This window comes from Anabrus simplex, chromosome 1, assembly GCF_040414725.1.
Source record: "Anabrus simplex isolate iqAnaSimp1 chromosome 1, ASM4041472v1, whole genome shotgun sequence".
Lineage (NCBI taxonomy): Eukaryota > Metazoa > Arthropoda > Insecta > Orthoptera > Tettigoniidae > Anabrus > Anabrus simplex.
The window spans coordinates 1,678,573,891-1,678,862,248 of NC_090265.1; positions in this window are offsets into that span (position 1 = coordinate 1,678,573,891).

The window sequence follows — 288,358 nt, forward strand, 5'->3', positions numbered from 1 at the left end:
TGTCCCATCGTCGCCGTAAGACTTACATGTGTCGGTGTGACGTAAACAAACTTTGAAGACACCTGACAGTTCTTTGACAGTAGTTTGAGCATATGCATAAACCAGTTTCCAAAGCAACATTAGAAAAACATGAAGTGCATTTACTCCTGCTGAGGTTTATGATAGAGCTAAACGTACTTACTAATATGCTTGCCAATGCGTGAATACGCGGAATCACTTTTGGTCCCAAATTCTTATCCAGTAACATGTAAGGAGGCTGCCAATAATACTGTAGTACCTATCTTTCAGTGGTAGAGTGTCGGCCTCCGGATCCCAAGATAGCGGGTTCAAACCCGGCAGAGGTAGTCGGATTTTTGAAGGGCGGAAGAGAAAGTCCATTCGGCACTCCATGTCGTAAGATGACGGCATGTTAAATATATCTGGTGACACATTTGGTGTTTACCCGACAAAATTCATTAAATCTAAGCCATGGACGCCCAAGAGAGTTTTGGTTTACTCGGTCTGCCATCCAGTGGACCTAGAGAAAAACGCAACGTCGAAATTGACGAGCAGACAGTCAGATGGCGTCAAATTGAAATGTCCGCATACAGTAGCTGAGGCCATACGATTATTATTATTTTCATTAACATTATGTTTTATTGAAGCCTTATGAGTTATCTTTAAAATTTGATTGGAGCCTTCTAAAAAATTTACATAAAATATTTAATTCTTTCACTTCATATTTTATTCGAGTTTCTACTAAGAGTTAGAGCCACAATGGGGTTAATAATAAACAGAGAAATATTGACTGCATTGTTACTGTGTCGTTTTATGTCGTGGCAATACAGTTTCTTACATCGAGTGGTGGGAACGCAGTTGAGAAGTAGCTTATTCCATCCTCAACCTACCCGTGTAACGAGAGACCGGCACGTAGGGAGATCAAAAGAGGGTATAAACTGTCCAGGTACCCCACATGCGTGCGAAAACTCTTCACTCGGTGCGAGATTCTTGGTCGGCCCTTATCTAAGACTGATATACATTTTCGGCGGAGAGGAACTCCTTGCCCCAGTTCGTGTCAATAGAACGCAGTTATAGATCGTAAATGACTCTGGAAGAGAGGAAGATAAAGGTTTCCACAATAGGCAACCTTAATCAAAAATGTTATAGACGTGTTAGCTCTATTGATGGCAACCTCTGTCCACTGACCTCTGTCACCAAATTTCAATCCTTCTAAAATGATGCAATATTGGCGATCTACCAACCAATTCGGATATTCCGATCGAGCTACAAGTTAGTTTAGAAAGCAGGACGCTTCTTCAAGTTTCCTTTGGATAAGGGTTTCAGTTTTCACTGTGTGGGCCACCTCAGGTATTTAGCATGGCGAAAGCAATGTCATAGACTGTCTAAATGTATACTCTTCCTTAAAAAATCAACAATATCGAGCGGAACCGCAAACGTAGGACATTCTACCACTGACCCATGGAGGCGGCTTGTTTGCAGAAATTACTCTGGAGATAAAGATGAGTTCTGAACATCAAACTTATGTGCTATTCATAAGTTGAAGCCTTGTTCGTATAACTACTTCTTGACTGAGAAATCGAACCCACGATCTTTCCGGTGACAGAGAAGAGATCCTTACTACCATGAATCCGTACACCCATTACTTTCCTTGTTAGAGTATTCCGGCTGAAATTCGAAGAAATCTAATTTGATCCAAGCTTAAAAGGGATTCGATAAAATGAGCGCTAAAGTGTTGGTCCATTATGCAGTTTTCACTGTCAATGAAATCATATATATCGGATTTGGCGATTACGCTAATGTGCTAATGGCTGTATAATTATGAAAATTAAATTAACAAAAGCCCATATAAGCTGCAATGGAAACAAAATTGAGCATGCATTTTAAAAGTAATGCAATATAAATTATCATAATATTTACATTCTATTTCTCTCAACCAAAAATTATTGCTTATTTGCAACAAAAGCGAGCTGAAATATACGACCAGGGTCATGTCATATTATTCCCAATGTTCATGGTGGCGTGACTACGCGAGTTCATTAATAACTGCACCAAACGCCACCTCATTCATGTACTGTACGTCCGGTAATAAAACTTAGTACATTCAGTGAGCCTCTCCCGAAGTGAAACAGAAGTTATTACATAACTTTGTGTGTACCAGAAGGAAGAGGAATGAAACATAAAATGCCAATAATTAATCCACTGTCCTTATAGCCGTATGTCGGCGAATGCCAGAACAGGCACGTTAACGGCATCGTTTACATTTTAAGTAACTCCTGGACCGCATCCATTCTAAAGGGTACCAGTTCATGCTCTGAACATGAAACGTTATATAAATCGGTACGGAGAAGGGGGTGCTATGATTGGCGGTGATGCAACGAAATTGTATATATACCAAATATTTCCATATAACTCAGAAAGTACTACAGATTTCTGAACGGGAGTAATATAAATGTCTGTCTCTGATTTGATGTCGACATCATAATAAAGATGATTGCCGTCCAAGATGGATTTAAAATCCCCTGTCACCGCAAGCGAAACATTAGTGGTTTTTTTCATTTTGTGCTATTTGCTTTACGTCGCAGCGACACAGATAGTTCTTATGGCGACGATGAGATAGGGAAGGCCTAGGAATGGGAAGGAAGCGGCCGTGGCCTTAATTAAGGTACAGCACCAGCATTTGCGTGGTGTGAAAATGGAAAAAAACGGAATACCATCTTCAGGACTGCCGACAGTGGGGTTAGAACCCACTATCTCCCGATTACTGGATAATGGCTTCACTTAAGCGACTTTCAGCTATCGAGTTCGGTAAAAATTTGTGTAGTTAGACATAAAATCGGACAAGATGTTTGATCATTCCACTTGATCAAAACACGCAACGAACTAATATCATGGGAATTAAACAAATTTTAGAGATTTGAACGATACAATATAGAAAAATGTCTGTATTTCAGGGAAAAGTCTAAATATCTTCCAAATAAAAAGGTCAATAGGTTACAGGATAAACAAGCATCGAATTCTTAATCTACAAAGCCCTGAAAGTCATCCAGCAAACGGCCCATAAAACTCCGGTCGCAACAGAAACTCGAAGCAGGAGCCGAGTCAGTGCGAGCAATGAAAGTTGATGGCGATGATGGCGCTATCCCTGTCACTGACAGCGGTTCGAGTACTATACTTATGGATAGCGACCACAGCAGTGTCAGGAGTTTTGCTCCACTTATTTATTTCAATGCATGCACATCCCAGATTCATAAGAAAACGTTTCGCGCAATAAAGACTTACAGCAGTGTTCCGGACACCACTTGCTCGCAGGTGCCACAGAAAAGAAGCTACACTTCATCCAGCTACACACTTAGAAAATTTATAGATATTGTTCAGAGAGTATTAACTGACTGAAGAAATAAATGTGAAGAAAAGACCATTTCTTGAACAAAACTATTTCAGTGAAACTAGACCTTTATCAAGGTGAGACGCACTATAAAGAACATTTTAGTCATTTATAATATTATAAAGTATTGTACTGTATTTCAGTTTGAAACTACAAAGGGATCATTCTAACCTTAATATTAGATAGCAATACACTAATTTTTTTCCAGAAAAATAAATACGAATGGAATTATGTGAACCTTATTTGGCTGCAAAAAGTCGATGGCTGCACCAATAGTCTTCACATTTCTGTACATCAGGCAGTAAAACGAGCCTCTCTCGAAGTAATAAAACATCAGCATTTAAAACATAAACGTATCGGGAAGAAATATAAAATGCCTATAATTCATTTAGTGGCACAGCTAAGTTACGAACACTTGCACTGGAAAAGTAGGAATGAGATTCTTAATCTTATTCTGCTTCCTGATGTTTTCACCTAAGATAAGGATTTGACAGAGATTCACAGCCGGATGTCCTCCCTCACACCAACCCAATATATTTTCTTCTCCTTCTTCCTCTCAATAACTTTCCGCAATTACCTCGGTTCGGCATTTTGAAAGGATTTGGCCTAGTTTTACATCCGGATGCCCTTCCTGACGCCAAGCCTATATGGAGGGACGTATTCACTAATATTTTTACAGAGCGAGTTGCTGTGTATTTTGCATCACATAGCTGTCAGTCTGCATTCGGAATGTACTGTGTTCTAACCCCACTGTCTTCAGCCCTGATGATGGTCGTCCATGGTTTCCCATTTTCAAACCAAAAAAATGCTGGGGATGTACCTCAATTAAGGCCACGCCTGCTACATTCCCACTCCTAGTTGGTTCCTATCCCATCGTCGCATGTCGGTACGACGTAAAGCAAATTGTAACACAAACATGTAACCCTCGAAATAGATGAACTAACCAGACGAGGTTAAAAGCCCTTGTCTTGCCGGGAATAGAACCTGGAGCTCTCTAAGTCTAAGGTTACTACGCTGACCATTCAGCCAATATCATTGAAATGGAAATAAAAATCCCTCATAGAATTATTTTATTAATATTGGAACAGAGATAAAGAAAGGAGTGATTACTTAGATAATCCTGAAAAAAGTCAAAGAGTTAATATTTTATAAAACCCCTTAACGAGTACGCAAGTCTAATTACAATGACCGGGGTTTTTATATAAGATAGCAATGTCTATGCTGGACCAGTTAAAAGATGTTAGGACCCTTATTATGTCTTTTATAGCTGTTGAACTCCGGACAGAGTAGCAGCGAACAATCGAGCACTGAAATGCAACAGTAATTTTAAATCTGAGTGGGAAGTTGACAGTTTCGCAGCGAGACATATGGAGCAATATCTGGCCCGCGAGAAGAAGAATTGACTGCTCGGCCAAACCATTGTGCGGAAAAGCACCGCAGCAAAATTTGTTACAGCATAATGGAATGGGAGCATTTTGCTTTGAAGTGCCTCTAGAGAAAAGTTCTTCGTATGAGAGCGACGAAACAGGTTCTCGTGTTTCTCGGAGCTTGCCTGGCATGGGAGAGAGCTGATAGATCACTTCGCGAGCGGTGGGTGCTCACCAAGTCGATTGTGAAGTCTACAGCGTTACATTCTGCTTGAAAGTTAGGTCTAAGCGGTACACGGGAAAACGGGGAGCCTTGTTTTTTCTTATTCTTCTAAAACTTGAGATATCCATTCCATGGGTAGCTTCACATGATATAATCTGAAATGGAAAAAAAGAGATCCGTAGCAGTAGGCCCGTTTACTGATACGAGGTCGGGTATAAGATGAGATAAAATTATATGGCATGGTTTTTCGGTCAAATGCGCTTCCTAACACAAATTTCGTTGAGGTGGTGGTGGTGATTATTGTTTTAAGAGGAAGTACAACTAGGCAACATTAATCAGAGGGGAAAACGGCAGGGGAGCAACACTTCGAAAAATGATGATATCGGCCAAAGCAAGACAAGAGCCACAAAGGATGTAGGTAAGGGTTATTCTACCCGAAGGCAGGTCCGAACCTCCGCAGAGGTGTTCCTGAGCCGGAGTTAACGTGCGGTAGGGTGGCCAGTTCCTTTCCGCTCCTCCATTCCCTTACCCTCCACCAAGAGCGCCTGGCAACCCATCCAAATCCTGACCGCGCCCAATGTTGCTTAACTTCGGAGATCTCACGGGATCCGGTGTTTCAACACGGCTACGGCCGTTACAGAGGATGTGAAAAATGTTAAAACTGCCTAGGCCTCGTGATCTAAAGCCGTCGGTGTCTGAAATTAACAATAGTTTACCAAGGAGCGTCGGATAGAATAGATGAAGCTGAAGAGCCCGGCACAAGTAATTGGAAGTATTGCTACAACTCAGCTAAGGCCCCTATGTCGCTAACACACACTTCCAAGTTACGAGCAACTGCGGCCCCTTTTAATAACCTTTAATGGCAGGTACGAGATATCATTGGTGTTATTCTACCGCCTCCGCCCACAGGGGAACACAAAGGGCATGAAATTTAGGTCTTGAATTCTTTAATACCGTCGAGGTCGGAAAAAGAACAAGAGTTGACCAAGGGAGGTCGAATAGAATAGATGGAAGTGAAGAGCATGTTACAAGTAAGTTGAACCAATGTCTGGATTCAGCTAAAGGCCCCGTGATCACTAAACCACGCTCCCAAGTAAAGACAGGCAGGGAATGACTTGGATGTCGTTCTACTGCCCACACCCACAGGGAGCTTCAGTTGAGGAGATAATGAAGATGTAATTGAATGATGGTGAATGTAACTGGGTAAGGAAAAAAAAGGAATCGGCTATAACTTATGAACAGGAACTCTCTCGTCATTTTCTTGGAAGTGAAAATGGGGAACCACAGAAAAACATTCTCAGGACAGTCAACGTGGGTTTTTACCCACCCATCTCCCCAGTGCGGAGCTTGGCTCCATGGCCTTAGCGCATTAACACGGACAGGCACATCACTAGGTCCTAGGTGCTAAAACGTCCAGTTGAATATTCGCCATGCAGGGAAGAGTTCCACTGATTTAAGAAAGAATGGACTGCTTGAGTCAGTGTTAAGGGTGTGTTTATCTCCAGTGTATTGGTAGAGTGCCCAGTGCTGCAATATAAGTGTAAAAAACATGCCCAATACGCGGAAGTCCTGAATGACATTCCTGGTCATATCAGAGATTTTTACCTGGTTCGAGGTCTATTCATTCTATCTGATGATAATTCAGGAGGTATCTGACGGTTAGATGAAGACCCTGGCGTAAACAGGCAAGAATAACAGCCGAAAAGATTAGTAATCTGCAGGCCTTCGGGCTGAGCAGTAGTCGTATGTTAGTTTAAGTCCGTTTAGGTCTGTTGCACTATGAAGGTTTAGTGTTGGTAGGCTCAGTATAGTAATTGATGTCATGTTTCAACAATGTCCATAATTGTGTGATTATTGTACATTTCATTGTTAGATGTGACTAGTGCGTATGCGAAGACAGTGTGTTTTGCGGTGAAATTGACAAATATAAAATTCAAAGAAGTGTGATGCAGTGAGCCAGGTCTTTAATTGTATAACAACACACTGTGCAAATCGATATGTGTTACTTAAGTGAATATGGAAGATACGATGTTATGTCTACACGTAAATCTAAGATAAGTACTTAAGCCATTCATTAATAAATAAACTTGCAACGGATTCTAATCTTAGACTTTTTTCCTTTAAAACGTTCGTCCATAAAATTTTAAAAATGGCAATGAGTCCCTTTCTTCCGGGTACACTTCTGCTTTAACTTCAACTCATTCTCTTACAATGACGGATACAGTCGTTATCAGTACTTAAATCGGAAATTCAGTACTGTGACTCTTGCTTTTGTTTCTATTGTGATATTACGTTCATAGGGAGCACTAATGTAGGTATTTACGAGCCGAACTGTAAACCTACAACCTGTTTTCCAGTCAGTGATCGGGTCAGGAATGGAATGAATGAAACCCCATGTTGCTGCGAGGATATGAATTGTGCCGGCTGCCGAGACCTGTCTCACTCCTCTGGGGCAATGATGAATGACTGACAGATGAAATGAAATGATAGTGGAGAGTGTTGCTGGAATGACAGGGAAAACCGGAGTATCCGGAGAAAAACCTGTCCTGCCTCCGCTTTGTCCAACACAAATCTCACATGGAGTGACCAGGATTTGAACCACGGTGTCCAGCGGTGAGAGGCCGGCGCGCTGCCGCCTGAGCGACGTAGGATCACTATGAGCGACCGAGCCGAGTGGCCTTGCGTGCTAACGAGCTTCGACTATGGATTCAAGCTGTGCATTCGAGAGATACGTGTGTTCGAACACAACCGTCAGGCGTCCTGAGGATGGTTTTCCGTGGTTTCCCATTTTCACTACCAGACAAACGGAGAGACAATTCCTTTCATATACCACAGCTGACTACTTCCACCTCCTTACCCAATTTCATCCACCATCATTCATTTCATGTCTGGATCAGTGGTAGGGTGTCGGCCTACGGATCCCGAGACAGCGGGTTGAAACCTGTTAGATGTAGTCCGATTTACGAAGGTGTAAAGAAGTCCATTCGACACTCCATGTCGTATGATGTACCTCAAGTTTATCTAATCTATAGATTATTATTATTATTATTATTATTATTATTATTATTATTATTATTATTATTATTATTATTATTATTATTATTATTATTATTATATAATTCGCTGGGGCCATCAAGGACCACGTTAAGTCTTGTTGCATTTGACACTGAACTTGGCCTCCTTTAGAGCCCAAATTTCCCTCATTCTTTGTGAGTGGGCCTGCTTACGCTCCTCTGTCCAAGGGGCACCGTGTCTTCTCTTGGGTTGCTCGTCTCGGTTTAGCCCGTTCGTCAATATTTTCTTGCGGAAGAGATCTCTGTTAAGTGCGTCTTTACCTGAGATATGTAGCATTTGCAGGTCTTCTTTGGTATTTCTAAACCAGGGAATTGTGGTTTTGGGGTTTGAATCAAAAAAAGTGAAAGATTTCTTTAGATTTCTTCCGTCCATTCTTTTCAGATGACCGTAAAATCGTGCCCGTCTTTTTCTGATTGTGTCGGTAATTTTCTCTATTTTGTTGTAGACTTCCTTGTTTGATCTCTTTTGATGGATTCCATTTCTGTACTTTGATCCTAAGATTCCTCTCACAGTCTTGCGTTCTCTTTTCTCCAGTTATTCAAGGAGTCCTTTGTTGGCATTTAGAGACAGGGTTTCGGCTGCATATAGAACTACTGGCTTCAGAACTGTTTCATAGTGACGTATCTTGGTGTTTCGGGAAAGGCATTTTTGTTGTAGATTGTGCGGGATGTTTGGTAGGCTATTTCCAGTTTGCGTACTCGCTCCTGAAGTGCTTCTTTGTCCAGTCCATTTTTCATGATGATCTCACCCAGGTATTTGAATGTGTCTACTCGGGTGATGTCCCCGTATTTTGTATGGAGTTTTGGTGGAGCCTCTTTGATGTTAGTCATTACTTCTGTTTTCTCAAACGATATCTGCAAACCAGTTTGTTCGGCAATTTCCTTTAAAATTTCAACTTGAGCTCTAGCGGTTTCTATGTCGTTTGAGAGAACAGCAATATCATCGGCAAATGCTATGCAGTCTGTTGCGATCCCCTTGGATTTGGTTCCTATTCTCAATGGACTGTAGTTGGTTTCCTGTAATCTCACCCGCCAGGTTCTGATGATATTTTCAAGAACACAGTTGAAGAGTATCGGGGATAGCCCATCACCTTGTCGGACTCCTGTTTTGATGTCAAAGGAATGCGAGAGACATCCGTGGAACTTCACCTTGGATTTTGTATCAGTCATGGTGGCTCTAATTAATGCCAGCAGTTTCAAATCAACTCCAAATTCATTTAAGATGTTTAGCAGGACTTCCCGGTCAATGGAGTCGTACGTTTTCTTAAAGTCCACAAAGACAGACACATACTGCTTGGACCTTAGTGTACAATATCTGATGATCGTTTTGAGATTTTGGATCTGTTCAGCTGTTGAGCGACATTTTCTGAACCCTCCTTGGTATTCACGTATTTGATGTTCGACTTGTGCTTCCAAACGCTCCAGGATGGCAAGTGATAGAATTTTGTAAGTCACGGGTAGCAAAGACATTCCTCTGTAGTTGTTGATGTTCTTCATGCTGCCTTTTTTGTATAATGGATGGATCAAAGCTATTTTCCAATCTTCGGGTAGGGTATCCTTGTTCCAAATTTCTTCTATTTGCTTTTGCAAGATATCAAGTGATTCCTCTGGGGCATATTTCCATAGTTCTGCTACTACTGAGTCTTCCCCCGGCGCTTTGTTATTTTTGAGACGGGCAATGTGGCGCTTGATTTCATCTCTGTCGGGTGGTCTGGAATCTGGGTACCTGAGTAAGGGTTCCTTGGTCTCAATGGCGCTTTGCGGTTTAGAGCAATTAAGTAAATACTTGAAGTAATCTGCCAGAATGCTGCAATTTTCTTCATTTGACTTCGCCAGTGTGCCGTTCCTTCGCTCAAAGCATAGAGATGGTGGTTTATAGCCAGTGAGTTTGCGTTTGAAGGCTCTGTAGTACTCTCTGCTTTCATTCTTCCTAAAGTTTTGTTCTACCTTTTCAATGAGAGATATTTCGTATTTACGTTTCTCAGTTCTGAACACCCTAGCTGCTTGGGCACGTTGGGTTTTGTAGGTTTCCCAATCATTTTCTGATTTCGTAGAGTAGTACTGTTTCCACGCATTGAGTCTTTCTTGGAGGACTGATTCGCAGGTACCATTCCGCCAGGCATGCTTTTTGCTTCTCTTGATTTCTGCAACGTCTTTGGCGGCCTCAACAAGGAGACTTTTGGCGTTGTTAAAGTCACAATCATTTGGTCTAGCCTTCTCCTGGAACTCCTCGACCCTTTGCTGAATATCATTGTCGAAGCGTGTGATCTGTTTGGTTGTCTTCCTTGTGTTTGCGGAATTGGTGTTTCTTGAAATGTTGTGCCATCATGCTTTTTGACTTGACTTTGCTTTGGACGGGTACCCATCCTTTTACAACTAGGGTTGTTAGCCCTAGTGGTTGCCTCAAGATGTTGTCTGGCTTCTGGTCATTTACCAGTCTTCGCCGTAACCCTGGCAAGGGACCAGTTTTTTTTTCACGGTGGTATTTTATTTCTCTACTACCCTCTGATTCTGCTGGCGGCAGAGCCAGCGAGCTTCCCCAATTCCAATGGGACGCGCCCGATGGAGGTAACCGGTAAATCCCCACACGGGTTGTTATTATTATTATTATTATTATTATTATTATTATTATTATTATTATTATTGTTACTTCCGATGAGGCCTGCTAACGACCACGTGACAATATCAATTCAGTTCTTCATACTTTGTAGTTTTCTCTTCTGTTCCTTCGAGTATTCTTTCATGCTTTTACTGTGCTGTTTCTTTCTGTACTCGGACGACTTCGCACCAGGTTTCTTGTTCATCTTCCTTGGAATCTTTCTATACTTAATACCTCTTTATATTAAAAATCTCTCTGCCCATAATTCCTTCTTCTCTTATATTATTTCTTTCTAAATCTTTCTTTACTTCTTGAATCCAGCTAGTTGTTGCCTTTTTGTCCCAAAGGTACTTGAAAATCATTTTTGTTAATTTGGAATCACCCATTCTGTAAATACGTCCAAACAATTGCAATCTCCTTTTTCTTATGGTTGCTGTTATGTTTTCTATGCTCCTGTACATTTCATCATTAGATCTCAATTTCTCAACTTCTGTTGTTTTCACAGGGTGTAAGATTTCTCTCATGATTCTCCTTTCTAGTACCTCAAGTTTATCTAATCTATAGTTTATTATTATTAGTATTATTATTATTATTATTATTATTATTATTATTATTATTATTATTATTATTATTATTATTATTATTATTATTATTATTATGTCCGGCTCCAGGGCTAAATGGTTAGCGTGCTGACCTTTGGTCACAGAGTTCCCGGGTTCGATTCCCGACAGGATCGTGAATTTTAACCATCATTGGTTAATTTCGCTGGCACGGGGACTGGGTATATGTGCCGTATTCATCATCATTTCACCCTCATCATGACGCGCAGGTCGCCTACGGGAGTCAAATCATAAGACCTGCACCTAGCGAGCCGAATATGTCCTTGGACACTCCCGGCACTTAAAAAAAACATACGCCATTTCATTATTATTATTATTATTATTATTATTATTATTTGAGTTCGTTCGGGCCGCCTGAGGACCACGGTGCTTGTGCTTTAGGTGTTGTTATTTTCGCTTGTTGCCGCTTTCGGTGTTCTTGGTACCTTGACCTTTTCTGTTCGCCCAGCAATCCTTTATTTTCTTGGTGAACTCTATTTTGCGTTCCTCGGACTGTATTGTCATTATTATTATTATTATTATTATTATTAGTAGTAGTAGTAGTAGTAGTAGTAGTAGTAGTAGTAGTAGTAGTAGTAGTATATTTATTTATTTATTTATTTATTTATTTATTTATTTATTTATTTCATCTTCATTACCTCGTAAATTAAAGTTGGTATCAGGAAGAAAATGCCATGCCGGGCGAGTTGGCCGTGCGGATAGGGGCGCGCAGCTGTGAGCTTCCATCCGGGAGTTAGTGGGTTCCAACCCCACTGTCGGCAGCCCTGAAGATGGTTTTCCGTGGTTTCCCATTTGCACACCAGGTTAATGCTGGTGCTGTACCTTGATTAAGGACACGGCCACATCCTTCCTATTCCTAGGCCTTTCCTATCCCCTCGTCGCCATAAGACCTATCTGTGTCGTTGAGACGTAAAACAAAATGCAAAAGATGCCATACAATATATTTACCTTTATATTATTTACCTTTATCACTCGACTGCCCTCGAATTAAAATACGCCAGTAAAATGTGTTAGCGCCACGGTAGATTTGCGCACGTAGATTAGGTTAAATTGTTACGTATGTATTACTATTCTAGGTTGTAGCTAACTGCATTCCTTTAACAATATTGTGTACGTACGAGCTGGTGCATCTATAATGTACCGAGTATACTGCTTCTCACAGCTACTAACGACATTTAAATTCCTAGCACATTACATTACTCTTGTGTTCGTAGGTAAACATGCCAACATCGTAATGTTAAGTTCCACAACAAACAGTGGAGCAGGTGAAAACGTAGTACACTTGTAGATATGGTTAAGATAGTTTAGTATTGGTTGTGACTAGAAATGGGGAAGAGGTGAATCTCTAAGGGTATCAAATGAAACATGAAAGATAGGTTTATTGTCCGTGCAGAGTAAAGAATGTGGTGTTCTTAGGGAGATATTTACACTTAGATATAAGAGCAATTTTAGGTGAACATAGAAAAAGCTTTATGCATCTGGAGGCTGTAGTCCAATTGAATTCTTACTGACTGGACTGGACTGGACTGGACTGGACTAGAATGAACTCATCACAACTGAGGTATGGCGTGGTTGCTAATGGGGATATATAAAAATGAGGGTCAGAGAGAGGAAACAAAAGTCATTGTTTACTTTTGTAGAAATAATGGAAGAGGTTCGGCTATTGAGAGTATGTAGGAGAACTGATGCACGTAGAGTAAAATATTCGGGTGATGAATATGAAATAAAAATAGAAAGAGAAAGAATTCTATACAATTGTTAAATTGTTAAATACAGGATGGGTTTCACCGGGAATAATAACAACCTTTTCGTATTGTAAAATGTATGTGACAAAAGAAAATGAAAAAAGCACTGGATAAAAGAATGAAGGGTAAGATACATATTTGTCCTAGAATATCGTCTACCTAACAGTAAAACATCGTATCTCACTAAACTCTTCGTATCCATTATTTTCCTTAAGCCTGGTCACGCCTTCCAGATTGGCGGCTAAGCAGCTGCACTAATATTACGACAAGAGCATTACCGAGAGAAAGTACGCCTCCGTAGCACTATTAGCTGCCGTGCTCAGAGGCCCGGGTTCGATTCCCGGTAGTCCCAACAATTTAACATAGGCAGGAGGGCTGGTATGTGGTTGAAATTGTGTATGCAGCTCAACTCCATTGGTGGTGTGCCTGAAAAGAGCTGCACCACCTCGGGATGAGGACACGAGTTTACATTACCGAGAGAATAGGAGTAAAATTCTTACAGGAAAGGATATATGCACCTTATCATTCAGGTATATGCCGTGAAAAGGAAACAAGCTAAAGAGAAACTTGACTTTTTGCGAAGTCTTTGCTCTGCTTCCTCAGGAACGAAGCATGACTGACTACAATGCCTATTTTTTTACATCGTACCTACTCAGAGAAGTCTTGGATCCGGCTCCATGGCTAAATGGTTAGCGTGCTGGCCTTTGGTCACAGGAGCCCCGGATTCGATTCCCGGCAGGGTCGGGAATTTTAACCTTACTTGCTTAAATTCACTGGCACGGGGGCTGGGTGTATGTCTCGTCTTTATCGTCATTTCATCCTCATCACGACGCGCAGGTCGCCTACGGGAGTCAAATGAAAAGACCTGCATCTGGTGAGCCGAACTTGTCCTCGCACACTCCCGACACAAAAGGCCATACGCCATTTCATTTCAGAGAAGTCTAGTGGTGATGACTTTAATGTTATACTAATTGTTTAACTAGGGCTCAAAAGTAAGCGACCACGGACTTAATTAAAATATTTATCTGGTATAGAACGAGCCTCCGTGGCTCCAGCGGCAGCACGCCGGCCTCTCACCGCTGGGTTCCGTGGTTCAAATCCCGGTCACTCCATGTGAGATTTGTGCTGGATGAAGCGGAGGCGGGTCAGGATTTTTCCGTGTACTTCGGTTTTCCCTGTCATATTTCATTCCAGCAACACTCTCCACTATCATTTCATTTCATCTGCCATCCATTAATTATTGCCCCAGAGGAGTGTGGCAGGCTTCGGCAGCCGGCACAATTCCTATCCTCGCCGCTAGATGGGGGCTTCATTCATTCCATTCCTGACCCGGTCGAATGAATTGAAACAGGCTGTGGATTTTCATTTTCATCTGGTATAGAAATGGGACAACATGTTAAACCATCTTCAGGGCTCCCGAAAATGAGGTTCTAATCCATGTTCTCTTTAATTTTAGCTAACAGCCACCTCATTCCGAGTGCTCTAATCGTTGAGACAGTAATGAGAGCTGCAATTTTTACTTAAAGTGAAACAAAAAGTAATTTGATGGCCAATATGGGTATACGCCTACGAAAAAATACGAAAATAAAATAATTTTATAAACGAACGGACAATCTGTGTTAGAGGCACTAGTGCAAGATTTACAGCGTATAAAACAGCCTGCATCTTTCTTGTATAAATGCAGATCGAATTAGAATGTCCAAACTAATTGTTTATAAATATTTGCTGTTTACCAAATTCTGCCAAACTCGGCCACCCGACGCGCTTCCTCCACTAGGGCCTGCTCATCCCCCACGATCTGGTCAAAGATGGTCTGCGAAAGAGCCCTACTGACTGCTTCGTCATTTACAGTGGACTCCCAATCGGCACGCTCCACAGGGGCGGTAGAAGTGCCGAGCCGTTCGTCCCGCTGCCCGGACGCTTCCACTTTTTTTTACTACCGGTACCATCTGGCACATTCTGATGCAGATTCCTTTGGCTTATTACATTCCGTAGAATATTTTCTATACTGTTGAATGAGTTTATGATATATTCTGATCCATTTAGACCGAAAATTCTTAGACATTTTGTTAATATAGCACGATTTTCAACTGCTTAACTCACTTGATAACGAAGTTATGGATGTTATGGTAACTAATGATAGGTGGTATGAAACAGTTCCATACGACAAATCTAACAGTACCACTTGCAACACACTACCACTACCACTACGTCTCGAGCTATACTGATTTTACTATTTCGCGACAACCTCGATTTCAATTTAAAAATGTTAGGGACGCCCCTAACATTGCCTGAAATTCATCGTAATTGAAACTAATTTTAAACATTTTCATCCTTACCTTCTTAATGGTGTGTTAACCATTTGTACTCGTAATGTTAAAAGAAGCGTTTTGACAGCTAGGGTTGGAGGGAGGAGCATTGCACGTGCCAATGCACTGTGATGCCACATTCCTGCATTCCTTTCTCCTTCCGACTCAATTGTTCATTCGTTCAGACCGCTATGTTCTGCTCTACGTAACTCAGAATTGAGAGGTTTGACAACTCCAAACAACATGAGCCGGCGAACAGGCTTGTCCGTGGCAACCGCAGTGGGTCCGCCCGAGTTTCCATGGCAACCAACCCCCTACTCCCTTCTCCACACCCAGATATGCAGTAAACGGGCCTCCCTCTAAGAACCGTCCGAGCGCATCTTTCAATACTAAGACTAAAGATATTTTATAGTTGTAAAGTTATGAAGCCGAACTTACTAACTTACTAACTTCTGAATTACCGTGTAACGCTGGAAATACAGTACACAAACGAAATGGAATGCATTTTGTGATATGTAATTAGCGCACCTGCTCAGTGACTGAGAGTGATCAGATAAATATGTATATGGATATGAAATATGCACAAGTTGAATTGAAAATGAGCTCCACTTGTTAACAGGGAACGGGGCAAACTGAAAATAATAGCAAAATTATGCAAAGTAGTAATGGGAATGTGGCAAAGCGAATAAGCAACGCTGAAGAGAGACAGACGGCGTACACAGTTAGTGATGACAAATGAGTCTATGTACAAGGAAGTATTGACTCCTCAATATCCCTGACAGTTAGAAGATGAATATGTAAGGATAAATCAAAGTGAAGTTTAGGACATTCGGTTTATCGCAAACCTATCTATTCTAACAGATATATTCATGGGTCCTCTCAGTGCCATCTTTGGCAAAACATGCTGCGCTTAACATACTTATCGGCCGAACAAGAGATCTTTGTGAGGAGGATAAGTTAAACGGTGAACTGGAATTCCAAACCAGAATATTTCTCAGCATAGCAAAACAGATTAACCAGGTGCTACATCCTAAGTTGAAAGTAATATTGCTATATGACTTTCACCAGAGTTTGGCCTTCTTGTCATACGTACAGTGCGTCACGGATAGGATTAGTAATATTCTCAGAAGGCACAATATCAAAATCAGCTTTCATCCCACTTTCGTCATAGATAATTGTTTGCAATCTGTTAAATGTCTTATTGGCCTAATTTGTGCTGTCTATCTAATATTAGGATAGTAGCAACGAGGACTAAGGTCTTTTCTTTAATTCTATTTACGTTTCACTGACACAGATAGGTCTTATGGTAGGAAAGGACTAGGAGTTGGAATGAAGCGAACGTGGCCTTAATTCAGATACAGCCCCAACATTTTTCTGGTGTGAAATTGGGAAACCATGTAAAACCATATATAGGGCTTCCGAGAGTGGGTTTCGAACCTACTATCTCCCGAATGCAAACTGATAGCTACGTGACCCCCGCTAGCCACTTGTTCAGTACGGGGGTTAAGGAGCATTATAGACACTTATGTCTTTGCCAGCCAGAGAAGTCTGGTGTGCAGGACATGTCATACATAATGACCATCAAATCATCTTTGATTAAATATCTGGCATTTGTCAGGGGGAAAAGTACACAAAGAATCATTCGCAAGGCGAAGTAAATTGCTAACAACCCAATAATTTTAACAAAGAAGGTGGCTACTATATTGATTAGATGATGACTATCCTTTTTAGTTATGATTCGACATCTTTCTCCTTAACTCTGGAGGCCATGAAATGAAACTACACTTCTGACAGGGTTTTCCAACCTTGAGTGTATGTACTATGGAGTGGCAGTTGCCGAAGATGTCATCATCATCATCATCATCTGTTTACCCTCCAGGTTCGGTTTTTCCCTCGGACTTGGCGAGGGATCCCACCTCTACCGCCTCAAGGGCAGTGTCCTGGAGCTTCAGACTCTTGGTCGGGGGATACAACTGGGGAGTATGACAAGTACCTCGCCCAGGCGGCCTCACCTGCTATGCTGAACAGGGGCCTTGTGGAGGGATAGGAAGATTGGAAGGGATAGGCAAGGAAGAGGGAAGGAAGCGGCCGTGGCCTTAAGTCAGGTACCATCCCAGCATTCGCCTGGAGGAGAAGTGGGAAACCACGGAAAACCACTGTCAGGATGGCTGAGGTGGGAATCGAACCCACCTCTACTCAGTTGACCTCCCGAGGCTGAGTGGACCCCGTTCCAGCCCTCGTACCACTTTTCAAATTTCGTGGCAGAGCCGGGAATCGAACCCGGGCCTCCGGGGGTGGCAGTTAATCACGCTAACCACTACACCACAGAGGCGGACTGCCGAAGATGTACTTCTTTCTAATTGCTGTGAAGACTATCTTGGTTGCAAGATTGAAAAGCATCAGATAACACGACCTAATGTCCCCCAAGTGCCATTATATAATTTCTGCACTTATTGGACACACGTGACTTTATCTCCAGATAAAGACTCAATGCTCCTATGAATGTTCATGGGTTCCAGGTCGTCAGAAAACAGATCTCTATGTGCACCTCCCCCAATAACCACTCGTTCAGTAACTTCACCCTTTTGCAACTCTTACTGTGCCAAGGCATTGATTTACTGACTTATCCACCTGCGATCACTTCATGGTAAGACTTCGAGCCGATTGATCTATAAGTTTTAAATTCAATTTCATTCACCAAAATTAATTTCACCTTCATTCGCTCTTCCAATGTGGCTGGCGTCATAAAGAGTATCTGGCCATAAAAGCAGGCTATATTATTTAACCTCCTAATATCTTTGCCCTGTATCAGGAAACAGGACTAAGGGGTAGATATACATGTCCTATAGCTCATTCCACGTTATTGTTCTTATGGACTTACAAGGAGTGAACACACCCCCTCTGAGACCCCCATAACTCCTCGTATTTAAGGGATATTATACTGTACTTTGTAATGTATTATGAAAGATAGATAAATAGGATGAGGCATTTTTTTCCTGACTTATTAAAATAAATATATATCATTTCCTTTTTCATAAATACATTCGTAGGGAGAAAGCACAATGGCAGGAACAGCCATCGCTTCGTTGCCTTCCTTCATTTTCCGATACCTTCAAATAAATAGTTTTTACATAGTTTTTGTACATTAACGGTATATGGAGTGTCACTAATTGTCTGAGCGACCCAGAGAACTATTGATTCGAAACTAATATCGGTCGTTTACGATTATTTTTATTAGTCATCGCCTCTACCACAATCCCTACGAGTGCTAGGGGTGCCTTTCCTCCACAGTATTTTGTTTCCGGATAGTAATTCATAGGTGTGTCAAGTTTTGTTGGGATCGATCTAGTGGTTTAGGAGGAGATGTGGAACAAACCAACATACACACATACGTACGAACAATAACTTTTATTTATATTAAGATTGCCCTCCTTTGACGTAAAATAGAGTTCGTTAATGTTACAGTAAATCTCGGATTTAAACTCTCTTAAATTTCAGTTAATCGTGGTGAAAATCCCGCAATGTTCAGCATGAGAAGTGAGCAGTACCGAACCTGTACTGGCCTTACCTTCGTAAGAGGCGAGGCACATTATAAAGAAAATAATAGCGTACGGTGATAGCTAATACGTAAAACTAACAACAGCAAGCTCTGAATGAGGAGCGAACATAATACTGGCTGCCAGCAAACGATATTGTGAAAACCCCTTTTTTAATTCAAAGTTTTAATTGAGAGAGATTATCCCTTACTTTATCTCGGCCTCAACAAATTAGTTTCCCTAAGCAAACATTTCAAGCTGTCACTTCAGCTTTTCCTTGAGGTTATAAAAAAGGGGAGCAATGACCTGTTGCGTAGCTTCTCATTCTGTATTTAGTAATGTTTGTTACAAGGAGAAATGAAATGAAATGAAATGAAATGAAATGAAATGAAATGAAATGAAATGAAATGAAATTCTTGCGTATTTAACATTGAAGGTTTGTTTATGTCCAGGATTCCGTGAGGGTCATATTTGAAGTCGTGGAATATCAGTCGGTACTAATTACATGGTCCGCCTCTGTGGTGTAGTGGTTAGCGTGATTAGCTGCCACCCCTGGAGGCCCGGGTTCGATTCCCGTCTCTGCCACGAAATTTGAAAAGTGGTATGAGGGCTGGAACGGGGTCCACTCAGCCTCGGGAGGTCAACTGAGTAGAGGTGGGTTCGATTCCCACCTCAGCCATCCTCGAAGTGGTTTTCCGTGGTTTCCCACTTCTCCTCCAGGCGAATGCCGGGATGGTACCTAACATAAGGCCACGGCCGCTTCCTTCCCTCTTCCTTGCCTATCCCTTCCAATCTTTCCATCCCTCCACAAGGCCTCTGTTCAGCATAGCAGGTGAGGCCGCCTGGGCGAGGTACTGGTCATTCTCCCCAGTTGTATCCCCGACCCAGAGTCTGAAGCTCCAGGACACTGCCCTTGAGGCGGTAGAGGTGGGATCCCTCGCTGTGTCCGAGGGAAAAGCCGACCCTGGAGGGTAAACAGATGATGATGATGATGACTAATTACATGAAGGGGCTGTATGTGAGACGGGGTGCGCTCTGTTGGACGTGGGCTCTACTCCACATAAGAAAGTAAAAAAATCTTGAAATGTGAGTTCCACTTCTATAGAGACGCGTGGCTCTGGAGTTCACTCGGACTGCATCAGAAATTAGAAGCAGGTAAATACTTTGAAGTAAAATTGGCAGGCTTTTAAACTAACCATTCTATTCTATTAAGAATTGAGGTTGCGGAAAGTAGGAGCCTTTACTTTCTACTCTTGTGAGCACCGGGCGAGTTGGCCGTGCGGTCAGGAGCGCGCGGATGTGAGCTTGCATCAGGGATGTAGTGGGTTCGAATCCCACTGTCGGCAGCCCTGAAGATGGTTTTCCGTCGTTTCCCATTTTCACACCATGCAAATGCTGGGGCTGTACCTTAATTAAGGCCACGGCCGCTTCCTTCCAACTCCTAGGCCATTCCCATCCCATCGTCGCCATAAGACCTATTTGTGTCGGTGCGACGTAAAGCCAATACCAAAAAAAAAATAATTAAAAAACTCTTGTGAGTGCCTTCACGGCCTGTGAGGATATCACATTATTTTGATTTTGCTGTTTATACAGGATGAGTCATGCAAGAGTCGGCGTCATTCTTGCATGCCCGCATCGGTAAGCGAGAGCGTAGTCACGCAGTTACCGTACGCCTGCAGAAAACCCGTCAACTTCGATGAATGAAGAAACAGTTTGAAAAAAAATAAAACTTACCCCATTGCACTAAGGGAACAAAGTGCACTCTCTCAGCCTGTAGACAAGTGTGGTCGCGTATGATGATAATCCGGTTTACACTCTATAATATACCGCCTGGTGGCAATGATTGTTAATGATGTTAGCCGGTTCTAGTCCTATCAGAATGTTGGCCTGCAAGGTAAGCCAGGTGGTGGTACACAACTTCAAATCACTATATTGCGTGCCAAGAGCCCGGATTCCATTCATCACTCCGCACAGTGAGGTGAGGGCGTATGCCACAGTGTATGCCACTCTCTGCAATTCGGCTTCATGAATTTTCAAAATTTCAAGATGAATTGCATTTTAAAATATAGTGGACATGAAGATACGTTGTTGAACACTTCGTTCAAAACCCTTTCAACGCTCTAAACCGATCAATTACTCCCATATAAAAACCAATCACGCTATACGCTGTATGGAAGCTTATCGCAGACTAGCTGAACACTGGGCGAGCTATATCGATCAGGTGGCTATTGCATCATCCACGCGTCCAGACACGGCACAGGGAATAACTGACAACTCAACTGAGGATAGCACTCTATCAAGAATCGGTCATTGTGAAGCTCATACTATGAGAGAGCTCGAGAAGCAAAGTTGAGTGGCTTAAGTCTAGTCTACATAGTCACTGGCTTTCCTCTACGGTGGTTGCAGTTTGAATCACGGTCAATTCATGTGGGTTTTTTGAAAAGACAAGGCACGTCTCAGTAGTTTGGATTTCACGTAAAACACGAGGGCCCGCATCTACGGTCACGATATAGCGCCACGTAGACATTTAAGATTGCTAGCTTTAATTTTTCCTAAAAGTAACAAAAGAGACATTATTATTATTATTATTATTATTATTATTATTATTATTATTATTATTATTATTATTATTATTATTATTATTATTATTATCCATTTAACCTGACTCTAACCAAGTGCTCGGTTAAGTGATGCAGCCCCAACTAACTACTATCTAGGAACAGCTTGCGAGGTCTGCCATTCAGATCTGAAAATGTATGTTTTTTTTTTTTGTTTTTTTTTTTTTTAAGGAAAAGGAATTGAGTACGGAATCTTGAGATATCCGAAAACATACGTTCAGTCCATGCCGTTTTCAAAACAAATTTCACAGAGATACACCTAAATCTGAACAAGGACCGAGCTCGATAGCTGCAGTCGCTTAAGTGCGGTCAGTATCCAGTATTCGGGAGATAGTAGGTTTGAACCCCACTGTCGGCAGTCCTGAAAATGGTTTTCCGTGGTTTCCCATTTTCACACCAGGCAAATGCTGGGGTTGTACCTTAATTAAGGCTACGGCCGCTTTCTTCCCACTCCTAGCCCTTTCCTGTATCATCGTCGCCTTAAGACCTATCTGTGTCGGTGCGACGTAAAACAACTAGCAAAAAAAATCTGAACAAGGAAGCTGTTGTGAAGAATGCCATAAGCAGTCTTAGCCACTGAGGAATATTGATATCGTAACTTATTCATGAAATATTGACATTACAACGAACAGAATATCTGTTTGAATTGTCAGCGTAATGACATTTGGGACAAAGGGTTTTGGATTCGATTCCCGACCAGGCATAGAATTTTAACTTCTCGAAGACTGCGTAACCGTGTTCGTCCAAACAGGTATATCTTCATTTACATATAATGCACAGCATACACTCAATATAGTGAATACATACGTCCACATTGGATTGGCGTCAGGAACGAAATCTGGCCTTAAGACAGGGCCAAATCGACGCGAAGTGTGCATTACATTTTTGGAAATGGCCAGGAAGAACAACAGCATAAGGTTATATACATATTTTCCCAATAAAAGTAGTTCTTCACACTTCTGTCCCAGTTGGGTTTTGTTTGAAACAGTTGAAGTGCTGACTTGGGACAGTAAGTCCAAAATATCGTTTTTTTTTTTTGTTTTGTTTTGTTTTTAATGGAAATAACAGTAAATGCCAGGTCGATATCACCGAATGAAGATTAAGTCCTTCGGCCGAATTATTTAGTTCATACGAGAGACGAACGATGGCACTTGCATTGAGTCCACGATATTTAGTCTGAGAAATCACGTAAGTCACTCGCGCCCGGCGCTCTGTGAGGAAGCTGACTGTACCCGAGTTTGTTGACATCGCTGTCTACTTTGAGGTATTCATACCGACATGTGCTTTTGTTGTTTCTGTTCTGTCAGTGAAGTGTCGTTAGTCGAAATTCCCCGAATCGAGCCCCATTCAAAACGGTAATTCTATGGGCAGTGTGATCGCAACTTCGGCGTAATCGAAAAAGTTCCGGAGGATGGTCCGAAATGCTAGGAATTTGTTTACCATTTCAAGTTATTTTGATGAAAAAGGAGGATTTGTTTTTGACTTCACTAAAGAAAGGGACATATTTTGAAACACTGCTCCTCTCAAAAATACCCTGTCATGGACAAATATTTCGAGATCTATGTGATCTTCATTCAATGAAATGGAGGTGTGGAAGAACCATAACATGTCATAATGCCATAAACAAAATACCGTTCATCTAGTCTCTGGAAAAATCTCCGGTCATCAGCGACGCCAAGTTAAAGGACCTGATGGATATGTTGGATTGTTTAGACGAGAAGTACCATACTTTTCACCATGAAACATGTGCATGAATGCTCATTATATCATCGCTGGAAAGGTAAAAGGTTGTATTCCACAAAGCTCTTCCTATCGACTATTCTCCTTAAGACTGGTCACGCCTCCCAGCCACGTATGGATATGCAGTCCATCAGAACAAATTTTGTTGTGTTCATTTTCCTATGCCCATCTGTAAAGGAAAATGAACCTTACAGTACCGTACTGTAGGAATGTACGTTTGCATTACGTATTTACGCACTCCTAGTGTACAATGCATGTAAGGTTCATTTTCGTTTAATCGTCGACATAGGAAAACGAACACAACGGATATTGTCCTGATGGACTGCATATCCATATGTGGCTGGGAGGCGTGACCAGTCTTAAGGAGAATAATTGATAGGAAGAGCTTTGTGGAATACAACCTTTTACCTTTCCAGCGACGATATTGTAATGTGATAGGAAACTGTTTATGGATAGTCGGTACGTTGCTCAAAAATGGACATTTTAGGTTTATATAACACAGTGCATATTTATATTGATTCCGGAAGGGCTTTCGTTAATAAATTAACATGATCTACACTGTAAAGCAGTTTTTACTTACCCTATAAATTGTATTTGTTGCGACTTACTGTCTTCCCCACGTCAGCGACAGTTATTCTTATGAAGCTTAACTATCTTCGTCGTCTCTGTCGCCACCACTACACAGCAGTGTATTCTCTAGGACCGTCCGTTGTTCACAGCGGATCAAGGAGAGTACAGTGACTTCACATTCTCCCCACCCTTTTAAGGCAATTTACGTCTCCAACTTTGTTCGTTCCAAATGAAGCTGCGTGAACTGTCTCTAATTTAGTTTGAGACTTCAAGACTTCCAACGTTATATTGTTAGGTACTTGGTCTTTCTTTACGTTGGAAGCGATAAGCAATGAATGAACTTCATAAATGAGACCATTAATATTACTGCTCATTCAGGTCCATGCTATTAACTTCAAAGTCATAAGTGCTAGTAACTGATTAGAATGTCCTTACCGTGTAATCTACATTTACACCTTGCTTTACATCACACTGACACAGATAAGTCTTATGGCGACGATGGGACAGGAAAGGGCTAAGAGTGGGAAGAATTCAGCCATGTCCTTCATTAAGGTACAACCACGGGAAACCACGGAAAACCATCTTCAAGGCTGCCGACAGTGGGGTTCGAACCCACTACTCCCAAATACTGGAAAATGGCCGCACTTAAGCGACTGCAGCTATTGAGCTCGGTTTGTAATCTACTCTCATACAACAGCAATTCCAAGCGCTGTTTTAATTAGTTCATAACTTAAATTGAAACAAACCATGCAGGCCGTTCGCGATGTGGCAGAGCTTTGTTATTTACTGATGCACGGCATTAATCTTTAATAAAATGTGTAAACGATATTCAAATGAAGTGGCAAATATGTCAGAAATAGCCTTTCAATCGTTTACAGGGAGCGGAATTAGGGCTTGGAATAATTTAACCAGGCAGGAGTTCGACAAATTTCCAACTTCTTTGAGATACTCTAAGAAAAGAGTGGGCAAACATTTTACAGGGAATCTTCCACCAGTACTACAGCGGTAAATAAGTGGTGACTGACGATTGATTATTATTATTATTATTATTATTATTATTATTATTATTATTATTATTATTATTATTATTATTATTATTATTATTATTATTGACCTTTTTCCAATTTATTAGGGCCGGCTCTTAATGTAGACTTGGCCTAGTATGAAGGCCGGATGCCTTTCCTGACACAAAACTCATATATTCACTATTGCGTGTTTCTGTTGTGGTTGTAAATGCGGTTTGTTTTGTGTAGAAGTGTATTATGACGAGCACAAACACCCAGTCCCCGAGCAAAAGGATGTAACCATATGCGTGGAATCGAACCATGGACCCTCTGAACGATGATCACTTGAAGATCGTAAATGAATTTACATATACTGAAATCTTTGCGAATTATCGGGAAAGTGGACAATGTTAAAAGGTAGCGCTTAGTCTAATTATTGATGTGTTGAGGAACTTCAAAGAACATTCTTGAACATTCTTCGATCATAAAATTCCTGTAGATTCCTTTTGCGCAAAACGGCATGACTTTTACCGAAAACCATCCTGTCTTCCTAACTGCAAATTTTTACAACTCTTTACTGCCCCACACTCCCTATATCAGTATTGGGAATAGCTTTTGCACATCGCAGTACGTGTGATTTCGATCTTATTCCCAAAGTGAAGTAGCCATTGCGTAGGAAAGGCTTCGCCAAAATACAAGATATCGTACGAGCATTTCGATGTGATGTAGCGTGCATTGAACAATCTCATGCAGTCAGTAGTATTTTTTGTCTTTCTTATCGATGGTGACAAACCATAGACAACCTATAAGGGTACTTTGAAGGATTTTAAACAGCTTGTACTATACCTAAAATGATCGTACGCAGGTTGTACAAAATTAAAATAATGATTCAAAAATACCATGACTTCCTTTTACCCTACCAGAAATCCCTGCATCTCTACTCCATGTAGTGTCATCTTTAAAATGTCCTTGTCGCACACTTTCAAATGTAAATAGAAATAAATGATTGACATGACTTTCGAAGCGACCCTCGTATGCCGGCCTGTCGTTTTTGCGCATCCGCTCTCCAGCCCAAAATTGAGATATTTTAGAGGAGTCAAAGAAATCCTTTCATTACGGAGTAAGGTGACTATGCGATTCGGGTCGCGTGGCAGTAAACTTACATTCGGAAGATGGTGGGTTCGAATATCACCGTCGGCAGCCATTAAAGATGGTTTTGCCGTGGTTTCTCATTTTCAATCTAGGCAAATTCTATGGATGTACTTTAATTAATGTTATGACCGGTAACTTCCCAATCCAAAACAAATTTTCGTCGTCGAAATGTGCCAGTGCAAATTTAAACCTGTAGCAAATTAAAAAAAAAAAAAACTGTATTAATTTAAAGAGAAATTATCAACGTATAAAAATAATTAAAACGTGGCTTTGTCTCTAAATGAAGCTATAGTACGAAAGTGGGCAAGGGGCCTTCTTTGCATTTCTCATCACAGCTCGACCTTGTCGAGACGAGGTCATGCTTCGTGCGTCATTTGCTTGCTTCAATTATCTCTATCATAATTATCATCATCCTGATTATCCTCATAGTCAACACCAGTGGGGTATAACTAACCTTCATACTATAATCTGTGAATAAACGAGACTTCCTGGAAACTAAATATTCATAAAAAGAACTTAATTTGAATAATCGTTGAGCTCTGAGATATTTCACGCTAGGTAACGCATATGAGGCAGTGAGGCATGGCATTTAATTACACTGTTGCCAAGTCACCGTAAAATTTAACGTGTACCGCCGCTGAGACCACCTTATTTTCAAGAATGGAGGATAGAGTCTATAAAGAGTATGATACCGATTAGTTACTGTACATGAGCCAAACTGTTCATTACTTGGTAATATAACATTTATGCGACGTGGTTGTGTTGCTGGAGGTGACGGAATGTATTTATTCCATTCCGCCTTTTATGTTCACGTTACTGTTGTCGTTATTATAATCATATATAGGGGCTCCGAAAAATGTTGAGGATAATCGAAGCGTGGATAGTAAACACCAGAACGTCCCTATAACACACACTCTATGGTCCATTGCTTACGGGTTATGCCTGTTTATGTTATTGTTACGAATAAAACACTATCTTCTTTATTACACTAATTTATTTCAGGATAACACAATAGATGTTCAAATACATTTAAAAACACACAGTTCTATTCAGCTATGAATGACCACATTCATTAATTGCTGGCTATTTATTTATTTATTTATTTATTTATTTATTTATTTATTTATTTATTTATTTATTTATTTATTTATTTATTTTAATTTAATTTTATTTATTTATTTATTTGATTTATTGTTCAACAAGCACTTCTACTCACTTGCAGAACATTCCCATTTCTTATTTACAATTTTATAAATAATTTACAATAAAAATTAAAATATAAACCTAATATTATACTTATGAACTATGGACAGTGGTAAGTGTGTGTTTCAAATTATTTTAATTTCTCCTCAAAATATACATTATTAATATAAATTAATCTGAGGACTAAATTATTCATGGTACACAATAGCGCTACTCTATTTACTTTATGTCTTCTCTCTGTGTGAGTTCCCTTCTGACTGACCTTAACAAGATACTCTCGTCGTGAAATATGTCCACGTTTGGCATTTCATTACACAGAGCAAGGAGCCCAGCTCGTAGGAAGGGCTTTATTCCCCTTTCACAGCCTACTCTTACTTTCACATCTCCATGTCTAGGCACCCTCCCCAGCAGCTCGTGCAGACCGTTAGGTTCGAACACAGTGCTGGTGACTACACAGTACGCGATGACTGTTGCTTGGTTCGATTCCAGAGATTTACACACTCACATACAGTGAAGAACTAAACAGCGACAGCTCAACAGCAGGGCAGTGTTCATAAAACGACCATTAGCGCTGTTCCAATTCCTTTCACGGTAGCTCCTGACTCACGGCGATAGCCAGTTCACAGAAATGCACAAACACAATGTACGCTCAGGTACACAGTCCTCCCTTCCGTAAGTCATCTCCAGTCCAGCTACTCACACCAACACACCAACAACAGCTACTCGTTCAGACCTCGGTGGGACACTATTGATAGCCAACACCTACGCCACCGAACCTCAACACACTGAGTCTCACACTGACTCCACCACGGAGTCCAACACCGACACCGACTCCACCATGGAGCCCAACACTCACTCACTGTCCGCAGCTAGCCTCCCTTTTATAGCTTGGACGATGTGCACTAGAATATTACCAAAGTGGTCAGAGACGAAATATTCTCTTTGCATTTCCAAGACAATCACAGGTAAGCCAGCCATACCCTCCAGGCCGGCTGGAGGCTCTCCGGTCGGCTAACTCACTAGTCTCTTCCAAGAACTACCGAAAGGGGATACCACAGGGCTGGAACGTAACAATATCATTTGAAATGGAGACGGCTTCCTCTTAATTTTAGATACATGAACGATTTATTCCAGTCGCGTATTATTTAATTTACTATTTAATAATCACGAGTTCACTTAGGTGGCGATTAAATGTGGTCCTGAAAAGGAAAAAGATGATGTTTCCGTAGTAAAAGGATTAACCAGCGATTTAGGCGTTGCCCAGGGAACGGAACTTTTAAGTGTGTCGCAATCTTCGGGGAGGCTCCTTTCTTGTTCCCCTGGACATAATGATAGGTGGCTGGAGTGAAGTCCCTGACCAGAAGTGGAAAGGTCCAGGGATAACTTAAAGAAATGGGGGTTCAGCACAAGTGATACAGAATGTGAAAGTGGACAGGAACAAACCACGAGCGACACGCTTCAGTGCACAACATCTTGCATAGAGGATGATCTCCTACAAGCCACTCCAAATGCACTGGACATTACAAAATACTGGGCATGAGGAATATGTGGAATATCTATAACTTGTAAAAGATCGACCATAGGAGGTATGTTCACAGTAGTGTATAATAGACATAACAATTGGTTCCCATATTTTTGGGAACATCCTGTATAACGCCTTTGGATCAGTGTACCATACAAATACTCGAGGCCCGAATGAAAACATGAAATTTAACTACACTTTTCTGATTAGCTCCAAGCAGTCAGTCTGAACTACACGGCTACACCAATGCGTCATTTCCGCATCTCACGCCCAACTGTGGCCACTTTCCCAACTTGCAACAGAACAGATGTGTTGTCAGGTTATTATATAACTGTTAGGTTCTTTAATCTAAAAAAAAATAACTTATGAATAAATAAATGTATAAACTGCCTAAAAAAGAAAACAAATAACAGAATTATATCTAAAAAATAAACCCCTTAATTAATAATAACGGAATGACAGGTTTCATTCTTGAAAGAACATCATCAGGTTCAATCAAATTACACTTGCATATATTTAGAAATGTATAAACGTTTACATGTTGTCTTTTTTTACAAGTTGCTTTACGTCGGACCGACGGACGTAGGTCTTATGACGACGATGGAATAGGAAAGAGCTCGGAGTGGGTCGTGGCCTTAATTAATGTACATCTCCAGCATTTTCCTGGTGTGAAAATGGGAAACCATTGGGTCATCTTCACGGCTGCCGACAGTGAGGTTTGAACCCACTATGTCCCGAATGCAAGCTCACAAAATGTATGTTTGAATCTGTATTACAAGTAGTTCATCCATACCCAGAGTGAGTCACTATGTGTATTTATGTTCCTATTCCTGAAAAAAATTTAAATATCGGCTGAAGTAAAATATAAAGTAATAGATATCAGAACCTAGATTATATATTGAATAATATGTAAGGTGTAGATACGGCACACAAAAATGCTTATTTTTATTTTTTTACTTTATTTTGTTTTTACTCTTACCGACACAGATAGATCTTACGACGACGATGGGAGAGGAAGGGGCTAGGGGTGGGAAGGAAACTGCCGTGGCCTTAATTAAGGTACAGCCCCAGCATTTCCCTGACATGAAAATAGGAAACTACGGGAAACCACCTTCAGGGCTGCCAACAGTGGCGTTCGAACCCGCTGTCTCCAGAATGCAAGCTCACAACTGGGCGCCTCAAACTGCATGGAAAATTAGTTTGGTAAATTTTTAAAAATAAATCCACAGGCTGCAATCCGCCAAGATGCCGTTGTTTGAGTCGCATTTCTTTCTTTCCGACAACTACCAAAAACAAAAGATAATGCGAATAAACAAGATGGGTGTCACGTAGGGCGCAATTTAAACTTCATCTACACTTTAAGAATCTCACAAAACATAATCACACGCCCTGCAGATAACACCATCCATAATCTACTTGTCTATGACCATAACTAAGGATACATGATTGAAAATATCCGCTGATTTCATGTTTTGTTCCAGTATTGAAACAACTTGTTTTCGTTATTCGATTCGTTAATTTTATTGTTGTGTGAATTTAATCATGTATTTATTCACTGATGTGAACAGATTATAGGTCCTCATGTTATTCTGGATGAATTTATTCCCCAAAACGTTAGAAGTAATTTAGATTTGTTTAATTAGAAAGCTATATTGGAATGCAATATAACACAATGATGTCCACCAAATGGTTATATCGACAATTATCTTCCTCGGTGCACAATACTTTTCTTATGCCATCTTGAAGGACATGTAGTGCTTATTCACTAAGTAGACCGAGTGGGTGGGAAATTATATGAGAAATAACTGAGATATTCTGTTCCTTCAACTTAGAGGACTTAACGTTCTCTCTTCTCTTGCTAACTGGGTCATCTCTTTGAACCAAGACTTATTATCACGTCTGGGACGAGCAATTTCCCTCCTCGCATGCAAATTTTGCTCCATTTTGTCCCAGATATTTATTCAAGATTTAGCCTTAGGATAGTTAATCATCAATCTTTACTTTGATATTTTTATGTAGTTGAAGTCATAAAATAAATATGTACACATAAAACTGCTGAGATTTATGTTGAGAAATGAAACAAATGGACGTCTAACACTTTATTTGTAACAGTTCACATTTATTATTCTTCCACATCGTACACAAGAATCAAATTTATTCGTAACACCCATCACAAATTGATGAAAGGAATTGACTTTTATGTTAAGCAAGTTAAGATATTGGAGCACGTTTTGTTGTTTGTTCGATCACCTTGGGAGACCATCAAAACCAACAGTACCCTTATTAGCACGCGGTTATATGTTCAAGTACTGAACGATTGTCGTACGCACGGCAACCGTCTCTCAGTGCATGCCGCCAAGGGCCTCTTGTATTGAATGTTATACTACATGCTACCGTACATCAATGACACTGCATCCAACCACAGATTCAAAGCCTGCCGAACCCCAACCGAGATAGATGATTTTTGAAGAGCAAGAGGAAGTATTTATAATCCACTTTCCAAGTATTTTTATGTTAAAAACCTTTACATCCAGGTGATAGAACGCATTTTATCAGAGAAACTATCGGCTTCCCTCATACATTGCAGGATGGTAGTAACAATCCCTTTAGGATCTGTGCAGTATATTAAGAAGAATGTGCCAAAAATTACGTGCTGTTCATACCAGGTGGAGTGGTGAAGTGGAGTGGAGGTGAGGTGGAATGGTTCTTCTTTCATAAATAGACAACTTAACCTTTGGAAACTTTCATATTTATCCCGTTGATAATATGTCGTCACTCGGTGTTTTCAGCTAGTGTGGCCACATATGGTATACACTCAACCGAGCCCTATAGCTGCAGTCGCTTAAGGGCGCACAGTATCCAGTATTCGAGAGATAGTGGGTTCGAACCCCATTGTCGGCGGCCCTGAAGATGGTTTCCCGTTTTCACACCATGAAAATGCCAGCACGGCTGCTTCCTTCCCACTCCTAGCCCTTTCCTCTCCCATTGTCGCTATAAGACGGTGCGACGTAAAACAACTGTAATTTTCACGATGGTAGGCGTTGACAATACATCTTTGTTTGGTCCTATAAGAGTTAAGATGGATGCATTGAATCGTGTGCCGGGCTGAGTGGCACAGGCGGTAAAGCGCTGATCTTTTTAATTGAAGTTTTGAGTTCTATCCCGACTTAGTAAAGTGGTATTTGAAGGGGCTCAAATAGGCCAGCCTCGTGTCAATGGAATAACCGGCACTGTACAGATCTCTTGTGGGACAAAATTCTGTCACCACGTCCTTTGTGAAAACCTTAAAAATAAAATAAAAGTCATCTTCGTGTAGGCCGAAGGCCCTTGGGGGAGTGGAAGGTAAAGATTTCTTACTATCCGTAACCTCGGCACTTGGTGGGGTGGAGTGGTTAGCTCTATGCCCGGCCACTTTTACCCCCAGGAATTGACCTGGTATCATTTTTGATGTGGTCTGAGTAAACCTCGCACCTCCGCAAATGGAAATCTCGTATCTCATATTTAACTACGTCCTATCGGGTGAACCAAACTCGTCTTTACCTCCTCGGCCAGGCATCCCTTCGACGTAAAACCAATAATATGATTATTATTATAAGGAGATCGTTTGTAAAATTGTTCTCCTACAAGCTTGCGTACACACCATAACTCGATTTAGATGGGGAAAGGAATCAATTCACACGACAGAATAATTGTTTTCTAATAACGTTGCCATTGTAACAGAGTGTAGGGAAGAGATAAGACATGGTAGAAAGCAAGTCCAGCGTGTTACCACCGACCGGGTGCCGTGATATTAACCTCATAGATGTCACGCACGCTACACTGGAGTAAGCGACCTTTCCCATTGAGATATGCTGGTGAGCACTATCAAGCGGTTAATATTTACTCCCCACATTCCCACGACACAGTAAACGTAATATGTGACCACAACTCGACGAGGCTACTAACCTTAATCAAATTACAGAATAAAGTGAGGGTAGTTCAGCGCTCTCAGACTTGGCGTATTGCCTTGGAAAGGAAAGCTAAATTTTCATGAAATTTATTTTGATTAAAAAATAAAAATAAACATCTTTGAGAAAAGTGTTCATTATACCTTTACTAACGTAAAAGCTATCCTGGAAAGCGTCCATAACAAGGAAGGTTTTAAGAGCTTGTTCATAACTTATTCACGGCTACGGGACATTCCATTTTAATGGGAGTCCGTACCATAGAAACACGGACACTCCATTTCATAAATCCAGTACGCACTGGCCAGGATTCGAAACGAGGCCGCTTTGACGATAAGCCAGTGACTATGTAACTCGACCACGTGCAAAAAGTAATAACCAAGACACGTGTCTCTCCCGTAACATTAGATTTTCGTGTTGTATATATTGTGGTTAAAGCTAAACTGCAGATAAATTCCCAACTTGGCCGGGAATCGAACGCGGGACCATCTGAAACGAGGGCCATGGTGCTGACCATTCAACAGAAGAGCCAGATTGCACGAATCGTAAACTATTCGTGATGTATTCCTTTTTTCATCAAAATCTGTTACGTACTGTATGTTGGGTATTCAGCCCGAAGTCTGGTTTGATCCTCTACCGCTCTGCCAGCAGCTGTCATAGATAGCCTAGGCATCTCTGAGGAAGCATACTAGGGAAATGAGGAGTGAGGTCGTTTCCCGTTGCTTTCCTCAATGGGCCAAAAGTTGCTATTACATAACAGTCTGCGAAGCCCACTGAAAAACATGCACCAACCGACACTATGGGCGACATCTTCACACCATTCATAACAGTGACTGGCTGCATAAGGAACGGTATTACTAGGATCGCTCATACCTCGGTCACTTCCATATTGTCAAAGCCAAGGATGAGACGGAGACATGTGAGTGAAAGTGACAAATGTATTCTAGCCTATACCAGAAGACATACTGCACTGTAAACACTACATCTCGCCAGCAAAAGCACTAGATCAAACTATGTTACCACAAACAGAATCTGAGAAGTCAATGTGTTTCCGAAATTATAAATAAACGAATTATTGTGGAGGTTGGGGGTTGGAGAAGTTCAGTTTATTGGCCCAATTGTCTGCATCGTGGCCGTATGTTCAAAGGACCTGGGTTCGATTCTCGAGCGGGTTACTACAGACAGAATCAGAGAAGTGGAGAGGGTGGATTCCAACTCATTGGCCGTATGGTCAGAATCATGACCTTCAGTTCTGAGGGCCCTGGTTTCGATTCTCGAGGGAGCTGGCGAGTTTAGCCACGTTATGTTAACTCCTCTGACTCTGGGACTGAGTGCTTGTGTTTGCGTTCTTCTCAATACACACGTCTTCATGCACATAACATACCACCCGACAACCCACCACAGAAAAAGTTAATACATCCCTCCGTATAGGATTGGACCGTAAAACAGGATTAAATCCACACGCGCGACATAGTTTGCACAATAATAATAATAATAATAATAATAATAATAATAATAATAATAATAATAATAATAATAATAATAATAATAATGCCTGGCTGATTGGCTCAATTTGGCAGATTCTATCCTGACTTTGTCCGCTGGTATTTGAAGGTGCTCAAATATGTCAGTTCCGTCTTGGTAGATTTGCCGACACGTTAAAGAACTCCTGCGGGAAAAATTCCGGCACCTCGCGTCTCCGAAAATCACATAAGTAGTTAGTGGGACATAAAACCAGACATTAATAATAATAATAATAATAATAATAATAATAATAATAATATGAATAATACTGAATTTATTATTATTATTATTATTATTATTATTATTAATATTAATATTATTATTATTATTATTAGCTTTAAGTTCTACTAATTATTTTTGTTGTTTTGTGAAATGACGAGGTGCCAGAATTTTGTTTCACAGGAGTTATATTACGTTTTACGTTCCAAGAAATATACCAACATGATCCTGGTGTATTCTGAGCTTCTTCAAATACCCGTACTGAGCCGGGATCAAACCAGCCAACTTGAATGCAGAGAAATAACGCTCTACCGTCCGACCGAATCAGTCCAGTGAAGAGGAAGAAGAAGAAGAAGAAGAATAAGAAGAATTAGGGGTCAAATTTACGTAGCTGTGTAGCTTGTAATGAACCGTAAGTCGGAATAAAATACTTGCGATCGTGGCCAATTTACCGCCAAAGTCATGCCAAAGGTATTTTAACGAAACGCCTCCAGTAATTCTTGCCAGGATTACAAGGATCCTTATTAAAGACGTGGGACTTGCGAGCGGGCCCGCATGTCCCGGATGCCTGTTGCGAGGCCGCCTCAATCGGATCGTAAGCGGACGTCAAAGAAGAGGCAGAAGAAGTACGCGTGGTTTTTCCCTCCACCCCCGCGCTCTTAAAGTGGACTAGCCCATGTGAGCGAGCGCAGGCAGAGAGCTCTAGCGGCGGGCGCCCCCGATCAATAGGCGCCAGGGGTTGGCGGGCCGCACGTTTCGCTCAGTCTAGCTCAGCCGGGCTAACCTATCACCGCCTCCACAGCAATTCAAGTAGCTTTTTAATTCACTATCTTAGTCTCTCTTCTCAAAACTATCATAACTGTCAAGTATCTAACAATATTTATTTTTAGATGTGCAAATACCGTTGTGTGTAAGTGAATGTTAAATGTTCGTGATTTAACGTCTATCTCTCAACAATTACTTCTTCTCTCAAATATATCGCTGTTGCATTATATGTCCTTAATAACCACTACATGTCGTACATTTTAGCTACTGTATCATTCCTCCAAGTCAATACGTATATGAACTCGCATATATATTTTTTGAATACCTCTACACGCTAAAAACCTGTTTCGAGGTTATCTTTGACGAGAGAACAAACCAGTGTTCGGTCGGTCTGTGACTGTGTTGTTTGTAAGTGGCTACGTTAAGGGGAAATTTAACGTTACTCCCGCCTTTGCCTAACATAACTTCAGTGAGTGAAGAATTTAATTCAAAAGTCAATTTTCAGAAAATGCTTGTGATGTCTCGATATAAGTAGAAAAATCTCGTCCTATTTTTCTGTTGACTGTCAATAGACATTAATGATCAGCATAGACATTTACCCTTTCAACGTTCGTCTAATTGATGTTAGCAGATCTACTGAGAGATTGCCATCGGCAGTGAAGTGGAAAGTATCTCTCTACAAGGATGATGTTATTTTTGTACGGTGTATTATTCAGCATAGAAAAAGGTCAGTCGTATTCTGAGATATAGTGTGCGTGCGATAGCATGCGTGGTTGCATGATATTGTGTGTGTGTGTGTGTTTACGTATGCGTATGCTGACCCAAAGCCCTACTACGGAGGCCACACGCGGAGTGGAATTGCATTCCAGTTTCACTGGGCTGTTTAACATGGTTTCCATTAAAGAATGAAAAAGGAAATGCTATTTTAAGGATAAAAGGATAACAGCTGTGGAAATGCCCACTTAAGTTTGTGATTGCATGCCACTTGGCTTTCTGCCAGTTTTCGAGGAAATGGGCCGCAATCTTGGCATAGTACCTCTTTTAAGCTCAACAGTTTACAAGTGAAGTATAAAGGAGGAAAAAATGTTACAACCAAAAAATTTGCATCCCTACTTTTCAAACAAGAAGAATCTGAGAGGTCTGTAAAATATTACATTAATAATACTCGTATTAACATTCATTTTACGCACAATTATAGTGTATTAATAAGAATAAATTCCACGTATCAGTTTCGGTTAATCTTTACATTGCAATCACATCTATAGGAGATGATATTTGATGTCCTTTTCGTACACTAATAAATTTAGTTTTAGAGATTTTTATTATCCGCTTTAAGTGTGATGACCTGCATTGCTAGAATATTTCATAACCATTTACTAAGTGTTTTTGTGTAATATTCTGAAAGTATGCTTTTCTTCTATGAGGAAAATATTCGGTGATAATTTTCTCGAGGTGATCTCGCCCACGCCACACCCCATAACGTCACTTCATTAAATCTTATCGGTTCTTCTACTTGTGGCATGTATGGCGTGTAATAGAAATTCAAAAGGAATAGTATTTTGTGATATATTGACTATTAAAGTTACATGTTATATTTATTTTGAATGAATACTGAGTATAGAACTTGGCGATCTGTTACTGAAATAAGCTACATAGCTAACCTGGTCTTACAAGGGAAGAAATTACAATGCTGATTTTGTCACCACGTTTAATTTATAATTGTCTAGATTCACAGCCGTACTCATCGGAATGCCCGTATCAAGTCCAAAGTAATTACAAAGTAATCTCAGATGGAATTATCTGATGAAAGAAGGTACGAAGCTAAATTGAAATTTTTTTGATTATGTACAGGTACCGCCTAATTTCAAACATCTCATATTTCTTCCCAGTGCTAATTACATGTTGAATGATACAGACAGTTCGATCGATAGATCCTCATGGAGCCTTGATCATAAGACATAATCATCATCCACCACTTGCCGAACGTATAATTTCAGAAACCTGTAAGTTATGTAAAATAATTAAAAATTCTGACTAAAGCAGTATTTTCGTTCTCTTTTTACGTATCTTAAGGAATTAAAGTATGAAGTATATATGATTTTAAGAACTCTTGTAACAGGTTCATTATGCCTGTAACAAGAAAATCTCATCGATAATGTCATCGTCGCGTATTAATTTTGAAATTGTCAACGGGCGTGTATGCCTTCTTACTTACTTACTTACTTACTTACTTACTTACTTACTTACTTACTTACTTACTTACTTACTTACTTACTTACTTACTGCGGCCAGTATCCAGTAATCGGGAGATAGTGGGTTCGAGCCCCACTGTCGGCAGTCCTGAAGATGGTTTTCCGTGGTTTCCCATTTTCACACTAGGCAAATGCCGGGGCTGTACCCTAATTAATGTCACGGCTGCTTCCTTCCACTTTCTAGACCTTTCCTATCCCATGGTCACCATAAGAGATATCTGTGTCGGTGCGACGTAAAACAAATAGCGAAAAAAAATTACTTACTTACTTACTTACTTACTTACTTACTTACTTACTTACTTACATATTTTTGCACTTGTATGACACTACGTTGATCTGAAAAATATACTGATGCAATATATATATTTATTTAATTTTATTAAACAAAATGTGTACATTTGCTTGGGTTTGGCTTTCACCGATCATTTTTCACCGTGTTTAAAGATTGAGTTGTGTTTCCACATTTCGCCAAATGGTATTTGTGGTATGGTTGGTTGCATTATTTGCCGACGCAATCCTCCTTGAGTTCGTGGTCTGATTCATTCTGGCATATTTTCCCGTGGAAACCGTGGGCGGGGAAAATTGTGTAGAGATGGTTCTAAGTCCTGTCCCTTCCAGGATTCTGTTTCATCGCTTTTGTGCCCATTATTTCTCTCGATGTGTCGCTGTCTGCATTTTACAAGACAATTTACAAATTTAGAAGTATGCAAATATTTTCCAGTATCACTGTGTTGTATTGTATTACAAGTATTGTGAATTCATACAGCAAGAATATAGAGGATATTTTCATTATTTTATTTTTCTATCATTTATGAATTTTCTGTTGTGTACTGATTTGATGCTCATGCTGGGACTTAGGGATTCAACTATTCACTTTTCTTCGTATTACGGAAACTAATTCAATCAGGCAAGCAACAAATAGCGACTGATCTGTATTTGGGGGTGTCGCCCAAGCCGCAGATTCCTTATCAATTGCTTAAGTGGTCTTTCGATTTCAACAGTTCCAAATTTGAATTATTCAAATACATAAAATCCTTTATTATGAATGAATATTTACCCTAATGTTTCCTCTTAAATTCTATATATATCTTCATATTATGATCTTTTAAAACCTCGATACAAGCTTATTTGCCAATTTATGTCATTCATCGCCAATGTCCGACTCGTTGGCTGAACGCTCAGCGTACTTGCCTTCGGTTCAGAGGGTCCCGGGTTCTATTACCGGCCGGGTCGGGGATTTTAACCTTAATTGGTTAATTCCAATTGCTCGGGGGCTGGGAGTGTGTGTTTTCTTCATCATCATTTCATCGTCATCATGACGCGCAGGTCGCCTACAGATGTCAAATAGAAAGACCTGCACCTGGCGAGCCGAACCCGTTCTGGGATATCCCGGCACTAAAAGCCATACGACATTTCATTTCATTCATCGGCAATTTTTTTACAAGTTGCTTTACGGCGCACCGACACAGAAGGGTCTTATAGTGACGATGGAATAGGAAAGGGCTAGGAATGGGTAGGAAGCGGTTGTTCCCTTAATTACTGTAAGGTACAGCTCCAGCATTTTCCTTGAAATGAGAAACAACGGAAAACCGTCTTAAGGACTGCTGACAGTGGAGTTCGAATCCACTATCTCCCGAATGCGAGCTCACAGCTGCGCACGGCCAACTCGCGCAGTTCATCACTATCTCTCCTTTGAAAGCTCAACATACCACTCGTCTCTTTACTCCAAAGTATTCTTATCCCAAAGTTTGCAACGTTTTCGTAACCCTCCTCTTCTGTTGGAGATCACTCAGAACAAACAGAGCTGCTTTTCTAGTTCTCAAATGAGTTAATCCTCGTGAGAGTCCCATACGGATTGCATTCTCTTCACTCTCCTGAAAATAGTCCATTCTCTGCTTAATTCATTTTACACATTACTGATTAAAAATAAATTTTGTGCAAACTTTTCATCCGTATCTATAACTGAAGTACAGTGACGTCTTCAGAATTACTCTGTTAGTTTAGCATTTTCAGTAACTCATAATTTTATATAAAACCGATATACCTTCTTTGCGAAGTATACTGACTTCGTTCATGGCTAGAACAAGATATAATCTTTAAAACTAATATTTTTCGACCAAACACACACCGTATTGTTTCACAGCCGTTAACATGAGTGTATGCCATAGGGCCTACATATCGTCGCTGCCGGGACAAAACCTCCTATGTGAAGTATTTTAGCTTAGAACTTTGGCCGGTAAGGTTCTGTCATCTAAGGTGCAATATTGTGTGAATATTGTCAAGGTATTCTCGCTTTTCATAATGTTTGTGCTGCGGGTCAGTATATCACATAGGAGGTTTCGTCCCGGCAACGACGATATGTCAGTTCAGAGATAAAAATTAGAATGGGATGTGCATGAGCTGAACCAGGGACACTGAGCTCATCTGGAATTTTTATAAAATGAAACTTTTGTAATAATTATCGTAATCACAAGAAATGTTTTTTCAACTGAGTCAATAAACATCGGAAAGCGGTACTGACGCGCGGGTGAGATCGCGCTGTCCGACTGCCCGCACTCAGCGTACCTCCCGTCGCATTCTAACGCTTGGCCGGCCCGTCATTCGTCAGCTGGACAGTAATGCATCATAGATCGATTAAATGTTCTTGACTTCAACGATCCGGAAAGGCAGTGGTACTAAAGTTTGAGCCGGTTCAGTGCCACATCTGCTTAATCCCAGTTCGTACCACAGACAAAGCTCGGCCATTTGTGATGCCAACAAGTTTCAGCTGTTTGAGGAATGGAATTTGTCAAATTGAACTTGTTGGCATCACAAATGGCCGAGCTTTGTCTGTGGTACGAACTGGGATTAAGCAGATGTGGCACTGAACCGGCTCAAACTTTAGTACCACTGCCTTTCCGGATCGTTGAAGTCAAAAACATTTAATCGATCTATGCGGCATAACTGTCCAGCTGACGAATGACGGTCCGGCCAAGCGTTAGAATGCGACGGGAAGTACTCTGAGTGCGGGCAGTCGGACAGCGCGATCTCACAACCGCGCGTCAGTACCGCTTTCCGATGTTTATTGACTCAGTTGAAAAATAAGAACTTAATTAACTTCTCACCTACTCTAACTCATATGTAATGTGATATAAAACATGAAAACTGTTAGAATAATACTAAAAGGCTAAACAATTTTTTTTCGCAAGTTGCTTTACGTCGCATCGACACAGATAGGTCTTTTGGCGACGATTGGACAGTAAAGGGCTGGAAGTGGGAAGGAATCGGCCGTGGCCTTATTTAAGGTACAGCCCCAGCATTTGTCTGATGTGAAAATGGGAAACCACGGAAAACCATCTTCAGGGCTGTCGACAGTGGGGCTCGAACCCACTATCTTCCGATTACTGGAAACTGGCCGCACTTAAGCGACTGCAGCTATCAAGCTCGGTAATAAATAATTTTACGTTATAACGATTTCATTCCTGGAAATTCATAGAAGAACTAGAAAATCGTTAATTTTTTATTTGTCGTAATGGTCCAAATTAATAAATATGTCATATTTTGCTTGGTGCCGCGCAAAATGGAAGAATTTTGACGTCCATCATCAGCAGGCCTGAAGGCGGTTTTTCGGGATTCCCCACTTTCACACCAGGCAAATACTGGGCTGTACCTCAATTAAGACCACAATCGCTCCCTTGCTACATTTCCATTTTCGCTACCCCCATCGACGCCAGTTCAGAGATAGCTAATATTCAACGGTTTACTTAGGTCACCTCAATTAACTACTTTCTTGACCCTTCTCGTGGTAATAGTATGAAAACCGTCTTCCATATATCTTTTTCTTTTACCCAAACGTCCATCATTATACTATTTCAGACAAGTAAAATATTGTATGGCTATCTTCTTATCATATTCTTACCACTGTCATGATATTTTATGCAAAACGTAGCTTCATAACATTTTTCATTCTTTTTCTCATTTTCCATTGCCTGTCGCAACCATTGTATTTACATGAATTTTCCTTTCCTTATCGCAATGTTATGTAAATTCAGATTTTAAGTTGTACAGCTTACTTCCTCTGTATTTTAGTTCCATTTTAGATTAATAACTCTTGTACATACGTGATTTACTACATCTTTGTAATTCGTCGCTACCCTGTTTCTGATTCAGAATAGATACATTTAAAAACATGAATTGTACGACGTAAAACCAATATCATTGTCATGAATTATTATTAGACAATTTTGACCAGGAAGAAATATAACACGCCGAGCTGAGTGGCTCAGACTGTTAAGGCGCTGGCCTTCTGACCCCAACTTGGCAGGTTCGATCCTGGCTCAGTCCGGTGGTATTTGAAGGTGCTCAAATACGTCAGCCTCGTGTCGGTAGATTTACTGGCACGTAAAAGAACTCCTGCGGGACTAAATTCCGGCACCTCGGCGTCTCCGAAAACCGTAAAAGAGTAGTTAGTGGGACGTAAAACAAATAACATTATTATTATTATTAGAAATATATAAAGAGTGAAAGCAAATATCTAAGGAGTGTTGAGAATTTCACTAAGTACTTCCCCTGAAAGATTACTTTACATTTAGCAGTTTACCGCTGAGTTATTTAAATCTATCGCTGCGAGTTGAAAGCTAATGTCCAGAAATATCCACGTTTGATCCCCAGTATTGTTACATTTTAAAAATAGTTTGAGGATATGGGAGGTACGGGACGCACAAGTGTAAAGTTAGATCTCCACCATCGGAAGCGCTGAAGAGTGTTTTCCATACCCCAAACATCGGCAACCTATAGATATAAAATGTAAAGTCACTCAAAAAAGAGAAATAAAAGAGAATGAGCTCTTGGTATTTTATTTGTCACAGGTACATTTTTCTCAGAAACAATTTAACTTACAGATATAATGTCTGTTGTGGGTATCTAATCGACAGGTGACATATTTCGATAATGATGGAAATTAATCTGATGAAATATAAAACGCTAGGACCATAAAAATACCAAACGTTCATTTCTATTTTCAGCGACTATACATAAAAGAATGAGACTGCTGAACCCAGACAAAGAACGTAATCGTACTCAAAATAAACTTTAAACGTATTAGTCTTGTTCAATATGGGCTATATTGAAAATATTCAGAGGGGAATGCATAACGATTGTTCAAATGCAGAGATATCTGCATGTCATCATATTTTGATTGGAACACTTACCTTTAAGTAGCAGTATCATATATAGCTTCTATAATAGTGGCATTGAATGGGGAGGAATTGAAGGGCTTAATTAACGTGATCGGATCCCACTGGTGTCCGGTGGGCCATTTTTATTCTCTTCGGTATGTTCTATATCGACGGCTTTCTTTTAAAACCTCGTATGTCTCAATGCTCTTCCCGCCCATTATATTCCTTAAGACTGGTTACGCCCACATATGGATATGCAGTCCATCAGAATAATTTTCGTTGTGTTCATTTTCGCATGCTGCTCTGTAAAGGAAAATGGACCTTATCATACCGTATTGTACGGATGTTGTTTCCATGGCGAATTTATGCAGTCCTACAGTATAATGTGTTTAAGATTCGTTATCCTTTACAGCACAGCAGAGGAAAATGGACAGAATGAAAATTATTCTGATGGACTGCATATAAATATGCGCCTAGGAGACGTGACCAGTCTTAAGGGATATTATGGGTCGGAAGAGCATTGAGACATACGAGGTTTTAAAAGAAAGACGACGATATGTAATGAACACAATAATGACTAAGATGACCATTCTTAGACATATGTTTGAACCGGAGGTGATTGAAGAACCGGTTACAAGTATGGACTTATGTTCTGTCCTCAAAATTGTCAACTCTTTCAGCTGGTTTGAACCTATGATCTAGGCAAAAATGAAACCGGAGAGGCCTGGTGCAGACCTTTTGATTTGACTCCCGTAGGCGACCTGCGGTGCATACAACCAGTCCCCGTGCCTGGGGAGTTAACCAATTATGGGGAATCGAAACCGTTACCCCCTTTGACCAAAGGCCAGCACGCTAACCCCTTAGCCATGGAGCCAGATATGATCTAAGCACCTTTACCACTCATTCATAGTCATAAACTAAAACCAAAGTGTCAGCTGTTAATACTGGATCACAGAGAAACTTTGTTCATCACAGGGGAATGCAGACAGAATACCGAAATGGGTGTTGCGCCTCAAAATACCGTTACGTGACAATGTTGTGAGGAGAAATACTAACCCAAAGCACGTTTATCACTTACAACGAAACTTTGTTGATATTTTTCATGCAATACTGAATCTTTCATGATTGAACATTTCTGGTCAGAGTTCTAAGCTTAAATATTATCACACCGGGCGAGTTGGCCGTGCGCGTAGAGGCGCGCGGCTGTGAGCTTGCATCCGGGAGATAGTAGGTTCGAATCCCACTATCGGCAGCCCTGAAAATGGTTTTCCGTGGTTTCCCATTTTCACACCAGGCAAATGCTGGGGCTGTACCTTAATTAAGGCCACGGCCGCTTCCTTCCAACTCCTAGGCCTTTCCTAACCCATCGTCGCCATAAGACCTATCTGTGTCGGTGCGACGTAAAGCCCCTAGAAAAAAAAAATTTCACACAGACGTTTTTTCTAGGCGGAGCGACGAAGTGCAGAGCTACCGTCATGTCATCATATTTTAATTGGAGCTTTTGCGTTTATATAGCAGTATCATATATAGTTTCTTTAATATTGGCGTTGAATGGGAGGATTTGAAGGGATTAATTAGCATGTTCGTTAATGCCATTCAGCTAATTATAATTCTCGTTACGTCGGCATCACTGGAAACATGAATGAAGAGGCATTTCCTTCAGCACACAGTGATATATATCCCGCTCCATATTACACCCAGCTCGTTTCCCGAACATGAACCTGTCTTGAAATAATCAACTGCTAATGAGACCGGCCTATGCTAGTGTACTCCTTCGGTCTTGTCGTTGTGGGTTCATACACAAATATTTACTATGTTCATTAAAATTAGAATCCGCTAATGAGTCAAATAGTCCTGACCTTTCTCCCAATTAAGCCTACTTGGGGGCGAAATTAACGTGATTAAGTCCAATTTTCCTCCGAATTCGCTTCCTGACGTCAACCATAATTATGTGCAAGAAAGTATAAACTATTGTGCGTTTCTGTGGCGATTGGTAGTGCGATGTATTGGGTGCAAATGTGTATTATGACGATCAGTCATTCAGTCGACGAGATAATTAAATGCTGTTAAGATCCAAATCCGGTCGTGAATCGAATCTGGGACCCTATGAAATTGAGGCCATTACGCTGATCATATCCAAGGAACTTGACAATGAACGTTTCCATATGTATGTACAGGCCGTCTAGGCATGCTTGGTCCATCTGTAAGGAGGTGGGTTCAGTTCCCCGTCAGAATGTAGAAATATCTAGTAACGAGATGTTCACTTCTGTAGAAGTTGTACAGGTTGTAGTAAGGATGTAAATGAGTGGGCATATAAGTCTCTGGTAAGACCCCAACTTGAGTATGTCTCCAGTGTATGGTACCCTCACCAGGATTACTTGATTCAATAACTTGAAAATATCCAAAGAAAAGCAGCTCGATTTGTTCTGGATGATTTCCAACAAAAGAGTAGCATTACAAAAATGTTTCAAAGTTTGGGCTGAGAAGACTTGGGAGAAAGGAGGCGAGCTGCTCGACTAAGTGGTATGTTCCGAGCTGTCAGTGGAGAGATGGCGTGGAATGAAATCGGTAGACGAATAAGTTTGAGAGGTGTCTTTAAAAGTAGGAAAGATTACAATATGAAGATAAAGTTGGAATTCAAGAGGACAAACTGGGGCAAATATTCGTTTATAGGAAGAGGAGTTAGGGATTGAAATAACTTACCAAGGGAGATGTTCAAATTTCCAATTTCTTTGCAATCATTTAAGAAAAGGCTAGGAAAACAACAAATAGGGTATCTGCCACCTGGGCGACTGCGCTAAATGCAGATCAGTAGTGATTGATTGAAGGACATTACCTTCAGTTTCCTTCATACTACGTCAGAAATGAATACCAGCTTAATTCCTGGAGGCAGACACGGGTACACTATCCTACTTACTGCCGTGGTTATGAATAATGGAAGACTTTACCTTCCATTGTTCCATAGCCCTTCATAGCCTGTACTGAGATAGCTTTGTTTCATATGTTATAAATCATATGCTCTTAATAATAATAATAATAATAATAATAATAATAAGACGAAGAAGAAGAAGAAGAAGAAGAAGAAGAATGTTGGAATTACGTCTCACTAATGTTAAAGTTTTAGGAGACGTCATGAAGGCGATACTCTAACCCGTTGGAATTATTTTCCGAGCCAGTAAATGTAATATCAGGAGCTTGGTGTATTTGACCACCTTCATATTTCACCGGACTGAGTTGGATTGAATTTAACAACTTGAGATGAGGAACCCAGCATTCCACCTTCTCAGCCACATTATATTTATGAACGTGAATGTTAAAGGTTTTAGTAGGCTTTGATAAGGAAGATAACCAATAAATGCGATATTTTTCTTGTATTATTTGTGAAGATTTTTGAGAAACCAGTGGCAATCGATAAGAAACCCAAACAGTAACTCAGACATTTTTGTTTTTCTGTTCAGTAAAGAATTAGTGCGATTCGATAAGGAACTTAAGGGAACGTAATCGTCTTGTGGTATCCGTACTGACTTCTCTTCAACGCGGCCACGTTCAAATACCGGCCGGTGTATGAGGAATTCCAAATGAAATTCATATGTTTGTGGCTCAAGTTCCACGCAGAACTGAAGGACCCGTGGGTATCATTATGATGTCATCGTTGAGTGTCGTTGTATATTCACATATTTTCCATAATTAATTTTTGAGTTTGATTTGAAACTTAGGTACTTAACTATTCTGATGTATTTGTATTTGTATGACCACAGATTTTGTATTTTTCGTATATGAAACAAGTATTTAGTAACAAGTCTTAAATATGCTCTTAGGTTTACTCAACCTCCACTCAAATTTAGTACCAGAAAATATCTGGGATCAAAGGTGACTGGATCAGTAGTTCCAATTACAACAGCCTTACAATAAATTGTACACATAAAAGTACACAATATTTTCAAATCACAAAAATGGAAAAGGAAAATAAATTCAAATAAATTTCTATAAAAGTAAAACTGAAACAATTGGAAAATCACTTTTACAAGTGCAAGCTTCCTCTTTGCTTAGCAACTTCAATAATTTTGTCTTTTGTTTCTTTTGCACTGATCATAAAGGTAAATAATGTTTTAATGGAGTTTGATAAGGAATCTGAACAAACGTTTTGACATTATTGACTTCCTATCGATCACACAAATATGGCGGTTAGTTGGTAGAGTTCGAAAAAGGATTGTCTTTGTATGTTCACGTAGTTCCCATAGTTAATTTTTGAGTTTGATTTTGAGGTTAAACGAACCTCTTCCGATGTATTATTAAGTGCATGTTCACAAATTTCTGATAGAGTTTTCGTATATGAAACACACAGAAAAGAAGTGTTACTTTTCCTCATTAATATGTATTTAATTTTGTGTAGTATTTTTTTTCATTTCGATCAGGAACTTAAAAAAAAAAATTTGATGTTTCTATAGTTGAGTGTTCATAATGTTTGGATTATAAATTTTCGAAATTTTAGTATTTTTTTCTTTGGATGTAGAATTTCTGATCTGGATAAGTAACCTGAAGAGAACTTCGACGTTTATGTCCTTGTAAGTTCAAACATTTTCCACGGTGAATTGGCAAGTTGATAAAATTCCTAAAGAAGTACTTTTTTAATTCTTTGCTGCTGTATTTTCACACAATTTCGATGGTAAATTATTTAGTTCGATAATAGACTTGAGCGAAGACACTGATGTTTTTCTTAAGTATGTTCTTGAAGATTAAATCAGTGAATTTCGGCAAGGATCCTGAACAAATGTGTTGATCTCGTGACCGTTAGTAAAGTCTGGTAGCGTAACATTTGCGTTCGTGTGGCTCCGAACGAAGAGATGACAGCTACGAGAAGAAAACAAGCACTCGCGTAAATGATAATCGATATAAGACACACTTGGACATGTACTACCTGCAATTCACTTAACCTATAACTGGTTTTACTGAAACAATTATAGTATACTGTAATTTGATTTTGCAGTATAGTGCACTACGAATATGATCTTCAAGGGGAAATATTAGCTTTAAATCTAATTAGGAAAGAGAGACGGAGAAGAAGATGAGAGTGTCCAAAAGAAATGTCAAAAATAGCAAGCTAATTCTGAGTTGGAAACTGAGCGATGTCGGCTCAGGTGAAGGAGTAATACGGAACTCCGAGGCGGTAAATGTGTGCTCAACTCGTTCGGGAGGATGCGTGTTCGATTCCATGTCAGGAAGTCGAAATATCTAGCAACGAAATTTCAACATTTGGAGAAGCATGTGCCCTTAGGTTTACTCACCCTTCACCAAAATTTAGTACCTGGAAATACCTGAGATCAGAGGTGACCAGTATAGAGCTAGAGCTAATTACTCTATCCTACTCAGTGTGGAGGTTACGGAAAGCCTTTGCCTTCTACCTCTGCAAGGGCCTTTATGATTTGCTTGGCATTGATTGGTCGAGGCAGTAAAGGCGTGCTTGATTCACTTTGGGTTCGATTCTCCGTCGAAAAAATTAGAAACGGGATTCTCACATGTGAAGTGGCACGTGACTACGATGATCACTCAGCCTACACCAACGAAGAGTACTAGGTTAATTCCTGAGGATAAGTGGTCGGCTCTAGAGTGAAGCATTCTATCTCCCTTAAGGACGAGGTTATAGAAAGTCTTTACGTTCCGCTTCACCAAAGCTCTTCATTGCCTATTCGGAGAAGGCTTAGATTTCTTTACTTTGTATTTCAGCATCTCTACTGACACATATTCATATATTTCAAACTGGAATTAGTGCAAGATCTCCAAATTTTGGCATAAGCTACCATACGATCATGAATCTCTAAGTACCAAACTTTGGTTATTTTGTCAGTGTCCCAAGTGAAGAAAAGGATCGTATATTATCCCTATAAAGGTTGAGTTCTTTTATTTATTTATTTATTTATTTATTTATTTATTTATTTATTTATTTATTTATTTATTTATTTATTTGTAACGGAGCACAGTCCCAATTACAACAGCCTTACAATAAATTGTGCACATAAAAGTACACAATATTTTCAAATCACAAAAATGGAAAAAGAAAATAAATGCAAATAAACTTCCATAAAATTAAAACTGAAACAATTGGAAAATCACTTTTACAAGTACAGAAATACAATGCAAATTAATTGTTGAATTGTGCAATGTCACATAGATACTAAAGATAATTTGTAGCAATAAAATTAAATATGCCTAGGTGCAAAAGCCATGAAAGGCCATGGCTTGCCAAGCGACCGCTGCTCAACCCGAAGTCCTGAAGATTACGAGGTGTCGTATGGTTGGCAAGAGGAATTCTCTCGTCAGTTAATTTTTGTTTAATAGATCGGGGCCGCTATATTACCGTCAGATATTTCCTCAGTTGTAATAGTCTCAGTGGATCTCTACCCCGATCTCACCGTGAATCGAACCCGGAGCCTCCGGGTAAGAGACAGACAGGTGAGTGTTCTTTCTTTGTGTTACTCGATTAACGTTGCACTAACTCAACGAAAGTTTTCAGTGACCCGAGGATCGGTAAGGGATAGGAATGGAAAGGTAGTGGCGGTCATGGCATTAATTAAGGTACAGCCCCTGAATTTACCCGGTGCGTAAATGGGAAACCTCGGAAAATCACATTCATTGCTGCCGACGTTGGGATTCGAATTCACCATATTCCGAATACAAGCTCATTGCTAAGTGCCCCTAACTTCATGGTCAGCTCGCTCGGCAGTAGATCTTTCATCAACGGTAAAGCAAAGTATAGTCTTCCCTCATGATGCTAACCTTTTATAAGGCCCACACAGATTCTTATTAAAGGCTAGTTCTTATGTACCCATTTGCGAATATGTGCACAATATGTACGACGGGAATTTTCCTTTCTGTTATTATACCAGTAATACACGCAGACGCATTTAGAAATTCTTTCTACGCCCAATATTATTTAAATTGGAAAATTGTACAAGTATTCGTGTTAGTACACGCAAGGCACCTCCTTTAGAATAAGAATGTTATTGGATTTCCCTTCCACTAAATATTATTGCAGTTTTTGGAGATGCCGAGATGCCGCTCCTCTCCTCGTGTTTTAACCTCAGCTAGGTTTTCGGTGAAATTGGGAACGAACCATCTTAGACTATTATTATTATTATTATTATTATTATTATTATTATTATTATTATTATTATTATTATTATTATTATTATTATTATAAGGACTTTAATTACCTCAACATTTACCTGGTGTAAAAGCGGAGATCCGTGGAATAACGTACCGTTGTTGTGCGTAGAAAAACCGTTATGTGATATAATTCAGCTTAGAATTCTGACCAGAAACATTCTAATCTAAGGTTCAGTATTGCATGAATGATTTCAATGAATTTTCTAAGTGATACATGTGCTGCGGGTCAGTATTTCGCCGACATCATTGTCACATAACGGTATTTCGAGGCTCAACAACGATATTCGGGATTGTCAAGGGTTGGCTTCAATCCCACCATCCCCCAAATTCAAGCTAACAGCCACTTTACCCATACCAAGCAGCGAACTCGCTTTGTTGTCGCAATACTGTTCCGCGGGATGTATTAATTTTACGTGGCCGTAATTCTATCGACACGAGGCTGGCTTATTTTAGCACCTCCAAATCTCACAGGACTGAGTCGCGATTGAAGGGCGATCTTGGGCTCAGAAGACCTGAACTACTCAAACCGATCCTTCAAAATACCGCCTAAAGATTTTGAAGCGTGAGATCGAACTACCCAACACTGATTCCCAATTCTGTTCTTTGTAGTTTATCTAACACTGGTGTTTACGGTTGTCGATTGATCTTCACTTTCTCTTTACTGCCCCCAATAACACGATTACACAGTGCTTTGCGTGAAAATATGTCACGTGAAGTCGTTGACCCTGCCCAAGGTCCATACCGGGTAGGCGTCGCGGTGGACGCTGAATAACTTAGTAATCATCGACTGACCTGTGCCAAGTTGAACCAATTATTTTCCATTACATTACAGTGAGCGTTTTTAATTAACAAAGATTGGCCGCCGAGCTGTATTGCTTTTTAAATCACTTCAGAATTCAGAATAATTTAGTTTATAATTAGTTTTCGTACCCGTTTATTACTTCAAGTGAATCCTTTCAACTTCAAACAATGGGCGGAATAACGCTAATACGTAATTACACATTGAATACGTGCAGCTACCAATAGATGTCAGGAAAATGAAACGCATTGCATGTAATGTAATTTTTATTTTATAATTCATAAATCATTCATATAGTTTACATTTATAATACTAATAATAATAATAATAATAATAATAATAATAATAATAATAATAATAATAATAATAATAATCTCAAAAGAATACCATGTCCGTGAACACGGGCCTTTAAAACATCAATCTAAATATAACATTGTTATTTACTTTGAGTAATAATGATACTAAACATGGTAATCTTTTAGAGATTTTGATATTTCAAAGAAAGATACTGTAGACTTACTTTATATTCTGTGAATAATTTCTTCCGTGTCCTCGGAAGGCAAACACCCCCTATGACTCTACGACTGCAACTTCTCTAACACTGATGATTGGAACTTCAACGCTTGAACGTTGGTTTACTGCGAAGGGTGCCCTCATTCTTCACCAGATAGCTCTAATGATCTTCTCTTACAACAGGCACCCCACCCATAGTGGGATAAAGGGATGTGTATTATGACGAACACAAACACCCAGTCTGTGAGCCAGAGGAATTAACCATAAGCGGTTAAAATCCTCTGCCCGACTGGGAATCGAAATTACGGTCCACCGAACCGAAGACTCTGGCAGTTCAGCGAAGGAGCTGCGTTACCAGGACTTACAAGTATGTTGGAAATACAGCTGCAGATGGATGTCGCGTTCAACATCGCTGTGTAGTGCGGGTCTGCATCATGCGAAGAGAGTGAGTGTATTCTTGCGTGAACTGCGGGTATGTATCAACAGCATCAACAGTTCATACGGAGTGTTACAGTATATAGAACGCACTGCAACAACGCATTACAAAATAATGTCGACAGTGTTGGGATATATAGTATCGAGCTTTATCGGCAACAGATAATACAATTTTATATTTATGCACAATGCCAGGGTCCATTAGAAAGATGTATGTATGTATGTATGTTGTATGTTGGGTATTCAGCCCGAAGGCTGGTTGGATCCTCAACAGGTTCACCATTAGCTGTCATAGATGGCCTAGGTGTCACTGAAGAGGCGTACTAGGGAAATGAGGAGTGAGGTAGTTTCCCGTTGCTTTCCTCACTGAGCCAGAAGTTGCTACTGCACATCAGTCTGCCAAGCCCACTGAAATGCATGCACCAACCGACCCTATGAGCGACATTTTCACACCATTCATAGCAGGGACTGGCTACATAAGGAATGGTATTACTAGCGTCACTCATACCTCAGCCACTTTCATATTGTCAAAGCCAAGGATAAGACTGAGACAGGTCAGTGAAAGTAACAATTTTATTCTAGCCCATACCAGAAGACATAGCGCACTGTAAACACTACATCTTGCCAGCAAAGGCATGAACTAAAGATAACATTGACAATGTAGCCTTGAGCTTTGCATTGCGAGGCGGTATAATTGGATGATGACAGGTCTGTTGCATGCCATACAGGAGTGTATCATCGAAGGTTTCCCACTCTTAGAAGATCGCGGAATATATTAGCACGGTAGTTTATATCCTACATAGCGTGACAAGTGATTATATGGGTCCTGCAATATGGTATATATAGTATATTTAACTCCCACATCAATTTTGATACTAGTAGAAGTACGTAGCTTTACGGGAATATTGAGATGGGAAAGAAATCTCTTTTTGTCAGTATTAAGTTACATCCTCGGCATTTGCATGGAATTGAAATGGGAAACCACGGAAAGCCATTTCAGGGATGCCGATGATGGGATTCGAACCCACCATCTACCAAATCGAACTTTACAGCTTCATGATCTGTATCGCGTAGGAAACGCACTCAGTTTCTACTTCCTTAATGTGGTAATAATAGTAATAATAGTAATAATCATAATAATAATAATAATAATAATAATAATAATAATAATAATAATAATAATAATAATAATAATAATAATAATAATAATAATAATAATAGCAAAGTAACGTCGTAAGAGAATGTGGTAATCTACACGCAAGATACCCAGATGGCGTCAAATCAAAATGCCTGCACGCATTGCAAGTGAGGCAATACGATTATTATTATTATTATTATTATTATTATTATTATTATTATTATTATTATTATTATTATTATTATTATTATTATTATGTACTGAATCGTAAGGTCATAACTTGAATACAGTACTGTACGTGTTGAAGACGAAGTATCAATTTATCAGAGTCTAAGCGTTTTCAGACTCTACTTTCTTCCCATCGGTGGATGAAGTCACTTCGATGTCCGATCGGTCTATAATCTATAAGTACTTCTTAGCTGTAAGACGGCAAACCAATTTTATAGCCCTAAGCCAATAGACGTACATTTTCTATTTGTAATATCAATCAATCAATCAATCAATCAATCAATCAATCAATCAATCAATCAATCAATCAATCAATCAATCAATCAACCAATCAATCGCATATACAAATGAAAATCTGATCGCACACGATTTTCATATCAACAACACAATTATTACGTTTTATCAAAGCCATTTTCATGGCATCCGAATATTAAAATGAGTGTTGGACATACCTCTTTGTGATACATCATTTTCATGTGTCATACATTTATCTATTCACACAACTAAATACAAATACGAATAAATTAAAGTTACACGTTCTTAAGTATGAAGGTTTATTTTTACTGTTGCGTAATGTCATTGCACGATTTTGTAGGCCTACTTTATTTCGTTTTAAAACCCAATTTAAATGGATAAGTCGTACTCATTATTTTCATACCTCTCCATTATTTTCAAAATTCTGATTATCTCATTGTGCGATAAATTATGTATGTATCACTTGTCATCGTGAATTGAGTCAAATTAGCACCATCCTTAAAGGAACGATATTTCTCTCATTGGGTTTTGTGGAATGTCCGTTATCGTGCCTAAGTAAGAGGTATAATTATTTTTAACTAAGTGTAGCTTTATGCTTTACAAAATATTGGTCGCTATTATATTAATCCATGTTTGTTTTCGTTCCGGCTCTCAATATTCATTCAATATTTACCCTTCAGGCCGTAATTGGATGGTCAATTTTAGTGAAAATTCGCATGTAACGCTCTGATGTAGTTTATTTCGCTGCATGTCAACTGTTGTAGGCGAAAAATTAATGACGCATGGATGTTGGGCCTTGGGTTTCATCTGTCCGATATTCTGTTGGCCAGTCTACAGCAATAATTTCAATCCCTGGGATAATTTCTACAATTTAAAAGTAATGATTGCTTTTCTAGCAACGAATTGCCTAGACTATCTTCATTCTCCTATCACGTGATGATTCAGCTTGCCTTAACTGCAATATATCGAACCCTGTCCCCAATAATGCCTAAATTATAAACTCACTACGTTTTGAGGGCGAAGTGATCTGTCATTCTGTCGATAGATAAGGTGGTGTGGAAGAAATAACCAAATAAATATACTATTAGAAAAAATGTAAATAAATTGAATTTTCTTAATTCCTCGAACTCAAACTGTACAGGAACTAATATGACAGAGTATTACTAGCAAGAAAGCTGGAAATAAAAGTTTTAGATATATGTCCCTCTCACAAGTACTTACCTCAGAACAAATGAAAGGCTCTTTCACATCCTTTCACAAAGCAATGTGAAGTCAAACTGTAAATTAAAACCGTACTTTATCCTTAGAAATTAATTCTGACAATAGATCGTAGAGAGAACAGTTGTCTTTGATATGCATCTCAAAGGATAAACCTCATACGTTCTCGTCAGAGCTTGTCTCATGATAATGAAGCAATCTTCCTGAAATGGTCTGTTTGTGAAACATTGTGTAACAAACTTCTCCAAGTTCTGTCAAAGTAGAATAATAATAATGTTGTTTTTGTTTGCGTCATCAATCCGTAGACTGGTTTCATGCACCTCTCCATGCCCCCGTCTTCTGTGGTAACCTTTTGATTTCTACGTAACTACTGCATCCTACATCTACTCTAATCTGCTTGTCATATTCATACCTTGGTCTGTCCATATCATTCATAACACCTAACATTCACTAAAAACCAACTGAACAAATCCTGCGTGTCTTAAGATGTGTCCTATCATTCTATCTCTTCTTCTATCCGGCTCTATGGCTAAATGGTTATCGTACTGGTCTTTGGTTACAGGGGTCCCGGGATTGATTCCCGGCAGGGTCGGGAATTTTAACCATAATTGGTTATTTTCTCTGGCGCAGGGCTGGGTGAATGTGTCGTCTTCATCATCATTTCATCCCCATCAAGATGTGCAGGTCGCCTGCGGATGTTAAATCAAAAGACCTGCATCTGGCGAGCCGAACTTGTCCTCGGACACTCCCGGCACTAAAAGCCATACGTCATTTTATTTCACCTATTCTTATCGTCAAATTTAGTACGAATCAATCTCTTCTCAGCAATTCGATTCAATATCTCTTCATTCGTGATTCAGACCTAAACATCTCCCCTTCAGCATTCCTCTGTAACGCCATATTTCAAAGGCTCCTATTCTCTTTTTTTCTGAGCTACCTATTGTCCATGTTTCACCCATACAATGCCCCATTCCAGACGAAAGTCTCAAAACCGTCCTTCTAATTCCTATATCATAGCTTGTGCTAGCCTGCATTTTATGTCCTCATTATTTCTGCCATCATTGGTCATACTACAACACAAGTAACAATATTCACCTATCTATTTCCTTCAAGACTGCATTACTTGATCTAATACGTCCTGCATCACCTGACTACGTTCGACTTCATGTCCTTAACTTTGCTTTCAATTTATTTATTTTCATCTCTAAGACTGTCGGTACCATTCAGAAATTTCCTCAGATCTTCTGTACATTCAGATAAAATATAATCGGCAAATCTCAGAGTTTTGATTTCCTCTTCTTGGATTGCGATTCATTTCCAAATTTCTCTTTGATTTACTTTACCGCCTATCCTATATAAACATTGCACAGGAGAGGGGATAATAATAATAATAATAATAATAATAATAATAATAATAATAATAATAATAATAATAATAATCTATATATATAAAATAAGAGTTTTGTCTGTACATTGCTCAGAATTTGAAAAGCATGGTATTTATGTATAGATCATGTCCACAGTAACAAGAAAATGCAGATTTTACTTTTCCGTAATTTCTGTCTGTCTGTCTGTCTGTCTGTCTGTCTGTATGTATGTATGTATGTATGTATGTATGTATGTATGTATGTATGTATGTATGTATGTATGTATGTATGTACACGCATCACGAGAAAACGGCTGAAGAGAATTTAATAAAAATAGGTATGTAGTGTCTGGAGCTGAGCCGCTATAATCTAGGCTGTAAATTATTTTATTCACGCTGAGTGAAATGGTAGTTTAGGGGAAAGCCTAAAATTCAAATATTTATATTATTGGTGGTCATATCGATAAATACTACATAACTTCTGATCATTTCTGATCATTTATGTCTTATGCATTTTTACCGTACCGGCTATGATAACAGAGATATTCATGAATTTGGATTTTTGTTGCTAAGTCCATATCAACGCCGAGCCCCGACAAAATGGGTAAACGGAATTTAATGAAAATCGGTATATAGAGTCGGGGAACAAGAAACTACAGTATAAGCTCTAAACAATGTTACTCACCCTAGGTGAGATGGTAGTTTAGGGGAAGGCACCTAAAATTTAATTTTTAAATACGTATGTTCTTGGTCCTATGGAAAAGTACTACATAACAAAAGTTATAGAGAATATAATTTCCGATCATTTATGTTTTATTCAGTTTTACCGTACCGACTATGATAAGAGTGGTATTTCAGAACCAGAAGACAATTAATAATGTGACGGCCTACAATATCGAAAGCGCGTAACATAGATCAACAATAACATTACACTGACCGTTGTTTGTTGTAATGTTCTTTGTCAACTCCGAGAGATGGGATTACTGCTGCGTACCGAGTATAACAGCCTAACTGAATATTGGCGGGAAATAGCTGAGGAGTTAGATAACTTTCTTCTTTAGCATGCCAATCCTCTGGTTCATACATTTTCTGATACTGCTGGTACGTAACACACTGGTTTATCATAGTATGCCAGCTATTCGATACCTACTCTGACGCGCTGTTTTGAATGAGCAGTGTACGCACTTAAGTCAGAGGCTCAGTTAGTAGTAGTAGTAGTATGAACTGGTCTGGAGTTACAATTTAACCCTATTCCAAATTATAGTACCAGAATTCAGTAAATAACACAAAATTCAACCTTGAAAAGAGCCGTTTCTTAGGAAAAGCTTCTTCCTCTTCACTTTCATTAAATCTACATTAATTTTATTCCAAATGAGCAGCGAAGATGTGACTTCTTCTCTGGCTTGGAGGAAAAATTGCCTCCACGTCAGATAGTTCTTTCCCCCGCCAGTGTAGTGAATTGAGATTTTCCGACTCATCGGGTACTCCCAGGAAGCCGATAAGTAAACGGGCATAGTTTTGCCCTGGGACTATCCACTATTTGAACAACCACCCATCCCCCCCCCCCCCGCCGAAAAAAAGGACGACGATTGTTCATGAATCACGGATGTCTGCGTCTTGGTCATTCCAGCTCTGTAGCTTTGGACTGTTAGCTCGGCAGCATAGTACTGTTCGTTAAAAGTGAAAAAATGTGTGGTTTTTTATTTGATCGAGAATTTCATATGAAGGTATTGCCTTTTAATCGCGCCATTCCTACCGACGTCATTGTAAAGACCCATGTTCATTTCAGTTGGGAAAACCACTAAGAGAGTCTTTCTGAGAATCTATAAAGGCAGGCGGAGAGTGAGTGTCTGCCATTATAATGAAAACTCCTCAACCTGATTGTGACTGACGGTAGGCAAGGTGGCCTACCAATACACTGAAAATTCCCTAACCCAGTCTTGATATGAGAAAAGACGTTGGTGACTTGCCCGTCGTGCTTCTGGGGCAACGTTAAGAGCTATGCAACTTAATACCATCTTGCTCACAAGGTTTACACTACCTAATCTAGAATTATGTATACAATGTAGAATTCCGTAGCGAAGCACGGGTACATCAGCTAGTAATAATAATAATAATAATAATAATAATAATAATAATAATAATAATAATAATAATAATAATAATAATAATAATAATAATAATAATAATAATAATAATAATAATAATAATAATAAATTCATTTCTTTTATGTCCCATTAAATAGCTTTAGAGTGTTGGGATACGCCGTTGTATCGAAATTCTATCCTGTAGAATTTATTTTGCATGTTACTAAATCTATTTATTTTGAGCACTTCAAATAAAACCGGACTAGCATGGGATCGAAACTGCCTACTTGGGCTCAGAAAATCAACCCTCTACCGTCTGTCACTTAAGCCGACAGACAAAGTAGATGTTGGCGGTGGTTTCAGGTTCACACAATCACATCGAAGGTTTCCGTCAATGCAGGGATGGGAAAGTGTTCGGATTGGGATGCTAGTGGACTTGACATTACTTAGGACAGAGCCCCAACATTTGACTGGTGAGAAAATGGGAACCCATTTTCGGGACTGCCGACGGTAGGATTCGAACTCATTATCTCCCGAATTCCAGCCCACAGCTATGTGACCAGAAACACGCAGCCAACTCCCTCGGTTGTCAAAGTAGAATCTTAATTGTGAACTAATGACTGATCTTGCATCTCTGGTCAACGTGGTTGTATGTTTACTTCGTCGACATCAAAAGTTGGACTTGTAGTGTTTCAAATAATGTATTTCATTATTTACACTCAGAATTACCTAAAAAACCAAACCTACACTTCAGACATTTTTCACTCTAAAATACCTTATTATTATTATTATTATTATTATTATTATTATTATTATTATTATTATTATTCCGACTCATTGGCTGAATGGTCAGCGTAGAGGCCTTCAGTTCTTAGGGTCCAGGGATCAATTCCCGGCCGGCTCGGGGATTTTAAACGCTTCTGATTAATTCTTCTGGCCCGTGGACAGGGTGTTTGTGTTTGTCCCAACACTTTCCTCTTCATATTCAGACAACACACTACACTACCTACCACCACAGCTACACGCAATAATAATTACATCCCTCCATATAGAGCTGGCGTCAGGAAGGGGATCCGGCCGTAAAACAGGGCCATATGCACATGTTCGCTACAGTTCGCACCCTTTTCCCCACAGACGAGGGAATATCGGTGGTGGCAGAAGACAGACTATTATTATTATTATTATTATTATTATTATTATTATTATTATTATTATTATTATTATTATTATTATTATTATTATTATTATTATTATTATTATTATTATTGCTTTGCTAATTCCTTTTCATCCAGATGACCGAGGCTCGAATCATGCATGGAAGTCAGCCTGGAATTTATTATTACTTGAAAAATAGTCTGAGATCGGAAGAGCATCCAACTTTACCCACCCGGTAAAATCATGAAATGAACCAAGGTATCCACAACTCCCCCTCTCCCACTCCCTAGATGCAACAGTCAATTAGGACCTTGGCCTGACAAGCCGACTTTTGCCCAATCACATGGCCCACGTCCCCACACGTAATACTTGACTTCCTTAACCGGCCGCTACCTCTCGTATCAGACATCTTGAAGTTGAGTAAACCCCGTTCGTGTCCTCAGTCCAGAATCAAATCCCTGGACTGGTCAGAAATCGAACTCGGGGTCTCTGCGCAAGAGATTGACACAGTTCCTTTACACCTCGGGGAATAAAATGCCTACAGTTGCCACAGAAATACCTAGGATAAAGTGAGCACCGTTTACAGTATCATTCATATTATTATATTTTATTTTAACCGGGCGAGTTGGCCGTGCGGTTAGGGAATCGCAGCTGTGAGCTTGCATCCGAGAGATAGTGGGTTCGAACCCCACTGTTGACAGCCCTGAAGATCGTTATCCGTTGTTTCTCATGTTAACACCAGGCAAATGCTGGGGCTGTACCTTTCTTCCCACGCATAGCGCTTTCGTATCCCATCGTCGCCATAAAACTTATCTGTGTCGGTGCGACATATAGCAAATCGTAAACAACAACAGAATGACTTCGACATGAACTGTGGCCTAGTCCCTTCTAAAGAGCAAACATCAGCCCGTTCGTCCTGAAATACTAATAATGAAAGGCACAGTGCAGACACATATCAGTTTAGAAATATGCGAAGTGAATTCCATTCTGGCAGCAATATTGGACTTTTCCCGATGATACGGTAAGTCAGTGAAATTGAATAGAAAATTAGATTTCATGGACCAGGTTTTGCGTATGAAAAGTTCGTTTTGTAAAAAAGAAGGAAGGAAAAAGAGATTTAAAACGAAATTCGGAAGTTTGAATATAGTCACTTACCCGGTGAAACAATTGTGTTGAAAGATTATAGTAACCTTAAATGCGTAATTAAAAGCGAACTTAGAGCAGTGGATTGGACCATAATTTTCCTAACACGAATTACTCGTAGTATGCTTTGGACCTAGATTCAATATCGCTAAACGTCACTCTTAAAGAGAAAAACCTGTGCAGAAAATTATTCATATATATTCCCTTGTAACTCAAGGTTTAATGACAGAGCCTCTGTGATAGTTTAGGAGTCTGACGCTGGAGCTAGATTGACTGGTTCGGACGGTTGATCCTTGGCTTTCCGAGTCCAAGATGTCGGGCACGAACTCATCTCAGTCTAGCGGTATGTGAAGGTGTTCAAATAGGTTACCCCAGAGTTGGTACATTTATCAGCACGTAGAAGAATTTCTGTGGGACAAAATACCGGCACTTCGGCCTTTCTGAAAGACTTCCAGACGCATTTTGGTTTTGGGCGGGGATTTAAGGCCGTGATTCCGTTTCTGACGCCATTTTGAAATGAAAATCTGAACCCAGTTTTACCGAATTTCAAATATCAGTCTTTCGGGAGGGAAGCCAACACCTATTCCACTAAGCTAATCCCATCCCTGCATCTCTCAAAACCGTAAAATTTGTATATGGTACATGAAACGAATAGCATTGTAACTATTATCGCGTCGGAGATTCACTTTGTTAGACTTGTTTCCATACACCACTTTGGTTAGCTATGGTTCATATAATAAAATTGGCCACATCGAGATATTTGACTGCGAGTGTGAAGCTGAAAACTTATATTTGGATAATATCGTCCCTTTTCTGCCAAAACGGCGAATGTTACAATGCTCTTCTTATCCATTATTTCCCTTAAGCCTGGTCACGCCTTACAGCTATATATTGACATGCGGTCCATCAGAACAATTTTCGTTGAGTTCATTTTCTTATGCGCCTGTGTAAAGGAAAATGAACCTTAAATACATCACACTCTAGGAGTGGGTAAATGTCATGCAGAACAATTTTCGTTGAGTTCATTTTCTTATGCGCCTGTGTAAAGGAAAATGAACCTTAAATACATCACACTCTAGGAGTGGGTAAATGTCATGCAAACATACATTCCTTCAGTATGGTACAGAAAGGTTCATTTTCCTTTACACACGCAGATAGGAAAATGAACTCAACGGAAATTGTTCTGATGGACCGAATATCAATATGTGGCTGGAAGGCGTGACCAATTTTAAGGGAAATAATGGATAGGAAGAGCATTGTAACATTCGCCGTTTTGGCAGAACAGGGACGATATACACGAGGCTCGCAAGGGTTGCCGTTCTTCTTGCGTGGCCCGTATCGGGAAACGAGAGCGCGCTAACCGTCACACAGTTCTCGTACATCCGTAGAAAAACTATCAGGATCTATGAATGCATAATCAGATTTAAAAACAGATAGGTAAATAATAAAACTTGTCTCATTACGGTAAGAGTTGAAAATGATTTCCCTCAGCCTATATCCAAGCGCTGCAGCGTGTGATGATTAAACTTCGGATATTTAGGCAATATTAGGAGAGAATGCAAAGTAATTTGGTTATTAGGAAGTGTCGTCTAGCCCGTTCTTCCCTAACATAGCGAGAGTAACATAAATTCTAAAAGTTCAAATGGGCCGTGCCTCTGATATTTATGCAAAACGCATGACATAAACGTTATACAGGCTACGGCACACTTGTTACTTGCTTCAGTATGTTTGCATTCTCACCTATTACTCCCTTAAATTCCGATCTCCAATGATGATATACCCAATCAATCTCTGCAATTCAGCCTCACAAATCTTCAAAATTTCGGTATGAATTGCATTTAAAATACCAAAATATGCTGCCCAATACTTAATTCAGAAATGAAACGCTCCAAAACCGATCAATTATTCCTGTATGAGAAACAATCACGCTATACGCTGTACGGAAGCTTATCGCAAACTATCTATGACCAGGACAACACTGGGATAGCCATATTGGCTATTGAATCATCCACTCGTGTAGCTACGGCACAGGGAAACACTGGCTACTCCACTGAGACTCACACTTTATTAGGTTCGAATTCCGAAGATGGTAATCCGTGGTTTCCCTCTTTGAACATGTGGTAGTAATGTTCACTCACTTAGCGGATTACTCGTGTTATTAAAATACTACGTTTGTAGCTCAGGGGAATTAATACCTTGTTTCTCTGGTAGGACGTAACTATTATTCTTAGCTTGAAAATCACACCACCGGTGAGCTGGAAGGAGCTGCAATTCCTGAGCAAATATGAAGACTTGAATTTACCTCCTGATAAGCGCTCCATCTTCATCTAGGCCATGGCCACTAACTTTTTCATAGACATTCTAATCGTCGTCATAACTATTTTGCTGACGTGCCATCTGTCTTGATTTCATCTCAGATCCTGGTGAGGAATTTGATTTTGGCATGTCTTCTGTCTTTATCTTAACTTTCGGAGAATAATTTTATTTTTACAGTTTTCTCGCTCGTGTAGTATTTAATAAGAGACGATTTCACAGCTCCCCTGCGTTCATTTATAGGAGGACAACACTCATGCTTTATCTCAAATTTTGGCAAGGAATATTCTTTAGTAATTTACTTGATTTCATCTGAAATTTTGATGTAGAATATGAGTTACTTTATCACAATTTTTGGTGAGGATTCACATTTTCAGCTCCAGTTATTTTGCTTTTATACAAAATGTAGAGTGGAAACCTGACTAGGTAGTACAGTACATTATACTTATTCAACATTTTGAGGGAGACTTACACTACCGAAGAAGTGTCCTTGCGGATTGGGTCACGTACCTACCAGCTTGCATTAGAGAGATATTGAGTCTGAACCCAATTGTCGGCAGCCCTGAAGATGGTTTTCCGTGGTTTCCCATTTTTACATCAGGCAAATCCTTGGACTATACCTTAATTAAGGCCACGATCGCTTCCTTTTCACACCTCGCCATTTCATATCCCATCGTCGCCATAAGACCTATCTGTGTCGGTGCGACGTAAAGCAAATTGTGAAAACTTACGCTTGATTAATGTACATGTGGTCAGATTTTTTGAAAGTGCTTGCTAAATTGGTTCAGTTCCAAATTTCTTGTGAATATTAAGTTCCTTTCAGCTGAACGGAGAATGATATCATGGTCTCCTTCGGAGCACGTTTAACTTGAATGGCTAGAAACCAGTATTCAATTGCAGATTAGCCTCCTCCACACTTAAGAGTATTATGAACGCAGATTTTATGCCTCAAAGTGGAACTTCAGGTCTTGCTTTAGTGTGGTTGTCGGTAGCGGAACCACAATATGTGCAATGGCTGCCAAATGCCTTGAACCGCCGTATGGCTAGCATGAAAGAGGATAATGGAGTTCCTTCTCATATTTACTGGTCACGACTTGGCGCCATTCCATATGCGCTTGGAATATTACTTCCGCTACAAACGCAATATTATGATTATGTGGTCCCAGCGTTAACCGGAGAAGATGTGTCTAAATGAAACCTTGTGCACCCTGATATCCTTAGGTCAAACAGATATTTTCCATTCTGTCCTGCTCGCCAGTTAAAGCCGCACGTTAGGAGAGGATTACACTCCACAAGCTTTTGCACAAAACCGGTGGAATTAGGAGCTGAGGTCTAAAAGTCGCTATGTACAGCCAGCGGACCTGCACATTCTAAGCCGTATTCATTTAGCTATACGAAAATTAGGATACAAATAATGTAATAATAATAATAATAATAATAATAATAATAATAATAATAATAATAATAATAATAATAATAATAATAATAATAATAATAACTACATGGCGTCGACATTAATGAGGATCAAGCTCACCTTTACGGCCGAATGTCTTTCGTGACGCCAACCCTATGTGGAGGGATTTATTCACTATTGCGTGTTTCTGTGGTGGCTCGCAGTGTGATGCGTTGTACAGAAGTGAAGATGTGTATTTAGACGAAGACCCATCCCAGGAGCAGGAGGATTTAACCGAACCTGGTTCATAACTCGGCTAAGAATCGAGCCTGGGATCCTCCTAACCGAAGAAAGTACGCATTCAGCCAGGGAAACTTATTATTATTATTATTATTATTATTATTATTATTATTATTATTATTATTATTATTATTATTATTATTATTATTATTATTATTATTATTATTATTATTATGACTCGCCCCATTGAGCTGGTGGCACACCTGCCTCTTCCTGGCCAGTCCAAAGATTTTAATTCTGCTCTGTGGGCTAGAACAAGCTTCTATTGGTCTCGTATAACTGAAGATGTTTTCGACACAAGAGGTAGCTGACCGGTCGCAGATGTCAACTAATGTGGCTGAGGATGTCACACGCTGACCACGTGACACTCCAATACCTGCAGGCCAACTGGCTGAACACTGGTCGTTTTTTAATGCCAAGGTCTTAATTATCAAATACATGTACCTTCATTTTTGTCATGCTTTAAGCGTCTAGTCTGCAAGCCTCTGTGAATGAATTATTCGACTGAACAACCCCCTTTTACCTCCCAAATACAGGTCTTTAGTGACGCTCTGATAATGGAGAGCTTAATTAAGCTACAAACCAGCATAGTATAAATGGAAGGTTATGTCCAGAGGTGCCGATTTATTCGAATACAGCATTTTCGGAATGAAAACGTTACTTTGGGTACTTAACATTCCTCTATGTAGGCCTACTTTAAATTCACACTGAAACTTCTTTAGTTTCTGTACCGTTTCCCTCGAAATGTATCAAATCTGATTCATATTATCGTCAGCTAGGTGCCCTGCAGCTTTTGATACTTGTCTGAGTCTATTATTTCCTTACGTACACTTTCATTCAGTGTGTTCTGTCCTAACTTAGTCCCTGTCTCCACACTGCCTGGCTTGATTTTCAACCCATAAATAGTAGTTACATCCCAGTTCAGGAACAATAGAAAGTATTAAATGGCCCGGGGAGATAAGATACGTCCACCAGTTACTATAGAATGTACTAGGCATCTCAGAAATTTTCTGTGCCATACCCTTCCTTTTGTTCGTGTAGATATGACTATCTAATCCAGCAGTGGACTATAAATCGGTAGATTGAAATGATCTCACTGGTGTTAGGAATTGCCTTCGCTGAAGTTAACAGAGGAGGCTCACAATGTTTTAACAAGCCACGGACCAATGCGAATGATATACTTCTACTTTCACTTCACGAGTCACTGACTCCTTAGCAACAAATCGAGTAATAATAATAATAATAATAATAATAATAATAATAATAATAATAATAATAATAATAATACTAATAATAATAATAATAATAATAATAATCTAAACTGAGCAGCCCAGGCGACAGAACGCTGGATTCCTGGACCGAAGTTGGCAGGTTCGAATACGGTAGTATCTGAAAAACCTCAAATACGCCAGCCTCGAGTCTGTGATTTACTGGCACGTAAAAGAACTCTTGAGGAATATATTTCCAACACCCCGGTGACTCCGAAAACTGGTAAATAATGTAGTGGGACGTAAAGTCAATAACACAATTATTATTATTTCCTCCTCCCAAACATCTTCGGCTCGTCTTTCCATTGCTTAGACTGAAGTCGGTTGTGGTCTTGCTTTGTATCTTTTCCTGGCAAGTAGAATTTGGAAACAATTTACGCTCATTTATTATGTATGTTTCTTGAATATGTCACAGTCTGAGTATAAGCCCTGTGTAGAACAGGTTCTCCTGCATCGGTTTAATTACCTGATATTGAGTGGAGAAATCGATGATGTAGATCAGTTCAGACGTTACGGTTGTGTGGTGACAGAAAATAATAGATACAATGCAGAGATCACCAAAAACCTTCAAAGAGGAGTAGGCCTGCATTTATATCACCAAGTGCGAAAATTTCTACATAAGATTACCAAATCCCATAAATACTAATGTAAATGTTTAGCAGTTTCTTTACGTCCGTCATCACTTCAAACCTGCACCCTAACCAATATCCTATGGATATTTTTAAGCTCCAAGCAGTGGAGAGGAAATGCCAAAGAACAATGGCTGAAAGAAACAGGAAGAGAGAAGATCCGAATCAATTATTACGTCAACAGGCCTTAGTTGAACAGTCGCTAAGATAAACGTATTTGAGGCCAGGCTGAGGTAGGCATGCCACTTGAAACGATTGGAGTCACGACGAACGGCAGTGAAGTGGCTTGGGCTTGGAAGACAAGATAGCGAGTTCTCATACACAATTCTACGCCTGAGGTTAAGAATACAGTGGATTTACTTTGATGACGGATCATCTCAAACTCGTCCTTCTTCACCTGCATCCAGTACTGTATCGAGTTGGGAATCGATTTGAGGAACGACAGATTCCGCTGGATACAGCCTTCCGTAAACTTCTTGTTCTGTACATCGGCGCGAGTAAGGTTCGCTGTAGGACCGGTGGAGTTGAACGTGGTGAACAAACATTCGATCAAACGAATACGCATAATATTCATCGCCATGTAGAAGACATGCTCGGTCTTCACTCTGCGTCTCTCACATGTAGCCTTAAGAAACGGAGTGATATGCTTGTACGCACAGAGTTCGTTGCGGTAGATACTTCGGAGCGAGAGCGTGTTCTTCGTACAACAAAGCAATCCCTTTCTGTGCCATGGCTGCTGAGAATTCTATATATTGTTCCTCCGTCCATATTAGAGTGTTGCTTAGCGATAAGCAGTTCGAACAGAAATGTATTATCGTTTGGAACCGAAATAATAGTTTGCGTTCTGAAATCAACGTATAAACAATAAGTAACAGTTCTTACATTAGCATATAGATGACGCTACTGACCTTGTATAGATGACGAAAACCGGTTACTATGGTTACAACTGTGTCAGTCCAAAAGCATGCCTATGTTAAAACGGAACATTTCGACGGCTTACTTCTAAAACCTCGTATCTCCCAGTGCACTTCCTATCCATTTCCTTCCTTAAGACGGGTCACGCCTCCCAGCCGCGTATGGATGTACAGTCCGTCAGAACAATTTCCGTTACGTTCATTTCCCTATGGTTGTGTGTAAAGGAAAATGAATCTTAAATACGTTAAACTGTAGGAGTGATTAAAATCGCCATGAAAACAACATCCCTACGATACGGTATGGTAAGGTCCATTTTCCTTTACATGCTCGCACAGGAAAATGAACACTACGAAAACGGTTCTGATGGATTGCATATAAATATGCGGCTGGGAGGCGTGACCAGTGTTAAGGAATATAATGGGTAGGAAGAACATTGTAACATAGGAGGTTTTAGAAATAAGCCGACGATATGCTATGCAGATACGTTTTCACGAAGCCCGTTTATATTTTCCTTCATATGGTACTCAGAATTCCGCACTGCTGCACAGCTCAGATAACTGCACGGTTTTGTTTCACACAGAAACTCTCTGGTGCCTGGAACTGCCTCTCTCAGGCTAGTCGGTAAGGGCGCAACCGGTGTCCTGGCCACGGAAATTGCTCGTGCACAACTCCAGGACTCCGAGGGAGTGGGATATTGACACCGCGCCACCGGAAATGGGTGCGAGTCAGTATTATTGAACCTTCTCACTGTATCTCAGGGACCTGCTGTGGATTAGTAAATAAAGCCTAATTGGGTAGACTGTTTTTCTCTAGTCATGTACTGGTCAAAAATAGGCCTATTTAAATATGTCATGCCACCATATCACATTACCAGGTACTGCGGGACTTTCACGTTGGAAGTGTAATTACGGTGGAATAAACAATTATTTAACTTCGGAATGAATAACTGAACCGCAGTATCAACTCAGCATTTATTTTAGTTTTCATTTATTTTTTACATTTTATTTTACGTCGCACTGCCGCATGTAACACTCCTTGAGTTATAAGCACTTGTGTTACAGTGAAGAGAGACACATCGATTTTTCATTGTAGAACCCTTGCTTCGATTCCAATCAGTGAATCACTACAGGTCTGCATTTAGGGCAGTCGCTCAGCTGGCAGATTCCCTATATGTTGTTTTCGTAGCCTTTTCTTAAATAATTGCAAAGAAATTGGAAATTAATTGAACATCTCCTTTGGTAAGTCATTCCAATTCCTATCTCCCCTTCCTATTGAACCGATGATCTTCCTCCCAAGGGTTCACTATAAACGAATATTTCCCCAATCTGTAATCTTGAATTCCAACTTTATCTTCATATTGTGATCGTTCCTACTTTTCAAGACACTACTCAAACTTTAATGACCTCACTTCATAACTTGATTTTCTCGTGTGCATGTGGGGTTAGTCATGGAATACACAGTGTACGCCAAATAAAATGTTCACCTCAAACAATTCGTAAACCATGAAAATATCGAAAATCCCTTTTCATTCTTTAAAATTACCAAGGGTTTCATAAACGAGAGTGCAAATATTAGCCTAAGTAATGGTACTAACTTCGATTTGTAAAGGGTAATACATTTCTTATTTATTCACGAAGCACAAGATACAACTACACTGAGTGCATTTCACTTGTACTGTCAACGGACTAAATAACTTCTTTCTTTTCTTACATTTTGCTTTACGTCGCGCCGACACAGACAGGTCTTATGGCGACGATGAGAGTGGAAAGGGCTAGTAGTGGGAAGGAAGCGAACGTGGCCTTAGTTAAGGTACATACACAACATTTGCCTGGTGGGAAAATGGGAAACCACGGAAAACCATATTCAGGGCTGCTGACAGTGGGGTTCGAATCCACTATCTCCCAGATGCAAACTCACAGCTGCGCGCCCTTAACCGCAAGGCCAACTTGCCCGGTAAATGTAAATTTTCATAATAAAATATAACAAACATAACAAAAGATAACAAGATCAGGTACACAGCCTACTAATAACAACTGTCCTAATCGGAAACCATGAGAATTTCCAGCTTCATAGCCACGTCGTCGCAGGCCAAGATGGCGGTATAACCACTTTACATCAACTTATCCTTAATATATTATTTACACCCTTCTGGAGTATACTTTTACTTGATGCTACATCAAGTTCTTGTCTCCTATTAATAGTGTTAAAGAGAGTTGGGAAGCGGATTAGAAAACATCGTTGACGTATTGAGTGCTGGTTTTGGGGAATGTGGAGAAGTCTTTGGCGGAGCGGGAAGGAATGCGGAGACAGAAGAGTGAGTCAAGATGTTCCGAGGGTTAATGTCCATTTAAGATTCCGTGGAGGGAACTCAAGTCAGCTGCTTGTCGTCTAATGTGCAGCGGTGACACATTTATTGTTCTTAATGCCTGCTGCGTTGACGGATTTCAGAGCTTGGGGTTTCTGTTCCTTACAATTACAGCAATGAAGGACACTGCTCCGATTTAGACAACAGCCTCCACTTCCAGTATTAACCAGTTAGACAGAGCACTCTCCTTCTTCGCTGATATTGTAAGGAACAGAAACTTCAAGCTTAGAAATCAGTCCACGCTGTAAATATAGAATGTTTCGCCACTGCACAGGCAGCTGACTTGAGTTTCCTCTATGGAATCTTACAGGGATATTTCCATACGGAATATCGTCGTTGCCGGGACAAAACCTCGTATGTGATAATATTTTAGGAGATATACTGACCCGCAGCACATACACCATGAAGAGCGGGAATGCCTTTACAACATCCACACAATATTGATCCTTACATGACAGAACTTTACCGGCCAAAGTTCTCAGCTAAAATATTTCACATAGGAGGTTTTGTCCGATAGCGACGATATTTCATTTCACTGTTCTCTCTCTGTGCTGCTTCCCACTCCACCAGATCTTCTCTACATTACCCACACTCAGCACTCAGTACACAAACCTCCAACGAACCCAACTCTCTTTAACAATATTAATAAGAGACAAGGGCCTGAATGTATATAGCCTGTTAGGCCCCTTAAAACATAATAATGCTATTTGCTTTACGTCCCACTAACTACTCTTTTACGGTTTTCGGAGACGCCGAGGTGCCGGAATTTAGTCCCTCAGGAGTTATTTTACGTGTCAGTAAATCTACCTACACGAGGCTGACGTATTTGAGCACCTTCAAATACCACCGAACTGAGCCAGGATCGAACCTGCCAAGTTGGGGTCAGAAAGCCAGCGCCTCAACCGCCTGAGCCACTCAGCCCAGTCCCCTTAAAACAACAAGCATGTATATAGGCTCTCAAAATAAGTTAATGTGAAGTGGTTTTGCGCCACCTTGACCTGCGTCGAGTTGGCTATGAACTTGGACATGCTCATGCATGTCGATCAAGGCTGTTGTTATTTACACGTACCTGATCTTCTTCTTCTTTACCGCTTTTCCCGCACTAGTGGGGTCACGGGTGCGAACAGTGTCACACATGTGGATTTAGCCTTGTTTCACGGACAGATGCCCTTCCTGGTGCCAATTTTATGTGGAGGGATGTAATCATTATTGCGTGATCCTGTGGTGGTTGATAGTGCGGTGTGTTGTCTAAATATGAAGATAAGAATGTTTGAAGAAACAAAACAGCTAATCCCCGAGCCTTCAGAATTAATCAGACAGTATTAAAATCCCCGACTAGGCCGGGAATCAAATCCGTGACCCTCTGAACCTAAGGCCTCAACTCTGACCATTCTGCCAAAGAGTCGGACTTACATGTATCTGATTATATTTTTCTCTCTTTCTTTCCCGTTTACTCTCCAGTGTTGGTTCGTTTTCGCTCGGACTCGGCGAGAGATCCCACCTCTACCGTCTCAAGGGCAGTGTCTTGGAGCGAGAGACTTTGCGTCGTGGGATACAAATGCAGAGGAGGACAAGTACCTCACCCAGGCGGCCCAACCAGCTATGCTGAACAGGAGCCTTCTTGGGAATGGGAAGATTGGCAGGAATAAACAAGGAGGAGGGAAGGAATCGTCGGTGGCCTTAAGTACCATCCCAGCATTTTCTTGGAGGAGAAGTGGGAAATCACGGAAAACCACTTCAAGGTGTGAATTGAACCCTCCTCTACTCAGTTGACCTCCCGAGGCTGAGTGGACCCCGTTCCAGCCGTCATATCACTTTTCAAAGTTCATGGCAGAACTGGGAATCGAACTCGAGGCTCCTGGGGTGGCAGCTAATCACACTAACCCCTGCACCACAAAGGTGGACTAACTGATCTTATGTTTTTTATATTTTATTATGAAAATTAACGTTTATTGATTCGTCTGTTGACAGTACAAGTGCGAACAGTAACTGTGTATTGTATTTTGTGAATAGATAAAATCCTAGTATGAAAGAGGCACGGTATCCCTACACCAAAGCGCAGGCCTCAAACAGCATGAAGAGTTCGCAAGAGTAAATTTCAATTGTATAATCTTACCTAGAAAGTTAGGCAAATTAATTTGAGACCTTCGAAAGGAATAAGTTACGGTTCATCAATCGTCGAGCTGTTCGCATTCAAAATCAAAGATCAGCTTCTGAGAAAACATTCCCTCTAGAGGAAAATTCCTGTCACAGAGCAGCTCGAAAATTTAATCAGTGTATAAAGTGAGCAGCTCAAAGGATGAAGTAAGGAAGTTAAATAAGTTATCGGTGAATACGTTGGACTCACAGTAAACAGAACATCTAATAAAAGCACTGCCAATACAGTTAACAAACGACTAACGGTGCGCGCTCTTATTGATCGTGCACACCGACTGAAATATTGTTTGAGTTCTACAACCACAAAACCCACATCTCTCTCTTCGCTCTGTACTCTTGGTTAAAGTGTGTCCATGTATGTCAATAACTGTTGCGTGAAAATATAGCTCATTTATCTTTATAAAACTAAGGGTGATAACGTAATAAGGAGCAGAAAGAAACAGATATGGATGAAACTAGATATTATTATTATGATTTTTTTTTAACTTCCCATCAAATGCTGAGACGCCGATGTTGGAAGTTCATCCTGCACAGTTCTTCAATTGGCCGAAAATTAATTTAAAGAGGTGGGCCTAGTTTCATCTAAATATGCTAAAATGTCGTAGACCTCAGGTGGGATTGTATCCTCTTCCTTGGAAACAGAAGGAAAAGAACATGTCCTGCTTCAGTTGATCACGAAAAGCTTTCAGATGTCCTCAGTAATTACTTCATGCACTTCTACATTTCTTTTCTTGCTCTTTATATTCTTCCTTTCCTATATCCCTTCCCCTTTAATCCTTCCACCTTTCCTTCTTTCCCTTCTATCTTCTTTTCTCCCTCCCTTCCTTCCTTCCTTCCTTCCTTCTTCTCTATTTCTTTACATTCCTTCTTTGGTTCCTCTTGCTACCTCCCTTCAATCTTTCCTCCCTCCCCTTCTCCTTCCCTCATTCTACATGCCTTACTTCCTCCTCCTATCTCCTTTCCTCTTCCGGTCTTTCTTTCTACTTCTTATTTCTTCCGTCCTCTTACTTCCCCCTCCTTTCATCTACCTTCTCTAGGCTTCCTTCCTCCTTGCCCGTTACGTCATTTCCCTCTCCTTTCCTGTATCTTTCTATATTCCTGTCTCCCTTTCCCATATTTTATTCTCTCCTCCCTTCTTTCCTTCCTTCCTTCCTCTTTCTTCCTCTTCCCTTTTCCTGATTTCCTTCAATCATCGTCATTCTGTCCTTCCTTCCTTCCTTCCTTCCTTCCTTCCTTCCTTCCTTCCTTCCTTCCTTCCTTCCTTCCTTCCTTCCTTCCTTCTCTACTTACTTTCCCGACTTATTTCTTTCTCCTTTTTCCATCCTTCTCAATTTCGGTCTCTTTTTTCATATTATTTTGCCATTGTTCATCTTCTCAAATTCTTATGTTTTTAATTCCTTGCCCAAATTCCTCCCTGTCTGTCTTTCAATTCTTTGTGCCCCGCCTTTTTTCACCATTCTCGATTACACTTCTCCATCTCCTACCTTCTACCTTTGGACCCAATTACTGTATTACACCACTGGATGCAATTGTCTTATTTTGCACCTTTACAGCCTTGCTTTACTCCCTATCTGATTTTAATCTCCTCCGCAGTCTATAGAAATTAGCGCAATTTTCAGTTTGGTATTTCCAGAAACTCCCCACTCCCACTTTCTCAAGATTAAAAGCTTTTCACCACTATATGACGCCAAGAGTGTTGCGAAACTTTGTTATTTGAAGCCAGACCATATCCGCCAGTGCTGCGAACTTCAGGCTAATTTGTTGCTGAGTCTAGCGTTTAATTTTAATTTAAAACAAAGGAACACTCGCCACAGTGGAATTAATCAGCGCACAGAAATGGGTCGTAAATCACAAGTGCTTTAATTATCACTGAGCATTTTGGAAATTTTCTGTGTGCAGTTGCTACTACTTGATTGTATATCGCTCTTGTTACTGACACTTTAACATAACTCATAGTGTTCTGATAGTGTATGACAGCGTTGTCAAGAACGGCCTCTGGTAGCTTGTTTTATCGAAAACCTGTATCCATATGTACGAGTATCTTCGTATAAAGAGCACGAAGGTCAGCCCCGTCGCTACCTCAGTTTTAAGACGGATATCACAGTAGGTTCGCAGTAGGTGCGTATTTTGCTTTCTTGCACAACAGCAGATTTATTATTATTATTATTATTATTATTATTATTATTATTATTATTATTATTTAAATATAACAAATATTAGATTTTGTCATTTATTTCGTCATCCTATGAATAAGAAGAACAATAAAAATAATAATAATCTCCGCCTCTGTGGTGTAGTGGTTAGTGTGATTAGCTGCCACCCTAGGAGGACCGGGTTCGATTCGCGGCTCTGCCACGAAATTTATTAAGTGGTACGAGGGCTGGAACGGGGTCCACTTAGCCTCGCGAGGTCAACTAAGTAGAGAGGATTTGATTCCTACCTCAGCCACCCTGGAAGTGGTTTTCCGTGGTTTCCCACTTCTTCTCCAGGCAATTGCCGGGATGGTACCTAACTTAAGTCCATGGCTTCTTCCTTCCCTCTTCCTTGTCTATCCCTTCTTATCTTCCAATCCCCGCTCAAGGTACCCTGTTTAGCATAGCAGGAGAGGCTGCCTGGGCGAGGGACTCCAGTTGTATCCCCACGACCCAAAGTCTCACGCTCCAGTACACTGCCCTTGACTCAGTAGAGGTGGTTGATGATGATGATGATGCTTGTTGTTTAAAGGGGCCTAACATCGAGGTCATCGGCCCCAGTAGAGGTGGGATCCCTCGCTCAGTCCGAGGGACAAACCAACCCTGCAGGGCAAACGGATTAAGAATGAAATAATAATAATAATAATAATAATAATAATAATAATAATAATAATAATAATAATAATAATAATAATAATAGTAATGTGGTTTGTCCACCAAAGGCCTAATACCAATCTTTCTATTTAACATGAGCAACCTGTGCGTCTTGGTGTGGTGGTGGTGGTGATGGTGGTGAAGTAGAAAGTGAAACGGGGTGCTGGCACATAGCCTACTCCCATAGAAAAACACAATGGGACCAGCTAAAAGCTTAATATCTCCATCCGACAAACAAACCATCATCAAAAGCATCATATGCCCTCACTCCAAATGAACACTTCTGAGAGGTTTAGAGTTTAACCCAGGTTTCTAGCACGCGATCTAGTGAAATGTCTTCCACGAACGGGACTCGAACCTACGAGCCACAGTGTGATGCGATAAATACTTCACACCTAAATAATAATAATAATAATAATAATAATAATAATAATAATAATAATAATAATAATAATAATAATAATAATAATAATAATAATAATAATAATAATAATAATAATAATAATAACTAGTGGACACGTGCTGCTTCGCAGCATTCGTTATAAATAGGTCAGATAACTAGTCTTGATGTGCCTGCCTTTTTCATTCTTTTTTCCTGCCCTTTTCAATAGTTTACCGGTACATAATAACTGATTCATTCATAGCGCAGTTTATAACACTTCTTTCCATACAATATTCACCGTGCTTCCACCATTCGGGCGTATCTGGATCTTAATATTTTCAAACGATCTTGCCCGAGATAATGCAACATACAATTGGCCGTGACCGAATTCTGGTTCGGATAAGTAGATACCCACTTTTTCAAGAGTTTATCTCTGCGATTTACTAATGGTCATACAGAAGATTAATCGACTAGATACCTTCTTGTCTATTTGTACTGTAACGGTTCAAATCCCGTTACAAGAAGATACCTGTATTATTATTATTATTATTATTATTATTATTATTATTATTATTATTATTCTTATTAGTCAATTCAATTATGCAATGCTTGTCGCTTGCGTGTTGTAGTCAAATTGTTACGTATATACGTGTGTGTTGATTAACACTAAAAACATGTACAGTAAGATTTGCTGTATATCAGATGTGGATGTAGTGTGTGCAATAACTTCTGACATTATAACATTACGAAATACTGCTGGAGTATCTGCCGAGTCATTGCTACGTCATCGTGAGCATTTAGCGGTGAGCTCATTTTCTTGAAGATACCCAGGGTGCCGCCGGCGGTTTCACCATTGTATGTAACATTTGTCGCGAGGTGAGAGTAGATAATAGTTATTTCTGGAGATTGCGTAGGTGTGTCACCTAACGTCTATATAAGATGGCTGCATCTTGTAGCGTCAGTCATTAAGTCAACAGGAAGGAGAGGCCTGAGTCTGTCATTAGTTATTACTCAAATGAATGGTAAACAGTGATGGAGTCAAGTGGAAGGTGAGACCTCAGTCGGTCAGTTAGAGGGATAGACTTGCCATGAAGTTACATAGGACAGACTTACCATGAAGTCATGTGAATGGACAAGAAGCAGTCACGTGGATACTTAGACGTCAGTGAAACAAAAAGGATACATAACCAAATTAGGCTTGAAACACCTACAGCAAAACACCAACTCAAAGGAATACGTCGTAATTACATTGAAAGTGTTGAAGTTACAGTCAAGTGAACCAGTGAGGGATAAATTTCGTGTATAATTGTTTATTGTCCGGTCAAGAAGAATTCAAATTCATGCCTAGTTTCTTTCAGTTGCAATGTTATAATTTCATATTCTCATCTATTTTATCGCAACAAGACTCACTATGTTTTCTATACAATTTAAAGAATATATTTTGTTCTACCAAATTAATTTATCGTTTCATTTTTAGAGTAGAATCATATAACCTCAAATTTAATGAGGAAACCGAATGCCAATCTCCTTTTCCCAGAACTTATACAGTATGCTATGTTGTCAAAAGTAAGCTTATTACCCCACACCCTAGAGATATTCAAGAATCTCATTTTCTTATTGCTGCACTGAGTTGTAGCTGGCGCCCTTCAAAAAACGTATGCGTAGGTAATCAGGTAAGAACCAAGTGTGAGGACAAGGTCCAACGATTGAGTATTTTATTCAATGCATATTAATTTTCATAGTTTTCATATTAAATTCAGATGTGTATGTCTTTAAAATTACTAAAGGAGTTAGGAACGTCTCAGTACGTCCATCTTTCCTATTGGCAGCAAATAATTTATTAGGAAAGTTCTGCCGTCTGGTGAGTATATTTAGAAGCTGGGAAAGGTCAGAGAATCAAAGAGTATATAGCACAATATAATATTCTTCCACGATCAGGAACATGTATACTCTCCGGCTTGGCACGTAGCACTCAAACATGGCTAAATGCAATGACATTATTAAGGATGAAAATCACATAGTCTACTAGCAGTTTCCCGCTGGCTCCGCCCGCAATGTACAAAGTATGGTGTTGTTCGTTGCTATCCTCACGGATGTATTTACAATGTTTCGAGTTAATGAACTAAAGCACATGATCTGCTGTTGTAATAGAATATTATATTATGTCAACAATACACTTGAAAATATATCACACAAAGAAATTGAATTAAACGTTCCTTGGAACAATCCTACGCGCCGAACTGTTAAAAAGTCCTTCAAAGATCTTCGTCATGGAGATAAATGTACTCATAACTTTTCTCAGAATCTACCAATTTAGGTAGTTATTACATCAAAAGAAAGCGCTTGATCCACTGAGTGTTCTTAGACTAAAACGAACTTCGTACCTCAATTAGAACGAAGGATATAATTGCTTCAATGAGAAAAAATGTTGAAGAAATGAGATGTCATATTGAATGTACACTCATAACTTTACTCAGAATCAATCAATTTGTATAATTAAGAGCGGAAATGAAAGACCTTGATCCACTGAGTGTTCTTAGGGCAAAACGAACTCCGTACCTCAATTAGAACCAAAGATATGATTGCTTCAAGGAGACAACAAATTTAAAAAATCAAATAATTTGAGGAAGGCGGAAGTTAAGTGATATATAGTACCTGATGACAAATCTGTGCATGAATACCTTTCAGTTAGAAAGGAATGAAGGAAATCGATCGGATAGAATGGCCGGACTGACTGACTTTAGTTTTCATAAAAAAAATTTAATATATAGATATCAGAATACTGCATTAATCAAAGTGTTAGTCGCTTAGCAGCCTGTCAAGTACAGAATGTATTGCGGGCTAGGATAAGCGATCGATTGCAGTTATTGGAGTGATGATTTAATGATTTGATTTTGTAAATACTCGAAGTTGTTTGAACTCAGAGACCTATCAGTATCTCATGATTCACCGGCAGATGATTCCGGAGAGAATAGGTTAAAAAATTAATCAAATCTGTCCAGTACAACTGATGGACGCATTTGCCAAAGCTGTTTTCAGTAAACTCTTTTAATATATAGACAATAATAGTTTTCTATCCCACTAACTGATTTTACGGTGTTCGGACACTCAGGGTTGCAGCACATTTTGTCTCGAGTGAGTTCTTTTACGTACACATAAAATAAATTAGAAAGTTTATTTGCACTAGTAGAGAGTAACAAGTCTCTGAGGCTCATTCATCCTGCAATAAAAATAACTACAAGGTTATTTCCTGGGAGAAAAGTTGGCCTGGTATATACCACTCACTATTGAGGTTAAGGATAGTGGAAATGTTTACCTTCAACTCTTTCACTGGCCTCCATGACCTATACAGGGATGGATTTGCTTTGCTTTTGAGTAAAAACATTGCTAAGTATTGTGAGCAAAAACACAAAATAAACGGAAGAATTTCAAACTATGACTTTTGGTTTAATAAATGCTAGGGGCTTTACGTCGCACCGACACAGATAGGTCTTATGACGACGATGGGATAGAAAATGCCTAGGAGTTGGAAGGAAGCGGTCGTGGCCTTAATTAAGGTACAGCCCCAGCATTTGCCTGGTGTGAAAATGGGAAACCACGGAAAACCATTTTCAGGGCTGCCGATAGTGGGATTGGAACCTACTATCTCCCGGATGCAAGCTCACAGCCGCGCGCCTCTACGCGCACGGTGAACTCGCCCGGTGGTTTAATAAATGAATTATTAGGGTACGTCCAAGATGCACGCTGGTTTTCTGAGTCAGACAGTCGGCGCCGAGTCGACATAAGTATGTCCTGTGTTTTTTAGCGGGACTGGCCATAATGCACCTGCGCACTGGTAGTCTGACTCAGATATTTACCGGAATGATTTGTTCATTCTGGTTTCAGACAACCTGCCGCGCAGGCTGTTGATTTTCGTGTTGAGTGTGGTAATTCGCCCAGTTCTTCGTAAGCCCGTGTTCAAATTTTAACAACAAAAAACAAAACTTATCCGAACTCATTCTGAAATATTCAAAAATCTGTTTTCGTCGACAAGTAACTGTGGAAAAAGGTGTTTGTACTCCCCGTAAATATATCTTAATTCATTTATTGGATGTATATCACTTCTCATTCGTTTTGTAACATTGTCACTTAGCAGCAATAGAGCTGCAGCCTGTTCTCTTGTTAGTTCCAAGCTACACTGATCAGTTGTATTTCATATCTTTTCTTTTGTGGCAGCTCTGTCTGCGCTGACAACCAGCTTTCATAATGGCCACATCCCACCTGCCACTCGGTGTCAGACATTCAGCGCCGACTGTCTGACTCAGAAAACCAGCGTGCATCTTGGACGTACCCTTAGACAGGAGAGAATGGCCTGAAAGTATTCTTTATTGTAGAGGGGGTGCGGAGGAAAGCCAAATGTGACATTTTTTAAAATGTTACTTAAAAGTTATTCAGACACCACGGTGACCGTAGAATCCTAATTCAATCAAACCCTACCGATCTGCATTTAGGGCATTCGCCGAAGTGACAGATTCCCTATCTGTTGTTTTCCTAAACTTTTCTTGAATGATTTCAAAGAAATTGGAAACTTATTGAATGTCTTCCTTGGTAAGTTATTCCAGTCCCTCACTTCCCTTACAATAAACGAATATTTGCCCGAGTTTGTCCTCTTGAATTCCAACTTCATCATCATGTTGTGATCTTTCCTAATTTTAAAGACACCATTCAAACTCATTCTTCTACCAATGACATTCCACGCCATCACTTCACTGACAGCACGAAACATACCACTTAGTCAAGCAGCTCATCTCCTTCCCCCCAAGTCTTCCCAGTCCAAACTTTGGAACATTTTTGTAACGTTACTCTTTTGTCGGAAATCATCCAGAACAAATCGAGCCGCTTTTAGATACAGTGATCCCCATAAGGAACTTCCACCCGATCAACGTAGTAATTAAAACTGAGAGGATCTTTCCTATGTGTGAAACTCTCAACCTGACTTTTAACCCATTTTATCATCATGCCATTGCCTGCTGTCAATCTCACAACATTATCGAGGTCATTTGTCAGTTGCTCACAATCTCTTATTTATTACTCTATACAGAATAACATGAACTTCAAAATGCCTTACATCTGATTCCACTTCCTTACTCATATAATATATATTAGAAAACATAAAGGTTCACTAATACTGACTTGAAGAAATCCCCTCGGAATTATTACAGGGTCTGAGACCTATTTTCTAGAAATATAGCAACACTTTCAGTCACTCTTTTGTCTAGTCCAATTGTACTCATTTTTGCCAGTAGTCTCCCATGATCCACCCCATCAAATGCCTTTGACGGGTAATTCGCAGTACAGTCCATTTGACATCCTAAATCCGAGATATCTGCTATATCTTGCTGGAATCCTACAACTTGAGCTTCAGTGAAATAACATTTCCTAAACCCGAACTGACTTCTATCGAACCAGTTTTTAATTTCGCAACCATGTCTAATATAATCAGCTTTCCCAAGCTTACATGCTTACATGTTAAACTGACTGGCCTCTAATTTTCAGCTTTATGTCTTATCACCCTTTCCTCTATAGACAAGGGCTGCTATAGAAACTCTCCATTCACTTGGTACAGCTCTTTCAACCAAACAATAATCAAATAAGTACTTCAGATATGGTACTATATCCCAACCCATTGTCTTTAATATATACCCAGAAATCTTATAAATTCCAGCCGCTTTTCTAGTTTTCACTTTCGTATCTTATTGTAAATGTCATTGTTATCATAGTAAAATTGTAATACTTCTTTAGTATTAGTCACCTCCCCTATCTGGACATTATCCTTGTAACTAACAATCTTTACACACTGCTGACCGAATACTTCTGCCCTTTAAAAGATCCTCGCATACACGCTCTCTTCATCCATTAATGATTCCTGGAATGTCCTTCTTTGAACCTGTTTCTGCCTTAAAGTACTTATACATACATTTCCATTTTTCACTAAAACTTGTATTACTGTCAATTATGCTTTCCATCACGTTATCCTTAGCTGACTTCTTTGATAGATTCAATTTCCTAATAAGATCCTTCAATACAACTATTATTTGTTAATACTTGTTCATATTATCACCAAACTGACGTAAACAATACTGTACATATATACGCATAATTTAAGTGATTTGATTGAATCTAAGGATGTCCCGGTATAACTAAACATGTCATTGTTTGTTTAATAGTCTGTATTCTTTTTACAGGTATGATATAGTGTTATATTTTAATTATACTTGTGTGTTTAACAGAGTGAATAGCTTTCACATTACATTTATCTGAATCGACACTGGAAAATATGGCTTCAATTTACGAAATTAGATGGTTCTGCTCCTTTACTTACTGAATTTCCCTCTTACTATATTTCTCGTCTGCTATTTCTTTTAAATTTCACCGACGCAGTCAGGTGAAATGGTGACTATGGAATAGGAAATGGTAAGGAGAAGTAAGGGACCGTTTCTTTAATTAGGGTTTAGCCTCCGTATTTGTCTCGCGTGAAAATAAGAAATCACAAAAAAACCATTCTCAGAGCTGCTGAAGGTAATTTGTGAACCCACCAACTCCCGGTGACAAGCTCACAGCTACGTGGCTGAAATCGCGTAGCCAACTCGAGTGGCAACTACATTTCTGAAATGCATGTTGAAAGGACTCTGTCTTGAGGTTACAGCTTCAATTGATATGAAGGATGTGACAAGTAGGAAGATAAAGTGTAATAAAATTAATTTCCACCATGGGAGGTGATCTGAAGCTTGCAAAGAGTTAAGGCATTTGAGAGGAGTATGAAAGGTGACGTTTCTGTTTTTTCATTGCGTGTCATTATTTGGAGTTTGGAGTTCTTTTTATTTTATTTGGTGTATGCTTCATTAAGGTTGGCTGATTATAAGTACTTTTTTCAATCTGTTCTACGTCAGCCCAGTTGGAATTCGCGAGCACTTGTTCAGTTAAAATGCAATAATTGTTATTATATACTCTAGAAATCCGTGATTTGTATATAATTGCCGGGGACATATTTCTGCATAGTTTGTCTGTATTGATTACAGTTATGTAATTTCCTGTTTAGCACTCAGCTTGATAACATGGAATTGCTTACATTTTGTAAACAGGGCTGTAATTACACTGAGACTTCTAAAAAGCTACGTTTTCTTGCAAGAGATCCTTTTGTCTTGGGAATAGCTTCCTCTAGGAATTCTAGATCGTTACAACTTATTCACAGCATCATTATGGTGATAGGAATCCACAGTGAAGTCGGATTATCATTTGTCTGGGAGGTAGGTGGTGGCTATCCGACTCTGGTGATAGCAGCACTCGGATTCAACTGATTGCACAAAGCATAAAGCAGCCAACATTCATGTAATGTGACCGGCGTGACCTTAAAATCGCTCTCTCGTGAACGCTCCACAAGCCCCAGCCGAAAGATAGTCTGACCATACTGTCCATCGGTAGAAGTAGGAAAAATAATGTCAAAATAAAAACAAGAAGTAATTGAATGAGAAAACGGCAAATTTTGTTGATTTAAAAATATTTCTTTGTACATATTAATGGTATCATCAACAACGTGTCAGTGAGCTTAAAAGATTTGAATTACCGAGCTCGATAGCTGCAGTCGCTTAATTGCGGCCAGTATCCAGTATTCGGGAGATAGTAGGTTCGAACCCCACTATCGGCAGCCCTGAAAATGGTTTTCCGTGGTTTCCCATTTTCACACCAGGCAAATGCTAGGGCTGTACCTTAATTACGGCCACGGCCGATTCCTTCCCACTCCTAGCCCTACCCTGTCCCATCGTCGCCATAAGGCCTATCTGAGTCGGTGCGACGTAAAGCAACTAGCAAAAAAAAGATTTGAATCTATATCCTAACAAATTTTCCTTCCAGTATCTTGAATAGTTACAGAGGAAAGGGGATATGAATTTCTGAAGTTTAATATTAGCGGAATTGGCTTTTCGTGCTTCCCTAATATTCTGTCTTCGCATGGAGCTGTGGATGAGGAGTTAAGAGTATCTGCTGGCGTGCAGCGCCCTCAAAGTGGTGAGAGCGGTGGTGTCATATATCAGACACTTATATATCATTTACTTGTCGCATTATTTCCATTACGCTTGAGCCGTAAATGGGTGGTTTGGTTCGGGAACTTTTACTGCTAAAATAACGTGTTGTTAACTGTCACATCCCCATAAAAAATGTATACCTTTATTCGTAGGACTACAGGCCAAAGATAATTATTTTTAGTAATTCTCCTGGCATAGTTTACGTAAGCAAAGTTATTTAGTGTGTCACACTATGAAGCAGTACGTCATACACTGGCAATATAAGTATAATATTATTCTTGTTTCGTTATGCCCATTCATGAGGCGCTTTGGAACTTGTCAATTGGTTTGATGACTTCCGCCTTCATATTCTTCCAAAAATCTATTCATGAACTCACTGTGATGCATCATCCGTTCCGTTCTTCTGACCTCTGTGTGCCATTTCTGCTGCTAGTTTTCACCATACGTGTGTGTTTATTTATTGGGGTCCTGAAGACTTCGCGATTTCTCAAGATGTTTCCCCCGACGTTCAATTCCTTCAGGTCCCCTCTTGTTTCATCCATCCAGTTTATGCTCCTGTTTTTTGACTGTATTAAACTGAATAATATACGTGTGAGTCTATTGTTACCCATCCTTAAAATGTATTCAAAAATGTTCATACATCTATTCCGTACACTATTCAAGAAACTATCTCTGTGACTATAAAGGCCTACCGTTCACCTTTTAACCCATGGATCCAAATTCCATTTTATTGGGTGGAAACGAAAGTTTCCCCTAGAATTTTCGTTCTTGTTCATCACTATCTGAAATTTTAGAATGACCTCATATGTTTAAGTTTTCTTATGCATACGTAGCTTCCGGAACGACAACTGTTTTGTAATGTTTCAAGTTATCATTACGTGACATTGCTCGTTTATTGTAGTGATTGCATATTAGTATAATTGCCCTCTGAAATTTTGAAGCCCATTATGTGTTGACCACACTATCTAATTCTGATGGAAAAATTATTTCTCCAAGGTATTTAATAAAAGATGCCTGTGAGATCGTACAGCATACCATTTCAGTTTTATCTTTCTTGCACTTTTTCTGAAAATTCTTCATATACTTGATTTTCTCGAAGGATGCCTAAAGACCTGCCTGTGTAATGCCTCGATAGCATCCCTAGTTTCCTCCTTGTTCTTAGTGACGATCGCTAGATCATCTTTAAAAGCCAAGCATTTAACTTTGATTTTGTTCCCAGCAGTCCTATGTTTATGCCTGTGATACCATTTTCTCACTCTCTGATCAATTTATATAAAACCATATTATTATTATTATTATTAATGGTTCATGTTTGTGGGTTACTGTAGTCACGTCCTAGCTCGTGAACAATGGGCAACGGCTGAGTGGCCTAGTAAGTGGTTCTGAGAGTCGGGATACCAGTTGCTATAGAATGGGAGTGGGCATCTCGGACATATTCTGGGTCGTGGCCCTCCTTGTGCTCAGGCGGCTAGGACTATACAAGTCACCGGTGGTCCATAACCCGTTAGAGGAGAGATCCTCACTTCGACTATGTGCAAGTAGGGCAGCATCCTGCTTCATGAATTTACCGAGCTCAGAACACTTTAAGCAAGCTTCGGACCTATGGGAGTAATGGAGTCCCACTCCCATTTGACAGGCGAGGGACTCCTTGGAAACAACTTGGCGAACGAAATGGAATTCGATGGGGAGCTATCAATATTAATGGGGATTATGGAAGAAAGAAGGTAGAACTGGCTGAGTCAGCAAAGAGGATGCATCTAGATGTGCTAGGAGTAAGTGATATTCGGGTAAGGGGAGATAATGAGGATGAGATGGGAGATTATAAAGTGTACTTGACGGGTGTTAGGAAGGGAAGGGCAGAGTCTGGGGTAGGGCTCTTTATCAGGAATACCATTGCACGCAACATAGTTTCTGTTAGGCACGTAAATGACCGAATGATGTGGGTAGATTTGTCAGTGGGAGGAATTAGGACAAGAATTGTGTCCGTGTATTCACCATGTGAGGGCGCAGATGAGGATGAAGTTGACAAGTTTTATGAAGCATTGAGTGACATCGTGGTCAGGGTCAACAGCAAGGATAGAATAGTGCTAATGGGCGATTTCAATGCGAGAGTTGGGAATAGAACTGAAGGATACGAAAGGGTGATTGGTAAATGTGGGGAAGATATGGAAGCTAATGGGAATGGGAAGCGTTTGCTGGACTTCTGTGCTAGTATGGGTTTAGCTGTTACAAATACATTCTTCAAGCATAAGGCTATTCACCGCTACACATGGGAGGCTAGGGGTACCAGATCCATAATAGACTATACCTTAACAGACTTTGAATTCAGGAAATCTGTTAGGAATGTACGAGTTTTTCGCGGATTTTTCGATGATACAGACCACTATCTGATCTGTAGTGAACTAAGTATCTCTAGGCCTAGGGTAGAGAAAGTGAAATCTGGCTGCAAACGAATAAGGGTAGAAAGTCTCCAGGACGAGGAAATTAGACAGAAGTACATGGATATGATTAGTGAGAAGTTTCGAACAGTAGACAGTAAGCAGGTTCAGGATATAGAAAGTGAATGGGTGGCATACAGGGATGCTGTTATAGAAACAGCAAGGGAATGCCTAGGAACAACTGTGTGTAAAGATGGGAAAAGGCGAACATCTTGGTGGAATGATGAAGTGAGAGCAGCCTGTAAACGTAAAAAGAAGGCTTATCAGAAATGGCTCCAAACAAGGGCCAAGGAAGACAGGGATTGGTACGTAGATGAAAGAAACAGAGCGAAACAAATAGTTGTTGAATTCAAAAAGAATTCATGGGAAGATTTTGGTAATAACCTGAAATGGCTAGGTCAAGCAGCAGGGAAACCTTTTTGGACAGTAATAAAGAATCTTAGGAAGGGAGGGAAAAAGGAAATGAACAGTGTTTTGAGTAATTCAGGTGAACTCATAATAGATCCCAGGGAATCACTGTAGAGGTGGAGGGAATATTTTGAACATCACCTCAATGGTAGTGTTGCAAACAGTCAAGCTCATGGAGAGGAAGAAAAGGATGTTGGTGAAATTATGCTCGAGGAAGTAGAGAGGATAGTAAATAAACTCCATTGTCATAAGGCAGCAGGAATAGATGAAATTAGACCTGAAATGGTGAAGTACAGTGGGAAGGCAGGGATGAAATGGCTTCATAGAGCAGTCAAATTAGCGTGGAGTGTTGGTAAGGTACCTTCAGATTGGACAAAAGCAGTAATTGCACCTATCTATAAGCAAGGGAACAGGAAGGATTGCAACAACTATCGAGGTATCTCATTGATTAGTATACCAGGCAAAGTATTCACTTGCATCCTGGAAGGGAGGGTGCGATCAGTCGTTAAGAGGAAGTTGGATGAAAACCAGTGTGGTTTCAGACCACAGAGAGGCTGTCAGGATCAGATTTTCAGTATGCGCCAGGTAATTGAAAAATGCTACGAGAGGAATAGGCAGTTGTCTTTATGTTTCGTAGATCTAAAGAAAGCATATGACAGGGTACCGAGGGAAAAGATGTTCGCCATACTGGGGGACTATGGAATTAAAGGTAGATTATTAAAATCAATCAAAGGCATTTATGTTGACAATTGGGCTTCAGTGAGAATTGACGGTAGAATGAGTTCTTGGTTCAGGGTACTTACAGGAGTTAGACAAGGCTGTAATCTTTCACCTTTGCTGTTCGTAGTTTACATGGATCATCCGCTGAAAGGTATAAAATGGCAGGGAGAGATTCAGTTAGGTGGAAATGTAGTAAGCAGTTTGGCCTATGCTGACGACTTGGTCTTAATGGCAGACTGTGCCGAAAGCCCGAAGTCTAATATCTTGGTACTTGAAAATAGGTGCAATGAGTATGGTATGAAAATTAGCCTCTCGAAGACTAAATTGATGTCAGTAGGTAAGAAATCCAACAGAATCGAATGTCAGATTGGTGATACAAAGCTAGAACAGGTTGATAATTTCAAGTATTTAGGTTGCGTGTTCTCCCAGGATGGTAATATAGTAAGTGAGATTGAATCAAGGTGTAGTAAAGCTAATGCAGTGAACTCGCAGTTGCGATCAGCAGTATTCTGTAAGATGGAAGTCAGCTCCCAGACGAAACTATCCTTACATCGGTCTGTTTTCAGACCAACTTTGCTTTACGGGAACGAAAGCTGGGTGGACTCAGGATATCTTATTCATAAGTTAGAAGTAACAGACATGAAAGTAGCGAGAATGATTGCTGGTTCAAACAGGTGGGAACAATGGCAGGAGGGTACTCGGAATGAGAAGATAAAGGCTAATTTAGGAATGAACTCGATGGATGAAGCTGTACGCATAAACCGGCTTCGGTGGTGGGGTCATGTGAGGCGAATGGAGGAGGACAGGTTACCTAGGAGAATAATGGACTCTGTTATGGAGGGTAAGAGAAGTAGAGGGAGACCAAGACGACGATGGTTAGACTCGGTTTCTAACGATTTAAAGATAAGATGTATAGAACTAAATGGGGCCACAACACTAGTTGCAAATCGAGGATTGTGGCGACGTTTAGTAAATTCTCAGAGGCTTGCAGACTGAACGCTGAAAGGTATAACAGTTTATAATGATAATGTATGTATGTTATTATTATTATTATTATTATTATTATTATTATTATTATTATTATTATTATTATTACTATTATACCATCGCACCTACTGACATGTCTTACGGTGAATATGGTATAGAACGGGGCTAGGAGTTAGAAGAACCTGGCCATGGCCTTAAATAAGATATAGTCCCAACACTATAAAATACGTTTCTCAGAACTGCCGACAGTTGGATTCGAAGCCACAATATCCCGAATGCGAGCTAAGCACTAAACGGCCTAAATCACGCAGTTAAATCGCTCAGTGTTTTTGTTGTTGAGCTATTACCTATCTGTGCTTATCGACAAAGATACGAAGGATCTGGCTCCATGGTTAAATTGTGAACGTGCTGGCCCTTTGTCACATTGGTTAATTCCAGTGGATCGGGGTCTGGGTGTTTGTGCTGTCCCCAACATCCTTTTAACTCTCACACCACACATAACACTATCCTCCACCACAATAACACGCAGTTACCTACACATATAAGATGCCGCCCACCCTCATAGGAGGATCTGTCTTACAAGGGCTGCACTCGGCCAGAAATAGCCACGCGAAATTAATCATCATTTTATGCTCATCAAGACTCTCAGGTCATCTGCGGAAGTGAAATCAAAAGACCTGCATTTGGCGAGCCTAACTTTTCCTCGGACACTTGGCCCTAAAAGCCATACGCCATTTCATTTCGACAAATGAAGGTTCAGTCAAACCTCCTTGGAGACTGTCCCAAATAAATTCCATGAACTGTAAGATTGTTTGACCTACATGTTATAACTTCGCTCCGTAATCGAAGCTCTTCCTAATGTCAAGTTAATACCATCTATTTCTTCCCGACGCTGCCATTGATAACAGTTATCCATCCTGCCAGTCGAAGAATTGTTGGCAACGCTCCAGATCTTGCTATTCTCGTCTTCACTGATGTTATGTTCGTGACTTCATTTAATTTCTAGTAACACTGGTCAGTTACAATATTCCCGGCCACTTGTTGGTTCTATCGTCATGGAGTGGGGAAGGGAGACTTTGTTTTGATTTCCATAGGGAACGACCGAGGGGCTGCGATATCAGGAATCACGTCTCTATCTGTGTAGAGATCGATGCACCTTATCCCCTTAGAGTGCATAGCAGTGTACTCGCAGGAGAGCGATAGTATGTACTACTGCGATCAACATCAGACAGCGATTACATTGTCTGTAGAAATGAGACGTCCGCACGTAAACGTACTTGACATTAATGTAATATTATATTCTGTACAGGTATGCTTCTTAGCTCTGTGCTATAGTAAAACTCTGAGGTAGTAATGGCTTGTTTTGTTCAAAATGAATGACGTGGTTGCGTTTCTCCGTCCGAAAATAGATATATCTGGAAGCGAAACCCTACAAAGAATAAACCAGTAACAAATGACACCGCTCTACCAGAACCAAAGACCTTTTCCACATTCCCCACACTCAGCACTCAGTACTTCAACGATCTTTCTTAGTCCGCCTCCCAACTCTCTTTAACAATGTGAAAAGTAGACAAGAGCTCTATTTAGCATCAAGTAAAAGTATATTCGGAAGGGGTGTCAACAGTCTCTTAAGGATTATTTGATTGTGAATTGGTTATACGGCCGTTTTGATGCGCGACTTCTTGGCTATGAACATAGACAATTTCAACGTTTTCGATTTGCACAGTTGTTATTAGTAGGCTGTGTATCTGATCTTGCTGTCTTTTGTTTATGTTTGTTATATTTTATCATGAAAGTATACATTTGTTAATTAGTCTGTTGATAGTGCAAGTGAAATTTGCTCAATGTAGCTGTATCTTGAGCTTCGTGAATGAATGAATGAATAAATAAATAAATAAATAAATAAATAAATAAATAAATAAACATATAAATAAATAAACATTCTGGGGTAAAATCGGGGCGATATGCTCCAGCGGTAAGAGCTTCAGGTGACGAAATGTCAAAAAATAAGGAAGAGAACAATTTCGTTATTCTATAAGGCCGTGTTTAAAAATGCATTCAGAATCCCCACCCTCTTGTTCTACACAAAGCGCTATACGTCTCATTATGCAATCTCGCTCCCTCGGAAGCATGAGGGGTGTTGCACGTTCATTTGCTGAACTGATATTTCCATATCATCCTCCTTGTTATTAGATAAGATTGCGTAAATTGTATTGCGCATGCACCCCCTCAGAAATAAATCCATTTCCTCGTCTTTTCCGAAACACAAACAGCATATTGTCGCTGTCGCACCTATGTTTAAAACATAACACCGAGCGAGTTGGCCGTGCGGTTAGGATCGCGCAGCTGTGAGCTTGCATTCAGGAGATAGTGGATTCGAACCCCACTGTCGGCAGCCCTGAAGATGGTTTTCCGTGTTTCTTCAAACTCACACCAAGCAAATCGTCGCTGCCGAGACAAAACCTCCCATGTGAAATAATTTTAGCTTAGAACTTTGGCTGGTAAGGTTCTGTCATCTAAGGTGCAATATCGTGTGCATATTGTCAAGGCATTCTCGCTCTTCACAATGTATGTGCTGCGGGTCAGTATATCTCCAAAACATATTATCACATAGGAGGTTTTGTCCCGGCAACGACGAAATGCTAGGGATGTAACTTAATTAAGGCCACGGCGTTTCCTACCCATTCCTAGCCTTTTCCTTTCCCATAGCCGCCATAAGAAATCTGTGCTGGTGTGACGTAAGGGAACCTGTAAAAGAAACATAACATTTTACACGAGAGACAAAAAACTGTTTCCTTTTTTAAGATAATGTCGATAATGGCCAATATAATGAAGACTTCTTGCTTATAATTACCTCTTATCCTTTATTTGATGTTTAAATATCTGTAGAATGTTGATATTCCCTACAAAATTAATATTATTTTGTTAGATGTTGCACCGGGCGAGTTGGCTGTTCGGTTAGGAGTGCGTGGCTGTGAGCTTGCATTCTGGAGATAGTGGGTTCCAATCCCACTGTCGGCAGCCCTGAAGATGGTTTTCCGTGGTTTCCCATTTTCACACCAGGCAAAGGCTGAGGCTGTACCTTAATTAAGGCCACGGCCGCTTCCTTCCAACTCCTAGCGCTTTCCTATCCCATCGTCTTCATAAGACCTATCTGTGTCGGTGCGACGTAAAACCACTATAAAAAAATTGCTAGATGTTGCGAATATGAGATTTCGTTTTTTGCAAAACGACAAGTAGAAGATTTGTTCCATTAGATGATATCGTTTGATATTTTAAAACGTTTGCCACATTAATAGTTCTGAACCGAGCAAGTGTCTGTGCGGTTTGGGTCACGTAGCTATCAGCTTGCATTCGGGAGATGGTGGGTTCGAACCCCAATAACAGCAACACTGAACATAGTTTTTCGTGGTTTTACATCTTCACACCAGGCAAATACTGGGGATGTATCTTAATTAACATCACGGTTTTATCCCATCGTTGCCATAAGGCGTAAAGGCGTAAAGGCGTAAAGGCAATTGCAAAAATAAAATTAGCGTACAGGTTGGCATCGTTGATTGGGAATGTATGCTATTTTTTTATTTGAAGTGTATTAAAGAAATGACTGTTTTGTAGTTTAAATATCGTCCCTGTTCTGCCAAAACGGCGAATGTTACAATACTCTTCCTATCCATTATTTCCCTTAAGACTGGTCACGCCTTCCAGCCACATATTGATATTCGGTCCATCAGAACCATTTCCGTTGAATTCATTTTCCTATGTACGCGTGTAAAGGAAAATGAACCTTACTGTACCATACTGAAGGAATGTATGTTTGCATGACATTTAAGGTTCATTTTTCTTTACACACGCGCATAAGAAAATGAACTCAACGAAAATTGTTCTGATGGACCGCATATCAATATGTAGCTGGAAGACGTGACCAGTCTTAAGGGAAATAATGGATAGGAAGGGCATTGTTACATTCGCCGTTTTGGCAGAACAGGGACGATATAATTGCTGCGTCGGTGATTGAACGGGCAAGTTTGCTTTCCAGCTGGCTCGATGAATGTTCGATCCCTGGTAGATGTGAATTTAGAGAAACTGAACTTCAAGATCTGCTCCCTCTTCGTACTAAGTTAAAGGGACATTAAGCATCGCCGAACGTCTAGATGAAGCAGGAAAGATCGTCGTGTAGTTTACTGTGAAATATAGAGACGTAAGAATGGTAATTTACGCTAAGCGCCACAGACATTAGAAATACATTTAGGGCCTTGCCACCATCAGTCATAACTGGGTACAGTAATTGTGGTTCAGCTGCACACAAGCCAGTTATGACGGTGATTCACAACTTGCAAAAATATCCGTTCGATTGTGTTGCAATTAATTCACTGTCTCATGCATGGCTTGGATATCCGTGTTTCCGTAAAGGAATGTAGTTTTTTGATAAATGTAGTCCATAAGTAGGTCAATATACGAATCAAATTTGACCGAGGGAGTTAGCCATGTGGTTAGGGTCGCGCAGCTGTGAGCTCACATTATGGTTTCAAACTCGACCGTCGGCAGCCCTGAAGATGGTTTTCCGTGGTTTCCCATTTTCACAATGGCAAATGTCGGAGCTGTACTTTAAATAAGGCCACACCGCTATCTTCCCAATCCTGGTTCTTTCCTACCCTTGCGTCGCCGAAAACCGTCGGTGTATTAGTCCGACGTTAAACAAGTAGCGAAAAGAAAATAATAAGAACATAAAACATACAATGTAGGCTGTTTAAAAATCTGACAATTCAAAAATTGCAAAAACAATAAAGGATGAGCGAGGTAGTACAACAGTTTAACATTTTCAGTAGCTGAATGCGCGATAATTGAAGTAAGTCGCCGAACAACGCTCCATGGCACATTTTCCATTTTTTACAGTAGAGGCAAAAAAAACGTAAAATGATGTTTGTTATTTAGTGGAGCAATTCTGTATGCTATTTATTGACGAACTCACTAATAAAATATGGATTTCTAATCTTATAAACATAAACAACAAAGAAAATCCTAAAAAATAGCATAATAGATGTAAAACATTAAGTTTATGTAGCATGTAAGTACCATAATTACTTGTGGTAACACACACTCCTTAATTAAAACCATATTTTCCATGCATATCACTTCTAAACTAATATAACAGTTTTAACATATTTCAGAGAGAACACACTTTTTTCCTTCCAATGTCATAAACTGGTAAATCAGTTGGCAGGTAAGGGCCAGTTCATATACTGTAGGAACATGAATATAATGAACGACACTCTGGAGACAGGAAATTTTGTGTACTTCAGTAGGAACAACGCAGAGCGTAGTCCAACTCATCTTATATTGAGGTGTCTTTCCAGCCACTTCTTTGCCACTTCGGATTTTGTATGGCATTCCGGAGTCCCTTAACTTCTTCCATTTCACACCACTCTATTGAGACATGTTCATTTTTCATTTTCTTGACTTACTAAGTCGTTTTATAGTGCTTGGCAAAACATGTATACTTCCATCGTCCGCCAGTTTGTTTGCTATACAGCACTATTCCACTGAAATGCTTCAGATATCTCACTATGAAAGCCACCTAGAGATGGATATTTGACCTCCCAGTGATGTTTCCATGTGTAAGATACCATACATCAATTTTCCATTAAAAACTCAACTTCACAAGAAATGTGCCATACAGCGTTGTTCGGGGGCGTACTTCAATTCTTCAAATTAATTTGCTGAGTGCTGAATTTACGTATAAACATATCGTCCCTATTCTGCCAAAACGGCGAATGTAACAATGCTCTTCCTCTCCATTATTTCCCTTAAGACTGGTCACGCCTTCCAGCTATATATTGATATGCGATCCATCGGAACAATTTTCGTTGAGTTCATTTTCCTATGCGCGTGTGTAAAGTAAAATGAACATTAAATACATCACACTCTAGGAGTGGGTAAATGTCATGCAAACATACATTCCTTCAGTATGATACAGTAAGGTTCATTTTCCTTTACACACGCACATAGGAAAATGAACTCAACGGAAATTGTTCTGATGGACCGAATATCAATATGTGGCTCGAAGGCGTGACTAGTATTAAGGGAAATAATGGATAGGAAGAGCATTGTAACATTCCCCGTTTGGGCAGAACAGGGACGATATGAAAAACAATATCATTGATAACGGGCTGCCTAGCCGAGGTGGTAAAGGCGTTTACGGTTCAACCGGAAACACGTCGGTTCGATCCCACATCACGAAGTCCAAAATTTTAAGAAACGAGTTTTGCACTTCTGGAGCGGCATAGGACCTTGATGTTCAGTCAGCCTACAGATAACATGACGGCAAACCTGGCCGAGAATAGAACAGAAATTTTTTGAATAGTTTATGAGATAAGGGTACATTTATGAATTTAAAAATATGAAAATTCGACGATTTTTTAAATTACACCTAAAATTCTGAAAACTGAAAACACAATTTCATTTCCCTATATTCAAAACTGTGGGTTTGGCGCATCTTTATATAAGTACGTGTATTTCATGTAAGTCTCCCCTTAACTACTCTACCTTACATAATGCCAAATCCTTTATCTTCTACTTTTTCAAAGGCCCTCCTGGCCTGAATATAAATGGTTTTGCTTTCTTTATGTTGGATAGAAGTAAAACATTGAACTTCTTCTGCCACTTCTTCTACATCTCACTAGTGTTACTGCGTATGCACGAGAGGATTTGGCCCAGTTTTTTGGCCGAATGCCCTTCCTGGTAGAATAATTCACTCTTGTGTGTTGCTGTAGAGATTAGCAGTGCGTTGTCTGTTGCGTTGGGTGTAGGTAAAGAGCTATGTGACGAACACAAACACTTAGTCGGCGAACAACAGGACTAAAATCCCCGAATGAATCGGGAGTAGGACCCAGGACCTTTTCAAGCGAAGGCATGGATGCTTTCCATTTATCAAAGAAGCATTACATACATTGGATGTAAAAAAGCATAAAAATGAATCGCATATACCTAGTATTACAAGTTACTTGATCGATTAGGTACAGTGCCCATTGTTCGATCCTGGCAGAGGTAGTTGTCAGTCATTTTTACTGTTCTTGTGATTTATAAGACCAGACAAGATCAAATCAGCGATATGAACTACAGAATGTTATTCGTGATCAACGATTAAATCTCAAAAGTGGCAGAATTGTATAGCTTAAGTTACCGCCCAGTATAGACACTGCTTCCGGTCAGTCGTGCGACGTCCTGGCGTCTGGTACGTCTAGTGGAAGTTAATGGACCGTTAGTAATGAGTCCGTAACTCTTATATTTTCCACTAAATCACCATTTTCTCTTTCTGGTAACCAAGCAAATAACACATTCAATCTTCGATTTACAAAGAAAGGAAGCCCAGAAAAAGTGATGCCAACCTTCAGAAAGTAGTCTTACAGAGTAGTTTATCTTATCGTGTGGTAGGTCTTTAGTTTCGGAAGCATGCTTGGGATGGAAGAGCTACAAAAAAGTGAATGTTTGAAAATTCAAGTACTTTCTAGAAGACATCTCAGACGATAGCGTTCAATGTCTCAATTTAAAGAAAAAAGAACAATATATCTAGACACATGAGTCTTTCCTCGACACGTCATCAAGGGATATTATTCACCAAGTAATACTAAACACAATATCGTTACACTAAATTCCAAATTCCTCCATCTCAGTGTTATTCTGTGAGGGAAAATTATCCTTCAAACTCCCCTTAAATACTGCAGGTCCAATGATCTTCTTTGTTAGAGTCCCTAAAGCATATCTGTCCCTGAATATTTCACAACAAGTACTGAAATATTATAATTTAATTCGTATTACGTTTATTTATTTATTTACAATTGACTTTACGTTGCACCGACACAGATAGGTTATATTGGGACGTCAGGATGGGAAAATGCTAGGTGTGGGAAGAAGGCGGCCATGGAGTTAATCATGATACAGCCCCACCATTTGTCTCATATGAAAATAGGAAGCCACGAAAAACCATCTACAAGGCTTCCGAGAGTGCGGTTCGAACCCACTATCTCCCGAAAGCAAGCCCACAGATCCGCACCCCTAACCGCACGGCCAACTCGCTCGGTGATTTGTATTAAACATACAGGTGATGAATATAATATTAAATTTAAGAAAGTAAAATTTATTCTTCAAGAAGTCTAAAAAGGTAGAGGCGTAGTGAAGCAGATGCATATACTCCAACCACATTCCCATATAAATTTGTCAAATGTATGTAGTTGTTATACTAGGAGCACTGAATGTTTTATTTGTTGTAAATGCTTATTAGTTGCTACCATGGACATTTTTTTCTATGTTTGCTTATTTCAATTGTTGCTGCTGTAAATATGTGCAGTGATATTACGTATCTACAATTTGGAAGTGGAGCATTTTACAAAGTGCCTGGTATATGTTAGAGATGTTGCAAACGGTAGTCAATTTTTTTAAACCCAAAAATGAGTACCAGGTCAATTCATGGGTGCAAAGGCAGGCGTAGAGCTAACCACACAACCACACCAAAAGCCAAGGTTACTGATAGTGGAAGCCTTTACCTTCCATTCCTCCAGGGGCCTTCGTGGTCTGTACGGAGATAAGTTTGCATTTACCTTGCTTTGCTTTGCAATGTATTAAACGCTACCCATTCAAAAAATAACTATATATTCATAAAAAAGACGATTTTCATGAATTTCTTCTCTCGCGCTTGTCACTGTAGTTGATAATGCAAAGATGAAATAATAATAATAATAATAATAATAATAATAATAATAATAATAATAATAATCGTTTTCTTCCTTTTCCTTTAGCGTTTGTCCGTCCTGTTGGCGGGGTCTCCATTTAGTTCTGTCCTGGGCCACGTCAGGTTAAAGATTGATGCTCTTCAGATTTTTGTGAAGAGTATCGGCTCATCGGTGTTTTGGTCATCATTTTGGTCTCCTACTGGCGACTTCTAACATGCAACCCGTCTTCGCGATAGTGTCGGCATCCGATCTTAGTACGAGTACATGTCCAAACCATTGTAAACGACTGTCGCGCATTTTTTCTTGAATCGGTAAAACGTCAAATCTCTCCCTGATGGATTCATTGGAGATGCGATCCATTTTAGTGTCTCCAGCATTTTAGTCTCCATGAAGCCCAGCCGACGCTCTATCTCAATAGGGAACATGCATGATCCGGGGTTTTAATTAAAAATATGCTAATCTGATTCAAAATTGCATGCAGAATTCAAAAATGTGATCAGAATGTACAAATAATAACTCCAAACATGATAAAAATCTACGAAAATGTCACGTCACGCAAGTACGCGATCTCATTGGCCTGACGTCATCGTACAGGTTGACTGAATTAGCAGACGAAATAACACATAGTGTGCTGCGAGAAGCAGGATACACTTCGCGTATTTCTACTTTACGTTAGTGTCTAGTATGGTTAAATTCGAGGTCTATACATTGGATAATAATCTGAGTGGTATATTTTAGACTTAAAATGAATCCTGCGCAGACAGTGAGGCAGAAAACTTATAAATGGTGTAGAGTTCCGATGTGCAATAGCACATCACATACCATACCAAACAAATTGTTTATAAACGTTCCAAAGACGCTAAAACTAGGGAGAAATGGATTTTGGCGAGCTGGAGAAATGCTGGTGATATATCGGAAAAGTTTACAGTTTATTTTTTTGAAGATTTTAACGTAAGATGAATTTGTTTGAATTTTCAAATCACTTTTCCATGTCAGCTGTTCTAGTGGTAAAACTTTAAATTTTAATATATGATGCTTTATTTAAATGCTTCAATTACATCTTGGAATATGAAAGTAATAAACAGTGCATTAAATAATGCTGATTATTAAAGTATTCTCGAAACCTAACCTATGTTTTGGGCGATCCATGTCAAGATAATAAATCAAAGGGGTTATGAACCATTTTGACAGCTCTAATTCTACCAATATATCTCGGCATGGGACAGTTATGTATGTCTTTATTGAAGAGCTTAATTGGTAAAGAAATTTAGGCTATATCTAAATACTCTATAATGTAACAAAGAATAGGCGTGTACATCATGAAGGGAAACAACGTAAATTTAACAAATGTATAACTCTACACAAAACCAATGCTTGTCTGTTGGGGTCTTATAAGTTAACAATGCTCAATTATAATAATTATCATAATATTAATGAAATAAATAACATAATTGCACACAAGTGAAAATAGTGATGTAGGTGTTTAAAATATTATCCAACTTAGCCTAAGTTTTAGGTTATACAAGCCAAGTCAATAAACCGAAGGGTAAAAATATCGCGCGAGTTGGCCGTGCGGTTAGGAGCGCGCAGCTGTGAGCTCGCATCCGGGAGATAGTGGGTTTTGAACCCCACTGCCGGCAGCCCTGAAGATGGTTTTCGGTGGTTTCCCATTTTCACACCAGGAAAATGCTGAGGCTGTACCTAAGGACACGGCCGCTTTGTTCCCATTCCTAGGCCTTTCCTGTCCCATCGTCGCCATAAGACCTATATGTGACGGTGTGACGTAAAGCAAACAAAAAAGTAAGTCACAGCACCCAAAGACATTCCTGTATTGAGCGACTAAAATGTCACCAGGACACTTTTCTTTCCTGATATGCTCAGCTTGTTAAAAGCCAAATGTAATTAATGTTATTGGCTTCACGCCCCGCTAACTACTTCTACGATTTTCGGAGACGCCGATGTGCAGGAATTTAATCCTGCAGGAGTTATTTTACGTGCCAGTAAATCTACCGACACGAGGCTGACGTATTTGAGCACCTTCAACTACCACCGGACTGAACCAGGATCGAACCTGCTAAGTTGGGATCAGAAGGCCAGCACCTCAACAGTCTGAACCACTCAGCCCGACTTGTGAAAACTAGATGAAGTCATATTTATCTTTATCATGTTTAAATTTTTCCCTCCACAAAGATATTTAATTCTCTTTCATGGGCCCCAGAAGTGGGTAGGCCAGTTGTCCCAACCATAAATATATATATTTTTTTGGGAATGATAGATTATAGCCCTATAGTACTATGATCTTTCTTTCTTTCCTTCTTTCTTTCTTTCTTAATCAGTTTATCCTTCAGGGTTGGTTTTCTCTCGGACTCAGCGAGGGAGGGCCATTACCTCACCCAGGCGGCCTCACCTGTTATGCTCAACAGGGGCCTTGTTGGAGGATGGGAGGATCGGAAGGGATAGACAAGGAAGAGGGAAGGAAACGGCCGTGGCCTTAGGTGCCTGGAGGAGAAGTAGGAAAATACGAAAAACCACTTCGAGGATGGCTGAGGTGGGATTCGAAACCCTTCTACTCAGTTGACCTCCCGAGGCTGAGTAGACCCCGTTCCAGCCCTCGTACTATTTGTTTTCAACTTTCATGGCAGAGCCGGGAATCGAAACCGGGCCTCCGGGAGTGGCACACATTAATCACTACACCACAGAAGCGGACTAGTACTATAATGCTACCTATATGTTTATGTTAGTGCTGAAATCCGATTTCTTACTTTACTAATGCTGAAAGCCCGAAAATGTAATGTTATTCTTTGATAGGGGAATCAGTCTAGAAGGAAATGTTGAAAGTGATGTGATATCTATCCAGGTTCGTTGTTATCCTAATACTATGGGTTACAGTACATTGCACGTATATAAAAGACACCACTTACAAACTTACTTGTTATCCGCGAATTTCTGCGGTCACAAAAGTCACTATTTTTCAACAATGATGACATTTACACACGATAGATTGTCTGATTGTGCTGTTTTGAACCTTTCTTCTGTCATTTTGAAGTTATTCGCGATCATGAATAATAAACGATTGGCTTTTAGCAACGGCTGATGCACAACGGCTGGTAGAGCTCCATGCGGTACTGGATAGTGACGTCACAGCGCGCCGCTTACGTCAGAGGCCGTTTCACTCGCCTTGCGGAAAGGCACTATTAAATATTTTTTTAATGGTAGAAAACAAGGCAACATACCACAATGTAATACGTTTCCGTACTATTTCATTGGTGTACTTTTCAAAGAAAATATTTTTGAAAATGATGCATGTTCCCAATTGTAGTCACCCAAAATTCGCAACCGTACAGTACAACAGGTCAGATGACCTTACGATGATGATAATAATAATAATAATAATAATAATAATAATAATAATAATAATAATAATAATAATAATAATAATAATAATAATGTTGGCCTATGTGGTGTAGTGGTTAGTGTGATTAACTGCCATTCCCGGAGGACCGAGTTCGATTCCCGGCTCTGCCACGAAATTTGAAACGGTAGGAGGACTGGAACGGGGTCCACTCAGCTTCGGGAGGTCAACAGAGTAGAGGGGCTTCGATTCCCACCTCTGCCATTCTCGAAGTGGTTTTTCGTGGTTTCCCACTTCTCCTCCATGCAAATGCCGGGATGGTACCTAACTTCAAGCCACGACCGCTTACTTCCTCTTCCTAGTCTATCGCTTCACATATTCCCATCCCCCATAAGGCCCCTGATCAGCATAGCAAGAGAGGCCCCTGGGCGAAGTGCTGGTCCTCCTTCCTAGTTGTATCCCCGACCCAATGCCTCACGCTGCAGGACACTGCCCTTAAGGCGGTAGAGGTGGAATCCCTCCTTGAGTCCGAGGGAATAACCAACCCTGCGGGATAAACGGATTAATAAAGAAAGGAATAATAATAATAATAATAATAATAATAATAATAATAATAATGGATTTTACGTGCCAGTAAATCTTTCGACACGGGGTTGACGTATTTTAACACCTTCAAACACCACCGGACTGAGCCAGGATCGAACCTGTCAAGTTGGAGTCAGAAGGCCTCCGCCTCAAGCGTGTGAGCCACTCAGCCCAGCAAAGATTTAAAAATGATTATTTCTTATTAAGTGCTGTTTTCTCTGTCCCAATTTAATAACTGTAGTAATTTTAAGTATCTGCTAATTAAAATTCGACTGAAATCTGTAATTCTAAGGCTTATGAAGTCTTCTGAAGCGATGTTCACAGTAACTCTTATGGAAGTCTTCCATTTTCTTTATTGTAGAGAGACCTTTCAATCTCGGGGGTTGTATCACGAGAGATTAATAACACGTCTCAACCACCGCCCTTCTCTCCAAAGCGAGAGAGAGCCGAGCAAGAAACTCACGCATCACTGAAGGCTATTCCTTTCTTTCTGAAGGAACATTCCTCAACTGCTTGTCTTCATGAAAAGAGACGGATTTTCCCTCCCCCGCCCCTTCACAACTCCGCCACTTTGCTATTAAACCTAGCAAATTACTCTATGCTACTGAATGGTTTCTACTGCAGTGTTTTATACCACAAGAATCTGGCCGGGCTTCATACACTTGAGAACATTTTATTTTTAATTCCATCTGAAGGACCACATCTTCATTCGTTTCAGCAACAATTTTCATGTAAAAATTTCCAGTAGTCCTTTCTTCTTCAGTGAAGAAATGTACACTCCCATCAGAATATGAGCCCAACATTGCTCTGTATCCCGTATGACTTCACTGATTCTAAAATCATTAAATATAATTAACTACCAATTAAATTCATTAGTTTTATGTATTTTTGACATATGGCAAACGGATGCAAAACCAACCTGTGTTATAATTGAATTATTCTATAACAGGGAGAGTTGGTCATTCGCTTAGGGGGGCGCATCTGTGAGCTTGCATCCGGGAAATAGTGGGTTCGAACCTCGCCGTCGGCAGCCCTGACAATGTTTTTCCGTTGTTTCCCATTTTCACAGCAGGCAGATGCTCGGGCTGTACCTTAATTAACGCCACGGCTGCTTCCTTCCCACTCCTAACCATTTCCTATTCCGTCGTCGCCATGAGACCTATCTGTGACGATGCGACGTAAAGCCAATTGTAAAAAATAAAGAATTTATTTTATTTTGTTACGTAACTAGCTGATGTACCCGCGTTTCACTACGGAATTCTAAAATGTATACAGAATTATGGGTGAAGTAGTGTACACGTTGTGAGCAGTATTTTATTAAATTGCATGGCTTTTAGCGTTGTCCAAGCAACACGACTGAGAGGTCGAAATACGTCGTTTCTGATGTGAAGTCCATGTTAGGGGGTTGGGGAGTTTTCACAGAATGACAGTCCCATTTTCCGTATGCCGGTCAATAACGATTTTTGGAAGCTCCTACCTACTGCCAATTACAACAGTACACTTGCTTACTCCATTATTTAATAGGAATAATCGTTTAGCCAGGAATTCACATTTTATTCCTCTGCACATCCCCATTCAAATATTATATGACAATAAGTAACCTTTATGTTACCAAACGGTTCTAGCTCCACGCTTGCCAAATTTGAGCACTGTCCGTCAAGTACTTTTTACGTGAATGGAAACAAGACCGAGACATCAAGGATAAAGCATGCACTAAAACACAGAAAAAATATTATCGAAAAGTATTAAAGATACGAAGGGAATGTAAAACATTTTCTGAGAAATCGAATTTTAGGTACAATAATTGGTGTTCTGGATTGTTCTATAGGGCTAACCACCTAGCCAAGATACTCAGTTTTAAGGGTCCCAGACGTACATTTTCCTGTGGCTTGCTTCACATTTTCTATCAATACACTCCTCACGTAAAAGATAGCGTAATAGTAAGCGGTCCTATATGTTAACAGAAGGTACCAGCTATAATCTTGCAAAATTTGAACTCCATCAGTTAAGTACTTTTACGTGAAGATACACAGACAGGGAAACTTACAGACATTCATATTTATTCCTGCTTCCACTTTGTTCAGTCACACTTCTCGTGGAAACGCTTTCATATTCCGAAATTCCACATAGCCTACTTTTACCGGAATGATATTGTCATTCGAGTGCTGAAATAAATTTCAAAATCGGTCCAGTAGTTTTTTAGAGTACCCCTTACATACCAACAAATTATCTTTATATATTAATGTAGATTATTCTCAGGACTGATCAGGATGTCCATCCATTTGGAACCTCCGGTTGGGGTGATTATCATTTAGAAAATCATCCATTACATTCCATACAAATCAAACTCACAAAGCTTCTCTCTTTATAATCTTAGAGTAGATAACCATTAGAATGTTAGAAGGATGTTTCTGAAGATGTTTGTTTGGAGCGTGGCAGTGTATGCAAGTGAGAAATAAAAAATAGTGCGCAAGAAAGAAAATAGGAAGTCTCTTAAATGTAGTCTCTAAAAGTGATGAAGTAGTGGCATGGATAGTTTGGATCACTAATGAAGATTTTTCGAATCAAGTTTGTGGGATCAAAATAATCTGGCAAATTTTGACCAGAAGAAGAGGTAGATAGGCAGGATATAACTCAAGACAATCAGAACTCGTTCATTTGGTGTTAAGGAGAAGTGTAGAGGTTAGGAGGGGACTACAACACCGAGTTAGTTGGCTGTACCTTTAGGGTCGAGTAGCTGTGGGCTTAGCATTCGGGATATGATAGATTCTAATCTCACTGTCGGCAGTCCTGAAGATGGTTTCTTGTCCTTTCCCATTTTCACAGCAGGCATCCTGGGGATGTACCTTAATTAAGGCCATGACTGCTTCCTTTCCAAACTTAGCTCTCCCCAATCCTTACGACCCCCTGAGGGTGGGGGCGGTAGAATAACACCCACGGTATCCCCTGCCTGTCGTAAGAGGCGACTAGAAGAGCCCCAAGGGCTCTGAACTTTGGAGCGTGGGTTGGCGACCACGGGGCCCTTAGCTGAGTTCTGGCATTACTTCCACTTACTTGTGCCCGGCTCCTCACTATCAACTATTCTATCCGACCTCTCTTGGTCAACTCTTGTTCTTTTCCGACCCAAACGCTATCAGGTTTGCGAGGGCTAGGGAATCTTTCATTTTCACGCCCTTCGTGGCCCTTGCCTTTCTTTGGCCGATACCTTCATTTTTCGAAGTATCGGACACCTTCCATTTTTCTCTCTGATTAGTGTTATATAGAGGATGGTTGCCTAGTTGTACTTCCTCTTAAAACAATAATCACCACCACCACCACCACCAGCAGCACCAATCCCGTCGCCGAAATCCTTCGATGTCTTAATAATAATGGTATAATTAGCTTTACGTCCCACTAACTTCTTTTACACTTTTAACAGACTCCGAGGTGCCGAAATTTAGTCCCACAGGATCATTTACGTGCAAGCAAATCTACCACACGAGGCTGACGTATCTGAGCACCTTCAAATACCACCGGATGGAGCCAGGATCGAACCTGATTTACTCATCCCGGCTTTCGATGTGTTTGTCCGACGTTAAACCACTAGCAAAAATTGAATTACGAAAGGAAAGCAAGAATATAGCAGACAAATGATTTTAGACGCAGAATACCGTGGAATAATTACGAAGAGGTGAAGGGAAAGGGAACCTGTTCAATGTACAAACCTGTAAATTAGTAGTCCAAAGAACAACGGTCAACCGAGTTAGAAGCCATGAAGATCCTTGTAGCAGTGCAAAGGAACGGGTTCCACTGCCCGTAACCTCGGTAATTAGTGAAATATGGTGATTAGCTGTGTGTTCGGCCACTTTTATTACTTCAGTGCCTTGCGTCTCTGACGAAAACATCGCGTTCGTAAATATTCCGACTTTCTGTTGGGGAATCAAATCCAGAAACTTCCAGTTGAACCTAGCTTATTGTTACCGCCTCAACTAAACAGCCCCTAAACAAAGAGAAACACTTGTCTAAAATCATCATCTAAGTATAGCAGACCACTGTAGTTCAATGTTTTTTACTTTGGTCAAATAAAGAGAACAAGACAAGTTCCAGTTCTTATTATTACTGTCTCTCGTAATTCTCATACCATCAGTAAATTATTCGTGCAGCATTACACTCAGTGCAGTAAGGTGAAGTTCTGTGTGAACAAGAAAGACGTTTGGAGACGGAGAAGTGCATCTCAGATGGGATTCCCTTTCTTGACAAGGAAAAGAAGAAACCAAGCAGCTCTTTACTTTAGCAAGCTAAGTGCTTCCTTTCCTTCTACCTGCACTTCCATTTCCCGACGACGCAGCGTCACGTAGTCGCTCGTTTCTTGCTCTCTCTTCGAAATCTAGCCTTTTCCCTTTCTCTTATAGCAGAATTATTGTGTCTGTATCGAAGACCAAATTTTCTGAGTTAATAGGTCATTGTCTGCACCCTCACCGGTAAGAACTTTGCACCGTGAATTTGCATGAAACTGCTTGTCTATTCGTGAACTTCAAAATTTGTCCATTATTCGTTTATAGCCAGTGGTATGGTAAAGGTAGCGTGCCTGGATATTATCTAAAGGCTCCTGATTCGATTTCCCGTTAGTGGAGGCATTGGACAGAATAATTAACGGCGGCACATGCGGCCTTGTGTAAACAACCCGGGAGATGTCTGGTAAGAGAAGCAACAAACCCGAACAAACGGGCCAAGCAATAAGGCTGCGGATGTCGAAACTTTGATTCCGCACCCTCGAGTACCTCCAGACCATCCGGCTGGACAGCAGTTGTTTTGGCAGGCAAAGGCACTTAATGAGCTGTATATCTCACAGGGTTCTGTCAAAAGTAGTCTCTTCATATTTTCTCCAGGTTTCATGTGGCTTGCGCTCTGTATGCTCAGTTCAACTGGAAAGACGCGGGTTTTTCCCATCCGAAGGTCTAAATACTTGTCTAGTTGAGAGACAGGGAGGAGAACATTCTGCAGCAGAGACCTTAGTTTACATATAAAAATCAGATTTTTCACATGTTACGTCATCTCCTACTACTAAAGTATACGACCATCAAGTTGGTTGGCAGCAGCTATCCAAAGGTTCCTGTTTTGTGCCATTCTCTTCAGTTCTACATAAGATTGGTATCCCAGCCCCTCCATCAGTTGACCAATATGTTCCAGTCTTGGCCTTTCCCTACAATTTCTTCTTTCCACTGAGCCCTCCAGGATGAAACCTAGAAAACTCTCATGTCTGATTATATGTTAAATCCATGCATTTCTTCATGTTCATTGCCAAAACTTTCCATTATTTCCTCATTAGTAACTCTATCTGTCCAAGGAATTTCCAGTATTCGTCTATATCACCATTGTTCAGAAGCTTCTACCCTCTTCCTCTCTGCCACCCCTCGTGTCCAGGTCTCACTTCAGTACAGAAATACGCTCCATACATATATTTTAACTTATTGTTTCCTTAGTTTTAAGCTGATATATTTAGATGTGAAGAGTTTCCCTTTTTATTGAAGGCTATTTTTGCATGGTTAATTCTGCTGACCAGATCTCTGTTACTTCGGTTATCGGCTGTTATTTTCTTTTCTAAGTAAGAAAACTGTTCAAAGTTACTGAGATCGTTCCCACTCATAGCTATCTTTATTTTTCTTTGTTGCTTACTTATCACCATTACTTTTGTTTTCTCTGAATTTATTTTCATGTTTTAGCCATGTGTTAAAGTACTGTCCATTACTTCCAGCATTGTCCTTGATTGTTCTTCACTCTCCGCTATTATTGCTATGTCGTCAGCAAAACAAATTGTTCCTATTCTCTCTCCTTGAATCTTAACACCGCCTCTTTGTCTTAGCTTCTCCCTTCTTTCATCTAGAGCTTCCTGGATGTATCCGTCATTTCTATCTTGTTGAATGGAGTTGAGAACTGGGCCTTAAAGAAAGTAAATGGAAGATGAATAATGGAATTACAGAAGAATTCTGCGGCTGAACTCGACAGATATGGTGACAGGCAATGGTGAAGAGAAACGAAATATTAAATACTGTCAAAACCATAAAGCTGCAGTTTCTCGGTCGTGTGAAGGGAGAAGAGAATCACCATCTACTGCAGCTGGTCATCCGAGGGAAGATGCAAAGCAAAAGAAGACAGGGAAGAAAACGCGTTTCTGGATTTATAATCAGAAAACTTGGTTGAACAGTTCCATTATGGGTTTGTTCCTGAGTGAAACATCTAAATCAATAATCCCTGTGATTGTACCTGACATTCTGTGAGCAGATGACAACTTAAGAAGAAGATCCCGTGTATGCGGATTTATGGGCATCCTGTATTATGTGTAGCAATTCCTAGTTTAGACTGTGGAACTTAAACACGTATTGTACTGCAATACGTAGAATTAGCCTAGTTGATTGACGTATATTGCTTGTATAATTGTTTCTGCTATCATCACTGTGATATCGAGGTCAATAAATTGTAGTAATATAACTGAAGCAATTAACTATAATTACCACAATAATGATCATAAATCTACTTATACTGGTTGCTGGGAAACAGCCCGTCTGCGAGTACAGAGAGCGTCATGTTCCAAGAAGTTAACAAGCTCTGTTTCTCGCTCCAAAGGCGGCGTGTTTGGCGCCTGATTTGACTTGATTATAATTACGTCATTTACATAACTCACCTCATTTTCCGAATGAACTCGCATCACGTTTGATGTGATATCCCGCAATGTCTTCGTCATTAGACTTGCGATATATCTTTGTTGTAAGAGAAATACATTGTCTTGGTGGGGTGAAAGTACCTCATGGGGATCACTGTAAGTACTTAGGTGCTAATTTAAGGAAATAAAGGTCACTGATCTTTTCATATCGTTACGAAGACATTTAGATGTTTAGTCGGGAGGTAAAGAGAAGACGTATGTGTCTCTGGTAAGACCTCCAATTAGATTATGTCTTCAGTTTATGGAAACCTCACCAGGATTACTTGATATGAGATCTGGGAAAAATTGAAAGGAAAGCAGCACGATTTGTTGTGGGTGATTTCCGACGAAAGATTAGTGTTACGAAAATGTTGCAAATTTTGGTCTGGGATGACTTGGAAGCAAGTAGACGAGATGCTCGAATAAGCGGTATGTTCCGAGCTGGCAGTGAAGAGAAGTCGTGGAATGACATTAGTAGACGAATAAGCTTGAGCGGATCTTTTAAAGGTAGGAAAGATCGTAATCCACAATACGTTTCCGGTCATTCCACCGTGTCAGGAATGGAATGTATGAAGCCCCCATCTAGCGGCGAGGATAGGAATTGTGTCGGCTGACGAAACCTGTCGCACTCTTCTGGGGCAATGATTAATGTCTGACAGATGAAATGAAATAATATTGGAGAGTGTTTCTGGAATGGAAGATGACAGGGAAGACTGGAGTACCCGGAGAAAATCCTGTCCCGCCTCCGCCTTGTCCAGCATAAATCTCACATGCAGTGACGGGAATTTGAACCACGGAATCCAGTGGTGAGAGGCCGGCGCGCTGCCGCATGAGCCACGGAGGCTCTAGGAAGTATCATAATATGAAGACATAATTGAAACTCAAGAGTACAGATTGAGGCAAATATTAATTTACAGGAAGACAATTTGGGGATTGGAATAATTTATCAAGGGAAAGATCGATGAATTTCCAAGCTCTTTGAAATTATTGAAGAAAATATTAGGTAAACAATTGATAGGGAATCTTCCACCTGACCGATGGCCCTAAATGCTGATTATTTATTTATTTATTGAGTTATTTATTTATTTATTTATTTATTTATTTATTTATTTATTTATTTATTTATTTATTTATGTAAGGGAACCTCATCCGTCTCTGGTAGTACTATCTATTACTTGTATAATATTCACCTTCCATGTTCAAGATTTGTCCTCTTCTACCCGGTTGAAATTAGATTTGAAAGACCTAGGGAGCATTTCTATTACCACTTTTAAAGGCCACTACTATTGAAGGGAATTTAGCAATACATTAAATATTCGGAGCTGGATGTTCCCCAGTTCTAACATCTCTAGTGTATGTAAAGGTACCAATACTAAAAGAATATGATTGGAAGATAATAGTTGAAGAAATGAAATATTTAGGAAGACTTTGATTGGATAAACTCAGGAACAAGAATAAGGTAAACTTGAGGAGCAGAGCCACTTCGAAGGGAATTCAAAAGACAACGAAACTGGTTTGGACATGTTGAAAGACGGGATAGTAAAGGGAAAGTAAAGCAGATGAGAAATGCTGACGATACCCAGGTTCACATATTTCCAGAACATTGAAGAGAATGGAAGGAAGTTACAATCTTTCCTTTTACGCCGCATCGATACAGACAGGCCTCAAGACGACGATGGGACTATGATCTCAATTAATATACAGCCCCAGCATTTGCATGGTTTGAAAATGGGGAAAAAACTGGAAACCATCCTCAGGTCTGTCGACAGCGAGGTTCGAACCCGCTATCGTACGTATGCAAGCTCCACAGCTACGTGACTTAATCCGCGTAGTCACTCGCTTAGAAAAAAAATGAGTAAAACGAGAAAAAGAGATGTAGAAATTAGAAAGAGATCTTGGCTAGTGAGCAACAAGGATTTAAACTGAAACCAAGGCGGTGCAGTGGCATAATGAAAGTTTAGACATCTTCACCTCTCTGTTAACTAGGGCAGATAATCCCTGAACAAAATCAATGACACACACTAAATAAAATAATTTATGACGTCTATCACTTCGCAGATCATGATGCAGCAGTGAAGGACTTGAAATATGTTCGCTATGATGTCAACGTACATCACCTTGCAAACACAGATCACGTCACCGTATAGGCCAAACTGTATCAATACATTGAGATCTACTGCACTCGGTATTAGATGGCAGAATCATTCTTTAGGACCTGCGTCCCTAAAATTACTTCCCCGCACTCTTTGTACCCAGCTGACGTAATTCACGCGGTATTCGTCGCGCGAGAAATTTATTAAATCCAGATCTCATTTAAAGTGGGATTGAAGAAGAGCTCTCCTCTCTGGTGAAAAAGTACCCTTTCTGTGTCATTTTAAAATAAGCTCAAGGATTATTTACGCGAATAGAGATGAATGATGATTTAATAAGCGTTATGATCATTGTGCTGGGAAGGAATTATTTTCACATTGATATTATCTCCAGTGGGCGAGAGTAGAATACACATAGAATATCGTCGCTGCCGGGACAAAACCTCCTATGTGATAATACTTCAGCTTAGAAGTATGACCGGTAAGGTTCTGTGATCTAAGGTGCAATATTGTGTGAATGTTGTCAAGGCATCCTCGCTCTTCATAATGTATGTGCTGCGGGTCAGTATAACTACAAAAATATTATCACATAGGAGGTTTTGTCCCGGCAACGACGATATCCACAACCTGTCATGTGAAGCAACTAAATGGAGTAATCCCCAATGTTTCTCAACTTGAGGGCGTAGTGTAGTTTCCCTATCGTCCATAGTTGAGTCTGACATTGTTTCTACTCATGCTTGTCAGGCTCATCCTTTCAATTGCCCTATCCAAACATCCTTGGTCAACTCTTGTTCTTTTACTACTCCGACGGTATAAGGTTTTCGACGCTTAAGGAGTTTTTCATTTTCCCGGCCATAATGGCTCTTCCACTGTTTTACCTATTTCTACATTTTCGAAGTGTCGGACCTCTGCCGCGTTTTCCCTCTAATAACTGGGAATAGAGGATGGTTGCCCAGTTGTACTTCCTGTTAAAATAATAAGCACCACCACCACCACCACAGATATTTACTAGGAAATGAACAGATAAGTATTTACAGAAAGTACAGACAATACACACATTTACCTTTGAACAAGTTAAATGATGATGCCCAGCAACTTCATTCACTTCACTGTTCTCGGTGTGGTATCTCAGTTCATTCCGGATTTCTTCAAAATGCCTCCTGGCTCATTCTTAAATAATTTGGATAACTTCCTGCTGCGAAAATCCACAGTCACACGTTGAGGAGTTCGTTAATTCCCATTTGTGCAGTGTTTTCTTAGTTTGGAAATGGTCAGTCCTCAAACGGTTCAGTTGGCAGCAACCTTCCCTGGGCAACTGAACTCCTGGTAGATGTGTGGGGTCTTCAGTCTGTTGCTGATGTTTGAAATGGTCTTCCATGTTGCCTTCCACGCATCACTGAAGTTAAATTTCTCGTGCTAGTTAACTGCCCTGAATGGTTTCCTTGACTTTAGGTGAAGTGCTGGAGCATTGACGACGAATACTTTTTTATTTGGGTACCTACTAGGTCAAACGTCCCCTGGGATACATGGTTTGCAGCAATACAAGGTCGCCCGAGGTAAAAGTACAGAGATGTTAAATTTGGAGAACGTGCTGTCAAAATGCACCTCTTCGTCCTATTCAGTTCCCCTGCAGATTCTGCAAAACTCAATTCGGTAATCAGGGTCGTCCTCATTTACTGCGTGCAATAATCTTGGTATGTACTAGCGGCTTTAAAAAATGTGTTGTACACTCACACTCCTAATCACTGTCCCACGAGCACATTGTGCAACATACCTTTGAGGTGACGCTGCAGACTTTTCCAAGACCATTGCCAGAGAAGCAGGATTAGCAGCTCTACGAGGTTTCCCGGATATTCCCTTGTGCACATAACAAGTGGTACCATGCGTCTCAAACGTTGTGCTGCAAACTCACGCCTCCACACAACTTCTACAACATTTTCAAACTTAACCACCACTTTAAAATGAGCTTCCATTCCTCGAGAGTTCCCCAGACACTTTGATTCACTATCTTTCCCTACATGTTAGTTTTGAGAGCCATACGGATCCCGACATCCGTCTACAAAACACCACACAAAATATTCCACAGATACTTACTTTACTTCCCGTGTCCGGGAGACGCATTAAATTCCTCCTCTCCAGAACTCTGCAGCTTTTATCCCTCGGTCTGTGGCAAGCACAAGATCTTTCTGGGTACAGAATCCATTCATTTCTTGACATATGAGTAGGTGCTGTGGAGTCTGGATATCTCCACAGTCACATCTTGGATCTTCCGCATAACCCCATTTCACAAAATCACTACGGCACTTGGACACACCTGTTCTCATCCGGTTTTATGACCTCCAAGTGATATAGGACAAATGGCTTCCACTACTCAATTATTCTCTGGCAGTACTTGTTTCCAGAGTGATATACGTCGAGTTTCTCATAACTAGAACTATATTTCCAGGCAGTAAAAACGAAAGGGAAATGGCGTATAGCTTTTAGTGCCGGGAGTGTCCGAGGACAAGTTTGGCTCGACAGATGCAGGTCTTTTGATTTGACTCCCGTAGGCGACCTGCGCGTCGTGATGAGGGTGAAATGATAAAGACGACACATACACCCAGCCCCCGTGCCAGCAAAATTAAACAATTATGGTTGAAATTCCTGACCCTGCCGGGAATCGATCCCGGGACCTCTGTGACCAAAGGCCAGCACGCTAACCATTTAGCCATGGAGCCGGACTTCCAGGCAGTAACGGGTTAGAACACAAACTAATTTGGTTATTGGGAAGCGTCGTCTAGCCCACTTTTCTATAAAGTAGCGAGAGGAACATAACTTCTGGGGGGCTCTGTTTGGCCGTGCCCCTAACGGTTATACTAAACTCATAGCGTAACCGCTGTGCAGGCCATGATACTCGTTAATCGCTTCAGTAAATTTACTGTCTAGCACATTACTGCCTAAAATTCCGGACTCTACTCATAACCACACTCAGATACCATCTGTTACAGTGCGATACATTTTTTCACAGACACTGTATATTAAAAATTTCCTTTATATATCTGTGTATTTTAAACAGTGTTGGTACAAATATGAATTGTCTATTATAATGCTGAAGTAATAAATACACTATAAATAGTTATGTTAATAAGAAAACAGAATGACAGAGCTTAATCGGTCATCAATGGATCACCACCGATCTATATTTAAGGTTGTCACCCAGAGAAAAAAGTTGTTTGCTTTCATTTTCATAAAATAAACACATTCCACACAGGATGGTTTCGTGAATATTGTTTCATTTTTTCTTCTGATTATTGTTAGGAGGGGATGATTGCGCCGTTGTACGTCTCGTTTAAACAACAATAATCACCACCACTACCATGATTTGCTTTATTTAGTAAGAGTCGGAGTACTTTCTCTGGCACGTAACAACTTCATCAGGTGTTTGTGAGTTGCTCTGTGTGTGTACCCAGCATCCTTCAAACATTCGATATGACATAGCCTTTGATCAGAGTTCCTCGTTAGATGTGGTTCGTTACCCGCGGCGCACAATGACGTGCTTGTGTTACCCACACGATATTCATTTGTAATGGTCTAGTTAATATAACTCTGGCTTCACCGTAAATTCAATGGAACTTGATACCGTTTTTATTTTATTGTAATGAAAATCATACAATTACAGTACAGTAAACTTTACTATCGGTTGGTGCATGCATTTCAGTGGGCTTAGCAGACTGATACGTAATAACAACCTCTGGCTCAGTGACGAAAGCAATGGGAAACTATCTCACTCCTCATTTCCCTAGTACACCTATTCAGTGATACCTAGGTCATCCATAACAGCTAATGTTGGAGCTGTTGAGGATCCAATCAGCCATCGGGCTGAGGATTGAACATACATACATACATACATACATACATACATACATACATACATACATACATACATACATACATACATACATACATACATACATACATACATACATACATACATACATACATACATGTACTGTTATTTTTTTACAAGTTGCTTTACATCGCAACTGCATTATAAGTTTGTAAGAGAACGCATTGGTTATAAGTGCGAGATTAAGGTAAAAAACAATGGTTCTTTAAGAAAATACCTGCAAATTGTGATGAATTAGGGATGGATTAAAGCTGGAAATGCAGGTACTTTTATTTTCAATCTCTTAATTGCGACTAAGATATCGTCCAAAGTTATGTCTTTTATATTTAATACTTCAGATAACGAGTGCTTTGTTTACTTATATTACAGCTAACCATTCCAGTATTAGTTCTCGTTGAAATGACCTAATTCTAAATTTTTGCTACCTATATAATAATAATAATAATAATAATAATAATAATAATAATAATAATAATAATAATAATATGGGAAGTTCGCGTAGGTCGAATTATTGTAGGGCCTAACAACGTTCCCTAAAATTGGTTCAAATTCCACCTGAGAATAACCAACAGGATTTCCTACCAAAAGTTAGAAGGAGTAGTCCTATCAGTCAGCACGCAAAAGAGAATTTTACTACCGTATCGAAGGAATGGGGACCAACAGGCTGGAGAACAAAGTAGAAGTGGAAGTAACTTCCTCTCTGAGATGTGCACCGTGACTTGAAAAGGGCGAACATCACATCAGAAGATGTTTGAGTTTGATTGAGTTTTAAGAGAAATGTCGCAGGGCTAAAGGAACTCTCTAGAGAGTGGCCTAAGATTTCTGCAGGAGAGAGGAATTGAAGAATCTCTGGCAGGAAAGGAAAAAAGCAAGGAGAAAACAACCTGAAGATGGAATGAAAGTCTGTTATACATTCATAGCGCATGACAACAATTTTGTCCTCACAATTACATGGTGCTACCATATAATGGCCATATGTTCTGGAAAGAGTGACACTCGTACAACACGGACAGTGCACGAGAGGGCGGTGTTGGAAAAGTACAACTCACAGCGCGATGGGACTGCAATAATGAGTCAGGCTCTGTGCAGATGAACAACGTGGGAAGTACTGGAACACCCTCCATACTCACCGGACTTGTCTTCGTGCGATTCTGTCCTCATACCCAAAGTGAACGAACCTTTGTGTGGAAGACGGTTTGGGACACGAGAGGACATTGCCAATTGCTGTGAAAAAAGAGATTGTAATTTTCAAACACGATGAAGCGATTGATACCCGACTTCTCACGCATCATTTGCAACGTGTTGCGGACGATCCGATGGACCACTCAGAGGGTTTACCGTAAGGGTTACTCACTGAGAATAAACATTAAGTGGTACAAGGACTTCAAGTTTGACAGTTTCCTCGCTTTCTATCCTACACCTCATAAACCTACTCGTCATTATCCATACATTCCACAACACCCTACACTCCCCAACCCCATTTGTGTACTTCCATTTTCCTCGTGGATTCCGCATTCGCGCGAAAACAACATGGCTTACGCCCTAATCTTCTTAATGGTGATAATAGTAGTGGTGTGGCCTTATCTATCGCGTGCAGGAACTTTAATTTGACGACATTTAAGCTGCCAGCATGTCCATTTCGACGCTCCGTTTCACCCTGCCGGAAAGCATAGAAGCTACCCTTAGCTGACCGATCTGCGGCTCATTTTGTCTGGTAAACACTAAATGTTTTACTATAGATCTTTTACATACCGACATCAAATGACATGGAGCGTCGAAATTACCTTTTTGTGCCCTTCAAAAATCCGACTACCTTTGCCGGATTTAAATCCACAAACGTAGGATAAGGTGACCAACATTCTCCTTTTTGATCCACACAGAGAGGTTTTCATCTTAACCGGATATACCTGAAGTTAGGCTTAGTGAGTACAATGCACTGGATGTGGTAATTATTGTTGTACAACTAAATTATCATTTTTCTTTAATCAACACTAATCAAGTCCACCTCTGTGGTATAGTGGCTAGTGTAATTAGTTGCCACCCCGGAGGTCCGGGTTCGCGGTACGACGGCTGTAACGTGGTCCACTCAGCGTCGGGAGGTCAACTAAGTATAGAGGTTCGATTCTCACCTCCGCTTTCCTCAAAGGGGCTTTGCGTGGTTTTCCATTTCTACTCCAAGCAATTGCCGGGATGGTACCTAACTTAAGACCACGGCCGCTTCCTTTTCTCTTCCTTGTCCATCTCTTCCCATCCTCCCACCCCACCCTCACAACGCCCCTTTTCAGCATAGCACAAGATGACTCCTTGGCGAGGTACTGGTCCTCCTTCCAAGTTGTATCCCCGACCCAAATTCTGGCGCTCCAGGGCACTACCTGGAGGCGGTAGAGGTGGGATCCCTCGCTGAGTCCGAGGGAAAAACCAACCTTGTAGGTTGATCGGATTAAGAAAGAAAGAAAGAAAGATAAACTCTAATGAAAAGAGAAAAGGAAAGCGATTCGACATTACTATGAATGAAACTATCAAAAAGAGGTACGGGCTGACCAGCAAGGAAGTAGGTATGGAAAATTCTCTAGACGTCGCAAACCGAATGCCCACTGTCATCTTTGTATACGGCAGAGCTGAGTGACTCAGAGGGTTGAGGCGCGGGCCTTTTGACCCCAAGTTGGCAGGTTCGATCCTGGCTCAGTCCGATGGTGTTTCAAGGTGCTCAAATTCCTCAGCCATGTGTCGGTAGATTTACTTGCACGTAACAGAACTCCTGTGGGACTAAATTTCGGCACCTCGGCGCCTTCGAAAACTGTAAAAGTAGTTAGTGAGACGTAAGGCAATTATTATTATTATTATTATTATTATTATTATTATTATTATTATTATTATTATTTGCGTACAGGCGATAAAAATCCATTTAACAGTGGAAGGTAAATGATTTCACTACCTGTAACCTCGTACTAAGTGAGACACAATAATTATATCCACAATTGTCCCTACAAATTAACCTTTACTCATTTATATTTTTGGCTGAGTTAACCTCAGGAACACATGTCTCGCCAAAAGTGGATATCACATTCCTAGCGTCCTTCGACTTTCTGCCAAGGAATCGAACCCACATCCTACCAGGTGAACCTAATTAGCGTTTACCGATACGGACAAGAGTTCTCTTATCAGTAAAATAATGTTTCAATTAAAAACGTTTCACAGCTTTACGGTATATGAGAAATATTGTGTTGTATTTGCACGTATTACTAGTGAATTCTGTTTGCTCTCAAGTTATCTGTTAGGTATATAAACCTGATAACCTGCTACACTTCATTTGTAAGAATCACGTTCCTGCCAGCATCACACAGGTAAACAATCCAGTAAATGCATTGCAAAAGTTTAGCCCTACTACAGTGATTTTAAATTCTTGCTAGCACAGAGACTGAATCGCTATTTGCGTCACAGTAGTTGCAGTCAAATAAGTTGACGTCAATGACAAAGCTGCGTGTAAACAAGTGAGTACAACGGGAGGTGAACGGTGCGTGTATTTGCCAGTGCAGGTCAGACTTGGAAAATCCAATATCGTTGCTGCTACCGCCGCGTGTTTATTGATTCGTGGGGCGGCAGCCTTGCCCCTACCTTTCTCCCATCCACCTCTAGCCAGTTGAGGCGGGACCTCCATTCACGCCCCACGGTACCTTACTACCTAAATGTTATGGCATTTCCCTCTACCTTTGAGAACTTTACCGAGGAATAAAAAGCAAGCTTGTGATTTTATGTGACTGTTGATATTGTGATCATAGCCATTGAATCTCGCTTTCCGTGTTGAATAATATTCATATTATGAACCTCAAGGTTATGATATTTCAAAAATCCCATATGCATTAACTGGGTTTCTAACTGAGAACTGTGATTATGTCACTCGCTATGTTGTCACATAGCCAGAAATCTGTATGTTTCCCCAAAAGCTTCACTATAAGTGGTTATCGATAGCCTGCGTGCTACTGAAGAAACGTACCAAGAAAATGAGGTGTAGGACAGTTTCTAATAATAATAATAATAATAATAATAATAATAATAATAATAATAATAATAATAATAATAATAATAATAATAATAATAATAATAACGTTATTGGCTTTACGTCCCTCTATCTACTTTTACGGTTTTCGGAAAGACACAGAGGTGCCGGAATTTACTCCCGCAGGGGTTCTTTTAAGTGCCAGTAAATCTACCGACACGAGGTTGGCATATTTGAGGCACTTTCAAATACTAGCGGACTGAGCCAGGATCGAATCTGTCAGAAGGTCAGCGCCTCAACCGTCTGAGCCACTCAGCCCGGCTAAGGTAGTTTCTACTACTTTCCGAACTCAGCTAGAATTTGCTATTACATATCAGCTTGCCAGGGTCACCGAAATTCTCGTAGAAACCGACCCTATGAGCACAACATATCCCAGTAACTGGCTGCATAAAGAACATAATTTCTACGATGGTTCATACCTTAGTCTTCTTTCTTTTCTTTATCCTTAATCAGTTTACCCTCCAAGGTTGGTTTTTCCCTCGGACAGCGAGGGATCCCACCTCTACCGCTTCAAGGGCAGTGTTCTGGAGCGTGAGACTTTGAGTCGAAGGATACAACTGTAGAGAAGAACCAGCATCACACCCAGGCGGCCTCACCTGCTACGCTGAACAGGGGCCTTGTAGGGGAATGGGAAGATTGAAAGGGATAGACAAGGAAGAGGGAAGGAAGCGACGGTGGCCTTAAGTCAGGTACCACCCTGGCATTTGCCTGGAGGAGAAGTGGGAAACCACGGAAAACCACTTCGAGGAAAGCTGAGGCGGGAATCGAACCCACCTCTACTCATTTGACCTCCCGAGGCTGAGTGTATCCCGTTCCAGCCCTCATAATTTTCAAAATTTCGTGGCAGAGCCTGGAATCGAACCCGGATCTTCGGGGGTGGCAGCTAATCACGCTAACCACTACACCACAGAGGTGGTCATGCATTGGTCAGTTTTATATTGTCAAGTTCATGGATAATAGTAAGCTACATCAATGAAAGTCTTCTTCTTTTTCTACCGCTCACCGAGCTCGATAGCTGCAGTCGCTTGAGTGCGGCAAGTATCCAGTATTCGGGAGGTAGTGGGTTCGAACCCCTGTCGGCAGCCCTGAATATCGTTTTCCATGGTTTCCCCTTCTTCACACCAGGCGAATGCTGGGACTGTACCTTAAAGCCACGGCCACTTCCTTCCCGCTCCTAGCCGTTTCCTATCGAATTGTCGCCATAAAACCCGTGTCAGTGCGACGTGAAGCATATTGTAAAAAAAGTCAAAATCTACCACTTTTTCCACGTCTGTGGGGTCGCGGGTGGAAACAATATCACGCATGTGGATGTGGCTCTGTTTTACGGCCGGATGCCCTTCCTGACACCAACCCTTTATGGAGGGATGCAATCACTATTGCGTGTTACTGGGTTAGTTGTGTAGTGTATTGTCTGAATATGAAGAGAAAAGTGTTCGAAAAATTCCCAGTCCCCGAGCCAGAAGAATTAATCAAGTGCGATTAAAATCCCCCACCTGGCCGAGAATCACACCCGGGACCATTTGAACCGAAGGCTTCAACGCTCAGCATTCAGTCAAAGAGTCGGACACATACATCAATGAAAGTAACAAACGTATTCTAGCCTAGACCAGAAGAGATAACTTGCACTGTAAACGCTAGGTCTCGCTGGAAATAGATCTGAACTAGGATCATAATTAAGGGTTGAAAATATGCAAATGAATTTTCCCTTAAAATAACTTCGTGATTATTTGATAAGGACAACCTTTCCACTGTCAAAATGATAATATAGACTATGAGTCAATAACATCAATTACGATAGGGAACAAACAGGATGTTAAGATATTAATGAAGCAATGTTGGCTCCATAATTGTATAATAATTTTTGGAAAATAAATAAAATGCTTACATAAAATGGCCTGTATAATGATCATTAATGATTAAAGGTGAAGTCAAAATAAGACGGCCTCGGTTGCTGTGTCGATGATATTCTAAAGTGGTATCATTTGATAGGATGCATACCAATTTCAACATTCTGAATGTCTCTGTACCTTCATGATCGGCTGAAAGATGCTGAAAGGCTGGGATTATAGACGCTATACTGTAAGGTTATTTATTTAGGAGATGTTTCACTTCTGCCAGGCTTTATACTGAAATAATTTGATACTGAAATGCAATTTCACTGGAGTAAAAATAGTATTTTATTTATAACTGTGAAGGCCATTAGTTTAATTAATGTCCATCAGTGAACTGGATCTGATAATGGAGAGCTCCTAAGGCTAAGCTGATTTTGTCGGCTACACTCAGCATGCACCAACATAGATCTTCAACCATCGCACTGCTCACTGGGGTTTCGAATATATTACATACCTTTTAGTTATACGTTTCCTTCTTCTCTGAATGCCAACGGCCGTAGCCGTGTTGAAACACCGGATCCCGTGAGATCTCCGAAGTTAAGCAACATTGGGCGTGGTCGGGAGTTGGATGGGTTGCCACCCGCTGTTGGGGGGGGTAAGGACCGTAAGATTATTTCTATAATAATGCTTATTTTTTAAGTCCCACTAACTACTTTTACGATTTTCGGAGACGTTGAGGCGCCATTATTTTCTTTCGCATGAGATTTTCAACGTGCCGGTAAACCTAATCCGACACGAGGCTGTCCTACTTAAACATTTTCAAATACCGCCGGATTGAGCCGGGTTGAAACCTGTGAACTTAATCTCAGAACGACTGCGCTCTACCACCTGAGCTACGCAGCGCGACTATTATTATTATTATTATTATTATTATTATTATTATTATTATTATTATTATTATTATTATTATTATTATTATTATTATTATTATTATTAATCTGTTTATCCTCCAGGGTCGGTTTTTCCCTCGGACTCAGCGAGGGATCCCACCTCTACCGCCTCAAGGGCAGTGTTCTGGAGTTTCAGACTTTCGGTCAGGGGATAGAACTGGGGAGAATGACCAGTACCTCGCCGAGGCGGCCACACCTGCTATGCTGAACAGGGGCCTTGTGGAGGGATGGGGCGATTGGATGGGACAGGCAAGGAAGAGGGAAGGAAGCGGCCGTGGCCTTAAGTTAGGTACCATCCCGGCATTTGCCTGGAGGATAAGTGGGAAACCACGGAAAACCACTTCCAGGATGGCTGAGGTGGGAATCGAACCCACCTCTACTCAGTTGACCTCACGAGGCTGAGTGGACCCCGTACAAGCCCTCGTACCACTTTTCAAATTTCGTGGCAGAGCCGGGAATCGAACCCGGACCTCCGGGGGTGGCAGCTAATCACGCTAACCACTACACCACAGAGGCGGACATTATTATTATTATTATTATTATTATTATTATTATTATTATTATTATTATTATTATTATGGTATTACTGTTATTATCGTGTGTCAAATATCGTACGCGTGCAGCCATCATTGAGCAGTGTATCCAATATGTGAATTAAATTCTTCGTGCTTTACTCTAAATGAGATTGTTGAGATGAGCGGAATTCTGTTCGAATGCTTGTTGTTTCAACGCGTGGGAGACGTCCTTTAGCAGCGATGAAGCGAAGCGTCTCATCAAGGGCTCCTATACGAGCCTTTAAAGCCGTTTGGACTGCCAATGAAATACTCGAGCTCAAAGAGTGGTTCTCCATAGAGAGATTGCGATCACTGACGGCTCATGACTGTAACAAACGTAAGAGATATTATCACTGTGTCAATAAATTCACCTCACCCAGTAGTACCCTGGACTGATCTGTTGCTTTTCGCTAACATCAAATGCAGATAAGTTCACGTTCTCTTTCATTATCCTAACTTCACAGTTTGCAGTTACAATCATTTCCTGACTTCAAAGAAGAAGATTCGTAGATATTGCTCTGAACGTCGTCAGTGGACGGTGAAATTAGGAAAGTTGTCATGCCCTCGCTTTAACCATTTTAGCCAGATAAACCACAACCATAATTTCGTGTGTCTGTTACAGATGGACCTCGTAGTCCAGTGTTAGCGAGCCTGCCTCTTACTGGGAGGTCCCAGATTCGATACTAGGCGAGGTCAGGCATGTTTATCTGGATTTAAGGGTTGATTTACATCCAGTCAGCTTACTTGAAAACAGTTCAGGAGCTGGTAGACAGTGGTACAGTAGTCCCGATCTTGAAGGCCAAGAATAATTGCCCAGATTATTTGTCGCGCTATCTGTGACGGTGCGGTGCAAAGCAAAAATGAAAAAATATATATTGTGGCATGTACGATATCTGTGAAAGATATTAAATAAATCAAATTCTATTTCAAATTCAAATTCTTCACTAGCCAATAAATTTTCCCAAAAACAACCCTTTCTTCTTTACTTCTGACCGCATTATTCTGATAAATTCTATTTTTGTAAAAAGATAAAATCTTAATATTTCTCCCAATTATCATCAAAATGTTTCTTTAATAAATTATTTACATCTGTTAATTTCCCCCTTCATACTGCTCCACTTCTCATAATTTATTTTTTTCATAATTCCCGTGTTGATTTCCCAGTTTCAGTAGCTTTAATTTTAAATTAGGACACTTCCATCTAATCAACACTTTCAAAATGTATGTAGAATCTCATTTTTACAATAGTACCAGTTTCTCTTATTACGAGCATCTTTCCTCAGTTACAATCATAACTTTAAAAACTATGCAGCACTACAAATGATATAGGCCTAAATGATAAAAGTTTGTAATATAAATTTACATTCCTAACATATGAGGTTTCGTCTTCGTGAATTAGGAATACCATTTAAATGAACGCTTTTTGCACTGTTAAATATTTTTTTATCTTACACTTTTATGAAATACACATTAAAACACATTAAAACAGTCTTAAGAGCCTTGCTCTTCGCTCAAACTTTACGCCAACTTTAACAGTAACTATTCAAAAGTTATCCGCTCTCTAATGTAGTCTTCTTCTCAATGGAGCCTCTTGTTTTCAATGCAATTCTATCGGTGGATAAAGTACAAAACTATAACAAACACTTTATAAAATATCAAGTATTTGAGAGGCAATAGACTCCCTAAATATTCTCGTTTCAATTTAGTTCCATTAGTTTGAAAGGTGACTGCTGAATGTTGTCAAAGGTGGAATGTTATCGAGAAAGTTCTTTGTTTTTCAAATGCGTTAAATGCACCAAACTGTATCTAGGTGCATTCCTTGCTGTAACCAACGCTAGTAGATCAGGCACTTGAAATAAGTCAAATCAGTATTCAAGAGGAGAATACATTTTTAATAAAGTACAACTGAGAACAACAAAGAATGTTTATATCGCGTAGTATACATGAATTAATAAACAATAATTTATGAGTACAGAGAATGAAATTGGACGCTGGGTATTTTGTATGCGACACACATAAATTACCATCGTTTTACATAGCGTATTGTGTCGATCATTATAATTGAACTATGTGAAATAAACAGATTGAGAGATCAAACAAAATTGTTTTGAGTATATATTTTATAATAATTACAATATTTAACAATACATTGATTAGATAATTAACACATTAAATCAATCTTCAAACGATCACTTTAATAAAACTACAACGTTATGTTTTACTGAACAATGGTGGTATACAACAGGATTAGGAAAACAATTATACAGAATCTGGACGACAACACTTAAAGCAGATCCGTTGTAAATCCAATTCAACTCCAGACAAAACTCCCATAATGGTACCTCTCTCAAGACCACGGCCGCTTTCATCCCACTCATATACCGTATAATCATACCCCCACCCCCACCCCCCACCCCCCACCCTCACACAGCGGTATATGTAGATATCCGCTTTTGACGTGAACCGGAAAGTCACTACAGAACTGACAAACCGAACATATTCTCGGACACTCCCAGCACTAAAGGCACTACTCTAAGGTAATAATAATAATAATAATAATAATAATAATAATAATAATAATAATAATAATGTATGGTGGGGACGAAAGCCCGTTCGTATCACCGTTTAGAACGCCAGAGAGGTATGCATAACCACTTAACGGTGTCGACGGACAAGTTGCATGCTTAACTCCTAGCCATTCCAGTGGAAGGACACCGCTTCATCACAGCTGTGGATCGGCTTGTGACCTCTCTGTTTTGAATATTCCTTCTGTGCGAATGGGCTTACGTCCCCACCAGGTATAACGTGAAGGAGTTACAATACTCTAGGATTTATTGTCTAGCTAAAAATTGCTTACACAACTTCGCATGCACACAGTTACACAAGTTAGCGCTGTCTCTCTGCTCTAGCTAATTCAGTCACACTAGTTACTCACTTTCTATCGCATACAAACTAAATCAATCACGCTACACACTCTTCCACAACTGTCGCTTTGATCCTAGGACAGTTTACGATTGCACTAACTGTATACTATCACGGCGGCACTGTCCACGGCTTGCGCGCGCAACACATTCTTAAAACTCTGCACGTGGTACACTGTCCGTACACTCGCAGTGACCTTCGTCCACTGTCCCTCGTCGCTCAGCTACATTGTGCAGCACTCACCGCCAGTACACACGCAGTCACTGTCCGCTGACTGATCCAGTGCCTCGCAACATCGCTCTTTCAGACTGAACACATCCGAAACACTAAGAGAACTGAACCGTCCCAATCGCTAGCTGAACTGAAGCCGAAGCTCATCCGGCCTGCCTTAAATAGGGAGCCTGACTATTCCACATACTTTCCGAGAGGAGAAAAACCTAGAGTCCTCTAGAATTCCAAAGTTCTGGGTTCACCTTCTAGTTCTTTATCCCACCACCGAATGGCCTCCAGTGAGATAACGGGTCATCGACAGAATGGTGGCTGAGGGTGGTGGCCTTGTTCACCTGGCTTGCCCCTGACTGGTTGCTGCAGTGGCGATCGGTTCACCTACCTCCTTTTCCATGTAAGCCATGAAAAGGAGAAGGGACAAACCGCAGCCTTCCCTCATACTTTTATGGACAGCTGCTTCTTATGAATAAGATATTCTGAGTGTAATCAGTGCCAGATTGAGATAGGGCCCCAATGATTGTTACTCCATGTGTACAATTTCTGAGACCCTACGGGAAGGGAATTCTTCACTCCAGCGAGCTGATGGAAATGGGAAGTTGGTGCGGAATTCTGTAGGAAGCGAGCAGCGATCGATAGCAACCCGGGGCCCGCATGGGCTGGGAACACAACCTGCTATTAATCGCTCGCTCTGGATTTCACGGTGCGGGCTACACTTGACAGAATAGCTGGTGACAATCCATCTCACAAGCTCACACCCTCTCCCTCTGCACAAAACAACGTTCGGTGACTGTCATCTGTTGATGGCAGTGAGGGCCCCCTCAATTTCTCCACTATCTTCGGGCTGATATAACAGGAAGAAGGAACATAACGAATCTCTTACTGACACTTCATCTCACCATTATAGAATAGTGGCAGGCAGAGGCACCAGTAACGGCGCATGTAATCATGTAACGTACTTTGTTTCATACTACAATGTAATTTACTTCCTTGTGTACTCAGAAGAGTACAGAAAATGACACTTCACCGTAATGTAATTAGTTTCCGCATTGTTTCATTAGAAATCGTCTCTGATTGGGTGAACTCCGCTTCAAAATAATATAAACACGGATAGTCAGAGACATTATGAATCAAAAACACCTAATTTAACCTCGTTGATTTGTTTATCCGCTCGAACGCAGCACTGTGGTTTTGTATCCATCTACACCAAACATGGCGTCTCTGCATTCTCAGCTCAAGTAATCTTCCGCCATCATTATGTTGACTGTTGTATTCCAACTGATGAATAGCCTATCGCACATACTACAGTATATCAGAAATGTTGTATTATCTTCATTAATTCTAGACCGGACTCTAAAAAATGAGTAGACAGTTCACTGCTTCAAATAACAGGAATGTCGATGTTTCATTACCACATAACTCCATGTACACACCTGATATATCATTATTAGTAACATATCCACAAAAAAACAAAAATATTTATTGGATGAGTCAAACATGAAAGATCTGCGCCAAGTCGTCTCAAAATAATTTATAATTAACTATTTAATTTGAAATAAGTAAATTCGCCAGAGTATAAAATAAAACATTGCACGCAAGATCCATCATAGTGATCAGTTTACGTTACTCTTTTCGAAATTCCGTCCTCACCTGCGATTGTGCCGTAAAAATCTCACTCGTAAAGTAAAACACATTCCGTCGCAGTTGCGTAAATAATTACCCTTTTACTTTCAGATTCGTATAAGGAAATTGTTAGCCTAAAGTTACTAGTTCGTAAGCACGGCAAAATTTTCACTGTTTCAACACATACACTTCAAAATTATACTTCATGCACTTCCATTTGTCAGAAGGGTATGAAAATAATAGCATGCAATGAGCAATTAATCGCGTTAAATTTAAAATTTCCTAAAGAGGTTTCAAAATTAACTCTAATAATAATGGCGGATGCAAATGCTACATATCTCAGCTGAAGATGCCCTTAACAGAGATCGTATCCGCAAGAAAATATTGACGAACGGGCTAAACTGAGACGAGCAACCGAAGAGAAGACACGGTGCCCCTTGGACAGAGGAGCGTGAGCCGACACTCACAAAGAATGAGGGAAATTTGGGCTCTAAAGAAGGCAAAATTCAGTGTCAAATGCAACAAGACTTAACGTGGTCCTTGATGGCCCCAGCTAATTATTAGTCTATATATATAATGGCGTATGGTCTCCGGAGAGGAGTGGTGCGGGTCTTTTTCTCGTAGACGGCCTGTTAGGCGACCTGCATGTCCGTGAATATGAGGGCCCTACCTGGGATGATTTGTAATGCTGAATGCGTCACACACACACCCAGCCCCCGAGACATAGGAATTGACCAATTAATTTTAAAATCCCCGACCCGACCGGGAATCGAACACGGGACCCTCCGGACCAAAGGCCAGCATTCCAACCATTTAACCATAGATCCGGACATTATCTCAATGAAAACAGTCTTAATTTTACCGAATTATTGCTGCTAGCTATTATTATTATTATTATTATTATTATTATTATTATTATTATTATTATTATTATTATTATTATTATTATTATTATTATTATACTCGAGGAACAAGTGAGTTCAAATCTTCTCCTGGTCATCCTCAAAATAGTTTTCCATTGTTTCCCTATCAACTCCAAAAACCGTTCGCCTCCGTAGCGTAATTGTTAGAGCTATTAGCTTCCCTCCTCGGTGGCTGGGGTTCGATTCCCGGTACTACCTTCAATTTAAGAGTGGCAGGATAGCTGGTATACGGTTCAAATGGTGCATGCATCTCACCTCGAATGGAAGTGTGCCTGAAAAGAGCTGCACCACCTCGGAGTGCGGACACGAGTTTACAACTCCAAACAAATACCGGGATGGTACCTTTCTCAAGACCACGGCTATTTCACTCCCATTACTAGCCCATACAATTCCACCTACACCCACAAACAACACCCTCACACAACGGTACATGTAGCTCAACCCCATGGGGTGAACGCATCATCTCTCATACTAAGGCTTGAAACCCTTAACCTTCATCCGCTCGCGCAGACGACAGATTGGCCGCATTTTTTTAATATGTCGCACATTTCTCGTCAGAGAGTTGAGAATGACCTCGGAGGGACAGGTATTCCTTAGTTAGTCACATCGTCGCTATCCCGAGTTCAATTTCAGCCCGTCCATTACTCCCTAACATCCCAGTTCAGTCCGAAAACTGACGGTGGCGAAAAAGCTGCCGTCTTGCGAGTGGAAGCGACAATTATTTCTCCATTCCTCATCAGAAGATGTAAGTAAATTTTTACTTATTTTTGCTAGTATTTTGGAATTATATTCATTTTCCGGTAAACTAGCGTGGCACACAATTTTTCCGTTAATTTTTTCCTTCTCCTCCTCCTTCTTCTTTATCTGTGTACCTTCCAGGGTCGGTTTTTCCCTCAGACTCAGCGAGGGATCCCACCTCTACCCCCTCAAGGGCAGTGTCGTGGAACATCAGACTCCGAGTCGGGGATACAACTGAGGTGGATGACTTGTACCTCGCCCAGGCGGCCTCATCTGCTATGCTGATCAGGGGCCTTGATGGGGGATGGGAAGATTGGAAGGTATGGACGAGGAAGAGGGAAGGAAGCGGCCGTGGCCTTAAGTTAGGTACCATCCCGGCTTTTGACAGGAGGAGAAGTGGAAAACCACGGAAAACCACTTTCAGGATGGCCGAGGTGGGAATCGAACACACCTCTACTCAGATGACCTCTCCAGGCTGAGTGGACCCCGTTCCAGCCCTCATACCACTTTTAAAATTTAATGGCACAGCCGGGAAACGAAACCGGGCCTCCGGGGTTTGACGCTAATCACACTAATCACTACACCACAGAGGCGGACGTTTATTTTTTCCTTGAAATATATTTCTTCTTATGTTACTAAAAATACTAACGATGGGTTTACCGTCCTAGTTACCTACTCCTTTGTTCAGGGCTCAACGATACAGCGATTCTGAAGATATTCTTCGAATTCTGGAACAAATGGCGAATGAAGAAGAGGAAGTAACAGTTCTAGATGTGTTATTTTTTTATGTAAAAATTGTAAATACATAGACTTAAACTTTTTTATTTTATGTATTTTTTTCTATAAAAACCTATTTTTGGGGGGAAATAGTAGAAAAAACGAACTTGGACTGAAAATGTGTTATCATTTTACTAACCAAAAGAAATGAATTCATTTTGAAGATTTCTCTGGTATAACTTACGTGATAAATATTTCTGTGAATTATTTAATAAATATTTTTTGTCAAAAAAGTGCTTGTGAAGTTTCGCCAGAATTGCGGTCCTGATTATTTTGAAGCGCTGCGGTTGAAGTGAGGGAAATTGAATGACAGTGATCAAACATGATGAGCGACCAAGTGGCTGTTAAAAGTTAAAGATGTTGATCATTCTGGGAGTTATAGCTTTCCATGACTTGGTTAAACCCTTCAGTTTCTCTATTTTTGTATTCATATTTCATCACCAGTACGTCCACATCAATTGATATGAAACATTTTTGAACATTAGTTCTTCCATTTTAATGCATCTCTCTCGTTCAGCGTTTACTTTGACAATGCTAAAGTGACAGGTATGATGAATACTAGTAATGCAATAGCTTATGCACTTGAGTGGAGTGATGATGTCACTCATGGGATCAGTCCATACATGCATTTTTGTTAGATTGGTAGAATGATATATAACAGCACATTCTGGCTCAACGTTAAAGCCCTACTGTATTCATATATTCATCGATCTCTAGGATAGCCATCTAGGACAGTTCGAAAGCGGAGCAGCCTTCGGTATCAGCATACATTACGATCTTCATCATCAACACTTTTATTCTTCTTCTCTCGATTTTGGCCATCTTAGGACCATCTAAAATAACTCAGAGCATTCATTTCCGTACGTTTCCTTCTTCCTTTCTTGCTGTCCAATAATACATCATTTCACTGTGTTTTTTCCTCCCCTCTTCTGTCTAGATGGAAAACCTTGAAATTTAGTATCAATCTCCTACAAGCTGTTCTCTCCTGTTTTATATCTGCTGTTTTTCCCATCTCTTCCATATATCTCTCTATGCTTTGCATCCTCTGATAGCCATTCTTACTCTTACAAAAATGATTAAAAGTGTGTTTGGTGAGTTTGGCATTGCCTATCACCGTTATGTGACCAAAGACACTCCTATTCCTACTAGTATCATACATTCTTTCGCATTATTTGTTTTTGTACAGGTCAGCATTCTTCCTGTGTCTGAACATCCCATTTTAAGTCTTTAATGGACTCCAGACTTTTCTTAGAATTGTTTCTTTAGTGTTTGTTAATTTCTCCTGTTTTCATGTAGAGCATATACCCTGTAGCATAGAGACATTCTGGTTTAATTAAAATGTTGTAGAGCCTGATTTTAGTTTTTCTGGAGAGACTTTTCTTATTAAAGGTATCCTTAGTCAGTTTGTATGCTTGTTCTAATTTCCTTGTTCTAAATGTATTAACTCCTGTACCTACGTCATTAATTTGAATTACTTTCCCCATGTACTTAAATCACCCTGTTAATTCTTCCTATTATTATTATTATTATTATTATTATTATTATTATTATTATTATTATTATTATTATTACAAAAGTGATAAAAGAGATAAAAGAGATAAATATAGAAGGTTTGAAAAGGTTAGTCGCCCAAAATGAATTAGAAGAAGGGAACGAGGGTCTCTACTCGTGCTTCCTTACATTTTAACAAGTTCCAATTAGGAAAGTAACTTTTAAGTCCAAATACTAACAATAGAAACCTATATTAAATTTAAATTTAAAAAAAGGAAAATCCTGCATTAAAGTTTGAGAAAGTGGGACGACCTAGCGGTTGAATGCTAAAAGGGTACGTTGGAATATCATTATGTTCACACGCAGAGAGTTCACGTGTTGAAATTACTGCCATAACTTGTTAAAGTAGCCTTCTCATCCCGCCTTACCGTTCTCCCGCCTCCAGAATGTCCTCCTAGGAGATCACTTCTTCACGTAGCACACTCAATAATTCACTGCCGCAAGACATTAGTCTCAAGAAACTAACTCGTACAGAGAACAGGCAGTGGTTTCCAGAAGAATTAAGTAACAGAAGTTTTGATAGGATAATGGGACTTTGATATCAAGTGATATCGATGGCAGATCAATTTCAATAACAGGGATGACAACTGCAAAATGACTGAAGACAGATTCAGCGCCCAACATCAAATCAAAAACATTCTCGATGGTAGTTAGGGTATCAGAACACTATGAGGCGCTAGAAAATTGACATTAGAGACATCTGGTACCTACAGATATAGTAAAACTTCTGCAAAATAATAGTTCAGTCTGTAGAGCACAAAAAACATTACAAAAGAAAATCAGCGTCTGATTTAAACAGGCGGGGAGGCTTAAATCATGGTTCTATTATTATTATTATTATTATTATTATTATTATTATTATTATTATTATTATTATTATTATTATTATTATTATTATTATTATTATTATTATTATTATTATTATTATTATTATTATTATTGGACGACGTTCATTTAAGTCGGCCCTGACTGTGTCATTTTTCTTTCCTGGGCTTTGTTGCTGTCTTGAAAACTTTTTATCTTTAGCTTTTTAAGTTTTACCTCAGTAGTGAATGTTGTTTGATGTCCGATGTTTTAGCTGAACGGTCAGCGTAGTGGCGGTCGGTTTAGTTTGCCCGTGTTTGATTACCGGCCGGGCAGAGCATTTTAACTTCGTTCGATTAGTTCCTCTAGCTCTAGGACTGGCTGTTTGTGTACATGTTAATCTATATGTTCGTTTACCCATAATACATAAGAGTACCAACCACCACAGAAACATACCCTCTACGGCATCCGTCCGTAAAACTCGGCTTAACCTACATAACTGCCGACTCCAGACAATTGGAGACAGAGAAAGTAGGTTATTTTATTTGATGTTCTCTTCAGTGAATTGTATTTGTTCTTTGACCTTGGTAATTTATTTAATCCACCCCTTGACCGATATTATTATTAAATCCTGAAAAGAACATATCGTCGTTGCCGGGACAAAACCTCCTATGTGATAATATTTTTGGAGGTATACTGAGCCGCAGCACATACATTATGAAGAGCGAGAATGCCTTGACAATATTCACACAGTATTGCACTTTAGATGACAGAACCTTACCGGCCAAAATTCTAAGCTAAAATATTTCACATAGGAGGTTTCGTCCCGGCAGCGACGATATACGAGCCAAAAATTGGAAAAATACAATTTGAAACATCTAGAAGTAATAGGACTTGTAAGAGGTTCTCGCGGTGTTATTGCTAAATTCTTTGAATCGTCTCCGAAAAAATTCGGATTACCTCAATCTTTAGGTGAAGAAATTGTCACAGTGGTGCCGAAGAAGTCCATCGCCTACATAAATGAAAATTTGTGCATTGTAAAAAAGATTGAGAGTAGCCTATACTGAGTCCGATAGGAGACAGTTTTCAGATTATTATTATTATTATTATTATTATTATTATTATTATTATTATTATTATTATGATTATTATTATTATTATTATTATTATTATTATTATTATTATTTGTCTCGTCGAACGAGTGTTTAGCTTAGTAGTCTTCGGTTCATGGGTTCCTGGGTTATATTCCTAGCCCGGTAGGGGATTTGGCCACACACCTATCTGAGCTGTTAGTGGAGAGATAAGCAGGCGAATAAGCTCGAATATCGTTTTTAAAGTTGGAAAGGTCATAACTAAGCTCGAATTCATGAAGATAAAAATGGGGCAAATATTCGATTATAGGAAGAAGAATATACATGAGTGGATTAATTTATCAAGGAAATGTTCGATAAATTTCCAACTTCTTAGAAATAGTCCAGGAAAGGACTAGCTGAACAACTGATAGTGAATCTGCCACATGGGCGACAACCCTAAATGCAAATAAATCGTGATTGATTGATTGATTGATTGATTGATTGATTGATTGATTGATTGATTGATTGATTGATTGATTGACTGATTGATTGATTGATTGATTGATTGATTGATTGATTGATTGATTGATTGATTGATTGATTGATTGATTGATTGATTGATTGATTGATTGATTGATTGATTGATTGATTGATTGATTGATTGATTGATTGATTGATTGATTGATTGATTGATTGATTGAAAACTGTCTTCCAGCAGATATTACTTTCAAAGTCATACTTTCATAGATAAGCAGAATGTAATAACTACACATTGTGGCACTCGTTTTGTAGGGTGTTATATCGACCATCCCGACCTTACTCGCAGACGGACTTTCCCGCCGCTGCACTGCGCGGGTCGGATCGATACTTCACTTGTTGCCGTCAGGTCTGGAGGTCAGTGCCTGAGCACTACAAGCACACTCGGAATGTCAAACGGCGAGAATAATCCTAGTTTCATTACGGAAGTGTAGCGTAGCTCTTCCTACTTCCTGAACGGTGTATCTTACAGTGAGGCTGTCGCCTATTTTGTCGAGCTTTTAATAGGTTAATCCACTCATGTGTGGGTGCAAAATACATGGCTATCTCGTAATTCTTTCGAATAAATTTTAGCGGTTCAGTGTTCAAACCCCAATTATGACCCAGCATTCAAAGAAGCGTTTTCGTAGTGTAGCAGTCAAGGCACTGGTTTCATGGCTTCGAGTCACCATCGATTCTTCATGTTGATGAGAGTATATCTTATAAATGGAGATGGCAGTTTGAAAAGTTAGGTATAAACTATGCGCGGTACACTCGAGCTGCATATATACATAATGGAGGGTGAGATTTTACGCGTTTGTCGATCAGAAATCATTATCATAAGTTGTTCTGGCTTTTGGCAGGTCCAAACATGGCTGGTTCTTGCTACCAACCTCCAGTAGACCGATGCATTATCTACCTGCTAGCATGTTTGACAGGATAAAGACCGATACTTCCATAATATCACTACATCGCAACCCTCTCTGATGTCTCTTTCTCTCGGAGTTAAAAGCGTGTCGGAGACGATGTAGCTTGTGATGATCACCACGCAGGGGGAGCAGCTTCTACCTCCGGAAAGAACACCGATAGCTGGTCTCACCACCGGTCCACCGTCCTCGGCCATCAAAGAACTGCTAAGGAGACCGAGAAACGGTCCAAGGGAGACCCCTCTCCCCCAATAGCTTGGTGGTCCGAGAAACGGTCAAGGGGAAAAACTCACCTCTATATTTCTGGTCGTCCGAGGGACGGTCGATGGGAGACCCACTCCCCCAACATTTTGGTGGTAAGAAGAGACGGTCCGGAGGATATACTCTCTCCCATTTTTTTTGGATTTCCGTGGGACGGTCCAGGGAAGAACGTCTCCCCCAAATTTTTGGTGTACCAGGGGTCGGTCAAGGAAAGACACTCTCCCGCAGTTTTTAGTGGACTGAGGGACAGTCCATGCGGAGAACCTCTCTTAGCTCCCCTCCCCAAAAAAAACTGGTCACTAACATGACCGATGGGCTCCTCCATGGAGCCTGTGAGATTAGGTTACGACTGATAGTTTAGTATACGTTAAGACGTCGTGATGATGTCAGAGGTCATTGAACTTTCTGATGTATCCACCGCCCAAAAATTCTGTTTCAGCAGAAAACCAGCAGTAGCGTACGTTGAATTTCGCGTACAACCATCTTTGCTCATACTGCTTATAAAACAACTCTACATATTAAATTTTCATGATCACATTGCGAATTCGAATGAAACTATGTTCATGTATGCCAGTAAATATGTATTAAAACCGGACTAAAATTAGCATTATGAAATTATATGAATTTGATTTGAACTCTATATTAATTTGAACTGTCTATTCACGTTGAAAAATTATTACTCGTAAAGCCCACACCAGCTTTCTGTGTTATTTTCTTTTATTTCGCTTCTCTGTATTTCCTGAAATGTCTTCTTTCTTTCTCTTTCTTTAACTGTACGTCATTTCTGACACTAAACGTCTTGTACTAACGTGCGTCGGACACTGTATTAATTTGTACCACTGTAAACACTTTTACCGCAGTTATTTGCCTCAAGAAGTTCAGACATGTTGAAATAGAGAATGCATCGAGTTAAAACAACATCAGAGAGAAAATAAAGAATGACTTTTTAATAATTTAAACTTGTGTATCTTAAACTACAAAATCGGCGCCTTGACGCATACGCAATGAGAACGCTTCACTCATTGCTGGTTTATAAGTAGTGTTTGGAACGCTCAAATCATGAAGATTAAAATACATCTGAGAAAACGGCTGTATCTTATTTGAGGTAAGAAAGTGATCCATTTGTGACCTTTTTTGAACCACGTTCTTTTCCAAGGAATCCCATTTTCTGTTTTCTCAGTGCCTGGCATTATAGTTATTATTACTCTTCTTTTTATTATTATTACTATTATTATTATTATTATTCATTTATCAGGCATAATTATACCATAGGTCCTGTTACAGTAAACTTGGAATATCACTCTAATGTATGGTAAAAAGCATACCTTATGCCTTTTCCACAAAGTCTTTCTTCCTTCACAGTCATTTTACCTCACTTCATATTTCAGATACCTTTCATTCTCTCACAGTCATAACACTAGGTCTACTAATAATATTGCATCCTTGACTTACCTACCCTTAGAAATGCCATTTATGTTAATTCGTTGAGAGTACTTGCCTGCCGTGAGTGGAACTTCCTTCCTGAATGTATCAGAGGGATAAGCGCTATTCTCTCTTTAGAGAAGCTCGTTGGATCCCATAAGGATCCTATATAAACTTGAAGCTGCTACTCACAACTATTCTAATATCACCGATGCCCTGGCAGAAGATGAATAAAAAATTCCTAAACTTATGTTAATATTCTGTTATTATATTTAATTTTAATTTAATTATATTATTTATCATTATTTATTTCAGTTTTAGTTGTAATTGTTATTTTATGTATTAATGTAGTTTTTTATCTATAGCCCTAATATTACATGTGTAAAATAGGATCTGTACTTGAATAATCAATAATAATATAATATTATTAATTTAATTAACATCTTGGAATGCAATACAATGTAATATATCGTCGCTGCTGGGACAAAACCTCCTATATGAAATATTTTAGCTTAGAACTTTGGCCGGTAAGGTTCTGCATCTAAGGTACAATATTGTGTGAGTATTGTCAAGGCATTCTCGCTCTTCATAATGTATGTGCTGCGGGTCAGTATACCTCCAAAAATATTATCACATAGGAGGTTTTGTCCCGGCAACGACGATATATTTCTGTGCCTGGTAACCCGGAAGAGAAGGCCTGAAGGTCTTAATCTTGCCAGGTAAAATAAAATATTACCTACTTACCAAGATACCCGGGAAACTTGACCGTGCTATGAGCTTGCATTCGGTAGATAGTGGGTTCTAATTCCACTGTTGGTAACCCTGAATTTGGTTTTCCGTGTTTTCCCATTTTGGCACTAGACAAATATTGGGGCTGTACCTTAATTAAGGCCACGGCCACTTTCCTCCCACTCTTAGCTTTTTCCTATCCCACCGTCGCCATTACACCTATCTGTGTCGGCGTGACATAAAGTAACTTGTAAAAATCTTAGTAAAAATAAAGTTGTATCAAAATTCAGTGAATCAATTTTGAAACTGTTCGTACAATTAAGTTCAGTGAAGTGTAATCTTTTACCACATATTATGCCTCATGGGAAGTTGGTTGGGACATGACTGTGAGCAGTAAGTTATTTATGAAACACGCAATACAACTCAGTAATGAGAGTTAGGGATAATCTTTATCCGACACGCACCCTCCTGGGAGGCATTCATTGGATCGTCCTCATTAACAAGACCTGGCTAGAAAAAAATCTACTTTCAATTATGGATTTACTAGCAACAAAGATAACATTGAACAGTGCGCGTGACAAATGGTAGGCCTTTAGAAGTTCCTCGCACTAGTCTGGGAGAGATAACGTCAGGTTGCATGTGTTCTCAACAAAGTTTGGCCAAGCGGTAAGAGTGACATTACCGAAAGAACACTATCTGCAAACTTATAAAAAGTTCCATCCCTTCACTTGTGCTGCAGTGCGACGTCATATTCAGGCCAGAATAGGAGCTGCTTTGAATATTTAGTACTGTAAAGCTGATAATGGCTAAACTACTAAACTGCCATTTCTGGATACGTGAGGAGAAAATTTCCTCTTTTCTGTGTGCATAGACACAATTTAAAATGTTCAATATTCGAAGTAACTAAGATAGGGATTCAAATGTGAGATCCAAACCCAGAAATGGCGAGGCGAGAAGTGTGTTCCTAACAATGAAACAATTCTCTACAGCTTTGACTTTGGACCGAAAACTCATTAACATGTCGTCAAGTGTTGTGTGTTACTGGTGCAGCTTTATGGTGTCGAAGGCTCCGTCATTGAAATGACTGCACGCTTTCGAAATGTGGTGCCGGCATGAGTACCTCAAGCGTTAAGACGCCGGTCATCAGAGCTCAAGTTAGTGGGTTATTTTTTTAATTTTCTTTTCGTCGCACCGACACGGATAGGTTTTATGGCGACGATGAAATAGGAAAAGGCTAGGAGTGGGAAGGAGACGGCTTTGGCCTTAATTAAGGCGCAGCAGCATCATTTACCTAGTGTGAAAATGGGAAACCACGGAAAATTATCGTCAGGGCTGCCGATAGTGGAGTTCGAACGCACTATCTCCTGATTGCAAACTCATAGCCGCGTGACCCTAACCGCACGGCCACTTGCTCGGTGTTCGTGGGTTTTATCCGACTCAGTCCGGTGGCGTTTGAAGGCGCTCATGTCGATAGGTTTTCGGCACGTAAAAGAACACCTTTGGGACTAAATTCCGGCATCTAGGCGTCTCCGGAAAAAGTAAAAGTAGTCACTGGGACGTAAAACCAACAAAACTGGTACCGGTATTGTTATTATTGAAATCTGGATGTAGCGCGCACCCATTCCCTTGATGAAGAGAAGTCCGTGCATCAAAAACTAGATCCCAACACATTCAATATCCGTGAATGAGAATGTATTGGTCTCGATATCCATTTCTTTCTACAGTTTCCTTTACGTTACTTACTAATTCGGAATGAAAGTATATTTTGTTTAATTTTATCTTGTTCCATTTTCCAGCTGTGATTTGATTGTATCGTAGACTGTTTAATACTACTGCTGTATATCACTCCTTATCTCACTAGAGAGTATCAATTGAAAAGCTATCTAGCTTTTTTATATTGAAAAATGTGTTTTAAAATCAAAGTTAAGACGGTTATTTCCGACAAAAGAGCAATTTTACGGACATGTTGTAAACATTTGACTAGGAAGAATAGACTTGTAAGTGATATGTTCCGAGTTATCAGCGGAGCGATGGCGTGGAATGACATATAGACGAATAAGCTTTAGGGGAGCCTTTAAAGGTAGGAAGGATCACAATAGAAAGATACGTTTGGAATTCTTTCTTTCTTTCTTTCTTTCTTTCTTTCTTTCTTTCTGTTTCTTTCTTTCTTTCTTAATCAGCTTACCCTCCAGGGTTGGTTTTTCCCTGGTACTCAGCGAAGTATCCTATCTCTACAATCTCACGCGCAGTGTCCTGGAGCGTGAGACTTTGGGTCGGAGAATACAAATGGGGAGATGGACCAGTACCTCGCCCAGGCGGCCTCACCCTGGTATTCTATCTTCCCATCGCCCCACATGGCCCCTGTTCAGCATAGACGAGGGAGGGGGAAGATAACTGGATGTGGCCTTAAGTTAGGTACTATCCCGGCACTTTCCTGGAGGAGAAGTGAGAAACCACTTCGAAGAAGGCTGAGGTGGGAAATGAACCACCCCCACTACTCAGTTGACCTCCGAGGCTGCGTGGACCCCGTTTCAGGCATCGTACCACTTTTCAAATTTCGTGGTAAAGCTGGGAATCGTAACCGGGCCTCCATGAGTGGCAGCCAATCACATTAATCACTACACCAAAGAGGCGGAATTCAAGAGGACAAATTAGGGCAAATATTCATTTATTTGAAGAGAGAAATGTTCGATTAATTTCCAAGTTCTTTGACATCGTTTTAGAAAAGGCCAGAAATCTGTCACCTTAAATGGTGATCAATGAGAATTGATTGACTTGACAATTTTGTTTAAATATCTTTCGGCTCACAGTGTAAGAAGAATTGGTCTTGTTCATAAGCAAAGCAAGTAATAAAGGCTCTTGCAGGACTGAAAGATAAAGGCTTTCACTAGCATCCACTATCCGTAACTCCGCAATAATAGTATGGTTAGATCTATGCTCGACCACCTTTGCCCTCCGGTACTCATTTGTGTAGCAGGATAAGTCAACCTCAGGGCCATGTGCCTCTCCATAAGTAGAAGTCTCGTTTCCAGATTTTTCGTGCTGTACGTGGGGAATCGAACCCTCTCCGTTTCAGCTGAATTGAGCACGGATTTTCCACCTCGGCTAGGTGGTCTTCAAGCTCCTTCAACGCCATTAGTTAAATCTTACCAATTATCTACGATGTTATTTAGCAGTTACTGTACTCTGAAATGTGTGGTATTGCAATACTGATATGAAATATATACTGTAGCACTACAGTCCATTCACTACAGGTAATGATAACCCCTTTAACTAATCCTGCATTGTTTTTCCTCTCATTCTCTGTGACAAAGAGCACGCAGCAACAAAGGTCTTACTCAGCGAACAACACACACATTAGCATAGCCCATTTCCGCGTTCATAATTACGATCCTATAAGCAGACGACGAAAACTGCGAGAACACACGAGGGGTTTTATTGTGCGTGGAATCAGCTTCAATGTTATAACCTGAAAACAAAGAACGTTCTGAAACGCAAACTGTGTTAGAGTTGAGGGAGATTTTTCTATAGAATCAGCAACCTCAGTACACATAAGGCCTCGCAGACATTTAATTAAATTTTAATAATTCTCCCAGTGTAAATCACTCATATACGTGTGTGTTCTCCAAAGACGTGGCTGATCTCCCCCTGATATATTTATGAAGCTTGTTTCGAAGGGACGCCTTCTTCCCTAAATATTTATTATTGATTCAACGTTCACTTTTGTCGGTCCCTCGAGGCTGCTTGTCAATAAAATCGTATTTGCTGCGTTCATCATATGTTCCACTCGATTACTGCGTGATTCTAAGAACGCAGAACAACATCAACTGCAAACTTTAAGTTGGCAAGTTTTCTGCCATTGATGTCAATGTCGTACTTTTACATCCCCAAGTCTCGGAATACATACTCCAGAAAACAGAAACAAACAAGAAACATTAAAAATAAATAAAAATTCGAAACTATAGGAGAGTAAACTGAGGTAATAAGGGGAACTTTTAAGTCAGGTTTTAATGCCACAGTATAATTAGTCTGGAAATGTTAGAGTTAGTAGAACTTCGTTACAATGGCATCAGTTTGAGTGACACCTGGCATATAGCGTCAGAGATTCTGTGGTACCACCAACGTGTTTATCATAAGGAAAGTATTTTAATAATAATAATAATAATAATAATAATAATAATAATAATAATAATAATGTTATTGTTTTTACGTCCAACTAACTACTTTGTGACGGTTTTGGGAGACGCCGAGCAGCCGGATTTTTCCCCGCAGGAGTTCTTTTATGTGCCAGTAAATCCACTGAAACGAGGCTGACGTATTTGAGCACCTTGAAATACCACCGGACTTAGCCAGGTTTTTGTAAGAAGCAAAGTATTTTAAGATTTTTACTGTCACCTGTTCGTTCTTAAGTCAGGACTGGGCGGGGGTTGGGCTGAAGTCCAGGAAAATCCTTACTCTCCTCGTCTGCAATCCACCTTCATTAATTTCTGTAAATAAGCTCTCCCTCACCCCCTTACCACACATTTTTATGAAATATACATACATACATACATACATACATGCATATGCCTTTCAGCGTTCAGTCTGCAAGCTTCTGTGAATTCGAGGCTTGCTTAATGTGTTCTGAGCTCGGTAAATTCATGAAGCAGGATGCTACCCTACTTGCACATAGTCCAAGTGAGGATCTCTCCTCTAACGGGTTATGGACCACCGATGAATTGTATAGTCCTAGCCGCCTGAGCACAAGGAGGGCCACGACTCAGAATATGTCCGAGATGCCCACTCCCATTCCATAGCAACTGGTATCCCGACTCTCAGAACCACTTACTAGGTCACTCAGCCGTTGCCCATGGTTCACGAACTAGAACGTGTCTACAGTAATCCACAAACATGAACCATTTTTTTATGAAATAAAATTATTGTATTTTGTACGCACATTACTTCAATTTTGCACTTTATTGTCAGGTTTAAAAGTAAATATTTACTAAAATAGACCTAATTGAGTTTCGTTCTATGCTATTTTCCACTCACTAGATTAATATCGTAATTGTCGGTTATAATGACACTCGTTTATAACGACAAAACTAATCAGGTCCTTTGAAAGTCGTTATATCCAAGTTCTAGTGCGTTTGGTATAGTTTTTCTTCTGTGGTATTCTCGTATCTTGCGCCTGTATTAGCGCTTGTTATGGAACATACTGTAGATGTTCTAAACTGCTAGGTAGATATCCTCATTCCGACTTGTGGGCAAAATTGATACTTTTACAGCGAGTTTCAAATTTGGCTACTTATCCGTATAAAAGTAGAGATTGCCAAATTTAAAAGAAAATTTAACTCCTTCGCTAGAAATATGCAAACGACCAAGGAGCATTACATATCATCGGGGCTAAGTCCAGAGAAGATTATAAAAGTTTCTTGAGACTAACAAGATATTGCAGTGGTGTTCAAGCTCTCACATATTAAATGCGCAATATGCCATTCATTTATTATGAATGGGGTTTCCTTTTTATATTAGCAAATGGATTTTTTGAAAGTATAGAACAACGGCTTGTTTGTCAGTGGACATAGTCTCCTTCCATGTGATTCAGATTTTGCTGATATAATTATAGAGAAGGAAAGTAGTCACAAAGCATGATTACGTTCGCAATGAACTCCATAAAATAGTGGAACAAGCTAGGGTAGTAAAAAACATTTCAAAGTAATTCCTATGAGTGGTGCAAATTTATTTTGAAACTGTTGCAGATACGATTGTACAGTAAATGCTAGAACATTGAATATTTCTAAAGTTGTCAGCCAGCTATGACTGCAGCTACGTGTACATCCAAATGCGACTGGCTTTCAGATAAAATTGCTGAAGAACGTAAACACGTAGAAGATAATTATACTTATCAGTAATTCTAGCTCGTTCGTAGATAGATAGATGAAAGTCATTATTGGCGTAGTTAAGGCCACTGGGCCTTCTTTTACACTAAACCAATTAGTATACATTAAAGACATAATTAATAATACCGTAATTAATACTAGATAAAAATACACACAATCAAAATCAAATCAAAATATACAACAGAAATAATATTACAATAAATAATAATAATAATAATAATAATAATAATAATAATAATAATAATAATAATAATAATAGCTAGTAAAGATACTGGGCGAGTTGGCCGTGCGGTTAGAGGTGCGCGGCTGTGAGCTTGCATCCAGGAGATAGTGGGTTCGAATCCCACTGTCGGCAGCTCTGAAGATGGTTTTCCATGGTTTCTCATTTTCACACCAGGCAAATTTTGGGGCTGTACCTTAGTTAAGGCCGCATCCTTCCAACTCCTAGGCCTTTCCTATCCCGTCGTCGCCATAAGACCTATCTGTGTTGGTGCGACGTAAAACAATTAGCCAAAAAAGGTTGGAATGATAATGTAATAGCACGATCCATGAAAGGCGAGAAATGCGCAGTTCGCTCGTTTCTGTTGTATTTCTTAACGCTCTTTTAAATGACGTTGTATGTTCTAAAAAGGAACTATTTACTATTATTTGCTGATCCCTGAATAAAGACTTGCCATCTTTCATAAATTTTTATTTTTACTTTTTTCTCGCAGTAAAATATTGTTAAAGATCAATCAAAATTTTACATTTGTTCCTTTACTGTAATTATAAGAAATAAAATCCTTAAATTATTTTTGAGAAACAATTTCTTATCAATAACTTACGGTTGGCACAGTTGGTATGAATATGACAAGCAGTTTAGAGTACATGTAGGATGTAGTAGTTACATAGAAATGAAGCGGTTAGCACAGGATAGGATGGCATGTGGAGCTGCAAAAGAGCTGGTTGACCTGTAGTTGCTCCTGCAGGACAGTGCGTACAGGTTTGAGTAGGCTAAACCCTGTTCACGAGAACATCACCGATTGCCTGCGCTGTCGATAGAAAGTTCGATATTATATAGGAAATCGATAGGGTGAGCGGACCTACTGGATGATTCAGCTGGTTAAACACAGCCCTGCCTGTCCTGGTGATTGATAGCGCCAAGCCTCTAACGTTTTAAAAGGATCCTCTTCAGCATACGCAAATCTCTTCCCAGTTGTTGTAGCAGCGGAATAAACCATCTGAGTGGCTTCAACACTCGTATTATGAAATCATTCCGTGAAAATTTCAGTACGATGAATGGGAAAAAAGTGAAAAAGCACTATCCACTATGCAGGTTACACTAGGCTGTATTACTAGCAAAGAGTTAGAACAGGGTCAACGATTTTAAAACCAAGAAACTTCCACAAGGAAACTTTATTTAAAAATACACACCCACTTATTCAAATACTGTACAACTATTCGGTTATCAATCACTATCGATCACTACAGATCTGCATTTATGACAGTCGCCCAGGTGGCAGATTCCCTGTCTGTTGTTTCCCTAGCCTTTTCTTAAAGATTGCAAAATATTGGAAATTTATTGAACACTTCCCTTGGTAAAGTTATTCCAATTCCTCCTATAAACGAATATTTGCCCCGAGTTTTCATCTTCAATTCCAACTTATCTTCATATCTTGATCTTTCCTACTTGTAAATACACCATTCAAATGTATTCGTATACTAAAGTCTTTCCACCCCATCTCTCCACTAACATACCAGTTAGTCAAGCAGCTCGTCTCCTTTCTCCTTTCTTCCCATCCCAAACTTTACAACATTTTTGTAACGCTACTCTTTTGTCAGAAATCACCCAGAACAAATAGAGCTGCTTTTCTTTTTATATTTTCCAGTTCTTGAATCAAGTAATCCTGGTGAGAGTCCCCATATAAAGGAACCACTCTCTATTTGGGGTCTTACCAAAGACTTATATGCCCTCTCTTTTGTATCCTTACTACAACCCCTAGATGCGCTGTACCCTTTATTTACAATTCCATTTATGTGATTACCCCGATGAAGATCTTTCCTTATATTGACACTTAGTCACAATGATCCCCATAAAGAACTTTCACCCCCATCAACGCAGTAATTAAAACTGAGGGGATATTTCCTATCTGTGAAACTCACAACCTGACCTTTAACTACGTTTATCATCATACCATTGTCTACTGTCCATCTCAAAACATCATCAAGGTCATTTTGCAGTTGCTCACAATCTTGTGACTTATTTATTGCTCTGTACAGAATAACTTCATCCGCAAAAGCCTGACCTCTGATTCCACTGTTTACTCATACCAATAAATACCAATACCAATAAAACTGCCTTGAGGAATTCCCCTCTTAATTATTACAGGGTCAGATAAAGCTTCACCTACTCTAAATTCTCTGAGTTCTATTTTCTGGAAATGTAGCCACCCATTCAGTCACTGTTTTGTGTAGTCCAGTCGCGCCCATTTTGTCCAGTAGTCTCCCATGATCTACCCGATCAAATGCCTTAGATAGGTCAATCGCTATATATTAAAAAGTCAGTTTCATATAAATTAGGACATGTTCGAACCATCTTCAGTTAACATGAAATAGTAAAAGAGTACAAAGACATTTAAGTCAAAATTAAAACACGCAGATATATTTAAAGCATCTTATAAAATAGTTGCTGTATGCCTTAAAACAGTACAAAACTAATAATTTTGTGCCTTTAGAGAGCGGAAATTTATTAATTTTTCCCTCTTGTCTACGCGTGTGCCTAGTTACATGCACCTTAGAGAAACCGATGCACGCAAAGCAGAGATCACAATGCACTGTGTGTACAGAGTGCGGTTCGGACTATATAGCTGTTAGCTTGGATTCAGGAGATTGTGGGTTCGATACCCCACAGTCGATAGCTGTGAAGACGTTTTCCCATTTTCACACCAGGAAAACTCTGAACTGAAACTCAATTAAGGCCATGGTTGCTTCCTTCTCAGTCCAAGCCCTGACCTATCCAATTGTCATCATAAAATCTGCCTACATCTGGGAGACGTGAAACCAATTGCAGATCGTATGTAGTATTCGCCTTCAGTTTTTAAATGTTCATAATGTTTAGAGCATTAATTTCACATTTATATTCATTAACATGGATATGTTTTTGGGTTGGGGGTCTATCTGGAATTAATATCATCAAGCTCCCGACACCATTGTAACCATGGCAACCAATGTTCGTCTATGTTTAGTAGGTCAGTAGTGACGTCATCTGACTGTGCGCTTTCTTTCTGTAACTGAGAGTTTGAGAAAATCTCAAGGGAACACTTTCTACTCCTCACACCAGAATTAAAATCCTTGAACTGCCAGGAAAACGAACCCAAGGCCTTGGAGTAAGAGAGAGGCACGCGTCCTCTACATCACACGGTTAGCTAATGATAATAATAATAATAATAATAATAATAATAATAATAATAATAATAATAATAATAATAATAAAGAAATTAGTATTACATTTACGACGTCCAAAATGTCTCATTTTCTCAGAATTCATGAGCTTTGCCATTCTTTTTGTAGATACACTCATTTTTTCTTTCGATTTATCGGAAAACTATCTCCCTTGTCCGGCTTCATGGCTAAATGGTTAGCGTGCTTGCCTTTAGTCACAGGGTTCCTGGGTTCGATTCCCGGTAGAGTAGGGAAATTTAACCATCATTGGTTAATTCCGCTGGCACGGGGGCTGGGTGTACGTATAGTCTTCATCATCACCTCGTCCTCATCACGACGCGCAGGTCGCCTACGAGATTCAAATCAAAAGACCTGCACCTAGCTAGCCGAACTTGTCCTCGGACACCTCAATATCAATTATCAATATCAATACTGACCTGCATTTAGGGCAGTCGCCCAGGTGGCAGATTCCCTATCTGTTGTTTTCCTAGCCTTTTCCTAAATGATTTCAAAGAAATTGGAAATTTATTGAACATATCGCTTGGTAAGTTATTCCAATCCCTAACTCCCCTTCCTACAAAATAATATTTGTCCCAGTTTTTCCTCTTGAATTCCAACTTTATTTCCATATTATGATCTTTCCTACCTTTATAAACCCCACTCAAACTTATTCGTCTACTAATATCATTCCACGCCATCTCTTCGCTGACAGCTCGGAACATACCACTTAGTCGAGCAGCTCGTCTTCTTTCTGCCAATTCTTCCCAGCCCAAACATTGCAACATTTTTGTGACGCTACTCTTTCGTCGGAAATCACCCAGAACAAATCGGGCTGCTTTTCTTTGGGTTTTTTTCAGTTCTTGAATTAGGTAATCCTGGTGAGGATCCCATAGTCTAGAACCATACTCTAGTTGGGTTCTTACCAGAGACGTATATGCCCTCTCCTTTCCATCCTTACTACAACCCCTAAACACCCTCATAACCATGTGCAGAGATCTGTACCCTTTATTTACAATCCCATTTATGTGATTACCCCAATGAAGATCTTTCCTTATATTAACACCTAGATACTTACAATGATCCTCAAAAGGAACTTTCACCCCATCAACGCAGAAATTAAAACTCAGAGGACTTTTCCTATTTGTGAAACTCACAACCATACTTTTAACCCCGTTTATCAACATACAATTGCCTGCTGTCTATCTCACAACATTATCGTGGTCACGTTGCAGTTGCTCACAATCTTGCAACTTATTTATTACTCTATACAGAATAACATCATCCGCAAAAAGCCTTACCTCTGATTCCACTCCTTTTACTCATATCATTTATATATATAGGAAAACATAAAAGTCCAATAATACTGCCTTGAGGAATTCCCCTCTTAATTATTACACTAAAAGACATACGCCATTTCATTTCATCTCCCCTGAGGGTGGAGTCAAAGAATGTACTATCTATTCCCCCGCACGTCGTAAGAGGCTACTAAGAGGGTAACAACCAAAGAATCTGTGCTCACCCTCTAGTCTTCTAAGCCCAAAAATATTTCCATGATTTTCCGAGTAGCTCAAACAGGCATGAGTGCAAATTGTTGTACGCCGTAATTTCAGCTGGCTACTATGAAATAAAATGTGTAACTACAGACGTTTATCGGCTTCTCACTCATGTTAAATTCCTTAAAAGCTGATTACGAAAGGGATTTGTTCTGTTGCAGTATAAATACCCAGAACGTATTTGGCATCTTTTTTAAATATTAATATTTAATTTTCTCTAAATTGAGCAGACTTCGCAATATCCGGTACAGCACGGAAGGTTTGTTGCACCATATGGGTTTACCAGACCATGCTAAAATCCATTGTGCGAGCCATCTGGAGCTAGGGGCATTAAAATTAATTGCTGTGTGGAATAATTGTGGATTATCAAGTAGGATATCGTGCAGGCTGAATGTGAAATGAGTAATAGTAGGTGAAGCATGAGGAGCGGCTTATCATGGTACGGTAACCCAGCACACTGCCTGTCTCTGTTTTTGCGTGTGCACTCCTGTACAGCAAATTCGCTCTCTGAATTCTGATATCCGTCCAACAACTTTACAAGAAAATAACTGTGGTTCATCCTTCCAGAAACACAGACTGGCGTCTAGAAACTGTGCATTGGATAACAAATACTATACCAAAATGATACCACATGATGATAGTTTGAGATAGTCTACAAATAATCTAATAATATGATCTAATTCCTATTTCTTTTTGTGAAAAAAGGGCATCTAGGAAATCTAGAAAAGCACTCCATTCTGAACATTCTTCAGCCATATATTTTATGTCATCCCATGTTTTCTCAATTCCAATCATTTCATCTAGAGCCGTTCACCTCCTTCTTATTGAATTCGCTCTAAGACCGACTTTTTAACTGCTGCGTCGTTTTTTTCTTAATGTGTGTTCTTTCTATCTCCACTTTATTTTCCCCACGAGAGTTGGAGTCTGACACTTGAGTGGTAAAAGCAGTAACTACGAAGTACGCTGCGTTGTCAGAGTTACCTCCATCTGCGGAATATCATCTTTTCATACAGGCCGAGTGTCTAATACGTGTAGGCCTAACGGAATTCAATAAACTTTGACACGTTCCTAAGTTCGTTGTAATAATTCCACCATTTAAAACAGAGCACGCCATTGTTGATAAAAATGAGACAGGGTGAGTTGGCCGTGCGGTTAGAGGCACACGGCGGTGAGCTTGAACCCGGGAGATAGTGGATTCGAATCCCACTGTCTGTAGCCCTGAAGATGGTTTTCCGTGGTTTCCGATTCAAAGACTGGTCACGCCTTCCAGCCATACATTGATATGCGGTCCATCAGAACGGTTTTCGTTCAGTTCATATTCCTACGCGTGTGTGTAAAGGAAAAGGAACCTTAAATACATCACACTCTAGGAGTGGGTAAATGTCATGCAAACATATGGTATGGTACAGTAAGGTTCATTTTCCTTTACACACGCACATAGGAAAATGAACTCAACGGAAATTGTTCTGATGGACCGAATATCAATATGTGGCTGGAAGGCGTGACCAGTCTTAAGGGAAATAATGGATAGGAAGAGCATAGTAACATTCGCCGTTTTGGCAGAACAGGAACGGTATGTTCAGTCCGTCAGCGATGCCACTGATGGGATCCTCAACAGCTCTGCCATCAGCTGTCATAGATGGCCTAGATATCACTGAAGAGGCGTACTAGGGAAATGAGGAGTGAGGTAGTTTCCCGTTGCTTTCCCCACCGAGCCAGAAGTTGCTATTACATATCAGTCTGCCAAGCCCACTGAAATGCATGCCCCAACCGACCCTATGAACAACATTTTCACACCATTCATAGCAGGGACCGGCTGCACAAGAAATGGCATTACTAGCATCGCTCATATCTCAGTGACTTTCATATTGTCAAAGCCAAGGATAAGACAGAGACAGATCTATGAAAGTAACAAAATTGCTCTAGCCCATACAAGAAGACATAGTGCACCGTAAACACTACGTCCTACCAGCAAAGGCATAACATAAAGTGATCTAGGAATCACAAGTATACAAGCCTTTAATTATAATGCAGACCGTGTTTTGTTTGTGATTAGATAACTTTGCAGATGAACGTCAAACTTCACCAGATGCTTTTTTATACCTCAGTGTATAGTAATTAAGCTTCATCACCCTGCATTGGGATTTACCACCTTAAGTGAATTATTTATAAAAAGCCTAATGTGCAAGTGTCGCTCAATTTTCCAACCAGTGCTCTCAAATACTGCTCGCAAAATCAATCTGTTGCTACGTTGCTGCATACCATATTCAGGAACAGACCATCACAGTACATTAACCATGAAGTCCGCCGGGAATTCTGTTACAATCCTGTCTGCGTAGCGGCAGAGAGCATATTATTACCTCCCGGGTCTTGCCCATTAACCAATACTTCTCGTGGGACCTGACCAAACACTGCAGTGCAGCTACTCCAGAATTCCACGAATTCCCTCGTGAAATTATTTTACGGGAATGAGAAATTCCATCTCTGACGGTTTAATATTTTTACGGCTTCCTTTTTCCCCTCTTTGAGACCCTCTCCCGCCTACGGCGATGCTTCTATGAGACCAAAGAAATGGTTTGCACTTGAATCAAGAATTGAGAACAACATGAACCGCCTAGAATATTAATTTCATCACTAGTAGATTTACCATCAAGATTATCGGCACAAAGACAACTCTTCAAACCATTCGTTTAAAAGCACCTATTATTATTATTATTATTATTATTTTTATTATTATTATTATTATTATTATTATTATTATTATTATTATTATTATTATTATTATTATTATTATTATTATTAGCTGCCTCTGTGGATCAGTGGTAGAGTGTCGGCCTCCGGATCACACGATAGCGGGTTCAAAACCCGGCAGAGGGAGTCGGATTTTTTAAGGGCGGAAAAAAGTCCATTCGACACTCCATGTCGTACGATGACGGCATATCTCTGGTGACACATTTGGTGGTTACCCGACAAAATTCATTAAATCTCAGCCATAGACGCCAGAGAGAGTTTCAGTTTACTCGTTCTGCCATCTAGTGGGCCTAGAGTAATACGGAACGTCGAAATTGACGAGCAGACACCAAGATGGCGTCAAATTGAAATGTCTGCACACGGTAGCTGAGGCCATACGATTATTATTATTATTATTATTATTATTATTATTATTATTATTATTATTATTATTATTATTATTATTATTATTATTATTAGGATTATCACCACCATCATCATCATCATCATAACGTTGCGCCCAACTAAGGAGTGTGATTGAACTTGTTTAACAGATGAATTCTCCTTCTTCTCTTCTCAGAATCTGTTCATCCTCTGGCTACGAATTTTTCCGTTCTTCCGTCTACGGAGTGGTGATTCTCATCTTGTTGTGTTTGTTAAGCAACGTTCTAATTCAAGGCCCGTCTCACATAATTTCGTCTGTACTGCTGATTACTTGAAAGCCCTTCTCAATTTCAATTATCCAATGATTGCTGACTTTTAGTGAGTAGGTACAATTAAATACCCTTTTAGTAAATCTCTCATTGTTCATTCTTTGAATACTACAATAAAACTGCAATCCTGCTTCTAATACCAAACCAAACCCCATGGCGCAACGGCCCTGAAAGGCCATGGCCTACAAAGCGACAGCTGCTCCGCCCGAAGGCCTGCAGATTACGAGGTGTCATGCGATCAGCACGAGGGATCCTAACGGCCGTTATTCTTTGGCTTTCTAGACCGGGTACACCATCTCACCGTCAGACAGCTCTTCAATTTTAATCACGTAGACTGAGTGGACCTCAAACCAGACCTCAGATGCAGGTAAATATCCCCGACCTGGCCGGGAATCGAACCCGGGACCTCCGGGTAAGAGGCAGGCATGCTACCCCTACACCGCGGGGTCGGCTCGTGTTTCTAATAGCGTCTGATATTTTCCAGGAATTCCGATTTAATTCAGGAAAACTTCTTTTCATGATGGGCCGAAGATTTACTAAGGATTTTCGTTTCTTGCTTTTTTGCTAATATTTTAGTTAGTTATATGCCTCCAATGACCAGGATTTCTGATGCGTATACTGCTTCAAGTTAAATTACCCTGTTATAGTGCTTTAATTTTCATTCCGAAATTTACTTTTTGTTTTACCATTTCCATGAGATTTTATACGTTTTTGTTGCAATTTATAAAGTCACTCTTTGCTTCACGATTTAATTCGGATTTTAGGATATTTTCACTTAATTATATGAAAATTATTATTATTATTATTATTATTATTATTATTATTATTATTATTATTATTATTATTATTATTATTATTATTATTAAATCAAGGTGTATTGACACGAAATCAGTGTGATAAACGGTATTCTGTAATTGACTTTGATGTAAGGGAGTGGTAGCAGGTTGGACACAGTATATCCCGTTCATAAGACGGAAGTAACATACATGATAGTAGCGCGAACTATTTCTGGTAGAAAAAGAGGGAAATAATGGCATGAGTGTACTCAGAATGAGTAGATAATAGCTAAGTTAGCAATAAACTCCATGAAAGAAGTTATGTAAACGAATCGGCTTTGTTGTGAGACAATTTGAGGCGAATGGAGAAAGAAAGGTTACCTTGGAGAAAGACTCGACCATTGAGGAAAATCAAGACGAAGGTTAGACTCAGTTTTTAATCATTTAAATAATGAAATGATGCACAGCTAAACGAGGCCACATTGATAGAAGCAAATAGAGGACTGAGGAAGCGATAACATTATATAATGAAGATGTATGCAGTCGGTCGGGAAACTGATCGATGTTAATATAAAGTAGTCTAAGGCTTCACTTTCTTCTTACAGAATACTGTGAATCGCAATCACGTGCTAACGGATCTACTTTATGTTCAATACAATCATGTACCCTGAAAATGTTTCCTCGCTTCTAACCGTCGTTTAAATCATTGCGTTGTATACAATATCGCCGGCTCCGTGGTGTAGGGGTAGCGTGCCTGCCTCTTACCCGGAGGCCCCGGGTTCGATTCCCGGCCACATCAGGGATTTTTACCTGTATCTGAGGGCTGGTTCGAGGTCCATTCAGCCTACGTGATTAGAATTGAGGAGCTATCTGACGGTGAGATAGCGGCCCCGGTCTAGAAAGCCAAGAATAACTGCCGAGAGGATTCGTCGTGCTGACCACACGACCCCTCGTAATCTGCAAGCCTTCGGGCTGAGAAGCGGTCGCTTGGTAGGCCAAGGCCCTTCAAGGGCTGTAGTGTCATGGGGTTTGGTTTCGTTTGGTATACAATATCATCATCATCATCATCATCATCATCACAGTATCGACTTTAACACATTAATATAACAGAATTTCTCGTAGAAAATGAGGATATTTACAGTTTTGCACTTTACTTGACTGTGTTACCACTAGAATATTGCATACGACATAATTCAGTGGTAGAGTGTCGGCTTCCGGATCCCAAGATAGCGGGTTCAAACCCGGCAGAGGTAGTCGGATTTTTGAAGGGCGGAAAAAAGTCCATTCGACACTCCATGTCGTACGATGTCGGCATGTAAAAGATCTCTGGTGATACATTTGGTATTTACCCGACAAAATTAATTAAATCTCAGCCATAGACGCCCAAGAGAGATCCGGTTTACTCTGTCTGCCATCTAGCGGACCTAGAGTAAAACGGGACGTCGAAATTGACGAGCAGACAGCCAGATGGCGTCAAATCGAAATGTCTGCACACGGTAGCTGAGGCCATACGATTATTATTATTATTATTATTATTATTATTATTATTATTATTATTATTATTAATTCAGTGCTACAGTATCTGACGCTCGAAGTGAGCATGGAACATCCATTACTCGATGAAAAGTAACAATTAAACCAGTCGTGATATTCAGCACACCTCTCCTGAAAGCCAGGCTTATAAGATTACCGGGATACAGATGAGAGCTTATTGCTTTCTTATGAAAAGAAATTCATACCGCTTGATAATTCTGAGTTAATCTTCATTAATGACCTATTAAAGAATGTTAAGATATTAATAGTGGGAGGTAAATCACGAACCACATGAGTGAAAATGCTAAGGTAGAATGTTGGAGTAACCTGCATGGACAAAATCAAGAACACCTATACAATAGGTCGTTATCAGACAAGCTGGCAGCAAACCGATTGCGCTAATATTGACATGCCATGATGTGGTCAAAACAGCACATAAAGCATAAGGTCCTAGATATGCCTAAAATAGCGCGTGACCAAGGAAAATATAAATTATCTTGAAATTGCCGAAATAGAGCCAACTGCAATGCAAGACCATAAGGCATGGAGACTGAGAACTAGGTCAGTCAAGCCCTAATGACTGAAAAGGAGGAAATAATTTGGAGAATGAAGATGAATTTTCGGAGACAATCTGTTCTCTGCCCCTGAATTTACATCAAGTTAGTAGATGTTGTCGACCTAATAAGAAACAGTGGTTAGGGAAATTAATCTGTAATGCAATGTATTCAATCAATCAGGCAATCATTACATCGATCTCTAGCGCGTCCGGTGCGGGCTCTCAGAGACTAAGACCGTTGTTAGTACTGTTGCGCTTGCGCTGAAATACTATGGTCGTGTGCATGCGGGTGCGGAGGGCTGAGCATGCGCCAGGCTCAAGTCTCAAGGCCTGACAATAAACATGGGTTCCGTCCGCGGAGATCCTTGAGAACTACGGTGCTGCTGTGAAGATTCAAAGTGGCAGTGGAATTGCGATTTAGTTACACATTTACTGTGAGTACTGCAAATGAACATTTTAATAATGAACACGCAGACGCAGATAGTATTATACAAGTTATTGCTTGCTCATTCTGCTGCTAGACATACATTACTACAGTCAATCAGCATTAATCTGCAGATAGGTCTATCGTCCAGGTGGCAGATTCCTTATAAATTGTTTACCCAATTTGTCTCTTAAATGATGTCCTAAGAACTTGAACAATTATCGAACTCTACTTTTTCTTCACAATTTGCATTACGCCGCAACGACACAGATAGATCTTACGGTGACGATGGGTTAGGAAACGTGGCCTTAATTAACGTACAGCCCCCAGCATTTGCCTGGTGTGAAAATGGGAAACCACGGAAAACCATTATCAAGACTGCCGACAGTGGGGCTAACCCACTATCTCCCGAATGGAATCTGTCAGCTACATGACCAAAAACGGGCAGCAACTCACTCGATTATCGAACATTTTTACTGTTCATAGCGCACTATTTCCTTTTGACTCGGCTAGAACAAGTTTATTACCATCAACAACTAGTCTCCGTGTGACCCTGGCCTTGATTAGGCTGTATTAAAGTTACTGGGTTATTAACGAAGTAAGTAAGCCGTTACTCGCTGCGATAAGTGTTACGACGGTATGGATCTTAATCTCGATTATTTTATACATATCAGTGGGCTTGACATACTAATATGTCTTAGCACCATCTGGCACGCAGAGAAAAGTAACAGGAAACTACTTTACTTCTACTTCCCCTATGCGTCCAACCAGTGACACCCAGTCTTTCTATAGCAGCTGATAGTAGAACTGTTGGGTACTCAACCAGCCTTGGACTGAGGATTCAATATGGATTATTATTTTTATGATTATTATGATTATTATTATTACACTTTGTATTTCATTTATTACGTGGCTACACACCTGGTTCTCGAAGCATTCTTGCCAGAAAGGAGATGATTCCAACAAATAAAAATATATCTTAAACAACCACCTAAATAATCAGTTTATGAAGGGCCATGGAGGAATGGAAGTTAGAGGTTTCCACTGTTCATAACTGTGGCACAAAGCGGAACACAAGGTTAACTCTATGCCCATTCGCTTTTACCCTCCAGGAATATACCTGGTACACAATTATAATGTACTATAAATAAACCCCATAATTCTTTCCAAAAGTGAAAGTCTCATTTCTAAATTATTTGACGTTATGAGGGAAAATTAAACTGACGACCTAACGGATAAACTGGGCTTGTCTTTACTGCCCCATAAAAACCTAAATATATTGTATAAATATATAGTTACATATTTAGCACAAGTACAGTACATCAATACACGAAGGTTCCATGCTACGTACATAAAGTTGAAGTCTACACGTTTTCGCTTCTGTCGGTCTCCAAACTTTTACCTCCCTTATCTGACTTTCCTTGGTCGACTCTTGTTCTCTACCGACCCCAACGTTAATGTGCCTGTGAGGTCAAGGGAGTCTTTCATATTCACACCCTTCGCAGTACTTCCCTTTCTAATGCCGGTACTTTCTTCCATCGAAGTATCAAGTGTCTTGTATTTTTGCTCTCATTAATGATAGGATGGTATGGTTTCCCAGATTTACTTTCTATTAAATCAATAATCACTCCCACCACCAGAGATGTCATTCAGATTACCGATGAGAAATCGAGAATGTCAGAAAATAGATTTCCAAATCGGGAGAAGCACATGCATCTTAGGTGCGCTTGGTCTATAATTTAAGTAATTGTCAGGTTAATTTCTGGAAGCATGTATCTAATCCTCTTTAGTGCTGAGATTACAGAGGTCGAAAACCTTTGCCATCCGCTCCTTCAAAGTCCTTCAGTTGCTGTATGGAGACGATTCTACTTTGAGTTTAATAACCTCGTGGCTAAAAGTGTATTTTTCGATGCTAGAAAACTTGCGAGTTAAAATGTAAGTATTACAAAAAACGTTCCAATTAATTATGCGTAAATACGGCGGGGCAAAATTAAAATATTCCAATATATGCACATTTAAAAAAGAGCAGAACGAGAGGGTTGATGCAATTGTGCCTTAAGAGAGAAGAACTCTCATTTGAATGTGCATGATTAGTTCGTTATGGAAGATCAGCAACGTGCGTGAATAATATCTTCATCTAGGCCTAATAAGACCCGCGGTGTGGTAACACAACCACAAGGACGAGGAAGGATATTGAAAATAATTTAAGAACTGCCATCTTTCTAGTTGACCTCTGACAGACTCAACTAAATGTCCCAGTGAAAACAGTAGCCTCTTAAATTTTGAGTTCCGTCTGATAAATACTTATGGGTTAAGAGATAAAATAATTTTATCCTGGGCCGATGACCTAGATTTTAGGCCCCTTTAAAAACAAGCATCATCACAATCATCATCACCATCAAATACTATCCTTTCATTTAAAAGAAAATAATGTCGTTACGAATGCATAGAGGGTTCATGTCAAAAAAGCCAAGAACAACCTGGAAATAGGGGAAAAAGAATTTAACTAATTAGACAGCATAGGGTAATATACTCCTTAAAAAAATAACTGCGTTAGCAAACGGCTGTGGGAGCCCAAAACACCCTGCTTTATGTGGTCCCATTCTAATAAATTAAGACATTCTACCCCAATTAACATACAAATAATCAATATAACAACGACCGGTATTCTTATTAACACCTCTGTCATCAATACCATCTGTAATACTCTTACATATTTTAATTTTAAATAAATTACTCGGCTTAAATAGTATTAACATTTTTCCTCTAAAATATATTTTTAGATATTTAGCCCTTTCGTACTAAAATATCTTTCAGCAATAAAAATAGAAACCATGTAAGGATTTAAAATTGAACAGACTTACAAATCAAGCTTCTAAATAATCAGAGTTATTAATATTTCTGTCAATATATCATACGAGAGGCTGGAAGATGCTCAGATAGTACCACCAAACGTTTTACGATTATAAGAAAACCGCAAAAAGGTGATGGTGATGCCATAATGAGGAGTAAGGTGTTTTTCCATTGCTTCCTTCACTGAGCCAGAAAGTGTTATTGCAGCACGACTGACCCTATGAGTAGCACCTTGCACAGTATCCAGACACTCTGAATGTCATTGCTCAGTGCCGTCCACAACTCAGCAGCTTCCCTTCTGTCACAGCCATAAATCAGACCGAACTTCGCTGAAAGCTAATTTTGCTCTAGACTGTGCTAAGAGGTAGATGTAAAAAATGCTGTATCTATTAATGAAAATCTTGGTGAAAATTTATACATATAATATGATAAGCCGTTTGTCGTGAAATAAATTGTGAAAAACATCTGAACAGATTTCATTGAATGACCTCTCATGTTAAAATACACAATTTGGAGGTCTGTGGAAAAAATATCATTTTGTATAAGATTGCCAAATTTCTTATTTTCTTCAAATAGTCCCAAGGCCTTCCGCTAGGTTCCTCCTTCATTATGGACACGTTTAAAGACTTCCAACAAAAAGCTTACACATAAGATCATGATACAGCAGAAAATTGAAGAGTCTACCATGGATCCAAGAACTCAAAAATGACCTGGAGAAAGCCCAGGTAGATATATAAGAAATAATAGATAGAAATTTGTTCCGTAAAATAGTAAACAATTGGGTAGTATAGCCAGAGAATGAAGTTCGAAGATGACGAGGAACCAAGTGGACTGAAGAAAGGAAGAGATCCCTCGGAGAAAAAAAAATTAAAATCATATGGAAGAGTAGAAAGGCGAATCATGAAAGCACTGCATGATCCAACATAGTCCATACGCATTTAATAATAATAATAATAATAATAATAATAATAATAATAATAATAATAATAATAATAATAATAATAATAATAATCGCCAGAATGTAACATGAAACTTATAATGATCCGAAGTCGGTCAATAAATAAATAATTATATATTATCAATAATAATTGTACGTTCTTGACTGGCGTGTTTATGCATTTTCATTTAATCATTTAGGTTGCCTGCTCGTCGGTTTGGGCGTTCTGATTTTCTCTGCCAGATGGTATAGTAAAGCGGATTTCTGTTGGGCAATCTATAAATGAGCTTTATTTAATTTTGCCTATAAACACCAAATGTGTCACCAGAGATGTCGAATACACTTTTCTTCTGTCAGATTTGAACACATGTCCTTGGCGGACACTGTACGACGGGACCATAGAGGGAGCTGCTTTTTTCAACTTATGAACTTTAACTTTTCCTTAATCTCTTCCCAGACCGCGATGTCACCTCACCACGGTCTGCCCCCACTTGGTTTTGGAAGTCAAGTGGCCAGCACTTCGTTTCTTACGCCGCGCCGCCGAGAGGTGCTCAACGTACACACCCGGTGACGTCAGGCGGTGCGTGGTGACTTACCGGTCGATACAAACACGAGGGGCCCAATCTTGTTGAACTCTGCTATGGAGGTGGTTAACCCTTTCAGCTACAGATCACACGACATGACCAGTTTTTACCTTAATGCTGTCCACCTCCTCAGTGTAACGGTTACTCGCCTTCTTCGGTTCGATTCCCGGTCCTGCCAGAAATGTCAGATTGGGAGCAGGGCCGGTAATAATAATAATAATCGTATGGCCTCAGCTACCGTTTGCAGACATTTCGATTTGACGCCATCTGGCTGTCTGCTCGTCAATTTCGACGTTCCGGTTTACTCTAGGTCCGCTAGATGGCAGAGTAAACCGGATCTCTCTTGGGCGTCTATGGCTGAGATTTAATTAATTTTGTCGGGTAAATACCAAATGTATCACCAGAGTTCTTTTACATGCCGACATCGTACGACATGGAGTGTCGAATGGACTTTTTTCCGCCCTTCAAAAATCCGACTACCTCTGCCGGGTTTGAACCCGCTATCTTGGAATCCGGAGGCCGACACTCTACCACGGATCCACAGAGGCAGGGCCGGTGAATGGTTGGAAAAGTACAAACTGCTCGTCTCCATTGAGGGTGTGCCAGAATAATCGGCAACATCCCAGTACGAGGACAAGAATTTACATTCGCGTTAATACTGCCCGATGGGTGACCAATTCTCACGCAGCCTGTCCATGTATCTTCCAGACGGCTTTACTGAGCGGTGCCGAAGCCGCGCTGATTATCTCAGACGGTTGAGGCGCACACCTTATGACCCCAAGTTGGCAGGTTCGATCCTGGCTCAGTCCAGTGGTATTTGAACGTGCTTAAATACGTCAGTCTCGTGTCGGTAGATTTACTGGCACGTAAAAGAACTCCATCGGGACTACGTTCCGGCATCTCTAATCATATGGGATTTTTTATTCCGGAGTTCGTTATACTTATCCCAGTCATGTCGCTTAAGTGCGGCCAGTATCCAGTAATCGGGAGATAGTGGGTTCAAACCCCACTCTCGGCAGCCCTGAAGATGGTTTTCCATGGTTCCCCATTTTCACACCAGGCGAATGCCGGGGCTGTACCTTAATCAACGCCACGGCCGCTTCCTCCCAATTACTAGGCTTTTCCTATTCCATCGTCGCGGTAAGACATATCTGTGTCGGTGCGACGTAAAGCAAATAGCAAAAAAAATATATCAGAGTCATTGCTTTTCACAAGCCTCCATTGGTCCATCAAATCAAGGCTTTCGTCAGTCACCCATATTTTGTTTTTAACCCGCTTGACTTGTATCCGAGGAAGATTTCTTGTATCCAGTAGAGTTGTTTTGAATCGATTCCAAGTGAGTTCAATTTCCTTCAGCATTTCATCCTGGTTGGATAGCTGTTTACTGAGTGCTTCAGTATTGTTCCGCTAATCAAGTTTAGGACTGAAACACATTTTCGTGCTATTAAATTTGAGCTTAATTTTAGCGACCAGTGTATTATGATCCGATGAAACTTTAGCACCAGAATATCTCTTCTCTGCCTTACTGCGGTTTATGAACCTCTTTTTAATCCGAATATAATCACTCTGATTTCTCGCAATTCTTGACTCGGTTTCAGCATGTGGTTTACATACCCGACACTTCGAAAAATAGAGGTTTCATCAAAAGAGGTGAAAATACTACGAATGGTGTGAAAATGAAAGACTGCCTATGCTTCGCGAACATAATACGATCGGAGTTGGTATAAAATCTTCTTTCTTTCTTAATCTGTTTACCCTCCAGGGTTGGTTTTTCCCTCGGACTCAGCGAGGGATCCCACCTCTACCGCCTCAAGGGCAGTGTCCTGGAGCATCAGACTCTGGGTCGGGGGATATAACTGGGGAGGATGACCAGTGCCTTGCCCAGGCAGCCTCACCTGCTACGCTGAACAGGGGCCTTGGGGAGGGATGGGAAGACTGGAAGGGGTAGACAAAGAAGAGGTAAGGAAGCGGCCGTGGCCTTAAGTTAGGTACCATCCCGGCATTTGCCTGGAGGAGAAGTGAGAAACCACGGAAAACTACTGTCAGGATGGTTGAGGTGGGTATCGAACCAACCTCTACTCAGTTGACTTCCCGAGGCCGAGTGGACCCCGTTCCAGCCCTCGTACCACTTTTCAAATTTCGTGGCAGAGCCGGGAATTGAACCCGGTCCTCCGGGGATGGCAGCTAATTACACTAACCACTACACCACAGAGGCGGACTGGTATAAAATAAGAGGTAATTAAGCAAGGTCAGATAGCAAAAGATTAAGCGAAGAGCCTGGCGCAAGTGGATGCAATGCCACACCCAGCTAGGGGAACCGTGGTCACAAGCCCACGCCTCAAACCTCAGAGATCTTGGTCCCTCTTTCAGCCTTGAATGGTAGATCTGCTGGTAGGTAAATTTAGAGGTCAGTATTGTAAGATCAAATATTTCTGTCATGATAAGAGAAAAGGGTAATACAATTCCTATGTAACTGGGTTGTGAACTATACAGCATTTTGTGAAAATCATTTAGTGCGTGAGAAGTGCGTCGCACGTAAAGACGATGCCGTCACAGTCTAGTACAGGATGGCGATACATAGTCACAGATGTACCGCACACATGCATTCTGCTCATGTTGCTGTCGATTCTGTGAGCTATTCCCATGTCCCTGTATACAATGTCGCAGTAATTGAAGTGAGAAAATACTAGTGATTCGACCATGATGCTGTTTGGGTCATCAGACCACAGACTGGTTTGACACAGCTTCTATCCTGTGCTAAGATTTTCGGTTGTTCGTAACTACTACATCCTACATCTGTTTGTCATATTCATGCCTTTGTCTACCCCTTCTATTCCTACCACTTAAACTTACCTCAAAAACAAGTCCTGATTTTCTTAGGGTGTGTCTATCATTCTCTCTCTTCTTCTGGTCAGATTTCCTCCTCTCACCAATTCGTAATTCGATCTATTCACCCTACCTTCAGCATTCTTCTGTAACACCACGTTTCAAAATTTTCTATTCTCTTTATTTCTGAGTTGTTTATTGTTCAACTTTCACTTACATACAGCGCCATGCCCCAGACGAAAGTCTTCAAAGACGTAACTTATTCCAAATTCCTATATCAGTTTTCAAAGTGAGCAAATTTATTTGCATAAAAGAGGCATTCTTGACTTGTACTGGCATGCGTTTTATGTCCTCCATACTACTGACATAATTTGTCTTACTGTCCAAGTAATAATATTCATCTACTTGCATTAACACTTTATTTCCTAAGCTAATATTTTCTGTATCACCTGACTTATTTCGAATGCACTCCATTACTTTTTAATTAGTTTTATTTGAGCTCGTTCTCCAAGACCGTGATCATAACATTCAACAAATTTCTCCAGGTCTTCTGATGACTCAGATAGAATAACAATGTCATTGGTAAAACTCTGAGTTTTGATTTCGTTTCCTTGGATTGTGATTCGCTTTCCAAGTTCCTCTTTGATTTCTTTTTTCACTTGTTCTATATAAACAATGAAAACGTGAGGGTAAGCATAGCTTTTTTCGAAGAGCCTAAATCCATTAAAAAAGTGCGAATTTTTGCCGAGTGTTTAATGCATTTTGTTGTGTAAACCTATGTTATGTCAACACAGATCTTTTATATGCCGACATCATAAGAGCAATGTATTCTCTTCCATCTTTCAAACATATGACTACCACTCCTAGGTTCGAGCCCCCGATCTTAGGATTTGGAAGTGTTATTCTACCACTACTAAGCATAGGGAACTGCTACTGAAAAGAACAGTAACAATACGCGATAGAAAACTGACTGATAATAATAATTTCGTGTGGCTATTTGTGGCCCTTGTAAGGCAGACCCTCCGATGAGGGTGGGCGGCATCTGCCATGTGTAGGTAACTGCGTGTTATTGTGGTGGAGGATAGTGTTATGTGTGGTGTGTGAGTTGCAGGGATGTTGTGGACAGCACAAACACCCAGCCCCCGGACCATTAACAAATTAACAAATGAAGGTTAAAATCCCCGACCCGGCCAGGAATCGAACACTGGACCCTCTGGACCGAAGTAAGCTGACCGTTCAGCCAACGAGAACTGACTGATGAGGAAGGCATACGGTGGGCCTTAAATGAGGTAACGTAATTAATAAAATACTAACAGTATGTTGAGCATCCGTGACTCAGGCGGCAGCGCGCTGAATTCTCACCGCTGGGTTTCGTACTTCAAATCCCGGTTACTCCATGTGAGATTTGTGCTGGACAAAGCGGAAGTGTGAGACTACAACAGGTGGATCTCTAGGATTGTTCACTGGAGACCAAGGGAACACAAGAGAGTCATTGGATGACTCCAGAAGAGATGGCTCGATGACATAAAGCTGTTGGCTGGAACACGCTGGTTCCAAGTGGCTCAAGACGGAAGACGATGGAAGCATATGGAAGAGGCCTATATCCAGCAGTGGATTCAAATAGTCTATAAAAGATGAAAGAAAAGAAGACTCCGGTTTTCCCTGTCATCATTCATTCTATCACTATTCTCCAATAATATTTAATTTAATTTGTCAGTCATTAATCATCGCCCCAGAGGAGTGCGGCATGCTTCGGCAGCCAGCACAATTCCTACCCTCGCCGCTAGATGGAGGCTTCATTCATTCCGTTCCTAGCCCGGTCGAATGAATGGAAACAGGCTGTGGATATACAGTATACAAGCAGTATGTGGAGAAATAGTTGTGAATAACGCAGAAATTCGTGATGATAACAGATACTATTCAGTATGGAACAGTGCTTCTGTGTTAAAAACAGAGGAGAAAGACGTAATTGGTGTTATAAATAACAATCCCGGCTCATTGTGTGGCGCATTCCGGTGTCTGTGTGGGCTATTTTTGTATCTCTTCAGCTAGACTGACAGGTTCTACAATTAGTTAGCATTAATTACCAATGCACAGTGGATCCGACAATAAACCCGCCTACCTCAACATGGTCTGATGTGTAGGAAGGCCTGTTGATGACGGTGTGGGCTATTAATTCCCTTGTCCTGTTTAAAGATGTGTTCGTGCTAGTTTTTGTCTCCATCTTCCACCGCGTTGCTGTGTATAATACCTGTAATCATATTCACATTCACTATAGAATGTTACCTTTCAACTTTCAGTCTTCAAGCCTCTGTGAATTTACTAACCGGTGCGGCAATCCTCTGTTTGTAACTAATTCTCTGACCTCGTTTAGTTCTATATCTTTTATTTTTAAATCCTTAGAAACAGGGTCGAACCATTGTCGTCTTGGTCTCCCTCTACTTCTGTTACCCTCCATAATAGACAGTCCAGTATTTTCCTAGTTAGCCTATCCTCCTCCATTCCCCTCACATGAATCCGCCACCGAAGTCGGGTTGTGCGTAGAAATTCATTCATTAAGTTCATTCCTAACTTATCCTTTATCTTTTCATTCCGAGTGCCCTCCTGCCACTGTACCCACCTACTTTTACCAGAAATCATTCTAGCTACTTACATGTCTGTTACTTCTAACTTACGAATATGATATCTTGCGTCAACCCAGCTTTCACTCCGGTAAAGCAAAGTTGGTCTGAAAACAGACCGATGTAAAGAGTTTCATCCGGGAGCTGACTACCTTCTTACAGAATCCTGTTGATGGCAACTGCGAGCTCAATGCATTCGCTTTGCTACACCTGGATCCAACGTAACTTACTATACCAATCATAATGATATCATAAAATTTGACGTCCCACTTAGGCACGTCAGAAATGATGTTGTTGAATAGCTCATGCAGTACAGCGCTAGCTTTCTGTGCCTAAGATGGTGGGTTTCGATGCAAACTAAGTCCAGTGGAATTTCAAGATACTCAGATACACCAGCTTTGTGTTGGTAGATTTAGTCCTGCGGGAAGAATTTTCCAGAACTTCGCTGTCTCCGAATTCCGTGAAAGTAGTTGAATAAAGTAAAGTGATCACCGTACAGCCATGGAGGACTTTGGATGGGTGGAGGGTGAAGTATTTCACTTTCCTTAACCTCAGTACTTGGTGGGGTCCACATAAAATGTCTTTGTCCATAGGACGTAATCATGAACACATTTCTGGTGTAGGCTGATTGGACCTTAACATTATACGCCCCTCTGGAACTGGAAATATCGTTTCTTAAATATTTTGACTCTCTGATTAGGAATCGAATCACGTCCTTTAGGGTGAGCCGAGCACGCCTTTACTGATTATATCAGTCAGTCCCTCCGTAATAGTAAATAGTGGGATACAAAACCAGTAACGTTAATATTGCTGTAACGATGTTGTTTATTTAACACAGAGACAGAGTTATGGGAGAAATCTCATGACACCCAAGACATCTTCGGTTAATGTTTGAAGGAAATACACGCGGTAAGAACCGTAGGGGTAGACCAAACCATGAATTTGACAAAAATATTACAGTAGATCTAGGATAGAACAGAAATAAAAATGTTCTCAGAGGATGGAGTAGAAAGATCTGCTGCATCAAACCAGTATATGGATTGAGTTGTCACAATTAGACACCTTTAAATACGATCGATATCAGCCAGAATTCAACTCACTATCTTGGAAGACTAACCCGCTATGCACTAAGGAATCATCCATGTTGTAGAAGATATTGCTATAACCACCTCGAACCCTTTGTGCTCGTATTTTAGATCTAATTAAATTCGGTTGTTTAATATGGAGGACATTTTTGTAAATATCATATCAAGTACATCATAATACCTGAAATAGATATTTCCTGTCCAGACGAGAAGCCACTAAGCGTGGAGCCATACATCATCTTGTGGCACTCTCGAAAGATTACAATGGTCTGTGCTGAATGTAGTAACAGGACAATGTGAAGTAAAATCCGCTTCTCCGAAACATTTTGATTGAACACCGACCTTCCTTAAGCTATTTTCTCCGCAGGAATATTAACATCGTAATGGGACATAATGGACTATTCGGATGTTGTTGAAGAGTTCCCCACCCAAATCTCTGAATTATACTCTTCACAGAGTTGGCAGCTTGAGGACGGGCATTGTCATGAAGAAGGATAATTCAATTCGATAGCCTGCCCGGGCGTTTTGACTTTATGTCTCGGCTGAGTTTCTGCAACGTGTCTTCTTTGTTTGCGACCCTTTGTTGGAGCTGAAGAAGGACATTCGTAGACAATGGTTTACTTCGAAAGTCGACGTGTGTGACTGGATCCAGACAACTCGCCAGCTTTCTTAAGAATGGGACGGCCGCCTCATGACCCAGTGGGATAAGTGTCGTAACAATTCTGGAGACTAATTTTGAGGTTTTAATTTATTTAGTGCCGGGAGTGTCCGAAGATATGTTCACCTCGCATCGTGCAGATATTTCTATTTGACGCTCATGAACGACCTGTGTATTTGGGTGTAAGATGTTGATGATTATGAGGTAAGGAGAGGATGAAACCCTGTACCAGTATGTAGCCTACTCTTGTCAAAGAACAAATAGGGGTCTACTTATGACTCAACATCTCCATCCGACGGACAACTCACCATCAAGAGTGCCATATAAGCTCACTCCACATTAACACTGCGAAGAGATTTGGAATTCTATCTAGGCGTTTCGCATGCAATGTAGTGTTTATAAATTGTACACCACCACCTCTCCTACCCTGCTGACTAACATTGTTATGGGGACAAGTTTTTCCAAAGGGCCTCAAAGCGACTAACCACAGTCTCAGACCATCAACAACTTAACACCTTAACAATCAAGGCCACCAGAGGGACATTGTTGAGGTTCTTATTCTTATTCTTATTCTTATTCTTTTCTTCATAGGACCTCTAAATATTACTTCCTGATTAGCGTCGACCTCCCTTTCTGAGTTACGATTTATTCGACAATTATTTTTTGCAGGTGAACTGTTTTCAATCGGCTTCCCCTTATTTTTTGTATTTATTGCTCTGTAAAGGATCTCATCTCCGATTTTCGTTTAAAATATTGCTCTATAGCATATTCATGTTGTATACTGTATTTTATTAGTGACAGTATAGAATAATTATATTTCTTTCAGTTTCTTGGTATTTATTCACTGTCTTACTACGTTGAGAATCATTTCTCTCCTTCCTCGCCAGGAGGTATCTTCGATTGAGCGGAGAAATGTCACCCGCTCTGACGTAAATGGAGCCTTGTGGGGGCCGGAAGGAGAGTACTGTAGACAGGGAATTGAGTAGAAGGTAGCCTTAGCCCCCAGCAAATGCTTTTGTGTTGAAATGGGACATCGAGCGAAACTATTTTAAGGATGGCGGATGATTGGATATGAACACTCAGCCACATTAATTCATGGATTGATACCGAATTAGACACGATTAGACTCCTATTGTTTGCCTGGGTAGTGCTAATGACGGTTGTTTTGATCTTGTGCACGAGTTATGAAACCGATCCTGACTATGTCATTCTGGAGTCTTCAAATATACTAGCAGTTTCAAGAATCTCTATCACGCAATTGCACCTTTTTTGTAATATTTACGTAATTTATGCCTACATTTAACTTAATTGCTATGCGTTATTTATTAATAGTAATGTTATTCACAGGAGAAATGTCACCCGCTCTGACGTAAAGGGAGCCTTGTGGGGGCCGAAAGAAGAGTGCTGTAGACTAACTACTTTCTACTTTTACGGTTTTCGGAGACGCCGACATGCCGGGATTTAGTCCTGCAGGAGTTCTTTTACGTGCTAGTAAATCCAGCGACATGAGACTGACGTATTTGAGAACTTTCAAATACCACCGGACTGAGCCAGGATCGAACCTGTTAAGTTGGGTACAGAAGACCAGCGCCTCAACCGTCTGAGCCACTCAGCCCGGCATGCTATTTATTCCAAGCACATATAACCTCAGGAACATCTCCTAATTATATGCATGCATGCATGCATACATACATAATATTCATATAGGCTGTTATGCCTTTCAGTGTTCAGTCAGCAAGCCTCTGTGAATTTAGTAAAAGATACCACAATCCTCTATTATTTTGTTATTATTTAGTTCCATACCTCTTATCTTCAAATCGTTGTAAATTAAGTCTAATCACCGTTATCTTGGTCTCCCTCTCCTTCTCTTACCCTCCATGACCGAGTAAATTATTCTCCTAGGTAACCTATCCCTCACCGTTCGCCTCACCATGTCCCCACTACCGAAGCCGGTTTATGGGTACACCCTCATACACCGAATTCATTCCTAACATAGCCCTTATCTCCTCATTCCGAGTACCTTCCTGCCATTGTTCCCATCTCTTTGTGCCGCCGATCTTTCTTGCTACCTTCATGTATTTTATTTATAATTTATGAATAAGATCATTATCATGAGTCCACCCAGCTCTCACTCCCGTAAAGCAAGGTTGATCTGAAAACAGACCGGCGTAAAAATATTTTCATCCGACAGCTGACTTCTCCAATATAATGCATTTGTTAATAAGAATTGCTTTAACAGTTGACAAAGGAAAACTAATCGGACAGAGTGACTCGGATGGGAAAGCCCTGGCCTTCTGAGCCCAAATTACGGGTTTGATCCCGCTTTTCTCTGGTTATATTTGACGTGCTTAAACACGGCATGATATGGCTTCTTGTCGGTAGATTTCTGTCTGTTTGGTCGTCATCCCAAAGGCTGATTGGATCCTAAAATAGCACCGCCAGAAGTTATACGGATATAGAGAAAATGCAATAGGCAAGATGAGCAATGAGGAAGTTTGCCATTGCTTTCCTCACTGGATCAGAAAATGCTATTATAGTTCCACCTGATTAAATGCGTAGAGTAATGCGTATTTTGTTTAGAAAGAAGTGTCACTCACCCTCTCTTCCATAAAGTACAAAGATTAACGTAAACTCCAGGGGCACTGATAGACCGTTCCCCTAATGCTTATGCAAATCTCACAGCATAACCGTTGTGTAGGAAGTATACTTGTTACTCGCTTCAGAAAGTTTGCCTTCCAACCTATTACTGTCTTCAACTCCGGGCTTTAGTTACGATTATCACTTCACCAGAATCACTAGCCGTGCTCTGAATGCCATTAATGTGCACCGCCAGTATCTCATCAGCTTTCCTATTGTCACAGCCATGCATGAAACTTAGACTTTGGAGAAAGCTACATTTTGCACTTGCCCGTAGTAAGAGACATGAAAACAGGTGATTCGACTATAGATTTACCAGTACCTGGCAATATTCTGACTCCTTAGTGTCCCAGAAATCTTTAAAAATAGTTCTAGAATGATTATTTTATTGAGATGGTAGCATAGTAAGTGAAATTTAGTCAAGGCGTAGCAAAGTTAATTTGAAGTCAAACTATTCTGTAAGAAAGAAGCAAGAACTCGGACGAAATTGTCCTTATATAGGTTTGTTTTCTGATCAACATTGCTGAACGAGAGTGAAAACTGAATGGAGTCAGGATACTTTATAATCAATCTGGAGGCGACCGGCATAATAATAGCAATAATAATTATTGGTGGGGTATAAAACAAAGTCGAAAGAATCACAGGGTGTACCCAAAATGCTACTGTAGGGATGAACACGATGGATGAAACTGCACATATAAACCAGCTTTGTGGTGTGGTCGTGTGAGGCGAAAACAGGAGAATGGAACGGTTGCTCGGTCAAAGAGGGTGAGAGAAGTAGAGGGAGACCAAAGCAATATTGTTACACACAGATGTCAACTATTTAAATCTAAGAGATGAATAACAAAACGAGGCCACGAAGTTAGTTGGTTTGAAATATTGGATTGTGGAAGCACATAGTTAATTCACAGAGCTTTACAGACTCAACGCTGAAATATGTTAGAAACTATAATTAAGGATTGTGCTTCATTTCATATATGTTAACTTTAGTTTTATTACAATTTAAACAAACAATCACAGTCTGTTATAATTATTTATAGCTATTGTTTTAACTAGGGGTTGCCTGGCCGAGGCGGTAATGGCGTGCTCGGTTCGCACGGAAGAATGTGTGTTCGAATCCCCGTCAGGAAATCGTAAAATTTAAGAAACGAGATTTCTACTTCCGGAGGTGCACGTGGCCCTGAGGTTCACTTAGCCTACACCAAAAATGATTACCAGCTTAGTTCCTGGGGGGCAAAGGCTGCCGGGTGAACAGCTAACCAGTCTATTCCATTAAGTGCCGAGGTTACGGATGGTGGAAGCCTTTACCTTCCACCTCTCCAAGGGCCTTCATGGCGTGTACGGATATGACCTTGCTTTGCTATTGTTTTAACTAGAAAACAATGAAAATGAAATTATCGAAAGGAACATTCTAACTTAATGTGACGTAGAAAATAGAATATAGCTTGTATCACCCAATCACGATGGTGTGACGTGACCCGGAGTTGCCATCCTTCATGTAAACTGCAGTGTTGACCTGTTGACTCAGTAACACGTGACCTCGGTAGTTCGGACAGAGCTAATAATTACTGGCCACTGATCTGCTCCAGCTGATGTATTGCCAATTATGCTGGCATGGCTGCAGTATATCTGGATTGTTGGCTTGTTAACGGGGTTACCACTACAATATACCTCAATATCTATCAGGTACGAACCATTAGAAGGAAAGAAACTTTTGATAAGATGATGCCAGCAATGGGACCTGAACTTCTGCATAGAATTCGAATTGTTCTCCGATTCGGACAACAACCTCCACTATTAAACAGTTAGACAGAGAATTGACCTTCTTTGCTGCCTTTACAAGGAACAGAAACCCCAATCTTAGAAATCAGTCTTACATAGCATGGATTAATGCGATAAACGTATCGCAGCTGCACATTACGTGAATGGCATCTCACCTCAGTTTCCTACACGAAATCCTAAATGGAAATTAGAACTCGTAAGGTTTTGTTTCTTCATGTGTTCCTTCCTGCACCACCGGACTCGAAGATCGTCTCCATATTCCTCTCACTTAGCACATAATGGTCATTTATAACCCGTTTCCCAACTCTCTTTACCAATATTAATACAAGCCTCCCTGTACAGATGATCATACGATGTCATTCTTTTCCGAATTGCTCCAGTGATGTATTCCACGTGCGTGTTTAGTTCGTGGTTATTTCCTTTGACAGAAACAAAGATTTTATAATATTTTACACTGTTTATCTTCTTTCTGCTTGTCTTTTCCCAATAATTTGAGATTAATACACACATGGATTAAACCTAGATTTACAGCCCGATGCCCTTCCTGACGCCAACATTATGGGAGAGGATATTTCTGTACTGTTCGGTAGTGGGATGTTTTGTTGTGTGGTATGAACTAAAAGGTTTGTATTAATCCCTAAATGTGTTGTTTACCGTATTACGTGCAACACCGTTCTGAAATGATTCGGACGCCTTTTGAGGGAATTTCGTTAATGAGTGTGTGCTTCCCATGTAGAGGTTTTCCGAACAACGATGATGAAGATTCATTTGAGTTGTTATTATTTATTATTATTATTATTATTATTATTATTATTATTACTATTACTATTATTATCATCATCATCATAATCATCTGTTTACCCTCCAGGTTCGGTTTTTCCCTCGGACTCAGCGAGGGATCCCACCTCTACCGCCTCAAGGGCAGTGTCCTGGAGCTTCAGACTCTTGGTCGAGGGATACAACTGCGGAGAATGACCAGTACCTCGCCCAGGCGGCCTCACCTGCTATGCTGAACAGGGGCCTTGCGGGGGATGGGGAAGGTTGAAAGGGATAGACAAGGAAGAGGGAAGGAAGCGGCCGTGGCCTTAAGTTAGGTACCATCCCAGCATTTACCTGGAGGAGAAGTGGGAAACCACGGAAAACCACTTCCAGGATGGCTGAGGTGGGAATCGAACCCACCTCTACTCAGTTGACCTCCCGAGGCTGAGTGGACCCCGTTCCAGCCCTCGTACCACTTTTCAAATTTCGTGGCAGAGCCGGCAATCGAACCCGGACCTCCGGGGTTGGCAGCTAATCACGCTAACCACTACACCACAGAGGCGGCGCACTATTATTATTATTATTATTATTATTATTATTATTATTATTATTATTATTATTATTATTATTATTATTATTATTATTACCCTGGATGTAGTATATATAACATACAAAGGAATCTCTTTGCTATTTAAACTACCAGCATTAAATTTCTGTTATCATCTTGCCTTGATATAAGTCTCCAGGCAATACAATGAGAGGTTTAAATTTCCAAACAAAATCGCAAGCACTCAGTCCCCGACCTATAATAATTCACCAAACGCGGGTCAAATCCACGATACAGCCGGAAATAGAACCCGGAGACCTGTCAAACGGAGGTCATTGTAGTGATCATTCAGCTAAGAAGCTGGTCCAATAGCATTATTAATCTGAAGAAATTCTAACGGTAGGCGGTGACATGTGTCTCATGAACATTTTCCAATATGAGACACTTCGCCACCAATAAAGGCATTATCTATCTATCTATCTATCTATCTATCTATCTATCTATCTATCTATCTATCTATCTATCTATCTATCTATCTATGGTATATACATTTGAACCGTGCAATCCCTTTTCGTCATGAAGTATTTAAGATCCTCATTTCCGTAAGCTGGAACCTCTCAAATAACTCTATATAGTATATCCAACACAACGCATATCTCTTTAATAATGGCTTACAAGAACAGTGGTTTCACTAAGATTTAAAATAAGAGATTACCATTTCTTTGTGTATGTGATGTTTGACGGAGCGTTTCGCTATATAAGCTGACAGTGATCTCCAGTCACGCTGGCATAATCCTGATTTATGAAGCTAAATATGCAACAAATTCAGATTAATTGTGACAGTACCTAATATAACGCTGTTTAGTTAGATAATGCGCGCTGGATGGCTGAGTTATGAGCACACTGGGCGTACAATGGAGTTCGCTACGGATTGGCCAGCTATAATATGTCTGCCTCGTAGTAATAGAATGCATTACACTCCAGGTATATACAGTGGCTTTTGATGTCGCCTTGTCCAAGGATTAACGTGATAGCTTTCAATCCGGTGTTTAGGTTCCATTCCTGGCTTGATTATGTAATGAAAACTCTTTTCGAGAATATATATACATATGTGTTGGACATAACTCCACAGCAAAACATACCACACCCCATTTTTTTATAATCACGCAGTTAACCAGATACCTACATATGGCTGGAAGAAATCATTTAAATTACGATATTTTGGTACTGCAAGATGCTAAGAACTCAACCCTTTAAAGACTAGTGTTCAAATATCTGGAATTGGGCCTCTCTAGAGGAAGTTTTCATGTTTTTAAAACATCTCTCAATACATTTGATCATTGTCTGCACTATACAAAATTAAATTTTCAGTGTCACAGTTTGAAACTTCACTACGGTTTTCCGATATATTGGATCTCTAATATACTGTTGTCATTTTCCTCGGCATCTGACTCGGTTTTAATAATAACTCGTAAATATTTCTTCTTAATTCAGCAAATGGCTTGACCTCGCCAGTATTGTGCATAAAATATGACACGTATTTGAAATTAGTCACACAGCCATAGACTTAACAAAAATTGTTCAACCTGTATCGATGAATAACATTAAAGCGGAGCATAACCCAAAAGCAGAAAAATATATGTCACCAGATGTATGGTAGAAGACACGTGCATAGTAATTCAGTTCTTCATTTCTATTTATATATATAAGATGTTCAGGAGGTATGTACAACTACTTTTCTGCTTATCACCGGTACGATCATGAATATTTGTGGCGTTAAAATAATGTCCTATTTCAAAAATATGAAATAAAGTTAAAAATTTGATGTTTGTGGCTCAGGTAATATTTACTGTTGAACGACTTAGAACCTGGCTGACATTAAAATATTTTCAATATTTTCTAGTGTGAAAACGTTCGCTTCTTGTATATAGGATGTTTTCATGCAATTTACGCATTCATCCTGCTTGAAGCATGGTACGGCGGGTGGTATAAGTCGAGGGGCAAACGAAGCTACGGCTTCTCAAACAATAGACTTCACTTCAAAATACTTCAAACATTCTGTATCTCCCGCATTGCAAGATGCATAGCCTATTGATATCCTGTGTTCGTTTCCGAAATAGTGTTAATTCCACCCTGAAAATCTTGAACTACTTATAATCACAAATGAAACCGAAGAACCTAGAGCAGCAGCCCATTAGTGGCTTGACTGCCGAGACGACTACAGCCCAGCCAGCTGGCCCACACATACTGGAGTGTAACATGGTCAGCGTAATTATATCCAGAGACGTGTTGCTTGGATTTCGTGACTGAGTCCGTCGATTATCGTATCAGACAGCTTCTTAGTTGGTCTCGTGAGGCTGGCTTGGTTTTACTTGGTGACAGGAATAATAATTTTCCATTTTTTTTTCAAGCGGATAAAAATGCGCAAGTTCATTAAGTACCTACATATTAAAGGTCGTCATTTCGAAAAGGTTAATTAGGGTAAAGTTATAAAAGCCCAGTATTTGAACTGAATTATATGAGGTACGTTCATACCGAATTTCCGCTCTATTGTTGCAGTTGTCTAGACGTGATCGAGCAAGAAGTGAAGAAACAACATCTCGTTTTAAATTATTACACGTTTATAGAAATAATTTCGGTAATATTATATTTTCAGGTCATTGTCTTCAAACGAAACATAACAGAACGTACTCGTCGCTTTGTTCCTGGCCTCCCTCTAAAACTAGTACCCACCAAGACGCAGTAGGGAGACATATTATTCATTGCCCTTTGGCTGCTGTGATCTGCACCCAGAAAAAATTATGTAATTGCCCTGACGTGGTCCTGCAAGTACTGGAGTGGTGTTTTGGGCAACGCAGTGTAACTCACAGTTTTACTCTTAAATTTTTCGTATACTTTATATTGTTTAATGTGTGCAGGAAATGATCATCTTCTTATGCTTTTTTTTTTGCTAGGGGTTTTACGTCGCACCGACACAGATAGGTCTTATGGCGACGATGGGACAGGAAAGGCCTAGGAGTTGGAAGGAAGCGGCCGTGGCCTTAATTAAGGTACAGCCCCAGCATTTGCCTGGTGTGAAAATGGGAAACCACGGAAAACCATCTTCAGGGCTGCCGATAGTGGGATTCGAACCCACTATCTCCCGGATGCAAGCTCACAGCCGCGCGCCTCTACGCGCACGGCCAACTCGCCCGGTCTTCTTATGCTTCCATGTTGCAATGATCTGATACGAATAAAGGATAAGATTATTCTAGTTCACCAATCCTCCTCCATTCGCCTTACATGACCCCATTGCCGAAGATGGTTGATACGCAAAGCTACGTCGATTGTGCTTACCTCTTCATTTCAAGTACTCTATTGTCATTCTTCCCACCTGTTTGTACCAGTAATCATTCTCGCTATTTTCATGTTTGTTATTTCAATCTTATGAATACGAGATCGTGATTCTACGCAGCATTAACTTCCTTAGAGAAAGATCGGTCCGTAAACAAGCCCGATGTCAGCTTGCATTCGAGAGATAGTGGGTTCGAACCCCACTGTCGCCGGTACTGATTTTCCGCGGGAGTGTACCTTAATTAAGTCCATGGTCACTTCCATCCCACTCCTAGCCCTTTCCTATCTCATCGTCACTATAAGACCTGCCTGTGTCGGTGCAACGTAAGGTTTAAAAAAGGTAGTCTTCAAATTTTTGCTGTATGGGTGAATAAAATCATTAGCCAAAAATCTGTATCGTTTCTTGTAGAAGGTTCGTAATGCTTTAAATCGGGGTTACATGAAACCTTACATATGTGCGTTTGGCACTATTCTTTTTCAAATTTGCATAAGCTTAATATACCATGGTTCGAAGTTCAAACTCCTATTGGTCTTTAAAGTAATAAACTAACAGTATGATTGAAGTCTTAAATTAAATGAAATGTCGTGTGGCTTTTAGTGCTGGGATATCCCAGAACGGGTTCGGCTCGCCAGGTGCAGGTCTTTCTATTTGACAACCGTAGGCGACCTGCGCGTCGTGATGAGGATGAACTGATGATGAAGACAACACATATACCCAGCCTCCGTGCCGTAGCAATTAACCAATTAAGGTTAAAATCCCCGACCCGGCCGGGAACCGAATCCGGGACCCTCTGAACCGAAGGCCAGTAAGCTGACCGTTCAGCCAACGAGTCGGACGATGTCTTAAATAATTTTATTCCTGCCAGACTTTTGAGAAGCTTTGAACATTTAGAGCTCTCAACATCACCCTATTAGAAATATGAGGTCAGTTAGGTAAGATAATTTACTAAGTTAACGCATATTTTGATGTAGGAATCCTCTGGACAGTCCGATGTACTTTCACCAGGCTCGGCAAATCATAGGCTAGCAATATGTCTACTATGTCAATAAACGTAGGTCAATTATATGGTCACGTAAGCGAAATACCTAGACTGGAAGTAAGCTATTGTGCAAATTTTCGTAACAAAAAAATCGCAAATAACATATTTTCAGAATCAAAATATCACATGACAGGTTCCTCTGCCAATGTTTGTGAATAATTTTATAAAATTCCGCTCATCCGTTTATGTGTTATGTCCTTTAATGAATGATACACATTTCACGTCCCACTAACTACTTTTACGGTTTACGGAGACGCTGAGGTGCCGGAATTCTGTCCCAAAGGAGTTCATTAACTTGCTAGTAAATATACCGACACGAGGCTTACACATTTTAGCACCTTCAAATACCATTGCAATGAGCCGGAATCGAACCCGCCAACTTAAACTCAGAAGGTCAGTGCCCTACGGCATGAGCTACATGTCCTTTATCAGGGCTGAGAAACGAAAGAGACTAAAGTAAAAATAGATGTAAACTGTACCATTCCTCTAAGTATCATCCCGAGCTCTTTCTAGAAATGATTAGAATTTGACCGAAACAGAAAAGTGAACTCTCGTGTTTAGAAGGTTTATTTAAGCGTGATACGATTTGCATTCCGGTGCGAATTGAGGGATTATGCTGAGCTCGTAGAAGCTATTTGATGTTCAGTAATAAGCCCAACTCCTGCCAGATACCGGAAGAATGTGATCAATTGATCCCTGCTCGTTGCCTGGCAACTGGAGCGCCGTCGGTCGGCGTCAAATTGGTTGATGAAGCATTTCTTTGAATACACACTCAAACCAACAGTGGCAATGAATTTTCTCTCTCTACAAGACTGGATTGCTTCCAGATAAGAACTCTTCGTTTGATCCCTTAAACACCGGCATGTTCCACATTCAGTCGTCTCGGGGGCTGACTTAAAACGAAGAACAACTTAACCGAGATACACTGGCATTTTAATCTATAAAAACAGCTGTGGCAAATCCGTCCGTCCGTTCAACTGGGCCCATTTGCTTCATTTCTGTTTTTCCCCAGAATTACCAGCCAGTGAATCATGAGAGACTGACAGGTTTCTAAGTTCAGCTAACTTTGAGTAATCATAAAATCAAATCATAAAATGATCACCCCATTAATTGCAGGCAAGGGCTTTCTCAAACCCGTAATACATTCTATGCCAACGGCCGTAGCCGTGTTGAAACACCAGATCCCGTGGGATCTCCGAAGTTAAGCAACATTGGGCGTGGTCAGGAGTTGGATGGGTTGCCACGCGCTGTTGGTGGGGGATAAGGGAATGGAGGAGCGGAAAGGAACTGGCCACCCTACCGCACGTAACCTCCGGCTCAGGAACACCTCTGCGGAGGTTCGGACCTGCCTTCGGGCAGAATAACCCTTACCTATCTTACTAATACATTTTACACTCAGCAGGTTGCTAGGTGACTGACACTATGATTAATATTCTGATATATGTACTTTCCATCCTGTGTAATGTCATTTCATGCAGCCATGTTTGATTACTGCTTGTCAAGCCAGTAAATATACACCTCCTCCGATCACGGAAGAATACAACTCCTTGCGTGATAATCTTTGATTCTCTAACCTTTCCCAGCTTCCAGATATATTCAACAGATGTCAGAACGTTACTAATATGTTACATGCTCCTAGGAGAAAAATGTCTAAATACAAATAAAGCCCATCATGGCATACGCCTTAGATATTACCTGGGAACACCTATCGAAGGAAACGTGAAGGCCATGTATCTTAAAAATGTTCTCTGCCTGACAAATCACGCTTCTTCGAGACTAACCTATGAGCTCACCAGACATCCGTTCTATATAGAAGATCTGCGATTAAAAATAACATTGGCTTTTACGACACAACCTACGACACAACACCAAGCTTTGCATCAAGAGCTGCAGGTTAAAAAACATATAGATAGATTTTTACCAAACAGACGACATTATGACGTCAGAATGGATGAATTCTGCCTGCGAACTGTGGCATACCATAACGCTCTTCTTATTAAATACACATAAAACCATTGAAAAGGCAGGAAAAATAATATGACTCTGTCAGGCATATCAAGATGTGTTATCTAACCTATTTATGACGAATGCTACGGAACAGCTGGGTTCCTCTAGTAATAACTTATTACTCTTTAATTTTCCGTCTCGTTGGCTGAATGGTCAGCGTACTGGCCTTCGGTTCAGAGCGTCCCGTGGCCGTGGCCTTACTTAAGGTACAGCCGCAGTATTTGCCTGGGGTGAAAATGGGAAACCACGGAAAGTGGGAAAGGGATTTGAACCCACTATCTCCCGGATGCAAACTTACAGCTACACGCCTATAACCGTGTAGTAAACTTGCCCGGTGATGATATAATTGTTAATATTTTCTGAATTTGGCCAACTGTGAATCGCATAGAACTTAAGGCTTCTTGGCCTTTCTTCTCTCCTCAAAAACCTCCTCATTCTTTTACTTCTCATCTTTGTCTCTTCAACATAAAACACGTCTTCTGTACAAGTCGTGGTGACTTGAAATAAAGACTAAGGACATTCTTTCCAATCCGTCTACTTTAGCTATCAGTTTCACTACAAGGGACAGTGAGTACAGTGGTACTACAGAGAGGATGCGATCTATTGACTTGCAAGTGGCGTCAAACTAAATGACTTACATCCATCAAGCTAGTCGTACAGAGCTATTCTTACTTCATGCCCGACTGCACACACATTTATTGACTAGTCGCTCGGCAGGAGTGAAGGAAAGCCACTATTGATTATTTACGTCAACCTCGCAAGAAACTGTTTGAATAACTAATGGATTCAGTAGAAGAAATACACCATGTGGGTCTTTAAATGTCATATTAATGTTTCTGATTGCTGGGTGAAATAGAAACTCAGAATGGCATGGAATGGCATGGATCTTGTCTAAGAAAAAGTAACTAGCCTTCCAGGTTGAAGAACGAGTCACCAAATGAGCTGACCACACGGTTTAGGTCACGTATCGGTGAGATTGCAATCGGAAGATAGTGGGTTCGAACCCCACACTGTCAGCAGCCCAGAAGATGTGTTACCGTCGTTTCCTATTTCCACACCAGGCAAATCGTCTCGATGGCTAAATGATTAGTGTGGTGGCCTTTCTTCCAAAGGATCCCAAAATTCGATTCCCGGCTGGGTCGGAGATAATATTTTAAAACTAATTTACTCTGGCACTCTCTCTCTCTCTCTCTCTGTGTGTGTGTGTCGTCCTGAACTTTAGAAATCCGGGGTAGGGCCGCATCCTCACAGATGCCGCATGTTGTCTACAGGCGTCATATCGAAAAACCTACACCAGGTCTCTTCAGAGGCCATACACCAGCTGGGGCTGTACCTTAAGTAAAGCCACGGCCGCTTCCTTCCAATTCCTTGCCCTGTCCTATCACATCGTCGCCATAAGACCTGTCCATGTCGGTGCATCGTAAAACAAATAACAATAAAAATTTTCTATTCAATACATAGCGGTGCTCCTAATGCCCTCTCCTTTTTAACGGGTTCTATTGCTCATTAAAGACTCACTTATATTACTTGTGGTGAGCAGCTGTAATCCAGACCTGGTCAAGATCACCCCTACGCATTAAATGGAAGATTTTTCACTACACGTTCCGTGTTCTGCAAGACAAGGTCCGTAGACCGTTTGATTAGGTACTTTCAGTGCGAACTAGAACCGGCAGGACTCCGCTAGTCTTGGGAGAGATTGGCTTGAGGGAACACCTGGCACTAACGCGCTCAGTTATGCAGTCCGCAGACGGATGGAACCATTCAAATGCGTGGCAAAGATATCAATTAAGTAGAATAGTTTAAGTATCTTGGTCCATTGGTCAAGGCCGAATGTGACACTATTTCAGACCCATGCACAAGTAAGTGCGGCATGTATGAAGTGACAGCAATTACTAGTGTTCCGTGCGATATCAATCCACCTGAAGTCCTAGCTCTCCCAGTCACTCTGCATGGCTTTTAATGCTGGCCGCTACAGTCAAGCACGAACAAGAACTTCATGTCAAGGAGATGTACATGCTTCGCTGGTCACTTAGCCTGAACAGGATAGATCATGTTACCAACATAGAAATCCGCAAAATCATGGGAGTTGCCCCAATTGTAGACATGATGTTTGAGAATCGACTTCGGTGGTATGGCCACGTAATGCATAGAGAAGGTACATCTATTGTACAGACGTCAGTTTGCATCACACCGCCTGGAAATCGGCCACGATGTCGTCTCAAGAAACACTGGTTGATCGCCTTCAAGAAGACATGTGCCGCGTTCATCTTCTTCCAAACGGTGCAAGTAGAGATTGGCTTGCAAAACAGTGGAACCTGGTCTATTGTGGGACAAACGCAAAGAAGATGGCGAAAAAGTTTGCAGCCGCCATGATGCATTTCAGAAACGGAGTGTTCATCAATGTGTTCCAAAACGTCCAAAAAGGAAACTACACAAATATTTATGGAATTTCATTTCGCCGTCTAGAACTTATCACAAAGAGTGTAAAATTCTCTCTCTTTCCGTTTATGATGTGCCCACATTCATCGACGTGATTCAGTTCTTATCTCCTCCTAATCTTCATCCAAAGATCGCCCTCTTTTTTTTAAATTGTTTGCTGGAAGCAGCAGGCGGGATTTCATGAAAGCGGTTTGAGCCACACTGGAGGATGAGGCGTCCCTGCTCAGATCAGTGCCTCGCCACGACTAATGTGAATGCATGGACACGATACAGGCCCTGAATATGAACTTGCTCAGCACGGCACATGCAATGTGAAATGGCCGTAAGATGAATTATTATTATTATATTATTATTATTATTATTATTATTATTATTATTTTTATTATTATTATTATTATTATTATTATTATTATTATTATTAAAGCTACTTTATTGTGGCGAAGTTATGGATGTATGAATCAAGTTTCGTACAGTATGAGTCAAATTAACTACTTAATGCCTTGTTGTCACAACTGGCCAATTATATTTTGATTGATCCTAGGTTGAGTTATTCATTTCAAAAATCAAGTGGCGTTAGGAAGACCACCCGACCTCAAACTTTTGGCAAATTCTGGGTGGATACAGTGACACTAGAAATACCTACGATGAAAAGAAAGTATTTTAATGTAAAGTGTAACGAATATCTTCCTAAGATTCATGACCTATAAAATCACAGGAAATTGCCCAAACTTTATCAATTATTCAAGTACATGGAAGGAATAGGGTGTAAATAGCTTGCGCCACAGACGAAGTTGCAACGATTTGACTTATATATATAAAACAATTACAATAAAATTATGACTCAAGTATGTTACAGTCAATGATTTTCTATGCGCTACAGAAACTAAGTCGTCCTGAAAATATCTTCTTTCTATCAAAAGCTGAGACTGAAATCCATAAGAACTTCCCAATTAACAGAACAATGAGACTCTACAATAATACAATAATATACATCCCTACGTTGATATTTTTAGTATGACCAAAGCTACATTCATTTCGTCATGTAACACTGTACTTCTAAATATAATTTAATAGATTATGAATAAATTTAAAAATATAGACTAGTATAAATGTTGTAAAAAATATCATTAAATTTGTTAAATCCAAATGAAATATCCTGTTATAATAATTGTCATAAGTATTCTACTCATCCCAGTTAGAATTAATTACTACAATGATGTAATATTACCTATATTCTCCTTAATGATTTTTTATTAATGTGACTTCTTGTTAATGAAATTAATTTTTAAGAATATTTTAGCTATACACTTTTCTTTTTTTTAACATCTAAGTAACAATTGTGTGAACATTTTAATTGGGACTCATGACCTGTTATGTTCACAATAAATAAATAAATAAATAAATAAATAAATAAATAAATAAATAAATAAATAAATAAATAAATAAATAAAAATGTCTGGAGGACAACCTGTGTCACTCCTCTACTATTGGTTTTCCCCTTTGTGTGTTATAGCCGGATAAGCACTTAAATCCATCAATATGTTATCGAATATCAGATAAATATCTGTGCATTTGGTGCAATTACGTCAATTAATTATCGTCTGCCTTCCCCTCCAACAACATCGGCCATTCCCCGTTGTCCTTCGTTATCACTGTCTGTTCATCGAATTGTCCCCTAATCATACGAAAAACAAACAGAAATAGAGTTCACTGTCCGAATTAATTAACCTTCCATTAATGTAATACTCGCTGCACCTAGATTAATATAAAAATTTAAGTGAACTTTGAAAGGTAGTGTCATGTTTGTACTGTACGTATGAATACATGCTCACACAAATAAAGCGAAACATTTAAACAAAGTCTTAAATACGACTTCTGTCATATTTTAATGTTATAATCTTAAACATATGATACTCTTTCCCGACATGGTACTGCCTGATATGCATCTTTTTGTACCACTGAGGTATCACCTACGGGGAAGAAATTCCATCAACGGTATATATTCGGCCTCCTGACCCTATTAGTGTACTGACCAAGTCCAGTAAACATAGTCAGATTGTTTAAGGGCGGAGTAATTCCATGTTGGAATTCCATGCCTAAAATATCGATGTCTAAAAAACCTCTGATTACACTTTCGCACATTCGTTCTATATCGTCCTTGTTCTGCCAAAACGGCGAATGTTACAATGCTCTTCCTATCCATTATTTCCCTTAAGACTGGTCACGCCTTCAACCACATATTGATATTCGGTCCATCAGAACAATTTCCGTTGAGTTCATTTTCCTATGTGCGTGTGTAAAGAAAAATAAACCTTACTGTACCATACCGAAGGAATGTATGTTTGCATGACATTTACCCACTCCTAGAGTGTGATGTATTTAAGGTTCATTTTCCTTTACACACGCGCATAAGAAAATGAGCTCAACGAAAATTGTTCTGAAGGACCGCATGTCAATATATAGCTGGAAGGCGTGACCAGTCTTCAGGGAAATAGAGGGTAGGAAAAGCATTGAAACATTCGCCGTTTTGGCAGAACAGGGACGATATTATATCTTAACCAACTGATACGATACGTGTGCGAATGAGAACGTACTTCATACTCTGGCTTTCAAAGCTACTTTCGATTTGTTTATTCAAGGATTCTGCTCTTCAGAACTTGATCAAGCATCTCATAGACCTCCTCCATGATCAGGGTCAGGATAGAACATTCCCTTCATGTTAAATTATAGGCCCTGTGATACATATATTTAAGGATAAAGAAGCAGCAGTACATTTCACCGTACCACGGAGGTAATGAAAATAAAACAAAGTAACACAGCGTGTATAATGATATGTAAACACCGGGTACGTAGAGAAGCTAAATGTTCTCAGGATGAATTCCTTACACGTGCTACAGGTGCCGAGACGATGGTCTTCAGACTAAACCTGCATTCGACTGGAGATTCAGTTCCAGCAAAACTTTAGCCATGTGATCAATAAAACTCAATGGCATTCTTCAAGCGAACATACTGAACTCTTATCGTATTTTTTTCATTTCTTTCTTTTGTCTTTTTTCCTCTGCCACTTTTTCTACTCTCTGCTGGGATTGCGGGCTCGACATCTGTTGAACAAATGGATATGGCCTAGCTTCATGGCTGAATGTCCTTCCTTACACCAGCCCTATGTTGAGGAATGTACTTATAACGTTTTTTTCTGTTTTGGTTAAGAGTGCGCTCTTCCGATCAGTACATGGGTAATATTTGAACTGAATTGTCGATCCTAGATGGTTTATAAAACTAGAGATCTTCTGGCTTTGCTCATAAGCAGAGGCCAAATTTTTAGGCTGTAATTGATGCCTCCGCGGCTCAGGTGGCAGCTCGTTGACCTCTAAACGCTGGATACCGTGGTTCAAATCCCGATCACTCCATGTGAGATTTGTGCTGCACAAAGTGGAGGTGAGGTAGGTCTTCTCCGTCAACTCCGGTTTTCCCTGTCATCTTGCATCCCAGAAGCACTCTCTACTAACATTTCATTTCATCTGTCAGTAATTTATCATTGCCCCAGAGGGGTGTGAAAGGCTCCGGCAGCCGGAACATTTCTCCCATCCTCGCCGCTAGATGGGGCTTCATTCATTCCACTCCTGACCCGGTCGAATGACGAGAAACAGGCTGTGGATTTTCAATATGTTAGAATATAAACTTACTGAAGCCGGTAGCAAGTATACTCTAGCTCGCACAACGCTTAAGCTATTTCTGCATAAACCTTATGGGTACGTCCCATCAGACTCCCTAGAATTTATGTTACTCGCACTAATTTATAGAAGAAAGATTTAGGGGACACTTTCTCATAACCGAATTGGATTGTATTCTACGCATAAGTTTTAAAATAATGTAGTAGCCTATTGCAAAATTGTATTTATATTTTTCTTCCTACATTCCTGATCAAGATGAAGAAGTAACAAAGCATCAAGTCAAAAACAAACAACTTTATTAAGTATGCGCACTGCTACAAATATTTGTGTGTTTCTACCCAGTAATTGTCGGCCTTTATGTGAATTATTGCACTAAATCTAGAATGTCTTAAACATTGCTGGAAACTTATGTCTTAAGCGTTTAGCCATGCACACAGTGTGGTTAATCATTTATACTTGCTTGCGATCTGTTAAATATCCTATTGGTTTAAAAACCTGCTGGAATAGATCTGGTGGGGATGTAAGTCCGTTCTCATTTAATGTACACAGAAGAAATGCTCAGCCTGGGGAGCCACAACCTGCTCTACAGCAGCGATAACACATTAATGTCCTTGCACTGAAATGGCTAGGAGTTAAGTAGGCAACTTGTCCGTGCACGCTGTTAAGTGGCTATGCGTAGCCTACCTCCCAGGCGTTCCAAATAGCAACACAGTGCACTTCGTCCTCACCTGATATATGATTCTTTGTTCCTGTTTATGTGAGCCAGACACGTAGGTTAGTAACAAAGAAGGTTAAGGAACATCGAACGCACTTATGTCTTCGCATGCCAGGGAAGTCTACACGGCCATACATAATGTGCATCTAATCATATTTGGTGCAACATCTGTCACTTGTAAGCAGAAACGTTTTACGTTTAAAATCATTCCTGAGGCGATATAAATTGCTGAACACTTCAATAATTTTAACAAAGGGGGCGGCTATATACAGAGTAGATCATAACTACCCTCCATAGTCAATACTTCAACATTATTTTCTTTGACTATGGAGACACTGGAATAGCCTATTCTTACACGGTCCTTTTATCTCTGGTTACTGCGGGGTGACATTTATTACTCACTGGTTTCATTCTTATTACTCTAAAACTTGGTAGCCTACAGTATAAGAGTGTAACAGACCTAATTTGTTAAGAAAGAGGGCATTATTTTTAAGAGTCGATTCAATGAATACAACTTACAGTTTGTCAGACTGCCGAAAACTCTTCTCCCACTACATCAACCCACCTCTCCTGTGGTCACTCACGCTTCCTCTTCCCCTCAACTTGCATTCTTCTTATTATTAGAACTCCATCACCCTACGAAGATTGGCCATTCAATTGATTATGAAAACTTTCGAAACAGCAGCTCTAAACATTTCGATGAAAATTCGTCCATATCAATGGCACAGGCCTTTAAGCCAGAAATTTCTCCGCCTCCCCACAGATCGTTTCCCTTAAATTTTCCCCTCGATGGTGAGTAGCAGTTCATATCTTCCACCTCTTATAATGTGCCCAACGTACCAGAGCTTTCGTTCCTTGACGAATTTTAGAAGCTCCTTTTTTCTTATTTAACAAGTTGAAGACTTCCTCATTGGTCTTCTTTTCTACCCAGGATATTCGAAGCAATCTTCTGTAAAAGTACATTTCTAAAGCTTGTATGCGTGTAATCATTTTGCGGACATAGTCATTACCCCCTTCAATAGACAAACCACTTTAATCTTGCCTCCTGAATCTCTTCTCAAATGTTGGTAGTTTTCAGAGTGGTAATTCCGGTGGCGATCCTTTCCGTTGACACCACACATCCTCAATACCATCTACCTCAAAGTCAACGTTTGGAGATTATGACCCAAAAGTTGCACAACAACTGACTTTGCTCAGAGAGGGATAGATATATAACAACTTTCGAATAGGACAGAACCCTGTGTGAGGATAAGCATGTGAATGTCAAAACCGATATAACGGACAATCAACCTTTATTTATTTATTTATTTATTTATTTATTTATTTATTTATTTATTTATTTATTTATTGTCTCTTTAACTTAGAAAGTCATATCGCGACATTCATAATTATACATATGAAAATAATCACACTGATTACATAGAGTTACAATCGGAAAAATAACAATAGTACATAAGGATCAGATAGTAATTACATGTCACTGAATAGATTTGTTTGTCTAAAAAACTGAATGATGTTTTTACACTGAGTATCCTCTTTCAAGATGCCACATACACTATTATTCTGACTTAAGTTACACAAATGTCTTTGTTGATCGTATAGATGGCATTCTAGTAAAATGTGGCAACAGTTTTTCTTTTTTAACAGGTGTCATATCGTCGCTTGACCGGTAAAAGGTTGTATTCCACAAAGCTCTTCCTATCAATTATTCTCCTTAAGACTGGTCACGCCTCCCAGCCACGTATGGATATGCAGTCCATCAGAACAAATTTTGTTGTGTTCATTTTCCTATGCCCACGTGTAAAGGAAAATAAACCTTATAGTACCGTACTGTAGGAATGTAAGTTTGCATTACGTATTCACGCACTCCTAGTGTACAATGCATGTAAGGTTCATTTTCGTTTAATGATCGACATAGGAAAACGAACACAACGGACATTGTTCTGATGGACTGCGTATCCATATGTGGCTGGGAGGCGTTACCAGCCTTAAGGAGAATAATGGATAGGAAGAGTATTGTAGGATACAACGTTTTACCGGTGAAGCGACGATATATTAATGGAGGTTTCTTAGAGAATATATGTGTATGAGTCAGTTTGCTATGGCTACGCAGTTATCTCGAAAATTAGTCTCTTGTAAGCAAATTATTTCGGGTTGGTGTTCATTAATAAGTTGTTGTAGATATTCGTATTGAGTGTAATATCCGTTAATATTCCATTGTAGCATCCAAGAATTCATGATGGAATTTAAGAGATTTACTAGATTTGATCCTGTTCACTTACTGGGATTGTCTGATCTTGGATAGACCTGTTGCTTTCTCCGTTTATGGCAGTGAGCAGTTTCTTTACAAGTCTGTAACTCTGGTTTTTAACGTTCTTGTCTCGACAGTAGGAGTATAGTTTATGCAGGGTGTCGATGAGTTTTTCAACATGGGAAGTATAAGATAATGCAATAGGTAATGAACCCTTTAAAGTCAAAGGTCATGAGTTCAGTAAGATATTTGCTGCTGTTGTTCCTTTAGTATTTTCAAATAAACTTTTGAGTTGAATGAAATTAAGAAAAAAGTTTGAGGGAATAGCTGTCGGTAAGGTTATGTACGGACTGATTTCCTTGGTAAGAAGCCATTTCTTTGAGTGTGAAAGGCTTTGAAGCCTCCCTGGATTACGATGTTCAACTGCTAGTTATTAATGTCCTAATGGTTTTCTACACGTAGAACATAAAATTAATAAAGTTCACTCTAAGTAAATAATATTATTTCTAGTCCAGTCCTCGAAGTTTACACTGAGTCGTAATACTCAAATTTAGTCTAGTATTTGTGTTGAAAAACGACTTGAAGTGTGTTTAATTAGACACAAACTAGCACACATCAATACAACGTCTGCATTCATTCACTGCCACCTCGATCCCAAAGCAATTTATCTTGCATATATTCAAACAATATTTAGTGTCCAGTGATAACTTCATTGTGTGTAGGAACCACCATCACTTTCTTGATTATCAGTTCTGAGTTGTTTAGAATTTTTGCTTGCCTTGAAACAGAGTTCCGTCCTAATCTATATCGATGGCTTTCTTTAAAAACCACGTAAGTCCGAATACTCTTCCTATCCATTATATTCCTTAAGACTGGTCACGCCTCCCAGTCTCATATTTATATGCAGTCCAAAGGAATAATTTTCGTTATGGTCATTTTCCTCTGCCAATTTGTAAAGGAAAATGAACCTTAAATACATTATACTGTAGGAGTGTGTAAGCCAGTCTTCAGTCACGCGTGCATATTTAAAAACACCACCCCGCAAAGCCCATATGAATTCGCCCGCAAAGGTACCTGATTGGCTAACTTCAGCAGTTGATAAAGTGACAATGGCGCGAGATATCGATTTCATTTCAAATTATTTATCAGTACGACCAAATCTCTAACGCTTGTATACCAGGTTCATGTTGTTTCCGACCACTCTGTATATTGAGTTTCACACAGGTGATAATAATGTGTTTGCAATGATACTTCGAAATTATCTTTGCCATTCTTCGAAACCTAATTTAAAATACATAATCATGGTTGACGTAGGGACATACTAGCCTAAACTTCCTGTGAAATATTGTATCTATTTATCTGAAATGACCTATTGTGTATATCTGTATGTTATTCTAATACTACATACAAGATGGCCTTCGGGATAAGGTACAAGAAATATAACACAACAGTGATCTCCATGGCTACCGAGCGGATTGGCCGCTCGTCTTAACGCGTTACGGCTTTGGAGTCAAGCTGAGCATTCGGTAGACAAATGGCTTCGAAACCTGCCGTCGGCTGATCTGAAAAATGGCTTTCTGTGATTTCCCATTCTCCCTTCCAGGCAAACACTGGGCCATTCCAATTAATAGGCGACAACTTATTTCCATCTCTTTATAATAAATCATTCACCAACATTCATTTCGTCTTCATTGGCTCCTCAACTGCGGATGGTGACAGGAGGAAAAAATTAGCCATAGAATTTCGTCTCACCTCATCCCCGACTCCATATCAGAAAACGCGACTAAGGGGTGGATATACGAACTTATGACAGAATGAGACGTAACCAGTGACATATACGGGCATTTAAAACAAACGTACGGTATGGTTTGAGATAATTATTTCCTTTATCATATCGTCCCTGTTCTGCCAAAACGGCGAATGTTACAATGCTCTTCTTATCCATTATTTTCCTTAAGGCTGGTCACGCCTTCCAGCCACATATTGATATTCGGTCCATCAGAACAATTTACGTTGAATCATTTTCCTATGTGCATGTGTAAAGAAAAATAAACCTTACTGTACCATACTGAAAGAATGTATGTTTGCATGACATTTACCTACTCCTAGAGTGTGATGTATTTAAGGTTCATTTTCCTTTACACACGCACGTAGGAAAATGAACTCAACTAAAATTGTTCTGATGGACCGCATATCAATATGTGGCTGGAAGGCGTGACCACTCTTAAGGGAAATAATGGATAGGAAGAGCATTGTAACATTCGCCGTTTTGGCAGAACAGGGACGATATTATTTTGTTTTATAAAAGAAAATTGGAAAACATAATTTTTGAATTGATAACGGAGCACTTCGCCCTTAAGATAAACTCAAGACATGTCTTAGTCCATGGCTAAATGGTTAGCGCGCTGGCCTTTGATTGGAGGGGACCCGGATTCGATTCCCGGCCAAGTCGGAGATTGTAACCTGCCGTAGTTAATTCCACTGGACCGATCTCAATAGCTGTAGTCGCTTATGTGCGGCTAGTATCCAGTATTCGTGGGATAGTAGGTTCGAACCCCACTGTCGGCAGTCCTGTAGATGGTTTTTCGTGGTTTCCCATTTTCACACCAGGCAAATGCTGAATCTGTACCATGATTAAGGCCACGGCCGCTTCCTTCCCACTCCTAGGGCCTTCCTGACCCGTTGTCACCGTAAGACCTACTTGTGTCGGTCCGACGTAAAGAAACTTGTAAAAAAAAATTCCACTGGCTCGGAGCCTGGGTGTGGGTGTGTGTGTTGTCTTTAATATTATAATTGTGTCTACTCCATCATGTTTTTCACGTATAAAAAATTGAAAATATAATAACGATTTATTGCAAATATTCTTTGGATAAATGGTAAGAACTGAAACTCAAAATCTATATAAATAAAATTGTAGGGGGTCCGCTGTCTGTAATTTCTTTTGTTTTGCCGATTTTTCAGATATTTATCCGTTTTAGGTCAACTCAAGACCGAATCGGTGGTTTTTACGTTTCGTGTTTGTCTGTTTGTCTGTTTGTCTGTTTGTCTGTCTGTTTGTTTGTCTGTTCCAACATCACGTCGAAACGGCTGGATAGATCTCAACCAAACTTCATATTTAGAGTATACTCATCCCGGGGAAGGTTCGACATGCATATCATTTTAAAATCTTTGAATAGACGGGGGTTTATAGGAAAATCAGAATGGTTTTTCCACCATCACGTCGAAACGGCTGGATAGATCTCAACCAAACTGCATATTTAGAGTATATTCATCCCGGGGAAGGTTTCTATATGTATATCATTTTAAAATCTATGAATATACGGGGGGTTTATAGGAAAAGCAGAATGGTTTTTCCACCATCACGTCGAAATGGCTAGATAGATCTCAACCAAACTTCATATTTAGAGTATACTCATCCCGGGGAAGGTTTCGATATGCATATCATTTTAAAATCTTTGAAAAGACGGGGGGTTTATAGGAAAACCAGAATGGTTTTCCTCCATTGTCTCTTATAATATTGATTTTCTGTAAACTTCGTTCACCGTACGGGAAACGTCTCTTCATTATAAACAACTTTCGTTATGTTCATAATTTACCTTACTCTTCACATGACGGAGAAATTTACAATTGTCCGCTGGTATCATGCTCTGCATTGAGTGACAGACAGACCGACAACGAACCTTCAGGTTACCATGGCAAAGTTTCTGACTGCATGCCAGCAGGGAAGTAACGTATTGCCATTTTTCTCATCATGCTTTTAAATTCGTGGTTGTTCCTTGGGTAGAAGACAAGATAGGCGTCAATCGGCCTACCTGCGGGATATTGGCGGAATATCGTTGGTTGTTATAACCGCCCTCGAATAGATTATGTAATAACACCATTAGTCATCTTATTATTATTTGTTTACCTAGGAATCACTGGACCTAAATTTCTCCTCTGTCACCGCTTTATTATATCCATAACTCACACTAGCAAAATTTATTGAGGGGCATTTGATTTTCCAATACATTCACTTGGCATTTACATATTTGTCGTTATCCGGCTGTCCTCAGTTATAATACATTTTCTATTAGTTTCAACTTTCTTAACTGTATTATTTTCTTCCTTAATTACGCCGTATGTACGCGAGTGCTACAAACTACTGGATGTATTTCCACCAAGACTCATATTTAGAATACGCCTGTCCTTGACAGGTTTTAGGACAAATATTGTTTCTAAATCCCTGAACTGACTGGGGGTTTATACGAAACATAAACTGGATTTTGCACTTCCACAAAATATACACAACCAACGTTAATTTAAATGTACCTGCCTTGGTAGAAATTAATTTCTAAACCTTTTTTCTCATGTGCGTCATTTCGATACGAGGATTAATAAGGGAGATATCATTAACGGACCGTTTTTCTGTACAAGTCCCATCGGACTTAACTCACGACCGGGTGCGTGTAAAGCGTATTCCTTACAACTGGAAAACTACTGAAGACATTCGAACCAAAATTTATATTTAGCATCCACCTGTCCAAAGGTAAGGTATTAAACGTAAATAACATTTCATGTTCCGGAATGGACTGGCGGTTTATAGGGAACCGAAATGGTGATTTTACTCTTCCACAATATATACAGAACAAGACCAACCTGACTGGAAATCGACCAAACGTGATGGAATTCCACCTCTAAACCATTTTTTCATGTGCATTTTTTCGTCAGGAGGATTAATAAGGGAGATACCATGAATGGTCAGTTTTGCAGGTTAAGTCCAGCGGACATAGCCACAAAGGTGTTTTACATGGAGCAGATTCCTTATTTATATAAATCAAATCGTAACGACTGTGTGCCACTACACTGACTATTTTGGCGAAATTTTCGTACAGCTTTCCATTAAAGGGGTAATAATGATCATCTGCACAATTTTTTGTTTAGTTTCCTGAAAGTCCTAATTTTTAACCGCCTTGCCCAAAATCCAGATTGCGGCATAATCTGCCAGAAGAAAAAAAGAAGATAATTGAAATTTGACAAAATTATACGTTTTAGCCTGTAACGAACGGAAAACATCCTAGATTATTACATTTTTCACTTTTTATCCCCGAAGAATATCAAAATATGCAGGCAATTTTAATGATGGTGCAGACCTTCGGAAATTCCTATCACATAACAGATTGCACAATCTCCGTTCAATTTGGAATGATCTACAACCTTGGTCTTATGACTTTTTGCCATATCTGTATCCCTTTTACGCTTGATTTTTCTCTATTAATCGATGTTAAGTCAGTTTGGAATTTTCACAAGCATAATTCATACTTTCGATTACTTACATGAAATACAGAATCTTCAAACTCTTCACGAAAATTGGCCCACCCAGTAGCCATATGTGAGTCAAATGCTATGTATGTAGCTGTCACATAATTATCCGAAAAGTAATGTAATGTGAGATAATCTTACAAAAACGTTACCCTGTTCCACGTTTCTAACTCAGTCTGACCCTAGAATAGATGACATATCATAGGACCAGCCATTTAGGGCACTAAATCCGGCGTGTCTTATAGTATAATTCTTTGTCGATATGACGTACGTTTAGTAGCAGTTAATCTGTAAATCAAGGTCTTCAATATTGTAACCACGCATATACTTTCGTATGTCGATCTATATATATTCACTGATGTCGATTTGTAGCGATCGAGAAAGGGTGGGTCTGCTAATGTAATCAGTACCTCCCACACCGACTTTGACTGGCTGTATACAAGGGCCCTTCTCCAATTCCTGTGTAACTGTCATTAGTAAGGAAGGTCTACAATTGTAATGAATAGTTCGCTTCTCGATTTGACTTGCAGAAGGCAAGTGAACATGCAGTTTTGTGTAAAACTTCCCTACCCGATTGTGTTTGGCAGAAGGCAAGGTTGCCCGCCATTATAAACAAATGTCCTCATCTAAAATGTGACTAGCATTAGGCATAGTGGCCTGCTATTTTGATGGAAACTCACCAACTTGGTGTGACTGGCAGTAAGCTGGCTGGCAGTAGGAAAAGCGGCCTGACATTATAATGATAACGGCACAACTCAATTTTGAATGGTGGTAGGGAATTTGCCTGCCATTATAATAAAATCTCCTCGACTGTAATCTGTTTGGGAGTAGGAAATGGGGCCTGCCATTGTAACGAACACTCCCAACTTGATTGTGACCGCGCAGTAGGCAATGGGGCCTCCAATAATAATGTAAACTTCCCAACTCGATTGTGAATGGCAGTAGGCAAGTGAGCCTGCCGTTATATCACAAATCCGTAACAAACACTTTACATTGGAAACAACGTATGGGGACATCCCCATGCTCTTTCTCGCATAACGCTAAGAGAGATGCAATTTTAAAACAATCTTATTTACTGCATGTACACTGTTTACTTCGATATTCGAATACAATGTTGAACGCCGTAGCGAAGCACGGGTACATTTGCTAGTTTAAAAATAAAAAGATTTACATACAGTGTGACTTAAGGCAGGCGAATTGCTAAGTGTAAAATATTAACAAAGATGCGATATACGGGAACGTGTGAAATGGTAGACTCAAAATGTAAAATACGCACATGGAGTAGCCTAGAATATAATACAGCAGAGGCAGGCAAAAAGAGAAACAAACAAACAAACATACATACAAACAAACGCAGGTGAATGTGTGTCATTAAAGAGCGAACGTTCAAAGGCAGTGCACGTGTAAATTATTATGGACAACATAGAGTAGTGTCATCGGCTGTGCAGCTCAAGGTAGCGTCTCGAAGGAAGGAACTTGATGGCGCTCCATTAATAATAATTCCACAAGTGAACTTCAGAATTAACTCGTCATTCTTTAATGAGAAGTGGGAGTAATTGATTGCGCCGGGAGCGATAGTGGCAGTTCTTCTCCTTGCCACCTGGCAGCTTCACTTGGTGTAGGATTCTATAGCAAGCTCTTCCTCGAAAGAAAGAATGCGTTCAACTAAAAGAAATCATACTTACCCGCAAAATATTTAAAGAAACAACTGAGTGGTTCCTCACTTTTTTTCAGAAGTTTAAAGTTACTTTACAATAGCCTTTATAGTGCAGTCATTAATGACAAAAGTTTAGGTTTGTATGTGTTCCTCCAATACAGGCAAAGCCCTGGTGATGGTGTACACTGAATTGATTGCACGGAGTTAATTCAGCCTTAGGCATTTTTCTCTCTTCTTTACAAGCTGCTTTACGTCGCACCGACACAGATACGTCCTTGAAGGAAGCGGCCGTGCCTTAATTAAGGTACAGTCCAGGCATTTCCCTGGTGCCAAGATGGAAAACCACGGTAAACCGTTTTCAGGCCTGCCGACAGTGGAAATCGAATCCACTATCTCCCGAATGCAATTTCATAACTTTTTGCCCCTAACCATATGGCCAACTCGCTCAGTTAGACATTATTCAACTGAAACTTATTTTCGTGCTGCCAGATGGTATATTATTATTATTATTATTATTATTATTATTATTATTATTATTATTATTATTATTATTATTATTATTATTATTATTATTATTGTTATTGTTATTTCACGCAACGTGAAAATACGGAAAATGGATCATATATGTACTCAGAATGTGTTTTCTGGCAGATTGGAAGTATCTTAAGTGAAACTCAACTATGCTGTGTCCAAGTTAATACAATTAGCTTTTAGTTGCAATCACTAGAATCCTTTAAGAAAGAAATTAGTTCCCAGGCGAAGTACTTCCCATAGATGCTGTTCTTTTCACCCCAACTTTGCTGTATGGAAATGAAATCTGGGTGGACTCAGAATATTGCACTCATAAACTGGAAGTATAGGACACGAAGGTAGCGAGAAAGATTGTCGGTGCTGGCAGGTGGGAACAATGCCAGGATGACACAATGAGCAGGTACAGGATGAGTTAAGAATGACCTGGGTCGGGTTAGGCGCATGGAAGAGAGTTAACTACCTGGAAGTAAAATGGCCTAGGCCGCCAAAATCAAGGGAAACAGATGAAGACACAAGTGACAATGGTAGATTCAAATTGTAATGATTTCGAAGTAAGAATTAGGTCTAGACAAGACAACAGAGCTACTGTAGGTTGCTAGATTTTAGAAGCTTTTTATTAATTCACAGAGACTTGCAGACTGAATTCAGAAAAGTACAACATTCTATAATGAAGACATCTGTAATTACGCACACTTGTATTATTATTATTATTATTATTATTATTATTATTATTATTATTATTATTATTATTATTATTATGAAATTATTAAATTATTAGAGTGAAAGTAAACGTATCTGACTGTCAGTTGGTGTATTTTTCCTTATCGAATAAACTATGCTGTTACTACATGGTAAGTGCTTCCATCAAACACGACTATGAACCCACACCTTCACGGACCTAACTTAATTAATTCCCCTTCCTTCAAAGGCTTGCTTTAATGAGAAGCCAATCAGGGTAGTCACGTACAACTTTGCCGACACTTTAAACAAAGATCTCACTTAGACTAGATTACTCCTACCTCTGGCACTGTGTAAAGAACTGATACAACATCAATCTTCTTGAGAATCTATTACCAACTACCATATTTTCTTGTTAATCAACTGACTTCTTTGAAATTATGTAGGACTACGTAAAAAACTGATGTGGCATATACCACCTTGGCGGCTACTCTAAATGCAGAGGTGATTGATTGATTGATTAATTGATTGATTGATTGATTGATTGATTGATTGATTGATTGATTGATTGATTGATTGATTGATTGATTGATTGATTGATTGATTGATTGATTGATTGATTGATTGATTGATTGATTGATTGATTGATTGATTGATTGATTGATTGATTGATTGATTGATTGATTGATTGATTGATTGATTGATTGATTGATTGATTGATTGATTGATTGATTGATTGATTGATTGATTGATTGGTATATGACTGATAACTTTATGAATCTCCCTGGTATTACAGGTGACCATCAGGATCCACAATTTTACAACATATAATAGTTTATACTGGTTATGAAGAAAGCAAATCTAACATTAAGGATAGCCGGTCCAAGATAAGAATAACGGAGGTGATATTCGAGAAACAACGTGTGGTTGTGCCGTTACATACGTTTGAGGCCATCCTTGGGTACCCTTCAGTCCTTAATTTTGTGTTTAAATTCAGTAGGCCTACATCCTATTCTATTTTCCTGCTCAGCCTTAAATCTTCAGCCACTTCTTTCTGCTTCTGCGTGTTTTGCAGAAGAATGCAAACAAAGATGTAATCATGTCCCTGGCCCTGACTATTTATTAGGCTGAGATCATGGTTGGCAAAGATCATTTCAAAAAGACAACACTACGGCATCTGAGGCGATACTGTGTTTAAGATATAACAATTCTATATATCAAAAGAGTTTACTAAAATGTGCTGTGGCAAATCGGTCCATCCGTTCTACTGGACCGATTTGCTTCAGTTTTGTTTTATTCCCTCAGAAATTACCTCCTGGTAAACTATGAGACATTGATAGGTTTCTAAGTTCAGCCAACTTTGAGTAATTATAACAAATCATTAAATGATCACTCCAAAAATTGCAAGCGAAGGCTTATACTAATCTTATCAGGTTGCTAAGTGACTAACACTTTCTTTAATATTCTGACATATATCGTCGCTGGAAAGGTAAAAGGTTGTATTCCACAAAGCTCTTCCTATCAATTATTCTCCTTAAGACTCGTCACGGCTCCCAGACACGTATGGATATGCAGTCCATCAGAACAAATTTTCCTATGCCCATGTGTAAAGGAAAATGAACCTTACAGTACCGTACTGTAGGAATGTACTGTACGTTTGCATTACGTATTTACGCACTCCTAGTGTACAATGCATGTAAGGTTCATTTTCGTTTAATCGTCGACCTAAGAAAACGAACACAACGGACATTGTCCTGATGGACTGCATATCAATATGTGGCTGGGAGGCGTGACCAGTCTTAAGGAGAATAATTGATAGGAAGAGCTTTGTGGAATACAACCTTTTACCTTTCCAGCGACGATATCATTTTCATCCTAAGTATTGCCATTGCGTGCAGCCATGTTTGATTACTGCCTGTCAATCCAGAGCATATATGCTTCCTCTGATCGCGGAAGAATACTGTTCCCTGCTAGATACTCTTTGATTCTCTAACCTTAACAAGCTTCCAACTATATTCAACAGATGGCAGAGCGTTCCTAATAACTTACATACTGATAAGAGAAGAAATTCTAAGTAAAAGCAGACCCCATCATGACGTTAGACAATATCTGGGAACACCTATTGAAGAATAACCTAGTCACACTAGAAATAGTGAAGGCCATGTATTTTAAAAACGTGCCTGGACCACAGTGCCGGATTCACGCCTGGCCCCACCCGTCGGCTGTCCAGAGAATGGTTTTCCGTGGTTTTACATTCTCCTGCACTAAGGCGAATGCCGGGACAGTTCGTAGTATAGGACACGGCCGCCCACCCCCTCACCTTCTCCGCACATCTCCTTCACTGTAACAAATCTCCCGGCCTGAGAGACGGCGTCACCGTCTAAGAGGCCCGCCTCCCCCTTCAGGGGAAGGATGAAAACATTTAGTAGTAGTAGTAGTAGTAGTAGTAGTAGTAGTAGTAATACAATTGCCTTCTACGACACAATACCAAGCTTTACATCAAGAATTGCAAAATAAAAAAGCGAATATGTGGATAGATGTTTACCAAAGATACGGCATGATGACGTCGGAATGGATGAAGTCTGTCTACGAACTGTGGCATATCATAACGCGCTCCTTATAAAACATTCGTAAAACCATCGAAAGGGCAGGGGAAACAATATGACGAGAGGCATATCAAGACGATTTGTCTGACTTAATTATCGCGCGGGTCAACAAGTAATAACTGAAAGCTGAAACCAAGTCAGTTCCACTGAAGGTCAGCTTCTCCTGTTGCCTTTACAACGGTCCTCCTCCGTGCCTCACTGTACTGTACTCTCCTGTGTAGCTGTTCTTCTAGGTAGCAACAGTTTCTGCCCGTTTTATCTATGTCTATGATTGGGAGACCGCTTCATTTTATACAGTCAAAGGCAAACAAAATGTATTATTATGTATGTTACAATCGTAAACAAATTCACACCACGTTAGGCCAGCGACGTGCAACTTCATTAGCGTTTGGTGTCACAGAGAGATTCGGGGCACAGTAGGCAATCCAGTAGTTGCTATATGGTCTGAAATTCAGTTATTGATCTCAACACAAAAGTGTCAATTCTGGAGAATAATCTTGAATCGTCCAGCTCCAGAACGAAGAAGATTGAGTCACCTCCAAACAACTCAATTGTGTTCGTCATCCAGGTAGGATACTATTCGAAGTTCGAGGCCAGGTAAAATTATTCTCAAGTCGAGAAATTTGTTTCCTTGCTGCAGCTGCTGTAGTTTTCAGGACTGCAGTAGTTTTCAGGAAGCTTCTGGACCTCAATCTAGGTCCAAATATAGTGGGTGGTATCGTTGATGGAGCTGTTTATTTCTTTGTGCATTGGCAGCTGCCTCACGATGAATATTTGGTGGCGCTGCCGCTACAAACTGACAGAGTTTTAGAAGAGGTGTAGGCCTCAGACAACTTGTAATAAGCCTACATGTCCAAATATTATACAGAAATAAATTTAGAAACGCATTGTAAGGGTTTCAAGCCAAAGGGAGAGCTAAGAAGACCAAAGAGCCTGGACCTACTGCTGTCGTAGGGAGAGACAGGAGGGCATTGGTGAGTTTTGTGGTTCGGAGAGTTGTGCGTGGCCTTGAGCCACCGCTATTGGCTCTTAGTTCCTTTTATAGTGTTTGTGACTTATCATTTGCATCGTCATCATCATCAGTGAAATGAAAGCTAGCTCATCCTCTTCTCTATACTTTGTCAGCGCCTTGCCGCGGATGACCTACTTCCACCAAGTTTGTTTTATCTCCATCTTCAGTCGGTTTGCTTCTTACACTGGCTATGACAGGGACGCTGCCATCACTACGAGATGCATAAAAGTCCGCCGTGGCGTTACAACGTCATTACTGGCCCGCTATGATAAGACTCGTCCTTCTTTCAGCTCTCGCATTCCCTGCTCGGTCTGAAACTGAACTTGAAGTGAAATGAAGCAATTAGTCGACGGAAATGATTGGAGCGACACAGGCAAATTAAACTCTGACGGAGCGGCCAGATCTAAACTTGTTATGGCTCCAGACTTGTTCATTGCTTGCTTGCTGTTACCTTCAAGATTGCATTAGCTAGCTTCTGCGTCAGAGCTACTAACAACTGCAGCATTGAACCAACTCGCCAAAATTCAATTCTCTGTATACGAGAATGGTTTTTCTGATCAAGTAAACATAATAGACGAAACAAAAGCGTGAGCGCTATCCATGCCAATTCCCTTGCCTCAATAAGACTGCAGTAAAAATAATATTACGGTCGTTATGAATCCAAGACTCCTTATCATGTAATAACAAATAAACCTCATCACACCACTGCCTAGACGAGCCTTGGCATACCAAGCGACCGCTGCTCATCCCGAAGGACTTTAGATTATGAGGTGATGCCTGGTCAGTACGACGAATCCCCTCAACCGTTATTCCTGGTTTTCTAGACCTAGGTCACAATCTCACCATCAGACAGCTTCTCAAGTGTAGTCACTTAAGTTGAGTGGACCTTGAACTAACCCCCAGGTCCAGGTAAAAGTCCCTGACATGGCCCATGGCCGGGAATCGAACTCGGGACCTCCGGGTGAGATTCAAGCGCGCTAGCCCGAGACCGGTCGCCAGCAATAATAATAATAATAATAATAATAATAATAATAATAATAATAATAATAATAATAATAATAATAATAATAATAACAATAACAATAATAATAATTTTGGAAGAGAAAAGGGAAAAACAAGACGAAATTGAATAATCATGTAACATGCAAGTTCAACCGCTGCCTTAATGACAATGACAATAATAATAATAATAATAATAATAATAATAATAATAATAATAATAATAATAATATTGTACGCATCTGTGGTGTAGTGGTTCTTGTCATTATCTGCCACCCTCGGAGACACGGGTTCGGTTCCCGCTCCACCACAAAATTTGAAAAGTCATGCGAGGACTGGAACGGGGTCTACCCAGCCTCGGGTGATCAACTGAGCAGAGGGGGATCAACTCCCGAATCAACCATCCCCGAAGTGGTTTTCCGTGGTTTCCGACTTCTTCTCCAGGCAAATGCCGGGATGGTACGCATCATATTGCCACGACCACTTCCAGCCCTCTCCCTTGCTTATCTCTTCTAATATTCCCATCCCGCAAGGCTCCTGTTCAGCATAGCATCTGAGACAACCTGGACAAGGTACTAGTCCTCCTCCCCAGTTGTATGCTCGACTGAATTATGTCTTATGCACAAGGCACTGCACATGAGGCGGCAGAGGTGGGATCCCGCGCTGAGTCCGGGGGGAGCAACCCTAGAACGTAAACGGATTATGTAAATAATAATATAGAAAGGTCAAATAGCTCCGAGATCCAAGTGCCAGACAGAAATAAATTTAGGAACGCAGAGAAAAATCTGCAAGAGTTTCAAGCCAAACGAAGAATTAGGACCAGAAGAATCTGGACGGAATAACAACGGAACCAGGCCAGAGAACACATGAAGGAGTTTTGGGAACAGAGAAAAATAAATGAAGTTGGAGCGTGATCCTAAATGGTCGATACTCTCAGCTTGCCTGAGAATGTTCATTTCAAAATCAAAATTAGTATTTATCTTCGTAAATTAGAACTTTACGTCATGAAAAACCTTTCAATAATGTCCAGTGGAATACAAGGTAAAGCTGTTAGCTCTATAATTTAGATTTGAATGTTTGTGCTTCTGGTCGAATTTCATACACACGAGTGCGTAGCGGTAGTAAGCTACTTACACGAACTATCAGTGAATGCTGTACCTGCCATGGAGTGGATTATATCCTACTGAATTGCAATAGCCTACATGACATGACATAATAATTCTGGTGTTTAAGCGACAACCGGCTTGCGTGTCGCTGCTAGATATTGGGTTTTACATTGAATAGTTCCCCTTTTACAACGATGTGGACTGTGGTGTTGAATATGTCCGTTATGCAGTTCCTTGATTCACTGATGTTGGCAGTTAAGCACGAAATGATACGTTGGTTACTGCGTACACTTTGTTATAGTAATTACGACTTTCATCTGTGTAAAACCAAGCTCGATAACTGCAGTCGCTTAAGTGCGGCCAGTATCCAGTATTCGGGAGATAGTAGTTTCGAACCCCACTGTCGGCAGCCCTGAAAATGGTTTTCCGTGGTTTCCCATTTTCACACCAGGCAAATGCTGGGGCTGTACCTTAATTAAGGCCGCGGCCGCTTCCTTCCCACTCCTAGCCCTTCCTTGTTCCATCGTCGCCATAAGACCTATCTGCGTCTGTGCGACGTAAAGCAAATAGCTTCTGTGTAAAGCAAAATATTTATACAGAGAAATTCCATTATGAACAAGGGAGCTTAAAGAATATACTCTACATTACAGGATGTTTTAAGAGACAGTTTCCTCGACTGAAATTATATTATATCATAGTGATTTCAAGACTTTCGACATAGGACTAACCACATTATCTCTGTACGTGCAGAAGTTACGGATAGAGCCATTATTATTATTATTATTATTATTATTATTATTATTATTATTATTATTATTATTATTATTATTATTATTAAGCAGATTAGAGCAGATGTAGGATGCAATAGTTACGTGGAAATGAAAAGGTTCACTCAGGATAGGGTGGCGTGGAGAGCTGCATCAACCCAGTCTATGGACTGATGACTCAAACACATATTATTATTATTATTATTATTATTATTATTATTATTATTATTATTATTATTTCTTGCAAATAGGCCCAAGACTCTCCAGTTTTTCGCTTCAGATAAAATAATATGTTTCATTTATTCTGGCAAAGTTAGGGATGTACTCTCGTTCTTACACTTAACAAGTTTTAACCTAGAACACTCAACTACTGCATTTAATTGATGCAAATAATAATGATAACAGTAATATGAAGAAAAGAATTATTTTAACAGTAATAACAGTAATAGTATGAATAAAATAAACAAACCTGGTGATATGAATACGTACACTTTCACGACCACTAAATGACAATGTCATTATGTTAATTATTTGGGGATATTAGGTCGTGTAATGTTAAATACCAGCTGACGCGTTTCGATCTTGCAACCAGGATTGTCTTCAGAGCAGTAACAAAGCAAAATGGCTACGGTCACTCCATAGTAACCAGACTCAAGGTAGAGAGACCCTGTTAGAAATGTAGTTCATTCCAGGGCCTCCGGAGTCACGGAGAAAGATGTTGACGAGTTAACTATGGAGGGTAGCCATGATCTACTCCGTATATAGCCGTCACGTTTGTTGAAATTATTCGGGCGTTTAGCAATTTCTATCGCCTCACGAATGATTCTAGGAATAAAATATTTCTCTTTACAAATTACAGAAGTTGCATCAAAAATGATTTGATGGTCATCATGTATAGCATGTTCTGCCACAGCAGACTTCTCTAGCTGGCAATGATGTAAGTGCCTGCGATGTTCTTTAACCCTTGTTGCTACCTTCCTGCATGTTTGTCCAACATAAACCGATCCACAGGAGGAAGGAATTATATATATTCCAGCGCAGTTTAAACCAATAGGATCTTTGACAGATCGCAAACAATTGCCTATGATGATTTTAGGCTTAAAAATGGTCTGAGAATATTGCCAATCCTATCCGTGACAGATTGTATGTATGGCAAGAAGGCCAGACTCAAAGGATGAGAATCACGTGACAATCTGTCTTTTGGCTTAGGATGTAGCACTCCGTCAATCTGTTTCCTTGAATTGCCATTGCTCAGAAATGTCCTGGTCAGAAACTCAAGTTCGCCGTTTAATTTGTGAGGAGGATAAATCCCATGTTTTTTTTTCAATTTGTTGTAAGTCACAGAGATATGTCTTATAGTGACGATGGGTAGGGAAAGGCCTGGGAGTGGGAAGGAAGAGGCCGTGGTCTTAATTAAGGTACAGCCCCAGCATTTGCCTGGTGTGAAAATGGGAAACCACGGAAAACCATATACGGTTCTGCTGACAGTGGGGTTCGAACCCACCATCTTCCGGATGCAATCTCATAGCTGCTCGCCCCTAATCGCACGACCAACTCACCCGGTATTTTTATTATTAATTTATAGTTAAGGTTCATACATATATACCCATTAAGGGATTTAATTAGAAACTGGTCGTGTTTATGCTCTGTTTCTTTTTTATGAAACTCGTATTTCAGTACAACAGATGCTTCTGATTCTATGATATCCTGGAAAGACTACCGAACATGAGTTAACGTCACTTTAATAGTCTTCGGAAACACGTAATGGTTTACGAAATGTTTATCCGTACCTCGTTTACGTGTCAGAAAGTTCCGTATAACGTTCCATCAGAGCACGTTCTTCTTTCTCGAACCTGTATGAGGGTTTAATATCTCCCATTCTTCTTCCTAGTCTGTCGCCTCCTTCCAGGGTTGATAGAAGATTGCACGGGGAGAGATTTTCGGAGTCATCGACTGTGCGAAAGTTGGATGTGATTTACTGAGCTTCTTATTGCTTTCTTCCTGAGAGACTGCGGCTTCAGTTTGATCTGTGACTAGTTGGGTAAAAGTTTCCTTTTAGAAGTTTCTCAAAGTCATAAAGATTCCTACATTACTGGCATCGAATAAATATCCATAGGTATCATAAATTTTTATAGCATTTGCTGCCCGTCTTAAAATATAAATTTCCACCAGCAGTACTGATTTTGACAGTTCTTGAAGGATAGTTTTAATAAAGTTGAAAACACTTCAAGATCATGCGTAAATGAGATCGAATCGTCACGTATAAATACTTTGATTATTGAATTTTTTAAATAACGATTCTGTGCTTAATTTACATATTACGCTATTCTCTTCATTAATATGTTCGACCCATTATTATTTTGGGTTGTATGCACTATGACACAAAACGTATCTGCCTCTGCAGTGCAGTGGCTAGTACAATTATCTGCCCTCCCGGGAGGCCTGGGTTCGATTCCAGGATCTGCAGAGAAAGTGGAACGAGAACTGGAACGGAGGCCAGTCAGCCTCGGGAGGTCAACTGAGTAGATGAGGTTTCGCTTCCCACCTCAACCATCCTCGAAGTGGTATTCCGTGGTTTGCCACTTCTCCTCGAGGCAAATCTCGCGATGTACCTAACTTAAGGCCACGGCCTCTTCCTTCCCTCTTCCTTGCCTATCCCTTCCAATCTTCCCATATTCCACAAGACCCCTGTTCAGCATAGCAGGTGAGGCCGCCTGGACTAGGTACTGGTCCTCCTCCCCAGTTTTATCTCCGATCCGAAGTCTCATGTTCCAGGACACAGCTCTTGAGGTCCGAGTTCGAGTCTGAGTCCGAGGGGAAAACCAAGTTAAACGGATAACGAAATGAAAAATTATACAAGATGCACTGCCAGGATATTTTGAAGTCTTGTGAAGAAATTTATTCTTCCTCAGAAGATACAAGCGGTGGGTGTTTCTTTATGTAACCTACATCTTGATTTTCTTTATTTAGTTCTTTCAATCTCATGTTTTTCATTTCATATCGTCCCTCCCATGCCAAAACCACGAATGTGACAATACTCTCCCTATCCATTATTTCCCTTAAAACTGGTCACACCTCTCAGCCGCATATTGATATACAGTCCATCTGAAAAATTTTCGTTGAGTTAATTTTCATATATGCGTTTCTAAAGGAAAATGAACCTTAAAGACATCATACTCTAGGAGTGGGTAAATATGAAATGCTAACATACATTCCTACAGCACGGTACACTAAGGTTCATTTTCCTTTAAACACCCGCATAGGAAAAAGAACTCAACGATATTTGTTCTGATGGACTGCATATCTATATGTGGCTGGAAAGCGTGACCAGTCTTAAGGTAAAAAATGGATAGGAAGAGCATCGTTAAGTTCACGGTTTTGGCATAGGAGCCACGATATGTTCTGCTCTTTTAATGCATTTCTTCTCTATGTCTTCTGCCCACTTAACAAATGATTTGCTTCAGATAAATTAATGGTTTTTCTTGGGTTGCTTTTCACTGGCGTTATATTTATTCTTCAAATTGAATCTTTCCTTTTCCTCGTTTACGTTTGTTAAATAGATTAATGTTCAAGGTCATTTTCCAATTTGCATATCGTCCCTGTTCTGCCAAAACGGCGAATGTAACAATGCTCTTCCAGTCCATTATTTCCCCTGAGACTGGTCATGCCTTCCAGCTATAAATTGATATGCGGTCCATCAGAACAATTTTCGTTGAGTTCATTTTCCTATGCGCGTGTGTAAAGGAAAATTAACCTTAAATACATTACACTCTAGGAGTGGGTAAATGTCATGCAAATATACATTCCTTCAGTATGGTACAGTAAGGTTCATTTTCCTTTACACACGCACAAAGGAAAATGAACTCAACGGAAAGTGTTCTGATGGACCGAATATCAATATGTGGCTGGAAGGCGTGACCAGTCTTAAGGGCAATAATGGATAGGAAGTGCATTGTAACATTCGCCGTTTTGGCAGGACCGTGACGATATATATTCTCACAATGTCGGTCGCAATTCGAACCCCGGCCAATGCATGCGGAATTTTTGAAATGAAAAATGCGAAGCCACGTTCATGTCCTTCACTTTTCATGTAAAACTGCAAGTACTGTGGCTATGACTACGGTACCAAAACTACAAGCGTGCTGATTTTATTCCTCATCAATATATTTACTCCTTATTATTTTGTATTCCTTCGGAGTCCTTTAGTAGGTGTACCGCCTCCATATCTTTGTTGCATAAAATACATTGAATTTCGTGGTTTTATTTTCTAAAACTTTCATTATTATATGGCCTTTCCCGGAAAGACCTACACTTTACAGGACTCTATGTCTTCTGGTGTGGGCTATATAAGCATTTTTACTTACTCTGACCTGTCTCAAGCCCGCCTGGTGACCATGATCGTTAAGGCGTGATATTTATATGGTCTGACAACGTGGTTAGCTGGTTCGAGTCCCGTTGATCGAAGAAAGTTCCTTCAACATCAGAATGTTGGACACCAGGGTAGTAGATGTGGTGGTATACAGTTTCTAATCACTGGATTGCGTGCCAAAAGTCTGAATTAAATTCAAATCTCTCCGCAATGTTCGTATGAAGTTAAGGTATTGACGCTGTTGATGGTGATTCGTCCGTCGGATGGGTAGTCGCCATGGTTCTATTCGACAGGAGTAGGCTATGTGCCGGCACCGGGTTTCATCATACCCACTCTTAGTATCATATCGTTGGCTTACTAATAAAAACTTGTAACTCCCAGTGCTCTTGCTATCCATTATTTCCCTTAAGACTTGTCACGCTTCCAACCACATGTGGATATGCAGTCCATCAGAAGAATTTTCGTTGTGTTCATTTTCTTTCTTTCTTTTCTTTTTTTTTTTTTTGGTGCTTTACGTCGCACCGACACCGATTGGTCTTATGGCTACGATGGGATAGGAAAGGCCTAGGAATTGGAAGTAAGCGGCCATGGTCTTAATTAAGGCACAGCCCCGGCATTTGCCTGATGTGAAAATGGGAAACCACGGAAAACCACCTTCAGAGCTGCCGACAGTGGAGCTCGAACCCACTATCTCCCAATTACTGGATACTGGCCACACTTAATCCATCTTCCTATGCGGATGTGTAAACGAAAATGAAGCTTAAATATTCTGTGGTGAGGTTGACGTCAGGAAGCGCATTTCCCTTTGTTGATAATTTTCTTTCATGCTTTTATAAATGAAGATTGTTTACTAGAAAAAGATTGACACGTTTTCCAGTTCGACGGAGGGTTGGTGAGACAGGAATGCTCCCTTCTACTTCACTTCACTTTTCAGTTGACTTAACACGACTGCTGTCGCTCCCTTCAGTCTAGTGCTTCCGTCATCAGCAGACATTGTACTCGAACAATATTCCTCCATTAGGCGCAATCAAATAGCACGAACCTCTACCTATTTCTATCCGTTGAGAAACGTAATGAAATCAACAATGGTGTTCATGACAGCCAACTGAATCAACACCTGTCCGTTACATGAGCCGTAAGTCTAGGCTTGACATTATTGTGACACTCCTCTTGTCAGGTGGAAATTCTACATGGTGTTTCCTGGAGCGAGGCATCTTTATTTATCACGTTATAACATCCATGGTGACCGTCAGAAATACTTATCAGATTTGTCAATCATTTAAAAATAACAAAATGCATTTCGAAATCTGTAATTCAATCGATGATTGCAAAAAGAACGACTTATCTATACAGTCCAATTTCGAGGAAAATGTTTTGCTTTTCCTAAGTCACTCTAACATATCGACGGCTTACTTCTAAAACCTCGTTACTTAGTCCGCCTCATTGGCTGAATGGTCAGCGTACTGGCTTTCGGTTCAGGGGGTCCCGGGTTCCATTCCTGGCCGGATCGGAGATTTTAACCTTCATTGGTTATTTCCCATGGCCGGGGGCTGGGTGTTTGTGCTGTCCCAAACATTCCTGCAACTCACGCACCACACATAACACTAAACTCCACCATAATAACACGCAGTTGCCTACACATGGTAGATGCCGCCCACCCTCATCGGATGGTGTGCGTTACAAGGGCTGTACTCTGCTATAAATAGCCACACGAAATTACTGTCATTAATTCTTACTTGGACAATGAAGTGAATTTAAATACCTTCGGAAGCAATAATAATTATCACTAATATCTCCAACTTTTAATTTAGTTAGTTATAAACAACGTAGTTATTTATGACTTACTTCCCTATTTTATAGTTCAATTAATTACTATAATATTTTTATTTTATACCTTACATATCGTAACATACTATTTTTTACAATCTAGTTTACCTCGCACCGACTCAGATAGGTTTTATGGCGACGATGCTATATGAATGGGCTACGAGTGAGAAGGAAGCGACCGCTCCCTAAGCTAGAGCCCCAGCATTTGCCAGTGTGAAAATAGGAAACCACGGAATAAAACCTTCAAGGCTGTCGACAGTGGGGATTGAACCCACTATCATAAGAATTTCAGCTGATAGCTACGTGATCCAAACAACATAGCCACTTGCTCGATTTAAATAATTTCAGTCTGTCGAATAATAAAAAAATAATAAATAAAAAATGGCATGTTTCATTCTATCAATCGATTTACCTCAAATTATGCGAATAAATTGCTGCCTCTGTGGATCAGTTGTAGAGTGTCGGCCTCCAGATCCCAAGATAGCGGGTTCAAACCCGGCAGAGGTAGTCGGATTTTTGAAGGGCGGAAAAAAGTCCATTCGACACTCCATGTCGTACGATGTCGGCATGTAAAAGATCTCTGGTGACACATTTGGTGTTTACCCGACAAAATTCATTAAATCTCAGCCATAGACGCCCAAGAGAGTTTCGGTTTACTCGGTCTGCCATCTAGTGGGCCTAGGGTAAAACGTAACGTCGAAATTGACGAGCAGACAGCCAGATGGCGTCAAATTGAAATGTCTGCACACGGTAGCTGAAGCCATACAATTATTATTATTATTATTATGCGAATATTTAAATTTATGTTGCTTCCTTTGCGTAAACTTCTCATTGATTGCGAACTGGTGATGTTATGAACAAGTGTGAAAATACGATTGTAGTAGACCTCCACTGTCACCTTATTTAGTTTTAGAAAGTTTTCTGTACTTAACCCTGTATTCTAAACCACCAGGCATGGCACAGATGAAATCGACCACTTAAGAGTTGTCTCTTATGGTCTCCTCGCACAATACCAAATTAAAAAACAAATACCAAACTAAGAAGGCAGAATGACGCTACTGCAGACGCATTCCCCTGTAACAGTAATTGAAGTAACTGGCGCATACGGATTGCACCCACTCGATTTTGTAGTAATCAAGTACAGAAGTTCTGCTTGTATCAATGGAAAAAATACAGATTATTTCTGATCAAAAATAACAAAATGAAACAATGTGTAGCATTAACGTCACGGAAAACTGAAAAGCAAACTTTCTCTCGTTCTTCAGATTAGCATCATCATATTATGTCTGTAATTCATTTCCTTCTTACGGAGTACAAATATCACATAGATGTCTCTAGCATAAGGAAGAACGGGTTTTAAGCTTTCAGTTTCCTTCGGGCAGGTCTTGTAGGATTTAAATTAGGCAGAGATAATCTAAGACATGCAGAGAACCTCCGTGGCTCGGGCGGCAGCGCATTGGCCTCTCACTACGGGGTTCTGTGTTTCAAATCTCAGTCACTCCATGAAAGATTTATGCTGGACAAAGCAGAGGTGGGGCAGGTCTCTCTCCTGGTACTCCGGCTCTCCGTGTCATCTTTCATTTCAACAACACTCTCCAGTATAATTTCAATTCATGTGTGCGTCATTAATTATTGCCCCAGAGGAGTGCAACAGGCTTCGGCAGCCGGCACAATTCCTACCCTCGCTGCTAGATGGGGGCTTCGTTCATTCCATTCCTAACCCGGTAGAATGACTGGAAATAGGCTGTTGATTTTCACTTGCGATATTACTGGATACTGAAGAGCAAAGATTTTTCCGTCCTTTAGAATACCGTGGTCATCATATTCGGTCAGTCATTCATTTCCTTCTTTTGACATAAAAAATACCGCATAGTACTCTCTAGCATTAGAAAAGCCTTTTTAAGCTTTCATTCTGTTGCAGCTTATAAATTTCATTTTCGTCTCAATATTGCCATATAATGTTGATAAACTCAATTCTTAAAAAGAAATTGTTATGAAGTTCCACCTATTCGATACTTATTCATAATAATTATATGAAAATCTTGATGATTTGTTAGTGCAAGTATGATTAAGTATTAAATACGTGTAACATTAGAGTAATTTTTAAGAACTGGGTTCATCAAACTCCATTTTGTGACATTAGTTCCTTCCTCTCAAATGTTGCTTGGTATACAGGTTAGCATGAAACTAATTATGGTCATTCGTCCAGGTAGTATAGGATCGGAATTAGGAAGAGATAATCTAAGATCTAGAAGGAGGCTCTGGAAATTAGCTATTTGTCTCTATTCGAGGGCTACCAAGATTTGGCGTCTCATTGCATTTCATTTCTACACACTTTATCTCTCTCAAGGATGAATGCACTCTGCCCCAGCAATCACGCCAGATATGCATTGGATCCAAGATCTTAGGGCCAAAGCTTCACTACATCCACGATACCACAACGGTGGTTGTTATACACAAATAACCATAAATTCTAAAATTCCATATTAAAACTGTAAGCTTCAAAATCTCCAGCTGAGCACTGGAACACGGAGAATATTTGTTCTCATGACATGTAATTGGCAACAAAAGCTTAAACGCAGGTTTTATGACATCCTGTCAATGTTCAAACGAATGGAACCGTATAATGAAATCATTCGTGGTTCTACATTCTAATATTGCCGTGATTCATGTGGTATTATCCACTTACCCAAGACAGCTCTCCGTGGAATGATAACACCCCCCTCAATTGTAGCACTATAATTAAATTCATAAATATGTATTCTCCAGCCGCAATATCTACTGCGAGCTCTCCCGGGAAAATGAAGCCATGAATATCCATACAAACCAGCTATGCAAATGCTGTCACAGGAAAATAATCGCATAACTTTCCGTAGCGACTCATGAAAATTAGATTCACGCTTTTTAATGCTTACCACTTAAATTGAATATATGACACAATGAAGATGAAATGATAAGATATCCTCAGATTACTTTGAAATACCGTGGCGGAGAAAAGCTCCGTAATTAGTTCCCTCATGAAGTTAAACTGATAGAGATTAAGAAATATGAATGGGAAGTGAAATGGCTGCTACATGTAGTTAAGAGAAAGTCTTCAAGAGCAGTCCGACACAGACTGAACGTGTTGAAAATTTGTTTAATGCAGTACTCAAAATATAAATTGCATCATCATGAATGAACTGGGTCTGCAAAGTTGTAACTGAGCATGCTGGACGGAGTTTGGGTTTGTTACGATTATATGGAGGATTTAATTTTTTAGTTTCTACATTAATATTTTATATGCAGGATGAAGTTTGGCAGTGATTCGATGATACGATGGATTGAACTTTAAATTATTTATACAAAGTGGGCCGGCCCCGTGGTGTAGGGGTAGCGTGCCTGCCTCTCGCCCGGAGGCCCCGGGTTCGATTTCTGGCCAGGTCAGGGATTTTTCTCTCGACCTGAGGGCTGGTTCGAGGTCCACTCAGCCTACGTGATTAGAATTGAGGAGCTATCTGACGGTGAGATAGCGATCCCGGTCTCGAAAGCCCATAATAACGGCGTCGTACTGCTCGTAATAGGCAGGCCTTCGGGCTGAGCAGCGGTCGCTGGGCAGGTCAACGCCCTTGAAAGTATGTATGTATGTATGTATGTATGTATGTATGTATGTATGTATGTATGTATGTATGTATGTATGTATGTATGTATGTATGTATGTATGTATGTATGAAAATATGTAGAACCTAAAAAATTAAATCCTCCATGTAATCGTATCACAGCCCAAACTCTGTCCAGCATGCTCAGTGCCATGGGGAGGGGGGGAGGGGATATACAAAGTGAGCCAAAACAAGGTAACCGAAATCACTTTCAGATTATGACAATAATTCATCGCAATATTTTGTTCCACAATTAAGAATGAACATTTAGCACATCACTTCTCGAACAACAATGTGATGTCCGCCATCGTGTATGACAAGCTCCGTAAGTTCGGTAAACCTCATAATCATAGCTTCACACAGCTCCCCGCTGATATTCTGCAGAACTATCTCGATGTTCTTCCGAAGATGTAGAAGACCACGTGGAGTGAGTCTGAAGGACTGAATTTTTCAGACTGTATGACCAACTTTTGTCCCGTTTCTCACAAGGTCGGGTATGAAATGAGATTAATCTTCGCAGTGAGGATTTACGACCAGATGCCTTGTTGATGTCATCGTCATCAGAGGAGTCTAATAGAAATAAATGACATGATGTAATAAGAAGATGAAACCCGGTGTCGGCACATAGCCTGCTCCTGTCAAATAGCACCAAGGGGTCTGCTCAATGCTTAACTTATTTCATCCTACGGACGGACAATCAAGAACGTCATATTTCCTCACCCATTATGAACAATGTGGAGAGGTTTGGGATTGAATCCAGGATTTTGACACGCAATATAAGGATTGTTTTTAGTAACCTCACAAAAATACATTACACATACTGGTAGATCAGAACTTGGTGAAGCATATAGAAAATGTGTGCTTCTTGAAATCAACCGACGAGGAAACATCTCTTGCAGTAGGCATCCATTCAATAGGCCGGTATCGACGGTAACCCCATCGTGTTGAAACACTTACTTATCCATGTCAACACTGTGTAGTTCAGAGAATATTGCCAAATCCGTTTGGAAACGTGGAATAACTTGCATTTAATTAATGACATTATCAGAGATTTTGGTTACCATTTATGGGTCATCTTTCATTTTATACTGTTTGCATTATTCGGCGCCTTGGCTGAATGGACTGCTCAGTGGCTTTCGGTTCAAACCTCTGATGGCCGACATACTGCTGAATTTTCACTAATATTTTACGTGCCCATACAATACGACATGCAGTCCCGGATTAACTTTCGTCGCCCTTCAGATATCCGACTACCGCTACCGGGAATGAACCCTTGATCTTGGGATCCGAGGGACGGGACTATGCCATTGATCCGTACTTATAATTTTTCACAGTTTACAACTAATTTACCAGCCTATTTTATATCAGTCTGTAATGTCTTCAGCCCAAAAGCTGGTTAAATCCTCAAATAGCAGGGCCAAAGTTTTGAAAACCGCAACAGCATAAAATAAAAAAAACGGATATTGGTGCCATAATGAGGATAACAAGCCAGAAACCTCACTCGGTAATATTTCGAACCTTAATAATAATGACGTATGCCCTCCGAAGAGGCCTGAAGCAAGGTCTTATGAGTTCACGTCGTATAGGCGACCTGCGCGTCTGTGAAGGTGGGGCCCTACCGGTGATGAATTCTAATGCTGAAGACGGCACACACACCTAGCCCCAGAGCTATTGGAATTAACCAATGAAGGTTAAAGTCCCCTACCCTGCTGGGAATCAAACCCGAGACCCTTTTTGACCAAACGCCAGCACGCTTACCATTTAGGCATGGAGTCAGACATTTAAGACTTGATAACAACTCCAATATTCGTTTATTCCCTGACTGGCAAAGCTCTGCAAGTCTTTTTTTCTTTTCTCGTTGTATATTGATGAGTCTTTCTCTTAACTGGGGCTGCCTGGCCGAGGCCAGGGGGTGGTTGAATAATACGCGCGGTATCCACTGCCTATCGTAAGAGGCGACTAAAAGGGGCCCCAGGGGCTCTCTACTTTGGAGCATGGCTTCGCGACCACGAGGCCTTTAGCTGAGTCCTGGCATTCTTTCCACTTATTTGTGCCGGGCTCCTCACTTTCATCTATCCTGTCTGACCGCATTGGTCAACACTTGTCCTTTTCCGACCCCGAATCTATTAGGTATCGACGGCTAGGGAGTCTTTCATTTTCACGCCCTTCGTGGCCCTTGTATTTCTTTGGCCGATACCTTCATTTTTCGAAGTGTCGAATCCCTTCCATGTATTCTCTCCGATTAGTGTTATATAGAGGATGGTTGCCTAGTTGTACTTCCTCTTAAAACAATAATCACCACCACCAATCCCCGTCAGGGAGTCGAAATATTTAAAAAAGGAGGTTTCCACTTCCGGAGGTCTACACGGTCCTGAAGTTCACTCAGCCTACAACAAATATGAATGACAGGTTTATTCCCGCAGACAAAGGCGGCTGGGTGTAGAGCTAACCACTGTGCACTAACAAGTGCCGAGGTAATGGGTAGTGTAAACATTTACTTCGCACCCATTCAGGGAACTTCATGGCCTGTATGGAGATGACTTTGCATTGCTCGGCTCTGCTTTCGTTTGCTTTCTATTAATATACTTTATTGTACGCGTAACTTCATTATTTCTTTCTCCCAAAATAATCTATATATCCCCAGTGGATTTAAGATCCGTCTTACACTTTCAGACTCAGGGGATCTGAACTTTGCAGCGTGGGTTGTCGACCACGGGGCTCTTATCTGAGTCCTGGCATTGCTTCCACTTACTTGTGACAGGCTACTCATTTTCACCTATCCTATCCGATCTTCCTCGGTCAACTCTTGTTCTTTTCCTATCCCGACGCTATTAGCTTTCCGAGGGTAGGGAGTCTTTCATTTTCACGCCTTTCATGGCTCTTGTCTTTCTTTGGCCGATGCCTTCATTTTTGAAGTGTCGGATCCCTTCTTTTTTTTCTCTAATTAATGTTATATACAGGATGGTTGCCTAGTTGTACTTCATCTTAGAATAATAATCACCACCACCACCACCACAACCACTCTTACACTTTCTATCCATTTTCATGTACTGTAGATGCCCATTACAATCTTTGCAGCGTGACACAGTAAGTCACTCCTGGGAAACTAGACATGTAGCCGCCGGGTAAGCACAGATATCTTTTAAATCCCAACATTGTACGATGCGAATCGTCGAATGGACTCTCCCCCACATTTCATAAATTCTGCCAGATCTAGGGATTCAGAAGCTGACCCTCAGAAAGGGGACCACTAACTGGTGGTAGGGTGGTAAGCACGTTTCTCTTTTTCTGTTCACGGCATACAGTCCACCCATTCCAGTGCTGCCTCACACTTTGTCTGTAAGGCCCGGTTTCATCTGGCTCCATGGCTAAATGGTTAGCGTGCTGGCCTTTGGCCACAGGGGTCCCGGGCTCCATTCCCGGCAGGCTCGGGAATTTTAACCTTAATTGGTTAATTTCACTGGCACGAGGGCTCGGTGTATGTTTCGTCTTCATCATCATTTCTTCTTCATCACGACGCGCAGGTCGCCTACGGGAGTCAAATCAAAAGACCTGCATCTGGCGAGTCGAACTTGTCGTCGGACAATCCCGGCACTAAAAGCCATACGCCATTTCATTTTTCATTATATCAAGCTCTGTTAAGGATTTAACATCACGTTGAACGACTTTAACGCGATTATTAAGTAATGGTTGTTCGTTAACGCTAATGCGTCGCTAAACTTTCGTTAATTTAACGTAACATTCTCATCCCGTTAAGTTGCTTAACGTGGTGTTAAAATAAAAGAAACCGTTTTTAACTTTGCGAAAATGAAATCTTAAATATCATCGCGGTTACAGCCTATCCATTATCTTCCTTAAGACTGGTCACGCTTCCTTAGCCACATATGAATATGGAGTCCATCAGAACAACTTATGTTGTGTTCTATGGCCATACGTTATGGAAATTGAACTCTACCGTACTGCACTGCAGGAATGTATGTTTGCATGGCTTATATACGCACTCCTACAGTATACTATATTTAAGGTTCATTGTTGTTTACACATCAGCATATCGTCGTTGCAGGGACAAAACCTCCTATGTGATAATATTTTGGAGATATACTGACCCGCAGTACATACATTATGAAGAGCGAGAATGCCTTGACGAAATTCACACAATATTGCACCTTAGATGACAAAAACTTACCGGCCAAAGTTCTAAGCTTAAGTACAATTATGGATAGGAATAACATTGAGAGATACGAGGTTTTTCTGTGTCAGCGACGATATGTCCCTCGGTCATGGTCATCCATCAACGGCTGCTAACTTCAGGTTATCATCAGCTAGGTAACATTGTCTGGCCATCCATCCTTACGTTACATCACAGCCTGCACAAGTCATAAGACTTGTTTATGTCAGAAACGTCTGTTCAGTTGATATATTTCCATTAGCTTCACAATGTTGAGAAACAACCTTTACGCAGAAGCAAAGATATACGGCACATGACCTCACAGAATAGCATTTCTGGAGCTATATAGACTATAGAGGAAGTCCGTGGTGAGAAAAGTACTTAGAAGAGAGGTTAGAGTACTCTACAGGAAGAAATTCACCTCTATCTCGAATGCAGCAATTGCTGATTGCACTGAGATATTATGCAATGGTGTCATTTCAGATCATTATGTTCTAAATTGTAGAATAGGAATACATTAACTTATTGCTGTGTAAGAAATATTTATGGTTGAAATATAAATTCAAAGAGGTATGCGTATTTTTGAAGGGCAGAAAATGTTCCTTCGACGCCATGTCGTACGATATCATCATCTCTGTTGACACATTTGCTGTTCACCCAACGAAGTTCATTGAAGTTCAGCCTTAGATGCCCCAGAGGCATTCGGTTTTCTCAGCCATATAGTATGTCTAGAGTAAAATAGAAAGTCGAAATTTATGGGCAGGCATGCAGATGTTCACAATGTCTGCACGCGGTAGCTGAGGTTATACTTTTATTTTTATTATTATTAGTGCAATAATCTTCGAATTCGATGTTGTAACAAATGTACCACCTCCGGTCTTGTACCACTCCAGCTCGTCCTTCGAATAATCCTTTTTGTGCTACTTTTCAGGTAGTTTTACCGAGATTTTATTTGTTTTGCAGATCATGTGTTAAGGTAACATTCAAGTGGCTATTGAATTGATTTTCTAACTCATTTCACGGCATTTCTTTTCCCTTTATGCATATGATATCTATCATTTTAGATAGTAAATAGATGATCGTAAATTGACAATAATCTATTTCTTCAGCGAAATAAAATTACTGTCCCAGAAACGCTTTTCTTCCGTCACCTTCCGTTATAATTTTCTTCAGTACTTAGGCTAATTTCCAATCACCACGTTTGTTACTTTCAAATGAGACCCAACAATAATCACCACCACCACTTATTAAGTGCACACAAAAGTACAGGTGAAACGTGACAAATTAATTACACTCTGCCCGGCACCGTTCAGAAAAACGAAATAATGTTAATGCTACATACAGTTGCCTTGATCATTAAAGTAATATTAAAAGCTTCTGACGCTGCGTTAGTTAACGAGCTTATTATAGAGCTCTGTGTAACGCGGTTTCCATAACGCCATGTTAAAATCTTAAGAAAGTGTTAACTAACGCCAAGTTAGGGGATTTTTAACAATTAATATAGTTTAATAAACTTGCGCTGAGCTTTGTAGATCTCATGGGATCCAGACTACGCGTTGACATTACATAATATTTATTTTATGTATGAATATTTATTTTATTAATTAATTTACTGCACTTCGGAACTCTACCTCTTCCCTGGTGATTTAACTATTGCGAGTAAGGGATAATTGAAGTCTCTTTGTGGCTATGGCATAATATCCATATAATAATATAATAATCTATATAATAAGAATATTACAGTTCGTATGCTCTTTTAACTGTCAGTTTGTTATATATATAATTGTAGGGGCTGCCTGACAGAGACGGTAAAGGCGTGATCGTTTCATCCTGAAGGACGTAGGTTCGAAACGAGATTTCCACTTCCGGAGGTTCACTTGGACCTCAGGTTCACTCAGCCAATAACAAAAATGAGTACTAGGTTAATTTCCGGCAGTAAAGGCGATCGGGCGTAGCGGTAACCACTCTACACCGCAAGTACTGAGGTTATGGAGAGTGGAATCTTTACCTTCCACCTCTCACAGGGCCTCGCTGAGTATGGGGATGGCTTTGCTTATATTTAATTGTAAAAACTTGCTATAACTAGTTTACATCCAGGTTAGATATAAGAGGAGGTCACCTCGCCTTGAACTTCCCAGGATAAATAAATCATGAATAAGCCAATCAAAACTGTTTAACGAGAGAGAGTTCCTAATTACATCCGTTACTGCTTGCCCTCTCCGCCACTGTCCGTAAATTGTCGTAAGACTGGAAGCTATGAGAAATCACCTGCTAAAGGTTTACAAGCCAACATGAAATATTCCTTTAAGCCAACACTTGCAATATCTACCTATCGCCCAGGGACCAATAAATGTTGTATGAATCGCTTTAATGACCCGCCAGCGCTGACGTGATCTGACGGGTCAATATACGTCTGGGAGAGCAGTGGTTCGAGTTGACCTTCGCAGACAACTTTATGGCCCGAGGAAATAACATACAGTAAATCCTCTACACCAACTTCCTCAGGTAACAAGCCGAGATCACCAGGTTCCATTCTTTCCAGCTTCAAGAAGGCAATAAGGGCTGAATCTTTGTAGATATTAGAGGAGGAGTATACAACTGCTTTATCAGTAGATTCCGACGAAGTTGACTACATGATACGGGCCGTGTAGCTTTAAGGAGATGGTAAGCCCACAGTCTAGAGCCTTGAAGAGAGTCTCCTGCAGTTTCTCATATCAATACCAGTAAAATGCCGCGACAGTACCTTAATTAAGGCCATGGACGCGTCTTTCCCTTAGCTTTCCACTTAGTTATCGAAAATCTATCTCAGTTAGTACGAAAAAAATACAATGAGCAATAGAATTTATTTTATAAATAGTAGCTCTAGAGTTAGTTTGTAATAAATGATGTGGGAAAACAGCATTATTTTCGAAATTGGAAACCGTCTGTTACACGGACTGGCTGAAGTTTTAACCTAGCAGCCTTCTGATCTGGGGGCTTCGGGTCGATTCCTGACCGGAACGTGGATATTTTTTGTTAATACCATTGCCTCTGAGACTGTATTTTGTATTCTTCACACAGAAAACATCGCACTAGAAACTACCACAGAAACACGGATTAATTCATATCTCCATAAGAAGGCCATTCAGTCATAAAACTGGACAAAGTCTACATGTGAGACACATCGGAACAGCGGTCCCACCAGGGTAAGAGAAAATCGCAGAGAGTAAAAAGGATATGTCTTTCACATGCCTGCTCGGAACGGTTTTCAGTGTAGCTCATGCGTGCTGTCGTAATCAATGTTTTATTGCTAGCGGCAATACCAGTGCTATGAATCTCGTTCTTTTCAGATCACTTTACTTCCTAGGCGTTATATTATTTAATTCATTCGACTTTCACACACCAGTTTTCAATGTACAGCCCCTTAAATGTCATCGTCTATTACTATGTTTACATTAATGCTTCTTTTATACATAGGTTGATTTTTAATAGTGGTAAAAATGCTGAAACACCACCGTGAAACGAAGTGAGGTAATGTCATTTGCACCACAAGTATAACCTTCCCCCCGAGTACGGATCACCGCGAAGAACAACAGTTCGGCAGACCGCCACCAATGTAAATGATGTGGTGATTCTTGCGTACGATTAGGATCCTATTATCGTAAAGCATACCGTTCCCTCAAGGCAGACCGTTTATACAGAGTAGTACTCTTCGCTTCTGCAAAACAATTTGCGAACAGCACTGACAAGAAAAAGACGACACTTTATGCATAATCTAGCCATCATTCTGCATAACAATGCAAGGCTGCATGCAGCAGGAGCGATGTCTGGTTTATTCAATCGCTGGGGCTGGGAAGTACTCTACCAAACCCCACATTCTCCGGATTTAGTCCCGCAACTTTGACCTAATCTTTATGATGAAGAAACCACTGAGTGAGATTCGATTCGGAACAATGTTCACGAATGTTAAACGATTGTATTATTCTTACACTTTACAGACTACAGTGTGTAAGCAATGATAAATCAACAAAGAAATGGAAATAGCTTCCAGGGCTGCTGACATTGGGGTTCGAACCGACTATCTCTCGAATGCAAGTTAAGAGCTGCGCGCCACTAACCGCATGGTCAACTCGCTCGGTAAGAGAAAATTCTTATTTTTAGGTATCCTTGTTCCTAAAATACGTATTTTTATTCACACTGTCTTCAAAACTTCTTTAATCCAAATGTGTTTAGCTTCAGTTATGAAAGGCAGTAGGAAACTATTTAACTCTTATTGTGTATGTGACTAATACCGATTAGGTATCCGTTTCATAGGGGGTCTAAAATAAAAATAGATTCCAAATTTACAACTATAGCATTTGAATGACAACGCCTCCGTTGATGAGGGAAGGAAGTGAAAACTTTCTACCCCTAAACCATGCGCAGTAACCAATACGATGAACGTTAAATTTATTCAGTTATACAGTCCGCCACTATTTTATTAGAAGAATATTTCTCAAGACATCGACAAGAATTCTCAGCAAATAAGAAATCCTTCGAAGTAATTCCTGAAAAAGTGTAGTAGTTAATAAGTTAATGTTTTATACCATGACAATATTTTTAATTTCTTAGGAAGCGAGACAGACAAGAATGAAATCACAAAAGTTTACCTCCACTTCGACTTCAAACTTCTCTCTTGTCGAGTAACATTGGGAGAAATCTCAGCCAGGGAACATTCTATCAAACGCGTTGTAATGCCTAGAACTGTAGCTCTCTAAGCGCTCCGGGGAATCCAATTGTTAGATGTGGTTTCAGTATCAGCTGAAATATCAAGCCAATAGACAGAATTACTTCAAATCAATTCTGACGGCAACTCTTTAATCCAATGTGTTCAGCTTCAATGATGAAAGGCAGTAGGAATCTATTTCACTTTTACTGTGTGTGTGATCAATATCGATTAGTTTTCCTTCTGATAAAGGGTCTAAGAGAAAACTAAATTCATTGAAAGCCTACCCAGGTGACTACTCACCATCTAGAGGGTGTAAAGATATTGGAGTGTCACGTGGTCTTTTTAGGAACATCCTACCTCGTGTTATGCAGTCATTCACCTCCTGTAGACACAATAAATTTATTATTAGGCCTATTATTATTATTATTATTATTATTATTATTATTATTATTATTATTATTATTATTATTATTATTATTATTATTATTATTATTATTATCCGCCTTCGTGGTGTAGTGCTTAATGTGATTAGCTGCTAACCCCGGAGGTCCGGTTCGATTCCCGATTCTGCCACGAAAATTTTGAGAAGTGGTATGAGAACTGGAACTGGGTCCACTCAGCTTCGGGAGGTCAAAAGAGTAGAGGGGTTCGATTCCCACCTCAGCCTTCCTCGAAGTGGTTTTCCATAGTTTCTCACTTTTCTTCCAGGAAATTTCCGGGATGGTACCTAACTTAACACCACGGCCGCTTCCTTCCCTCTTCCCTGTCTATCTCTTCCAAACATCCATCCACCATAAGACCCCTGGTCAGCATAGCAGGCGAGGCAGCCTGAGCGAGGTACTGATCCTCCTTCTGAGTTGTATCCCCAACCAAATGTCTCACGCCTCAGGATGCTGCCCTTGAGGAAATAGAGGCGGGATCCCTCGCTGAGTCCTGGAGAAAACCAAGGATGGAGGGTAAACAGTGTAAACAAAAAAACATTTTAATGATTTTTTTCACAACATTGTGACTAAGTAAGGAGCACGATTGAACTTATTTAGCAGATGAATTTGCTTTCTTCTCTTTCCGGGATCTCTTCATCCTTTCCCTGTGTTCATTCTTCCGTTCTTTCGTCTACGCAGTGGTGGTTCTCATCTTGGGTTTTCCAGCACAAATACATTTGTTCACCAACGTTCTAAATCTAGCCCGATCCCATGTAGTTTCACGTGTTATATTGATTTCTTGAAGGTTTTCTTCAATTTCGATTATCCAATTATTCTTGACTTTTAGTGAAGAGACATAATTAAATATCCTTTTACTAACTCTTTTACTGTCCATTCTCTGAATATCCTCTGAAATTTCATTCGTCTTTTCCTAATAGTTTCTGAAATTTTCTCAGAATGCCGGTATAACTCAGACCAGCTCCTTTCCATCCACACTGCTTCTATGTATACTGGGCCAAGGACATTCCTAAAAATTTCTTTCTTGTTTTTCTAAGGCGTTAGTTAGTAATCTGCCTCCAGTGACCAAGGTTTCTGACGCGTATAATTCTTCAGGCTTAATTACAGTGTTATAGTGTTTTAATTTAGCGTTCCGAGATATTCATTTCTTGCTGTACCTGTTCCATGTGATTCTATCAATCAATCACTACTGATCTGCATTTAGGGTAGTCGCCCAAGTGGCAGATTCCCTATCTGTTGTTTTACTAGCCTTTTTTTAATGATCGCAAAGAAATTGGAAATTTAGTGGACATCTCCCTTGGTAAGTTATTCCAATCCCTAACTCCCTTTCCTATAAACGAATGTTTGCACCAATTTGTCCTCTTGAATTTCAGTGTTATCTTCATATTGTGATCTTTCCTACTTTCAAAGACATCACTTCATATTCGTCTACTGATGTCATTCTACGCCATCTCTCCACTGACAGCTCGGAACATACCACTTAGTCGAGGAGCTCGTCTCCTCTCTCCCAAGTCTTCCCAGCCCAAACATTGCAATATTTTTGTAACGCTACTCTTTCTTTTTTCGGAAATCACCCATAACTAATCAAGCTGCTTTTCTTTGGATATTTTCCAGTTCTTGAATCAAGTAATCCTGGTGAGGGTCCCAGACACTGGAACCATATTCTACTTGGGGTCTTACCAGAGACGTATACGCTCTCCCCTTTACATCCTTACTACAACCTCTAAATACACTCATAATCATGTGCAGATATCTGTACCCTTTATTAGCAATCATACTTATGCGATCACCCCAATGAAGATCTTTCCTTATATTAACACCTAGGTACTTACAGTGATAACTAGGGCCCGGATGTTTATGCAGTAATAGGTTAGAATGCAAACTTACTGAAGCGAGTAATAAGTAGAGTGTACCCCCACGACGGTAATGCTATGAGGTTTGCATAAACATTAGGGGTTCGGCCCGTTAGCACCCATACAATTTATGTTACTACCCCTACATTACGTTAGAGCGGGCTAGTCGACATTTCCTACTAAGTTACTTAATTTTGTTACTAAATAATTTTTTCCTACTAAGTTACTTAATTTTGTTACTAAATAATTTTTTTTAGTAGGAAATGTCGACTAGCCCGCTCTAACGTAATGTAAGGGGAGTAACATAAATTCTAGGGGTTCTAATGGGCCGAACCCCTAATGTTTATGCAAACCTCATAGCATTACCGACGTGCGGGTATACTCTACTTATTACTCGCTTCAGTAAGTTTGCGTTCTGACCTATTACTGCATAAACATCCGGGCCCTAGTGATCACCATAAGGAACTTTCAATCCATCCACGCAGAAATTAAAACTGAGAGGACTTTTCCTATTTGTGAAACTCACAACCTGACGTTTAACCCCGTTTATCATCATATCATTGCCTGATGTCCATCTCACAACAATATCGAGGTTATTTTGCAGTTGCTCACAATCTTGTAACATATTTATTACTCTGTATAGAATAAGATCATCTGCAAACAGCCTTATCTCTGATCCCACTTCTTTACACATATCATTTATATATATAAGAAAACATAAAGGTCCAATAATACTGCCTTGAGGAATTCCCCTCTTAATTATTACAGGGTCAGATAAAGCTTCGCCTACTCTAATTTAGGCGTTTTGTAATTTAGAAATTCTCTTTCTGTTTGCATCATGATTTAATCCGGATGGTTGGATGATTTCCCCTAAGTAGATGAAATTATTTACCTGAGGGTTTTTACCAAAGTGAGTTACCAGGGGTTGTTTGTATAAATATCAAGGAGATCTTTCCGTGTATCGAGTTTTATCATATGAGATTTGGAGTCCAGTTTTAGATGCAATTCCATGAAATTTTTCCACGGACTGAATTGCTTCATGCCTATTGTTGGACAGAATTACCAGATCATCCGCGAAGGCCAAACATTTGATGGAAATTTTACTTTTAACTCACTTTCCGTTATTTAACCCCTTTTGTTTCCCTTTATCAGGTTCGGACTACTTTCTCTAGCACCAGATTGTACAGTAATGGAGATGAGCCATCTCCTTGTATGACCCCAGTTTTAACATCAAAAAGACCCGCTTTGGGTAGCGGACGCAGACGAGTAAAATACCCACGGTATCTCCTGTCTGTCGTAAAACGCGACTAAAAGGGGCGATCAAGGAATGCTGGAATTAGAACCATGCGATTACTTGCTATTAGCACCATTAAGTGAGGAACACCATGGGTCGACGTTACTTATGATTAGTACCATTATTTTATGAACACCATGGATCTGGGCGTTGCCTGTGATTAGAGCCATTGTGTGTATTTCACCGAAGTGAGGGAGCGGGCGCTCGACACACGGCCTGTGATTAGTGCCATCGTGTGCATTCCACCGAATTGAGGGAGCGGGCGCTCGGCACACGGCCTGTGATTAGAGCCATTGTGTGTATTTCACCGAAGTGAGGGAGCGGGCGCTCGACACACGGCCTGTGATTAGAGCCATTGTGTGTATTTCACCGAAGTGAGGGAGCGGGCGCTCGGCACACGGACGCCTGTGATTAGAGCCATTGTGTGTATTTCACCGAAGTGAGGGAGCGGGCGCTCGGCACACGGACTGGCGTCGGTGTGGGACGAACTGCCGTGCTGAATTGCGTTGGGTCCCCTGTGTTCACAACCGGTCTGCGTTCGCTATGAGCAGTACCAGTATATGAGGAACACCAGGAGTCTGTGTTACTGGCGGGTGGTACCATAATGTGTGATACACCGTAGTTCTACATTGCCTATGATTAGTACTCTATGTGGGCAACCCCATGAGTAAACGTAGCCTGTGATTAGCTCCACCATAGGGCTAAGAGGAACACCACGAGAATACCGGCGCCCATGATCAGTCCCACTAAGTTAGGATCACCATAGGTCTACATTGCTTTTGAGTTGTACCCTTATGTGAGGAACACCATGTGTCTGTGTTACCTGTGAATGGTGCCATTACGTGTGAAATACCATGGGTCTACATTACCTGTAGTACCACCACGAGTCTCCGTTACCTGTGATTAGTACCAATGTAGAAAAACACCAAGGTTCTGCTTTACCAGTTATCAGTAAAATGATGACATTCCGTTGATCTGGATTTTGAACCCCTTTGGACAACAAGCATTATCTAAGAATATGGGGCATTTGAATTGGATCCACTGATTGTTTTGGAATTCGTGTTGGATTTTAATCAGTGTATACATTTTAAGTGTTAATTATCGTTTCAGCTCGTTTTACCTCGTACCATTAGGAGCCGATGACCTAGTTTTAGGCTCCTTTAAACAACAAGCATCAGTATCAAAAGGATCAGAAATTTAACCTAAGAACTTAACTTTCAAGGTGGGGTGTCAGTCAGTGTCGTCTGATCATATCTCCGTAACATTATTATTATTATTATTATTATTATTATTATTATTATTATTATTATTATTATTATTATTATTATTATTATTATTATTATTACGGTATTTGAATAGTTTAAAATAAGAATGCGTATTATGTCGGTAGACCAAGTTAACACGCAGTCACACGTATTTCCTTTGTTAGAAACACATCGAGTGTCTCCCGAACAGTCCACTGTATGTGCTACCGACAATCGGTTACAAATGACATTGTTTGTACACGCCATTCAGCCAGCTAAAACCCCGTTTCTGTGCGCTATTGTGCTCTGGATTGTTCATTTCATACAGGAGTTGTCATTTCCTTTATCGACTACCTGATTGTTCCTCCCTGAGCATTCTCCTTGTTTTAGTTATCGTCTTATGTCTTGTACTTGTCACTCCTCTGTTCTCATGACAGTATGCTTAATTATCGGCAACAGATCCTTGTTTAGCATGCACGGTCCCCTGGACATAAAGAGGGGCCTTCGAAATTTGTGTATACATGTGTAGATGAGGGATGGTGCTTTCCAATAAAGCAACACAAAATGTGTTTAAATATTTAAAATACATAGCATAGTAATCAAGTACATGTAAAGCTTTGTTTAAAAACTGTAGAGCTGCTTATCAACTCTATACCTGTTTACAGGTGAGTAATTCGTCAAACTCCATGTTGTTTAAAATTTAATTTTCTATACTTATCAGTGCGAGAGAATTAATATTTTTCTGACGCAAAGTATTTCGAAGTTTTTCCATCAATTTTAATTTGAATAAATCGAAAACTATCGACCCTACCATCTGCTTCGAAATCTCCAGTAGATTTAGTCAACCAGTGGAGATTGCGAGGTAGAAGGAGGAGATTTGTGAACCTAAAATACCATGCCATTTGGACAAGTAAATTACATATTTTACATACATACATACATTATCATTATAGACTGTTATGCCTTTCAGCGTTCAGTCTGCAAGCCTCTGAGAATTTACTAAACGTCGCCACAATCCTCGATTTGCAACTAGTGTTGTGGCCTCATTTAGTTCTATATCTCTTATCTTTAAATCGTTAGAAACAGAGTCTAACCATCGTCGTCTTGGTCTCCCTCTACTTCTCTTACCCTCCATAACACAGTCCATTATTCTCCTAGGTAACCTATCCTCCTCCATTCGCCTCACATGACCCCACCACCGAAGCCGGTTTATGCGTACAGCTTCATCCATCGAGTTCATTCCTAAATTAGCCTTTATCTTCTCATTCCGAGTGCCCTCCTGCCATTGTTCCCACCTGTTTGTACCAGCAATCATTCTTGCTACTTTCATGTCTGTTACTTCTAACTTATGAATAAGATATCCTGAGTCCACCCAGCTTTCGCTCCCGTAAAGCAAAGTTGGTCTGAAAACAGACCGATGTAAAGATAGTTCCGTCTGGGAGCTGACTTCCTTCTTACAGAATACTGCTGATCGCAACTTTTACAGTATATAAAATATACTTGCGTATAAAATGCACTCTTATTTTAATATTATTCATTATTAATGACAAATTAAATGTAAGAATGGTATGCAATAATTTTTACTATTATTGATTTCAATTTACGCTAATTATCACTGGGGGCTCCAGTCATATGACAGCCCACATCCCGTGTTCACTAAACCTATGCTTAAAAATAATACTCATCGGGAACACAATTGTAAGAACTGAGGCCCTTTCGACACGAAAAGATTCATTTGCCTTTTTCTCTTATTCATGTAAAATACACTGAGACGAATCAAACTTCTCCTACAAGAAACTTGAATACATCATATTCTAGGAGTGGGTAAATATGTCATTCAAACATACATTCCTACAGTACGGTGCAGTAAGGTTCATTTTCTCTTACACACGCATAGAAAAATGAACTCAACGAAAATTGTTCTGATGGACTGGCTGGAAGGTGTGATCAGTCTTAAGGGAAACAATGGATGGGAAGAACATTGTCACTTTCACGGGTTTGGCAAGCAGCGATGATCTGGGTATAGTTACATTGTTGGCACACTGCGTGGCGGTAAATAAATGAGTGGATTAATTAATAAACAAGGACGTAAGCAAGCCTGCCACAAAAGCTGCTGTCTGCTGCACGCAATGTCATCTATTGATTCAGGCAATTCATTATGAATGGCATGTTCGTCCAGGATATGGCACGATAGTCTACGGACTGAAACAAATTGAACATACTGTAGTATTGAGACGATTAGTTGTCGTGCGTTTGTCGAAATTGTTTTCTATTGAATTTCTACAAATTATTGACGAAGCTAATATCTCCTTATGTCTGGCGCAGTCTGAAAGTGGACAAACATTAAAGGATCACTTTTAGTAGAGCTCTAGATTACAGATGAGTAACCACTCGAAAAAGCAATATGGTAGGCCTATACAAAAATTGATAATGCTAAATGGTTTTCTCAGTGTCCTAGATTGTAGGGTATTTCCTTCCTGACTCTCAAGATAAAGTGGCTCAAATATCATGTCTGTAGATTTATCGTCACCGGAAGAATTCCTGCACAAGAAAAATCTAGCACCTGGGTATCTCTCAAAACTGTAAAAGCAGTTAGTAGGACATAAAACCCATAATTAATAATAATAATAATGAAAATGAAAATCCACAGCCTGTTTCCAGTCATTTGACCGGATCAGGAATCGAATGAATCAAACCCCCATCTGGCGGCGAGGATAGGATATGGGCCGGCTGCCGAGGCCTGTCGACTTCTCTAGGGCAATGATTAATGAATTACAGATGAAATAAAATGTTAATGGAGAGTGTCGCTGGAATGAAAGATGGCAGGGAAAGCCGGAGTACCCGGAGAAAAACCTGTCCCGCCTCCGCTTTGTCCAGCACAAAACTCACATGGAGTGACCGGGATTTGAACCACGGTATCCAGCTGTGAGGGGCCGGCGCGCTGCCGCTTGAGCCACGGAGGCTTCAATAATAATAATAATAATAATAATAATAATAATAATAATAATAATAATAATAATAATAATAATAATACAAAGTAACTCCACACAAACCATAAAGGCCCTTGGAGGGGTGGAAGGTAAAGGCTTCCACCATTCGTAACCTCGGCACGTGATGGGGCGGAGTGGTTAGCTCTACGCCCGGCCGCCTTTGCCCCTCAGGAATTAACCTGGTACTCATTTTTGTTGTAGGCTGAGTGAACCTCAGGGCCATATGAACCTCCAGAAATGGAAATTTCGTTTCATAAATTTTACGACTTCCTGACGGGGATTCGCACGCACGTCCTTCCGGGCGAACCGAGCGCGCCTCGGCCAGGCAGCCCCTAATAATAATAATAATAATAATAATAATAATAATAATAATAATAACATTCGCCCCGGCGGTGTAGTGGTTAGTGTGATTAGTTGCCACCCCAGGAGCCCCGGACTCGTTTCCCATTTCTGCCACGAAATTTGAAAAGTGGTACGAGGGGTGGAAAGTGGTCCACTCAGCCTCAGGAGGTCAACTGAGTACAGGGGTTCGATTTCCACCTCAGCCATCCTCGAAGTGGTTTTTCGTGGTTTCCCACTTCTCCTCCAAGCAAATGCTGGGATGGTACCTAACTTAATGCCACGGCCACTTCCTTCCCTCTTCCTTGTCTATCCCTACCGATCTTCCCATACCCACAAAGCCCTTGTTCATCACAGCAGGTGGGCGAGGTACTGGTCCTCCTTCCCAGTTTTATCCCCGACCCAATGTCTCACGCTCCAGGACACTGCCCTTGAGGCGGTAGAGGTGGCATCCCTCGCTGAGTCCAAGGGAAGAACCAACCCTGGAGGGTAAACGGACTAAGAAAGAAATAAAGAAAGAAATAATAATAAATATTATCTAATTTTAAAAAATCACCAAAGCGTCTGCACGTAATTCTGGAAGGTAATGTGGACGGCAGGAATTGCGAAGGTCGACCACGGATCGCACAAATCAATCAAATAATCAATCAAACAATTTTTTCAACAGTTTTCAGTGCTTTTTTGTACTACTTGTAATTAACGTAACTTGAAGGAAATGAACAAATATATACATTTACATTGAAGTTCAATGTTCGGTTGCAAAGTTACTTTTGGAATACCTTGTACTTGCAGAGCACAGACCTGGTGCTTCATTGTTGTGCTCGATACCTCGTCGGACGTTCTTTGTGCTCCATCCCACTTCCTACAGCATGCAAACAAAAGGAGATTTCCGATATACTGCAGGTATTTGGTAGCGGGAACAGCACAGTTATTAATGCATGTTGATTTAAAATTGCACTCGCTAATTTAATCCGTGTACCTCATTAGGTGCGAGAGAGGATTTACTGTCCTCATTGATGTGCGACAAAAGTATCCCTTTGAATCTAAAAGTGAAAAAATGTAATCCTCTTTCGATAAAACATAGTTCATGCAGTGTGAATAATGAGATGTCCTGACTGACAATAGATTCTACCGCTGGTTTACGGGTTCATAACCCTAGATGCTAAAGGTTTCGAATTGGTGGTTCCCCAATTGGGAAAGCACCCCCTTCCGGGAGTGTGAGAGTTTTGACTTATTCTTTCTTTCTTTTTTTTTCTTTTTTTTTCTAGTTGCTTTACGTCGCACCGACACAGATAGGTTTTATGGCGACGATGGGACAAGGAAGGGCTAGGAGTAGGAAGGAAGCGGCCGTGGCCTTAATTAAGGTACAGCCCCAGCATTTGCCTGGTGTGAAAATGGGAAACCACCGAACACCATTTTCAGGGCTGCCGACAGTGGGATACGAACCTACTATCTCCCGAATACTGGACACTGGCCGCACTTAAGCGACTGCAGCTATCGAGCTCGGTTTGACTTATTCTGAAGGAAAGACATGTGTGACTTTATAAATAAATAAACACATTTTCATTCCGCATTAAAACGTACGATCCATCTACAGTGATTATACGTTCCAGGTTTCAGTGGTCTGTCTCGGTGATCCGGAAAAATAATTAAAGCCCCTAATTCGAAGCTAATTAGTTAACAGTTTTATGCACGAAGGAATAATTTTGAATTCGATTTTCCTCTTCCTAGAGCTAATGGTTCCGTACAAGACCATCTTCAGTAACATCCTTGATCCGTAGAAAGAGCATTGTCGACAGATTATAAATCTTTGGGATCAGAAAATTGAGCGTGTCTAATGTTAAGATTCAAAAACTACATAGTACTCATAAGAAAATCGTCGTCACGGAAGTATGATTGGCACACATCGTCGGCGCCGTCAACGGCTTCAATAAAAATTATAGAATGAAATGGTCCACAGACGCTGTAGAAACTTCAACGAATGATTTTTATAATAATAATATTCATTGATAATATATATGATTTTAGTTATTGAATATTTAGAAATAAATAGATAAAAAACTAAAGTCATGCGTGGTTTATGTCTATCACTTCCTGCGCTGGATCGCGACAGCTAAGGAGAGGCAAATAATAATAATTTCGTGTGGCAATTTCTAGCCGAGTGCAGCCCTTGTAAGGCAGACCCTCCGATGAGGGTGGGCGGTATCTGCCATGTGTAGGTAACTGCGTGTTATTGTAGTGGAGGACAGTGTTATGTGTGGTGTATGAGTTGCAGGAATGTCGGGGAGAGCACAAACACCCATCCCCCGAGCCAATGGAATTAACCAATGAAGGTTAAAATCCCCGACCCGGCCGGGAATCGAACCTGGGACCCTCTGAACCGAAGGCCAGTACGCTGATCATTCAGCCAACGAGTCGGACAGGAGAGGGAGTGATGGTGGTAATGGCAGTTTATTAGTGAAATGTCCAACATGAACAACTCATCTGTCCCGAAATCGGACTCAGGAAATATGGTCACCGTAGATCCATCCCATTGATGTTCTGTGTTCTGAGATTAAAAACAAAAAACAAAACAAAAATTTGGCTACTAAGAGTGAAAAGAGTATTTGTCCATCATCCTCCAGCCAAGTGGTCCATTACAGTCTGTCTATCTTTTCATTGGGACGTCCAATAGAAATTTTCCTATTGGGCACACATTGCAGGGTTTGTTTCAGTATACATTAGAAAACAAAAACAAACACAATCTTTATTAGCACAAATTATTTTTTAAATGTAGCTTTGCCATTTTATTACGGCTCTGGATTTGTTCCTGAATCCTCCTTCTGTCCTTTCTCCCAACATATTTCTGTCAGTTTCATCCCTAGGTGTCTATGTAGTGAAACTCGTTTTCCTATCTTTAAGGTATGAGATTTTGAAAGCTTATAAAGTGGGGTGCTAGCTGAAAGAGTTTGGTAACCACAGCTTTAGACGCCTTAGCTCCTCAGTTATATTTTCTGTCCTGACTATACGTTCATTAACCGCTTAAGAAATGACAGTTTACCATCTACCGACACTTTAGGAGGTGCTCCAAGAGGGGTTGGGCCGGCCCCGTGGTGTAGGGGTAGCATGCCTGCCTCTTACCCGAAGCCCCAGGGCAGGGAGATTTACAAAGATCTGGGGGCTAGTTCGAGGTCCACCCAGCCTCCGTGGTTAGAATTGAGGAGTTATCTGATGGTGAGATAGCGGCCCCGGACTAGAAAGCCAAGAATAACGGCCGTGAGGAAGCACCGTGCTGACCACACGACACCTCGTAATCTGCAGGCCTTCGGGCTGAGCAGCGGTCGTTTGGTAGACCAAGGCCCTCCAAGTGCTTTAGTACCATGGGGTTAGTCAGTTGGTTAAGGGGGGTTGGAATCCTTGCAATGAATCATTTTAACATTATGATATTTTCAGCCCACAGAATAATGTTATGAGTTGGCGGGGTATTTAATGAGCACAGTTGATAGCGTTTAACTTCTAAGATTCATTGACTAACTACTTAATCTTACACACTAACACACAGGCATACCACGACCACAACTTGCATCGCACAGTACACATAATTATAATGTCCGCACTCCCTTATTGGTCTCAATGTTCAGACACACTAATTCGCAATCAGTCTTCCTCGGCTAACACTCAGAGTCTCACAGTTACTAACGCTGCCGCCAACATAGTCCTCAGTTCACAGCCCGCGCAGGGCAGTCTCACAGCTCAGTATGAAGTACACTGTCCGCAGGCACAATGCAGTCTTCGTTCACTGCCCATGCCGATACCCAGTGTTTTCTCCCACGCTGCTCCAGAATCCGACGTTTTTTACACAGTGACTAGCCGTAGAAACTCCTCCATGGCGGCAGACAGGCAGAACAAACACTCCGTTCCACGGACAGAACACTCCACCTACTATCTTTTCAAGCTCAGGCTGTCACCGTACACAGCGGCACTCACTCACCGACAGAGTTCAATTCTTCCACGACTGGCAAGTGTCCCTGTCTTATATAGCTAGGTCCTCGCCGTCTGGATGCTTCAAGAAATGAACCTCCTACAGAGTCCTCTCGAAACTGCACACTGGAACCACAATCCATACCATTCTCAAAAAAGGTAGTAGGCCAATGGAGACAACAAAGTTTGGAGCGCTGGCGAATGCGCGCCTGGCCCTCTCCCGATAGGTTCGTTGTGTGGCGAGTAGCGAGGCCTCAACTCAGTAATGTCTCTCAGTCCAGGCTCGGCTGCTCCTCTCCATGACTTACGACAAAATGACAGACGCGGAAGCCCATCCTGTCACAGTAATTCAGAAATGATTGATTTGATGCATGTAGTGTGCCAAATTTGAGGTAGAGATTGTGGTTTTAGAATTGTTCACCTTTCAGTCTTCCTTCTGTCGGCGGATTACATCCACGGTGTCCCCTTCGTGTCGTGAGGTCAACGAAAGGGAAACCACAAGTTAGTACTCTAGTGTGGATTGGCGACCACATGCCTCTTGGTGAGTCTGGCAATGATTCTGCTAACTTGTGTCAGACCCCTCTCTTTCATCTTTCCTATTGGACTTTCTTTGGATAACTATTGCTCTCTTCCGTTCCCGACGATATTAGGTTTGCGAGGACTAGGGATTCTTTCATTTTCACACCATTCATGGCCCTTCGCTTTCCTTATCCGATACCCTCGTTCTTCGAAGAATCAAAATTCTTCTTTTTTTACCTCTAGTTAGTGTTGAGAGAGGATGGTTACTTAGTTGTTCTTCCTCTTAAAACAATAATCACTGTAACCTATATGAGGCAAATATTACGGCTCCTTGTCCAATTCATTTCTGGATATCCGCTGAGGAAGCTACTCTCGTGCCTTAAACCAGCAACCCGAGGTACTTGAACGCTGTCCTCTGTTATACGTCGACTCCTCACATGTAGACATTCACCTGTTCTGTATCAGTTGCCATTGATTTGATCTTCTCGGTGTTAATTTGAAGTGGTAGGACATACAGTAATCAGTAGACTCGACAGAGAACCCAGTTTAATTAAATCCCCACGCTACCACTTGCAATAATTCATGTAATCTCGCTAAACTTCCTAGTTAATCACTGAAGAAAAATTCCTTACATTAAAGTTGACACAGCCATATTTCCTTAAAGCACCTCTTAAACCGCTACAGCGTACTTCGTCTTTATTTCATTCTGGAATATTTTATTTCTTCAATGGTCTCCTTCAGAATATTTTCATGATAAAAATTTTCACATTAATGTTCTCAAAAGTCCTCATTCCACGTCAAAACTTCTTTAGCTTGATCCTCTCCGTGCTTTGATCTTTCTTGGTTCATTCTTTCAACTCCACACTTTGAAGTAGCTCTTCATGAAAGCTTAATTCAATGCTGTAATATTGTATGCACTCGTTCCTCCATTCCATTTCCTTTATATAGAGAAATATAAAAGCCTCAGTGAGTGCTCCATATCCTGTGGCTTCTCTGATGAGGAAAGATTGCGGAATATGTTGGTCGCGGCGTATGGTGCTGTAAAAATGAAATAACTTTTCGTCTTCCCGGTGATACGTACTGCATGCTCTAGGTCGTCTTGTCTAGCATATTGCGGGAGCGTATCCTTGGGCATGTACCGTATACGAGAGTTTGAAACACATTGAATATATATTGGTCAATAGACAGCGTTCCTCAGGACATGAAAAACATCTAGTTAAAACAAGTTCTAGCGATGATAAGATAGGATAGACCAGGACTTAAAAGGAAGAGACGTGACCTTAATTAAAGTATTTTAAAGCGCAAAATTCAAATACAACTTTTAAAATGAAAACAATTATGACTCAAAATAACTAAATATGACCCCAAAAACCGACTATTTGAGTTCCCTTTTTAATTAAAAATTGCAACTACAAAATTTGTTGTGTTGAGTTCCTGGATAATTTATTATATAGGCCCTACTATAATCGTTATTTTCACATCAGCTTTATGATAGAGGGGGCAGAGAAGGGGAAAGAAACCCCACAAAGGAGAGCTGCCCTAGAACAAGGGATACCATACCGCAACTGCATCAAAGTGACAGTAATATACTGTAATGGCATTCAAATTTTCATATAGTATAGAATCAAATGAACTTATATACTTTTAACTCTGAAATTCCCCTTTCCCCTGTTGTACAGATTTCCCCCAACGAGGAATTCTTTATTTTTGGCGGCCTGAGTGGCTCAGATGGTTGAGGCACTGGCATTCTGACACAAGCTTGGCAGGTTCGATCCTGGCTCAATCCAGTGATATTTGAAGGTGCTCAAATGCGTCAGCCACGTGTCGGTACATTTACTGCGGGACAAAATTCCGGCATCTGAGCGTCTCCGGAATCCAATAATATAACTTTACCTTATTCTTTGCACATACCAAATAAATGGTCATTTACTATTGACAGTGAATTACACAAAACATCTAAACAAGTGGCTTTTAGAAACGAAACAAGAATACCAAAATGAAAGGAAGAAATTAATGAAAATTTCATAACATAACCTGGCGTATAGAACAGCAATTCAGTCACCTCCCAGTAATTGACGGGTAAGTGATACTTTTTTTAAATACACATTTAAATTAAGTTCATGTTCATTGGCTTAGCTATCAGAAAATTATCTAAGATTGCGTACGGTAGATCTATCTTTAAATTAAGTTATGTAAGAAAACTACGTCACATTTAAAAGTTGTACAGTTTTGGAAGTTTGGTAATGATGAATTTGTTGAAGAGGATTCTCGTAAAAGGAGTAATTGTTTACAATAAATTTCCCAGGCAAAAAAAAAAAAATATTTTTAATCCCTGTATTTAAAAAAACAGTAAGGAAGTAGTTTGCAATGAACATTTCGTGTTCTTTACCCAAGTTTGGTTGATCTCTCCCCAAAGAACACAAAAAAGCACTTGCTGATAGGCTCAGAAAATGCACATAAAAATTAAGAGTCAGAATAAAAAATACATAGACACTAAAGTGAAATAATTGGTTGTTGCCACGCGGTTCATAGAGACATAACTCGATACACCTGTATAGAAATTCATAGGTAACTTCGAGTACCTTTATACTGCGATTTACACAATATTGAGCGGTACAATAACTTACTACTAGTTTAGTATTGTAAATAAACACCTTCACATAGAAATTTACAAAACATTTGAAAGAGCTTACATTTTTGGGAAAAGGTACTATAACCATGTAGATTTAGGCAAATTTAGCATAATGCACTTCCATAGTAGCAGACTCTCAGAACGAACTAAATAGTGTGTTGAATGTTCTGGGTGATACACTGAAACGTTACATACTTAATATCAATAGATAGAAAACAAAAATGTTAGTTTCGAGTGAATATGGCAGGGGAGCTAATACAAACATAAGAATAGGAAATTCCAAAGTAGAACAATGCAACATTTCTGTTATTTGAATACAATAGATGCACCAAGAAAATATAAAAAAGAATAGCTCTTGAAAACAAGCTTTTCTATATAAAACAAATCATTTAACACATACACATATAAGTTTAGAAACAAGAAATGATTTTGTAAAATCTTTTGTCTGGAGTGTACTGTTCTTTGGCGGTGAGACCTGGACTATTGGAAGAATGGAAAGTAACTGAAATGTCGATGTGGAGGGAAATGACGAGGACATGCTGGACTCAAGATAAAAGACGAATCGATATGTTCTAAAGGTAGTCAATGAGCAACGGAGACTGATAAGGAAGTTAAAACTTGTAGGTTATATCCTGAGACATAGGGATTTCCTAGTAAACGTTTTTGAAGGAAAAATTCTAAGAAATAAAGGAAGACACACTTCAAGCGTGTAAGAAACTTCATGGGATGTAAATACTACAAGGAAATGAAGAGGACAACAGTATTGAGAGGAGAATGGTTCCAGCATCAAGGCTTAGCCTTTCTTGATATAATAATAATGTTATTGGCTTTACGTCCAACTAACTACTTTTATGGTTTTCCTATACGGCGTGGTGCCGGAATTTAGCCCCTCGTGTGTTCTTTGACGTGCCAGTAAATCTACCGACACGAGGCTGAAGTATTTGAGCACCTTCAAAGACCACCTGACTGAGACAGGATCTAACCTGCCAAGTTGGTGTCAGAAGGCCAGCGCCTCGACCGTCTGAACCACTCAGCCCGGCATTTAATGATATGTTGGATGATATTTTTTCATAATATGAGCTATTTTGACGTATCTAATTCCTCATACACTACAAGTACTCCAAATAAATCTTAGTTCAAATTTGAAAAATTCACAAATATGAATTTTTCTACCTGTTCGTTACTTGCTTGAAAGCTACCAATAATCACTGCACATATATCACATTTGTAACTATTCACCACCCAGGTAAACCACAATTCTCTGCTAGTGCATTTATTATAGTTGTATTGAACTCTGTCCCCAGGGAAGGCTTGAAACGTCCAACTTCTTCATTAAGCGTGCGGATAATGAAAACCACAAGCCAGTGCATGGTCGTGTTCCCTATTGGCTGTGGTCTGTTCTCAGCGTTAGTTTCGACTGCACCCCGTTGGTTACGTGCCAAGGTTTACGTCGTATATCCACATGTGGTAGCTGCCAGATAAGCTTGACGTGTCACAACAACTGAGATAAACCCCTCCAACTCTATTTTTCATCACTGCAAATTTCACTACCGGTGCAGGAATAAACTCTGTGATTGTAGCTCACCAACTAATTCTAACGTCAGTAGATTAGAACGGTTATTTAAATTGGAGAGTGGGACAGTCCCATGGTGAAGGGGTTGCGAGTCTGGCTATTAACCGGTGCCCCCTTGGTTCAATTGTTGTCCAGACTATTTCTAGTCTAAGGGCTGCAAAGAGGTTTAATCAGGCTGATATGAAAAGCAGAGAACACGGTCTCGGAAAACTAATCAGTTCAGCTGAAGGTGTCGTCACGATGACCATGCGACTATTCGATACCTGGCTGGGCAGCAGTCGTCCTGGTAGGTCAATGTCCATAACTTAATGCATTGATGTGCGATTATTTCAATTGAAAATGCGCCGTTGATAGCCAATATTTATTTATACATATGTGATGAATCGTGCAACCCACAATAATCAATTTAGGTTTTAGATTCCTGTCGTAAACGAAATTCTTACAAATCTCCTCTATCCTTTGGCAGTCACAAGGGAAGAACTATTAATTCTTGGAATAAATGTTTAGATAGATCTTGCAAGTACATTCACGTGGTCTTAAGCAGAAATTTGGAACATGGACATTGAAATGTGGTGTTACAGAAGAATTCTGAACGTGAGATGGATAGATAGAATCACGAGTGAAGAGATAATGAATCAAATTGGTGAGAGGAGAACACTTTGACAAAATTTGACCAGAAGAAGAGAGATAACGATAGAGCACATCTTAAGACAGCCAGGACTTGTTCAGTTCGTTTTTGAGCTAAATGTAGGCGGTAAGGTTGGTAGAGGTAGACAAGGACATCAATATGGCAAACAGATGTACAGATAGATTTAGGTAAGAGAAGTGATGACCCAAAAAACGTTGTTATTATTAACTTTATTATTATTATTATTATTATTATTATTATTATTATTATTATTATTATTATTATTATTATTATTTTAGAGCGTTATGCCCATCTGTAAAGTGCTATAAAACTTATTTAGCTGATAATAATTTTTTCTTCAACCAAAATCTCTTCATTTGGGCACTGAACATTTTCCTGCGTTCTTCAGTCCATGATTTATTAGTCCTGATATTCATTTTCTCAGAAAAATAATGGTTGTTGACTGCTTTTTTGAACTGGAGTCGATCTTGAATAATTTCCTGTGGGATGCCAATTTCCTGAAGGTTTTTTTCTATTTTACTAAATCAGTTGTGGTTGACTTTCATTGAGACAACAAGGTTGAGAATCCTTTTGGTGCGCCTGTCATTCTTCATTGTGAGTATGTGGCCATAGAACTTGTAATCGCCTTTTCCTGATGGTTTCGGTGTTTTCAGGATGCTGATAAAGTTTCGATACTTCCGTTTCATCCAGATTCCCTCTGAGTTGACTGGGTCAAAGATTTTCCTCAATATCTTCCTCTCATCTTTGCCTATGTCCTTGTGATGTGATCTGCCTCCAATACTTATCAAGGTTTCCGAGGCGTTTAGTGCTTCAGATTTAATAACTGTATTATTATTATTATTATTATTATTATTATTATTATTATTATTATTATCATTATTATTATTATTATTTCAGCATCACATCAACTACTGTTACGGTTTTCAGAGACGTTGATGTGCCGGAGTTTTGCCCCACAAGAGTTGATTATCGAACGGTTGAAACTACCGACACGAGGCTGGCGTAATTGAGCAGCCTCATGTACCAATGAATCAGGATCGAACCCACCAATGTGGTCTCCTGAGGCCAGAGCTCTACCGTTTAAGCGACTCATACCGGCGTTGAACACGTAGTCCGATACCAACTACTGTATTACCAAGATGAAGATCAAACCTCTCTTGATTGTATTTCACGCTACTGAGGGAAGTTCAAGAGGTTAAAAATCCTTCTATTCTGCATGCTGCTCCCGGGTAGCATGTGCTTACATAACTGAGAATTTAATAAAGCTCACTTTCATAAGTCTTCCGAATGGCGTGGAGACCTGCATGTCGTGCACAGGTAATGGTCATAACGACTCAGGAAATGTAACATGTACCACTTGATGGATCACCTCCGGTGACATGTCTCCATGGCAACCAGGCTCCGTCAAACATTAATCTGCTCGGAATTAGCTGGCAAGCCTTCTCTCCTCACTGGAAAGAACCTTACCTGTACTAACAGCAAGCGGCAATTTCTTGGATTTCTATCAAGTTGCTTTAAATGAATCCAGTCGATCCCTGTGAAATGTTATCCACGTTAACAACAACGTAATGTTATTCAAATCGATCGAAAGTAATTATTACTGCATGGAAATTCAAAAGGACTTGAACGAACTAAATAAGTGGACCAAAGATAATAACCTACATTTCAATTTTAATAAATATAAAACAATGAAGTTCACTCGACGTAACTCTAGCATCAAACATCAATACGAAATGAAGATCAACTACTACGCGTAGTTAGTGAAGTATATGAGCTAGGTGTTACATTTACCTGCGACCTAAACTTTAAAACTCTTACAGAAAATATTGTCAGCAAATCCCACAAGTGTATGGGATTTTTTATCAGGAATTCCTTAAGCTTTTTTATAGGACCTTGATAATATCGTTCCTGTTCTGCCAAAACGGCGAATGTAACAATGCTCTTCCTATCCATTATTTCCCTTAAGACTGGTCACCCCTTCTAGCTATATATTGTTATGCGGCATCAGAACAATTTTCCTGGAGTTCTTTTTCCTATGCGCAAGTGTAAAGGAAAATGAACCTTAAATACATCACACTCTGGGAGTGCGTAAATGTCATGCAAACATACATTCCTTCAGTATGGTACAGTAAAGCTCATTTTCCTTTACACTTGCACATAGGAAAATGAACTCAACGGAAATTCTAATAATAAATAATAATGTTATTTGCTTTACGTCCCATTAACTGCTTTTTTAAGGTCTTCGGAGACGCCGAGGTGCCGGAATTTAGTCCCGCAGGAGTTCCTTAACGTGCCAGTAAATCTACCGACACGGGGCTGTCGTATTTGAGCACCTTCAAATACTACCGGACTGAGCCAGGATCGAACCTGCCAAGTTGGGGTTAGAAGGCCAGCGCCTTAACTGTCTGAGCCACTCAGCCCGACACGGAAATTCTGATGGATCGAATATCAATATGTGGCTGGAAGGCGTGACCAGTCTTAAGGGAAATAATGGATAGGAAGAGCATTGTAACATTCGCCGTTTTGGCAGAACAGGGACGATATTGTATAATACTCTTGTAAGATCAAGACTAGCATATGCCCCGATTATTTGGAACCCCTACACAGCGAAATATTTCGATCTATTTGAGAAAGACCAAATAAAACACTTTCAGATAGGTTTATTACAAGATACTTGGTTATTATCCCTACTACGAATCGATCGCCCTAATTCTCAAAGCTGTTGATACTAGGAAACTCTCTCACAGAAGAAATTGTCAGGGTATGTATTTCCTTCGCATAGTAATAAATAACAAAATTGATAATAGTAAAATCAGAGAAAGAAGTGACATTTATGTTCCAAATGTAACTCCCAGTAGATTCCGGAATATATTCTTCATACCGAAAACTAACACAGACTCACAAAAGAACTCCCCCTTATACAGAATTATGACTCAGTACAATCTAGTACACCATCTTCATATAGACATCTTTAGCATGTCGCAAAACCAGTTTGCCACATCTTGCGATAGAGTGCTACATGGCGTCTTGATGTAACTAAATGTATCCAGTAATAATATTATTTCCTTTTCTTCTATATCTTTATTTTATAATTAAGTTCTACCATTAGTTCAAACCATTAATTTACTGTACTACATGCTGATAATATTTCAAAAAGCAGTGAACATTGAGTTTGGGGAAATTTGTAATATGAAAAAAATGCTTAAATAAATAAATAAATAAATAAATAAATAAATAAATAAATAAATAAATAAATAAATTTTGAGTTACCATCAAAGGAGATTAGTATAGAAGTCCTAATTATAAATCGTTGTTGCCGGGACGAAACCTCCTATGTGTTAATATTTTTGGAGATATACTGACCCGCAGCACATATATTATGAAGAGCGAGAATGCCATGACAACTGTCACACAATATTGTACCTTAGAATATAGAACCTTACCGGCCGAAGTTCTAGACTAAAATATTTCATATAGGAGGTTTTGTCCCGGCAACGACGAAATATTGTCTAGTTAAGGATAATTATATTGGATTTTCAGTCGATCAGAACATGATCAATTAATCGCTTTAAACCCGTGATCTTGGAATCCGGAGGCCGGCGCTCTGCCACTAAACTACAGATGGAGATACCAATGTATTTAATCTGATGTACTCGCTGCATATCGTCGCTGCCGGGGCAAAACCTCCTATGTGAAATATGTTTGCTTAGAACTTTGGCCGGTAAGGTTCTGTCATCTAAGGTGCAATATTGTGTGAACATTGTCAAGGCATTCTCGCTCTTCACAATGCATGTGCTGCGGGTCAGTATATCTCCAAAAATATTATCACATAGGAGGTTTTGTCCCGCCAACGACGATATGCTAGTTATTTGTTCTGAATGCTTGTAGAAAATCGTTGTTTTGTTTTCCTGTATTAGACTATATCCGGAGTGTTAATAATACCTGCGGGTTCTCTTTTACCAAATAATATAGTTTTGCCAGTTGCATAAAATCATCTTCCTATTTATTCATGAATACCACATCATTGGCATAGTCAGGACAATTGAATTTATTGCCATCAAGATTAAACTCGTGTACAAAATGCGTGTCATCTGCAATCGAGAAACACATTCAATTAATCCTTCAGTTTTCTCGCGGAGTTTTGTCACGCCAGTGCTCGCGCGGCGTAAAGTATTACCCCATACTTTAACGAAAAACTTTTAGAACGTAAAAATAAAATTATGTTCCTTTCAAGTTTTTTCTGAGTAAGTATCCTATAAATGGAAGAAAATCTAATTGAAATAACTCCAAGTATTGCCATTAATTAATACACCATACATAAACTAGATATCGTAAATAACTTCTAGGCAGACAAGTATTGTCCATTATAACGCTTGAGTTCTTGCAGTCGTAGAAACTAGAACTATGAAAATCAATCACACTTCATTACGTAATCAGCAATGAAGTTTAGTTTGTTTTACTCGACTTTTATTTCCTGGTTGAGGAATTCTTCGCACACGCTATTGAAATGTTCTTGGCAGATTTATTATTTATTTATCGTATGGCAAGTATACACAAGAAAAAGAAAATTTGCAATATATACAAGTACAAGAATGTAGGTAGAGACCGAACTAGGTCCTGGATCTCTCACGGTCAATCAAAGTTACATAAGAAGATGAAACCAAAGATGAAATGAAATGGCGTATGGCTTTTAGTGCCGGGAGTGTCCGAGGACATGTTCGGCTCGCCAGGTGTAGGTCTTTTTTTATTTGACACCCGTAGGTGACCTGCGCGCCGCGATGAGGATGAAATGATGATGAAGACGACACATACACCCAGTCCCCGTGCCGGTGAAATTAACCAATGATGGTTAAAACTCCCGACCCGGCCGGGAATCGAACCCGGGACCCCTGTGACCAGAAGCCAGCACGCTAACCATTTAGCCATGGAGCCGGACAAACCAAAGATGACACCTACCAAAGGCACATATCAGAGCCAACTGACGAGGAAGCTTCTTAGCAGATATACATTTCACACAACACATAATAGTTTATGCTTTTTCTGTCCCGATTTCTAGGGCATATAGCACATCTTCCAGATGATACTAGCATTTTTCTCCTCACGAGTGGCATCGGAGAGCCCTGGGAAATATCTTCCTTATACTTTGAATTCATTCGCAAGGCTTTCTCTCCAAGGCAAACTTGTTTGTATTGCTCCAGCTTCTCTCTGAGGTTTCACCACCTGTATTTCAATTGATCTTAGGAAAATTCTCCTAGGGTTGTTTTCACCCTGAACAACATAGCTATTGATACGTCCTCACTATAAAACACACGCAAGAATGGAAGCTGAGGAACTACGATTTTACCACTTTAGTTTCGCTGGTTCTCGCACGGTGTAAGATGTTACCCCAATCAGGTTTACCTCACTGTTGAAAACGTACTGAAGTCCAAATATTTATGAAAAACAACTTGGAAGTTGCCACTTGAAAGGTACAGTCAGTGATAGAAAAAATTGGCAATCGTTTTCCAAGAGATGGGGTAATTTATTACCCCGCACGAGTACTGTTAACGATATGTATTCATTATACCTGTGTGAAATGAATTTCATATCATATAGGTAGATTCACTTCTACTAGTATATAATAAATTTCGTGTGGCTATTTCTAGCCGAGTGCAGCCCTTGTAAGGCAGACCCTCCGATGAGGGTGGGCGGCATTTGCCATGTGTAGGTAACTGCGTGTTATTGTGGTGGAGAATAGTGTTATGTGTGGTGTGTGAGTTGCAGGGATGTTGGGGACAGCACAAACACCCAGCCCCCGGGCCACTGGAATGAACCAATTAAAATCCCCGACCCGGCCGGTAATCGAACCCGGGACCCTCTGAACCGAAGGCCAGTACGCTGACCATTCAGCCAACGAGTCGGATTTCTACTAGTGGAAACGTGAGACTATTTAACAATCGATGTAACATCTGAAGTCTCCGACTCTTCTGTCGAGCTTCCTTGAAAGAGAGCTGATTGTGAAGTTCTTTGTAGAATGTTAAGTGGTACACGTGGCCCCACGTGGTAGAGCTGTTACTTGCAACATTATTCATCTCCGCTACGGCTATGTCTCAATTGGGAACGATTTCTCTACTTCCTGCAGCCGGAACCTTGTTCTGTAATCCATTTCGTCACGTTCTCTCATTTTCTTTCAAAATAAAATGCAAATCCTTTGTGTTAAAATTCTGTTCTCTTTGTGTTCATTTTTTATTTCCATTCTTAGCTCGTTCTCTTTCTCTTGTGGTCTTGTTATTACCGAGCTTCCTGTGAGGGCCCGCCTCGTGAGATATTAAATCTCCTGCCAGGGATGTAAATCCTGCTAACCAACACAATCCTTGCAAACTTCATAACGACATTTTTGAATCAGAACTGAAGTTTAGTTTGGGAGCAGTAACAAGGAAAGATATGCACAGCTTTCCAGTGAACTCGTTATCTGTTCCCAGGTCTCTTAAGGGATTCAAGAATGATTGTACACAATCATCAATAGACACGAAGGAAAGTACACAATAATGCTACTATGTATAAATTTTAAGTTAAAAAAATGTGTTGCCAACTCCCTTGTGCATGTTATTGGTTTGAAGACGTGCTTCTCAGTGTCGGCAGTGGACTGTGTTAACTGTGAGCATGTGAATTCAGTTCTTAACGCAAACGAAAACTGAAAATATACAAGCTAAATAATGCCTTATTTAACTCAGAACGACCAGTTTTGTCCAATCATGTGCGCATCTTCAGATTCTTTAAATCGCATCAAAAGTAAGATTTCTGTATATCGTCGTTGCCGGGACAAAACCTCCTATGTGATAATATTTTTGGAGATATACCGACCCGCAGCACATACATTATGAAGAGCGAGAATGCCTTGGCAATATTCACACAATATTGCACTTTAGATGACAGAACCTTACCGGACAAAGTTCTAAGTTAAAATATTTCACATAGGAGGTTTTGTCCCGGCAGCGACGATATTCTGTTACAGGATATACATGGGGACGAAAATAACATCTCTATAGGATTTAACAAAAATACATTGTGAAATTTCTAGGTTGATTTTCTCATTTGTAGAGAAGACAAATAGTTTACATTAATATGGGCTCGGAAGATCGTAATTTCTGAGATATCACACTTTGTTTGAATTTCCTGTAATGGTGCACTGTGTTGATAATTTTACGCGAGATGTTCTCAATGCTCACTGTAGGCCTCTATTCGTCGTTCCATTGCGTTACGAACACGTTTAAAAAGTGCTTGGCGTTCTCTGTATCCTTTTTACAAGCATCGATAGTTCTCTCTACGCAATCAATTTTGTGAGTGATAACGAAATCAGTTCAACATTATCCAGGTTAAACGTAGTGCCCCAGATTTAAATTTCAGCATGTAATACTTGTATTGCAGCTTACAGTACGGAAGGTTATGATTTACTGTATATATAATTACAGAAGATAACCCGCAGCGAAAATAAATTCTCTCTATTATCGTTCTCTCAATTCTGAGGATCGTGATGTCCGAGGAGGCTATTGGTCGGTAGTCTCTATCTCTTGCAGTCCTCAGCCAGACATGCTGCACCAAAGATTTTCAACCCAGTTATGCTCGTCCACTATTTCTCTTGCAGGGAATATTTTGAAGAAAATTCAGTTTTCTATGCTGTTATTCCCATGTCACATTGTGTGTCCAAAGAATTTCTTAGGAATAACGTATATTCTGATAAGCAGTCAAGTATTTTTTATTACTTTTGTCCTAAGTAACTTGTAGAAACATAAAAGAAATATATATTAATGATTTACGTAAATTATAAGATTTCATCACTTTAAATTGTTCAGAATTGTCGGCCTTCGTCTCCCTTTGATGACACATTCGTAGTCTTTCCGTCCAAGCTGAAAACACGGAGTAGGCCTACGTATGATGCTACTACCATCGTTAGCGTACTGCACAGATTTATTGTGTGGCAACAGCGTGTACAGTCAGAACTCTGCATGCTGCCAGAGTGAGAGGCAAATAATGTATTGATCACACTCGAACAGAACACAATCAGAATTAGAGGCTTATCCCAGTGGATCACTTGTTTGCCCTTATTTGGTTTCGTCCTCGCTGTGGGCTGATCATGTGGGATTGCAACTGGACACCATTTAATTTCACGTATTTGTGGGTTTTAGCTGGATTGTTAGGTACTCTTCACTATATTACTTCATGTCCTCAGCTCAAGTGTACATGAGCGCCGAGTAGGATTACATTCCCGATCTTGCAAAACGATGCATCTGATTAGTGATGGCCCCCACATTTCCAGTTGGAAAAGTTGAAGTAACATCAGTATAAATGTCATATCGTTGTTGCCGGGACAAAACCTCCTATGTGATAATATTCTTGGAGATATACTCACCCGCAGCACATACATTATGAAGAGCGCGAATGCCTTGACAATATTCACACAATATTGCACCTTATATGACAGAACCTTACCGGCCAAAGTTCTAAGCTAAAATAATTCACATAGGAGGTTTTGTCCCGGCAGCGACGATAATACTAGTGGTTTACTCCCTAGCTGTCTCGCGTTCGATGTCCAATTCCGTAATGAATGCAATCTCATTAGTGCCAGCATTTATTCCTATGCTTGTGATCAGTAAGTTGGTGTCCGACTCGTTGGCTGAATGATCAGCGTACTGGCCTTCGGTTCAGAGGGTCCCGGGTACGATTCCCGGCAGGGTCGGGGAGTTTAACCTTCATTGGTTCATTCCAATAACCCGGGGGCTGGGTGTTTGTGCTGTCCCCAACATCCCTGCAACTCACACACCACACATAACACTATCCACCACCACAATAACACGTAGTTACCTACACATGGCAGATGCCGCCCACCCTCATCGAAGGGTCTGCCTTACAAGGGCTGCACTCGGCTAGAAAGTGATGCAAAATTCCTATTATAAAAAAATGGCCTAGCCATATAGAATCGCCGGGCTGAGTGGCTCAGACGGTTAAGGCGCTGGCCTTCTGACCGCAACTTGGCAGGTTCGATCCTGGCTCAGTCCAGTGGTATTTGAAGGTGCTCAAATACGACAGAATCGTGTCGGTAGATTTACTGGCACGTAAAAGAACTCCTGCAGGACTAAATTCTGGCACCTCGGCGTCTCCGAAAACCGTAAAAGAGTAGTTAGTGGGACATAAAACAAATAACATTATTATTATTATTATTATTATTATTATTATTATTATTATTATTATTATTGATTCGTTGTGCCCAGCTGTGGAGCGCGTTTGAACTTATTTTGCACAATGTTTCTTCTTCTTTTCTTCCCAATATCTCTTCATTTTTTCACTGTGTTCCTTTCTGCGTGTTTCTGTCCAGCCTGTATTTTTTCTTGTTGGTTTCTCTGCAAATTTATGTTTGTTTACTAAGCTTCTAAATTTCATTCTATCTTGAATGGTTTCGTCCTCGATACCCATTTCTTGTAGATCTTCATGTATTTCTGCTAACCAATTGTTGCGGATTTTCAGGGTTAGAGCTAGATTTAGAATTATTATTATTATTATTATTATTATTATTATTATTATTATTATTATTATTATTATTATTATTATTATTATTATTATTATATAGAATCACCGGATCCCGTGAGGTTTCCGGTGTTAGTGAACATTGGGCGTGGTAACAACTAGGGTGGGTTGCTCGCATGCTGTTGGCTCGAGGAGGTGCGGAAAGGAGATGTCCACCCAACTACAAGTGAACTTACATCAAGGGCTCCTGATTAGTTGCCCCTGGCCCAGATGGTGGTATGGCTAGGTCTAAGTACATAGGTTTGGTTATATACGTAGAAGATGAATGAAATCAGCAAAATGTTTCAATTTTAAGCTACTTTTGAAAATTATAGCAAATTCCCAGCAAATGAACATTTATTTTGTCTAACAAGTAAACAAAGAACAAGGTGAACAGTTAAAAAAGTCTTCATAAAGGTAAAAAATGTAAATACAGAAGTAAAGAACCAAGTAACGAATTCAAAAGGCGTATCGAGCTTCAGAACACGAGGTAAGTTATATAAGTAAAGGATTACTTGTGAAGAATTCTTTCAACCTTATTTTAACCTTGAAATGACTGGGAATAAAATCAAATGTGTTTGTTACAAACAGTTTTCAAATTGTTGTAACACGTGAGTATTGAAAATAGTGCACTGGTTCATATGAATTTGTTTTCTGAACGTGTCTTCGAAAATCAGTTTCGGAAGTGGTAGAAACTTCTCGTGAATCCCCTTGTATTGCTCTTGGCGCTTTTAGCGAGTACACACAGCAACCGCTCATCACACTCTTTAATCTGTTTACCGTCCAGGGTCGGTTTTTCCCTCGGACTCAGCGAGGGGTTCCATCTCTACCGCCTCAAGGGTAGTATCCTGGAGGTTCAGACTCTGGATCGGCGGATACAACTAGATAGGATGACCAGTACCTCGCCCAGGCGGCCTCACCTGCTATGCTGAACAGGGGCCTTGTGGGGGGATGGGAAGTTTGGAAGGGATAGACAAGGAAGTGGGAAGGAAGTGGCCGTGGCCTTAAGTGAGGTACCATCCCGGCATTTGCCTGGAGGAGAAGTGGGAAACCACGGAAAACCACTTCCAGGATGGATGAGGTGGGAATCGAACCCGCCTCTACTCAGTTGACCTCCCGAGGCTGAGTGGACTCGGTTCGGTTCCAGCCCTCGTACCACTTTTCTAATTTCCTGGCAGAGCCGGAAATCGAACCCAGGCCTGCGAGGGTGGCAGCTAATCACAATAACCACTACACTACAGAGGCGACTCATCACACTCTTAATGGTTAATATTGGTTTTAGTATCTGGAACTGGGTACATTAAAATATCAGGTAACATAAATCTAGTGAAAAATAACAGTATCCCATTCGTGAGTATGATTCCATGATTTCCTAATCAAGTCCATATAATAGGTGGGACGGTGCATGGCAGGTAGTAACACGCAGTAGTGCTGTTCGTTTTAAGTCATGCCGGCACAGACGGGTCTTATGGCGACAATGGTATAGGATAGAGTTAGGAATTTGATGGGAGCGACTGTGACTTGCCGGGATGAGTAGCTCAGCTGGCAGAGCGTTGACCTCCTGAACTCAATTTGGCGGGTTCGATCCTAGCTCAGTCCAGTGGGATTTGAAGGTGCTCAAACATGTCAGTCTCGTATCAATAGGTTTACCGGCACGTAAACGAACTCCTCTGTGACTAAATTCCGGCACCCCAGCGTCCCCGAAAACCTTAAAAGTAGCTAGCAGAACGTAAAATCAACATTATTATTATTATTATTATTATTATTATTATTATTATTATTATTATTATTATTATTATTATTATTATTCATGTGTCATCCCCTATCAGAAGGTCGGCTACCATCATAGAGATTCTTTCTTTAGATGATGGAGCGGTGAAAGAGCTCAATAGTGGAACAATTGAACCAAGATTTTCAGATCATCAGTCCAAGAATTGCGTCTTCTTCCTGGTCTTCTTTTGTCCTGTATCTTCCCTTGAATGGCCAGCTGAAGTATATTACATTTCTCCTCTCGTATCATATGACCGAGATACAGCAGCTTTCTGATTTTGACAGTATTTATTTATTTCTCTTTCCCATTCGCTTCAATACCTCATTGTTTGTGACCTTATCTGTCCAACTATTTTATTTTTTGGTCCTAGTCTTAACTCCATAGGACAAGGTGGGAAAGACGTAACATCTCATAAGTCTAATTTTTAGATGTAAGTTAAGGTCTCTGCTACAGAACACTCTCCTCCCTTTTTAAAATACATTTCTTGCTTGACCGATCCTGGACTTAATCTCCTCACATATGTATTCATGGCCATACATATAACCAACACCCTGTATACTTGGAAAACAATCCTGAAAATAACTCTAAAATGTGACGTACGCAAGCGGTTTGAATGAGGGCGAGTCAAAAAAGCCTGCTCACATTAGCTGAAACCAAACGATTTATGAACATTGAGTTGTAATTTCTCAAAAAAAAAAAAATCCTTCATACATGAAATGTTCATGTCATATTTCCTTGGAACTCGGAAGAAGATAGTCTACCTAATAGAACACTGACAGAACATCTTGCGAAATGACCTCATTAACTTCCATTCTACTGCTAATGTCCTCCTCGTTCAATGCGAAGTGGGTGGAGTCTAATTATATTTCTTGAGCGCGTCTCACTGCTACGAATAAGCTTGCTATTGATTCCTCCTCTCTCCATAATGATGTGGTCCTCGTTAATTAGGTGGGACTGTGCTCGTCAATCCTAGCTGAGCGAATGCCTTGACAGCAGAGTGAATCACAGGACGGGCTTCCAGCTTAGGAGGGAAACCTTGCAACTCTCATCTTTCCTTCCACATACTTCCTTAAGACGTCAGTTGAGGTCTTGTTCCTGTCATGACCTTAAACGAGGCTGAGCACACAGTTGGCGCTGCTCGAAACACTTCTTTTAAAACAGGCCTTTCTTTTTTTTTAATTTAAAACGTATCTAGAAATACGGGGCCAATGAGTGGTATAGAAACATAAATATTTTGTAATCGAAACAATGCCTAGACAACAATTGTGACGACACTGTTCTATTTATCATTGTTAAGAAGAAGGACCATTATATCTGACCGCAGTATGACGTCATCACTTGACACAGTAGCACCGCCATCTTGAGGTACCAAAATAGCTATGCCAAGAAATTGAGAAAACATTATTTTGACTTAAAAACATCTTTGTTTTCTGCCCGACGATGGGCGTGTGCTAGCGCTGAAACTCCCATCACAAAACGTGACGCTATTTTGCAAGGATGATGTCTCCGTACCTATTTTTTAATTTTGAATAACAATAATAATGCTTCACCCACTTCGCATTGTACGAGGAGGACATTAGCAGTAGAATGGAAGTTAATGAGGTCATTTCGCAAGATGCTCTGTCAGTGTTCTATTAGGTAGACTATCTTCTTCCGAGTTCCAAGGAAATATGACATGAACATTATTATCCCTTCCAACTAATTTTACGGTTTTTGGAGACACCTAGGTTCGGCAATTTAGTCCCGCAAGAGTTCTTTTACGTGCCAGTAAATCTACCCACACGAGGCTGACGTATTTGAGCAGCTTCAAATACCACCGGACTGAGCCAGGATCGAACCTGCCAAGTCGAGGTAAGAAAGCCAGCGCCTCAACCGTCTGAGTCACTCAGGCCGGCTCCGTACCTATTAACAATATCGCCATTGCAATGTTATCTTCGCAAAGAAAAACATCGTACACCACAATTTGACACCAAAGGATCCTGTGACGTCATCCATAAAATCAGTATGGCCGCTAAATGAGACCCGATTTTGGCGGTACAGTGGTCGGGGGCATTTATAACTTCGGAACTCTCAGTCCGATTTCGAAAATGAATCATGTTGTTTTCTGAAGTCGTTAGCGACAGACATCGCTTTGAATAAATATTTTGTGAAATTTTCGAAAAACCTTCTTACTGTGCGACTTTAAACCACAACAAAACAAACTAAAACGTTCAAATGCTCTCCCATTAAATAAGATGACTAAATTCCGAACTAAATGAGACCAAAATTAGCTCTACAGGACCAAAATTAAGTGCACAGCGTGATTACCAATGAGCGACTTAGAGTGCGAAAGCATCTACAATACATAAGAGGGTATCTTTTCTTTATGCTATTTGTGCGGGGTGGCGACCCATATGGATCTTTTGCCCCTACTGGCAGCATATTGTATGAACCTGCGTGTAATTGGAATGGTGGTAGTGTGGAATGTTGTGTGTGAGGAAAGGAAAATTAAGGACGTCACAAACACCCAGTCCCCAGGCCAGGGATATTAATCATTCAATTTAAAATCCCTGACCCGGCCGGGAATCGAACCCGGGGCCGCCGGGTGACAGGCGGACGCGCTGTACCCTACACCGCGGCGCCGGACGAGGGTATCGTTAATTTTGCCGCTGTTTTAATTCAATCAGTGCCTCGCCTAGGCGGTCCCACCTGTTATGCTGAACAGGACCTTTTGGGAGATGGGAAAGAGTGTAATGGATAGGCAAGGAAAAGAGAAGAAAGCGACCACGGTCTTAAGTTACGTACCATCCCAACGTTTGCCTGGAAAGGAAGTGGAGAAACGACGGGAAACCACGGCGAGGATGGCTGAGGTGGAACCGAGGCACCTCTACTTAGTTGACCTCCCGAGGATGAGTGCACCCCGTTCCACACGACTTTTGAAATGTCTTTGCAGAGCCGAGAATTGTATCCAGGCCTCCACTACACAACAGAGGCGTACATTATTCCTATGTTAGTAGATGAGCAGCGTATTAAATCCATCATCGAGACTTAGCCGGGAATCGAACTCAGGGATCTCTGAACCGACGAATAGTATAATAGTGTAGGTCTACTGATCCTTCAGCCAAGGGTTGGTACTGTTCCACTGTTTGAATTAAAACAGCGGCACAATTGACGATACCTCTGATATTTTATACATTTCCTCGTTTTGTAGAATGTAACAGAACTCTTTCTACTTCATTTGTTAGTTGAGTACGTAATCGTGCGTTGTACAGATAAGGTGCGTTACACGTTCCGCTATCGCAGCCACACAAGATAGCATCAAGTGCATTACCATGTGTCACAGACCGATGTAAACAAGATTATTTCTGATGCGATAATATTTTGGTCTGCCAGAACATTTGGACTGCAGAAACTAGATCAAAATCTGCATAAGTTTAGAGAAAAACCTTTCAAAGACCTGAAGGTGAACTACGGAGGGATGAAAATAGTCATTGTTATTTTAAAGGGTATATACATGGAATTTATTGACTTAGAGATCTTATTAACGTACAGTGGATGTGACAGCTCAAGTGAATGCCTATCCCTTAGTTCCGTTCCTCAATACAGGGTCGAGGATGATATGAAATTTTATGGCATATTGTTACGGCCGGATGCCCTTCCTGACGAAAACTTCGGTCGAGTATCTAATGAAGATGAAATTAATGATGGTGAATACAATTGAGTAGGGAGGTGAAAGGAATCAGCTGTCCCTATGAATAGGTACTGCCTCGAGACTTGCCTGGAAGTGAAAATGGAAAACCACAGAAAACCATCCTCAGGACAGCTGACGGTCGTGTTCGAACCCACTCGTCTTCCGAATGGGGAGCTTGGCTCCATAGACGTAGCGTTTTAGCACGTCCGGCCACTCCGCTCGTTATATGACAGCAAGTGAAATCTGAAATGGTTGTGTGTATTACACAGAACAACTTATACTATTACTACTACTACTACTACTACTAATAATAATAATAATAATAATAATAATAATAATAATAATAATAATAATAATAATAATAATAATAATAATCCAAATTACGCTGGTTGGTAGACACTCAAAACGACCTTGCAGAAATTAATATTGCCCACTAAGATCACAATATGAAGGTAATGTTGGAATTCAAGAGTACAAATTGGGGCAAATATTCATTTATAGGAAGGGAAGTTAAGGATTGGAATAACTTACCAATAAATTTCCAATGTCATTGATATCATTTAAGAAAAGGTTAGGAAAACAACAGATAGGGAATCTGCCACCTGAGCGACTGCCCTAAATGCAGATCAGTATTGATTGATTGATTGATTTATGAAACTATACGGACCACATTCAGACAGAAAATCAATTCATATAAGTTCATACACAAGAACCCAACAGCCTGGAACTTGAAACCCAAACATGCTCGGACACGAGAGAGAAGACAAGCCCATAGTGAAAGGATGGCGAAGTTTTGTGAAGATAAGAAAAACAAGAAGTCCTGTGCTAAATAATGTTTCTACGTGCTCCTTAGAGGGCAAAACGCATTATATAATAATAATAATAATAATAATAATAATAATAATAATAATAATAATAATAATAATAATAATAATAATAATAATAATAATAATAATGTTGATGATGATGTTACTGGCTTTACGTGCCAATACCAACTTTTACAGTTCTCGGAGACGCCAAAGTGCCGAAATTTAGTCCCACAGGAATTCATTTACGTGCTAATAAAGCTACAGACACGACGTATTTAAGCCCCTTCAAATACCAAATACCACCGAACCTGCCAAGTTGGGGTCAGAAGTCCATGCCTCAACCTTCTGAGCCAGTCAGCTCGGCACGAGGATCAAGTTGTCCCAGGAAATAGACTTGGAAATAGTGAGAGGCAGGTGGGAACAGTGGCAGACGAGTAGGGATACGGAATGAAGAGGCAAAGGCAAAGCCCCACAGCGTTATGTTATTAGTCTTCACGCGCCATTGTTGATGGTTTTCAGGAGTTCTTTTACGTGCCGGTAAATCTACCGACACCAGGCTGATGGTATTTGAGTACCTTCAAATACCACCCGACTGACCCAGGATCGAAGCTGCCAAGTTGGGGTTAGAAAGCCAGCACCTCAACACTTTGAGCCCCTCAGCCCAGCGATTAAGTGTAATAATTCACATAAAGACCAATAATTAATGAGTAGCTTTCTTTCTTTCTTTCTTTCTTTCTTTCTTTCTTAATCTGTTTACCCTCTTGGGTTGGTTTCTCCCTCCGACTCAGCGAGAGATCCCCCCTCTACTGCCTCAACGACAGTGTCCTAGAACGTGAGACTTTAAGTCTGGGGGTACAATTGGGGAGGAAGACCAGTCGGCCTCACCTGCTATGCTGAACAGGGGCCTTGTCTGGGGTTGAGAAGATTGGGAGAGATAAGGAAAAGGAAAGGAAGCGGCCTTGGCCTTAATTTAGTTACCATCCCGGCATTTGTCTAGAGAAGAAGTGGGAAACCACGGAAAAACACTTCCAGGATGGCTGAGGTGGGAATCAAACCTCCCTCTATACAGTTGATCTCCCAAGGCTGAGTGGACCCCGTTCTAATCCTCGTTCCACTTTTCAAATTTCCTGGCAGAGCCGGGAATCGAACCTCAGCCTCCGCGGGTGGCAGGTAATCACGCTAACCACTACACCAGCGAGGCGGACATTAATGAGTAGCAACACACAATTATTTGTAACAGCGTACACACTTGATAACGTTGTTTGTAACTTCATGTGCTGTTCTTTGGACATCTTGGTCAAGAATAGAGCAAAAGAAAAATATAATTAACAATCTTGCTACATTAATTTTTAAGCTTGTGTGTTGAATGCAAAGCAATTTGGTTATGAGGAAATGTCGCCTAACCTGCTCTTCTATACTGTAGTGAGAGTGGCATAATTTCTAGGGGTTCTGATGGGCCGTACCCTTAGGTTTATGCAGAAATAGCGTAAGCTTTGTGCAGGCTAGAGTATACTTGTCACTCGCCTCAGTGATTTTGCAGCCTAACCTATCACTGTCTAAAGAATCCGGGCTTTGCTTATGAGCAAAGCCAGGAGATCTCTAGTTTTCTAAACCATCGAAGCTCGACACTTAAGTTCAAATATTCCTTTTGCACTGATCGGAAGAGCGCACTCTTAAGGGGACAGTTTGGAGATCAACAACTAGTTTTACCTAATAGATGGATTTTCACGAAAATTTGTGGGAATGTCCCTTAAATAAAGGAAGGGATATCACGAAAAATTATTTCATATTCAATTAATATATTTTCCGAAAAAAATTAATTCTTTGAAATTTTAATTCGTGTTTTATGAAAGCTAATTGAGATGTTAATGAAAATTTGGAGATAGGTATATAATCATCATCATCATCATCTGTTTACCCTTCAGGTTCGGCTTCTCCCTCGGACTCAGCGAGGGATCCTACCTCTACCGCCTCAAGGGCAGTGTCCTGGAGTTGCAGACATTTGGTCGGGGATACAACTGGGGAGAATGACCAGTACCTCCCCCATGCGGCCTCACCTGCTATGCTGAACAGGGGCCTTGTGGAGGGATGGGATGACTGGAAGGGATAGGCAAGGAAGAGGGAAGGAAGCGGCCGTGGCCTTAAGTTAGGTACCATTCCGGCATTCGCCTGGAGGAGAAATGGGAAACCACGGAAAACCACTTCCAGGATGGCTGAGGTGGGAATCGAACCCACCTCTACTCAGTTGACCTCCCGAGGCTGAGTGGACCCCGTTCCAGCCGTCATACCACTTTTCAAATTTCGTGGCAGAGCCGGGAATCGAACCCGGGCCTCCTGGGGTGGCAGCTAATCACGCTAACCACTACACCACAGAGGCGGACTAAGTATATAATACTTCCTTAAAAAGCAATTTCTACTGATTTTGTGTACATATTTTATATAAGAAGAGATATTGTACTAACATTTGTGTAATTTTTATGTTCTAAAATTTTGGATTTGAAGATCCCTACTACTTGAAAAGTTCTGCAATTAAAATTTCCATACACAGGTTTCCTAATATAGCTGTGGTACATATACCATACAAATTTTGTTACAGTTGGCAGAATATTGTGGGATAAAATGGGGAATAACGTGAAAAAGTATAATATTGTTGGCAAAGTGAAAGCAAAGCGGATGCCACACCCGTTTCTGCTATGTGCAGACTGGCAAAAAAAGCATTATTAAAATGATAAATTATTTGAATTCAACAAAGAACTCCGTATCAAGAAAGAATAAACTCAATCTTTTCAGTTTCATCCATGAAAATGTTTTCGCCAAAATGGCGATTTTTATCTCCATAGAAACCACCATAGAAACACGTAATGATTACATTCCTCAACGTAGGGTTGGTAGGACATTAAACCTTGAAACTAGGCCATGTTCAACTCATATCGCACCCGCAACCCACTCAGCCCGGCTAGATACAATGTTTATTGTGGATATCCCCAAGGTTTGTTTCTACAGGGGAGTTGAATTATATTTTGATAACAATTAAAGTTAAAACTTATAAAATAATAAAAGCAAAGAACATACAATACTATGTTACCATTCTTTATTTGAGTGGCATTACGTAACAAGTCTTGCAGCAAATACAATTGCCGATCTTTCATGACTAGTATCATTTTCACGTAGGCAGACCACTTAGTAGCTATCAGACTTTGACCCTTGTGATATTTATTCCTAGCAGAAAGCACCCAACTTGACGCTGTGTTGTCAGGAACTCGAGGGAACACCTACGCATCGCTTTTGTTCTTCAGGTCAGGCTGCTTGATCCCTCCTTCAAGAGAAGCGCCGGCGATATTCCAAGGGGAGTCTGTCTTTCTCTTTCTCTCTCTCTCTCTCTCTCTCTCTCTCTCTCTCTCTCTCTCTCTCTCTCTCTCTCGCTTTGCCCTTCCTTTCCAGGCTTCACTTGCAGGCTTTTGTAAACTCCTTTTTGGCTGGCACTTTTCTTTTAATTTTTTTTAATTTTCTCTACAGTAATTATTTCAATTTATAAGTATTGTCTTTCTCTTTCTTTCTTTCTTTCTTTCTTTCTTTCCTTCTTTCTTAGTCCGTTTGAGTTTCTCCCTCGGACTCAGAGAGGGATCCCACCTCTACCGCCTCTAGAGCAGTGTCCTGAAGCGTGAGACGGGTCAAAGATACAACTGGGCAGGATGACCGGTACCTCGCCCTGCTATACTGAACAGCGACCTTGGGTGGGGTATGGGAAGATTGGAAGGAATATGCATGCAAGAGGGAAGGAAGCGGCCATGGTCTTCAGTTTGGTACAAATCTGGCATTTGCCCGGACGGGAAGTGGGAAACCACAGAAAAACCTCCTCGACGATTGTTGAGGTGGGAATCGAACTCCCTCTCTACTCGGTTGATCTCACACTAGTCACTACACCACAGAGGCGTGCGTTAGTTTTTTCAAGCTGTTTGAGCACCGTGCGCACATAAGAACGTTTCCAGTGACGCAGCAGAAGAGCAGGGCTAGGGGAGTAAGGTAGCAGAAATGTATTTCATTGGAGTCCAGCTCCGGTGTGACGGTACAGTATAAAACCTGAGAATACAGTCTCAAGGACTTCGGACAGTGAAAAACCCATCGCATGTGGAATTCAAGCTTATAACTACATTACACGTGCCGAGTAAAGAAGTCTATCCGATAAACGTTAACGTAGACAAGAAAGGTATTCGTCTCATGCCAACACAACAAAGTTACTCGATATACAAGATGTTTTGAATGTGTTTGCCCGAAGAGATATGGTAGGCTCTACTAGATACAGATGCTAGAGTTAACTACGCGAAACTCCTATCATGAATATGCATGTATTTAGGGCTTGTAGTAAGCATGTAAAGGAGAAGGCTTATAAGTCACTGGTAATACCACAATTAGCGTGTGGTTCCAGTGTAGAGGACCCTCACCAGGATTCCCTGATTTGAAAAAAGCAACACGATTTGTATCGAGTGATTACCCACATATAAACTCTTAGGTTTAATTAGCATATCAGATCAAATTTCCGCTTCCAGTTTTGTTTCTAAAATATTGCCAAGTTTTATTTTCTGATATATCTCGCCGAGAAGAACTACATCTTACGGGTCTCTGCGCAACATTTAGACGCTAAACTTCATTAGGAGATAACCGATTGCCCAAAATTGGGTGGCCACCTTATGATGACGTCATGCGCATTACATTTGGTACCCTGGTTTATTTCTACTTCCACTTTAAATAAATGCAAAAACTCATTCCCGTGTATGAAAGACCATATTAGCTATAAGCATTGATTCATGAAAAGCGTCACATCGATTTTTCTCTGGCTCCAAATGAATGACGTTCCAGTTCAATAATTCAGATGATATTAAGGACCTAAAGAAATAACTTAAACAAAGTCACACGTTTCTCCGAACCTTTTTTCTAGTTTTGACCTGACACTGTATCCTGTACAACAAACGTGAACTTATTTTTTTGACCCATTGACCGGCCCCAGCACCATCGTCGATGTTGTTTAGGCTTTGTTTTCCAAGCGTTTGCTGGGCAAGCCTACAAAGAAATAACTTGTGAAGCATCCCATTGCTTTGAAACAAAAATAATTCTCATTTCTTTCAGTCAACTTCCGTTTGTTGATACACTTTAATTTAAAATCTCCCCCCTTCCAGTCCAATATAGTTTGTCTGAACTGGAGAGAATTAAAACCGCTTTACGTCGCTTGTTATTGAATCGGCGTCTGTTCTCAAAGAAGTCAAAGTTAATTACAAAGATACAAAGAATGTCACTAGCTGAAGTGACGGCTGATGTGATGCTCTCTCTCTCTGTATCTATTCAAGTGACTTTGCTTGTCACTACATAGTCTCTTGATTCTAAAGCTACTCAGACTTTTCTTGTGTTGTGACTGCATGTCGTCAAGGTACAGTTAAACCACTCATTATTTGAAATTTCAAATGAAACTCTTACAAATCGGCTTCAGTGGTGCTTCGGTTAACTCTTATTGCTTTGTTTCTCATATAGGATTTTTCAAATTGGAAAAAATGGAATTTTATAACACTATACTTAAAAATAAAATTGATAGCACTGCATGTCGTTCAGGTCGACATGTTAGAGAACGCCAGTTAACAAAATAGGTCGTACATTCAGTTAAATTCTCTCAGATTTTACATTTCAATTAGTCTAAAGACAGTTCCAGTTTTGTCCAACTATCTGGCTTCGGTTCAGGTCATGACTTCCATTACCGGCCAGGTCTTAGATTTGGATGGGGTGAAAGTTCTTTTTGGGGATCATTGTAAGTACCTAGGTGGTAACACAAGGAAAGATCTTCATTGGGGTAATCACGTAAATGGGGTTGTAAATAAATGTTACAGATCTCGGTACATGGCTATGAGGGTATTTAGGGGTTGTAGTAAAAATGTAAAGGAGAGGACATATAAGTCTCTGGTAAGACCCCAACTAGAGTATGGTTCCATTTTATGGGACTCTCACCAGGATTACTTCATTCAGGAACTGGAAAACATCCACATAAAAGCAGCTCGATTTGTTTTGGATGATTTTCGACAAAAGAGTAGCGTTACAAAAAGTTGCAAAGTATGGTCTGGAAAGACATGGAAGAAAGGAGACGAACTGCTCGACTAAGTGATATGTTCCGAGCTGTCAGCGGAGAGATGGCGTGGAATGACATTAGTAGAAGTGTGAGTTGTGTCTTTAAAAATACGAAAGGTCACAATCTATATATATATAAAATAAGAATTTTTTTCTGTAAATCACTCAGAATTTTATAAAATGCTATTTCTGTATTGGACATGTCCACAGAAAAATAAAATGCATTTTTTATTCTTCCTTCATCTCTGTATTTATGTATGTAAGTATGTATGTACGCGTCTCACGACAAAACGGCTGAAGAGAATTTAATGAAAATCGATATATAAAGTCGGGGAGTGAGCCACTACAAACTAGGTTATAAATAATTTTATTCACGATAAGTGAAATGGTAGTTTAGAGGAAAGGCTCAAATTTAATTCTCAAATATTTACGTTATTAGTGCTCCTATCGATACATACTGCCATAACTGAAAATATATAGAATTAAATTTCGGATTATTTATGTCATAAATTTTTACCGTACTGGCTATGATAACTGAAATATTCATGAATGTATTTTTGTTGCCAAGTCCATATTAACGCCGAGCCACGAGAAAATGGGTAAACATAATTTAATGAAAATCGGTATATAGAGTCGGGGAATAAGAAACTGCAGTTTAGGCTATAAATAATTTTAAACACCCTGGATTAAATGGTAGTTTAGGGGAAGCAGACTAAAATTTTAATTTTTTCCTATGTTATTGGTTCTATTGAAAAGTGCTACATAACAAAAGTTATACAGAATACAATTTAAATCATTTATTTTACTCAGTTTTACCATACCAATTATGATAATTATGACACTTCAGAGTCGGAAGAAAACTAAATGTGAAGGCCTACAATATCGAAAGCTCATACAATTTATCAACAGTGACTTTCCTTTGACCATTGTTTGCTTTGATGTCCTTTGTCTCTTATGCTGCCACTCATCTCCGATAGATGGGATTACTGCTGCATACCGAGTATAACAGCCTGCCTGAATATTGGCGGGAAATAGATGTGAAGTTACATAGATAACGTTCTTCTTTAGTATGCCATTTCTCTGGTTCATACATTTTCTGATACCGCTGGTACGTAACACACTAGTTCATCATAGTATTCCAGCTATTCGATCCCTACTCTGAGGCGACGATTGGAATGATCAGTGTGCACACTTTACGGCTATCTGCGGCCTGGTCATTACACATCTGGAACTTTGGACTGTTAGATCGGTAGCGTAGTACTGTTCGTTAAAAGTGAGAAAATGTGTGGTTTTTCATTGATCGAGTATTTCGTATGATAGCATTTCTTTTAATCGCGACATTCCTGCTGACATCATTGTAACGACCTATGTTGATTTCAGTTAGGAAAACCACTAAGACAGTCTTTCTGAGGATGTAAAAGAGCAGGTGGAGAGTGAGACTCTGCCATTATAATGAAAACTCCCCAACTTGATTGTGACTGATGCTCATTACAATGAAAATTCCATAACCCAGTCCTCACATGAGAAAAGATGTTTGGTGATTTCCCGTCGCGTTTCTGGGGTAACGTTAAGAGTTATGCAATTTAACATAATCTTATCCATAATGATTATACTACCTAACCTAGAATTCTGTATACAATGTAGAATTCCGTAGCGAAGCACGGGTACATCAGCTAGTATGAAGATAAAGTTGGAATTCAAGAGGACAAATTGGGGCAAATAGTCGTTTACAGGAAGAGGAATTAGGGATTGGAATAACTTACCAAGACAGATGTTGAAGAAATTTCCAATTTCTTCGCAATCATTTAAGAAAAAGCTAGGAAAAACAACAGATAGGGAATTTGCAGTTTAGCTGCAGCTGGTTCATTCACCTAGTGGAGATGCGCCATGCAGTGGTTGAGATAGGGTCGAGAGAGATGTGTCCCGATCACACATTGGCCTCGGAATGCCGATTATTTAAGACTAATGGTAGACACAGTGTAAGGAAAGACGTTCAGTTATATAGTACGATATAGTCTGACTAGCAACTGTGTCGATGGTTGAGTACCGAACGTTAATCTTTCACTCGGGTGTGTAGCATACAGGCAGTTGAATATTACGTGCGAGCGTGTAGTTCTTTATAATTAATATCATGGTCATAGCCTCAGGACCTCCATTTCTACATGAATCTGAACTACGAACGTGTGATTTTTTTAATTTAAAAAATCCGAAGTGCATCGCATTGGCGGGGATTTGAAACACGGCTGCATTGGTGAGACAACTGTGTCGATGTCACTCGGATAACGCGACTCTTTTCTAGCTTAATCGTTAAATACACAGCATTATATATTGTAGATTGTTATATCTGCTTTATGATTTTACAAGTGTCCATTGACTTCTGCCTTGCAGGATAACTCGCTAGGCCTCGCTAGTGTATTAAAAATGATTTTACCGGGCGAGTTGGCCGTGCGCGTAGAGGCGCGCGGCTGTGAGCTTGCATCCGGGAGATAGTAGGTTCGAATCCCACTATCGGCAGCCCTGAAGATGGTTTTCCGTGGTTTCCCATTTTCACACCAGGCAAATGCTGGGGCTGTACCTTAATTAAGGCCACGGCTGCTTCCTTCCAACTCCTAGGCCTTTCCTATCCCCTCGTCGCCATAAGACCTATCTGTGTCGGTGCGACGTAAAGCCCCTAGCAAAAAAAAAGATTTTTTCTTTTATGACTTTTCTTGCTAATCAGCTGGAGTGGTGTAAACTATAAACAGTTAAGGTAAAACAAATAAAATGTTGTTTACCTCAGAGAATTCGTGAACCAGGACATCCCTAAGATTGGAATGTGGCAGTAGCTACAGTAATCGTACAGTTTTGCGTATACTGATGCTTAAAACATTCAAAACGCTTATAATTTTGATTGATCCAAATCAATAAAAATATATTAATTTTGACAAATACTTTCTTAATATTTTTCTGGTAACAACCTATGATTTTTGGAATGAAAAAAATCATATTTGCAAAAAATAACAAATTTCGGATTTAAGGGTTAATGGTTAAAACTATTAGCTGTGGTCATCTGAGTCCCGTGTTCGATTCCCCGTACTATCAGAAATGTAAGATTGGTAGGAGTTTTGGTATGTGGTTAAAAAAGGTACACGCAACTCACCTCCTCTGAAGATGTGCCTGAAAAACGCTGCACTACCACGTGATGAGGACAGCCACCTTAGTTAAGTGGTAGGCGTTCTGGCCTTTAGCCCAGATGGTCCCGGTTTCAGTTCCCGGCCGAGTAGGGTATTTAAAATGTCATTGGTTAATTCCAAGGGTTCGAGGGCTGGGTGTGTGTGTCGTCTTCAGCATTGGAATTTATCATCATAGGTAGTTCCATTTTGATTATTAGTATTATTATTACTATTATTATTGTTGTTGTTTTTGTTGTTATTTAACTAGTTTACCGTCCAGGGTTGGTTTTCCCCTCGGACTCAGCGAGGGATCTCACCTCTACTACCTCATTGGGAGGAAGAGCAGTACCTCTCCAAAGCGGCCTCACCTGATATGCCGAACAGGGGCCTTGTGGGGGATTGGAAGACTGGAAGGGATAGACAAGGTATAGGGAAAAAAGCGGTCTTGGCATTGAGTTAGGTATCATCCCAACATATCCCTCGAGGAGAAGTGGGAAACCACGGAAAACAACTTTGAGGAATGCTGAGGTGGGAATCGAACCCACCTCTACTCAGTTGACCTCCCGAGGCTGAGTGGACCCCGTTCCAGTCCTCGTACCACGTTACAAATTTCGTAGCAGAGCCGGGAATCGAACCTGACCTCTGGGGGATGCTGCTAATCACACTAACCACTACGTCAAAGAGGCGGACCATAGGTAGTTTACAATCCTATGAGACGTCAGCTTCAAAGACATGCCCCAGGGCTCTCCGGAAGCCACGTGCACTTATTATTTGTTTATTATTACTATGATTTTTATTATTATTAATGTTGTTGTTGTTGTTGTTGTTGTTGTTGTTGTTAAAATTCCGATACAGCAGTGACCATCGGAAGCAACCAACTGCAGTGGGCTGGACATGTGCCTAGGATGTAAGACCACGAAATTTCCTGGTTTTCATCCCCACAGGACGGAGATTCATTGGCAGACGAAGAAAGAGGTGGAGTGATGGTTTCATGATGACCTCCAACAGTCACCTTTTTTAACCACATACCAAAACTCCTACCAATCTTACATTTCTGATAGTACGGGGAATCGAACACGGGCCTCAGAGGACGACAGCTAAGAGTTTTAACCATTAACCCTTAAATGCGAAATTTGTTACTTTTTGCAAATATGATGTTTTTTCATTCCAAAAATCATAGGTTGTTACCAGAAAAATATTTTAAAAAGTATTTGTCAAAATTAATATATTTGTATTTATTTGGATCAATCAAAATTATAAGCGATTGGCAACGATGGATAGAATACACGGCACGAGGAAACTTGTAACGGCGCGTGGTGCGTTGGGCCTGATCGCATAGAATAAATAAAAATAAATAATTATTATCATTCTCCGTCAATTTGCTTTGTACATTATTCTTGGTACACCAAGAATAACTCCAGAAATAAAATTATTCATAACAAACGCACGCTTTATTGAATATACAAGGTCTAGTTTTATCCTAGCGCATATCCATTCATGATCCTGTAATATAACAAAACATCATTGGCGAATGTTCGTCCCACTGTGCGACTCCCTCTGAACCTTGACTTGGCTATTCGCTACTTAACGGTGCACCTCAGCACGTCTTTTCACAACTTCCAACTTTAATAATTGTTTACGCAACAGGCATGGAAAGAGAGAAAGTGAGATGTTACGAGTGAATTTCGAACGAGTTACGTAAACTTATCACTTTAGTGGGTGTGGCTTACAATATTTGATCTCATTCTATGATGAACTGACTTGTTTTAAATTAAGCGAATTTCATTTATATAAATTAAGTTGTAGGGGACCCACTGTCTGTAATTTTGTTTATTTTGCCAGTTTTTCAGAAATGTATCCGTTTTATGTCAACTCAAGGCCGTATCAATGGATTTTATTTTTCATGCCTGTTTGTCTATTTGTTCCACCATCACGGCGAAATGGCTGTATATATCTCGACAGTTCTTCATATTTAGAGTATACTCATCCCGGGGTAGGTTTTGATAAGAATATGATTTAAATATTTCTGAACAGACAGGATGTTTAGAGGAAAACCATAACAGTTTTCTTTCATTTTCTCTTATAGGCTACTATTGATTTTCTGTAAAATCCGTGGGCTATATGTCAAATCTCTCTTACTTATAAGCAACTGGTGTGTACATAATTTTGCTTACGCTTCCAATGATGGAAGAAATCACTATTTTCTGCGGGTCTCATGCTCTGCATTGAGAGACCAACAACCAACCTACAGGTTACCATGGCAACGTATGTAGCTGCTTGCCAGCAGGGAAGTAACGTATTGCCATTTTCGTCATCATTCCTGTAAACTCGTGATTTTTCTTTGGATAGAAAGCAAAAGAGACGTCAATCGGCCGTTCTGCGGGATACTGGCGGAGTACCGTTGGAGGTTACAATCGTCCTCGAATAGCACTGAGGTCTGCTGTTAATATTTGAACAGTGATGCGGAGTGTAGCCCATTACTTCACACTGTAAGGTGTTTTCTGGCATTTGCTATAACTTTGACTGTATTTCTATTCTACTTCTGTTTTCCATTTATTTCTTGCCTCTGCCTTGCGTCTTTAGTAATAACACCATAAGTCATCTTCTTATCTGTTTACCTAAGAATTCCTGCGCCAAAATTTCTCCTCTGTTACTGCTTTCTTATATCCGTAACTCATACCATCACAATTTATTGGGGGGCATTTTATTTCCCAACGCATTCACTTTGTATTTACATATTTATTCACATCGCCATAAGACCTATCTGTGTCGGTGCGACGCAAAGCCAATTGTAAAAAGATTGTCCTATACTGCTGTCCTCAGTTATAATCATATTTGCTATTATTTTCAACTTTCTTAACGTTCTTCCTCAATTACTCCGTATGTATGCGAGTGCTAATTCCGAAACCTAGACACACTTTTCTTTGAGGAAAAATTCCAAGCTGTTCAAATGTATAACTTTTGTCCCCGGAAAATACCGAACTATGGATGCATTTTAATTACCGTGCAGACTTTCGCTTCTGGGTAGTTGGTGGCTAAACGGCAAGTCATATCACAAAACGGATAGCACAATCGTCGTTCAATTTGGAGAGATCTACGACTTTGGTCCTATGATTTATTTTCGTGTCTCGATTGTTGATACGTTAGACAGCGCTGTATTTCTTGATTATAATGAAAGCTCTCCAACTCGATTGTGACCAGCATTAGGAAAAGGGGCCTGTCTTTATAATTAAAACTCTCCATCTGTACTGTGAGTGCCAGTTGCCAAGTGAGCATGCCGTTATTGTAGAAACTCCCCCAACTCGATTGTGATTGGCAGTAGGAAATGTGACCTGCCGTTATCAACAAAACTTCCCCAATGACTACCTTACATCGGAAAAAATGTACGGCATCCTTCCTGCTTTGTTTCTCGAATATCGCTAAGAGACATGCAATTTAATATAATCTAACTCACTGCCTTTACAGTAATATACGGAGAAATCCGTATACAATCTAGAATACCGTAGCGAAGCACGGGTACATTTGCTAGTTATAAATAATTTGGATTCGTCTCTTCGCCGGTCGTTCATGTTTAATACATGCATTGATATTTTCTTGCTTTGTTTTTCTTGTCTTGTTATGAAAGATATAAGAGGTGTGTACATGGGGTTATGTTGTAATAAAACATAAAAATTAATGTTATTTGAAGCAGCGAACTAAGCTACCAAATACCAGAATCAGAATATTGTCCTCAGGTCCTGGATTAATGAACGTAATGACAAACTGTCAACATGTGATATTTATTTGTTGGAAATGGGTAAACCTATACATTAGTCAATAATGTGATAGCGGCTGAATACTTGAGCTGGGAATACAGAGACGCTATTTTTTGTGTAGGTGAGTCCGGAACTACGGTGCTGCGATCAGGCGGAGAAGCAATTCAACATGGTTAAATTTAGTGTTCCTTGATTAATGACCTCTCTGACTATCCATGTTTACATTGCTCTGAAGCAGAGTTCAACCTCAGAACAGTGCGAAAAGTAGGTACAGAATGGTAAAGTAGCATTTTTCGGATTCTTTTGAGTACGGAAAGAAGGCAATTACGCCATAATATTAAAAAAATATGAATCTGGTAATTTATGGTTTTTACTTTTGAAATAAGTTATACACTATCTCAGTAATCACAAACAAATTTGGAAAGGCACGGAGTGTTGCACCGCCAAGACTTTCTTTGCAAAGAAGGTTTGCATTTTGGCATTTGTGACCAGACGATTTATTTTGCGGATAAGGGAATAAGAGCCTACTGCACATGCACACCAAATGACAGTAGCGATCAGTTTCACCACAAACCTGCATAGACAGAAAATCCATTCCGTCAAATTAATATGGGGACCTATTTCAGATTAGACTGGGGCTGAGAGACACCCTCTACCTCACAATATTTTAACAAGCTAATACCCAGTGAGCGACCCATATGCTGTAGTACCTAAGTGTTAATTATTCAGTGCGGTGCAGTAACTAGAGCACTTAAATTACCTATTATCAACTCTGTAATTAGGTCCAACACGGGCCTATATTAACTGTATTTATCCTCATAACTGTGTAATGATCTGCGGTTATCACAGGGTGTTCCTTCAGCAAGTTGCTACTTCACCACAGGCTGTTTCATAAGAACTAACACGGACCTATATTAACTGTATTTATCCTCATAACTGTGTAATGATCTGTGGTTATCGAAAGGTGTTCCTTAAGCAAGTAGCCACTTCACTACAGGATGTTTCATAAGCTTCACCACAGACTTACATTAACTTTTATTTATCGTCATAACAGTGTAATGATCCGCAGTACCTCCTAATTCTGAGTATCCCTCTGCTATTATTCACACCTGCTTGTATCAGCGATCATTCTCGGTAACTTATCACAGGGTGTTCCTTCGACTAGTAACCACTTCACCACAGGCTGTTTCATAAGTTTCAACACAGACCTATATTTACTGTTTTTATCCTCCTAACTGTGTAATGACCTGCGGTTATCATAGGGGGTTCCTTCAACAAGTTGCTACTTCATCACAGGCTGTCTCATAAAAATTAACACGGGCCTATATTAACTGTGTTTTATCCTCACAACTGTCTGACTCGTTGGATGAATGGTCAGTGTACTGGCTTTCGGTTCAGAGGGTCCCGGGTTCGATTCCCAGCCGGGTCGGGGATGTTAACCTCCATTGGTTAATTCCAATGGCTCGGGGGGCTGGATATTTGTGCTGTCCACAACATCCCTGAAACTCACACACCGCACATAACACTATCCTCCAGCACAATAACACGCAGTAACCAACACATGGCAGACTCCGCCCAGGCTTTCGGAGGGTCTGCCTTACAAGGCTGCACCCGGCTAGAAATAGACACAAGAAGCCACAGGGTGTTCCCTCAATAAGTAGGTACTTCACCACAGGATGTTTCATAAGTACCAACATGGCCTATATTAACTGTATTTATCTTCATAACTGTGTAATGATCTGCCGTTATCACAGGCCGTTACTTCAATAAGAAGCCATGTCACCACACGCTGTTTCATAACTTCGAGCACGGGCCTATATTACCTGTATTTATCCTCATAACTCTGTAATGATCTGTGGTTATCACAAGATGTTCATTAAGCAAATAGCCACTTCACGACAGATTGTTTCATAAGTTCCAGCACAGACTCATATTAACTCTATTTTTCATCATATCAGTGTAATGAGTACCCCCTGCTATTATTCACACCTGCTTGTATCAGTGATCATTCTCGTTACCTACATGTGTGTTACTTCCAGTTTATGATAAAATATACTTAGTCCACCCAAATTTCACTTCCGTGCAGCAAATTCGATCTGAAAACAGACCGATGTAAAGACAGTTCTGTCAGAGAACTCGATTCATTTTTACAGAATACTGTTGATCGCAACTCTGAGCTCATTGCTTTAGCTTTTCTGGAAAAAAATTGAGTCTCACTTACCACCCTGGGAGAATATGAACTGCCTGTTCCAATTTTGTATTCCCAAATTGATAATCTAATCTCCTACGATTCTTCCCAGTTGGCATCGCTTTAGCCTCAGAAATATTAATGTTCATATCGTACGCCGAGTTTATGTACAGGAGTGTATAAGTAATTGGTAACACTCGAATCAGTGTACGGTTCAAATGTATTGGACCCTCGCCAGGATTTCTTGATTCGAGAACTGGAAAAGATCTGGCAAGCAGCACTATTTATTCTGAGTAATTTCCTACAAAAGAGAATTGATGTGAAATACTGAAAGTTTGGGCTGGGAAGACTTCGTAGTAAGGAGACGAGCTGCTCTACTAATTGGTATGATCCGAGATGTCTGTTGAGGTATGGCGTAGAATGAGATTCTTCTTCTTTTCTTCTTTTCCTGCCGCTTTTTCCCACACCTGTGAGGTCGCGGGTGTGAACTGCGTCGCACATGTGGATTTGGCCCTGTTTTACGGCCGGATGCCCTTCCTGGCGCCAACCCTCTATGGAGGGAGCACTATTGCGTGTTTCTGTGGTGGTTGGTAGTGTAGTATGTTGTCTGAATGTGATGAGGAGAGTGTTGGGACGGACATATACTCCCAGTCCTCGAGCCAGAAGAATTAATCAGAAGCGATTAAAATCACCTACCCGGCCGGAAATCGAACCCGGGACCCTCTGAACGGAAGGCCAGTACGCTGACCATTCAGCCACCGAGTCGGACATGGTGTAGAATGATATTAGTAGACGAATAAGCTTGAGTAGTATATTTTAAAAGTAGGAAAGATCACAACACGAAGATATATTTGGAATTGAAGAGAAAAATAGGGAAAATAATCATTTACGGGAAGAGGAATTAGGGAATGGAATAATTTACCAAGGAATATTTTCGGTAATTTCTAACTTATTTGACAAGATTTGAGAAAATGTTAGGTAAACAATTGATAGAGAATCTGCCACCTGAGCGTTCGGCCTAATTGGAGATCATTGGTGAAGGATGATTATGAATAACAGATGAATTCCTGGGGACAATGACGACCAGATATAGGCCTAAACACGCCATTCTTCTTAGTGTTGAGTTATTGAGTAGTGAAGACTATACATCCCATTCCCCTCTAATAGGGGAACGACATGGCTCTAGTACGCTTTATCTTTATTGATTAACACAAAACCACGACCAGCAGGCATTGTCTTTTCACTTGGATCCGATTCTTCTTCTTCTCCTTCTTCTACAACTTTATTCACACGTTGCTTTACGTCGCACCGGCACAGATAGGTCTTATGGCGACGATCGGATAGGAAAGACCTAGGAGTGGGAAGGAAGTATATGTGGCCTTCATTCAGGTACAGCCCCAGCAATTGCCTCGTATGAAAATTGGAAAACACAGAAACCATCTTCAGGGCTGCTGACATTGGGGATTTCGAACCCACTATCTCCCGAATACTGGATACTGGGCGCACTTAAGCGACTGCACCTGTCGAGCTCGGCATCCTCTACTGCTACTACTACCACTGCTATATTCTTGGCCTTTTCTCCATTGTTTTGGAGTCGACATTTTGTAGGGATTTGAGTCGTCCCTTCAAGATTTTACGTGATTTTTCAGGGGGTAATTCCAACGCGCGATTGTCCAGGATTCCATCCCCAGGCATCTGGGTAGAAAGCCAGCAGCTAAACTGCCGCGCTAATCACAATTCCCTTCGTCTGAACCAAGTATCATCTCGAATTCTTTCTCCCAAATAAGATAAGGGGATTCAGTCGCTATCTTGAAAAGAGCTATTCGCTCCTGTAATGATAGGATTAGAGCCTATGGTTGTAATCGGCGTCTAGCTCCACTAAAAGTCGCTTTAAGGGGATTATTGGGGAGTCCATCCGACAGACAGACACTGGTCTCCGGGGACAGCAAGTAGTTAATGACGTAAGGCTCTCAATTCAAGATCTGATAGACGTCTGTAGTGAAGAATAAAATCCCCACGTTAATCAGTACAATGTAACTGAATCCTCTCATTAGGAGAGCATTGTACTCACTTGATCAAAACAAGAAGACTGCCTTAAACGTGAGAAATTTTGAATGGAATTATTTAAAAAATTACCGTGATAGTTTCTACCTGAACGAACATCATAATATTCCAAAGAGTAAAACAGTAAAGTATCATTCCCGCACAGTGTTCATATGCATCTACATTTGGTGATAATCTTTGTTCTTTGTCCGGAAGGTCTTTTTAGTGTGTTCGATGTCATCTCCATACTCACTCAGTATCACCCAGGGATGAATTGGGTCGTAAACTGTAATTTTATTGCAAATTTAGTACCGGTGAATTTGTATTTACACAATCATTTTAATAATATGTAAATCAACTCCAGTCAGAATGCGTTAAATAAGTATTTAGTGTTATTCCTTAATAAATAAATATTTACAGATAATTAACACTTTTAGCCCAAGGAATTTTTGGCTTGGAAGAGTGGATTAACTGAGTACGGTATTACTTCTACTTCCTTATGCCAGGCTCCTAATTGCCGTATGTACCAGCCAACCTCTTTAGTCAACTCCTCAGACTCGGATTGCCAGACCAATGGACAAATTCTAACAGATAAGTAAAGTGAATCCTGATGACTCTAACAATTATTTTACAAGTAATATATCCCTGATCTATTCACTGAACAGTTCTTGCTTTTATAGAAATAGATATCTCCTTACTTACTAAGCAATGCATGTAAATATGGATGTAATGATTTGCTAGATCACTTTGCTCCGAAGAACCTGGGAACATTTGTTGTTCTTCGCACTCGTTACAGCTTTAAGATGTCTTGTTTAATATGCTGTTGTGCAACGAAATTTCTTTCCGCACTCACTTTAACGCTGCATAATTTACAAAATAAAACAAGCCCATCTGTTGTAAACACGTCTCTTTTCAAATTCATTCACTAGCTGAATTACACATGCAGTTGACTTTTTTCTTAACAGAATTATTTGAAAGGATAATTCTGTACTGAAGCGGAAAGATGTACAAGTGCTGTTCCCAATCCCTTCTGGTTTTCATTTGTTCTTGGTCTAGAGGTACGCTGGGGTTAATTACTTGCTGTAGGGGCGGATGAGAAGGCTGGTGCTTGAGACACGTTAGGAAATACTTTCTCCTAATTATCAGAGTTCTGTGTTGTGTTCCTGAACTTACCTTGGAAACATAAAACTCATGGCTATACATCCTCTCCTTAAACTTACTTAATCATCACGAAATGCTCATTTTGCTTGGCCATGAAGGATATTTATCAACTTTAACTATATGTAAGAAAAATGTATGATTTTTTAAGTTGTCACTTATGGACTCCTATCAGTTTGACAATAAAGAATACATGCATAAATTCAAAAAGCTAAAAAGATCTAGAAGTCCTTCAATATGCTATATATACACCTAAAACCTTCTATAAAGTTGAAATAATGACTGAAAACCCTTAAAATGCAAAAGAATGCAAAACAAAACGTGTTATTTTTGTTTTATCGCAGAATGAATTTCTATACTACTGAGCAACGTCCTAATTCAAAGGGACAAAAAATGACATTTCAACAACATCCGCCCCGTAGTCATAACTGGTCCATTTTCCCTCTGATTAGTGTTCATAGAAAACGGTTACCAAGTCGTACTTCCTCCTAGAACAATAACCATCAACACTAATGTAAAAACCTCATAGCTTTTCATCATGGTTTGTGACACTAGCCGGCCTTTTGGCCATGATCGCTAAGACGTCAAGTGTATATTTTTGCTTATACTACAGTTAACCCGTTTGAGTCCCGTTGAGGGGAAGTTTCATCAGATTTTTGGCCGACAGGTTAGCCCTTTCAGACCTGAAAGAAAACTGGAGGTGTGAATTGTTGTTTGTACGTCAAGAACTGACTAAAATGCTCCTCAATACACATATTAATAGTTTATTTTACAAAATAAAAACTAACATCCGAAAAACAGGACCCACACAATTGTGCGTATCAAAATTCAAAACCTCGTTGTATCACGTACGATGGTGTAGCTTCAAAATTTACGTTCACTAACCAATGTACACACTTCATTGAATATATTCCGGTATTCAGTAAAGCTTCTAGATTAATATAAACGCAGTAAATAAATACTTACTATCGGCACTACTGCTTCCTGCCATCTCGCCGATCAACTGTGCTTTTTAAACTCTTCTTCCTTCGCCCTGGCGGTCAAGCGCATACTAAAATCAATTGAAATACACGCCACGTGTCCTGCACAATCACTGCAGTCCGGTGTAGCGCCGAAAAAACATCAAATACGGTCAGGGATAACTAAAATACGAACCCGCACAATTGTGCGTACTCGGTCTGAAAGGGTTAGGAGAGGTGGTGGTCGTGTACAATTTATAATCATTAGATTGCGTCCTAAAAGACTGGATTCAATCCAAACCTTTCCACAGTGTTCATTTGGAGTGAGGACGTAAGATGTGATTATCAAACACCAACTTTGGTGGATATGTAATGTTGTTTGTATGCCAGAATGTTGTTTTCCAAAAGAGCCATGCGTTCTCAGTTGGAGGATGGCGGAAGACCTCAAGGACGACAGGATAAGCGCTGCAAAGATGTTCTAAAATACAACATGTCAAAATGCCAAATCAATAACGCTTACTGGGATAACTCGGCATCTACACTCCCGATATGGCGTCCACTTGTCAATGAAGGTCCTCACTATTTGAAAAGCGAAGGATGAGGGCCCAAAACTGGCAAATGTAAAGCTAGGAAAGGGAGAAACAACCCGCAGTACCTCGCTCTTGATTTTGACAAGTAACTAGTTTAGGACTCTACAGAGCAACCTCAGAGCCCGAGACACGACCGACTAATGGTACCAGAGGAAGACAATTGTACTTGTCAGCGAGTGATAGCCTATCATCATTCTTCTTCTGCTACAGAAGACGCCAGACAGCCTTGTACTTGCAACTGCAGGGCTTAATAAGTTCCCTCTCTCAAGAGCAGAAGGACCATATCCAATGGAAAACAGTTTGGGATGGAAATATATCTCTATTGGATCATATGTTATGCCTCATTCTGTAGGAGATCCTGGCCTCGGGATAATCCTCCGGATCCGCTTTTAACTTTGTTACAGCACGGCAATTTGATTCGCTAAAGTGAACTTAGTTTATCTTTAGAACTATCTCCGGCTGATAATTACGCCACCTATTCAAAGAAAATCCTCGCAATATCACGTCATAGTTTGTCTTGTATGCTGAAATAACATGCGGGTGGCTCCATGGAAGCTTCCTTCATTTGACTTGGTAAACAGCCGGCCTTATCATCAAATATGAATCCGTTTTCTTGGATGTAACATGTTATTCCAGGTATTGCTAGAAAGAGGGTCATCTTAGGATCGTGTAGTCGTGCACTGAATAATAGTTTTCAATATCACGTAGATTTCATCGTGCATTCGGGAGAAGGTGGGTTCGAATACGGTCGGCAAACCATATTTTTCCGTTTTCACACCAGGCAAACGCTGTCTGTTAGCCCTATCTCTGGATGAGAGGTAGAGTCCTCCCATCCCTAAGATCATGGGTTCAAGCCTGGCCGTAGTACATCTCCTTGGGTTATTTGCAATTATGTAAGCCAGCGTTCACCATATCAGGAAAGCTGTCATAACGTAAAATGTCAAAAAACTAGTAAATTTCAAATCGACGTCTGAATTTAAATCACCTGCTTTCTAAAAGAAAGACATTGATATCTACCCGCTAATTAGATTTGTTGGTCTTTGAGTTTCAGAGTAATTGTATTGATTTCTCTTACTCTGATACTTAGCTCCGTCTCTTCTCCAATATTAACAAAAATGCATGCAACCTTTATGATAATAATAATTTCGTGCGGCTATTTCTAGCTGAGTGTGGTGTGTGAGTTGCAGGGATGTTGGGGACAGCACAAACACCCAGCCCCGGGCCATTGGAATTAACCAATGAAGGTTAAAATCCCCGACCCGGCCGGGACTCGAACCCGGGACCCTCTGAACACAAGGCCAGTATGCTGACCATTCAGCCAACGAGTCGGACACCTTTATGATTATAATAAACGAATACTCTCTCCCAAGCTGGTGGTCATCCATGATAGGGAGAAAATAATATTATATTCAATCATTCAATCCTCTATTCAATGATACACATATCATTCATCGGGATATACAGTGAGAAGTCGATATGAAGGAAAAAAAGAATTTGTCACAAATTTGACACCAATGCAACTTTGCCTGTTGAGCTCGCAGTGCAATGATTTTCATATCATCATCTCAGGCTGAGAAAGAGCTTTCTAACAATATCCTTTATGTTACTACTTGGGCCATCAGTCCATATGCTACCAAGCTCGATATCTGCATTCGCTTAAGTGCGGCCAGTATCCAGTGGGTCACAACCCCAATGTTGGTAGCCCTGTAGATGGTTTTCCCTGGTTTTCCACTTTCACACCAGGCAAATGCTGGGGCTGTACCTTAATTAAGGCTACGGCCGCTTGCTTCCCACTGCCAACGCATTGCCGTCCCATCGCCGCCGTGAGACATATCTGTGTCGGCGCGACGTAAAGCAACTGGTAAGGAAAAAATCCGTAGACTGGTTTGATGCAAATCTCCATGCCAACCTGTATAGTGATAAGCTTTTAATTTCTACCTAACAACTACTACACTACTTCTACTCTAATCTGTCTGTCATATTCATGCCTTGGTCTATCTCTGCCGTACTTACCGACTTCACTTCCCTCATAAACAAACAGAACAAGTCCTGGTTGTCGTCAGATGTCTCCTATCATCCTGTCTCTTCTTCTGGTCAAATTTGGCGAAATCATTTTCTTCTCACCAATTCAATTCAGAATCACTTTATTCGTGATTCGATCTAACCATGCCACATTCAGCATTCTTCTGTGACCCCACATTTCAAAAGCTTCTATTCTCTTTCTTTCTGAGCTAGTTAATGTCAATTTTGCACTTCCACACAATGACGCATTACAGAAGAAAGTCTTCAAAAACATATTTCTAATTCATATACAAATGTTCGAAGTGGGTAGGTTGAAGACTTTCTTTGCTTGTGCCAGTCTGCAATTGTATGTCTTCCTTACTTCTATCATCGTTAGTTATTGTTATTCTACTACTCAAATATTCACTGAATATCCATCTACGTCCTCTTAGATTTCATTTTCTAATCTGATATTTTCTTCATGGCCTGACTTCGTTCGAGTGCAATCCATTATCTTTGTTTTGGATTTATTTATTTCCCTCTTGTACTCCTTTTCCAAGGCTGCATTCTTCAGCAATGTTTCTACATCTTCTTTACACTGAAATGAAGTACGAATAATAATATCCTACATAAGGGGTCTGCATTAATATTTAAAGGGTGAAATTGCCTATTTTTAAAACTTTTGTTGCCACAGTCACTTATTAACAAACATTAGGTATACTTCCTATAAAATCCCTTAAATTGGACATCCTGTCTGTTTATAAACAACTTGAGACCAAACTCTTTTAAATCAGTCGGAGCAGTCGCTAGGTAGGGTGCTCCGAAGAGTACTTGAACGAGCACTCAAAGCACGAAGCACCGCAGGGAGAGGTTGCATCGTTGCGCTAAATTTACCATTGTGGAATTAATGTAAGGCCTTAAATTACCTTAAATCACTTAAAGTTTTCCAGAAGCAGAAACATTCTGATTTTTGTAATGTTAACTTCCCTTTTATGGAGAAGAACGGGGACGTTCTCACGTCAGAATTACATTGAACAGTGTTCAAGTCAGTTGTTATAATTTAGTCGAGATCGATCACCCGAAATTCCATAAAAATCTATTCAGATAAATGATTCTTTAAAGTTTTCCTATAATCACTAACACTTAAGAAAATTTGTCAAGTCACATTTCATCCTCTATATATTCTGCAAGTCTTTTATGGGGTTATGAAAATGTGCAACTATCAGACGTTTTAACATACCCTCAGACCGTTTCAAGATACGCAAAGCAACTCAAATTATTCCTACTCCTTAGTTAAAACACTAAGCACAACGTATAGAGTAAATGTTCGTAAAGTTTGTAAATATATTTGGCCACGAAACAAATCTGCATGTTGTTCTTGTTTGTGCAACGAAGTTTGCGAGAGCTTACAAATAAAATACACTGCGCAGTGGTTTAATTACAGCGTTGCACTAGTGGTTAGGATAACACTGAGGCTATGACCATCAGTTAGTGGTAAAACACTTCTCCACCCTGAATTAACTGGTCAGATAAGATTCCAACAGGAGTATTCATGTTTATAAACTAAGTTACTTTTAGTTTACAGTGTGCAGTGTGTGTATAATGGAACGAGATGTCTATGCAATGTGAATCGAATATTTTTTTATTTTTCATGCGGGAGAGGTGGGATTCGAATCCAACCGTCGACTGCTCTGAATTAGGAATTCCGTGGTTTCCCATTTCCCCCACCAGATAAATGATGCGGTTGTACCTCAATTAAGGCCACGTTCACTTTCTTCCCAGTCTTTACACTTTTTACGATACAGAAAAAGTAATAATCAAACAATGTAAAAATCAATCCCCATTAGACAATAGCTCATCACTGTCAAGACCACAGCTCACCTGCTAGATGACCTGCACATGGTCAGTGTGACGACATTTTCAGATGTGTTGCTTGGTTTTATGACAGGCCGCTGCCTCTTCTATGTATCAACGATAATGCTGATTTCCTCCTCAAAATCAAGTTCTGGTTCCTTCCCCGGAAAGAGGCGATCACTTCTCCCTCCCAGTTTGATGTCATTTATCTTTAGGTGCCGTCTGATACCCTCCATAGCAAATATTTCTTACCCAGGCATAGATTTTCCGACATACTTTACACAGGGGCTGAGCAAATCCCGTTTCAGTCCTCAGTTCAGAATTAAAATCCCTGGACACTTCGGGAATATAACCCGGATCTCTGAGTAAGAGGCAGGAACGCTAGTCCTATACTAAAATAACACAAAAATGGAAAGTCATCTCCGTACAAGTGATGTAGTCCCTGGGAGTGGTGGAAGGTAAAGGCTTCCACTATCCGTAACCTCGGCACTTGGTTGGGGTATAGTGGTCAGCTCGACGCCCGGTCGCCTTTGGCCCCACGAATTAACCTGGTACTCATTTTTGGAGTAAGCTGAGTGACCCTATAGGGCCCAGATCACCTCCGGACGTGAAAATCTCTTTTCTTAAATTTTTCGACTTCCTCAAGAGGAATCAAACCCACATCCTTCCGGGTGACCCTAGCATGCCTTTGCCACCTCGGCCAGTGATTAAATCTAGGTTGAACGAAAAATACGTTTAAGTAATAATGTATATTTGTTTAATTTTCGTCTTATTAACTACTTTTTTTGTTTTCGGAGAGGCAAAGAAGACTTTGCCCCTCAGGTGTTATTTTACCTGCTAGCAAATTTACTAACACGAGGTGAACATATTTGTGCACCTTCAAATGCCATCGGACTGAGTCGCGATCACATTCGCCAATTTAGGTTCAGAAATCCATCACTCTACTGTCTAAGCCACTGTGGTCGGAAATACAGAGTCCATTGATGTATAAGCAACGGGAAATCTTGAGACATGAGACGTCCTCAATGTCAGCGGATATCATTAGCTGACGAGTAGGATATATCCACAATCCCGCTAATTTATTGAATTGATCTTCTGAACTTGTCACTAACGTCTGAATAAAATATGTATACTAATCTCTCTAACACAAACACATAATAAAACAACTTTAGTAGGCTGGCAGAATTCGGTGAGTCTTGTTATGAAATATTGTTCATAATTCTGACGACAAGCGCTAATTGAATCTCATTAATTACACAAATTTCATGACGAACGAAAGAAATGTGTAGGTGCAAGTGGCAGTGGGACTTGATGTATTGTGTCTGGTGACACAATTCATTAGAGATAATGTGACGTCAGGGCTGATATATTACGCTCAAAAGAACAAAGCTGTTATTGTATCTCGCAAGGTAATACATTTGTCACATGTAATTAAACGTACCATTAGACTCTTGATGTTTTTTTCATACCTACATTGCTCCTACATTTTTGCTTGCATAACGTAACAGGTATTATCCACAATTCCAACATGTGACAATCATGTAACATCAATCAGAAAAGGTACAATTCTGTACACTGAGGATATTTAAACTGCACTATCCTAACGTCGTACTTCCACACCTACTGTAAACACAATGTTGTATTATTTTCTTTTTTACGTGAAATTTATTTCAAATTGGGGTTCCGGATGCTCAAGCGAAAAATATACCGAATACTTCGAAATGAAAATTAGATTGAGGGGAGTGGGAAAGCTCTATCTGGACAATGTTAATTTGACAGAAAAGATATCCCAATATCACAGGAACTATTATGGTTAACGTTTTCAAATATTTACCACTAGTTTTTACCACCTTCCCCTACGCACTGAATTAGAATAAAGTGGATTGTGTGAACATCTGTACATTTATCAATGCTTTAATGTTCCATATTTTAGCAAAAAGTCATTAAAATTGCTCTAAATTAGATGCCAAACAAGTGAAATAATTTTCTCCTAGTTCGGTATCTGCATTAAGACATAAAATAACACTCTGAAAAAATGAACTCCTTAGCTTGCATACTTCATGAGATAATGGGTCAGATATGTGGGAAAAAAAAAGACACTTTTCAGAAACTGAGTTGAAAGTAAGACGCAATGTTCTCTCACGCATTTACCCATGTCAGCACATACAAACAGCCTGCTCCATAGTCAGTATTATCTGAGTGTTTGTTATGACAGTGCCGGCAGCTTCTCATACATAATTCTGCAACAGATTAATGAAAAACACAGCCTTCTAGATCAATTCATAAATAGGTAACTTCAAAGAGGAACACGCCCGAAGTTGTAAAATTTCTCACTTTTGCATACATATTGTAAAATATTTCCCGGCTACATGGCTAAATGGTTAGCGTTCTGGCTCTGGTCACAGGGGTCCTGGGTTCGATTCCCGGTAGGGTCGGGAATTTTAACCACAATTGGTTAATTTCTCTGGCACGGGGGCTGGGTGTATGTGCCGTCTTCATCATCATTCCATCCTCATAATGACGCGCAGGTCACCTACTGGTGTCAAATCGCAAGACCTGCACTTGGCGAGCCGAACATGTCCTCGGACACTCCCGGCTCTAAAATCCATACGCCATTTCATTTTTTCATTTCTAAAATATTTTTAAAATGTTCACGGGCAGCATATCATAATAAATTATACACCATTTCATTCTTCACAGTCCAAATAATTTCATGACACAATATTTGGAAAAAGTTATTTTTTTAAATTGCACTCTCGTCTCCTTTTAACAGTTTTCTGGTGCGAAGATATTAGAAAAATATTTTTATTTAAAAAAAATATCGTGGTATATCAAGAATATATGAATGATATAATGAATAAGTCACAAAGTCATCTGAATGCTAAAATGTGTTTCCAACGCCTATAGTAGTTAGCGCAGAATAGGTTGGTATAGACGGTTGTATGAAATCGATCACTGAACTGTTATTCCACAAACTCTGATCTTCAATCCTATACCAAATTGTCCTTGTTGAATTCATTCTTGCATAGACATTGAGCGGCACTTACGATTTATTCCTCAATTTCAAGCAAAGTCCAGCTTCCTGTCGATGTAGAGTGGAGGCATTGTAGAAGCTGGCGGGACTTGGAGAGGATGGCAACATCCCGGATGCTCTTTCAGCCACCCTGCAGTGCCAACCTCCAACTTCCGGCGGCGGAAACCACGTCACTGCGGGAGAGAGGGCTCGCTGGCCGGGAGATCCACCATCTTTAATTAATTTACCGTACAATCAGTCTTTTATATGTGTCTCATCGTTAGAGGGGCTCTAAACGTATCAAATTACATCCCTCACTACACACTTGGGTATTACAAGTTTTTGTATAAGACATTGTGATGGAAGCCCGCTTTGATGAGAATGTTACCAGTCTTCGTTAGAATTTAATTAATGATTAATTACTTAAATTACTTGAAAGTTGGTTTGATAAAAGCTGGCTATCATCAATTACATCAGCTCAACTTATAGCAAACTGCGGTAGGTTTTTCATCTTTGTGGCCGCCAGTCCAGGTCAGTTCCTTCGTAACGGTGAAATAAGTGAAGACTAATTGCACTCACGTGTGAATAAAGAAGATTGAGGCTGTCTAGAAGTGACCTCAGTTCACTAGGACGGTCGTAGGTTCAATTTCCCCGTCATAACTTGAGAAACTAAGGGGCGAGGCTCGTATTTAGCCGCAGGGACTCATATATCTGCGGTTCATGCGAGACTAGCTTGTGCAGAGGAATTTAAGAGAATTTTGAGTCATAAATAGAAAAGTTCCACTGTTTTAAATTTTCCTCCAACAAACTAACATAACATAATACTGATATGATTGGTGTAATTTTTGTTAAGGCACTCGTTCTAGATACATATTTCTGACATTTACTAAGTCATGCCGGTAGTTTGAAATATTCTATTTCCTCCCCTGCTATGACCAAACTAATACGGAAGGCTTTCGTTTACTTGAATTTGTAGATAAAATTTCAACATTTACGTTGGTAGTATTGCCATAACAAGAATGACTACGTGCAGAGTAGTACTGGGTTATTAATGAATTGCTAATTGCATGAGTATTCATGACAAATGATCTTGGTCATAACTCTGTGTAATCTACATTTTCAACATATATGTATCTTTATATCACAAGCCAATAAACGTATAATATTCACATTTGCATCGACTTCACAATTACGAAGAGCCACAAACCGCATTCGTAGCTTCAAAGTACAATGTATTAAGAGCTCACTAGAAGAAATTGTATTATACAGGCAGGTACAAGAATACATAGTAGTAGGACACTGATGCTCATAACTATTCAACACAGCCATCAGTCCTGTCCAAACATGTGTTCCAACGGTACTCCCAGTCATCGATGACGGCGTGGAGGAAATCTGCGTCCAGTACCTCATGCCACATCTCGACGGCATGCTGAACGGTCGTACCATCGTTGAATCGCTTACCATCCAGGTACTTCATCAATGGTCCGAAGAGATGGAATTTATTGGGTGCCATGTCAGGGTTATACGGAGGATGGTCCAGTACGTCACAAAAATTCACGCGTGCTGTTGGCTGCGAGTGATCTGTCGTTGTCGTGCAGCAACATCACGTCTTTTGTATAAGTCCAGAATGCCGATGAGTTTCCACTGACGAGGTGCCCTAAGATACAATATCCGGATTATACTGCGCACTCCCATGTTTGACCATGTTTCTGTACCCGCACATATATTTCAGCTGATATTGCGAGGGCCTGACATAACATGTGTATCATCTAATGGCTGCATGATAAAGCTGTGGTCTCTTGGTTCGGTCCCGGCAGAACATTCGAGCAGAAGGCGGAATATGCCACCTGTGAATGCTCTTGTAACCCTATTATTTGAAGCGCCTTTGTAAAATATTTTTCGTTATGATAATTAGAAAGATACATAATGTTCCATTCAAAAACTGCCTTATCGTAAAATATTTCTCATTATCAGAGAGACATATAGTATTCTTTCCCTTCAAAAGCAGCTTTAAGGATAAAGCAGTCAAAAATTCTACGTTAACCATCAGAATCTGTTACAGTACTTTGAGTACAGTGATTAAAAAGACGTGCTAAAAGTTGCTCTAAAAGTTTAAAAGACCAAGCTGCACAGATACAGAACGTAGATTTGGGATATTTAATCATTTCCTTCAAGTCTCCCTCGAGGACGGGTGTGTTTTCTCACTTGAAAATGCGGAGCAAAGCTACTGCGAAGAACAAAGAATGTCTCTTTGACATGGCAAATCCCAAAAGGACATCATGTCTATCTATACGGGCCGCAAAATCAGCAATTCATATATTTTGATATAGTTTGGTTAAAATTGTTTACTTGGGAGTATAGAGTAGCAACCATGGTGTCCCTACCTAGCTGCGACTAGCATTAATACCTCTGCCAGTCTCCTTACTTTAAATGTTCGTCTCTTTTCCCCCTCCGACTCTGAAGGTTTTAGATTTTTTTTTTGCTAGTGGCTTTACATGTCACCGACACAGATAGGTCTTGTGGCGACGATGGGATAAGAAAGGCCTAGGAGTTGAAAGGAAGTGGCCGTGGCATTAATTAAGCTACAGCTCCAGCATTTGCCTGGTGTGAAAATGGGAAACCACGGAAAACCATCTTCAGGGCTGCTCACTATCTCCCGGATGCAAGCTCACAGCCGCGCGCCTCTAACCGCACGGCCAATTCGCCCGGTAAGTATTAGATTTGCGAGTCCCATGTAGCCCTTAATTTCATTTAGCCCATGTCCCTTCTGTTTTGCTTTTTGATAGGAATACTTTGTTTCATCGAAGAGTTCGAAGTTTACTTTTCTCTCTTCTCATTATTCGTTGTGAAGAATAATTATTTCGTTCTACTACCCAATCAAATAAGGAACACCGCAGCACTTGGCAGGAAATAACAGCGTTGCATTTGGAATCCCAAGGAATGAGAGTATTTGAGAGAACAACTTTGTCTCTCATCCTGAATTATGTAGTACTTCTCCGGTTGGGCAGCCTCTTAGAACACTAATCCTGGAATATTCCTTCATACGAAGGTTTGGAGTAGGGACGTAAATTATAGCTCTCCGGAGTTCTCTTGTTTTACATAGAAATCACAGTCCTGAAATCACTACGGTTGTCTGAGTTACGGCTCCACAGTAGTAGCCTTTGAAATACGTGGCTATAGACCGAGGAGTTACGACCGAGCGGAAATATTCTGTAATCAGAGCAGAGGGAACATTGCCGTTAAAGAAAGGCAGCATATTTTAGCTCTAAATTGTACACCACGATTAAACCATTCCAAACCATATCTTACGCTTTAAAGCTCACACATTCGAAAACTTTCCTCATCTAAATGAATTGATAATGATGCAATAAACGCTTTCAAGTTTGCAATTGATTGTGTAGTCATCATTCACGGCTATATATTACAGATTTTTGTTATGTTCACAGACATACACATTTGATGTAACACCAGATCGAATGATCAGTGGCGCAGCACTCGATTCACAGGTTTTCGGGTCCTATTCCCGACCGCGTCTGGTTAATAGCTCTGCTTCGTAGACTGTGTGTTTTTCTCTCCATACAGTCGCTTAAGAAATAACACTGCGTACCTAACAAGATACAGCCAACTGGATCGGTTCAATATCTCGCAACTAACATGGAAAAGTTAGCGCAAAAATGACACTTTCTCTTACTTGTCAATTAGTTTAACTATTTCATTAATTAAGGCCACGGCCGCTACCTTCCAACTTCTAGGCCTTTCCTATCCCATCGTCGTCATAAGACCTATCTGTGTCGGTGCGACGTAAAACAACTAGCAAACAATTTGTTTCATTATAAGAGACCAATTCCTACGACTCTTGGATCATTTTTAGTTTTACAATATGTTACTTTTATTCTGGTATAAAATAACTTTGTCCGTACGTGGTAGCCTGCTGCTACTTAAGTGACGATGTAGAACGTCGTCGCTCTCGGGACGAAACCTCCTATGTGTTAATATTTTTGGAGATATCCTGACCCGCAGCACATACATTATGAAGAGCGAGAATGCTTCGACAACTGTCACACAATATTGCACCTTAGATGACAGAACCTTACCGGCCAAAGTTCTAAGCTAAAAATATTTCACACAGGAGGTTTTGTCCCGGCAACGACGATGTGTTCATAGGAATTGCCATTCTTAATCTTGTTACTTCAAGATGAAAGTATTTTTTCTTGTTCTAAATTATTTAAATAATTCATTTTTGTATTTTGCCTTTGTTAACAAAATTATCTCTATTAATAAATGACTAGTGTATAATAATTACAATTGGAACAAAATTATTCTTACTCATAATCACAACTATAACAACAACAAGAAACACGATCCTGAGTGATTGTGTCGATTATGGTGGTGATGGTCGTGGTAACATTCTATGGTAAACAAAGACATTACCTGGACGAACAGATTTGGTACAGACAGAAAGGACCAACCATAAATAAACAAGCTCGGCCGGATCTTTCATAGGCTACTAGGGTTGTAGTATACAATACTGCTTCAAAGATACGTTTGTCAGTGTGCCTATACACCCAGGCATTAGACTGTTTCATTTAACCTCTGGTCTTCATACTCGGCCACACAGGACTCCATTTAATACATATCGTCCCTGTTCTGCCAAAACGGCGAATGTAACAATGCTCTTCCTATCCATTATTTCCCTTAAGCCTGGTCACGCCTTCCAGCTATATATTGATATGCGGTCCATCAGAACAATTTTCGTTGAGTTCATTTTCTTATTCGCGTGTGTAAAGGAAAATGAACCTTAAATACATCACATTCTAGGAGTGGGTAACTGTCATGCAAACATACATTCCTTTAGTATGGTACAGTAAGGTTCATTTTCCTTTACACTTGCACATAGGAAAATGAACTCAACGGAAATTGTTCTGATGGACCGAATATCAATATGTGGCTGGAAGGCGTGACCAGTCTTAAGGGAAATAATGGATAGGAAGAGCATAGTAACATTCGCCGTTTTGGCAGAACAGGGACGATATGAATCAAAGTTGGTCATACCTAAATGATTTACTATATTCTGTTTCATGTAGGTGAGGCAGCCTTATTGGCAGGTCAATAAAAGTAGAAAACTTGTTGTAGATCTCGCCAGAATAAGGTCCACTGTGAACAAAATTCCATATATCAGCAAAGTTGTATCTGGCCTGCTACAATAATTGCACGTGTTATTAGGTAAAGCACACGAGGGTTATGGTGGTGTCGCTCATTGAATCCCAATTAGAAAAGTATGGTAAGCATACTGTAGATGCATCAGAACGAACCAGACCAAATATCTCGTTGACCAAGCGTAACAAGGACATTTATTTATGTGCCGTCTGCAGCGGAAAGAAACCCTGCAAAACAAGTTCGTTTCGTAAAGAATGGAATGGAATTTGTGGAGAGACTTAATTAGCTGGTTGGAACGCAATTATTTTCGTTGACAGGATGAATGAATGAGTTTTGTCTTCAAATACTATTAGTCTCTTTTTCCTTCTAAACGTTCATTTCAGTGGTGTGCAATGGCCCGACTTAATTCCTTTCCCACATTCTTTAGCCGACAACTGACCTGACAGTGTAATCTAATGACCGTCACATCAGCTGAGCCTTCAGTTCCTCGCATTGCTCACGATGTAAATGCAGCATGAAACTTCCCTGTTAACACAACACAACACGGCATACCCAGTCTCACATAACTGACGATCCTCCGCACGTCAGTTATTGGTGGTTAATTTTAGGGCCTTGGCACATTGTGGGCCTTAACACTATTTTCTTGTAGGCAGGCAAAGTAGGTCATTCGAGGCCTAGCAAGTCTTTCATTTTCCGAAAGATTTTGTGTTTGAAAAATAAAAATTAGAGCCGGATTTTTAAGCAGTAAAAGAACAGAACTATCCGATGGCGACGTAAGTCCGCTTGCATTGTAATCCACACTTCAGGAATATTCAGCCTGGGGAGGCCACAGCCCGCTCTACAGCAGCAATGATACAAGTGTGTCCTCGCACTGAAATGACTAGGAGTTAAGTAGGCAATTTGTCCATTCACGACGTTAAGTGGCTATGCATACCATCCAGGCGTTTTAAATGGCGATGCGAACGGACCTTTGTGCCCACCGCCTTGTAGGAAGAGTCGTCTAATATTTCGAGAGTAACGTAACCTCCTCGGGTTCTAATAGTCCGGGCCCCTCAATCTCAAAACAGAACTTTGTCCGAGTGAAGGTATACCTGCTATTTGCTTCAGTAAATTTGCGTTCTAATCTATAAATACCTAAATATCCAGGGCCTAATACGTGGTGGTGGTGGTGGTGGTGGTGGTGGTGGTGGTGGTGGTTATTGTTTTATGATGAGGTATGACAGAAGAATCATCCTCTACCGGGTTCTAATAAAAATATTAATAATGGTACTGGTTTTACGTCCATCTAACTATATTTTGCGGTTTACGGAGACGCTGTGGTGCCGGTATTATGTCCTGCAGGAGTTATTTTACAAACACGAGTATGACTTATTTGATTACCTCCCAGTACCACCAGGCTGGACCGGGATTGAGCCCGTGAACTTGAACTCAGAAGGCCAGTGCTCTACCGCTTGACCTACTTACTGATTAGTTTTCCTCTCGTTCCAGTTACCTTCTCACCACGATGACTGAATAATATTTCCCAGGTCCGACTCGTTGGCTGAACGGTCAGCATACTGGCCTTAGGTTCAGAGGGTCCCGGGTTCGATTCACGGCCGGGTTGGGGATTTTAACCTTAATTGGTTAATTCCAATGGCGCGGGGGCTGTGTGTATGCGTTGTCTTCATCATCATTTCATCCTGATCACGACGCGCAGGTCGCCTACGGGAGTCAAATAGAAAGACCTGCACCTGGCGAGCCAAACCCGTCCTGGGATATCCCGGCACTAAAAGCCATACGATATTTCAATATTTCCGGTTATGTACTTCGCAATAAAAGAGCAAATTCTTCAACGTCTCAGTTGTCATAGCTAGTTCGATTAAAACACGTGAAACATAAATGATTTAACAGTATAAACTGTACAGATTTATATACAAAGTGTATCAAAACTGAAACGAAAAATTTCAGCCACTCGCTCGGCAATTATCATTTTATTTATATAGATTACCGGATATTGTTCTAATTTCGTGCACCAGTTCATGACGAAGTTCTGGACGAAGATGTTCTCTCACTAATTTTTCAACAGAAAGATATATTGTTGGCCCAATAATGAAATTTAGTGGGACTAACGTACTATATCTCCCTACTTCTTAAATATCATGCTTGTCCTATACATGGATAATCTAGGACATATTCGCGAAGGGAAGATTTCGTACCAACTCCTGGTTTTCAAACTGAATCTTAAGTATGAAACACATATATCGCAGTGTGGATTTATTTTTTCCATCATTCTCAAACTGCCTATGTTCCTCCAGCAAGTCTTGTGGAAGTTCGGGGGAAGCTCCTGAAAGTCTAATACGGAGTGCCACACTGCTTGCTCTGGCCAGCGAACTCTCCTTTAATGAATTATTTATAAGACCCTTCCTCCTACATGAAAGAAACTCATATACCGTGTTACTTCCTTGATTATTCTTGATGCCATAAACGTGAAATGTGGACACATTCACCTTTACAATGTGAGTGGAGATAGCTGGTCGTGCCATTCGGGTCGCAGTCAACTTAGGTTTAACATACTCATCCATATCACGTGTACCACGATATCTCCAGTGAGATGATTTTCTCGATTCACTCATCCTCAGAGAGATTTAAAAAGAATATCCGAGACTCTCCAGACGCTCCAATGACACTACAGTGAAAATTGTCTAAAATTTCGTTGACAGGAATGATATCGTGTATGAACATGCCGAACCAAAAATCAGATGCTATGTAATGATAAGTTTTAGATGTACTTGTTATCACAAATTACTCCAAGTTAGGGGCTCAAATTTCCACTCTATACAAATTTGTCCTCAGCCTTCTGCAGTGAGAAGCTTTGAAGTAAGCACAAGGTGCTGACAGGGTATTGTGTTGACGTCAAACATTTCCATTGCCAAAGAGTCCAGCTCCATGGGTAAATGGTTAGCGTGATGGCCTTTGGTCACCGGGGTCCTGGGTTCGATTCCCGGCAGGGTTGGGAATTTTGACCATAATTGGTTAATTTCGCTGGCACGGGGGCTGGGCGTATGTGTCGTCTTCATCATCATTTCATCCTCATCACGACGCGGAGGTCGCCCACTGGAGTCAAATAAAAAGATCTGGATCTGGCGAGCCGAACCTGACCTCGGACACTCCCGGCACTAAAAGCCATACGCCATTTCATTTCATTGCAGAAGACTGAGGAAGACTTTGGATAAATTCAAAACGTTGGTCTCTGAAGTCTAGTAATGAGTGGTAAAATACGCATCTAACACATATCATAATGAGTAAATACCACAACATATCAGCTATAACCGGTAAATCAGCTGTGAGTTTTTACTGGAAAGTCCAGAAATTGTGGCTGGAAATATTGCGTGACGCAGAGCTGCTATGGACATTCTTTTCGGCTTAGTGTCCGACTCGTTGGCTGAACGGTCAGCGACCTGGCGTTCGGTTCAAAGGGTCCCGGGTTCGAATCCCGGCCGGGCCGGGGATTTTAACCTTAATTCGTTAATTCCAATGCCACGGGGGCTGGGTGTATGTGTTGTCTTCATCATCATTTCATCCTCATCACGACGCGCAGGTCACCTACGGGTGTCAAATAGAATGATCTGCACCTGGCGAGCCGAACCCTTCCTGGGATATCCCGGCACTAAAAGCCATACGATATTTTTCATCGGCTTAGTGGCTGTTTATGGTGTGGCGGAAGTGACTTTCAGCAGTTAGATGAGGTCTGCTACTCACTATTGGCTGTTTCCTCGGGGGTAAGAGGACCATGATCTGAGGAATATGGTGATTCACGCAGCTTCTCCGTTGTGTGTGCATGATCTATTGCACATCGTCCTGTCCTTACAGGGGCTTCAAAAATCGATTGACAACTGATAAATCATGCCCTGCGTTTTTCTACATATTTTAGTGTCGATTTCTGGACATTTTAGTTACAATTAGCAGCTAATTTTTATAGAAGATCACTTCATGGTACATAGATTATATCTCACTGTACTTTTCCTTGTCAGACGGCAAAGTTGCAGCCTGCAGAGCCCACATTGACGGACACAATTCCGGTTCAGTTCGTCAGCATTGCAAGGAGCTTCGTGTCAGTAAATTCTCTGGCAAGAGAAATAATTACTACAGGAAATATTCCAGTAACTCGGCATCTCTGAAAACCGTAAAATTCCTTAGTGGGACGTAAAACCAACAAAAATATAGCAAATTATGATATGAGTTTAAATTTTCACAAGACTAATGTGACACCAGCTGGATAAAATTCTAAGCGGGTAGTGAACAATTTCTTTTTGCTAGTGGCTTTACGTCGCACCGACACACATAAGTCTTATGGCGACGATGGGCTAGGAAAGGCCTAGGAGTTGCAAGGAAGCGGCCATTGCTTTAATTAAGGTACAGCCCCAGCATTTTCCTGGTGTGAAAATGGGAAACCACAGAAAACTATCTTCAGGGCTGCCGACAGTAGGATTCGAACCCACTATCTCCAGGATGCAACCTCACAGCCGTGCGCCCTTAACCGCACGGCCAACTCGCCTGGAGAACAAAAAATTGGAATAGGTGGACCATTTTAAATATTTTCAAACTTCATTCTTCAAGGAGGGTAGTACCATTCCAGAAGTAAAATCACGTGTTGCAAAGCTAATGCTATGGATCACCAGCTGCGACCATCGGTGTGCTTTAAGCAGGATGACTGCTTAGACTCCAAGCACAAGGTGAATGACCAAATGACTTCATGATCCTCCTTCCCCGAATATCCGTATGTTAAGTAACTCTCCGAATCCAATCCAGCTTCTTATTGTCGTCTTTTGAGGTTGGCAGTCAAGAAAAATATTCAGGTTCACATTAATACAAGAATCAGATGCTGTCTGTTCAAATTAATTCTTCTGTAGTAAACGTTTCTTTGCAAAGAGTTTATCCATAGCAAACAGCGTGAAACAACACAATGGAATACAAAACTGGAAGATCTCAATGAGTAAACCCTGTGGGGAAAAAATCGCACAACCCCGCGAACCTTA